This window comes from Neovison vison, chromosome 10 (assembly GCF_020171115.1).
Source record: "Neovison vison isolate M4711 chromosome 10, ASM_NN_V1, whole genome shotgun sequence".
NCBI classification, from domain to species: domain Eukaryota; kingdom Metazoa; phylum Chordata; class Mammalia; order Carnivora; family Mustelidae; genus Neogale; species Neogale vison.
In genome coordinates, this window is record NC_058100.1 from 64962980 (window position 1) to 65249199 (window position 286220).

The following is a 286220-nucleotide window of genomic DNA, read 5'->3' on the forward strand; positions in this document are numbered from 1 at the left end:
ACTTAGGGCATGTCCCACTAGGGATATAAAAAATACACCCTTGTTTTAAGTTACTTGAAATACTTTCCTGGTGTGGTTATGCTCCAACTGGATATACATTTAAGTTCTTTTTTTTTTCCCCTCCTTTCATTTTACTTTCTAAATTTTTTAGGGATTGCTTTTTTTGTATTTTGTTTTAAGATTATGTAAAAATATTTACATAATTCCAAAGACAAATCTATAAAACATGATTTATTCAAAGAATTCTCATGCCTATCCTGGCCTCCTCTATTCTCTCCCTCTTTCTAAAGGTACACATGATGTTATTTTTATGATCTATCCTTTATTGGTTTCTCCTTCTGTAATTACTTTAATCTAAATAGATACAAAGATATATCTGTATCCTCCTCATTTTTCAAGATTCCACTCCAATATCATTCTTCTGAGCCCACACCACCCGGAAATAGAGTACTCATCAAATCGATTACAGCCAGAAATATATCCTGCTGGCAATATACTGATGTGGTCACACAGATTGTTTACGGCCACCCTCCATCCTGACTGTTCACGTCTCAATTCTAACTGGTTGGTTCCCAGGTTTTACCTAATTACAGTTTGTAGCATTCATGTCTGCCTCTCTCGGTAGCAAAAGTTGCTAGGATTTCCTAGAAAGCCAAGGCCAGACCAGCCCTGGTGCGTTTTTCTTTTATATCCCACACAGCCAGAGCCACAATGAAAATCTGTTGAACTGAATGCATAAATCAGTGTTTATTAGCCCTGGATAAGCATCCAAATTACCCATGCCACTTTTTCAATACACTTTTAAAAGTACAGGTTGCCAAGTTCTATCCGAGACCCACTGAATCAGAATCGCCAAAAGTGATCACCAAGAATGTGGATTAAATAACAAACCATGATTCTGCTTTTAGCCAGCTTGAGAGCCGTCGACAAGCGGCCACTCGCGTAAATGCCCTGTTGGAGCACGTACAAGGCCCTCGCAGGGGTCGCTTCTCGGCTGATCCTCCCCACTGCTGTTGGAGATGGTGCGATTCTGCATTGGTAAAGCCAAAAGGAAAACTTAGCCAGCCAGGCCATCTACCTTGATGATTTTCTCCCGAGAAAAGTTAAAGACGGATGGAGGGTGGGTTTGTGCCTCTCGAAGAGAATTGGTTGTATGGAAAGGTTAATTACATCTGAAGGTCGCACAGTTTGTCAGCACCTAGGATGAAACTGGCTTTGTGATCTTCGGGCCCAGAGCTCTGTCACTATTAGCAAAACAGCTGCTTCCCTTTACCAATCCTAGGATTACCCGAGGGCAGAGATGACACAGGGCTTCTCATCCCTTCCGGGGAACATTCGTCCCCAGGCAGGACTTGAGAGCCAGAGGGGATCATAGGGATCAAGTCCAATCCCTAAGGTGAGACGACTGTGGCCTGCATCAGAAAGGGGAGTTAAAGGCAGCGCTAGGACTAGGACCCAACTTCCCTGCCTTCCTGGCTTTTGCCATCAGGCTTTTTCCCTCCCTGGCTGTCTGTACACCCCCAACCATTCTCGGCTCATTCCCACTAACAGTCCAAGTTCAGAGGATGCCTTCTGGTATGAACGGAGCTGCGTAGAGTCTCGGACATCTAGTACAGCCACGCGGGTTAATATAACGTGTCTGTGACTATGGAGAAGGCAGGAATCAGACCCTAGAACTCTTCTCTGGGCTTCAGGGACAAAAGCCATGGCCAGGCGGGTGTCTAACGAGGGACAATCAGCGTCAGCTGAGAGGAAGAGGCCCGTGGGCTGAGAAAATCCCATCCTCCTACAATAAGTTTAAATGAGCTCTCCCGTTTGATTTTTCTTGCTCATCCTAGCAGTGAAGAGAGGCCGTGGGTAGGTGGGTTGGCCGGGGACAGGGGGCCTCCCAGAAGCAACAGCACACTTGCTTCCTCCACATCTGCCTTTTCGCTTTTATCCAGGGCTCTCCAGGCCAGAGATAGTCTAATTGGTGTCCTGGTGGAAGGAGATGGTGGCTGAGCCTTAGAGAAACAAGGCTTAGGGATTTCTTCCATTGTGCCCATCTCCATAATCCTCACCATTCCCTATCCCCAGCTCACAGTCTGAACCAAAGGCTAAAACTGGAGGGGGTCCACTTGGTACATCTGGCTATTTTGGAAAGCTCCAGGGAGAGAGTCATCATGGTAATCGAATGCATCAATTAAACCCAACAGATTCTTTCAATCACGGCGTGCATGCACGTGAGCACACACACATGCACACACACTCACACACTCTCACGCACACACACACACAGACGCAATCGCCTGTCTCAACGTACATCCAGGGCTCACTCTGGCCTCTCTGGCTTCTACAGTGTGAGGCAAGGCAACAAATGTATTCAGTCCACAAGAATTGAGGTTATGGGAGATGAAGGAAACCAGAGGGGGTGGACAAGCATGCTGGTGAACTTGAATGCATGCCAGAGAAGGGGGCAGAAGGGCTTTGAAGGCAAGAGTCCTATAGGGATGCTAATCGTGAGTATTTTATTGTGATTATTCTGGGTCCTCTTTCTCTCACTGGGGATGCACACAAAACTGTGACGTGGGGTAGGATCCTCCCGGCGGCTCGCCTATTGCCTTTGGAAAAGAGGTCAGTCAGTGGTAGAGAAAAGCTTTCTGCCCAAGGCTTTTGGAGAAATCATTCCTTGCACTGGATTAAGGTTCAAAAGGAAAATTTAGGCTAGAATTTAAGAATCTTTCAGGCTAAAAGTACTGTAAAACTATAACAGGTGCCAAGAGTATTAGTAATATATTCTAGGCCTCTCAAAATTTATAAGATGGTAAATGCCTTATCATTAGATGCACTCAAAGAATGACCACCCACTTGGTCAAGACTTTATTTGGAAGTAAGTTCTTTGCAGATGAAATCAAGTTAAAACAAGGTCATCCTGGATGAGGGTGGACCCAAATCCAATGAGGGGTGTCCTTCTAAGGTGTCATTGTGCACATACATGCGCACACTCGTACGCACGTCCGTGGCTGGAGAGAAGATGGCTATGTGAACACAGAGGCAAACATTGGCATGATACGGCTACATACTAAGGACTGCCAAGGATTGTGGATCCAGAACATCAGCCAGAACCTGGACAAAGCAAAGACTTCTTCCCTAGAGCATTCCAAAGGAAGAGGGCGCTGCTGACTCCTGGACTTGCCACTTGGAGCTCCGGCACTGGGAGAGAAGAAATTGTTGTAAGTCATTCAGCTCATGGTCCCTGGTGCTGGCAACTTGAGGAAACTCACAGAGGGTCAGACCGAATCGGCTGGAGGGTCTTTTTCCACTGCAACAGCTGTAGTCTTAACTTTGTTGGGGTGTCTTTGTTGGGAGTTAATACAGCAACATCTTTCTGGACTGATTTCCCAACGGTCCTATCATAAGACGGAAGGAAGCGCTGTGAGAGCCATGGGGCCCTGGAGAGAGAGACCCAACTGGACTCGCCTTCCCTGTGGGAGGGGACCGATTTTGTCACACAATGAAGTTCTCCTGCACAACCACTCCCTTCCTCCTCCTCCTTCATGAAAGTGAAAACAACTGCATACTTGGTGATGGCTCTGGGGACAGGAACCAGACCCCAACGCCCAGGGCTATCCAGTGGGATTCCTGACTCAGGAGCGCCATTTCTTCCCAAACAATTAAGATAATCCAATCAATGCTGGGCACAGCACACACTAATGCCATTAGAGGCAAAATCTCCCAGGGCAGTGGTGGGAGGGGGAGAAGGAGCCACAAAGCGGAGTGGGCTCAGTCTCAAGGTCAGTGTGTTCTTGACTGAGTTACCTGAGCTGGATGGCTCTGAGGCAACGTCAATGCCTTTCTCCAAGGAACCCACGGCCCAAAGTAAAGATGGCATATGCTAAAAGGAAATAGAATCATCCAAAGACTTGAAGGACAGCCCCCGCATCTCCCTGAGCAATGCAGGGGGGCGAGACTCAGGAGACCTTGTTTTGATCCCGGCTTCTCCATTTATCAGCCACATCCCCTTGGGCAAAGCACTTAATCTCCTAAACCTCAGTGTTTCGTTGGAAAACAGGGACGGTTTTACCCAAGTTCCTGACTTTCTTTGCAAGACCAAAGAGCATCAGGACGGACACAATGCTTCTTGCTTCGCAGAGGAGGAAAATGAGGCTAGTCCCCCCCACCCCGTCCTTCCCCCCACCCGAAGGCCACCACCAGTGAATGACAGACGTGGGCGGCACAGAGCAAGGGCCTTGTAAATAACACGTTTTCTTCCACCAGACCCTGCAGGTTACACAACTGTCCGTTGACTCTCATCACAACACTTTGATGTCCAACTTCTTTTCCTGTTTTATGGTCAGGGGAGACGGAAGTTAGCAAGAAGTTGAGTCATTCTGCTGAGACCAAGAGGCATCAGTACGGGAGCCAAGAATCAAACCCACTCTGAAATCTCTGCTCTTAGCAACGACAACTGAGCTTGCCAAACTTTTTAGGTTACCTGCTTCTCGTGTACATGAAAACTTGCTATATTATATTATTACATTAATGTTAACTGTTAAATGTTATCGCAGTAAGGGAAGTGAGTGTTAGTTTGAGTCTGAAACTCATCCAAAGCACAGAGGTGATTCTCGGGTCCCGGGATGAGGCGAATATAAAAATTGCAAAACAGTTTGTCATATTCTTCTGTTGAGGATCTTTTCTGAGCTCATTAGTCAAGGGGGAAGAGAGGATCAGTCAAGGGGGAATAGGGTTCTCGAGGTGCTGATGGCTGTCCTCGCTGGTGTAACAGGGAAACCCAAGGCATCTCTAATGCCTCAAAGGAGGAGAACTTTGACCTCCTGGCATTTCCTGTGTCATCTCGCTCCATGCATGGAAGACACCCAGGTCCGTGGAGCAGAACTGGACAGCTCCTGCGGTCAGCCTTGGTGAGGAACATGGATCATGCGTGTTCGTCAGGGTGGGTCCACAGGAAACTCCAGCATCAGAACCAAGACCTTCCATTGGCTCTGGCAGACTGAAGACAAGTTGGAGGGAAGTGGTTAACAGATGATAAAGAACTTTCAATTCCAGTGGAAGATACAAGAGAAACGTAAGGTATGGTCCTTGCCCATAAGCGATTAGCAGTCTAATGAGAGGAGTCAAGTGCTGAAGTGAAGCCTACCGATGGGTAACAGAAGAGGTCGAAGTGGATTTAGCAGGAACACAGCGCAGCAGAGCAGAGGGGACCCAGGACTTGGAATTAGAACATCTGAGTTCCACTATCTTCTCTGCCATTCCCGGACATGTGATCTACTTACTACTCAACTTCTCTAAGAGAAGGTGATCTCTAACATCTCTGAAGTGGTTTTAAAAAAAAAGGCAAATACCATAAGGGCAGGAATTCAGCAAGAATTTGTTAAGTGGCCTTTCTTTACCAAGCTTGCAGTGGGTAGGGCCAATTACAGACTCTTATACACTGAGCATAAAGTGCCCTTGGCCAAGATAGCAGAAAAGAGATGGGTCTGGAGAAGATCCTGGAGATTGCTGAGCCATTGGACGGCTGGCGGACGGACGTGAAAGGGGCTGATGACACATTCCAGAAGGCAGGAATCCCATGGGCAGAAGTTCAGGGAATAAAATGAGCTTAGCGATTTCAAGGGACTGATGGGGAGCCAGAATGCCTGGGGCGGGTGGGTAGGGGTTGTTAGAAATAGACTGGGCACAAAGGGTAGGGCAGGATTCTGAAAAACCTTGAAAGATGGCCTCTAAATCCTCTGATATTATAGTTACGGGTGTTATTTTTATTCAAGGGAAGAAAAAAGAAAAGAAATGCACGCTGCTCACCCAAACATCAGGACATTCTGTTCCTCTGTGATTGTGCTTCGTGAAAATGCTCTCCAGCAAAAAAGAAAAAGAATGATTAAGGGAAAAATATAACTAGAACCACATTCATTTCAACTCCACTGAAAGCACAGCAGGAGGAAGTCGCTGTGTTTGCCAAACTCCAGAAAGAGACACAATTGATGGGGGGGGGTGGGGGGGGGAGGGAGAGGGAGGAGCAAACAGGAGACGGGAGCTGTGGTTTTATTCTCCCAAGAAGATGTTGTAAATAATGGCAAGGTATGGTGCACGAAAGGGGAAATTACTATGACAGGGCCCTTTTAGGGAGGAAAATGGAACTAAATACACGTTCTGTTATTCCTGATCTTTCATTCAACCCCCCCCCTCCCATTTATATGGGGGCTCCCTGGAGCTGATGTTTCCCCTTTGCTGTCATAAGTAGTCATTGACTGGAGCCCATCATTTCAAAATAATGGCCTGCAATTCTTCCATTGTCGTGATTAATACAGGCTAATAATTATTAGCCACACTGAAAACTGCACAGGAAAGAGGTGCGGCTGCCAGGCTGCCCAGCTCTATGGAAGCCAGGAAAGTTCCCCGTCGTTCCACCAGGGGGGGTGATGTCCCTGAGAGACCAAGGAAGGCCTTTCTACTCTCACCTTCTCCAGGAGGCCAGGACCTCGGGCTGCCTCACCCCGAGGGCAGTGGCCTGGGCTGGGATTCACCCTACAGCCATCAGGGACCTTGCAGAACCACGCAAAATGGGAATTCCACAAGAAAAACAAGAGGCTGGGGCTCCAGGCCAGTGGGGGAAGGAGAGAGGAGGTGAGTGAATATATGATAACCAACCATCCTACGCTCTTAAGCCTTTGAAACATCAGGAAATATCGTTGGCTGAATGGATCGAAGGGGCTGGAGTTACCCGTGACTCAGGAAGATTCATAACGCCAGAGCCCTGAACAGAAGAGTTTATCAAAGGCCGGCAGAGAGAGTAATCATCCCACTCGAGACAACTCAAAGGCAAAACCCTATTTCTCAGTTCTGTCCCTATTTTGCACTCACAATGACTTTTTAGGCACTGGGATGTCTTCACCACTACAAGGAGGCTTTCCCGTATCCTCTGCCCTTCCTTCATCCTTCGAGGACAGAGGTGGAGGGACGGTAGTGAGGCAGGGCTAGGAGAGGAGAGCATGTGGCCTCACTCTTGTTTCTCACAGATCGGGGGACCGGGGCCAATGAGGGATGGGACTCATGCAAGGCCAGAGAAGCTCAGAAGCGGCCTGGCTCAGAACCCAGGTCTCATAACTCCCAAGAGAGTGGGCCCCACTCTCTGCTTTTTGGTGGAAATCATAGCCTTTTCATTCACACTGTGATTCTAAATAAACAGAAGCCATTCCAGAAAACAAAAACAAGCAAAAATGGTGCTCTGACCCCAAAGGGGGAAAGGAGGGAAGTGAGAAGAGAAAGATGGACGCAGAGAATGGTTCTTGTCCCCTCCTTCCCGCGTCATACTCTACCTGGGACACCTGGCAAGAGACTATTTCACAAACTGACACTGAGGGAAAAGCGTGGCTCTTTCCTTCCAGGAATTCAAAACTCAGAAGACAAAAAGCAAGGCTAAAGAGTTTTATTCCGGTGCCTATTAACCATTTGGTGATGCCGGTGTAATGCAGTGGTTTCCTGCTGGCCAAGGGCTCGTGCCATTTCTAGATTATTTCTTTTCGGACCTTTTCAGGTCCCGCTGCTCCAAATTTACAGCATGGAAGCAAGCACTGGGGTCTGCACCTGGACGGGTGGGTATCTGATTTACTGAAGCAATGTTTTTCTTTGTTTTTGCATGGGGCAATGGACTTGACCCTCTGCCAGACCTGGGTGAGGTCCCACCTACCCCTGCTCCTGCAGGGCCCTGGACCAGCCCCCACAGGTCGGGCTCGAGGCCTTCCAAACTGCCCTCAGCGGCTGCTCTCCTCTACCTTTTGGCAAACCAGAGACAGGACCCTGGGGCTGGGTCTAGCTTTTCAATACCAGCTCCAGTCCCTGGGAGGGCCCGGGCTCTGTGTTAGGTACTCTACCTGTCAGTCAGGAAAGAGAAGTCGGAGGCTGGGGGCAGACAGAAGGAGAGTGTAACGTTCTGTCCCAGAAGAGCTTGCAGTTCGAGGCAAGAAGAAATTCTTCTGCTATCGTTCTTGTCTTTCTTTCTCCCCTAATTAGGAGGAGATGTAAGTTCAATTCTGTTGGGGTTTGTAGGGCACAAATGCAATCAAGGCAAAGGCAGACACCAGTGTTTTGCTCACCCTGCTCCCTGTGGGTTCCCACAAAGACAGACTGGCGGGCTCTCTGGAAGGAGTGGGGGTCACACGCGTTGCACCCAATTATCCCATTATTTTGAGAGGCGGCCATGGCCACCTATGTGGCGCTGGTGCGGGGCAGAGGCAACAGGAGCTAGCAGAGAGGTGCCCGTGCTGGCAACTTCTTTCCTCCGGGCCAGCTCTCATTGTTGAACACACGCCCTGCAAAATGGGGAAGAATTGAGCTCATTAGTATGATTGTTTGTAATAATCACGATAACAACTACAACATGCTCTCCTTTGTAAGAGAAGATGACACTCGTGACCGTAAGTAGGGCTGAAGCTTTCCCTGACTCAGGATGAACCTGCAGGGGCTCCCGGGGGGCAGTGGGGAGCTAAGAGGGATGGAACCCAGCGCCTCCCATTTCCTGGCATCTGAAGTACAGATTCCCACAGTCTCCTCACTTTTGCCTCCTCAGAATACAACGAGACTGGAGAAAATGGATGTCAGATCAACCTTGGTTCCATTTCTGACCACATCACATGCTACCTGGGTGGCCTTGGGACCAATGACTTGACACTCTGGCCATTAGTTTCTGCATCTGTAAAATGGGGTGATGGTACTCACCCCTCAAGCTGAGATTGGCGAGGATTATGTATCATACGGGTCTTCTGCTGACCGCTGTGGCTGAGATGGGGTCATTCTCCACAGATAATTTTAAGCAACTGAAGGTATCATTTTGCCTCAAGAAAGAAACTTGGACAAAATGATCGCTTCCTATTGGTTCTGAAAGTTTCTAATCCCAAAGGAAGGAACTGGGCTGCCTCCATCCAGTCTTAACCCCACAGCCCTGAGTGTGCCTGCCATCAGACGGAATCCTCACAAAGTCTGGAAGCCCAGTTCCAGCTGAAGCTTGGAGAGCAAGTGTCCCCCGAATCAACCTGGGCCATCGGAGCCAGGGAGCTCAATGTGGGGCTTCCTGGCAAGTGAGGGCTACTGAGCGGGGAAGGACCTCGAAAGTGCATCTTCATGATATACCTCAGGCAGGGAGGGTCCATACCATTCTCAGTCCTTGACAATTAAGGGAGGGTTCACTGAGGCACCTTGGACACTCTGCCTGCCTGGCAGGTGTGGGAGGACGTGCGCTGCCTGCTCCAACGTGCATGTGCTTTATGATTCCCTAGGGGAAGGTAAGAGGCAGGATCTCCCTTGCTCTGTAGCACTTTCCAGTGGAGGCATGGTAGGGAAAGAGACCCGGAGTATTAGGGAGACGACGCAGCCACCTCATAAGCAAGTGTATTTCCTTCTCTTTCTGTAAGATTTTTTTATTTATTTGAGAATGAGAGAGCACAAACGAGGGCAGGGGGAGAGGGAGGATCCCAAGCTGACTCCACACTGAGCACACAACCGTGACGGGGCTCGATCTCACAACCTTGAGATCATAACGTGAACCAACACCAGGAGCCGGGTGTTTAACTGACTGAGCCACCCAGGCGCCCCAATAAGCAGAAGGATATTTCTAAGCCCAGCTACTTTTCCCTGGAAAACCGAACAAGAGAATGAACTGTAGTTAACCACAGCAGAGAAGTAAGTTTGGCTCTGGAAGGAGCTTCTAGATTTTAAGGCAACCTCCCCATATGCTTGCATAATTCTCTCCGAGTCACAGCCAATATCTTATTTGATTCTTGTGAAGCAGAATATGCAAGGCAAGGGATAGCATTTCCACTTCAGAGATGGGGAAACTGAGTCACAGAGCAGCTTAGCCTGAGATTACAGGACCAAATCAATAGTGCCTCTTTTTTTTTTTTTAATCTCTTAGAAAAAAATAAAGAAGGAGGACCCTTTCACAGACTCACAATGTAGGCACAGAGTAGCAGCCAAAATCGCGAGCAGAGGACTTCACTCAGCCCTCACCTTCCACACCCGCAGCCCAGCAGTCCAGACTCCCCGCCTGACCCCTTACCTTGCATGTTCAGATTCCTGTGGATTGTTCCAGGGTATTGTTCAGGTAGGTTTATTTAGGCTGCAGTTAGTTGGGCCTCACAGAGAATAACGTACTCCCAGAGGAGCATACTAGATGGATGGGGGTGGGGGGGGGAGAGGCTTCGGGAAAGAGGGCGAGGTATACGGGACTGGACATAAGCTCCGCTTGTGGGAGGTTTAGCGAGAAAGGAGTGAAATCCTGCCTTGTTTGATCTGGAGTCTTAACAGGCTCGCTACTGTTTAAAGTACACAGGAAAGCGGGATTTGTGAAGGGATAAGAGGGGACGCAAGAGGGGGGTGACATCTTTATGAATGGCCCTGAGAATCCCGGAGCAGGGGCCCCGTGGCTGTGTCCTGGGCCCGTGTCCCCACGGCCTGGCGTGAGGTTCACCAGTCTGGCATCCCAGCAGCCTCTCCTCCATGCACGGGACTTGGCCCACGTACTCCCGTATGGCCTGTCAGACCCATCTCTCTGTTCCTAACAATGCGGGGGATAGAGGAGCCTGGGACCAGGGTCCACTGGGTGAAGGTGAAGTACGGGATGGGAGACAGAGGGGCCCACCCACGAGAGGAACGTGTCCCTGCCTTGAAGGCTCGGGGTGAGGGTGACTGGAAGATGACACGCATTTGGAGTAGAGACCGCTCGAGTTGGCGGCAGCTTTGGGAGCTAAATGCAAGCCTGGTTATAGGCCAGGCACTCCCCCAAACGTCCCCTGTTGACACTGGCAAGCAGGAAGCCCTGACCTCTGTCCCCCCAGTCAGGTCACGCTGCCTTCCAGGCCCAGCCCCCATCCCACTCCAGGCACCTTAAATATATGCACACACACACTCACAGGCAGCTTTCCCATGCAAAATGCGGATGGCTTGCCACCTACCCCCCGCCCCCCACCACCTCTGAAAGGGAGCAGACTTCATGCTGAACGCCTGCCAAAGTATGGCCGGCTTCCAGCACCAAAAATACCTCCCGGGATCTGAGGGGCTACTGCGCTGGCGTCTATTTGCGGGGTTGGAGCTGCTGCAGTGGCAGAGAAAGGACTCCCTCTGGGGATCGGCTGGTTGCCCTTTTAGGCCTTTTGGGCGTCTCCCCAAAGTCTGAGGCTTGCTTTCTGGAGCCTGAGAAGCCCTGGTCAACCGCACTTGCCCTCTGCAGGAGAAATACTTACTCATTTCTCCCAGAAAAAAACCCAGCCCCATTTCTAGAATGCTATTGCCTCATCCTCTTCCACTTGTCTGATCTTTATCCCCAAGTCACCCGTCCGATGACGAGCAAAGAACAGGCAGTGGCAGGTGGGGGGTGTGGTGTGGGATAACAGGGAGCAGGAGCTACAGATGACTTTGCAGGGGTGAGGCATTAGGAGCACCGCCACTGGCCAAGGTGGGCAGGTTGGGGTGAAGGAGAACCCTGCTGAACTTATTAGGATTTTCCAAAGATGGGAAATTGGCATAAGACAAAGAGAGGCCTGTCCATCCAGCCATCCAGCCATCCAGCCATCTATTCATTCATTTGATAAGTATTTATTAAATACCCACTACTTGTCGAGAACTGTGCTGGGCAGGGACCGTCTGTCCTTGTGGAAATAAGGATGAATTTCAAGGCATTGGCAGAGTCTCCGTGAGTCCCCAGGGGTGATGGGTTTGACACCAGCTGGACAGGATGAGGAAGAAGACATCAAAGGCCAGAGAGACACCAGGAAACCTGAGTTCCACGAAGACATAGACAGGTCCATGGGTATGGAGCCTATTAACACGATTATTAGCATGATTTCTTTAAAAAGTAGGTGAAGAGATAATGAGGTATACAATTCCATTAAGAAAGAAATTTTACAAACTTATTGTCAATAAATAATATTTGTGGAATGAATGAATGAATGAATGAATGAATACCTAGTGATCAAAGGGAAGCACTTAGCAGAGCATGTTGAAAGACCCAAAGCTTGTATATATTGTCATTATTTCACAGGATGTTACATTTAAATACAAACCATGAACTTGAGTTGTTCTTTTTTTATTCCCAAGATATATCGTTATAATTATGTACTTAACTAATAAGATCCATATTTATTCTAGCCTATTGGGACTAAAAATATGAACAAATCTTTCCATGTTAATGATGCTATTAATTCTTCCAATGGTTTTACATAGATCTATTTTAACTCCATCAACTATGTGAAGATTGGAGGTAGAAATTCCCATCTCATAGATGGACATACTGAGGTCCAGAAATGTTAAGCGTGCTTCAGCCAGGGTATGGCTCAGTGGACTGAATTAGTGTTCTCCTGGTTGTTATGCGACGCCCAAAACCTCACAAGACTCAGATCTTAGACCATGTTCAGTGACAATGTGGAAAATTGGTGATATTGTGTTATGCTGCCTACAATGTGTTCTTCCACGTGTCTTCTCTCTCCCTTGCTCTCTCTTTCCCTCCTTTCATTTGGAAAGCCTGAGGAGGCTAGGGATGAAGGATGGGATGGGTGGAGGAGTCTGTTTCATTGTATCCTGTCTTGCTCCTCATTCTAGGATTTATTTCTGGACCACAGGTGGGGGAGGTGTTATGAGACAATTATTTAAATTTTGTCTCATATTATATTATATCTCATATTATATTATAATCTTCCCAAGATGTGATTAAATTGAGGCATGGGGAAGAGACGTGACCCCTTTCCAGGGTCCCACAGCATTTGATGTAGAACCAGAAAGTCCTAATATTCAGCCTCAAGCTTTATCAGTTGAATATTTTCAACCCTACCACTGGCTGTCTTGGGTGTAGTTGGCCAGAACTGATGTTCCATGTATCGACCAAATGGGAAAAATGTTGTTCTAAAATCTTCTAGCATCTTCTTCAAATCATATTTTTTAATAAATTATGGTTTATATGCAGGCTACTCGGATAAGAGGGTAGACAAGACTGTCTGGATGGGGAGACAAGACCTACTTATAAAGAGAAATAAATAATAATATGGGGTAACTTATGATAATTGCCCTGAGGGTTGCCAACAATAAATGCTAAAGTAGTTCAAAGGGAAAAGCAGGTATGGATCAGGGAAAACAGCTTAGATAGATTCTATGTGGCTCCACAGGACACCACCAGGAATAACCAGTGAAAGTCACAGGGAGACAAATTTCAGCTAATTACAATGATGAAAGAACTTCCGAGGAATTAGTTCATTTCTGTAGATGAAGGAAAGCCTAGATTTTCCTACACACATATTGTACACTGTGTTGAATGCACGATTGTGCAAGGCCACCGGTGATTCTAAATTTCCAACTACCACCACCCTTTTTCTTAAGCTCCTGCTCAGAGAATTTCATGGACTCCCTCCAGGGCTCTCCGGAGTGATTTTTTAAATTTTTTAATTTTTTCCTGTTTATACCACTGAGGACCGTGGCCACCAGAGGGCAGTAGTTGGAGTTTATCCGAATACTTGAACATGTTGAGTAAACTCGCCTGTGCTTTAATCGCGAGCAGGGACTACGCAGATCCTGCGAACTCACCGGGGTCTAGCTTGCAGGCCTCTTTCGGAAAGCCGTGTCCAGGCACTGCGGACATGCTGAGACTCTATGGCACGGAATCAACGGTCGTAAAAGCAGCCGAGGCATTGCCATCCGGAATCCAAAAACCTCTCACCTTAGATTATTAAAATAAGTTATTTTACCTCCACCTCTGATTGCCCTGCCAGGCAAGCTCCCTGGGCCTGAATATGGAAAGCGCCCCGCCGGTCCCCCCACGCTTGCCCGGTGCCCAGGATCCCTAATAGAGCTGGAAGCTTGAGCTTCAGAGCAAAGCTCACCTTTGCATTAGAAAAATAATAATAACAACTTCAAACCTCATTTGACAGCTTGTTGGCTTTTTGAAATTCACGAGCAGAGGAAATTTGCTCCCACCAATTCTGAGGCCCCGTTCTCAACTGCATTTGCCAAAGTCCATTCCTCCCCGCTCACCCCTCACTCAAATTAAAGATGAAGATGGAGGTGTGCAGGATGGGCGCGGTGACAGGTGATGCTAAGGCGGGGGTGGGGGAGGTGGGGGGAGCACATCCCCACTGCCCTTACCCACTCTGCGGGCGTCCTGAGCTCTACGCACAGGGGGCTACACCAGCTGAGCTCACAAGGCCTCCACCAGAATCCCCAGGCCCTGGCAGATTTTCGTTGCCCCCTCGGCCACTTAAGGTGGCCGGTGGGTCCGGGCTGAGCTGGGCTCAGGGCAGGCAGCCCGGAGGCCTCCCGATGCCAAACCTGATTCTCCTTTGTTGACAGCTCGCGGAGGAGGCAGTCCGGGCGGGCGGGGGCGGGGGCAGGGGGCTGGCGGGCGCGGCGGTGCCAGCGGCGGGCGCGGCCCCGGCCCGGCGGGCGCGGCCGGCAGGGAGGGGGTTAACGCGCGCGGCCTCTATGATAATGAGCTGCATGGTAATATAGGGAGGCCGGCGCTGAGGACTCAGCCGCCGCCGCCGCCGCCGCCGCCACCGCGGGAGCCGGAGCTGCCGGGCGCAGCGGCGTCCGCGCCAGACTGGAGCGGGAGGGTGGCCGAGCGCAGTTGCTGGGAATTTGTCAGCCCGGAGGGCGAGCGATCCGGAGACAGACCCCGCGAGCTGGGGAGCGGTGGGGAGCGCGGGCGCAGGAGCAAGCCGAGCCAGCCCCGAAATAGATCTAGAAAGCCAGGTTCCCGGAGGAAATGGGACTGTGACCGAACCGGGGAGCTAGAAGGGAAGGAAGCGCCGGGCTTGCTGATGTCAGAGGAGCCCGGAAAGTCGCGCTGGAAAAATCCTAAGACAGCCGGAGCTCTGCTGCTTCCCCAGGAGAGACACCGCCAGCCACCCCCACACGCCCCCTCGGCGCCTCCGGGTTCCCCCCGCGAGCCGGCAACAGCGCGCGGCGGGGCTGCTGCGGGGCGACGGGGGACTGAGGGGCGCGCGGACCGGAGACCGAGGGGCCACTTCAGGAATACAGATAAGTGGCTGGCGGCTGGACGTGGATTTTAATGAATTTGGACTCCATGTGGATTTGGTCGTCCCCGTGATTGCGAGCTGCGGGCAGCTAGAGGGGCAGCGCGCCGCCCTCGGCAGCCGGCGGCCGAGGCGGACCATCCGGGAGCGGAAAGACAGACCGACGTCGCCGAGCTGGGTAAGCGGCGCCTGGGGCCGGGCGCTCCGAGTAGCCGGCGCCCTCCGCCCTGTCCCCGAGCGCGCGCCCCTGCCGCGGCCGTTGCTACCGCGCCCGCCTGGTTGGGGTCCCGGCCCCGGGCCCGGGGGCTCCGCTGCGGCGCGCGATTCCCCGCGCGGGCTCGGCCACTTTCGCGGGCCAGAACGCGGCGGGCGCGCGGGTGCTGGCGGACTCGGAGCCGCCGCCTCCCGCCCGGGGGTTCCCGGCCGGCCGCCGTCTCCTGGCGGGGAGGGCGCTCCGCGGCGCGTCCCCGCCGCGCACCTGCTGGCACTCTGCGGCTTTGGGGAGCACGGAGGCGGCGGGGCTGTCCCGAGAGCTGGCGCCCAAAGCGGGCCTCGCCTGCACGAGTCAGGGAGCCGGAGGCCACTGTGGCCAGCGCTGGATTCGGAGGCGTTCACTCTGGTGCCACAGTCCCTGGCGGCCGCTGCTTGTTCCTTCGGATCAGGGGACTTGGGAATGGAAGGGGAATGCATCATCCGCGCGGGGTCCCTGAGGCTCAGGGAGCGATTCCAAGGCACTGAGAAGGGATAAGTGCTCCATGACCCTCTCTGTGCTCCCTCGTGGTAGAGCACCCATTAGCACCGTTCTTTGGTTAGAGCAGCACGAGAGCGTTGGGGGCTGAAGTAGGAGGTTGCCCAGGGTCCGAAAAGCTCCTAATAAACCATTTGAAAATATTTCCCTCCATGTGTTCCTTCTTGCCCCACCCCGCAAGTGATGGAGGGATCTTAGAACATTCTAGCTCTTTTAATCCATCCCACAGGTAGTCTCTGTAAATATTAATCCTGGTCTGGATGAGCAGAGAGTCACATTCCAGGTCCGTGACAAATTTCCACCTGTTTGGCATGACCCTTGCCCTAGGAGGAGCTGTCTGCTTAGACTCAACTCTGAGTGATTATGGGGGGTGAGGTGGATAAAGGGCTTGGGAGTTCTAGGTCCCTTAAGAGTCTAGGAATGAGAGCCCCATGAACCCGGCAGTGGAATCTGATCTGGTCTCCCATAGGAAAGGAAGAGCCTAGGGTGACAGTTACATACTAATAGTGTCTATGAAAGGGACATAGGGACAGGACCAGTTTGAGAGAGGGGGCTGCCAGCTGTAGCTTGTGGCAGTGGTTTAGGGCTCTAGCAGCTCAGAGGAACCCACAAAAATGTGGGGATCCATTCATTCTTTTCCTGTTACTTACAAGGATGGTGGACAAGGTTTGTGAGCCTCTAACTAAGATGGGTATCTGGGCCAGGCTGGATGTTTTAAGAGTAGGAGTCAAGTTCAGCCGTGCCCTCCCCAACTCAGAAGCAGGCTCCTGTCTTGTTGGGCTTCTTTCCCAGACCTTGAAACTTCATTCTTCCCTCTGGGGAGGCTCTGAGTTCTGGGGCCTTCAACAGAGTGACAAGAGCCCTGGAAGAGATAGCTCTGGCTGGAGGAATTCAACTATTACTAAATGAAATGCACAACTTTTGTGTAGTCACCCCAGAAAGCTCCTGGAGTTGCTAGCTGCCCTCTCCCTTCTGACCTCCCAGCAAGAGAGGAGAATTCATTAACTTCCCCTCTCCTCACACAGTACCATGTGAACTAATTACCTGTGATCTCTCCTCCTTGGCCTGGGGGTGGGAATGGGGGGGGCATGTGGACTGAGGGGAGAGGGTAGGGAACCAAGGAAACTGAGACAAATCTGTCAAGATACCCTAGTGAGGTGGTTTTTCTTTTCCTTCTTCCACCTGGCATTTCCCCCTTTCTCGCCGACCCTTCCTCATCCCAGAACTTGCCCTCCTGCGTCACCTGGAAGAGCCTTTCCCTCTCAGGGACCCGCTGATAAAGGGAGGGCAATGCAGGCTGCCCTCTCTTGCTCCCTGACTGTCCTCAGCAAATTGCATTAGAACGGGGCAAATTGGCTTGCAAAGCAGTTAAATGGAAATGACATTTGGAACGATGTGCAGTGGGGATACCGGGGTAAAGTAAAAGTACCAGAAGGTCTCCTCTGTCCAGGGGTCATGAGTCTGGCAGGAGAATCCCCTCCTGGCCCTTCTCTTTAGCAGGACAGGAGGATCGGGATGCCCCACAGTCTGGAGCAGGGCAGAGGGGCTGGTTGGCCTTCCAACCCAAGTCCACATGGGCAAACGATGTCCATACCACCCCCCTAAAGTAACCATATCCTTACAAGGTTGGTGACTCACCTTTCAGAGCTGGCCTGAGTACCTATCCCTGTCCCCAAAGAGCTGGGGAGCATCTTTCTCCCCCCACATGCTTGCCCATCAGAAGCTGCAGGTGTACTAATTGTATGATAAGAGTTCCCCATCAGGTATACTGGAGTTGATCCTTCAACGGTGGTGGAAAAGAAAACCCTCAAAGAACAGCTCCTTCTCCACTAGGCCCCTTTCCCATTTGTGAATACTTCTCATGATTCGGTTAATCTCTATTTCCCGGGCGTGATACCAGAAGGCGCCGGAGCAGGAGGGGATCCAGGGCCACACAGTTAAATATACAAGGCGCCAGCTGGCAGCAGCGGAAGCCCCCCCGCCCCCCTGCCCTGTTCAGGTACTATGGAATATTTACGTGGCTGGAGCTGTCACTGTTTGGGGGTTTATAGTCTCTAACCCGCCTCCTCTTCTACAGCTGCCTCCCCAAGATACAACGTTTGTTGTGGGGGGAGGCGGTTCCTGTCCCCAGCAGCAAAGTACCCCCCCACCCCCCAGCTGTCTCTCCGCATTGCCACACAGCTGTCTCCACACACGCACACAGACTGGGGCCCAATATACTTCTGTCCATCGTGGCAAATGGAGAGAAGGCGTTCCAAGCCAAGCCAAAGCCCCTACCCCCAACCCCCCCATCCCAATCGTAAAGAGCCCAGAGCATTGTGTTACAGTCTGTTAACTACAAATAATTCAGGACTGTCTGCAGGGAAACTGGTGGAAACAGGCTTGGGGGTGCTGTGGCCGGCCGTACTGCTCCTCTGCACTCCCCCATCACCGCTGCCCTCACCCAGGGGCAGTCTGTTATCAATTCATTATATGTGAACATTCTCTTTCTCCCCTTCACATATGCTCAGCTCCAACAATGATGAATGGAACCGATTCCCTTATGGGAAACAGTTTTTTCACTTAGTTACAAAGATTTCATGCCTGATTAGAGTAAATGAAGGCTGGGTGTGCGTCCACTTCTTTTTTGGTCATTTCTAAAGGTGAGCCCTGCGGAGACAGAGAAAGACATTTCTTCCTGAGGTCAAACGGCTGGTCCCAAGGCGCCCTGGGAGGGATGGATGGTAAGAACGGGACACCTCTTTTCCCCTCGGCTTAGCCCTCCGGCTCTCCGGGCCCCCATTCCCTGGCACTGGGGCATATGGAACCTCTTTATCTAGCTACACACTGTTCCATCTGGAATTCGAGGGCAGAAATAGAGGCGAGAAAGTTCTTTGTTGGGGAGCAGGGTCCCTACCAGGCAAGAGTGTAAAGGAGGAGGGGAGGGTGAGAGCTGAATGGAGAGGGCTTAGGCCTGAGCAGTGCAGAAGTTCCCTGCTCCTGCAGTTGGTTAACCATTAACCCCCTGCCCTGCCTTGGCCAGATCTCCCGCTTAGGGGGGAAAGGATCTGTCTCAGAAACCCAGAAGCCCAGCAGGTGTTCCCTGCGGGTTCCCCCCCAAAACCACCCCCACCCTGGACGGCTCAGTAAAACACTTCTGTCTCTCCTCCTCGCTCCAGCCAGAGGCTCGGTCCCGGCCCCCACGCACCCTCCCCGCTCTTCCCTGGCAGGGGCACCCCCTTTCCCCCCGCCCCCCGCCAGCTGTCCCTTCAACCAGGCATTGCCCGCTGTTTCATGCCAGCGTGCCTCTCAGTGACCAGGAAGCAGGGGGGCTGGTGGGGAGAATTGATTGAGGGAAGCAGGCTGGTTCCACTCAAGACCCCAAGCTCAGGTTCAACAATGTTTCAAACATATGTACCAACCCAAATGGCCCAAGGTTTGCTTGGGGCACAGAGGAAGGGAGAGTTCCTGTCCAAGTTCCCTTCTCCAGAACAGTGGATTGTCCTAGTGCTTCTGTGATCTAGCTGGCAAGTCCCCATATAGGCTCTCTGAGAGTGGGTCCTTTGATCCCAGGTCATGTCAGAGCATTTCCAGTTCATCACACCTGGCGTCTGGAACTTCAGAAGTTTAAAAAAAAAAAAAAAAAAAAAAAGGCAGCAGATGAACCAAGCAGGCAGACCAACAAGGTGCAGGAGAAAAGGCACATGTGGAAAGTCCGAGTCCAGATGGAGAAACAGTCACAGACACACAGAGAAGCAGGGTGACGGCAAAGGAAGATAAGGACGGAGAGACCGACAGTGTAAGCGGGGCACAAAGAGCTGAGAGCAAACACCGAAAGAAGTGGGAAAGAACAGAGTAGGCAGAAGGGAGCTCTGCTCAGTCTTCCCAGGCAAGACGAGGCTCCATCTGGGCTGCAGTGGGAAGCTGAAGTAGCAGGTTATCTCCACTAGAGGGCGCTCTTGAAAACCAGGCTTGGCCCTAAACAGTGGTTTTTGTGCTTTTTTTTTTTTTTTTTTTTTTTTTTTTGAGAAGAAAGAAATAGATATATTGGGAACTCCCAGCTGTCACTACCCAGAGACTACAACTGGCAGGGTCCTATTGCCAGTGGAACCTCCGGGCCGCCGTCTGGGAAAGGCGTCGGCGGCATTAAGTGGGGGTGCCCCAGCCGGCCCCGACAGGGTGCATCTGGGGGTGGGCCCTGGGGACGGGGCTGCCCTCTCGAGTTAGCAGGCAGTGCAGTCCGCTGGCCTGCCCGCCAAGAGGCTCTTGCCTTTCTTTATCAGCAACGGAAGTTCTTGGCCCAAGCCCAAGGTGCCTTCACATGCCTCCCCCTCCCACCCCCTTCCAGCTCCCTAAATGTGGATTTTTAAGATCTTCCCAGGTGTGGTGGCAAAACTGCTCCTGAGGTGACTCTTTTAGAAACAGTTTTCAGGAACCCAACACATGTCAACGTTGCCTCGCTGATTTCATCTTCATCTTCATATTCTCTGTGGGAGCCTTTCTCTGAATCATAATTCCCCCCTCCTCTGGTTTCAGCAGAGGACAGTTTGGAGAGGGAACAGAGTCCAGAGGCTTTTCTCATCTTAGGAGATAATAACCGTCTAACAGGGGTCTGGAAAAAGATCGACGTCTGGGCACGGGCAGGGGGCCAGAGAACCACATCTTTTCAGCTCTTGATACCAGCCTCTGATGCCGCATCTCCGCTTCCCTTCGGCTCCTGTTTACCTGGGGTCAAGCGGAGGGAAGGAAGGGAGGAAAGAGAAAAGAAAAAAGAAAAACAGAATAAATGTGTCATGTTATGAAAATTTAATCCTGCTTTTCCTTGGCTAAAATTCCTTTCAGTGTGAGAGATAAAAGGCAGAGGAGTTGCCCTCGGAAAGTTCAACTTGTCTTTGAGAAGGAAGAGGGGGAGGGATCCCGGGGCTCAGCGTGAGCAGCCCATGCATGAACCTCTTTCCTCCGTGCCCCCCACAACAACATTCTCTCTGAAGCTGAGAGAGACGCAGAGAGAGGGGGGAAAGAGGTGCCTCCAGTGCTGGTCTACGCGGTCAAGGAGCTCACCCCAGGCTTTCTCCTCCTGTCTCTAAGCACCCTCCCTTCCTTAGTGGCTTGCTTGGGTTTGCAGGGGATGGAAGAGGGGAGGAGGGAGGACCCCCAGGACATCCCCTCCAACTTTACCCTTGGTATATGGATCAGTACGCCACCTGTCCTGCCCTTGCATTGAACCAAATAGGAAGACACCAAAAGCAGAGACTGGAATCCATTTTCACGTGAACAAATAGAACTCAGTCACTTACTTGTGCGGTGCTGGCGATGGAGTCGCACCAAAACAAAGATGAAAAAGAGCTGCTCCCTCCGAGAAATAGTAAGCTTCGGGGAAGGGGGTATTACCTAAGACAAGCAGCCTCCAAGGAAACCTTATTATACGGCAGGATGGAGTTAACGGTGAGCTAGGGGGACCGGGAAGGTGAAGGCACAGAAGCTCCTGGAAACTTTGGCTCTGGTCAGTGGAAGGTGGAGATTTCCAGGAGAGAGACTCGCATGCCTGATGACTTCCGCGGACTGTCAGGAGCGACTGTCTCACATTGTCCCATTCCTCAGCTTCTCAGAACTACCCCGATTCCCCTCGTTCTCCGGGGTTTTCAGAGGACCCCCATGTCCTTGTTCTCTGTTACTCAACATCCGAGAGCAAGAGTGCCATGGCCCACACTCCCGAGGGCTTTCCATTCTGCATTCTATGCAAATTGTATCCCTTTCCGGTCCTGGCTGCGGGAGGCCCACGTGGTTCATCAGGAAATGTTATTAGTCATCTGTGTTCACATTTCAGTGTCCAGAATCCTCCTTTTAACTCACCCACTCTTACCTGAATGAACTTATGAAGTGGATCAGACCCAAGAGAAAAAGAAATTGGATTTTACCCCTACCCCTTTGGGCAGGCGAGCAAGTCTACCAGCCAACTTTGCCCTGTTTCCTACCTTGAAGAAGGGACCAATCTCTTTTTTAGATTTCTGTCCAGAAAGAAGGCAGGAAGGATGAATGAAAAAGGAGGTTAAAATGAGGAAGATTTCAACTCAATGGAAAAACTCTATCCAATCCTATAGTGGAAGGCCATACTGTCCCTGAAGCTTAAAATGGCCACATGAGATCTGGGGTGGGCAGACCCTGCCTTGGGACAGATGGGACAAGGGGGAATGCTTGGGCTTCAAGAGGTCTTTAATCTATGCTTATGTATGTGTAAATATATGTGGATCTGTATGTGTATGTGATACATACGTGTGTGTATGTGTATGAAGAAAGAAGGTTATGATCCTTCCCCTCATATGCACGGAAGCACTGGGCTCTAGGGTCTGGGGCCTCTTCCTGTCCTCATTTTCTGCTTTCAGCTCGGGTTGTAGAATGCGGGCTTCAGAGAAGGAACTAACCCACACCTGCCCATGTCCCAAAGGGGTCGGCCACTCACTCTTGGGGCCGAGAAATCTAGGGACAAGACGGGCTCAGAATGTTGGGGAAGCCCTGGCTTTGTCACTGCTCCACAACTCTGGACAAACTGTGGAACTTCTCTGAGCAGGAGGCAGAGCAGAGGCTCCCCCCATTAAGGGAGAGAGGGAAAGTTCAGGAGGAGAGGAAAGGAGGTAAAAAATCCCTGCGCTCCCTGTAAGGCAGGGGGACCAGAGAGCAGACAGAAGTGGCAAGAGGGGATGTTGCTGCTTTGAAGTGGTTTCCTGCTTTATAAAAGCGAAAGGCCTCGGCTGGGCTGGGTAAATATTACGTTGGCCTCTGACCTCTGGCCTCCCATGACTGCTCCGCAGGCTTACCCTTTTTTTTTTTTTTTTTTTTCTTCTGAGCAACAGAGATACCTGAGGGAGAACTTACTTTCTCCACTGTCCTCAGCAGGAGCCTTGGTCAAGGCCAGACGGGAAGACCACTCCCTCCCTGTCCCCAGACACAAGAGCCCTCTCTTGAGCCAGCAAGCTCTACCTGCCCTCCACAGGCGCGATGCTGGCCATTGGTGGTGCGTTCCCAGAGAGAGGAGGTCAGACTGGCCCGCGCACCCTATGCCTTCCTGCCAAGTCCTTTGACATTCTGTGGAACGAAAACCCATACCACTGGGGTTTCTCGTAGGCACATACTCCTCTGAGTTTTATCCAGAAATGAACACAGTTCAAGTCCACCACCCCATTCTGAGGGACACCCCCCCCCCATCAGGGTGTGGAGCCCTTCAGCTTCCTTCCAGAGGACCCAGCTGTGAGACACTTGGGGGGGGGGGGAATGATGTGAATTACCTGTGGTGCTGGGAGGCCACACCTGGCACCCTTGTGTAGGAGGTTTGGAACCCCCGAGAAGGGTGTTGAAACAGATGGCCAGGAAGAGTCTGGTATCAGAAAAAGGTCCTAATGCCCGGGAACAAAGGGCCTTCCGTCACACTTGTCACTCTTCCTCTTCCTAAAAGATTTCTCACTTGCCCACTGGGGCTCAGCCACCATTTGCTTTCTGATCACAGGAGGGGGGCAAGAGGGAGCACTCGCTAAGAGAGGTGGCTCCTGCCCCTTATCCTGTAATCAGTTTCTCCATCTGTACAGTGGAAATGAAAGCTTTGCATGACGACCCAAGGACCCTCACTGCCCTTTGTTTTTGGAGGCAGGCATAGGAAAACAGGGGATTTGGAAAAATGACAATTGTTGCAAATGTGCAAAACTATTCTAAAATTTAGAGCAGGAATAAAGCCAGGCTAGGGACATTTTCCTCCTCCTCTCTCTCTCTCTCTCTCCCCCTCTGAATTTGTTTGGAACTTTCTGAGAAAATAAGATTTTACTTGAAGGAAATCTGTATGCTAAAGGTTCTTCTATAGAAAAATAGGTAAAAGTCTCAGTGGAGCCTCGGTCTCCTCAGGAAACCGAGAGGAAAGGCAGTACTGATCCTGTCACTGAGGCCACATGCATGGCTCATGGGTAAATTTAACAGTGTGGCTGGAATTTGAATTCTGAACGTGCTACCCTTAGGGTTTTGGTGGCTTTGGCTTTAAGGGTCGAGATGACTGGATGACTGGTACTGTTCTAGAACCGGTAAGCTGGCATATTTCTGGGAGTCCGCCTCCCAGGGCAGAAGGGGCAGACCTCATGGGCCCCTCTGGCTGCCTGCCTGCGGGAAGGCTTGTGTCTCTCCTGCAGAGAGAGCGCTTCTCAGAGCGTGAGTACTTGTGAGGCAGACTCAGCATGAAGGGCATTGACAGGAGCTGGGTCCCAGAGCCCGGGCTGGACCGTAGGCTTCCGGGGTTAGACCCTTGGCCAGCGCTGATCATTGGACACAACAGGAGGATGGCCGGTGAGATGCATCAGCTGTCATCTCTCGGCCCAAGAAAGCCCCTGCCCTCCCATCCAGCTGAGGCACAAGGAGCCTTGTCCCTTGTGGGAAGCGTAGAACCTCAGAAGGCGGTTCTGGAAGGAGCGAGTCCTGGGCACTGACCCCCCTGCCCAAGAGCCAGCTGCGGAAAAGTGAGAGTGACGGGGTGCCTTGATTTTTTTTTTTTTCCTAAATCACTTTTGAGAAAACAACTTGAATTACAAAAGAAATGAGTGTGAAATGTAGAATATCTGGAAATGGTCTCTGAGGATTTGATAGCAGCTTTTACCCAGGCTCCTATCATAGATGTGAAACCCGAGTCCGAACTAGGTGCGTAGACGTCCACACAGCAAGTGGCCGTGCAGAGCCCTCCACGTGCAAGGACGTGTGTCTGCCCCAGCCGAGCCCAGCACTCCCCGGCCCTTAGCCAGTGGCCTTCCAGTCTCCCAGTTCGCAGCTCTGCCCAGTGACCTTCCCCATCTCTCTCTCTGTCTCTCTCTCAAGATTTTATTGATTGATTGAGAGAGAATGAGCACACAGAAGCACCGATCCCAGGACCCCGAGGTCACGACCTGAGCCAAAGGCAGACGCTGAACCGACTGAGCCACCCAGGCTCCGCTCTCTCTCTCCCTCCCTCCCTCGGGTTTGAGCCAGCAGGCACCTCAGGGTGAAGCAGTACTCCCGGAGAACCGAAGTCTCCCGCTCTCTGCCAGTCCGCGGGCACTAGGGCACCCAGACTGCCTCTCCGTGGAGCTGCTCAGCATGGTGTAGAAAAGCCCCCCTCTTTTCAATTGCTCCAAGCAGCTTTCCTCCATCCACCGGGAGCCTTGCTATTTGCACAGTCAATGGCTCTGGCAAGGCCAGGCCGCCCTTCCCTCCCCTGGAGGCTCTGTGGGCACTGTTTGTGTCTCGGTCTCTATAGACTCAGCATTCAGCACTTGAAGAGGGTGAGACAATGGCCAGAGCAGCTGCCTGCAGACGGGGCTGGCTGGGAGGCTGCCGGGGAGCGGCAGGCCAGCCAGAGTTTGTGCACCTGGCACCTGGGAGCTTTCTCACAGGGCCAACGCGGAGGGGGTGAGCAGGGGAACTGGGATCCAGAGGACCTGGTCCAGGCCACCTGATTGGCTCCCTCCGCATGCCCGCAGCTTTCTTGGCCGAGCCTTCCACCAGCTGTGGAGTCCCTCAGGGCCTGGAGGGAAAAGCAGGGTCCTGGCCCCTGGGGAGCCCACCATTTACAGCCTCAGGACAGGAAGAGGCAGGACACTTGCCCAGGTAGAGAAAGACGGACACTTCTCCAGGAGCCCGGCCCAGGTAGAAGAAAGGTGCATTATTTGCAGAAATTGAGGTTGGTGCAACATGATTTAATTTGATTGAACATGCATTTATCGAATCTGTACCATGCGCCACGTGTTCTGGGAGGAAGGCATGTCCCCGTCCAGCTTGTGACAGGCTTGCAATATGTCAAGGGAGTCAAGGGATGCACATGAAGGATGCTCGCACAAGTTCAGTGTAAGTACTGCAGCGGGCCGGAAGAGAGAGGGACTAACCTGACCCAGAATTGGCCCTCCAGGGAGGGAATGAGCCCTGGTGCATTGGGGGAATTTAAACAGAGGTTGGAAGGTGACAACCGGGCCTGAAGAAGGGATTCCTCTCTGGAGCAGAAAGGTACGATAGGTGATGGCTGAGATCCCCACCACTTCTGGGTCCCATAACCTGGAGTCCCTGTTTGCTGCTCGGTAAATACAGCCGAGGAAAAAGGCTCCGCTGGAAGTGAAGTGGCGCGTTGGCCCGGGCTCGTGAGAATGACCCGCAGCTGCTGGACTTAATTCCGCAGTAAACAGCGCCGGTTCTTCCCCCTCCACCCCCATGACTCCCCTCTGAGCAGGGTGCCAGGAAGGCTAGGCTGGGCTAAGCCCTGGGCTCCCCTGGAGCCAGAATTCTCATCATCACGTTCAAGTGAGCACTGAGTCTACAAGCAGGGGCAGACCCGTCAGAACGGAGTCTTGGTCAGCTCTCTGCTTGCACAGCTCTAACTTCTAATCATTGTCATAAACAGGACGGAAGCAGCTGCTCACTCCAGTCTATTATCAGCTTGGTTGGAGACAGAGAAATTTAAATGACAGTACGATGCTTAGCAAAGAAACGAAAGTCGGTGTTAAAAATAAAGAAAACAAGACAGCTTGTTTCATCGAAATGGAAGGGTTATTAAACAGCCCCGAATTAATCAGTGATCTGCCAGGGCTGGGAACTGAAGAGCAGCAGGACCAGGGGAGAGAGCTGGGAGAAGGTGGGTGGGAGACACGTCCCGTGGCAGGTGGGGGCTGGTTGCAGAGACGGGGAGAAGCAGGTAGGTCTTCAGAGGGGGAGGTGGCAGCTCATTCTCTGCCCCACAGATAAGAGCAGTTAGAGGGCCCTGGGGACTTCGGTATCCCAGCCTCTGTCCTTACAGAGTCCTGCTTCTGGACTCTCCATCGGCCACTACCGGTGCTAGCCCTGGGGGCTGCCTCCTGCCCTTCTCCTTCCCACCAGCCAGGGCTGGATGGGAGCTGAATGGTTTTCTGTGGATGGCCAGAAGCTCCAGACCTTTCCCTCTTTCATGGGAGTCTGCAAGAACTCAACTCTGAGTTGAGCTCCTGATACCCCACCCCCATTCCAAAGGGCATTCCTGAGTATGACTGGAGTCTTGCCCAGCTGGAGGCAGTGAGTGATCCTTGAAGCAAGTAGTCTCACCTTGGAGATCTCAGGGGGTCACACCTCCAACTCCAGGGAGCAGAGCAGCAGGGCTAACATGAGCCCCAAGTCTCACTTCCCCACTTGGTACCTTTGCTAGAACATTCCATCTCAGGTATACCTGTCTTCTCACCTGCGGCAGCTCTCCCGCACAGGCTGTGGGAGGAGTATGCCAGTGACATAGCATATGGGACATTCTTAGTGAGCTCTAGTGTCACTGTGCCAATGGCAGTTTCTATTACGGGGCGGGGTGGGGGGGATGGTTCCTGGGTTCTAAGAACAGAACAGCAGAAGAAAGGTTTCACAGAGGGCACGGAATGGGTCTGGCAGAGAAGCTGACTTGCTCACACCTTGGCAGGGCCATGGGAGGGGAGGCCGTGGCTGAGCCCGTCTCCGTGCACATGTGCACCAATGCCGCCGTGCAACATGTTGGATCTTGAACCAATCACTCCGAGAGAGCATTCTCTGCTCTTTGACCCCAACATTCTTTCTCCCCACCCCTCCCTCCCTCCTGCTTCCCTCCTGGCTGTTTACCCTTTTCCAGGCTCTTCTCTCACACCCCATTCATCATCCAGGCCAGATTCTCACTCGGGAAGTTCTTTTCATCTCCGGCCCCAGGCCCCACACCCTCCCACCACCCCCCAACTCCCTCTCCTGCTGCACCAGCCTGCATCACCCCCACCCGCCCACCCCCCACCAGCTTTCCCTCCAGCACATTCTTCTCCCCCTGTGTCAGCCTCTCTGATAACTGTGTCCTTCACTTTCCCTCCCAGGAGGGCTGGGGTCCTAGACATTGCAAGCTGATGGGACTACACGGGTCTCCCCGAGGGGCTAATGCCACTCCAGATGGTAAGGGTCCTGCGGACCACGTGCTTGTGCATCTGGGCACCGACAAGCCACTTCAGTGGACAGATCTCTTTCCAGAATGGCAACCCCTCCTGGTCCACACGTGTCCCTTTTATCCAGCTCCAGAGCACTCCTCCTGCTCCGTGTGCAGGGGTGTGAACATGCCTGTTACTGAAGAGAGGCTGCCTGGCAGCTCAGGATCTTTTCTGCAGGAGCTCAGAGTCTCAGACAAAGAGAGAAGAATAGAAACAGAAGGTGGGAAGGCACAGGGTGGGGCACAGCCTGCTTAAGAAACTTCCTCTGAAAAAGAAGTTACAACTTTTTATTCGGAGGCTGGTTGTCAGTTCAGAAGAGCACTGGAGAAGAAGGGGGGGGGTCAGGTGGGGTGGGAGGGAGGACTTTACCCCTCATGGTGGCCAGAGTCTGGAGAATGTGGAGCTCCAGCCCAGGGGCTGTCCTCGGCACGGGCTCCTGCTCCTCCTCTCCCGAGGGCCAGCTTTCCGCTTTCCTCCTTCCCTCCTGCTTTCCTGCCAAGGGTACTTGGGTGGATCACCAAGAGCAGCAGAAGTGGCCCTTAAATCACCCTCAAGACGAGGGGAAGTGGGAGGTGAGTTGGAAAGCGTGGGGCTCAGGGACTGGGGAGAAAAGTGACAAGCGTCAGTGGCACCCAATTCCTCCTGAGAGGCCAGGACCTCAGAGGCTTCCCCATCCTAAGAATCTTGCATCACCTGGCTGACACAGAGCCTCCAGCCTTTGTCACCACCACACACAGCCTTTGTCACCAGCACACACACCGCTGTCAAGGGGATGATGTCCTTGTGCAGTGTTTCTCCAAAAACAGAAACAAGGGTCACGGGTGTTTATTCAAAGCGGTGGTTTGTGGAATACTTTCCACATCCATTGTCTTATTGATTCTCATCACAGCCCTGAGAGGTGTCCTTCCACAGCTGGAGAGATCGGGGCCTGAATGGTTAAGTAACAGGTTCAAGGTCACCAAGCTAGGAAGTGGTTGATCGAGACCTAAGCCCAGGTTTGTCCCCAAAGCCCACAGTGTCTTCCTTGTGTCTGCTGCCTGGCCACACATGCACCACCATGAGTTTGACCCCCTTCTGGAAGAGCCCTGTTCCGGAACCTTCCAGGGAGATTCTCACCCCACCCCACTCTGCTCTTGATCACTCTTGCTTCAATTGGCCACTTACCATATGCATTCTGTGTGACCTGTGAACTTGGGCAGTTTGGGTCTTTGGAGCTCTCTTGCCAAGGCCGTTAACAGCATGAGGTCCGTCTGTGTTCCACATCCTTCACCGACAGAGCTGGGGCCTCCCCCACCATTCTTCATCCTTCTGCCCGTTTCATCCACCTCCCAGTGACACTGGCTCTTTCCCTAGCGGGTTCAAGATGACCAAAATTCAGGGCCTTTCCCAAACTATTCACCCCCTTCTTCATTACCTCCATCAGTTACGGCAAATCATGGAGCCAAGCGCGTTGGTTCATGCCATGGTGCAGGGCAGACTAGTTGCTGAGGAAAGCACATGGCATCCCCATGTCCCCTGTCCCCTGCTTGTCATGAGTCAGACAGAGCACAGAACTGAGGGAGAGGCATCATGCTGCCCATCACGGGATGCCGAAGAGCCAGGGATTATTCCTGAACTCTTACCTAAGAGCCTCTAATTCAATGGGGAGTAGGACACAGTCCTATAACAAGAGAGCCAACAACAGCAATGCTTTCTGGCTGACTTTGGAGGAAAGAGAAGCGATGAGGGGTGGGGAGGTCCTCGAGGCTTCCCAAAGCTTTGAAGGATACACAGGGCTTGGATCGGCCAAAAAGACTGTGGAGACAGATGTTCCCGGGAGAGCGGCTAGGGTGGTGAAACTCTGCAAGGTGTCCTGGGGACTCAGCACGTGAGCTGGTTCTTTGGGAGAGGAGTCACTCTGGGAGAGGAGGAGGGGAAGCTGTAAAAAGAAGAGCCAGCTTGGGAAGAACTTGCACTGGGGGACTTGGCAGTCCAGCCTTGAGTCTATCTGGGAGGCAGAAGGAATTGCCATAGGTGGATATCACACTCCAGCCACGGGCCTGGCAAATAGACAAGGAGTTTGAAGCACAGGAAGTGATGCAGGACAAGGCACACCAGGTAGGGTATCTGTGGCCAAATCTTCGCTGCCAGTGGCTTTCACCGGGGTCCGTCTTCGAGGAGAGTCTGGGCCAGTCTTACATGTCTCAGGGAGATGACACTAGGCTTGTTGGTAAGGAGACCCACTCTTGAACTTTGGGAAGCCTGACTTCTGGAAAAGGACGAGGTTTAAGAAATGCACATTGATCTGGCCCCAGTGGCTCCTTTCCCTGCCGTGAGGACGTAGCTGCAGTGGTCGGGAGTGCTTCTTGTCCCTGGAGCACGTCAGCGGCCAGTGGCCGGCTCTGGGAGCCATGGGGTAGCAGAGAGGCAGGAGGGTCCCCAAGAGAAGGAAGACGTGCCAGGGAATGACCAAGGCCATTGCAGTTTTCCTTCAAGAGACGCAAGACTGGGCAGCTTGCCGGGAAAGGGAGTGGGGTTTTGGGCCAGGCCACTGGCGGAGAGCTAGGAGGAATGCCTGGTGTTTTGTTTGGGTTCTTTCTTCCTCTCCCTTTCTCTTGCTTTCCCTCCCACTGCTGTGAATCGGAGCTGTGTCATTATTCTTTGAAAACATTACAGTTAATGGCAGCATAATATGCCATTGTGTGGTAACCGTAATTTATTTAACAATTTAGTAGGGTACTTTCTACCCTGTGTCCTGCTCTCCTGCCCCATTTCAACCCCAGAGCCCCTTGGCTTTCCCGTGTACAGTAAGGATGGGGTGAGAAGGCAGGAGATACGTCTCTGGGCTCTTCGGAAAGGTCATCTGGCAGAAAAGTGACTGCAAACTTGCAGACCTCTTGCCACAGAACAGCCCCAGAATCCACCTTGTAACAATCATCCCGACCCATATCCTCCTGCCACCCCCGGCCCTGCTTCTGTACCAAAGTACAATGGGAGTCTCACGTTTTGACCTTTGAAATCAAGCACTTGCCAGGTCCTCCTTAACATTCTGCTGACTTTTCCCAGACCAGTGATGAGAGGGTTTGGTTGAAAAATAACATCCGAATATGTAGGTAGAGTGGAATAGTGGAGAAAGCACGGCCCTCAGGAAGTCCTGCTTCCTAGTGGAGTGACCCTGGTCTACCAATCCAGTCTTGCCGAGATTCGGGTTTTCCATCTGTGAAATGGGGAGGAGAACACTCATCTTGCAGGGTAATCACAGAATTCTCCATCACATGTGCGAAGGATCTAGCACAGAGGGCCACTTAGCAATTAGTTAATAAATAGTATAAGAATGGCAGCTCCTCTTTATTGTGTTTTGCTATAGGAGACAAATGGCAGTGGCAGTGGCTAACTTACGCTACTCCTGGCCTTGGGGTACGAAGGCTCTTATCTTAGCAAGAATCCAACTCAGTTTAGCAGAGCCATATCCCCACGTGGATGCCCAGCCTGCCTTTGGAAGGAGCCTGAGAATTCCTTTTTCTGTTCTTTCATCCTAAAATGCCAGAACAGTGACCCCACTTCTCAGATGGTTGAAGCAGGGGCCAGCTCAAGAGTCACAGGAGAAGCCGAGTGACCTTTCAAGGCCCCACGCAGTGCCCAGGGCAGGCTCACTCCCAGGGCCTGATGCTCAGAGTCCCGCTAACTCTAACTCGCCGCAATTCTTTCTGCCCCAAGGGTGAGGTAGCCATGGCAAGGCTTGCTCCTCCTTGGCCATCCCCCAGAGGGGGTTGAAGAGGGCAAAGCCTGCAGAAGGGGGAGTGGGAAGGGGGGGCGGGGCGGGCAGCTGCTTGAAATTGATTGCTCTTGGAGTTTAGTTTAGACCATGGGCTCTCTCAGCGCTGCCCGGGGGGCGACCTTTAGATAATAAAGGGAATTCTGGGAGATTTCTGACAGGCCCATGACATATGGGGCAGGTCTGCAGGGTCAGGCGGTGTATCTCCCTGCTCCTGGCCCCAGGGTAATGAATCTTGTTTTGACTTTGTGAAGCCAGCCCAGGCATTGCCCCAGAAAGGAGCCGAGCCCCCTCCCCTCCGCCGCCCCTCGAGTGTGTGTGTGCGTGTCTTTGGAACCTTTCATAATTCAGGGAGACGACTCCAAGCTTTTATGGCCTGAGAGGGGAGAGGACAAACACCGCATGTTTTGCTAAGGCCCTGGGAGAGCTGGTGTGGTTTCCAGGGCCCCATCGGAGCCCACTGGGAGAGCAGGGGTTGTTGGGGGCGGGTTGAGGGAAGCAACAGAAAACCCGTCACCTGGGGTAAAAAAGGCAGTGGTCCCGTAACCGCGCTGGGAGAGGAGCTGGCGTCAGCTGGAGGGAAGCACAGAATTTCCCATCGGGTTCTAGGGGCCCGTAGGTGACTCTCCTACTCCTCCGGGCAGGTGCAGCAGAGAGGACAGGAGCCACTCGCAGGAAGAGCTCCATGAGCGAGAGGCAGCAAATGCCATCTCTGATCCCCCTGGGGATAAAGCAGTGACAGGGAGCGCCCCAGGTCTCCGGGCCTCAGTTGGGAGCTGGTGAAGGAGGATGTTTGCTGCCGTCGGTTCCCGCGGAGACGTGGAGATTGACATGTCTACGGCTTGGGCCCTGAGTTGGCGTATGCAGACACGCGTGCCTGCACGGGCCTGCCTACACGCCCAATTCCTTTAAAAGAACAACCCCCCGAAACCACGATGGGAGATGGGGGAGTATGTTCTCTGTGCCCCTGCTGTGTTAGCTCCCTAGGGCTGCTCTAACCAAGTGCCACCAGCGGGCTGACTTCCCAGCTCTGGAGGCTGCAAGTCGAGGTGTCTGGAAAGCTGGCTCCTTCCAAGGGCCACGAGGGAAGGGTCTGTTCCAGGCCTTTCTCCTCGGCCTCTCGATGGCTATCTTCTCTCTCTGTGTGTCTCTTCGCTTGATCTTCCCTCTGTGCCTGTCGGCCTCTGTGTCCAAATTTCCCCTTTCTATTAGGACACCAGTCATTGGGATTAGGGCCCAACCTAATGGCCACATTTTAATTTAATTAACCTCTGTAAAGTCACCGTCTTCAAATACAGTCTCATTCTGAGGCACTGGGGGTTAGGACTTCACCACACAAATTGGGGGGTGGGGGGGAATCACGATAGAACTCTGAACACCTGCCTTTCTGCCTTGCTTGCCGGGACCCAACCTCTGCACTTTGCCTGTCACTTTGCCTCTGCCCACTGTGCCGTCTGAGAGGTCAAGTCCTTGGCTGTCATGTCATCACGTGGGATCCAGAGCAGAGAACCACACACAGCTCTGGTACCCTGACCCTCACTGCCTCGCCGCCCGGAACATGGGCTCCTCTTTCACTGCCGATTGGAACCCCTAGCCACCCCCCTCCCAACGTTCCCTTCTCTTACTCCCCAGTGCTTGGCCACGGGCTCTGCTCACCCACCTGTGACGGGAATCCCAGGCACATCCAGGTGGGTGTGTTCTCTCACATCTCACGGTGAGAGAAGGTGTCACCAGAAGTTGTCTCAACACACACCGTAGGGCCACCGTATCAACCAGCATCCTCCATTCCACCTCCTCAGGGATGGATGCCAAGAGGCCCGTTTTCCCCCTCGGGCTCCCCTCACCTTCTTCCCCTCGCTCTGGGGCCAGATGTAGTCACTTAGCTTCACATAACAGCACAGAGTCTGGGGGGAAAATGACATTCGATTAATGAAGCAAACGCAGCTGGTACAGCAGTGACATCTAAATTGTTCCTTTGGTCCCTTTATTTTCTGTAGGAAATTCTCCCTCTCCCCACAGTCCCCCCCTTTCCCTTTAAATCGCGTGCATAAAATACGCTAATAACAATCTTCGGTGTCTGTGCATGAGTGACAGCTGAAATAAGAAAAAGACTAATCGTACCTCCTGCAGCCCTGTCACATGGAGATTAAATGAGCCTCCCCCCAGCCCCTCCGTGCTCGCCGCCCCCTCCCCCACTCTATCCTCTCCATCCTGGTCTCTCCTCCATGAGAATCATGGGCATTTGAATAATAATATTATAGACGCCATCAGGGTGACAGTGGGGAAAAAATCAGCTCAAACCCATGATTATTCCTTCAATCTAATAATTATTTAAATACCAGATAACTCCTTTCACTCTAATTGAGGCCTTTCAGCTGTCGGCATTACCCCGGGCCTTTGCGTTCACCCTCTCGCTCACCTTGCGCTACCCAACGTGCCTGGACTACCTCCGAGGTCCGTGTTCGACAGAGTGACGTTCGGCATGTTTGCATGTACGGCTGCACAGATGACATGATGACAGGTCCTTCAGGATCGTGCCGCCCACAGGGGACAAGCCAGGCCCCCAGAATCGCACATGCAGACGTTTCATCCTCATCGACTTCAGTTCATAGAAATCTTAAACCCAGAGGAGACTTCTGAGGTCACTGGGACCAATCCCTTGCCTCTGGGTAAACGTCTTCCTAGACAGCTGCTGGGAAAATTCACTGTTAGAAGAGCCCATAGTCTCCTTGGCATGAAGCCCAGGAATCCTCTCTAGACAGGATGTCCCCCTTAATATCTAATGTTCGTCTCTCCTGCTGCAGTTCTAACTCTTTGGGAAGAAGAGGCCTCCTGTCACTTAGACTGCCTCTGACCTGTCTGTGAGGTTGTCTGCACCCCAGAAGGATGTGGCTTGGGACAGCATAGCCCCCGAGTCAAAACGTGGGTGCCATTCCCGCATGTGACAATGGGTGTGGCTTAGAGGAGGTCATTCTCGGGACATAGAAAGGAGCCACTGACTGGCTCTTTCATCCCATCCCCCTCGGCCCCGAATCCCTCACCTCCTTGAGTCTGCCCTGCATAGTCACTCCCTGCCCAGGCCGAGTGGCGGGCTCCCTTCTGCCCATCCGGGGACTGCCACCATCAAAGGCACCTTCTTTACCCCAAATGGGGCAGTCTTGAGGCAGAACATAACTGACTTCCGGGACTCTTTCACCTACAGAGGAAGCATGGGACTTTCCATCAAAAGGTCTAGCCTGTCTGTGACTCACTTTGGGTCACGTTGGACAGTTGTTTTTTTTTTCTTTCCATGGTCTTTGGTTTCTTTACAGGAAGGAAGGAAGGTGGGAAGAAAGGAAGGGAGGAAGGAGGAAGGGAGGAAGGAAGGAAGGAAGGAAGGAAGGAAGAGAGAAGGGAGGGAGAAAGAAAGAGAAAAGAAGTGAGTTCGAGTGATCTTATAATCTCCTTTAGCGTTGGCCCGGATTCCTGCTTTATAGGCTCTACTCATAAGAAAGGGGTGTTGGGACAAAGGACAGCCCTCCCCGCCCCCCCGCAGTGGGTGAGGAAGGAGGTGACAGTGGAACCCAAGAGCAGCAGCTAGCTCCCTCTTCGCTCTGTCACCATCTGGCTCCTCAGGATCCTGGCCGTGAGAGCCACTGAGTCGGTGCTGTGGTGGTAAGAGGCACCTTTTGCCATTATTGTCATGAAGAATGTCATAGGCAAGAGGTTGCTGGTGATGGCGGTGCAAGGGGTGGTGACAAAGGCGGGGACAGTGACAAGAGAATGGGGATGGTGGCGGTGGTGTTGCTGCAGAAAGGTCCAAGGGTGTGAGATCTATGATCATGAACTTCAACTCAGTTTAGGAAAAAAGGTACCCCGATTCTAACTCTTCTTCCTATTGGCTCCTTTTGCAATAACGGAGACCGAGTGAAAGCACAGAGGCATGTCACCCAGATCTCCTGGGAAGAGGCATCAGAGCGAGTAGGCAGGGAGGAGAGGCTCCTGCCCTGAGCTGAACTGGGAGTGCCTGATTGTCACTTCTCCCCGCTTTGCCACCGACACCTACAGCAGCTGATCTGGAAGGTATTAGATACTTCCACAGGCTGTCACCAACACCTGCCTCCTGAATCCTGATCAGAGAGATGGTGTCATCAAGCCCTCCGAATAAAATATTTAGGGATACTTGCTTCCCAGAGAGCCAGGGGTGGCCTCTCCTTGGTATCAGGAGTGCTCTGAGTGAAACGTCTTCAGAGGCTCGGCCGAGAGGGCGAAATGTCCTGGAGCAGCGTGTCCTGAATGGGGACAAGGGGCTGGGAAAAGAAAGAACAGGCAAGTTTTTGGCTCTTGAGAATGCCTCTGACAGACTGACTTCACACACAGCCACACAGAGAGATGACAGAAAGGACATGTCATTAAGGGAAAACTCTCAGGTTGACATTAGATAGTTGGTATCGGGAAGACATGCTGGTTATACCAAGTTCCTAGGCACATGTTTGCTGACTTCTACCGAACCGAGGCTGGAAAATTCATTCTAAGACAGATCATGGAATGGCGGAGTCCATGAAGAGCTGGAAATACTGACAAATAAATTATTAATAATAGTGGCTAATGTCTCTGGAACGTTTCAAATGGACTGGACATCATTCTAAGTGTGTTATATGTGTTAACTGACTTCATCATCATAATCCTATGAGATAGATGCTACTACTAATCCCATTTTATATGGATGGGGACAGAGCATCACAGAATGGCTAAGTACCTTGACCAAGTTTACACAGCTGTCAGCTCTGTTTGAATCCAAGCAGCTAAGTTCAGAGCTCAGACATTTAACCATTAGAGCACACCACCTCTCAGCAGAGGCACAAATATTCTACTTTCCTCTGAACTCAGATAGGAGACCTGATTCTTGCCAGCTGGGCCCTGCTTTGGAATGGTAATATCAACCTTGGCACAGAGTGATGGAAGCTCTCAACTTGGCTGTTAAGTCCGTTGTCCTTGTGAGAGCCACATTCCCAAAGTGGACCATGAGCTTCCCTTGCCACCCCTGCACTGTAGACCATGCCTCCTCTTGACTCCTGTGCACCAGTACCTGCTACTACAAGGGCAGAAGGTCCCGGGAGCCGTCAGTCCCAGAGTAGATGCTGATTAAGGAGTAAGAGGTAAGCAGGCCACTATAGTGGTCTAGTGAGAACTCCTGGCCCAACCAGCCTTACCAGGACCACAGTCTCAACGACAGTCTCAGTGTTGCAGTAGTATGATAGAGAAAATCACTCTGGATCTGTTCCCTTTCCCCTGACTTAGGCTTCCCAGATTGAGCACCTTCACTGAGTCAGGGAGACCTGGGCCTCACGGTCTACCCACAATGTTTATTCCCCTGAAAAGGAAGAATCTGAGCAAAAAGGGAGCTCAGGAGCTCTGGCAGGATTCCTGAAGCACAGTCTCCTGGGGAGGCTTCGGTGATCATAGTAACAGTGGGCCCAAGCTGAGTGCTCACTGTGTCCCAGGCGCCATGCTAAGAGGTTCCCCACATCATCTCATTCTCTCTTGTGACAACCTAAGAGACCTTCAGTCATTCCCCAGTTCTGCCGGAAAGGAAGGTGAGATTGACTTGCCCCAGAGCCCAGCTTTTCCCCAAATGGTGCCTAACCAAAGCCACTCACTATTCTAAATTGTGCCTCAGAGGAGAGTGGGCAGGGGGGTGAGATGGTTGATCTTAACCTCACACCGTGTGCTTTGGTGCTGTCTCTGCTACCAGGACCTTCTTCCTCCAGCCACGGGCTAAGCATGTATGTAGCGTGTGTGCTGTGGCGAAGGCAGAAGTCTAATGTTCAGCTCAGGGCCAGGGAGTCTGAAGGCACACTTTCTAAAAGACCAAACCCCAAGTGCAGGCTGGGGACACTTCCACGGCCTTCCTCACAGCTCTTCAGGGGACATTCTGCCCTCCGCGTGGCCAGAGGAGCTTTCCTACCCAGAGACAGGGGCCCGGCCAGAATGGTCTCTTGTCATTCCCGCTCCAGCTGGAGAATGTGAGGCTTCTGTTATTTCCTTTCCACAGCTCCTCTTGAGGAATTCACGTCCTGCTACCGGCCCCAGGACGTCACTAAAAATAACCTCTGGTTTTCAAACCGAAAGCCCAAAGTCCTGTCTGTCGGGAGGCTTTGCTGGTGCGCGCGTGGGGCCGGAAGGGCTGTGTCGGAGTCGCTGAGGTCAGCCTGGGCCTCATGCCGCTGTTGCCTTCCTCTTTCCAAGGAAGCCTGGGGCCTCGTGAGTCACCCCAGAACACCCCAGCGGAGCCTGGTTCGAGGAGGGTGGTCAGGTGGGGCCTCCCTCTGTCTCCATGGTGGCTGTCAAGGCCTCGAGGAGGAGCGATTCTAAAGATACAGAGCAAAACTGCAGATTTCCATGGTGGCGCCTGTTTTAATTCTACCCCATTCCAGCCAGATTTGGGGGCAGGGGGCGTGCGGGAGGGGGGAGTTGAAGGAGACACGGCTCTCCTAAGCTGCCTTGGAGCAAATTCTCCATCCTTAGTTTGAGCGTTTCCACTCCTTTTCAGAGTTCTGTCTGGACTTGTCTGAGAAGGTTGCTGGACAGTGTGTCCAGCTAGAGAGCAGATTTCTCGGCCAGACAGCTCACTGCCTCCTCCCGCCGCTGCCGCCTCTGCCGCTGTCCCTGTCCCTGGAAATCAGAGGCAGTGCTCTCAGAGACTGGGACAAGCTCTACTCTCCCATCCTCTCTGCCCAGGAGTGTGGAAGCTCCCACAGGAGCCCCACCTTGCCCTTCTGGCAGCTTCCTTCGAATACAGGAAGAGGGAAAGGAGCAGAGGAGACGGGACAGGAGAGTGACTGGACTTCGGGCAGGATAGGCATGGACTTCATGCATCCTTAAACCGTCACGGGGCCCCCGCAGTGGCTGGAATGAGAGTGACCGTCGACTCGTCTCCCTTTGCTTCTCCCCACGTGTTGGAAGCCCAGAACTCTTGCCCAGGTGGCTCAGGCCGGACTCAGGGAGCCAGCCCCCCTCAGCAAGGAGGTCGGTTCCTCCCATGCTTCACCTGGAGAGAAGCCGAAGTGGAAGCAATTCCGGCCAGACCTGGCCACTTGCTCACTGGAACCGTGGTGACGCCATCCCCTTGTCCCAAAGCAGGCTGTTGGAGGGGGAGGAATATTCATCCTTCTCCGCAGGGCCGTTCAGGCCCCTGAATGCCACACGGGAGAACCCCAGTCCTGTCAGGGTCCCCGTATTTCACTTTTCTAACAAGTTTCAACAGCTCACGCTCAGGAATTCTCGTTTGTGGAGAGGACGAGTCTGAGGGGCAGTGGGGGGCACTGTTCTTCAGGATGAACAGCTCGGTCTCCTTCCCTGCGGAGGACAGAGCCTGAGACGGCACTGAAATGCGGCTGTGCGAGGGGCTGGGTAGTCGGAAATAAGAAGGAATTTTATTGGCAGCCTCGGGCTCTGGGAGTAGTTGACCTGGAGAGCTTAGAAGAGGGCCTTCTAAACAAGCTTTTCAAAAACAGGAGAAATTTCCACTCGACCGGGAGAGGACAGACGTGACACCTGGGTAGGGAAGACTGGCTTTAGTGCCCACACTCGGATGGACTGGCTGGGTGGACTGAAACAGTCTTTTAACCTCTCTGAGAGATAAAAGACGATGTCTTAAGAAGACAGAAATAGAGATGCTTTGTAAAGTTAAAAAAAAAAAAGAAAGAAAGTATTTTACAGCATCAAGGCTGGAGACCAAAATAGATAACAGGATTCCCTGAACATCCCAAAGAGGGGGAAAGTATATTAAAAATAGAAAAACCAAAATACAGAAGGAAGAGACTCAGAGCTAGCCGGGATTGGGACCCTGGGTCAGGCCATCCTCTTCCCTTTCGCAGGATTTCTTATCCCCTCTGACCACTCTGCCTTGTGTTTTCCAGAACCATGTGAGGGCCAGCCCGGGAAGGTGGAGTAGATGAGAACCGAGAGGCTCCGTGTCCTCCTGCCCGCCCCACTCAGAATGGAACAGAGGCGGCCCTGGCCACGGGCTGCAGAGGTTGACAGCTGGTCGGTGGTCCTGCTCTCTGTGGTCTGGGTGCTGCTGGCCCCGGGGGCCGCCGGCATGCCTCAGTTCAGCACCTTCCACTCGGAGAACCGGGACTGGACCTTCAACCACCTGACGGTGCACCGAGGCACGGGGGCGGTGTACGTGGGGGCCATCAACCGGGTGTACAAGCTGACGGGCAACCTGACCATCCAGGTGGCTCACAAGACGGGGCCGGAAGAGGACAACAGGTCGTGCTACCCACCCCTCATCGTGCAGCCCTGCAGCGAGGTGCTGACCCTCACCAACAACGTCAACAAGCTGCTCATCATCGACTACTCGGAGAACCGCCTGCTGGCCTGCGGCAGCCTCTACCAGGGGGTGTGCAAGCTGCTGCGGCTGGACGACCTGTTCATCCTGGTGGAGCCGTCGCACAAGAAGGAGCACTACCTGTCCAGCGTCAACAAGACCGGCACGATGTACGGCGTGATCGTGCGCTCGGACGGCGAGGACGGCAAGCTGTTCATCGGCACCGCGGTGGACGGCAAGCAGGATTACTTCCCCACCCTGTCCAGCCGGAAGCTGCCCCGCGACCCCGAGTCCTCCGCCATGCTCGACTATGAGCTGCACAGCGACTTTGTCTCCTCCCTCATCAAGATCCCCTCCGACACCCTGGCCCTGGTCTCCCACTTCGACATCTTCTACATCTACGGCTTCGCCAGCGGGGGCTTCGTCTACTTCCTGACGGTGCAGCCCGAGACCCCCGAGGGCGTGGCCATCAACTCGGCGGGGGACCTGTTCTACACGTCCCGCATCGTGCGCCTCTGCCAGGACGACCCCAAGTTCCACTCCTACGTGTCCCTGCCCTTCGGTTGCACGCGGGCGGGCGTGGAGTACCGCCTCCTGCAGGCCGCTTACCTCGCCAAACCCGGGGACTCCCTGGCCCAGGCCTTCAACATTAGCAGCCACGATGACGTGCTCTTCGCCGTCTTCTCCAAAGGGCAGAAGCAATATCACCACCCGCCGGACGACTCTGCCCTCTGTGCCTTCCCCATTCGGGCCATCAACCTGCAGATCAAGGAGCGCCTGCAGTCCTGCTACCAGGGGGAGGGCAACCTGGAGCTCAACTGGCTGCTGGGGAAGGACGTCCAGTGCACCAAGGCGGTAAGGAGACGCTCCCCTCCCCCTCCTCCTGATCCGACACTGGCCTTCCATTTTCCCGCGGGTGACCCATGGTACAGCCTGTTCCCCACCACCCAGGGACTCAGATGAGAAGGGTTTTAGGTTCACATTACCTGGTTATAACCAGGAACACAGAGCCTGACCTAGACCCAACACTTGGAGTGTGTCTGTTGATCCATTGAGTTGTTCCAAAAATGCATAGCGGGTGCCCTTGTAGGCCCTGCCAGCTTCCGCAGTGACCCAGCCAGCCAAGCACCCTGCCTTCGTGGCGCTTTCATGAGTGAGGGGAGACAAAGAAATACATAAGAGGTGTACGCTGTCAGACAGCAGTAATTACTGTAGAGAAAAATAAAGCAGGGAAGAGGGAGGGGCCGTACCCAAGAAGATTGGTTCATTGAAAAAGTGGCATTTGAGCAAAGACTGAGGAAGGTAAGGAAGTGAGTCATGTTGATATCTGGGGAAAACATTCCGCAGAGGGAGCGGCAAGGGCGAGAAATTCAGGGCATGCTTGGTGTGTGTGAAGAGGAAGGGAGCATGTGGGATCAGGGCATGGGATCAGGGCATGTGGGAGAAAGGATGGTAAGTATCGAGGCTGGTGGGCAATGACGGGAACCAGGCTGTGCACGTGGAGGGCTTTGTAGACCACTGGGAAGCCAGGTGCCGGTGTCAAGTAGTCAGGGAGATGCGTAAGTCGGAGGAGAGGGAAAGGAGTCAAGCTGGACTGGTAGATTGAAGACTACGGAAAAAGAATCCAGAGTCTGGGCAAAGAGAAAAGATGAGAGGAAGGGAAGCTCGGAATCCAGACCTAAGGACAGCAGATACAAGAACAACAGTGATGAGCACTGCCCTGACAGAGGGCCAAGATGCTGCCATCTAAGTGGTCACCATGATCCGTCCATTCATCTGTCCATCCATCATCCATCCCTCCCTCCATCCATTCATCACCCATCCATCTATCCGTCCATCCATTCATCCCTCCCTCTATCCATCCATCACTTTTCCATCCACCCATTTAACAAGAGAGTATTGAAGATGTTCTCAGTGCCTAACACCGTCCCAGGCACTGGGGATGCACATATAAAAAGATGTGATAAGTACTCTCACATGTGTCATAATCTAGTGGGAGAGAGAGAGAGAAGGAGAGGGAGAGAGAGGCAGATACTGGTAATGTAATACAGTGGCTAGGAGTTTGGGCCTCAGAGACAAAGACCACAGCCCAAATACTATCTGTGCTGCTTCCTGGCTTCACAAGTAATTTAATGTCTCCACATTATCATCTGTGAAACAGGGATCGTAATGCCTACCTCAAGGGATGATCAGATGAGATAATACATGGCAAAGATTAGCATCGAGTTAGGTTTACCGTTGCTAGTTACCTATTAGGATGGGTGACAGGTGCCAAGATAGATTTCTGTGCAAAGTGTTGTGGACTCTGGATCTGCAACCTGGAGAAAAATCTGAGGCCAAGGGCCCCATATGGCCTTTTGAGTACCCTAAGTTGAGGGTGCCTGCTAGTGGAACAAAAAACCACTTCCTAAAGTGAGAAAACAGCTATGCTTCTGTTCACACCATCGTTTGCTTGGTATGGTAAGATAGTGGTTAAGACAATAGACTTTGAAGTCCAGCGGATTTGTATTTTAAAATCAGTTCTACCACTTAGAACTCTGTGACTTTGGGCAAGCCATGTGTTTGGTCTGAGTTGTAATGTTTCACCTTTAAAATAGAGATAATGATACCCTCTTTTTATGACTTAGGGAGATCAAATAGAAAATGTATATAAAATGCTTAGCACCATACTTGACACATAATAGGCATTCAATAAATGGAAGCTAATATTGTTGATATTAATCATAATAGCCCAAAACCAGTTATTTGCTCTTATTTCACTTTTATTTTTTTAAAGACATATTTATTTATTTATTTATTTATTTATTTATTTTAGAGAGACAGAGAGAGAGAGCACACAGGGGCCAGAGGGGCAGAGGGAGAGAGAATCTCAAGCAGACTCCCGACTGAGCATGGAACCCGACGAAGGGCTCAATCTCACAATCCCAAGATCAGGGCCCTGAGATTGCAACCTGAGCCACTACCTAGAGTCAGATGCTTAACCGATGCACCACCCAGGCACCCGTGTTATTTCACTTCTATTAAATGAGGAGGCTAGGAGGCTGAACTAGATAGTCTCTAAAATTCTTTATTTTGAACTAGATAGTCTCCAAAATTTCTTACTCTTTATTCTGTAATTTATGGTCTCCAACCAATCAGGAGAGGTGGAGAGGAAATGCAAGGGTTAACCCCCTTGCAGAGTCCTGCCTGGTTCCCAATGCCCAGCGGGGGCCTTGTCAGGAGGAAACCGCTGATTCCTGCCTGCTTCTGAGCCAGAGTGAAAAGGAAGCCTACACCCTTCTCTGGCTCCAGTGGCTTGCAGAGAGACAAGCCCAGGCTAGTGACCAAAGAGCAGCAAAGGCACTGGGAGAGAGGTGACAGTCGGTGGGACCAGGACCTGAGAGAACAGCCCCTCCTCAGCCCCCCTGTCCCATCCCTGACAGTCATGGTCATTGGGTGCAACCTTTGCAGCAGTGTGGGCAGGGAGGCTGGAATACGAGTTGCTGCTTAAAATCCCAACAATCTCAGGAGTCCCAGACCTGGGGATCCAGAAACATTTGGTGGCCTTGGGGAGGGTGAGGCGTGGGTCAGTGAAGCTGTGGTCCCACGGCTTAATTTTAGCATAATCTCTGGACTAGCATGTCTCAGATCAAGGGCTTGAGCTTTGTGCCCAGAAGACGGATGAGGAAGAGGACTGTCACTCACCGAATGGAAGCCGTGTGCTGAAGACAGAGCTGGGCAATTGAAGTGTTACCTTATTTGATCCTCGGTATAACCCTATGAAGCAAAGACGATCATCCTCCTTGAGCAGATGGAAAAACAAAGGCTCACGAAGACTAACTAAATTGCTTACATCTACACGACTCTAATGACAAAGCAGGAATTCGAGCTCCGCTCAGCCCATACGACTTCTGAGTCTGAGCTCTTTCTGTCCAGCCGTGCTGCTGCTAAGGGAGGCCATACTTCAAGCTCTCGCCGTTTGAGCAAAAATAAAGGGGCATCAGATATTTGGAAACCCCTGACAACATAGAGAAGAGAGAAAGAAATGCCAGTCAACTCCAAGGGCTGAGCTTCTGGGGAAAAAATATCTCCCTTTCAGTTCTGGAGATTCTAGAATCAGAAAGTGTGTAGAGAAATCCACAATCACAGACAGTTTTTTTGATTTTGCTGTCATTGCTCAGAAATCGGCTTGGTCTCTGCCTGTGCCCAGACTCTGCAGCCTTACCAGCCCCTGGAGAAAGTGGGAAGGAAACTGAAGCCCTGAATCAAGGACTTTTGAGCTAAAGAAAGCTTGACCATCACTTGGTCCAATGCTTTCGTCTCACAGAGGTTCAGAGAGGGTCTGTGACATACCCAGGTCACATGGGTGGATAGTGGTAGCAACAGGACTACAATTTAGATTTCTTAAGTCTTACTAGGATACCTGCTGCCTACGGTGTAGGGATGGGAAGGAAAAGCAGAAAATGTAAAAAGCAGTAACTGATTCCTCCAACCTGCCTTTCTTGGGAGCTAGAAATTTCCATCATTGGGTCTAGTGCTGTGCTAGTAAACATTAAATAGCCGGTTCTATGCAGGGAGAGGGGGTGGGGTGGGAATATTTGATTAGAAGTATTTGGCGATTTCTAGGGTGTAAATACTCTCACCATGGCCAAGTTCAGGCCACCAGTGTGATGCTACTGACTGCAGATGTGCACGGTCACCCCTCGTGAGCTGTCCAGCATGCCACTGTTTCACTCCCTTCTTAAGGAGCTTATGCCTTCTGCTGTGTCTCCCTTTTCTCTAGTGGTTCAAGGTCATCCTTAACCTGAATGTCGGTCCCTTTGCTAAAGAATGCATACATTCACACACACACACACACACACACACACACTCTCTCTCTCTCTCTCTCTCTCTCTCACCGTACACTCAGACACACACAAGAGCAGCTCCACCTTTCCCACTGGAGTCGGGGCAGCTGCCCTCTGGAGAACACCAAGGAATCACAAGATTCCTCACGAGGCTCTATTCCCTTGATCTGAGAAGGGAGCAGAAGGGAAGTCCCCGGTTTAGCCATCACATGCCCTGGCTCATAAACCATTTTTTCCAAGGAGGTCAGCTGTCAGTGAGTGATGCCCCAGCCTGTTCTTCCCCGGTGAGGGTGAGAGGAGGAAGCTGAAGGGAGCAGCTTGCAGGTTTCTCCTTAATGCTTTCTATGTTTCCCACAATAGTCATTTCCTTCCTCCTCTGGGATGCCTTTTCAGACCCAGGAGGAACAGCTTCTCGGGGTTCTTCCTGGCCCGGGGTCTGTAGCCTTTGCCCACAGGATTCCTGGTTAAACAGTCAGCCGAAGCGTCTCAGGGGACCCATCGTGACCCAGCCCCAGGCTAGGAGCTGTGCCGGCAAGACGAGCCCCTTGGCAGCCCCCGTCCTTAGGAAGCATGTGATCTTCTTCTTTTTTCTTGCAACTGAGTGGTATCTTAGAAATAATCCATTTACGTTCCCATTTAACAAGTCCAAGAGAGTTCATTACTGTTCTAGGTTTACACAGCCACTTAGCAGGTGAACAGAGGCCCGAATTCAGGTCTTTGTACTTCGGGGTAAGTTCATTTTTCATTGGCTCAGGGTGGTCTTCTTTCTAAGGTGCCCTAGTGTCTCCTGAAAGATACTCTTTATCTGGGCACACCGGCAATCCCTTCAGACAGGAAGGAGACCACCTCCGGCATTGTCTTGTATTCTTGTCGCCGTAAACATGGCTGAAGACCTCGAGTGTGCAGTAGTGGAAACCGTCGTACAACTTAACAAAACTGAGGAATGGATTCTTCCATTTGCTCCTCAATAATTTTCTCAGAAAAATGGTCAAACAGTATGACAAATGAAGAAATGGAGGTTTATGCAGATGAAGTAACTTTTCCGAAGTATAAGGACCTGCCCTGTATTATAATGATCCTTTTCCGTCTATCCTCAGCGTACGATCTGATGAATGTTGGGATGGCTTGCAATGCCTTACACCCAAAGGGAGACGAGGCCTGGCAACCCAAAGCACAAACAAGAAACCCTCTCCAGCTGATAGAATTCCTGTGATATTGCCTCCAGACTGAGTCTCCCCTGTCTAAATAGAAGGATATGGTCCCCAGGGACATGGAGGACATGGAAATGACCAGACAATGAGTTGAAGCAGTCATCTTTCTAGATGACGCCGGATCTCTTGGCAGAAGAGTGGATGCGTGGCTGTGGGTTAGTGCGAGGAAGCCTACAGACCCCTCTGTCTGGTTTCACGGGAGCCGGCGTAGGATTTATGAGTCATTTGGTGACATGTTTTCCTTGGAGGCATGTGTTAGGTTCCTGAACCCCCATAGTGTACCTTCTGAGGCCTGGTGTCCTCGGGCTGGTGGTTGGGTGTGGGCTAGTGTAAGGAGATTGCCCTTCTTCCGCTGTCATTTACCCCAATTCCCTCCCTTCCCTCCAGCCGGTCCCCATCGATGACAACTTCTGTGGGCTGGACATCAACCAGCCGCTGGGAGGCTCAACTCCAGTGGAGGGCCTGACCCTTTATACCACCAGCCGGGACCGCATGACCTCAGTGGCCTCCTACGTTTACAATGGCTACAGCGTGGTTTTTGTGGGGACGAAGAGCGGCAAGCTGAAAAAGGTAAGAGTCCGTGAGCGCAGACCCCCCAGTGCTGTTCAGCTGTTGGCAGAGATTTAATACAGGTAACTCTTCCTTTCCTTGAAGGGGGCTAGAATGGAGGAGTAGAAAGGGGTTAATTTTGTGGCTTCTAGCTGCTTCCTCCAGTCGTGGGGGAGTGACTGGGGAAGGCCAGCATGTTTCAGTATTGTCCAAACTTCACAGAATTAGAAAGGTACCTCGGCCTGAGGGCAGCGGGGAGGAAAGAGAATCAGCCTTTATCTCCAAATCAAGTAGAAGGGACACTTTGACTCTCTGTGTCATGAGTCACCCACGTCACAAATCCCTCGCCACCGTTCACAGAGTTGACGGCACTGGTCAGAGGTCTTTGTTGCGTCCAAAGCAGGTGGTCAGAGCTGGTGACTGGGCCCGACTGGAAGAATCCAGGCGTGTGGTGCCTGCGTGAGAAACCGCTGTCTTGCCTTTCCTCTGCCTGCAACCACAGACCCTTCCCCGCCCTTCCACTCCCCGCTCAAGACTTGAGCTGCCGGGAGGAAGTCGGTGTCTTCTCTCACGGCTGCCCCGGGCCCCTCTGCCAGCTGGAGGGCGCTGGCTGGCCGGGGCTGGGGGCGCAAAAGGCCTCTGGCGCAGCGGGCTTGAGCCAGCAGCTTGTTCCTGCTTGTCTAGAGCTCAGGGTGCAGAGAGGAGCCCGGTCTGGTTCATTATGTGGGATTCCGGCAGCCACATTCTTTCCCGTTCCAGCTCATCCCTTTGCCCATGCTCACGGTCCTGCTTCCTTTCCCCAGGCCCGCCACCTGTGGGCCGAGGCCGGTGCAAGACCTCAGCACGTCTCACCCTTTCGTGTTAACACCCCCCGGCAGCTCTTTCCCCCAAACCCATTTAGAGCCCAGGGAGAGAGGTCTTTCGAGAATGTGGAAGGACGGGTGGCGAGGAGCGAGCCTGAGGAAGAGTTTGCTTGTTCTGCTTGTTCTGAGTCGCTGCCAGAGGAGCTGAGACAACTGCTCTAGGTTTGTGTGGAGGAGCTCAGCTGTCCAGACAGCTTCTGGTTCTCACGATGCAAAGGCCCTTTAACCCTTTTCTGGCTCTGCTGAAGGTTACTACTTGTTCCAGTCCTGGGACCATGGACCTTGGCTTGGCCTTTAGGCCCATGGAAGAGAGTATGGATGTGGTTCCTGCCTTTGCCTTTCCAGAATTTAGGGGGAGGGGAGGGAGTTGCCTTACTCTTATTCTACGAAGATTTAAAAGCGGCATATTCCACTGAGCCTGTGTGGAATTCAGCGTGGGCCCCTGAGTAGCATGGGCTACTTCCCTGCGGGGTTTCTCCCTGTACTGGCAGGTAGATAGCGCTTTGCATGGGGGCATTGGGCCAAGGAGCCTACGGGAGTTGAAGTCCAGCCTGAACTCTCTCTGTCAAGCCGTGTGCCCTAGGGTATCATCATCTACCCAGAGGGGCTCCCCTTACTAAGTCATCCGCCCACAGAGACCACCTTTTTCTCTAATGCACAAAGGCTTGCCAAGGGTCGGAGGTACCCACCGCGAGGCTGGCGCTCCGCACCTCCCCCTGTTCCTCCAGCGCCTTCACTCACCGTTCTGGATCATCTGTGTGACTGTTTGTCTCCTTTATTCTCTCAAAAGTTCTGTTAAAGGCAGGGTCATGCTCCATTCATATATATTTACCTCCTTCTGCCTAATTCTTTCACCAAGTGATCACACATGGGTTAGGCCCCCCAAACTGCTTTTGAGAAAGAGAACCGTTTTAAGAAATCTTCGAGAGCATCTTGCCCAATAGGTTCATGGCTGGGCAGGGAAACTGAGGCCCTCAAGCAGAGACGAGGACAAGTCGCTTCTTGCCCTGACACTCAATTTGGCATCCTTTTTACCCTAAGAGGCAGCCACGGAGCATGGGATGGAGGCCGAGAACGATCTTCAGGTCCAGGCTTGCCAAGGAGTTCAGCCAGGGACTTGTGTCTCTGTTCTCGTCAGTCCTGGATGTGCGTTAAGGAATGAAGGGTTGCTGACCAGGGGGATAAGGACTGGATACACGCAGAGGGATCCGGCCAGATGCAAAGGAACCCTCGTGCGGACCTTCCCAGTCAGCAGTCCCTGTCCTAGCCCCGGTATCTTCGTGCATCTTGTGCATCACACCCGGGGCGCTGCTTGGGGCATCTTTCCCAACCACACACCCAAGTTAGCCAAACACTCTTGGCCTTGCTGGAATCCTGGCGGACAAGTCGCTGTGGAGGCAAGTCAGCGGGTTCAAGGGCAAGGCTAGGGGCGTGGCTGCCCACGGCTTGTTCCAACCTGCAAGGTGGCTGCTCCTTCTCAGTCTTCACTTGGCCTTTCTTTGACGGTTTCTATGAGCTCATATTATCTCTCCTTCTCCTGTGCAGCCGCCCTTCCTTTCCACCCACACTCCTTCGAGGCACCTGATACTTGCACCCTGGCTCCCACTGGCCTCCCGTTTACCCACCCGCCTGCCCCCACCCTCTTCAGCCCATGAGGAATTTGTGGAATGTCCCCAGGAAACTCTACCATGGCCCAGGCCCCATAGCTCTTTCAACACAGGAAGGAAAATAAAGAAAAAAAAAACAGCTAAGAGTTTGGAGAGGGGAGGGAAGCACGGTGCGTCAGAACTGGTCATTTCTTCCCTGCCTGACCAGGCGTCTGTCGGACTGTCCAGCCCTCAGCCACTACAGCCATCGGAACAGGATGTTCATGTGGGGAAGTGTAGAGGACGCAGAGACCATGGCATGACCATGAGGGGCTCTGACATGCTGTGATGCATACTTGCTTATACACTGTTCTCTGCTAGACACTGGAGGAACATCACAGACGAGGCCTTCTGAACCCCAAGCCTGTGGAAGGAACGGGCAGAATATGGATGAGACCTCAAAGCCAAAAGGGGGTCATATCTGCATCAGCTAAGGGTCAGTGCACTACAGGTGGTAAAAAGGCCATGGCCCACCACAGGAATGGAATAATGGCAGAGAAACTAACCACTATGGTGCAGTTGATCTTGAAAGCTTTATTGAGGAGGAAGAGTACCAGGATTTGGAACAGAGAAACTAATAAATGGGCCGATGGGTGAGAGAGAGAGAAGGGTATTCCAGACCTTGGGTGCCACACTGAGAAGGTACAGAACATGTACCTGGAAGGTCCAGAGTGCGCAGGGAGGGGGGTTGTAGGATTGGTGAGGGGAAGGTCTGGGTGGTGCACCGTAAGGGTCCAGCCCTGAGAGGACCAAGTGAAAAGGATTTGGGGATTTTTGTTGACCACAGGGTCAAGAGGAGCCGACTGGGTGTTGCGGATTTCCCCAAATTAATTAGTTTTCACTGCTCTAATAGGAGAATCATTTCCAGGTCGTGAGGCATGGTAGAGTTATGCTATGTGAAGAATTTTTTTTTTAAGATTTTATTTATTCACTCGACAGACAGAGCTCACAAGTAGACAGAGAGGCAGGCAGAGAGAGAGAGAGGTGGAAGCAGGCTCCCCAGTGAGCAGAGAGCCAGATGCGGGGCTCGATTCCAGGACCCTGGGATCATGACCTGAGCCGAAGGCAGAGGCTCAACCCACTGAGCCACCCAGGTGCCCTGTAAAGAATATTTTTAAAAGGATAGTAACTCAAAGAAAGAGGAGTAGAGAAGGAAACAAAACAGCTTTCTGCAGATAATACAATTTAGAGTATTTATTTTATATCAGGTGTTATTCTAAGAGCTTTACATCTACTACCTCATTTAATCTTGATAGAATTCTGTGAGGTAGGTGCTGTTATCACTTCCGTTTTATGGATGAAGAAATAGAGTCCCAGACATTCATCTGAGGCCACAGAGCTAGTAAATGGCAGAGCGAGAATTTGAACCTTCATCGTCTGGTTTCGACGTTCACATGCTTAGTCTCCAAGCTGTGGAAGATGAACTAGACTTACGTGGTAAGGCTGCAGAGGGCAGAAGAGAACCTGTAGGCAGGAGTTACAGTAAAACACATACCATAAGGAGGAAGTTTCTGGTGGCCAGACTGTCCCAACATGGGAAGAATTGACTCCAGAAGGAATGGAGCTCCCAGTCATGGAAATATCCAAGTCACCAACCAGGGGTGCTGTGGCGGGGCACCTGCACCAGCCACGTGATCCTTATGCTGCCACGGTTCCTCTGACAGGCGTCAAGGGAGGGAAGGCTGTGGCACTCTCGCTGTGGGCTTTGAAGTCACGGACTGGGTTCAGCTTGCTCTCGGAGTACAGCAGAAAGCCGTCAGGGTCAAGGAAGAGGTGTAGGGTACAGACAGGACAGGGCATGGGCAAGATGGTGAGGGCAGGCAGGCCTTGTGGGGGCGGGGAGGACGGGGATATAAAAGAGGGGAAAACGGGTCTATTCTGGGGCTGGGCACCATGGTGTCGTGGCTGAGGGCAGGCTGAGCAGCCAGAGAAGAGAGGCAGGGAGCTCGTACCGAAGCAGATGGAGGAGGACCAGTGGCATCAGACACTGCAGACTCACTGACTAAGATGTCCCAGCTTGAAGGGAGGAGCCCAGGAGGCGGTCGGAGCACAGTTGTGGGGAGAAGGAGGGAAGGAGGTGGGCTAAGAAGACAGAAGCTGACAGGACATGGGAGGGAGGACTCCCTCCAGGTTTGGGGAGGAGTCCCTCTGGTTCCTTCTCTCCCTTGATGACTGCTGAAGCTTCTGTCTCTGTCCCAGCTTTGTGTCTCTGCAGGCCTCCCCTCCCGTCCCCGAGCCTTACCCAGCAGGAGTTAATGGCTTTCTGTTCTGTCTCCCCACTGGAAACAGACTGGTAACACTTTAGACTGTCCCTCCAGGCATTGTGAGGAGCACCTTCCTCAGGCCCCCCCCAGCAGGCAGTCTCACCCTGATGGCATCCAACATGGGAGCAGCTACTAACTCATGTGTCCCCTTGAGGTTCCCAGATGCTGAAGGACAGGGACCCTCTCTTTCATATTTATGTCCCCCTTCCCCACGGCCAGACCCCACATCGCTCACGCATTAGGTGCTCATTAAATTTCTCTCCAGTGTACTGGGTGCTGCCTTCCTATGCCCGGCACCTAGGTGCACTGACTGTGAGAGAACGAGGCGCCAAGAGTGACTGCTGTTGACGTGGCTGGTTGCAAGGGAAGGAAGTTGTGCTGTGGTAGATATGTCGGGGGAGGGGGGCGGCAGTGGGAGGAGGCGTCAAGAAAATGGGGGAGCCTGGTGGGTAACAGGAAAAGAGTTTACGAACAACATTTGGAAGAAGGTGGGCGGTCCTCTTAGACACAGTGCCCGGGGTGGAAGAAGGGGACAGTGTTTACTCTGTTGCCTGGAGATCCCCAGAATAGCATGGCCGGCCATCTGCCTCCCTTGGATCAGACTCGGGCCCGCTGACGGCGGGGAGCAGGTGCAGAGGCCCAGGTAGCCACTGCCCTGGCCCCACCCTGCCAGCCCTCCCCTCCGGTGACAGGACTCTTGGGCAGTTTTAGAAATCTGCAGAGACTTAGCCTTTTTCAAGTTCTGGGGAGAGCCCTGGCCTCTTTTGGCACCACCTTCTTTCCCATTAGCTAACCAGCACGGCCTCGGAAATGCCTGTGAAATTCTTGAGGAAAATTCTGTCTTTCCCTAAGGGACATACCAACCAACCCAAGGTCCCTGCCGTCCGCAGCCCACAGGAAGCCCTGACTTCCCAAGCCCATTCTTTTTCTGATTTCACAAACGGTTTACTAAGCAAAGCCAGGAAAACGGGAGCTCCTTGCAGTGGCAGCTTGGGTGCTGGATAAAGATCCATCGAGAGCACCGAAGTCATCGTTCTCCTGAGCCCCAGGGCTATTATCAGCTTTGTGGTACCACTGATTATTTACAAGACACCTTCCTATGGGTCTTTCCATCTTCTGAGAATACTTCAAGTAAATACGGTGATTGTCCCTTGCATCTCCGCCCCATTTTACAGACGTGGAAAACCGAGCCACAGAGATACAAGTGTCCTCCCTAAGGTGACAGGGCCTCTCTGCTGGAAATAATGACATTGGCCTTTATACTTCCTCCCCAAACACACGGAAGTTCCTAACCTGTTACTTGACTTCCTCCTGGGGTGGAGCTGTCTTGGCGGACAAGAGGCCAAAACCGATGAAAAGCTGAGAAACATGCTTTACTGTCTGTGCCAACGCCACCAAACAATAGCCACTCATTCCTCTGAGTGGAAATGATTCACTCATTTCTCAGTGTGAACCCTGGTTTGAGTCAACAACCGGGGCTGTGGGTCCAAGTCTAGGCGACCTCGTGGCTCTCCTGGCACTTGTGACGGCTGACCCAAAGCCCTGACCCCCTCGGGCATCTCAGCAGGGCCGGGGGCTGGGGTCCGGGGCAGCAGACGCCCTCTCCCACTTCCCTGGAGCCTGCAGAGAAGAGTCAGGTGGTGGCCCCGAGCTCACCACCACATCCCGGGTAATGAGTTTGGCTCCCTGCCCAGCCTTCTGCCGCCAAACGCGCTGTTTGTTTTGTTGTTTTATAGGCCTCTTGGGTCCCAAGCACTGGTCTCCTGGAAGCTGGGAACCGCAGCACTCGGTTGGCACCCGGAAGGAGGCATATTTTTACAGAATCCCCCCAGACCCCCCTCCCCTGGCCACCTCATCCCTCTGTTTGACCATGACAAGTGTAGAGAGGCAGGGTATGGGTTTCCATCCAGAGCCCCAGCTGCCTCCACCCCGGTGAGGAGACCCTGATCTCCCAGAGCCACTCTGAAAGAGGAGATGTTAAAGGTTCCCTTATTTTTTGCGCCTTTCATGAAGCCCCGTAGAGGCTCCCATTCTGGACGGTCCCTGTAGGAGGCACAGGCCGTGTGCCCGACAGGCCTCTCTGCCGTCCAAGAGGGAGCCCCTGGGGCTCGAGGCTTTATCTCAGGACAGGTGAAACTCAGGGAACTGGGTTTCAGGGACGGGGTGGAGGAGGGGTGTGGATTCAAGCTCACAGAATCCAGGTGACCCACATAAGGCCAGGCAGCATTTGTCAGGGACCAAGGTGCTGATATTTTTTTTTCCAATTTATTTATTTTCAGAAAAATAGTATTCATTATTTTTTCACCACACCCAGTGCTCCATGCAAGCCGTGCCCTCTATAATACCCACCACCTGGTACCCTAACCTCCCACCCCTCCGCCACTTCAAACCCCTCAGATTGTTTTTCAGAGTCCATAGTCTCTCATGGTTCACCACCCCTTCCAATTTACCCAAAAGCACATACCCTCCCCAATGTCCATAACCCTACCCCCCTTCTCCCAACCCCCCTCTCCCCAGCAACCCACAGTTTGTTTCGTGAGATTAAGAGTCACTTATGGTTTGTCTCCCTCCCTATCCCATCTTGTTTCATGGATTCTTCTCCTACCCACTTAAGCCCCCATGTTGCATCACTACTTCCTCATATCAGGGAGATCATATGATAGTTGTCTTTCTCCGCTTGACTTATTTCGCTAAGCATGATACGCTCTAGTTCCATCCATGTTGTCGCAAATGGCAAGATTTCGTTTCTTTTGATGGCTGCATAGTATTCCATTGTGTATATATACCACATCTTCTTTATCCATTCATCTGTTGATGGACATCTAGGTTCTTTCCATAGTTTGGCTATTGTGGACATTGCTGCTATAAACATTCGGGTGCACGTGCCCCTTTGGATCACTACGTTTGTATCTTTAGGGTAAATACCCAGTAGTGCAATTGCACTACTATGCACAACTGCATAGGGCAGTTCTATTTTCAACATTTTGAGGAACCTCCATGCTGTTTTCCAGAGTGGTTGCACCAGCTTACATTCCCACAAGGTGCTGATATTTACAGAGCTCTCATCTTTGGGAAAATACAGAGCACATCTTTTCAGGCCATTGAGGCATGCTTGCCCGTGGATAGAGGACGTGCACACGTATTTTGGGGTTGGAGGGGACCTCCAAAGGCCACTGGTTCCATTCCTCTGCCTTCAGGTAGAAACTGATTTGCATAAGCACGCGTAGGTGGCTTACGGGGTATGTCCTGACGCTAGGCCGCTTTCTTTGTCTGTAACACGTGAGCAGGGACAGCACTCGCCTCGCGAGCTTCTGCTGAGAATTCAGTCCAGTGATTCGTCGTTGAGCCAAGAATGACTGAGTACCTACTGTGTGCCATTGTCTGGGTATACAGTAGTGAACAAAGCTGTCAAAATGCCTGCCCTCGGGAAGATTTTATCTCCCTGTCCAAAGACAGACTGAAAAGAAAAGAGTAAGTCAGCACAACATTTAGTATGTTTGGAAGAGAGTAGGGGCTCATAGAAAAAACAGAGCGTGGTGAAATAATTCCTGTACAGCATGGTGTGGGATCTGAGCGTATTTGCTCTTAAATATCACTACTATTGCGACTTTAACACATGAGCCTCGATTTTCTTCTTCTGTGGAGTGGGGTAGCAATAAACACTTTTGCATAGTTGTTGGAAGGACCAAATGAAATCGTGTACGGAAAGTACTTCCTATTAAATGCTTGTCACAAAAGTGCTTTGCGTTATTATTACTAACTGCTTTGAGGCTTTCCCCAAATCCCACTTCTTGTCTGGCTTTCTGGGGGAGTGGAGCTGTCAGATCAGCCTCCTTTTTTAGTGACATGTTTGCAAGGTCAGAGGGAGGAAGAGAATCCTGCTCCCTTCCCCTCCCCAGCCCTGAGTCATGGGAAAAAATACTTCGAAGACTAGACCAGCTGAGCCGAACTAATCTAATCCTGCTGGACATTGGCATCCAGCTGCATTAGTCACCAGTGGGAGCTTTCTGAGAGTTGCACGAACAATATGAACGGACCCCTCCCCAGGGCGGGGCTGGGGGAAGTGGCCAGCTGCTCTTGCCGCTTAGCAGAATGAACTACAACAGAGCCCTTCTCTGTCCCGTGCGTGCTCCCAAGCCAACCGCCATGTCCTAGGGCTGTCCATTCTGCCTCGGATTAACTATGGAGGTTGGGGGCGGGTCGGGGGCGCTCAGTTTCCTCCGCTGGCCCCCTGATGCCTGCATGGCAGACACAGCAGATATAAAGAACCTGATACAGAGCCCGAGGCGTGGTAGATGCTCAATAAATGATGGCCGTTGCCGCTGTTGCTACGAATGTGACTCGCACGCGTCTTATTGCTGCTACCACTTCTGTGCTGTTATCAGGCTCTTCTTCTGGGGTCCAGAGCCCCCAGGTTTCTATTAGCTCATTATTCCCATGCCATTTTCTGATGACTAGGAAGAGCTGGGATATTTCTCTGCTCTGTTGCAGAGGTGACACAGAAATTCAGAGAGCTTAAGGACTGGCTCTGGGTCACAGGGACGATCGAGGGACGATGTGGGATCTGGCACCAGAGTTACAAGTATTTCAGGTGGAGATGGGCCCAGGAGATGCTTAGGTCACTTCTGGGGTTCAAGAGGATGAGGCCAGAAGCTTGCAGCTGCTTGAACTTCTGTTTCCTTCTTATCATGTGTCCTTCCATCATTTGGCTCAGAGAAGCAGGAAATCCATGGAGACGCGTGGTGGTGAAGGTCAACCTGAGTTTCTGTCTTTTGGAGCCCTTCCTAGGATTCTGTCCCTCTCCGGTCCCAGGAGAAAGGTCTCTAGGCTCCAGGGTGGGGTAGACGTTCAGGAGCCAGAGCCTCTGGGGCTGTCCCAATTAGCACCACTCCTATACCATGTTCTGGGTTTTTAAATCAAACGCTGCTGCCACCAGCCAGGTGTCCCCACCTAACCTGGAAGGAGCAATGGTACCCACAGGCTTTAGTAACTAATCAGGGATTCTCACCTTTATAGTTCAAGGTAGGCGAGAGCACGGCCCGGAGGGGCCGGGGAGAAGGTGGACTCCCTCATACAAGGTTAGAAGCTCACCCTGATTTTATACCTAGAAAGGGTCTCAGAAAACTGGTCCAGACAAACATTTTGGGCCGGTGAGATTATTTATTGTTATATTTTCTACTAAGACAGCTGATGCTTACATCCGTTCAAAATCACCCAGGTTCTTAGCATCAAAGGCAAGACTTGAATTCAGGTGCTTCAAGTCCAGTGTTTGGTCCCTTCTGTCTCCGGCATATGGAAGAATGTTCTCTCTGCACAAAACACCAGATACACCTCTACCTCTCCCTGACATACAAGCATTCCCTAAGCAGAACCTGTGGGATCATTCTCCCGGGGACAAGGGTCTGGCTGAGCTTCCTATCGCGGGCCTGACCACATAGCGTTGCTTTGGGGTGACCAGCATCCCCAAGCCCTCTCTGCATGCTTGAGGATCTTAGCAGGTCCTGGCCAGCAAGGAGGCCTGCTTGACCACAGAATGCTTGCGTTGGGGCTAAGGTGTTCTGACCTATCAGAGGGACACTGAATTGGGAATCTCAAGTCTCCCATGTTTGTCCTCTCTAGGCATGCCATTTAGTGGGAGGGGGGGATTGTATTATCAATCAAGCATTTACTGTGTGCTAAGTACTGAGCTAAGTGTTTTTCAGTGAAGTGTCTTAATACCTTTGTAAGTTAAGGATCCATACTCTGTTTTCCGTGTGAATAAACTGAGGTTCAACAAAGTGAAATAACTTAGCAGTGACGGGGCTTCTCGGAGGAGAGCTGGAGCCTGAGTCCAGACCTATGCTCTGGTCCGCCCTGGCTTTGAACACTCGGTTGAACTTCTCTTCGATCCCATCGGTCCCTCTGTAACCTACCACCTGCCCTTCAGAGAGAGGCAAGGAGGGGCACGAGAGAAGCATGGAAGGGCTAACGCTTTGCACTCCTTCCAGCAAAAGTGCCCTGGGAACCCGGGACATGGCAGCTGTCACCTCGGCACACGCTGCCTTGTGTCACCCCCTCGGGCCTCGTCCTCCCCCTCCCCACCCATCGCAGCCCAGGCCACAATGGATGGGGTGGCAGCCCTTTGTACCACACACAGTCCCCAGCTGACTCCCCTTTCTCCAGGCATCATTGTTTGCCTTGAGCTTTCTGAAGGGAAGACAAAGGAGTGTTGCTGACAAGGCCAAGAGCTGCTGTGTAAAGCGTGGGGGCCTCGGCCCATCACCCGTGCATCCCTCCGAGGCCCCGGGCTCTTCTTCAAAGATGCTGTCTGGGATCTTTTGTGTGCCAGTCATACCCATTCAGAGCTGGCAGGGCAAAGGTTCCAGGGGGGTGGTAGGAGGACTCTGAAAAATGGAGTCATTTTGATCTGGCGAAATTGGAAGAGACATTAATGCAATAGTTAACCGCAAACCTCCGCTAGGGGGATGGGCCCGAATGCTTGTTCTCTGTTTATGGGGCTTATGCAGTTCCATCAATATTGATGCCTGATGCCTTTGATTCTGACACTAATCATTGCTATGAATTAAATTTGCAGCCATATAATTAGGATTGCTATTAATAGGGCCCTGAGCTAAGCACTACGATGCCGCGTGTCTTTTTCTTGATAGAGAATGGCATCCTTGGAACTCTGCTAATGGGGCGCACCTGGGATTTGCCAAGAATGATGTGAAAATTATACATTCTGTATTTGTGTTGGGCCTTTACTGAAATACCAGTAAGCCAAGGTGAGGCCGGAGGAAAGGCTCCCTTCTGCCCGCTGCTGTGGACAGCGAGCTGGGTCTCCAGCTCTGTGAAGTCGGTAGGAATGGCTGTTTCAGAGCCTCTTGTGGTTGCTCGTGGTCAAGCCTCCAGCAGGAAGGTGGGAGCTCATGGTCAAGCTCATCATCAGGAAGGTCTTCCCTAAATCGAATCTACTAAGAGTCAGCTTAGGCTAAGAGACTGAATCTTCTGTTTCAGACTTTAGGGTGGCCATGAGTCAACTAAGGGAAAAAGAATGTTTCTTTAAGCTCTAAGCTTGGTCGAAAGAGTCTAAGCCAAGCCCCTGCTGGGGCTATTGAGAGGCCCAATTGGACAGATGATTAGGCAAGACCCCTACTCACAACTGATCTCAAGGCCCCTCTCCCTGAGAGCTCCCTGGACCACAGAGTACCAGCTAACCTCATACCTAAAAGAACCTGCTGCTACCCGTGATGGGAAAGATGACAAGATTCTCTGGGTAAATTTGTAGCATATTTATTTACTGTGGAGCCCTGCCTGTGATTATGATCAGGACCCAGTTCAGGAGTGCCCCATTGCTCCATTCACCTTCAATCTGAGTAATTCATCACACACCCAAGGCTTCTCAAGCCTTCTGCTAAGATAGAACAGGTGGGAACGCCCCCACCCCCTGCCTTATCACTTAGAATAACAATATGAGCCCCTCGACAGAAGGGATGCATTAGTCCCTGCTCTTTTGACCTTCAAACTGAGAATAATTTTTCTCCAAATCATCACTTATTGATTTTTTTTCCCTTTCATATTTTTAAGTCATCATGAGAAGACAGTGGTTTGAGCTCACGTCCTCTCCCCACTATTGATAAAGCATATAACCCTGGCTAAGTTACTTAACCTCCTGGAAACTTGGAGTTGAAGGTGATGATAGTAATGTCTGCTTCATAAAGATGATAATAAGGTTCAGGACGTATCTAAATTGCTTATCACAGGTCTTCTTCACCTAAGAACAGCTCCCACTTCCCACTTCTCTGTCTCCTGTCACGTAGACCCAGGTACAGAAGACAAAGGGGTGGCTCTTAGTGCCCATGGCCTCAGAAGAACACCACGTTCTCTGCCACCCGTGCTCAGGGACAGCACATGGAAAATGAATTCCTCCAGAACAGATGGGGTACCGGAACATGAGTTCCAGAGGCCCTTGGCCCTCTCAACTCACCCTGAAACACAAGGGCTTCTTTTTGCCCCATAGCTTCTGCTCTTCTCCTGCTTACCAGTGGTCCAGGCTTTTGGGTGGACCAAATCCATCCTCAAGGTCAGGACCCACAGACCCAGCACCCCTCCCAGGCACCGAGTACTTCCAGGCCGTGGAGGAGGGGGCAAGACTACGTTAGCCTCACGCAGAAGAGGCTCTTCTTACACAGGATTTGTGTACATTTCTGTCTTCTGCCTCACACATACACCGTACATTTGGCCATTCTACACAAGGGCATACTTAAAGGCACGTGTGTGGGTAGACAGCAATTGGCCAATGGCTGCCATTGACCAGAGATGGAGGTACTTTTCCACATAAAACTCTAGAAAACAGTGTGTGTGGTTGAATCGCCAAGTACCTGACTTTTTCATTAATTAACAAACAAGGGTTCTACTCTTCATACCTGAAGCTGCGAGGGAATGGAGATTCTTGTTGGGTTATTGTCGGGGTCACTGCTGTTTTTGTTCGAAGTAGGAAACATTAATCAGATAATATTAGTCCTTTAATATTGGAAATTAACCTGATGTTGGGCAAGCGCATAGTTACTCATAAATTCATTCAAGCACACATTCAACATAATTACACTCCCCCTATTTGGTTTTCTTGTCACCCGTAAGATCTTGGAATGATACAAACAAAACCCAAGACTGACTCACCCTGTGATGCAATGCCATGTACCCACAGATCCTCCTGCCCCTCCGGTCTTTCCAGGAGTCTCTCTGCTCTGGAAGCCATAAAACACTGAGGGGCTTCAGTCTCAGACAGACTGGTGGTATTCCCAGAGGAATGGCCACAGTCAGAGAAACAGAGGAAAAAATATGCCCAACTTCCCCCTACCATCAAATCAAAGAAATAAAAAATCTGTCTCCTTGGTGCCTCCCCAATATTTATGTCTGAGCTCAGCAGACACCCCTGGGCTGGAGCCAGTCTGTGTATTAGCATTAGTCCATTACGCTTTTTATGATGCATGTTACCCACCCTCCACTCCCCCCCACACAACATTTTATGACTGTCCTTTTCATTTCTGGAAAGAGCTTCACAGAATGGCAGATGCCTGCATTTCCCCACTCTTTGGGGAGCTATTTGTAGGCAGCCTGTCCCAGGCCATAAACAACGGGAGATAAACCACAGCCACTGGCAGTAAATGCGTCCAAGGCCAAGGAGGTGCAAAAAGGGGGAGGGGGTAAGCTTGGTGCTATCTGTGCAAGGCCAGTGGTCTTGGTTAGGTGCCACCCACAGAAGGACAGTAGAGGGGCTGGTGTGGAAATGGATGCCTTCCAGATTTCCAAGAAAGCTCAAGGGCTGCCCTACCACTCTCCTTCATGCCTGTCTCCCTCCACCGAGGCCACTCGTCCCCAAACTGCGATCAGAACCAGTAAACTTTCCAGTGAGAAGAGTTTGCTTCCCCTTGGCGTCTATTCTTCTCCTGCCTGGTCATGTTGCTATGTAGATTACTACGTACGACTCATCTCCCATTGATGCTTCTGGATCTGGGAGCATCTCCCTGTGAGCTTCTCTGCCTTCTCCCAGCCTCTCTCCCTGTGACACTCCTCCTCCTCCTCCTCCAGTACTCTCCCTCTTTCTCGTGCCTGAGACCGGCTCTTACCAATCAGTTACCACTGCTTCTGGCTCATTAAAACTTCAGCCGGGACTCCGGTGGCCGTGGCAGTGATATTTATTTCCGCTTCCGAGCTGCACCCACAAGCAAGTCACTTGTGACACCGCAGGAGACAGCACCTGGAGCCAGCTTTGCTCCCTAAAAGGCACCCCTGGGAGAAGAAAACCAAATTCAGAATGAATAATTGGTCTAGTAGAGATTTCAGATGCTTCCTACATGCACAAACAGCAACCGAAAGCAAAGAACAGAGCAAAGATAAGAGGGGGTGGGATGTGGAAAAGAAAAGCCGGCAAAGCCCTGAATTCTTAGTGCATCAAATAGTCTTCTTTCTCATCAGCCCCATCTTGGGGGCAGGACGTAGACAGAAGGTGGAGGTGACGTTCTTTTTCTCCTCCTTATTTGGTTTTGGGCTCCACATCAAATGGAAACATGTAGATGAAAGTGATGTGCATTTAAAATGTATGTACACATCAGACTGCTGGAGATAGTAGCTATTATACTGCGTGTAGGTTTTTTTGCAGTAAGTTGCTAAATTATTTATTGGGCACTGGGCTTTAATCTCATAAACCTGCCTGCGGGCCCCAGGCACCAGCAGCCTGAACACTGCATAAAACACAGACGTCAGACGGGCGGTACAGAGCACTCTGGTGACTCTGGGTAGGGATTGTTCATTTTCACTGGGTTTTCCACCCTCCCCTTCCTCCCTCCGACTGATCAGCTCATTAACAGCAAGCAGACCCAATGAAGAACCTTCTCATTTTCCCGTCACTGAGAACTTGGAAGTTGATTTGTACCTCGTAGTATCCTGAGCACAAAGGACCAGGGAGGCTGCTCCCTGAGTCTGCCCTTCGCTGATGGTGGGAGCCACAGATGAGAGAGCAGAGGATTCCAGAGTCACTGGATATTGCTAGGATTGTCCTGAGCTACGAGCTCCCCCACACCCCCCAGGACTCATCGATGGATGACCGGGCAGTTTATTATATATCCGGGGCCTGAATTTGTCGCTTTTAAGGAAGAGTGATCTCCATTATCCTCTCTGGTTCCCAGTCCATACCTCTTGGTATGAATCTCCCCCTCATCTCTGCAGGCCAAGATAAGGAGAACACCCTTAAAGCTGTTCGGTGGTTTGAGGAACACAAACAGCTTTCAAGTATGTTTTACCCATGCCGAGTTCATGTTGTCATCCTAACAAGCCCATGGCCTGTTCATCGTAGAGATGAGGAAACTGGCCCAGAAGAGTCAAGTCATTTGCCCAGCATCACCCAGCAGTGACACTTACAGTGAAACCTAGATGTCCACCCATTGTCCTAATCATCACCTAAATATGTGAGCTCACTAGCATGCATGTAGTATGGAAACTGAGGCAGAGATCATTTCTGACAGCCAGACGCCTTAGGGCTGTGTGGGAGCAGTGTTAATACCCTTGTTATAGAAAGCGGTGCTCAAACCTGGGGCCTCTGCTCTTTCAAGCAAATGAAGCAAAGCCGGGTCTGTCTGGTTTCACCATTCATGGTACCGTAGCCGCCCACCCCATCCTAGAACGCTCCTCTGCAAGGCACAGAGGCAGGGAGACCCGATAGGAAATATGGCAGAAGTTGAATGTACAGCATTTAAAACCTGTGTTCTAGGGTTCAGAGGGACCATGATCTACCCAAACAAAAAAACAAAAAACAAAAAACTGTAAACACTTGCATGTCTATAATTTTTATGTAGACAGCCCATAGCTTTCATAAGATTCTCGAAGCTGTCTGTGATCCTAAAACGTGAAGACTCCTTGTCCGATGGCTTTTAAACAATGTGCCGTTGAGCGCTAGAGTGACCACTCCAATCCCCCAGTTCCACCCTCTTTTAATCAAAAAAACAGGTTCAAATGACAGATGATGAAATGGTGGGCTTGTCTGCCCATCCACACAGTGTGTACGCCTTGTGGCAGGCACACACACATACCATTCTCGCCCCCGACACCCCACTGTGTGTATGCACACGCGCGCACACACACACACACACCTGGTGTCAGTAGCAGCAGAACAAGGCAAGGCTGCAAGAACCTTGATCAGGGCAAAGGGTGAGCCAGAGGGAGAGCAGATGAGGCTTGCAGGTTGGGGAAGACGACACCAGTGAGAGACAGAGCAGAGCTCCCAGGCTTGGCTGCAAAGCCCCATCAGTAAGGGCTGGGAGAGGAGGCCAAATAGGTGGCTCTCAGGGGGTGTACCCAGGAGCAGGCCAAGCCAGGAGGTAGGAGTCCTGTCCACTGGCTGGGCCCTAACCTAGCCATGAGACTGAGGGTGGGGCGTCCATGCTGGTAGGGGAGGAACTGTTTTCCTGGAACCTTGGCGTGTCTCTCTGTTCCTTCTCACGTTCTCGCTGTTCTCTCAGGCTAGAGCCACCTCTCCCTTCCCCTCGCCCAGCTAGCACCTTCTCGTCTTCAAGAGGCTGTGGCCTCACTGCCTCCAGGAAGCCTCCCCTTTGCTCACTCTGTGCCCCTCCCACCGCCCCCCGCGGTCACATGGCTGTCAGCAGAAGAGCATGATGGTTAAGAAGAGTTCAGGTCCAAGAGCCACGGTGTCCTGGGTTCCACTCCTGATCCTGCCCGGTGTCCTGGGTTCCACTCCTGATCCCGCCCTGTCACGTATGCTGATACAGTAAGAGTCCTTCCCTTCTCTGTGCTGCTTCCCCGTCTGCAGGCTGGAGATGCTCATGGTTTCTGCCTCGAAGGCTTGTTGCAAGGGACACGTAAATGAGGGTCCGCATGTGAAGCACGCAGATCAATGCCCATGAGAGACTAAGTGCTCAGGACATGTTCCCTGTTATTATCCCATGTATCATCATGGCCCTTTCCCTTGTCCCTGCCCTTCAGCAATTTTAAGACAGGGGCCGCGTTTGTCATCCCTGTATCCAGAGTGCCAAGTAATGTAGCCAATGTTCAGGATCTGCTGAGAAAGGAAGAAAGGAGGGTGGGGAGAGGAGAGGAAGGAAGAAATCCTAGGCCCCGAATCATCGCTCTGTTCCAGTGCAAAGGCATCTTCTAGTCAGAGGGGCTCACAGGTATGTGCTATGCCTCCAGGCACAGTAGGACTTGGGGGTTCCTGTCGATGTCTGTGACCAGCCGTGGCTAACGAAGAGGTCCTTTGGGAAGTGCAGATGATTCCAGCAGTCACATCTCATACCCAGAAATTCGAGTCATCACTGCTGCCAGCAAATCCCGCTGGGACTGGCCCTTCCCAGAGGGGACAGTGCCTTCAGCCTCCCTCAGCTCGCAGCCTCCCTCCTGTCAGTGCTCCACCAGCAAAGCCCAGGTCCGCACCCAAAGACAGCTGGCAGCAGAGATACCCAGGGGTTGGGGGGTTGGTGCTGGGTGCCCTCCCAGACCCCTCTGTGAGTCCCATCAGGCTTCCAGAGTAGAGCACGTAGTAGATGGCACGCCTCCTGCCAAGAGTTTGAAGATGCAGAACAACACCCTTTACTAGGTAGTGGGCTCATTCGTACATTCGATCACCCATTCAGAAAAGCGACCGTTTCTATCTGTGCCCACTATGTGCCTTCAAATGTATCACCCGGTGGTAATGCCACCGTTAATTACATGCAGCCGCCATTTTCTCAACCGGGGCGATTCCATGGATGTTTGGCAACTGTCCAGAAGACATTTGGGGTTGTTACAGGTGCTCGGGGTATCTAGTGGGTAGAGGCTGGGGACGCTGCTAGCCATCTCACGTGGGCACGGACCAGCCCACGCAACAGAATGGGAGCCTGTCCAAAATGTCAGCAGGACGGTGGCTGGGAAGCGCTGGTCAGGGCTCCAAACATTTATTATCAATGATGTGCCCATCACGGTGCTAAGCACTTCGCCTCCTTCACGCCCTCTAGGCGCCCTATAACACAGGAATGGTGACGTGGATCTTTCCAGATGAGAAAACTAAGACTCGGGGAGGTTGAATTATTTCCCCATTCATTCATGGAGTCGGTCTTTAGCGGACAGCTCAGTGGGTGGGAGGTTTGGAGACCAAACCCAGGGGGCCTGGCCCCAAAGTCTATGCTCATTCAAAACTATGCCAGCTCTCTGCGCAAGGTCAGGAAGGAGAAAACAGGAAATCAGTGAGCGAGCAAGAAGCCTAAGTTTGGGGAGGAGAGTGTAGTTGATAAATGCCATTGGGTATGGAAAAAGATATTACTTTCCCTTTCCTGCCTCCTTCTTTCCCTCTCCCCCACGTAACCTCACAAAGGCGCACAGAAGCAATTGAACAAAATCCTTGAGGGCCGCGGTTCGCCTTCAGGTTTATTTTGGTGTGGGTGGTGATGGGAGCCTGAGATTGTACCCTCCTTCCCCTCCCCACAAAATGTTTCTCGTCTCACAAACACAGCCAACCCTCTGGCTGGGAGGAGGGTGGAAATATTTCTCCTGCTCCCGAAGTGTCTTGATAAAGATCTGTTCCCTGCCAGCCTCCAGCTTCTCCTCGTGCTGATTTAGTGCCTACCGTAGGAGGTGTGGTATTTTATTGGTAGCTCCTGACTGGTGAGCTGTTTGGACAGGGGCCGTGTGTGTAATGGGAAGAATGTGGACTCTGAAAACAGACCACCTTGTTGCAAATTCTGTCTTTGCCACCTGCTGGGGAGATGGTCTTGGAGAAATTGGTTAACTTTACCAAGCTTCAGTTCCTCCATCTCCAGAGTGACAATGATGATGCCTACTTTGAAGGGTGCGTCAACCTCTAGATGAGGTCGGGATGTTCATCTTTTCGCATGGTGCTTGGCAAAGAGGGAGGACTGGGGAAATGCTAGCCAATGTGGCCCTCCCCCTGCCTCAGCCCCAGGTTGGCTCCCTCCGGAGGCTCAGACAGATGGGAAGGGGTAGTCAGTGCACCCCCGCTGCTGGACCTCTCTTTGTGCTCTGGGTCTCTTCAGGGGCCCTGTGTATAGGAGAGCCCGGGCACCTGAGTGAAGTACAGACTGACGTCTGGCCCTGTCTCTGCTGCGAGTCAGCTGACAGAGATCACAGCCACCACCACCTCCCCTAGAGTGATCATGTAAAGAAGAGTCATCTGTATTTACCCATCAACCCAGCAAGGACCCAAAGAATGGCCTGGAACCATTAAGCAGTGGCAGCATTTGACCCTTTCAGAAGGCGTATCATTTTTTTAGGACTATAATTATTTTACTTCATTTTTAAAATTTAAATCCAATTCATTAATATATAATGTATTATTGCTTTCAGAGGTAGTGGTCTGTGATTCATCAGTCTTATGTAATACCCAGTGCTCATTCCATCATTACATTATGTGCCCTCCTTAATGTCCACAACCCAGGAACCCTTTCCCTTCAAGCCCCTCCCCTCCAACAACCCATAGTTTCTTTTCCTATGATTAATAGTCTCTTGTGATTTGTCTTCTCTAGTTTTGTCTTGTTTTAGTTTTTCCTCTCTTCCCCTGTGATCCTCTGTTTTGTTTCTTAAATCCCTCATATGAGTGACATTTTATGATAATTGTCTTTCTCTGGTTGACTTCTTTTGCTCAGCATAATACCCTCTAGTTCCAACCACATCATTGCAAATGGCAAGATTTCATTTCTTTTGATGGCTGCATAGTATTCCTGTCTGTGTGTGTGTGTGTGTGTGTGTGTGTGTGTGTGTGTATACATATCACATCTTCTTCGTCCATTTATCTGTTGATGGACATCTAGGTTCTTTCCATAGTTTGGCTATTGTGGACATTGCCACTATAAACATTCAGGTGCATGTGCCCCTTCATATCACTACATTTGTATCTTTAGGGTAAATACCCAGTAGTGCAATTGCTGGGCCATAGGGTAGCTCTATTTTCAACTTTTTGAGGAACCTCCATACTGTTTTCCAGAGTGGCTACAACAGCTTGCATTCTGACCAATAGTGTAGGAGGGTTTCCCTTTCTTTGCATCCTCTCCAACATCTGTCGTTTCCTGACTTGTTAATTTTAGCCATTATGACTGGTAGGAGGTGGCATCTCATTGTGGTTTTGATTTGTATTTCCCTGATGCCGGGTGATGTTGAGGATGTTTTCATGTGTCTGTTGGCCATTTGGATGTCTTCTTTGGAGAAATACCTGTTCAGAAAACATTATTTCAAAGACAAAATCATTTAGGACTCTGAGGGTAGGGTGACTGGGTGGTTCATTCAGTTAAGCATCTGACTCTTGATTTCAGATCAGGTCTTGATCTCAGGGTTATGATTTCAAGCCCCGTGTTGGGTCCCATGCTGGGTTGAAAAAAAAAAAAAATTCCCGAGGCTGGGAGGGATCCTGAAGATCCTCAGTTATTGTCCTCACAGCTGTCCCTTTGCCCTTCTCCTAGTGCTTCTCACCCTAGAGGATATTGTAGAATGGATACCCATTCATTGAAAGCCTATCGTACACCAGACCCCTAGCTCCCCCTCCCCCTCCACTCTCCCAATCCTGGCACACGACGCTCAGCCCACATGGGGCAGGAGGACATGAGCGATGCTCTGAGGGCCCTCAGAGGTGAAACTTCCTTATCTCTCTGCTGTCTGACCTGTGAGCCCCTGAACCTCAAGGTCCTGCGTCACAGGATGCAGCATACTTTTCCATGCGTCATCTTGGTCCCTTCTGATAGCAGTTCTAGGGGTGGATATTCTTACCTCCTCCTAGAAGATGCAGTAAATGAAATTCCCACTGGATTATTCAGTCAGTCCGTCCTGGAGCCTTTGACATAAACCCTCGTTTTTGGTTCAAAGTTCACCACTCCCCATGACACCTTGATTCCCTTATGTCCTTCCTTATAACCTAACCCAAAAGAGCCATTCAAACCACTTTTTTGGAAGACTGTGGGTTATGGGCCATGGGAGATATAAAGGACTGTAAGAACAAGGGCCGTTTCCTCAGGCACCTATAATCTATTTGAAGGAATGGGACGTATTTTCCTCCTTCCAGCTTCCCTTGAAGATGGGACATGGTGCACCCTTCTGTCAGAGGCTCTGGCTCTGAAACAACACGGAGCTGGGGAAAAGAAGTCCAGAAACTGAGTGGTCTGGGCTCTAGGCTGACTGTACAGCCATGACCTCAAAGAAGTCACCCTGGTCCCTTACCTATAAAAGGGAGACCTTGATAATTCTGATTCCCACTTCACAGGATTAAGGGACAGGTTTAGTGAGACTTAGTATGTGTGGAAGCATCTGGAAAACTGCACACTGCTGACCAGATAGAAGGGGTCAGTGCTCTCCCCTTCCCCGCCCCCTGCGTCTTACTAGTAGCCTCAGACCCTGGGGACACACTTCTGGAGCTGACCACCATTGTACCCTGACTGTCCTAGGACCAGGGTGATTACAGTCACCTGCTTTCCCTGCTGTCCCAAAGCCTTGCCCTTCCCCCCATCAGTTTCATAGGTGACCTATGCAATGCAAAGTGAAAATGCCGCCTCCATTAAAACAAAAACAAAAACCTAGAATGAGAAAGGCCCTGCAGAGAGAACCTGAAATCTGTACGTTATTTATAAGACTATGTGTCCCCGTGATGCCCTGCAGGTGGAGGAAATCAACCCGTGAGGACCTTGCACAAAATGTCAGTCATTGTCCCAACAAGAAGTGTCGCCACAGTTCAGGGAGGGCAGAGTACCTCAGGACCTCTTCCCACCGTGCTGGTTACCAAGGAGGGTTTTTGATGGGTGAGACTTTCAGGTTTGCCTCCAGGAGGTCAGCTGGAGGGAAAGAAGCTGTAAGCACAGAGCAGAAAAGGACGTCAGACTTTGGCGGTTTCTGAGGAATGCGTTGGTTGTTTAAGGCTCTGTGGCCACCGCCCCGCCGTCTTCCAAATCCAGCCTCTCACGCAGCCTGGAACAGAGATCGGCTAGGTAACAAAAAACAACTTCCTTTCTCTGGTCCCCGGCCCTCCCCTGCCAACCTGGGAGCCATTACCTTTTCCAGATGTGGAATAATTGCAGGGTTCATCACCCCTGGGGTCTGCTGGGATCCGTCTCCAAGGGTCTCCGGGTCCTTTTATTTAATCCTCACGATGGTCACTCACAATAAGGATGAAAGTGGGAACTGCTGAGTAGAGGAGCCAAGATATCTGCCCAAAGACACAGTGCACTGCCCATAATTCCAGTTCAAAATTCTGAGGTCCTCCAAATGCTGAAAGATGCCTCTTGTCCCTCCCCCTTACTTCCTACAAGAAGAATTTTGTACAAAATCACACTGCAGTTCTCAGAACGGCGCTCCATTCCTCAGCCACCTCTCTGCAGATGTGGGGCCTCTCCCTCCTCCCCCCCACCCCATTTTCTCCATCACCGCCCCCTGCCTCCAAGCCTCCCTTCCTGAAAGACGTTCTTGACACTGTCATTAAACAGCTGCCAGCAACACCTGCTGGCATTCTCCCTTGCAAGGATAACAGCCCAAATTTTAAAAAGAAGAAAAGAATACTAAGCAGGAAAGGCTACAGGAGGTGTAGCTGGGGCTTTGAAATTTGTTTGGTTTTTGCCAAATTACGTTTTCTCTGCATTTCTCTGTTGATTCTCCTTTGCACTTTCCACTCTCCACTTATGAATCCCCTCTTCCAACCCCCACTTTGAAAATCAAGAAAAGAAAAACTGTTTCAGGATTAACTACGGTATCAGCCTGTGGCTGGGATCTTCTTGCCTCAAAGAAAGGTCGCAGGGGCCGTCTCCACCCACCTTTAGTAGTGGAAGGGAAAAAAAGAGAGAGGAAGAGAGAGATGGAAGAGCCAGTCATTACCTCCTCCCTTCCTGGGCCTTCTTCCAACAAATGTTGATGCAGGCTGATGAAGATAGGGTTCTCAGAACCTGTGCCTAATGAGAGCTCCTGTGGAAAGTCATTACCTGAGTGGCTTTTCCAGCCCTGTTCTTAGACCCCGGAGTCTCTCCTGTTTATTCCAGAAGCCGTCAAAGAAGCCGTCAAGCCGACCCACCACAGCTTTGCTCATGGCCCCAGTGGTACCCCAGTGGTTCCCAAGCCTGCATAGATGCCTACTCAGTGCTCCCCATCATGCTGCCCATGGAGGTCTAGCCCCCTCCGAAACCTCCAGAAGCCCATCCTTATTCACACTGTCCTCAGTGCCCTGGGATCCTGTCGCCCAGCTAATTCCTCCTGCTGCCAGCTGGAGCTTAGATACTGAGCCCATTAATTTTTTTAAGATGATAGGTCAAAAGCAATGGATTCTTTTTTTTTTTTTTTTTTTTTGCTTTCAGACAGAGGCCAACAAGGAGTGAAGTGGCAGCTTCAGGAAACTGAGCTTTACTTTCCGGTTGCCAGGCGCTGGGAGGCCGGTGAGGGCTAGAGGGGTCCAGTTATGGGAAGCAGGGTTCAAAGGAGCTTTGCGAAGGTCAACCCAAAGCTGTGTTTGAGGCAACCATCAAACCGATGACTCTGCTGGTTTTCTATTGTGTCATGGAAAAGTCTTCTAGGGAATTCTTGCCAAGTCTTTAGAAGAAAAGATATATATAGCTAAATATGTGTGTATTTATAGAGAGATGTATGGATGTATTTATGCCAGTCATGCCCATGAGCTCTGCGGGGAGGAGGAGGAGCTCCAGGAGAGGCGGTGTCAGGGTCTCCCTGCAGCTTTTCCAGGCCCTCGGCAGAAGGAAACGGGAACATCACGGAAGGTTCAGATATCTTTGGCTTCCATTCCCTGGGGCCCCCTCTGGGACCGAAAGAAGCTCCCTAGTGGAGGCCAAGCCTCTGAGCCCCGAGTTTTCCTTTGAATTCTTCAGGCAGGTCCCTGCGGTCTAGAGGACATCTTGGAAGGAAATCTTTCTGGGGGTCTGTGATCCCTGAGTAACCTAATCTTCAGAGCAGAGTGTGGGAGGCAAGGAGTCCATATGGGAAATTGCAAGGATGCCGAGGGGGAGGGGATGAGGCCTGAGGGCTCGATGCCCGAAAGAAGGGAAGGAATGGTTCCCAATTCATTTGCTTTCCACCTGTGGGAACAAAGCTTAATTGGACTGTTGGCCTTGGGGGGGGGGGCCCAGACCCTGAATTTAGAGGCACTGGGAGACTTGCGGGCTTAGCTGGGACCATCTGCTGGGCCTCCCCACCCTCCCCCCACCCCCGCCAGAGCCTGGAGGAACAGCTGAGGCTTACTGAGAATGGGCCAGAGAGCCTTTCCAGAATCTCCCTGCAACTACGTGGTGTGTGTCTATGTGTGTTTGTGCCTTTATGTGTGCGTGTGAGGTGTGTGTGCACCCGCACGTGCGGGGGGACCGTCTGTAGTGTGTATGTGTGCGCGTGTGTGCACATGTGCTCTTCCCGACTTCTACCCGCCAGGGGACCTCTTGACGAGGGGAGAGCAGCTGGGCCCCTGAGTGAGCTGGGTGGCAGGTTTAGCTGGGCGCGCCCGGTATCTGGCTCTGCATCTCTCATTCCATCTCTATCACGTCAACAACTTTCCAAATTGACTGAAGCGTAACTACTTGCCTCATCCCTAGTCCGTGTCCCCAGTCCCCCCCCCTGCCCACACTCGTCCTGGTGGAGGCCCGGGGTGTGATGAGTAAGTCAGGCTAATGACACTACGCCCACCTTATCTAGGATTGCCCTTGCTGTACCTTGCTTGGTTCTGAAGGGGGGGGTGGGCGCTGGGAGGCAGGGTATCATTCCAAAAACCCCGTCCGTTGTCACGGCCCCCTGCACCCCTCCTCTGCCACAGACAGCCACCCCCTCCTCCTCCCCGGGGCAAACTGACTAGCTTCCTACTAGCAGAGACTCAGGGTCTAAAGAAAGCATACAGGTTGGCAACATGAACAGAAGAGTTGTGACATTCTTACACCTCCCCTCCCTCCTCCCACCGATGCCCACCCCACCTGGCCCGGCTCCCACCCGCAGCCTGGGACCAGGAGGCAGTGGGAAGGGGGGTTGCACACAGGGCCGGGTGACGCTGCAGCGGCTGCCAGCCACCCTCCCTCCGTCTCCGCCACTTGCTTTCCTCCTGTGGGCAGCAGCTCCTGGCCCCTGATGGTCAGCGGAGTCAAAGAGGCCCTGCAGACCTCTCTTCCTCTGCCCCTGGTCCCCTGCTGCAGAGGGTGGGGGTGGGGAGGGAAGACAAAGAAGGAGACAGGAAGGCGGAGGGAGGGTGACATGAAATGTTAGTGACATTCAAGCAAGTGACTTCCTATGGCTCCACTGCCCACCCCCCTCCAGATTCAGGATGAACCTTGTCTGCTTTCCAAGCCATCGATGACTTCTCCCCTGCCTGAGTTGTCAAACCCTGGTGTGTCAAAGCCCCCTTCCTTCCCAGGCACGCAGGAACACATGTGCCTCCCTCATCCAATGGCAGGTCCATCTGTGACCTTTATTCTTCTGACCTCACCCCTGGAGGGGAAGGGAGCCCCAGAGGAGCTTGCACTCCCTGTACCAGACTGAATAAATCCCTGCTTCCCCACCCCTGGGCTTCAGCCTTCCCGATTCCTCCAGGTCTGTGGGAGTAAGAGAGGAAAGGCTCTCTTGCTGGGCCAGGAGGTTGGCAACCTTGGCTGGATTCCACATGTGAAGAAAGCCTGGCGGGAGCAAAGTGTCCCTTCTTCTGATCCCGGCCCCTTGAACTCCTCTGGCTCCCCCAGCCATGGAGGTGACCGCCCTGTGAAGTTATGTTTATTCACTAGGCCATCCAGTCCAGCTGCCGATTCTCCCCAGAGACAGGCTGAGCTGCCCCTCCCCAGGGGGCGGTGGACAAGAACCCAGATGCACTGGATGCAAACGCCCTCCGTAGCTCTGGTCAGTCTAAGACAGGTCTTCAAGCCCCTTTCCCTTCCCTTCGGACAGCTGAAGAGCTCTCATTTCTGCAGCCAGCAGAAGATAGCGATACACCTCAGTTTCACTACCTACGAAATGAGAAGATAGCACTGCAAGGCCCTTCTAGAACTAACCTTCTGTGAATGGAATTTCCAGAAAATTCTATTCACGGGGGCTGAGCAAAGCCCTTTTAGTAGCTCTGGAACTGCAGTAAGACCCTCTCGTGGGCTTTCGGTGGTCCCAGTTTCTCAAGGAAGAGGTGTGAGCTGGCTTCTCATCTCCCTGAAGGAGTCGAACCGCTCACTGCGTTTGGAGCCGAGCTAAGTGCCGAGCTAGACTGAACAGGCGGTGGAAGGAAAGAGGACCCAGACTGGGTAGCTTGGCTTTTGTTCCTGGAGCAGCTATAGCAGGGAGGAACTGAAGTGAGATCGTAGAAGGAACTTCCAACATCAGCCGCTTCTCAGGGGAATGTACCCTTTCCTTCCCTAGCAAAGTTTCCAAAGAAGAAAATCGGAGGCGTACATTTGCATCTCGAGTTATTTTTCGGGGCAGGATTAAAAAACACATGTTCTCCTCCTATCTGTCCACCAGCACTTCCCGGCCCCAGCTCCGGTCCCCACCCTCCCAACCCTGCGGGGGCCTGGTCTGCAGATGGTGGCTCGCGGAGGAGGGGGGCTCGCCGGAGAGCAGGGGTGACTTTCCCCTCCCAGCCCCTCACTGACTTCTGACCTCTGCACCTCTCTTGCTGGTGATCCCTAAATTACAGAGCTGTCTAACCCTCTCCGGGGAGGAGAGGGGCAAACAGGGCTGACGGGAGGTGGAGCAGAGAAAGTATGAGGTGAAGGTCAGGGGTCGTTTCACAGTATGTTTTGGCAGAGGAGGCCTGTGGAGCAGCCAGTGGGATCAGACTTTCATCCTTCCAGAACTTCCCCAACAAGGAAAACAAGGGCTGTCACTGGAGCCATGATGTGGAGCCTGTGCTCTGGGGAACAGGGACTCCCCCGTCGGGGTCTGCCTACCTGGGAGAATGTGACAACAGTCATGGCCTTCCCCTGTGCTCCCCCACTGCCCCCCCCCCCCACCGCTCTTCTCAGCCTGGGCAGGTGACCCAAGTGTCTGGGGAGGCCACAGGCTCTCCTTGAAGGAAATGAGAAAGGCTCCTCAGTGCCCCAGGCAGGACAGAACACCTGGGACACTCCTCATGGCGGTGCACAGAGCCAAGTTGCTGCAGAGAACCACACGTGCAAATTTGTCTCCTGTGCGGGGTCATTAAGGTCTGAAAGGAAAGGAGAGGTCAGAGGCTGGGGCCTGGAGGCTAGAGTTTTCCTGCCGAGTGAGCGCTGGGTTGGGGATGGGGCTGGAAGGCTGGGAGTTTGGGGTTCCAGAGGAGCCCGCAGCCCCCAAGATCCCTTCTCAAACTTGGGCAGAAGGGAGCGACCAAATGCTTCCCCGACCAGGGGAACATTCTGGTCTGTTCTGGAACAGCTGGGATTCTTTCCCGGCTGCCTCTGTTCTGCTGCCCACACCCTGGCTGAGGTGTCTTCTGCCCCAGCTCCCCGTGGCTGCTTTGGGGTGGGGGGCAGTGGTCGCAAATACTCTTGAGGGGCAGGAACTCCATACAACGAGCTGGTCTTAACTGGAGCTAAGTCTCCAAAGATGTGGGCCGTGGTGTCCTGTGGCCTTATTTCCAGGTTCGGTCTGCCACTTGCTAACTGTGTAACTCCGGGCAAGGTATTTAACCGCTGGGACTCAGTCTCCTCATCTGCAAAATGGGGTTCACTGGAAAGTGGATGCGAGTGCGTATGCCATGCCTGACGTGTAGGAAGCTCACGGTCCATGTTAGTTCTTTTTCGCTCTGTTTTGTCTCCCAGCTCTTCCCTGTCTTTAACACAGGCACAGTGACCATCCATGCCCAGGCAGCCATAGCCACTGCCATGGCCAAGGCATGGACTGAGGGACGAAACCTTTCCCTTCACCCTGCTCTCAGCCACCTGGGCGCAGAGGTGCCCACTCAAGCCCCCGACCCCAACCCCTCTCCCATTCCCTGGCGCAGAGGCGTTTCCTCTGCTGACAGCCTGAAGACAGGTCATTTTTCTTCTCTTCCCATAGAATGGCCTTTACTCCCCTACCCGCCACCCCCTTTCCAAACCTTAATGACTTTAACATACACACAGTTCTTTAAAAAAAAACAGGCCCCCAGTGAGCTGCCCCAAACCTCTTGTAGTGGAGGAGAAACGACCCGAGCACATGTTCACAAGTCACTGCTTGCGATGACAGGGGGCCTTGTGCTAATTTCCTCCTGTGTTTGAAGCCCAGCGTGGGGGCGGGGCGGCAGGCGGCAAGAGGGAAGGGACGGAGGGCTCGGGTATTTGGTTGTTCCCTTTGATCCTCCCGAAAACACTGTAGCATTTGGGGAAATATTTCATCCCGGGAAATCTTGAGGAATAAGAGATGGGTTGCATGGGTGGCGGGGGCTTCAGTGTGGAAGGAGAATGCTACCAGATGACCTTTTCTCTCCTTGAGATTCCGAATCTCTGCTCTGCCTGCTTTCTCTGGGCAAGGGCGGGAGGAGATGATCTGTAAGGGGAGACTCCAGCTCCAAAGTATTTATGGCTTTGCTGAGGCCTCCTACCCCAACACGCATTCTGTGTCTGGTTTCTCTTCGTGGCTTACCCTGGGACGCATCGAGGCCGGCAGTGCCCCGGTGCCCTCACCTTCTCCAGGGTGACCCTCTCCCCAGCTGCCTGCCTCTGGCTGTCCCCTGGTCTCCCGGGTTGGCATCTCGTCTGCAAACTGAAGACCCACCAGATGTTCTTTCCGGAGGTGGAAGGCAGATGCTGCCTGCCTCTTGGCTGCCTCCCCATCCCTTCACCTGCCCGGACTCAGGGAAGAGTCCCCTTCTAGGAGCGGGGGGTTGACTGATGACAGGGGGGGTCCTGCAGCAGGGAGGGAGGGCTCAGGTCTCGGAGCCCCTAGCTGCACCGCCCCCCCACCCTGGCATGGAAGTGGAGCTGGCTGGGATCCAGGTTTTCCTCTAAGGCAGAAGTAAATGCACCAAAGCCGCAACCTTACCCCTTGACCGCAGACGGGAAAGTGCCTGTCTGACCTCACCGTTATTGGGGCTATTATCATCACTATTGGTAATATCACCATCATCATCCTGCAATTTACCCGCTTCAATGGCAGGGAAGCAGAGGCCCCCTCTGGGCATTCGTGTTAAGAGAAAATGAGTCATGGCAGCCTCCCCGCCTCTCTCCTTCCCCCCTCACCACCCACGGGGCCTTGCCTCCTGCGCTATCACCACAGACTCTCTCTGGCCTGTGCCCACCACACCTTTATCCTCGTGGCGGAGGCGCTGTGTGGTGGGGTTCGATGCCAGGGCAGGGGAGATGCCCCACCCCCACCCCCCCGTTGTGGGCAGGGACTGTCCTTCTTCTTAGGAAGAAGAAAAGCACTTCAAGCCTTGCCCTAAACCAGTGGTTCTCAAATTCTGGGCCTGTATCCATATCCCCTGGAGACCTTGGTGCAGTTCAGACCACTGGGCTCTGCCCCGGGGTCTCAGACTGATCGGATAGGGACCAACCTAGAACTGTGCTTCCCTTGGATGCCGATTCAGCGTTTCTGCCATGGTACCGATGCTGTCATTCTTACAAACCACTGCCCTACATCATCCTAAGCTGAGTATATTGAAGAGGTGAGCCACTGAACTCCCTGTCTCCTCCCGTCCTCACGATGCGGGTGTTTGCACTGTGTCTCATTCAGTGCCCTCTGAACTGCTTTCCCAGCCAGGGGCGCGGAGGGCGCAGGTGCAGCGTGAGGTAAGGGAGTACTGCTAGCGCTCAAGCATAAGGACCCCATGGAGGGAAGGCAGAGGCAGGCAACACCCCCTCCCCACCCCCTGAAGATTTATTCCTTCATTTGGTATTTTAGGCCTTTCTCAGGGGGAGGCTGAGGCCAGCCTGACTCACTGAGTAAACCTTTGTCAGGAGTGCTGGGCCCCAGCCAAGCTCTCCTCCCTCATTCCTTCCCACCTGCTCCTCTAGCAGAGCCTCAGGTTCCGCAGAGAGGGACAGTGTCCCTGTGCACACTGTCCCCACGCCTGTGAAAGAACATGTGCCCAGGGCCCACAGCACTGATCCTCAAAGCAAGGCTCCCACAATTCTGCGCTGTTGCTTTTGGCCTCTCCCCGCTCCCGAGAGCTCAGGATTCTCCAGAAGCAGTGCCCTGGGAGCAGAGATTTTCTCTTTTTTTCCTCGGGTACCACTTCTCTGCAGGAAAAGGAGGAGAGAGGACTCCAAGTGGCACTCGGGCTCCTCCTGTGTGACAGAGCCCATGCTAGCTCCTAGGACACAGTCCGCAATCCGCTCGGATGTCTTCTCCCTGATGCTTGTTCTGTTCTGGCTGGAGCTGATTTTTTTTCAATAGCAGGTTTGGAAGCTCGGGGTGCACACTGTACCCAGATAATAAAAGATGGAGGAGTCTAGCCTGGTGGCCTCTCACCTAGAGGGTGTATTTGAATCACTGAGAGCTTGTTAAAATACACCCTGTGTAGCCCCCACGCTGGGGCAGGGCCTGAGCATTTCTAGCAAGTTCCAGGTGGGGCTGATGCCGTTGGTCTGGGGAGCACACCTGGAGAACCACTGGCCTAGTTCTCCGGCTTTTTGCTGGCCGTGATTCCCTGTTTCACTCCATCAGAACCTCCCTCTCACCCCTCCCATCAAACGACACCCTTTCTGAGTTCTTCTGAGTTCACTAAGGAAAAATGTGACCAGCTTGCTAATTCCGTGTTGTTTCTCCATTCATTCAAAAGATAATAATTATTACAGTAAACACTTATGTAGTGCTTCCTAAATGCCAGTGTCCTAGAGCTTTGCATATATTAACTCTCTTAATCCTCCTAAGAACGCTGGGAGGTATCCGTAATTATTATCCCCATCTTACAAAAGGAGCAACTAAGGCACAGAGAAGCGAAGGGTGTGCCATCAACCCGAGGCACAGCCGGGACAGTTCTAGGATCCGTACTCCTAACCAGGCCTTGACTCGCTGCAAGTCATTCCTACGTCCGACAGCACAGCTAACTAGTGAGACGTTGAGACCCGGACTGGGTGAGCTGGGAGGAATACAAAGATGCGAGTTGCATTTTGCCAAATGCTAACAAATGGAAGATGCCATTGGAGAGCACCGAGACAGAAATACGTACTCGGGCCGAGGGCCTGAAGCAGAAAGGACAAGCGCCCTGGCCTAGCAACGTTGGAAAAGGCGTCAAAGAAGAGTAGGCATTTGAGCTCAACTGATAAATACAGGAAGGAGTTCTCAGATCAAGAAAAGGCTGAAGACTGCTCCCCAGCAACGGCAAGAAGCGTCTCTGCAGCCCCTACATGCCCGACCGCAGCACGCGCAGGGCCTGTGAACAGGTCGGGGCTCCAGGAGGAATGGGGGAGGCAGAGCCACAGTGGAGGCAGGCAAGGGCCAGGTGCTAAGCGGTCTGGACTGGCACGCTCAACGGTTCGACTTTGGCCACCAAGCGAGAGCTGTTTAAGGTCTTCGAGCAAGTTAGGGACATAATGGGATGTGTAATGGTGAGCGAGAGCTCCAGCTCCAGGGCTGCACGCCAGACGCACCAGTAGCTCACCTCCCCGCGCTGTTTCGGTCACTTACTTCCCCCGAATGAAATCACTCTGTCCTTGGCACTTGCTGCCGGGGCAGTACCCCTTGACTGTCTAGCTCTCACTCTGGGGCTTTCTCCAGTTCTTTCATTGTTCTCAAGACTTTTACAACTGCTGTCATCCTCGTGTGGACCTTCTCGCTCGTGGTCTCTGGGTCTTATTCTCTATGACCTCAAGATACGTGGGTCTTCTTCTCCATACCCCCAAGGCCTGTTGTTACATGGCCTCAAAGCCCATGCTTGGGGCAACCAAGGCTGCCGCTCTGGTAAGTAAGGATATGCCTGGATACATGGGGAAAGCAAGAAGCCTGGTGGTCACAGCCCAGCCCACACCCATGGAAATGCAGGCCCAGAGCTCATTAGAGGCCATTGGGACCTCCTTTGCATGCTCACCTCCATGGCATTTAAAAGACTTTGCTGGGCCCATCTAAGCCGATTCTTACCATCTGACTGGAAAGGCTGGTGGGAACTAATGCCAGTAGCGACGTCCTTCGGCCTTCCTTTCCTCAGCTGTGAAGTGTCAGGAAGTCTTAACCCACTATTCAACAGATATTTTGTGTGCATTAGATTCAGCTGACTTTGAAAGCATTTTGCAAAGTGTAAAGCCCCAAACAAGTATGAAGGGGAAGGAAGGTCCATCAGGCTGGTGGCTTCAGACAGAAACAGAATTGAGGCATCCATCAGTTAGCGTTAAACAAAACCCCAAGATACCCCTCAATGAGAGGCCGTCCCATGTGCAACCCTATAACCCTCCTGATGAGTCCCTAGGTATCTTTTAACTGTCTTTTGAACTGTACGGTCTTCCATCTTGGGCTGTCAGGTTTTCTTAGACGCTCTCTTAGGAAGACTGTCTTTCTTATATCCTTTCTCCAGCCTGACCCTTGTCCCCTGGGGCCTCAGGTTATAGCTCCCATCCTGCACTGGGGCTGTGGCTCACCTTTCCAGATGTCCAGCCCTGTTCCCAGGAGAGCAGTGACTACTTACTGGGGGGAGGCAGCTAACCCCAGACCTCCCAGCAGAGGACAGAACCCGGCAGCATGTAGAGCTCACCAGGTTGCCTGGAATTTGAAGGGCTGCACAGTTGTGCCTTGTCCACCTCAACACCACCTTTCCGAGGTCATTTTCCCTTTGTCTTCTGGCAGGCCACGTAGCCTCCCTCCTTTCCTACTCACAGGCAGGAGCCTTTGCGTCTCACATTCAGAGGACCAGGGGTGGCAGAAATGCCAGCCATGGGGGGATGAAGGGAGAAGGAAGGAGAGACCTCCTCCCGGAAAGAATGACTCCGCTTTCTTGCCCAGCAACCAGCTGTATCCCATTCTTGCTTCCATGTTTTCCTGTCAGGTGCTGAGCTGGGGTGAGTGGACCTGGGTGGGAGACCCCCACTGCTCCTGACCTAGCACATCCCATCCCCCATCCCGGACCTGAGCTCGCCCCTTAGCCTTCTTTTGCGCTCTCTCTCAGTCTCGCTTCCAAGTCCTGTTCACGTAAAGGCTCTCCAGATGTCCCACAGCACTGATCAGACTCCTCCTCCCAAAGACTTCCGCCAGATCAGCTAGTCTGCTCCCTGCTGGAGGGCTGGTCCGCGTGCCCCTGAGGTCTGTTTCCTGCAGGGACTGGGAGCTTCCACAGAGTGGCCAGAGTGCAGGGTTCCAGCCGCAGCTGGCTCCAGGCTGACCCAGCTCCCCCGAAGATAGTAATGGGCTGGACCCGGCTAGAGAGTTCCGGGTCCCAAATAGAGGTCACATCAGCTGGGGCCAGATCCAGTTTGCCGGGCATCCCAAAGACATTGAAGGAGACCGGGAAATTCAAACTCATTGGCTTGTGGAGATTTCTCCCGTGGCCGCCACGGCAGTCTGGGGAGTATGGGCACTTTGCCGCAGTGAACCTGAGGGTGTTCAGGAGGAGAGGAGGCATGAGGGCGGGTGCAGAGCAGGGGCTGTGGTGTGGGGGTCTTGTCGAGCCCTGGGGGAAGCTTCAGGCAGGGCAAGTGGGCAGAGTGTTCAGGCAGGGCAAGTGGGCAGAGTGTTCAGCCGGGGGCCTGGCAAGTCCCACAGTCCTGGTGTACCAGCCAGCCGTGTGCAAGCCCCTCCCACTCTTACTCGCGTGCTGTCTCCGGGCCAGTGGAGGTGAGCTGCTTCTCACCTCAGATGCCCTTCTCAGCCCTCGTCCTAGTATTTTGTCCTTGTCTCCCACACGCCCACCTCCAGCCCTTGTCCTCCATATGGTCTCCACATCTGGCGGACGACCATCCAGAGATTCTGACGGTGCCTCCTTCCCTCCCTCAGCAGCCCCAACGTCTTCCCGCCTCTGCCTGCTGAGCCTCCTTCTGACCCTGCCTTCTGGACTCCTCCCTGCCTCCCCCAGGTGCCCTGCAAGAATAGAACAAGAACACACGTTCTCCTGAGAGTTGTCCCTTCTTTCCCCATCCCACAGGCCCCCACGCAACCCTAAGCCACCAAGCCCTCTCAAGTCCCCATTGCCCTCCTTCCTGTGTTCAGAAGCCACTCTCACTGATACAGGCCAAGACCAGTGTGTAGGCAGGGCCCCTCCATTACCAGGCAAGCCCCAAACAGATTTACGGAGGAGATCAGTCTTATCATGACCCCAGACTCTGGCCTCTGACCCCAGTATCCTCCTTGGAGGGGGCTCAGCATAAGGAAGAAGACCCACATACTCCCCTCACTCTTCTTCTCTCCAAAGATCTCCATCCCCGGGCCCCTAATTCTGTCCCCCGTGTGAGTATGTGTTCCTACACACACCACATCTTGGCACGCCGGGGCCCGGGTAGCATCCCAGGGCTGGATGGAGGAGGCAGAAGTCCCGCAGACCGCAGGAGCAGATGTGGCTGAGTGTTCTTGCCGGCTCAAAGCTGCCCATCCCTCCACAGGTCAGGCCTATAACGAAAGGGTCAATCTTACTTCTCAGCGGCTAATGCTGGTTCAGCTGGTAACATTTTCCCTGACCAATCCCCTGCCCGCCGTTAAGACGGGCTCAGCATACACACTGGGTCCAGAACTGGATCGGCTGGGAGCCAGGGCCTTGGCCCCGAAATGTTGGCCAGAAGTGGCAGCCTTGTACCAAAGGACTGGTCCTTTCTCCCCACTGCAGACGGATTTGAGTGGAAAGAGAATGGGGTGGGGCCATGTGTGGATCCTGGCTCTGCAATGGGCTAGCTGTGTGACCTTGAGAACTTCGCTTGCACTCTCTGAGCTGATGGTCTCATTTCCTAATGAGCATCCTAATGTCAGTCCCGTGAGACTCATTGGAGGATTAAATATAATAAAACATTCACATTCAGGTGGCGCTTGGCAAAGGCTTAGCTAGGTCAGAATCTAGACGGTGCTCAGAGTACCAGGAGACGGAGCACAGACTTGGTGGAGGCTTGGAAGGGCTCGCTGACCAAGCAGGCTTGTTGGGAGTCATGGGGGCAGCGGTCCTGGGAAGCACATCTAACGTTTCCGGTGCCAGGTCAGCCTCTAAGTTTTGAGCATGTATTAATTCATGACCCTGCAGTTCATTTTCCAAGTGAGGAAATTCGGCTTGTGGAATTTAAGTACCTTGCCCCAAGTCACGTGGCTCTTTAAGGCCACAGCCAAGAATCAGACTTAGGGAGAAGGGCTCCCGGCTTCACTCCCAGCCACTGCCTTCCACAGCCCTCCACTCCCACATGCCACGGAGGTAGCCCCAGCCCAGGGAGAGCAGGGACTGGCTCAGCTCTTAATCTTCTTCCTCCAAGGCCTGGGCTTCTTTCCATGGCATCAGGTCAATCAACCACATTCCTTAGGAGGGGCCAGAGGGACCCCTCTTCTGTAGCCAGTTGGCCCTAGAGCAACACGGTTGCCCCATCTTCTCTGCTGCTCAAGAAGCTGCCCACTGAACACAGGGAGCAGCTTGGTTCAGGCTCCTAAGATGCACGCTGGGTAAGGCATGAGCCCAGCCAACCCTCTCTTTGGTACAGTGGACAAGGTACATTCTGGGGGCACCAGGAGGTCTGCTCTCTCTGCCTTCAGAATCTTTTATTTTTTTTTTAATGTTTTGGTTTTTTTTAACATTTTATTTATTTATTTGATAGACAGAGATCACAACTAGGCAGAGAGGCAGGTAGAGAGAGAGGAAGGGAAGCAGGCTCCCTGTTGAGGAGAGAGCCCGATGCGGGGTTCTATCCCAGGACCCTGAGATCATGACCTGAGCCAAAAGCAGAGGCTCTAACCCACTAAGCCACCCAGGCACCCCTGCCTTCAGAATCTTTTAGAAGGAGAAGACAGCTTTTTTGGGACAGTCACCACCCCAGAACTCAGAGGCCTTGCTCTCACGCAGTGAGATAAGTGTAAGGGTGTGTGCTCTGTTCCACCTGCCCTTGCTGACATCAGACCCTGGGGAGCCCTGGGCGTCACCTGTAGACATGGGCAGGGCTGCGGGCATCTGGAGCAAGCAGAGGCATCCGCAATGGAAGCAGCAGTGGGGTGAGGGGGTGGGCAGCAGTGAGTTGCAGGTACTGAGACGTTTATAAAGCAATCGCAAAGGAGAACAGCGCAAACCCTTTCCCCAGGCCAAATACAGGCATTCCAGGCCTTTCCTGATGCGATCCCATAACCTTTCCAATTACACTTCTCCCAGTACAGAAATGTTACTCTATGAGTTAACAGAGGCCCCAGAGGCTTTCACATGGCTGTGCAAGCACGATATGCACCTCTTTCCCAGAGCCACTTTTCATGATGCTCAGGCTAATATTGATTGAGCACCTACTATGTGCCAGGCACTGTGCCTGGCACTTCCCATTTGGCTTCTTATTTAATCCTCACCACACCACCCTATCAGGTAGGCGCTGTTATTATTGTCATGTAATAGTTAAAGACATTAGCATTTACAGAATCCATTAGGTCATTTAGGCAAGTTTCTTGAACTCTCTATGCTTCAGTTTCCTTCAACTCTGAAGAGGGGAATAGCCTACCTAATTGTGATTTGAAGATTAAATGAGATGGTGCATAGAAAACCTTTAGAATAGTATTTGGCCACAGTGAGCTTTCAGTAGATGTTAGCTATGATTATGAGTACAATTACCACTAAGTCTGAAGGTACCCCACCCCACTCCCCAAATCCTTAAATCTTACAAGGGCTTTAGGCTCAAGCAGTGGCCATGCTGTCACTCTTTGATATGGATAGTTTGCCTCTTTCTCAGTCAGTCAAACATACCCCCGTTCCTTTAATCTGTGTCCCCTTGTCCCATCTTGCAGTCAGATGGCAACCCTTGATGAGAGAAGGTACCACCCATTACAGGACCACTAGGAGTGATACCCCCTCCAGGAAGCCTTCCCGCCCCAGCTCCACCTAATCCCTGAATGCCTGGCACCACCACCGTCATCAGGCATTTGCTCACTGGCATTGTTCCCTGTTATTTTTTTTATTTTTTTATTTTGTTATTTTTATTTTCCCTGTCTTGCTCTCGTTGTTAGATCCTGGGATTCTGGAGAGCAAGGACTGCATTTTATTTATCTTCTCACTGTAAGGATATTTATCAGTAGGAGGAGCTTAAAGCACTAGTTGGTTGGTGGATCACCCAATCATGGTTAGTGCCTCATTAAAAACGATACAGGTTAGAGGGTGAAAGGCATTTAAATCCGTTCCAAAGGCCAGAATAATTTAGGGGTCACGGAATCCCATCATGAAGTCTATTTGATTTTGCCCACCAGATTCATCCCGTCCTCTTGTGCTTGGCTGAACTCTCCCCTTTATGAGCCCCATACAGATCACTCTGGCCTGCTAGCCAGCCTCTTACCCCCTATCTGGCAGGCATCCCAGGCCACAGGGCCCCCAGTTCCCCTGCCTCTGTGGGTGGCTGTGTCTCTCCTCCTGGCTGTAGTTCAGACCCCAACCGCCCCCCGCTTCCCCTCAGCCTGTCAATCACCAGTCTCTGGAGATGGTCCCCAAGGCCCATCCCATTCTCCCCAGCCTCCAGTCACAAATGACTGCTCCAAGGCAGACTGGTCTTTGTTTAATGTTCCTTTCATTTGACTTTGGGCTAAAGAGGAAGATAAATGACACTCTGTCTCTTTAAGGTAAAAAAGAGGTATTTTTAAAAAAAGACCTCGATTTTTTTTTTTTTTTTTTTTTTTGCCTTTTAAGAGGAAAAAAAAATCCTCCAAGTTATTAGGGGAAAGAAAATCATTTGACTTAAGCAGCCTCTGGCAGTCTGGTGACACTGAGACAATCTACCTGTCAGCATCCATCAGGTTTGGAAAACAAAGCCATCTGCATATGGGGAGATGAAGGGGGGCTGGGGAGTGAGAAGAGGTGGGGAATATCTAATGAGGGATGCACGGGACACCCCACACTGAGCTGGAAAAGTCCTTGGAGATCCTGTTTCTGAGCTTGGCAGGGACCAGAAAAGTCCAGACATTTAGGGAAGGGTCAGTCTGGAATTTAATTTTTTTTTTTTAATAGTAAAGGAATTTAGAGTTTATCCAACCTAAGCCCTTTATGGGGGCGGGGCAGGGGAGGTGGTAAATAAAGTCAGGATCATAAAAGAGAAGTGACTTGCTCAAAGCCATACTTGGTTTGTGCCAACACCTGGACTAGAGTCAGCTGTCCCTGGCATTGTGGGTTTTGTCTCCTCTGCGGCCTGAGGTCCTCTTTCTCACCTGTTGAGCATGCTCTTTCTGTTTTTCCTCTGCCCCCATGCCCCAAGCAGTGCCCCAAATCTATCTTCCATTACCCCGGATTCTGCCCTTGTGAACCCCAATGTCACCTCCAAGTCCAGGACTGAGTCTCTCTTGACTCTGTGGTGCTCCCAGTCCCCACAAAGCTGGGGCCACTCTAGAGCATGTAGGAGAGGGGCCCCCCTCTCCTCGAGGAGATGGGCCCTGGCTTATTTCTGGATAGGGCCAGATGCACCCAAGGTATACTTGTGGACGGAGCACGGGTCTGCCCTGGGACCAGACCTCTGCAGTGGATGGAGCACCAGTCTGCCCTGGGACCAGGCCTCTGCAGCATCTGTAGGAGACAGAGAAATATTCCTGATGAGCCAAAGTTCCAGAAACACCCGAGCTGCTGGTCCACGCCTTTGCTGATCATGTGTAGCCCATCTGAACTTGCCCTGTGTCTTGTCGCCACTCCATTAATCTACTCTTGTTTATCAGTTTTTTAGTATGTGTCATGTCTGGGTCTGGAGCATGTGGCCTGTCACTCCGTCTGCTCTGAGCCCCAAAGGTCAACCTCTTCTGTCCTCTGGCTCTCTGCAGCATATGGGGGCATGCTGTGCAGGGAGGCGCCTGCCTTTCCTCCAGCCCGGCAGTCCCATGTCCAATGACTCGGTCTGGAAGCATCAGCAGGCCTGGGTGGGGACAGTCAGAACGCCCTCTCTCGGGAGTTTACTCCAAAGAGTGCAAGATGGGCTCATGGTCAGCTCCGCCTAATGGAAAACTGCCCAGGGGGCACAGTGTCTTTTGAAATGAATGTGGGGGTAGAGTCTCGAGTCCTGGATCCCGGAGGAGTCCAGCCTCTCATGCCTGCTGCAGAGTTCCCTTTCTGTGGCCTCATGTCCTGGTTGAAACTGGGACTTAATAGGACAATATAACCTGGCCACAGCTGGCCAGTTAAGAACTGTCTTGGGGCCCATTAGCCTCTCAGGAGCACTGCCCGTCATTCTTAAAAGCCATACCCACTTTATCTTCTTTCTGTCTTTATTTTCCCTTTTTTTATAAAATGAGAAACTCCCCAAGTGTGTAGAGCCTGCTGGAGGCACTGGAAAGAACCGTTGAGTCAGACACCTGAGTGGTTCATCCCAAGCTAGCTGTTGGGCTTTGGGCAAGCCATTCAGCGTCTCTGAGCCTGTTTATTCTTCTGCAAAATGTGGCCAAAGATTCCACTGCATGGGATTGGTATGAAAGTCGAATAGGAGAAATTGTGTCCTTCAACTATTTCCTGAGCATCTGCTATACGGTGGTCACTCTTATAGGGGTTCAGGATATATCGGTCAACAACATGGGTAAGAACGAGTTGCATTTGAGTGCGCGTGCTCTCAGCCGAAATCCGAGTGGAAGGCATAGTTCCATCCCTAGGGTACACCCACTTCTCAGAACAGATGTCCCCACTCCCCGTCCAGATGCGGGTGTCACTGTGCCCACTTCCCATATAAGGAAAGGTTTAGGTCAACTGCCCAGTCCCACCAAGCTGCATCATATAACAAATGCACTTTGCCACCCATCTCAGTATTAATAATGTGGGACCCCCCACAAAGCCAGAAAGTAATCTCTGGATGGATTGAGAGGGGGGAGCAGAGGCAGGGGCAGCACACGGGTGTGGTGCTCAATCTGCTTAAGTACATTTGGGGAGGGGTTCAACGACGGGGAGCTCAATAGGGAATTGGTATTTGGACTGCTAAATAACCACAATTTGTATTAAGCAGAAACAGTCATTATGCCCCCTATGCGGGCTGCTGTGGCCAACCGCATTATGAGGCAGGAAGCCGATGGCGCTGTGGCCTGCGGTCTGGTGGAGAAGCTTTCACCTGGGGTCCTGAGATGCCCTTCTGGGGGTGGGATGTGGGGAAAGGGTGGTGGAGAAGCAGGAAGAGAGGGGGCCTGAACTTAAGGACCTCATCTTCAGGTGACACGTGCCTCACCCCTCTTCATTCTCTGGGCCTCCCATCAGGAAGACCACTCCGGTTCTCATTAACGCGAGCAAATACGCGTCCCAGCACTGGGCAGGGGACACATGTGTTGATATTTAATTATGCAGCGTGCGCCGCGTCTGTGATGACTCCTCCAGGGAATGGCGGCTGCGGACAATGAGGTCCAATGGAGTCCATTCAAAACTACTTAGTTAATTAATGCATTAGCGGCTCCCGTGGCTATGAGGGCTGTGGGAGACAGGACACCAGCTCTTTTCCGTCTCCTCTCCCTTCCCCTGCCTGGCTTCCTTGGAGCCCTTTCCTTCCAGACATGCTCGATGAGATTCTCAGTGGTCAGGGCAGCCCCGTGAGGAGCTCTGGCCCAAGATTTAGTGGGCGAAGGGGGTCATAACTTGGCACACAAGTCGGTAAAGCTCCGAAGTTAGGGCTGGGTTTCCTCCAGCAACCCGAGAGACTGTGGAAGTCAGCTTGCTGACATGCCTGCGTAGCCCCGAGCCTGGCAAGCTATTTCGGGAACTCCCTCTCCGGCTTATAGCCCCAGGTGCAGGAGCAGGTGCTGAGCTGCTCTGAATCCTGTCGCCTGGGAAGGAGAGGGGCTTGGGGCCTGGGAGGAAGGAGCGGAGGTGGTGAGTGCACCAGGTGAGGCGTTAGGGACCGAAGCCGGAGGTGAGGAACCCATCCGCTGAGAGCTGCCAGGAGGGAGACCCTTCCTCCTCGGTTCCTGCCCCCATGTGTGTCCCCCCGCCACCCTCCTGCAGCTCCAGGCCTGCTTCTTGCCTTTGGTTAATTATCGTGTCAATGCATGATGCCCTCCTTTTGTGTTCTTTGCAAATCTCATTACTGCACTACTTTGCACATTTGTTGATTTTCCTTTCCTCACCCCCCTGCCCTGTGGACTTTATCTCTCATTCTTTTGAACTCTCCAGAACAATTTCCAAATCTGTCTACATTGCATTTGTCATTAAGGCTCAAAGTTTTCTGCATTGCTTCCTCGCGGTGCAAGCTGCCAGGACCAGGACCCAATCAAGGCTAAGACCCCATCAAGGCCAACTCCCCGGGCCTAGCACCCTGCTGGGCACAGAGGGCATTCCACAGCATTTGAAGTGATGCTGCGTTCTGTCCTTCTCAGCTCTTCAGGTAGTCCCTGTGGTCGGTGATGGTGTCTTTCTGTGTTTGGGAATCTCTGCTCCCACGTCAGTGGGCAGAGCCTGTTGAGGGTTCCAGCCACGCCAAATGGGTGGCTGTTTGACTTTAGTTCTTAGGGCAGTCTTCCCCGGCTGAGACCTCATGGTGAGAAACGGGGACTGGGAGTAGAACCAGGGGACCGTGGTGTCGCTGGGAGAGTTTCCAGTCAGTTGAGATTTCTTTTTTTTCTCTTTTCCAAAATCTTTCAATTTTGGGTTGATTTCTTGCCATACCGTTCCCCTCCCATGATTTCTTGCCAATCTATGAGAAATGTAATCTGTTCTTTCCTGGGGTGGTGGAATGGGGTCCTTTTCCAGAGTCTTCTCTCCTTGGGCCATTGGACACGGGTCCTACTTCATGGGGAAGTAAACTTCAGTCTAAATAGACCTCAGCTGTAGCAGGAAGTTGAACCTTCAGGGGAGCTTTCTGAACAGGAAGGAAGAATATAGTGAGCCCTGAATCGGTTTGCCAGTGAAAGTCCAGACATTTGTTCTTTTGGTCAAAAATGAGACCCAGATCCCCTGACCTACATGGAAGATGATGGCCCACCTGGAAGTTTGAGGCTGCTCTCGATCCTGGGATGCCGTAGCCCTGAGCCCAGGAAGGGATGCCACAGCTGCAAGCTTCCATCTGGGTCCCGAGGGACTGAATGCAAATGGCCCCCAGGCCAGCCCACTGCTGGACCAGCCTGGACCCAGTAGAGGCCAGTGGGCTTTAAACAAGAATGAAATTGAGGGCTGGGCTGTTGGGGACAGCCCCAGGGGAGCAAAATGTTGAGAGAATAAAGGATATAAGATGAGCCCTGGACAGGAGATGAGGAAACACTCCTTCAAATGTACATTCTGCTACTTCTTAAATACGTGACCTTGGGCAAGTCTCATAAACACTTGGAGTCTCGTTCTCCCATATATCAAATTAGGACAATAATTTTCACCTCACAAGCATGTTTTAAGGCTGCAGTGAGGTACTGTATACAGAAACACTTCAGAAGCAATAAAAACATTCTATAAATGTAAGGTATTATTATTCCCATCCATCCAGGACTCGGTTCCTCTCCTTGGGTAAGAGAATGTGTGCTATAAAATGAATCAGAGCCTGGCCATCCACCACCTCAGGCAGAGAGGGCCGGGTGACTGCAAGTTGTCCCACCAAGTCATGGCTGGAGAGGCCTCGTAAAACAGGCAAAATGAAACCCGCCCCCCACCATCCCCGTCTCCGTGCTCATATTCAAAATGGTGGCAAATTCAAGTTGGAGGCAAAAGAGAAGCTGAGGGTCCAGCCCCTTTGGTTCCATTGCTGATTTCCTGTCGCAGAGGCTTCTGGTCGCTGTAATTCTCATGGCAGGGCCCGCACCTAAGCCTCTTTGCTAACAGAGTATTTTTAACCTGCCACCTCCTTCCGCTTTGCCCATCTGCAGACAAGGGTCCTGGCGAGATAACAGAATCCATTAGTGCCGCTAGCGTCAGGCAGCGCCTGCTAACTACGTCCGGAGGCGCTCCCTCCCGCCCGGACCCACGCAGGGCGAGGCAGCCTGGCTCCGGGCCCGGGTGAAGGAGGCTCCACCTGGACCCAGAAAGGAGTTCGCTGCCCCCCACCCCTTCTCAGGAGTTTTCAGAAATGCTCCCTGCCCTTGCTTGGTGAGGAGCCCGCTTATCTCACTTCTGACAGTGAGGATCAGATGCTTTCCTCTTCCCTTGTTTCTCAAAATCCCACAAGGATTTGGGGGGAAATGTCATTCTGACTTCCCCAAGGAAGACACCATCCACAGGTAACAGGTGATTAACTTGCTGGGAGGAGGGGAAGGAACAGCCACTGGCACAGTCTTACTTTCTGAGCTGGGGTTGGGGGCAGACGGAGCCGGAATTCAGGGCTGAGGCAGAAGACTTCAGGGGAACACAGAAGAGGCAGAGGTGGACAGACAGCAGGGGCTGACTGGGGAAGGAAAGCCATAAAGATCTCTTCAGCTTCAGAGAAGCTGCGGCTCTGAAGGTGTCCCCTAGCCCAGCGTTCTCTATCGGGCACGCACACAGCAGCCCCCTCCTGCTAAGACCAATTTCCATGCTAAACTGTTCATTATTGCCACCCGGCAACACTGCACAGAAGTGTCAGAACCCATCAGTGTGGCGGGAGTGGACAGGTGAACACATGAATACCTCCCCGCCCTGCGCTCCACAGGGAGGCACGGACCCCGGGGAAACGGTGATGAGAAGCCACTGGGCTGACGTCCAAGGGTGGGAGAAGGGCATCCAGCCGAGAGGCAGAGCTCAGGTCACGGGGAGCAGGGACTTCCTGAGCATTGACAGGCCGTGTGCCCGGTCCAGCCCTGGGGTGCAGGCTGCCCACAGCACGGGCTCATGAGGGAAAGGACACCAGTGAGTCACAGTGTGAGTAACGGCTTGTCCCAGTGGTGACCAGTTGAAAGTGATGTACAAGGTCCCATCAGCAGCCAAGACCCAGTCACTAGGGAACCCGAGCTGTTGGGGCTGGGGAGGGGCCAGAAAGGGCTTCCCTGGGGAAGTGATGCAAGCTGAATCCTAAATGCTCCAACAACCTCGTTTCACCCCTGCTGCGCACAGTTTAGAGCCCCCCCCCCCCACCAGTGATTCAGGCGAGCTCCCCTGGGCTTTCTCCTCCCTCTCCCTCATGACCATGTTTGCTTAGCTGTCCGTCTTCTCGAGGGGCCCCCACCTGCCCTCCTTCCCACCAGACCTAGCTGAGCTTTTATGAGCAGTTCTGGAACTTGCTTGCACCAGCTTCCGCTCGCTGTCCCCAGAGGTAGTGATCACCTCTTTCAGTGCCCTGAAAGGCTCCCCCAATGTGTTAGGCTATGGCTCAGGCTCCTGAACAAGGTCTTGGCACCCCCCTACCAGTGATGCCTCACCCCTTCCTGCACCCCTTCCCCATGCACCTCTGCTACATTCTCACCCCTTGGTCCCAGCTTTGCCAGTCCCCTTTCCCTTCCCTAAGTGCCCCTTCTTCAGTCCATGTCTGTGCCGTGGCTCAAGCTATTCCTGAGGACCCATCCTTACTTTCAGGGGCGACTCAGATCCCATCTCCTCAGTGAAGCCTTCTTGGGCTTTTCCGGTCAGCTGAATCATTATCATTGGTTACGGCATGTGGCAGAGCCAGCTTAAATGCGAACTTCTTCTGTTCCTTTACCCGAGGCAGTGTGCACAGTGGTGAATGTCGCAGTCTTTGGATTGGGACTACCTGGGCTCAAAATGAGGTCTGTCTGTTTCCTGGCAGTGTGACTTCAGACAAGTGGCTGAACCTCTCTGGGCCTAACTTTTGTCACCAGCAATACAATGCTAATAGTAGAAGCTGTCTCCCAGAGCTGTTGGGGGCATTTAGTTGTTCTTCTGGGTAAAGCACATAGAATGGTACCCATTCTATGGCTATTAAATTTACATCCTGTGGTGTCATACTTTGTCTTCTCCTGATTGTGAATTCCTGGAGGTCCAGAGTGCACAGAATTCATCTTTGCTTTTTCCCAAAGAGACTCTGCTTCTCCCCATAATCTCTCAGAAATTCTCCCAGAAAGAAACCCAGAAGACCCAATCTAGAAAGGGCCCAGAGGACATCTTGAGTCAATACCAGTTTTACAGATCAGTAAACTGAGGCCCAGAGGAGCGGGAGGAGTTGCTCTGATCACTCAGCTGGTCAGCAACAGGGCTAGAAACCTGGTGGTCAGGAATACCATGTCTGGGTCTTACTCACAACTTTCATGCTCTGGTACAAATGCAATTTCTATCTTCTCTTGAGAGAAAAACAGACGGTCAGTATCATCTCCAGCCTTGCCTTGGCAGATCACTGAGCCACACTTTCCAACGGCCCCCCGCAGCCTCCCATCCTCTCTGCTATTGCTGTCAGCTGTCCTGAGCCCTTCGGCCCTTCCTAATGAGGGAGGTTTTCCTACCTCTTCCTCTCAGGGTGCTGCATGTTCTTTAAATAGAGAGCTGTGAGTGGGATCGGGCCTTGGTCTTCGCAGAGATTCGGGGTGGGGGAGGGGAGGGGAGCCCAAGTCCTGCAGACACAGGCTGGCTGGCCCCTGGCCCCGACCCCCAGCCAGAACCCACCGTGCCCGGCACCCAGGCGGCATTCCGGTTCCTCCTTTCACAGTGGATTTGATACAATCTGGAAAACGCATTAAACATTACACAGAGTAGTTGACGCGTAATTAATAAAGTACAGATTTTGGCTGGAAGCCTCAACTTAAAATAGCACCAGGACTGGGGAGAGGAAGGGCAGGCAAGGGAGGCTGGGAAGATGGTGTGTGACGAGAACAGAGACTGTTATCTCTGAGAATAACAGGACCACTTCTCTCTGAAATTGGGGAGGGAGGAGACAGAACAGTTTAACCTACTGTTTTTTTTAATTAAAAGGGTGAGACTGGGATTCAGAGAGGCAAACTGTCTTGCCCAAGGATACTGGCAGGTCCCAGGACAGAGCCAGGGACCTGGTGGGGGGGGGGGAGGGCAGCGCCTTTGACACCTGTCCCCACTCTCAGGTCGTGGAAGACCGCCACTGGTGTTTCCCGGAACCGCTCTCTCGTGAAGTTGCACATTCCAACTGTTTTTAATGTGAGAGATGTTTTACTGGCATTTTGAGACAGCCTGTTCCCTCCCCGATTCTCCAGAGAGGCTAGAGGGAGCTTCGCATCTTCTTTGAAGAAGCAGGGGGAAAAAAAAAAGAAAAAGAAAGAAAGGCCTTTCTTCTGCAAGCATGTTCAGAGAGCCCTTTGCTGCAGTTAACCAGCCTTCTGGTGTGAGGAGAGAGGTGAGGAAGGGGCTTGAGGAAGTGGAGGAAAAGGGGGGAAAAGGCTTCTGTGGTTAATTCAAATGCCTGGCCTCAGGGGCATTCTCTATTGAAGCTGGAGCCCTGCTGCTTTCTGCCATCCAGATCCCAACTGGTTTTCTGAAGCAAAATGCAAATTTCAGCCCCAACTAATCAACCCTGACAGGGCAGCAGTCACCTCCAGCCTGCCAGTCATTAACAAATGACCCAAGGCAGACCTGAGAGAAGAGGAGTGCTAGATGGAAGGAGGAGGCTGCCTGGAGGAGGCTGAGATGGAAGGTTCTAGAAACTTCAAAATCAAATGACCGTCTAGCAGAACCTTGACACCAAAAGGGACACTGAGGCACATTTCATCGGACAAGAGAGCCTGATGTAATCCCCTTATTCGATCCGCAATACTTCTTCTCTCTGCCAGGCAGAAATGAACTTGATCTTCCTGTTGAAACCACAGTGAATGGGTGAGGATGTGTGAAAGTCTGATTATATTGTGAGACCCTGAGGGCCCTCTGTGAGAATAATTAATCTATTAATTACGTGATGTAAGGAAAACAGCACTGGCTTCTAGGGCATGATCTATGCTCTATTTCTTTCTGTATCCCCAAAGCAGAGGCCCGATCCTTGGCACACTCTTCACACTGTTTCAAAAGTGTTTGCAGCCACATCAGGAGACTGAAAGCTAATCCTGGCTCTAAAACCTCCCCAAGCCTCCGTATATTCATCTGTAGGATGGGGGTAAAGAGAGCTTCCCTTTCCTCCGGCCTGTCGGGTGGAAGGAGACGCTCCGGCTATTCTGGAAGCCGTGCCATGGCACAGCTCTGTGGAGATATCAGATATCCAGCTGCCTTGTTCCTGCTTTTCCTTTCTCCCCTCCCATGTCTGGCCCAGGGCCGAGGAGGCACATCCGACAATCCGAAGGACATGGGAACCTCGGCCCTCTACCTCCCAGGCGCCCCCATGCAGGCAACTGGGTCTCAGAGATCCAGAACTTGAACCCAGAACCTTATATAGCTATTTCTCCTCAGGGGAAAATGGGTGAAAGATCCCAAATGGGGGGGTCCCCAGCCATGGGCAGAGTCCCCAGCTCTAACCCTTTCTGCCTCTGGGGGCAGGGAGTGTACTGAGGAAGGAGAGAAGGGGCTGGAAGGAAGGGTGCTATCTCCGATGCAGAGGGGGTGAGGGGCAGCCGGGGAGAGGCGGGTTGGGTTTCACTGGCATTCCACAGCAGGCTTCCGCCACACAGCCGAATCAGAGCTGAGGGAGCTGCTGAGACCAGAGGAGCCTCAGAGTCGACTCTGGGCAAACCTGATAGTCCATCTGGAACCCATCCATGGCCTGCCTCCCTCCCCCCTGCTCTGAGCTCACTGGAGTGGCCGCAGTGGGGGAAGCAGGGCCAGGCGCCTCCCCCAGCAGGCTGGGCACATCCCCCAGGTGCCAGCCCACAGCCCCTGTGGTTCCAGCCCTGAAAGCATAGGTCCTCCATGCACCAGCCCCAGCTTCAGTTCCTGCCCCTTCCTCTCAGAAGCTAATCAGAGGGCTCAGAGGATTGCTGAAGAAGCAGGGGGTGGGGGGGAAGCCTCCGAGTTCTCCACACCAGGGTTATTCAGGCAGCCCGAGAATGCCAGTCCCATTGTGCATCAGGAAAAAGTTTGAGTGGGTGTTATGGTAGCACTGGGCTTTCAGAGTCTTCATGAAGTTGACCCCCACCGCCTTGGCTGTCAGAGCCCTAGATCTATCTCCCTGGATATCGGTGTCCCAAATCTCCCATCACTGTGACATCCTAAATAAATGCCCAAACTCACAATGGAAAGATCTCGCAGCTGGAAGATGTGCAAAGAACAGGGACCAACAGCTGCCTGGAGCCCAGAGCCTTACCCTCAGCCAGGCCACGATGGTTTGCTTTGTGACCTTGCTTTCTCAAGGACTCAGTTTTTTTTCTTCTATCATAGGATCCCCACCCTGACAGGATGATTGTGAGGATCAGAGAAGGAAAATTTAGATGACAGACAAACAACATGAAATGTCCTTACCAACGCACATTGTCTGCAGAGCATATGACCCCGCAACGTGCCAGCCTCAGCTGGCCTCAGCCTCACTCTGAGGAGTCCTCCCCAAAGCCTGGAAGAGAGGGATTTATTTCTTCCATTTTGCTGGCATGTCTCCTACTCCCTGGGTCAGTAGGAGTCATGGCGGACTTAGCACCTACCAGCTTGTATTAACCTTTGACTGCCACCCGTCCAGCATGAGGGGGTGGACACCTCTGGGGCTGTCCCTCACTCCCCCACGTAGAGACACACAGTGTCCTCCAAGAGCAGAAGGAATCCCCTCCCTGAAAATTCCCTTGGCGTGATATGTTGGAGAAGGGCCCACTAGAGGGAGGAGCCTGCAGCCTGGGGAGAGAGATACCCATTTGTTGGAGAACCTGACAGGGTTCGAGGCAGCTTAGCTCACCAGGCGGGAAACAGGCCCCATACCCACCACAAACCTCTTTCAACAACAAACTTTGTGAACAGCCGTCTCCCAGGGCAGCTTCCTGCACTGTGTTTGCCTAATCTGTCTGTCCAAAATCCCTCTCCAAACAAGAGGTTTCCTGCCCCACACTGGCAATCAGAGAGCTAATTATCTGGGATTAGAGATGGAATTGGGGGGGGGGTTCCCTTCTAATTATAGGAAAAAATTAGCCCAACCGATGTTGGCAAGGCCACTGGGATTAGAGTTGGAGTCTAAGCTGGGACACAGGTCGGTGAGGAAGGTGGGAGTGTCCCGAGCTCTGGTACCTTCTCCTCCTGACTGTCTCTGGAGTCTGTGAGATAAGGGCAGAAGGAGAGCTTCTTGCTGGGGGACCTGGGAGAGGGATGTGTGTGTGCACGTATGCCAAAGAGAGGGTGAGAGGCAGAGAGACAGGGAGATAACAGATGAGCAGAAACAGGAATTGGCAGGAGAAGCACAAGAAGGACCAGAAGAAGATGGAAGATTAGAGGTGAAAGGAGATGGCCGGGCAAGACAGACAGACAGACATCTGTGTAGAGACGACCATTTGTCTCCCCACCGTTGCTGTGGGCCGTGTTCTCCTTCAGAGGGGAAGCACAGAAAGGCAGCAGAAACAGGCCTCCCTCTTACCTTCCTCCTTCCCTCTCTTCCCACTCCCTTCCTTCTGGTGTCCAGCACACTGATCCCATTTTGCCACACACAGTGCAGGTGACAAATGCTCTTGACCTGGCCAGGGGACAAGGAGGAGGTGGGGAGCTTGACCTCCACAGGGCTTCTAGTGATCTTGAGTTTCTTCTGTGGCCTGAAGATGGGGCTTTCTGCCAAACAGTCCTTGCCTTCTCTCCAACAAGGAGAATCTCTTGGCTCAGAAAACCATTCATTCACTAATTCATTTATTCATTCTTCCATTTTACACACAGTTAGAGAACATGACTGTGGGCAAGACCCATTGCTGATCTGTGGATTTCAGTAACCCAGCAGAATGCAAATTGAAATCTGGTTCTTAGTTTTTAGTGGTACCTCCCTATTCCTTCCCTCTCTTCCAACGTAACAGCATCTATATTTAAACCATCCTAGGAGTAGTTCAGGCCTTTGCTCAGAAACGTCCTGGCCAACACCAAAAGAATATGAGCACACAGTGCAGAGACCTGAGAATTTATCACAGCAATTTACAACAGAGTACAAGTTCACATGGCGCCAACAGAGCATGTGAGAGCATCAGCGTAATTATTTGTACGTATTCCCATCCCACTTCGTTCCAAATAAGGAAATAGATAGCTCAATAATAAACACTTTGGCAAAGGTATGTAATGAAACTCATGCAGAACCAGAAAATCCCAGTCACATGAGGGGAGTAGAAGTAAGTCTGCTAACAATAAAGCGAATGTAAGCACCACGACCCAGCCCCAGATTTGGCCTGAGTATCCTGGTAGCCAAATCAAAAAGGGAAATGGGATGACCTAGAAACCCTTACTTTCAGATAGGAAGAAGTGTACCTATTTTCCGGGAGAGACGATGCCCAGACATTCCATTCTCGAAATGATCTTTCACGCGAGACCATGTGTATAAAACAGAACAAAAGTTTGACATCAGAATCAGAGCATCTGTTACATGACAATTTCTGGTATTAACTCCTGCTGACGCGCCCAGGCAGCCCAGGCTGCGGTATCCATGTAACAGTCAACGTCCAGTGAATTCCTCTCATGGAGCAACAACAATGAACGGCAAGTAGATAAGGCCAATGAGCAAAGCGAAGCTTGCTGGTTAAGCTTTTGTCGTCCAAGCTTTTGGCTTCCTGGGGCTGTAACTTGATGCAAGGATAGAATGCAATTTTTTTAAGCACCCCATTGTGCTTGGCACTCTGCTAAAAGTTGAGTAAAATGAACTATAGAGATTCAGCGTCTAGATCTGGGAATTTATAATTTTTGTTGGCACTTTTACAGGGGCTCAGGCAGCAGCATAAGGGCATTAAAATGACGGACAGTAAGATGTTAACATCATACACAAGACAAAGGTGAATGCGTTTTCAGGAAGCATGTGGCTTAATACAAGATCATAGAAGCAAACTGAACCAGGCTCAAATCTCTTTCTACCACCTGTTGTGATCCGAGGCAATCTACCTGACCTATCCGAGTCCCAGTTTCTTCATCAGCAGAATGGGTTTGGAGATTAAAGTAGATATTTTGGGTAAGGCGCCAGGGGCCCTGTTCAGCACGGAGTATGTGCTTGGGAAGTGGTAACTGTCGTCCATTCTAGGATTACTAAATAAGGCTCCGTTGCCAGCAGTGGGGAGAGGAGCAACGGGCAAGACAAGGAGAAGACAAGGTGTTTTCTCATCCTCAGCAGGATGCCTGGGGACTCCCTAGCCTTGCTGAGAAATCCCCTCAAAACCATCAGCGTTCTCCTGGTTGGGACTGTCCAAAGCCAGTTCCATAGATGTTCCAACCTAGCTTCTTTCCCAGGAGGCCCTAGAACGCCCTCTTTCTTGACTCCGCTTCTGCCACAGCTTGACTGGGGAACCATGACCCTCCTTTCTCTCATCATTTCTTTTTCCCTCTTGGGAAATGGACTGCACCTGGGGTTGGCAGCCTTGCAAGGTCCCTGTTTAGGCTCCTGCTTCCTTCTCAAACCTCAGCCCTCGGGTGCCCTTCCTCTGCTTGTCACGGGGAGGCTCAGGTGCCAGTAGGGCACCTCTCCTTGAGGCCTCCCTTGTCTGGATTAAAGGCAGCCAGCCCGCCCCCCACCCCACAGCCTCTGGGTGAAGCCACACAAAGATCCCTGCTCGCCCCACTCACACCTGCCTGACAGCTGGGGACCCAGCACTCCCCGGAGCCACAGAGTGGGAGCCACAGAGCAGGACTTCCAGGTGCAGGGCCAGGGGCCAGGCACACAGCAGGCTGGGGTCCTCGGGACACACCCCTCTTGCCCACCCTCTCTCCAGCTGCTGCTTTGCAGTTTCTCTGTACGTTCCAGCTCACTGCCAAATTGTCAAAAGCTATGAGAGGCAAAGTGCTGTTCAGTTAATGATTCCAGTCCCTGGAGAGGTGGAGCGCTCTTTTAAGAGAAAAAAAAAAAAAAATAGAGAGAGGAGTGGGGGCGTGGGAGGGGCGGAAGAGGGGGATGCTTTAGTACTCCACACAAAAGCTAAGCTGTAGCTCCTTCCAGCTCTTTTTAAGGAGCAGATTAGAAGTGGGTAGGTTTGCCCCAGCGGCCTTCTCTCTGTGGGGAAAAGCCTGGAGCCTCCCCCTCACTTTTCTCCTTTCACAACGTAAAAGGGTTTGAATCCGAAAGCTGCCATCCTTTTGGCCCCAGTGGCCTCGGCCCTCTGTCCCCAGCACAGGTCCTGTGGAGACCCTAGCAAAACCGTTCCCTCTCACACGGAGCTGACCACAGACTCCCACAGTGCAAAGGGCTCCTGCTCCTTCCGCCCCCCCTTTACGCTCCTGCCCTCCCTCTGTCCTCCCCCTCCCCTCTTCTCCTCCCTTTTCTCCCCCCCTCCTTTTCTCCCCTTCCCTCCTTCCCCCTCTCCTCTTCCTTTCAGCCTGTTTCTCCTCCTCCTCCTTCCTCTTCCATTATCCCCTTCCCCTCCCCCTCCTCTCCCCCCCTCCTCCTCCTCTACCTCTCCTCTTCACTTCCCTCTCCTTCTGCTCCCCCTTCCCCCCCTATGGCTCCTCCTTCTCCCTCTTCCCTTCCTCCTCCTCCAATTCCTTCCTCCACCCACTCTTGCCCCCCCCCCTCATGACGCCCAGCTTACTCCTTTGGAAAGGACAGAAGGTGGAGGTGACCGATTACCCCAGTGGGCCCCTGAAGAATTTCCTCCCTGCCTGATCTTCCTCCTTGGCCTGGTCCCACCCAAGTCTGTGGATCCCAAGAAAATCCGGCCAAAATTCCTCACCTCCCCGCAGCCTTTTCCAGGGTCCCAGATGCCTTCCCATCCCTTATCTAATCTGTCCCCTCCGCAGCCTCCTCAAGTAGGCAGTATTGTTTTTACTGGTTTTGCAGATGACAAAAGTGAGAATTAAGTCCCTGGGCTGAGTGCCCCCATGTCACCTCCACCCCAGCCCGTGAAGACGTCAGCCCTGACTGGACGGTCGGCACCTATCAGCTGGGAAGATTGAAGTGTGGGGCTTGAATGATCTAGGAGGGAGACGGAGAAACCTAAGAGGCTGCTGGAGAGGAGACCTGTGTGCCCTTTAGTTTCTGTCACCTCCAAGTGTGATCTGGCTTTATGGGTTTTTTTTTTTTTTTAAGGTTATTTTGTTCCAAAATGTCCCTAGAGTCGTTCCTTGTCAGTGTTGGTCTCTGGCATCTGTTCAGGTCCTCATGCAGAAAATTCTGCAGAACTTCTCGAATGCGGCCACTCCCTGGGTGCGGTGATGTGGGCTTTCCAGACTCCAGGAGCACAGAGCACCCTGGGACGAGAAAGCCTCTTGGGTTGGGAGGAGGGGGGAGGCTGGGCAAGAAGGACAGGGCTGCTCTTTGCTGCCTGTGAGCCTGCTGGGTATTCTGCTCGTGCTCCGAGAAAGCCCCTTCAAAGTTTGCCCCTTGCCAGGCTGGGCACTCCTCTCCTTCCCCCTGCGCGGTGGGTCCTGACACCACCGGTGCTATTGTAATGAACCCCCCGCAGGGCCCGGCAGCTGTGGGGCATCGGTGCCAGGAGGGGCTGGGCACTGAGGAGAGGCAGGTGTCCAGTGAGAGAGAACAAGGTGACCGGGAAGGGTCTAGGGGCAGTGAGGCGGGGGAGTCCGGCGACCGTCAGTGACAGACCACGGAGATCATACAGCCCTTGCTCAGCCTCCTCCACCCCACCCCATCTTGATTAGAGTGATCCAGCCCCAGAAGAATAGCAATGAATTAATTAGGGGTCTGTTGTCACGAAGCAGCTCATTATTAAAGTCCTTCTCCTGGGAGGGGAGATGGGGAAAGGTGTGAAGACGACAGCCAGTCAAACAGAATCTTTTAAAAAAGCCAGACCCTTCCCCCAGCTGTCTGTTCTGCCCTTGGGCTCTGCTGGGAAGTCAGACATACCAGAGCACAGGGGCACCCCCGTGCTGGTGTCTCGGGATTTCAGGGGATAGAGGCCTTCTGGCCCCACTTCCTTTCCCTCCTCCTCTGATGCTCTTTCTCAGACCCCAGCTCGGAGCCCATCTCTGCTCTTTATTTAACCCTTGCTTTCCATTTGCCTTTAAGCCAGCCGAGCTCCAGCCGAGTGGGCCCAGAGTTCTTTATACAGCAGCACCTTAAGCCTTTGCAGTGCTTTCTTCCCAAGAGCTCTTAGTCCACTGGGAGCCAAAGAGATCACTTCAACAGAAGCGTGTACAGCATCTTTACATGCCAGGTTCCAGATGTGGTGGAGGGAGGGGGAGGGTGTGCAAAGCCAGATTCTCTCTTTCTTCATTTATTATTTTCCAGTAATGGGAAACAGAGGCCTAGAAAAGCAAAGGTCTCACAGAGTTGAGATTGTGGCTCTTCTGCCCACCAGCTATGTGACCTTGATGTCACCTCACACTTCTGTGCCTCTGTTTCTTCATCTGTAACATGGGACTAAAAGGGTTGTGGTGAAGATTTAATGAGAGGGCATATAGAGAACCCTTAGCACAATGTCTAACACGCATAGGGGTTAAATAAATGGGAGCTGTGGATAATGTTCCATTCCTAGCCAGTTTCAGGGACTCATTCATTCCATCCTCGGGTGTGATTCAAGCCCTACTATGTGTACAGTAGTACTGAATGCAGGAAGGCATATGAAACTGTACCAAGAAGTGTCTGTTTTCTAGGAACTTACAATCTTAGGAGAGATCACTGCATGTGTTCACAGATCACCATGCCAAGAGACTTGCTAGGGACTCTGGGAGTTCAAAGGAGAGATCAGGATGGGCTTCCTGGGGGCGCCTGGGTGGCTCAGTGGGTTAAGCCGCTGCCTTCGGCTCGGGTCATGATCTCAGAGTCCTGGGATCGAGTCCCGCATCGGGCTCTCTGCTCAGCAGGGAGCCTGCTTCCCTCTCTCTCTCTCTCTGCCTGCCTCTCTGCCTGCTTGTGATTTCTCTCTGTCAAATAAATAAATAAAATCTTTAAAAAAAAAGAAAAAAAAAGGATGGGCTTCCTGGAGGAGGGGGCCATTTGGGTTAGGCCTTGAAGGATGGCTAGGATCTAGGAAGGAGAATAAATTGTCAAGCCAAGACATGATGACCAAAAATCTGGAGACGTAACTGGAGAATGGTGAGGAGGCCATGCTAGCTAGACCCATGCATGGCAAGGAAGGGACATGAGCTTTTCTAAATTCTCAGTGGGGGCAGTTAAAGGCGTTCTGTGTGCATGTGCATGGGTGTATGCGATGATTTACTTTCTTTCATATTCCAAAAGTAGTGTATGTTCATCACCAAAAAAATGAGAAGTGAGATAAGCAAGAGAAAGAAAATTACAAACACCTGAAATTTGAGGATTTTGCATACAGAAAAGGCAGGATCAAATAAGTGTTTTAAGAAGATTAATCTGGCCGTGTTGGTAGAACAGATTAGAGCAGGAATATGCTGGAGGCAGGGAGATTTCCCAGGTTATTGCTGTAGCCCAGATAAGAGGCAATAAAGACTCAGGCCTCGCCCGTTAGCAATGGGAAGAGAAGTACGGCCGCGTGAGTGTGCTCTCCAGTCTCTCGGTTACCGCACATTTTCTGCACCACGGTGTATGCAAGCCACATGCATTTTCCAAAAGACTCTTCCTTTTAAAATCTCAGGGAGCCTCCTGCGTTCAGGCACAAGCCCCGTGTCAGATAGCTGTGCTCACAAGTCTAGACCTCCCTTCCCATCCTTACAGCTTTAAATGTCATCCTCGGTGTTCATGAAAGCCAGAGATTACTGTTCCAGATTATAAAATGCAGAGCAATTTTAGCCATTGAAAAGAATGAGTTAATTAAAGAGGGTAATAACCCTCTTAAACGCCCCACCCTTTGCTCTTTTTCCAGACTGCAAGTGTTCTCCTTTGTCATAGTGGAGGAGACAGCTATATGATCTATTGTGTCCCCCAGGACTTATCTCCAGGGGCACTGAGCACTTTTTAGATGTAATTTTTAGTCCCAGTGCAGGTATTGTCCTCTTGTTTGACTTAGGGAAAAGCGAGGCCCCAGAGGGAGCCTCATGAAAGAGACAGAGTACAGGCTTTGGAATCAGGCAGACTCCGCTTTGAGCTTGGCTCTGTCCCTAACTTGCTCTCGACTCTTAATGTTTCTTGTTCTGTGAAATGGGGAGGCTGACTTCCCGGTGTTCAAGATCATTTCATGTTTATACCTCCAGCCTTCTGCACTTGGGTTGACATGTTCGATCGTTGTTTAGTAAATACGTTGAACCACACTGATAAAGGGAGATAAGCGATTCAGAAGCCGCCTGTGTTCAGTCCCAGGAAGTGCTCCTTTGCTGCGGGCAGGGCATTTCCAAGGCAGTTTACCTGGGTATCAGTCTGCCTGATTCTCACTGAGATGATGAGAATCTGCCTGATCCTTCTGTGGTGATTCTCACCACACCCCCTTCCAAAGCTTGGCAAGGAAGCCTGCATCGCCCTCCTGGTGGGCCCTAACAGGTGCTTCCAAATCATTCCCAGTCCAAAAATCTTAAGAGGGTAGATGCTATCCTAAGCCAGGCAGGGCATCCCCAGGCAAGGAACCTGTGTGTGGCACCTCGAATGGGGATTCTGAGAGCCTCACGTGGCTGGAGCTTCGAGTAAACAGAGATTTCGATTTGGCAGAGGTTGCTCATTATTCTTTATTAATTCCTCCCCCCAACCCCTCCATGTCCCCCCTCCCCCAACTCTGTGCGCTCCCTGTGAGTTATTGCTTTGCTGCTGTGTGATGTGATTTCGGCTGTGGCTGTTTAATGCTTCAGCTGTCCCTCGCCAGTGTTTATCGTATTGTTTCCCAGAACAATCAAGTGCTTCCGCTGCCCCTGGCAACTTCTTCTGGTTCCCGGATCCTCCTAACTGGCCGGAGTCTGAGCTGGAGCAGCGTTGCAAGGTGGGGCTGGTCCAAGGCCAGAGCCCCGCACTCCCAAATGCCCGTCACAGGCACCTGTGTAAGCTCCTGCCCTGACCTTGGCCTGGGAGCTCAAAACCCTCCCTGACAGAGGGAGAACCAAGAAGTGTGTTCTTTTGCTTCTTGATCTTGATGTCACTCTCTGCTGAGTCATAAAGGGAGAGGCCCCTGGGATAAGGAAATTGGTGCCCTTTTGAAGTGCAGTTGGTCCTTAAACACAGGAAGGTCTGAAGCAGAGGCTGCCCTTCTCAGTTCTGTGGGGCCGCGTGGATCAGTGGTCATGTGGCCATCCAGCCCTGGCCAATAAGGAGCAATGAAGCCAAGATTTAGGAGAAGAGACCCTTACTGCAGCCAACCCCCTCAGCCTGATCTCTGAACACTTCTAGTCACTGCTCAGGAAATATTCACTACATCACCTATCATAAATCAGGCTCTTAATTCTCACTGTTCCGAGATGCGGAAGTCCAGAGAACCAACCGTTTCTTTCAGGAACCCCTCCCAACATTCCAGGAGAAAGCCGTCCATGGCTTAGCCTTCCAAGAAGGATGAAATCCAGGAGCCTCTAGAACATGAAACCCTCTGCCAGATCACCCGCCCTCCCACCAGTTTAATATCTAGGGCAGATTCCCAACATGCACAGAAATAGAAATAATTGTACATGGAAATGTCAATCTCCAGTGTCAAAGCCCCAGTGACTAACCGACAACTCACCTGGGACCAGTTCTAGAACCATCTGCATATGTGTGGTAGGGTGTGTGTGTGTCTGTGTGTGTGTATGCACCTGCACACACCAGGTAGGGGTGCAAAATTCACAAAGTTTAGCCTATCTTAGTGACCTTCTTCCTTTTCAGGGCCAGGAGGGGTCCTTGGCCTTGTTTCTCTCCTCCTCTACTCTCCTAGTTCCCTGTGACCCAAAGGCTGAGTTTCCCTGGCTCCAGTGTCCCTCTCAGTTGTCCCAGCATTCAGGGCCGGGATCCCTCCAGGGATCCTCGGCCCCCCTGGCTGGGAGTCTGCATGGTTAGTTCATCCTTGCAGAGCTCTGGGGAAGGGGCAGACAGAGGCAGCCTGGGAGGCGCTGCTGCCTCTGTGTGCATGTGTGTGTGCGCGTGCGAGCTTGCATACGCAGCGGAGAAGGAGGAAGCATCTCGGAGCTGAATTTACCAAAGGCTTCAATCTATAAATAATTCGGGTCATGAAGCTCTACAAAAATAAACTTCAGCTTGAATCCTCTCGTGCAGCACTAAAGGCAGCTGCAGATACACGCGCTCATTAACTCACCCCCAAGTTCAGTCTGAGCAGCACCAGGCCTGCCCCACCTCTCCCCTGTCTAAACATCTAGTGTGTGTGTGTGTGTACGCAAACCCCCACACATTCATATAGTACGAGAGCCCTGAGTCCTGAGACAGAGATAAAATCAAGTAATATAGGTGTCTTCCAAAGTGACTTTTCCGACGTAAAAGGACAAGCCCCCAATAAATGCACGTCAAGAGTCTCATGCTCTCCAGGCGCTCAGGTCTGAGAGACCAAGTTTCCAAGAAATCTGGCTCAGACATAACAATAACACGCTTATACTGACATCACACTTGAAATGAGCCAAAGCACTCACAACTCCACCCCTGCTCGGCCGTTCAGGCACCACCTCCCCCAGGAAGCCTTCTGCTCAGGGCCTCCCTCACGCCCCAGCCACCTGGGGGCGTTAGCCCCCCTGCCCGCCACCCCCTCCCCCTACCAACTCCTCTCACAAGGGCTAGCCCGTGTGTGTTCGTGAAGACTGGTCAGCTTGTGGGGTTCCCCAACGGAATCCTGTCCGGTAGCATCCCCAGCGCCCAGCGCAGACCTGGCTCCCAGCAGAAGTGTCATAAACGGATATTGGACAGTCCTGAAAGTCATAGCTAATAACTCATTTCACTCTCCTACCATCCTTTTTGTGCTCATAAGGACAGGAGTTCCCACCTCCTTTGGCTGCTACAGAAACTATTACACAGAAACAAGGGAGGTGACTTACCTGAAGTCACATAGGCCTTTAATGAGAATGCTGGGGTTAGATCCCGGTCCTCCAGACACGAACCGGTGCCTCCCTCTGCACGGCGACGCCTCCCCAACCAATCTGTTTCCTACGGGGAGGGCCTAAGAAGAAGATTCCCAACTGGTTTTCAGCAACTCTTGCCAAGTAAATAAATAAATAAATAACATTACTATTTATGCTGCCAGTACTACTAATAAAGTGACATTAGGGTGACAAATCCCAGGCAGGGGGTCCATAATTTAGAGCTAACTATAGACAAAATTGATGCCCAAGAAAAAGGGTTTGGAGGGGCCTACAGGTAAGCTAGTTAACTGGAATTGGATATGCTGATTTGAATTGGACGCTCCAGAGGCTGTCATTAATTTCTGCACAGGCCTAGCTGTAGTTTAAAGGAAGGCACTAATGGGATTACTATTTCCTTCTCACTTAGCGGAGGCCCCTCCCCAGCCGGAGGGCCCAGCAGTCGCCTTCCCCTGGGCTGCACCTCGCATTTACCCACCCCACAAACGACCCTGATAAACTGACTTTTCGCCTCCCAATGAAGATCCCTGAAAATTAGGTTCCGAGTTTATGGTCGACTCCAGGCAATGGGTGATTGCCCTGCCTGGACCTTGGGGTCCGAAAGAGGAAGTGTGGGGGAGGGGAGAGCTAGGACTTTCTGTCTTTCACCTCTGTTCTGTCTGTTTTTCTCCTGGCGGTGATGAACAGCTCGTTTGCCCCTTAGTGTCCTCTCCTAAGAGGGTCACAGAGAGAAGTCCCGCTGTGTGTGGGACTCTGTTCTCTGCCACTCTTTAGCTGTGCAATCTTGGGAATGCCACTGAATCCCCCCAGGCCTCAAATTTCCTATCTGTAAAATGGGAATAGTAAGAACATTTACCTCAAAGGTACTTGTAAGGATAAAGGAGTTGATTTTTGTTAAGCACTTCCGACAGCACTTGGCACACTGTAGGAGCAATAGGAAGGTAGCTGTTTTAAGTTCTTGAGGCAAACGGGGCCCTTCGAAAATTCACTAGGTCTATGCTACTGCCTTCAGGTAGGGCCATGTCAAGCCATGAAGCAAAAGAAGTAATCCTGTGTTCGAAACCCTCCTGAGAAGGTCGCAGGGTCGTATAGCCACTCAGTCTCGCAGTGAGCGCTCTACGCAGCCGGAGATCTTACGAGAACCAGCCTGGATCTCCTTACATGACGGTGTGGGCACCTTCTGTCTTTTGCGGGTTTCAATAAAGACTGTCCCCCTCCGGCTGGCCCTCTTATCCTACCTCATGAGCTTTGTCCAACCAAAATGGCCTCTGTAGTTTCTGCATGTCCACTGAGGCCAGGCCCTCTCAGAAGAGGAGGAGCCCAATCCAAAAGTCATGTTCAGGTGACTCTCCTGCCCCCGAGTGTGTCGCCTCCCTTCTCTGCCCCAGCTCCTCCCCTGCCCTGTGCAGCTCGGGCTGTAGACCCCCTTCTCTTGGATTGGTTCGTGACCTACTTCAGTCCGTTGTTGACCTTGTGGTCATTGAAACCTGGCCCTGAGGACACAAGCTGAAAAGCTGAAAACTGTGCCACCACTCTGGAGCTCTTCCGGGACCGCACCAAATAGATGTGATTCACTGGATTTAAAAATCCCACCTTGGCTCAGGACCAGCCCCTACCACTACCATCCTGTGTCTGGCAAGGATGGAGACAACTTTGAACCTCAGAACTTTCTCTCCGAGGCAGAGCAGTCTGGGAAACCGTGTGCTTGCCCTGCGGCAGGACCCTTGTCCCCAGGGTGTGCCGTCTCCATCCGCCATGTGCTCTCTCCTCTGGGCCACACGGGCTACAGCCGGCTTGAGCCCCGGTTCCACCACTGGCCAGCTGCGAGCCTGGAGCGGAAAAGCGTAGGTGGGGTGAGCTCCAAAGTCCTTACAGCTCTAGCACATGCTGCAGTGGTTCTCCTCTGGCCGGCACTGAGCAGATCACCGTGGCCTGTTATCCAGAAGGGAAAACCGAGGCTCGTGGGAGGGATCTGAACGCAAACTCTACCATTAGGCAGAACTCAAGCCCAGGCCCAGAGTTTGAACAGAAACCCAGGAACCCTGCGTCCCAAACCTATACTCTGCCCACCTGGCCTCTCCGGCCACTGCCTGCCAGACCCCGCCCCCAACTTGTGCCCTTGACGCCCTCACCTCCTGGCCCCATCCTCCATCTTCTCTGCCCTCCTGCAGGTGTCTCAGAGGGTTACACAAGCTGGAGGCGGTTAACATGGGATGAGGGAGTAAGTGGGGAGGCAATAGTGCTCTTCCGTCCAGGGATTTAGACTGAATGAAATAGGATCGCTTAGTTCAGGTTCAATACCAGGAACCGTTTCTGTTCTGGTTTGGTTTTAGCTTTGACGTTTGAGAGTTATGTAGGTTTGATTCGGCCTTCAACTGCTTTGTTAAAAGATTGGGGTTGCAGATGGAAGAAAAAAAAAAATCAACCCCGCGTAGATCTCTGATTCAGGAAAAAGTTAGTGGCTGGGATTGGTCCTAAGTGAAACGCAGCAGAGTGTGTGATGAGAAGTTGACTTTGATTCAGTTCCAGCTCTAAGATGGCCCTGGGTACCATCTCGTCCCAGGGACCACAGAGGGAAGGCCAGACTTGTGGCATTCCCCCTTTGGACTTTGTGTCCAGACCCTGCCAGGGAGGCAGGCGGGTGCCCGGGTTCATGGGGTGGAGGCTGCCCCAACTGGCAGAAGGTTAACAAGCCTTTCCAGACGGGGAGATCTTGGGTCGGGCCTGAGGGGGGTTACTGGTTCCACAGCTCCTGGGGCAGAGCCGGTAGCTTGAGGAGACTTAAATCTCCCTGAAGAGGAACGGGTGTCGTAGGGAGGGTGATGAGAAGCGCTGGCCCGTTTCCCCTTCGGAGGAAGAAACAGAGCCCGAACTCCCCCATATAATGGAGACAGAACACGGAGGTCAAGCCAGCAGGAAGCCATGACCCTCACATCTTTTCTTTATTGTCTGCAATAGCCCAGGAACTTTTTTGACTAAAAACTGCTGAATTTCTAGAAGGACCTCAAGGAAATTTCAGATCGGTCCAACTAAGAGTTGTTTTTAATTGTGGGCATTCTTCCAGGTAGAGACCCTTCCCTCTGCTTGAATCCGTAATCATAGTTGCACCAGGGTACAGGGTAGTAACCTCAGCCTTGTGACATCATTGCTGACCCCAGAGTCTTCCTCCACTCTCTGAGAATGAATTAAATGACCCCCCCCCAACCCTTGCCCGGATGCAACAGCTTTGAATGCAAGAGCTACTAGCTAGGCAGAGAAAAGGCTAAGGGGAATTTATTGTGGCGTCAGGCACCAAGCTTGGCCCTTGGGATGAGTAAGTCCCGGTCCTTGCCCCTCAGGAACTCCTGGTGTGGTGGGAGAGGAAAGGCCGTGGTTAGAAGTACAAGAGAAAATTGAAAGGGAATGTGAGGGGGTGGGTGGCCTGAATCCTACAATCTTCCAGAGAAAATGCCTTTTGACCTCACTTTGACTTAGCGCTAGAGTTCATGAGACTTCATCACCTGGTTCCTAGTTCATGTCCTTTCAACAAGTATTTCTCAAGCATCCCATCTTATCCATCACCAGCCAGGTTCCCGAACCCATTCTCGTCCTCAGAGGATTGTTAGAGAAATAGAAAACGCATCCTTGCCTTCACAGTGTTGACAGACTTACGCACATGTGAGCCAATTAGAGAACAATGTGAGTGGGTAGTCAATACACAGTAGCAAGTACATACACAATGAACAGATCAATTGATTATAATCCTAAGACAAAATGGTAGGGGGAAAAAAAGGCATCAGGGTGATGAGCAATTAGTATGGTGGAGAGATTAGGGAAGGCTTCATGAAGGAAATAGGGCTCAAGCTAGAGGGGGTTCAGATGGGCAGAGGACAGAGACAACAAACCAGGCTGGGAATTATTTGTTCAACGGTCAGCTGCTATGTTGGGAACAAGAAACGGGAAGGCAGGAGCATATTCAAACCGAGAACTCCTGGAAGCCAGTTTTTTGTATGACCTTAGGGATTGTCTTTGCAGAGCTTAGACTAGCCCTCAGGAACCCCCAAACCAGCAGCTTCCACATCACCCGGGAATTTGTTAGACATGAGAATTCTCAAGCCTCATTTCCGCTGAATCAGAAACTCCAGGGGCGGGCTCAGCAATGCATTTTCCCAAGCCCCCAAACTCCGCCCCCTAGGCGGTGCTGCCCCTACCCCCGCCTTGAGATGATTCTCAAGGCACGCAGGCTTGAAAACCACTGGACTCCATCTCTGCTTCTTGACCCTGGCCTCTCATCAGATTCACCTGGGGAGCTTTGAATCCCCAAGAAGACGCCCAGGCCACACCCACAGAGGTTCTGATTAATGGATCCAGCCCTGGCATTCGTATCTTTTAAAACTCCCGAGATAATTCCCAAGTGCAGCCCGCGCTGAGAAGCAGTGAACTTGTTGGTGTCTGAGTCCTTTCTTTCTGACTTATTAGGCAGAGCTGGGCTCTGAGAGTCTGAGCCAGGATTTTTGGCTCTCCAGAATCCCAGGGTGAATTTGCACACATGCAGGGATATGTTTGGGGGCAGAAAGACCCTCTTGAGATTCTAAAATCTTGAGTCTCTTGATGACCAGCTTTCTGATCTTTTATGGGATTGTGGAACCATTCTTCCTCGCACGCCTGAGGCAGAAACACTGTAAGCAGATGTTGACTCCCCAACCCTAAACACCAGTCAGTGTGCACAAACACACACTCACACACACACCCTCCACACCATGCTGTAAATATATGTAGACACACGCCACAATAACCACATTGGGATATTCAGAATTGTTCCTAAGGGCGCATACGCACACACAAAAGAACCCACCATCAGAAATCCCAGACCCGGCAGGCTCAGACCACTGGGGAAGGGATCCCTCTTGCTGGAAGCTGGGCTGTTTGAACTGAGAAGCACCTCTACCTTCCCTGAAGCCAATTCTGGTTCAAAGTAGCAAGTAGGGGTAGGGTGGGGGGAATTATCTTCGGTAAAGGGACCTGCTCTCGGCCAAAGCAGGTAATCCCCTGGGGGATGGCTGAGTAGCGATGCTGAGGATGCCTTGTTTCTTTTACAGATTCGAGCTGATGGTCCCCCCCATGGAGGGGTCCAGTATGAGATGGTCTCCGTACTCAAAGACGGGAGCCCCATCCTCCGGGACATGGCCTTCTCTGTTGATGAGCGTTACCTATACATCATGTCTGAAAGACAGGTAAGTGCCCACCCGTCCCTCTTTTCAAAGCCCAGGAGTAACTGATAACCTGTGACCTTTGGTCAGAAACTGTTCATCTAACCAGGGGGTCCACTGGGCTTGCGGCTCAGTGTCAGGGACAGGCAGAGTCCTTGGAGGCTTTCACAGGGAGCCAGAGAGAAGCAACTGGGGCCAGCCACTTCCCGGAGGCTTCTCTCCAGGCCACAGCCCCTGTCTCAGTGCGTGATGAACAGCCCCGCAAGAACGGGCCAGACTGCACGAAGCAGCTTGGTGTGATTAGGGGGTAGATTTACAGCTCCCGGGCCCACAGAGTCTGCTGCTCGAGGGAGCCAAAGAAGTGTAAATAATCCAGGCCTCCTGGCTAGGCCTGATCCTGGGAGAGACAGACCCAAGATGGGGCCCCAGAAGGTGATAAAAATCTTGGCCTGAGTCATAGACTGATGCCAGTAGAAGCTGGCCGGCTCTGGGAAGCCAGAGTTGGCCTGAGAAACAGACTTCTACCCTCTGCACAGTAACCACTGGGCAGGGTCCCCACCTTCTCTGATGAAGCATGATTCCCCCCTGAGTGTATCTGCTCCGAATATGTGTGAGCAAAGAGAAGGTAAATGCGGGATAGCCACAGTGATGGGCAAGGTGGCGGGGGATGGGGAATGGAGGATTCACATATTAATGGTGATGCAGAAAGCAAAGCAAAGACCTTCAGAAAGGCTGGTGTCTGCCATTCGTTCAGTCAGTGGGTCTACTGCTGCTCAGCAGGACGATGGTCTTGACATTGACTCGGCTAGACAAAGATGCTGGGCTGGAGGACCAGTGAGCGTCACGAGGTACCTTCCAGCTCCTGAGTGTTTGTCGTCCCAAATACACTGCAAAGATTCCCGGTGTACTTGGTGAACCCCACCTTGCCCAGAGTTCTTTTCCTCTTTTTTTTTTTTTTTAATATAAGAATTCTGAATCCGGGAATGAGGGAAGAGTGGAGGGAGGAAGGAAGCGACCAATGGGCACATAAATGCACTGAGGGAAGCAATGATGCAGCTCTAACTCAAAAATTACTTCTTGAGAACAGATGACACAAATCCTATGCAGATTGCATGCAAATTTTATCCAGACCCCCTTGAACCCACCTGTCTTTTTACCTTCTTTCATATGGCCCCTGCAGTTGAGGCATAAACAGGGGCAGATGGGAATTTGGTGAAGCTGGAGGAGGCTTAGCCTAACCTAGGATGGGGAAGACAGTCTCGGAAGTAAATATTGATGTCTCATTCTAATAAAACAGTCCGTGGGCCCTAACAAAACCCATTACTGGGAATATATTTATCGGGAACGATGTGCTGGGAAAGCATCAAAAGGAAGGGGACTTGACCTCTACCCTCAGGTTGTTTACAGACTTACGAGGGAGACACGTAGCCAGTTATCTGTAACATCCCACTGAAGCCTATAAATATTCTGCCTTTTTTCCCTATTCTTTTCTATTTATAGACATAAGGTTATTTCTTAAACAGAAACAGTGGATGCTCACCATGCAAATTCCGGCAATACATACAGAAAAGAAAATAGCAATGAGTACCCAGACAGGTCTGCCCAAAAGGTAACACCATGTCAACATTTGGTGAATACCATTCTAGATGCTTCTGCAGGATTATAATCAGACAGAGGGATGGATGGATAGATGGCAGTCCAGATAGGTGGATAAATGATGGTCAGAAGGATCCAGCAGATCCATAAAATGTGATATTTTCAGAACACGTTATGTATGCCTGAGGACCAGGAAGGTAACTTTTGGTAAGAACTCTTTTCTTGGGCTCTCTGAGCCCAGTGTGGTGGAAAAGCATTGACAGCAAGCAGAAGTGACCAGTGAGGCCTTAGGAGAACTGAGAAGATGCCTAGGCTCAGATTTTGGCTGCATATCTGTTTCTCAAATGGGATGTTTTCTGGAATTACATTCAAAATGTGGCCAGAGGAGAAGGGCCTGGGCCTGAGCTGGAGCCTAACAAGTGGCCTTTGGGGAATAGGATGACCTCCTGAGATCGTGTCTGGTGTCACCTCCGAGAGCATCAGCCCTGGCCCAACCAAGGGTCTGCCTAACGTATCTCAGAGTGTCCTGGCCTTTGTCCTCATTTTCTGCTGCTGCTGTGCCGTTCTTGTGCTGTCTGCCCCAAACACAGGGCTTCCATAGTAGCTGGTCCCACTGAGCAGCTATGGGAAGAACTTGGGGTTAATGGGGCTGTCTCCAGGCAGGTGAGATATTAGCCAAGAGAGCTCCCCATGCCAGGTGGGGCTGTGATCTGTGGGCAACGTCTAAGGGGGATTTGTAGCCGAGCTCTGAGACCTGTCACCCTGAGAGCTGTAAATTGTGTAGAAATGGGTAGCAAGGTGATTTCACCTGGGGATGGTCCCAGGGATAAGGGCCAAGAACAGCTCAGGGGGCCCATCTGTCTGAGCCCAAGCAACTCTGAGTATGGGTACTCACATCCTTCAAGAAGCACTTTCACGGGAGCTGTTGAAGACGGAGTCCCATGGCTTAGGGGTCTGGTCCAGTTGTGGCTAGATCTGGAAGCACGACCCTCTCCCTGGTCATGAAATAGAGAAGTTGCTTCAGATAGTAAGATTGTCTCTGAAGTCTGAAGCTCTGATTTGGATCCTGTCTCAACAGTCCATAGCCACGTGGCCTTAAACCAGTCGCTTAGCCTCACTGTGCCTCACCGGGGTCAGTGTGAGGTTCGGCAGAGAGTCCGCTCAGCAGAAGGGAGTTTCTCTCCCATGATCTCACATGCCACACAGACCCTGGTCACTGAGCTTCCGTAGGGCCCCTTCTGGCTCTCAGGCCTTTACGATTCCACCTCAGGAGGTGGGGACCATGACTGATGATGAAGGGGAAGTGAAGTGGCTGTGGGCTACAGCCAGTAGGCCTCGGGCTGAGCCTGGAGCTCCATGTTCTAGTCCGGGCCTGCCTCTGACGAACTAGGGGGCCTAGACTCTTGAGTTCTCACAGACTCAGTTTCCTCCCTTTCAGAGACACAGTTAACAAATCTAACTCTAGGCTCCCTTTCCTGTTGAAGAGGCTTGTCCAAGGTGTTGGGATTGAGACTCTCCTCTATCTCCAGAAGACAACACCAGAACCACAGGTTCTGAGGTTAGACCAAATGAGGAACTTTTAAAACAAGAGTTGTATGAGGCCGTGGGTGTCCGTGGGAACTTCCTCCCCGAACGGTGACAAGAGAGGGCGGAAATGCCGGCTGGTTATGGATGAGCGTACTGCTGTTTTGAGGCAGTGATTTAAGACTTCTGAGGTTCTGGAAGACCTGAGACCTTCTAAGACATCATGGGGATGGGGCTTCCCCTCACTTTCTGGTAAATCTCTGAGCAGCCTGCTGCCATCCCGGCCCTCACCTCATCCCCACCTCTTGTCTCTCTGCCCCCCTGCTGCTTCCCCAAGACACAGCACCTGTTGTACCTTTGGCATCTTGGGAGTGTAGACCCAGTCTCTGGCCTCAAGTTCTGCCTAGAAAAGTTTGCACCTCCCCACGGAACTGGAACGATCCCATACAGCTCATTCATTCTCGCTCCCTCCCCCTCTCTCGGTTAATTACACGTAATTAAGAAATAGGACTAGTAAGAAGTGTTGGGTCACTGGTGCCACCGCCTAACAAGCCGATGTTAATGGACTGTTAATAGATCCAGGGCTGGCCAGTCCCAGGGGAACATTTGGGAACTGATTTCCCAATCCTGCTAATTGCCCAGGTGCCCCATGGATAGGATGCCTGGTTCTTCCCTAGAAAGTCGGCCCCGGCTTCCTCAACAGCAGATTGACAGATGCTGTGGATGTGAATACAAGTTCTCCCGTCTCCTCAGTGTCTAATGGAAGTCAGACAGCAAGTCCAGGGGAAATCAGGCTACAAGCCAAGCGCAGAACTGAGCGAGAAGATGAAAAGAAACTTGATAGCTCCAGTTTCCACCCAACTCGTCAGGTTGGCCACTCCCAGATAAAGAATATAACGCTCTCCTCGACGTGGATGGGAAAGAGTATGGGGATGGAAGCAATTATTCTATTTTATACTTTAATTAGTTTGAATTAGCAGAGGGAATAGAGGCATAAAATGATCCAGCGAAGGGTGAAATGGAAAAAGGGAGTCACAGTGGAGAATGGCTCCTTGCAGGCTGGAAAGGGCCTTGGGAACAGCAGAAAGGCTGGCAGTGGGGACGTGCACGTGTGTGTGTGTGTGTTTTCGGGTGGGTGGGGGCATGGGATGCAGCTGTCTATTTCAGAGCCTGGGAAGGCAATATAGCGTAGTGTTTAAGAGCTGGAGTCTGAGAAGCAGACTGATCTCCATTTAACCCACAGCCACTTGCTAGACATTCAGCTTTGAGATCTCACACCACTAACCCTCAGTTTCTTCATCTGTATAATGGGCCGAATAATGGTAACCGTTGTGTCTGACACATAGTGCCTTCAGTGTGCTATATAATTATTATCATCATTGCTACTATCAGTCATATTATTAGAAGTTCTCTGGGACCCCAGAGAAGGCTAGAACCCTCTCCACTTAAATTATGGCTGGGATAGAGTTCCCAAGTTAAACACCTCCAACCTGTCATTCCTGCCGCTCCCTCCTAAGGGACGGCTCAGAAGCCTGTGGCCTGGCCCAGTGACAGCATCAGGCTAAGTCGCTCATAATCTGCTATTTATTTTAAAAATCCAGGAATGTGCCCAGCAGACTAAACAGTCCCGCTCCCCTTGATATAGGCAGAGGCAGCCCCGGACCCAGATGTGAGGCCCAGGAGGCCAGTCATGCAGGCATCTATGGAAAGAAGGGAGGGGCACCCTGAGTGTTGGTCAGGCCCCAAGTCCTCAGGGTCCTGTCTGGCTGCACTCGAGGACACGGGGCCAAAAAAGGGCCACCCATGGGGCTTTTCATTTCTGGCCTCTACGGGTAAGGAAACCAGGTCTCAAAACGTAGGGCTGCCATTCCCTGAGTAGTGGGCACTCAGACCCCAGTTCCGAGTGACCTTGTGTTTGTCTGTAGCTAGCTCACTGTTCTGGTCATTTATTGCTACATAACAAACCACTTCAGAATTCTGGGATGTGAAACAAACATTTTATTATGTTCCGAAGCTGTGTCAGTCAGGGACACAGACGTGGTACATCGAAGAGGGCTTGTCTCTTCTCTAAAACACAAATAACTTGGGGTGCTAAGATTTCTAGGGACTAGAATCTTCTGGAAGCTTCTCCTGTCTGGGAACTAGAAGGCTCTGCTCAGCTGGGACTGTTGACCAGAGTGCCTCAGACAAGTTGTCTCCATGGGGCACAAGATTTCCTCACAGCACGGTGACCCCTAGAGTCCAACTTCTTGAGCGTGGCAGATCATGGCAGACACAGCAGCTGAGGACTCAGTGAGTGAGCCTTCCCACAAGTAAGGTAGAATTGTCGCCCTTTAGACACACCCTTAGAAGACGCAGAGCTGTCTCTCCTCCCTTCCCCTTCACCTCTCCAGAGCCAATCACCTCAGGTGATTGTGATTCCATGGCCCATGAGCACACTTTGAGAGGCAAGACTCAGGGAAGATAAATACATGATTTCCTGACCCCCAGGGTCATGGAAACACAGAGCATCAGAGCCAGTAAGGACCTTAGGTATCACCCATCCTGACCCCACAGGAGAACAAGGAGGCCCAGGGGGCATCTGAGTGGCTGAGCTGCCACTTTAGTGTCATGCAACGCCCAACACCCAAGTCCAGAGTCATCAGAACTGGCCTGATTTCCCAAAGCTCACAGGGAAGCGCCAGGGGCTTTAAAGCCTACTGGTGATTAGCTAAAGGTTGTGTAGATCCTAAATGAAGCCCACATTAAATGTGGGCTCGGAAAGTGCTTCCTGCAAGCCTGCGAGGGAATCCACCAGGAAGAGGGTCACTCTGCCAGGAAATCGCCCAGACAGTGGCACACAATTTTAAGGGGTTCTCCCGGGCAGCATCTCTGCGGTGATAATACATCAGCCCCCTCGGAAGGAAGGCCAGCCTCCGTGGTGCCCCGCCTGGGCTCTGCAGGGCCGTGGCTGACTTAGACCGCAGAGAAGCACAGGAAACTGACCTTCTAACTACCACCGCCTTAAGTAATTCAAGAGAGTTGGAGCAAGAAAAACTTTGGAAACACAAATTATTTGGGAAGATTGTAAGCCATCCTTCTCTGAGGGGCTCATGGGCAGGAGCGATCCCTTCCCTGGCCCTCGGTTAAGGGGCTTCCGTTGAAGGTGTGTGCTGGGTGGGGAGGACGAAGGCAAGGCCGGGCCACACCACCCCGGTGTGCCATCCCCGGATGTGCCAGATGCCCCGGCTAAGCAGAGAGCTAATTTGGGTTTCCTTGATTTGGGGGAGGGCCTACCTACTGCAAACCTGGACCTAGTACCCAAAATAAGCATTTTCAAAGGGTCTATCGTGACTCGGAAGTAAGAGTCTCCTACCTGGAGCCCGCCCCACCAGCTGCCAGACCCCAAAGGCATCTAAATGCTTGAGGCAGGGAAAGGAAAAAATGTGGGCAACCACACTTCCAGATGTTCCCTGCTCATTTATTTTGACATCTCAGACTATTATTTTGATTGTGCACATTTGTTTAGTCCAGGCGATAAGGCTTCCCAGGGTGCAGGCAGAGCGTGCCAAGGTGTATTTTTACAAGGCACCGGCGTCCCAGTAACAGGAGCCCTCCCTCTGCCCTGGGGCGGGAGACCTGGGCTGAGAGGCAGGGGGAGGAGAGAATGTGAGCAGGCTTGGACTGTAGCAGAGCCTGAGGGGCTTTGGGGAGAATTACAGAGTTTGTGGATTAGGAAAGTGAGGATAAGCGAATTTCGGCTGCACTTTTGTTTTCAAATGTGTCACTTTCAGTCCAAGCCTTTGATGCACATGTGTTTCTGGTTAAGGATGGGGACCCCGGTGTGGCCCAGGAGCTAAGCTGCTCCTTTCCGTGCCTTTCCCAAAGGAAGGGCAGAATCCTGCCTCTTGGGGGAGGGGGCCCAGGGAAAGGGGACCACCCCAAGCCTGGGTTTTGATTTTCCCTCTTTCTCCCCTTCCCCTGCCCGCCATTTCAAATGTCAAGGAACAAAGAGGCTGACACAGAGCTGATTCCCTGGCTATTAATATTCTCATTGGAACATTTTTCTAATAAATATTTTCACATGAGAGAAAGGAAACGCAAACCCACCCTATTAATCAGACGCTTGGCTTGTTGTATTTAAGAGAGAAAACTCCAGCCTCTTATTTTAAAATCCTTTGGTTTGGAAAGAAATGATTGAACACAATGCCCAGGCTGGGAGAAGTAGTGCCCAAAAACCTCATTTCTCTAAATGGGCAGGGGGGCTGGAGACTTTGTCTAATCCTTGGCAAGGGATTTGATTTCTCTTTCTAGGCAGGTCGTGCTGAACACTGACAGTCTGCCCGCCCAGGGTGATGTTCCTGTTTCTGAGAGATGGGAAATGATAGGGTCTCACCACCAGCAGGAAACCCACTCACGCCCTGCCTTGTTTTTAAAGGTGAGGAGACCTATGCCAGGTCACTTGCTGATGTCCTCCCCTGAATGACCAGGAGAAGCAGAATTAATCCTGATGAACCTGGTCCAGCCCAGCATTCTTTTCCCAACTTGACAACATCTTCCCCGGGCACAGGCAAGAGATAAAACTGGTTGTCTTTAAAGACTTTCAATTAAAAAAGAAAAAAAAACACCAACAACACCACCTGGGCCCAAGAGAGTCACTGAAGATGTTCCCGAGGGTCAAATTAAAATAGGGAAAGATTTGCATACCATTTGCATACATAGACTCATTCACTCAACAGACCGTTAAAGTGTCTACCATGTATAATGCATAGAGCTGTCCACTGACAAGTCATTTGCATATGCAGATATAGGTAGGGCAGCCTTTCTCAGTAATATTGCAGCCAAATGTTACAAATAGGGCTGCCTGACGATAGGTACCTTCTTGATTTCTTTCTGCTCTTTTCAGTGCAACGGCAGCCCTGGGAAGTGTGCTTGTGTGCAGTAATAAATAAAATAGAATCCCTGCCCTCAGGGAGGTTCTGGTGGGGAAGAAGGACGGGGAGACAGATTGCGATAAGGAGTGAGCCCGGCGGTAGCAGAGACACGCAGTGTGTTCCGTGACTGAAGCAAGTCCTACCAACCGGGGAGAGGCCTGCCCTTGTCTTTCCATCTCGGGGTCACCCCGGCAGAGGGCTCATTTGCTCTCTGACGCAGCATTTCGGAGCTGGTTAGACCTCAGAGATTACCGAGTGAAGAGCCGCCTTTTCTCTGATAGGTGAGGACGGGAGACAGGAGGGGGAGGTGACTCTTGAGAAGGGAAGGTCTACCGAACCAGAATGTGAGGAAGCAGATGCCCCTGACGATGGGCCATTTCCGGACCCCATGAAGAGTACAAGCTCTAGACTGTGCCCGCCTGCTGAGGTTTGAGGCGTTACTCCCCACTTCCTGCTGTGTGACCTGGGACTTAAAGCTGGAGTTGCTTTACCTTTCTTTGCTTCGGTTTCCTCATCTGCAAAATGGGCATAATTATGGCGTCTGCCTAAGGATTAAATTAAGTGAATGAATACATAAAAAGCCCTCTGAAAAATATCTGGCGCCTATTACCTGCTTAATAAATGTTGGTAGTCGTCATGGTATTTTATGATCCTGACCCATGCATAATCACCAGGCTCAGGCCCTACGGATCACGCCCTGCCTGTAGCCACACCTAAAAGAGAAAATGAACCACCCTGCCCTGACTCCCAGCTCTACTTTAAGATGTGTTGAAATCTAACTAACATTCAGGTTGTGTTTTTCTTATTCTAGTTTACAAACATGACCTCAGCTAATCCAACAGTCCCCTGGGAGGAGAAGTACTGGCCTCACCTCTTTTAGAGATAGGAACACTGAAATTCAAGTCTGGCTAAGTCATTTGCCCGGAGCCACCAAGCTGGTTAAGAGCCAAGCGAGGACTCCACCCCACCCTCCTGAAGCCGGAGCCACGCGTCCCAGTCTGGAGACGGCGCCCCCTGGCTGCCGTGTGTGGGGCACAGAGCCCTTCCCCTCCTGTTCCCTCCCCACCTGGTTCCAAATTAAGGAAAAGGTTTAGCAGCGGCTTTGAAGGCTTCAGGGGACCAGCACGGACTCCTAGGTCCTCGTTTGATACCTCCCAAGGAGACCGGAGCAGTGCGCTTTTTGTTTTCAAAACCAACAAAGGAGAGTGAGCACTGCCCGGGGCCTTACGTGGACCGTCCGGGGAGATGGCTCTGGTGGTCAGAGTGGATGGAGAGAGAGTGTCCTGCCCGAGGGAGGTACAGCTGCGGTGTGGCCTGTGTGGCCGACCACAGGCTTCACAAGCATTATCTGGAGTCCTTACAACAAGCTTGGAAGGTGGGCGTTGTCACCACCGCTGGGCACACAAGGAAGGCTCAGCAAGGTTAAGGGACCTGAGCAAGGCCCTTTGTACCATCCCTAGGAGCCAGGGCTGGGGTGGAGGTGCAGGCTGGTGTGGTTGTAAGGCTCCCGCCCTGCTTGCCCCACCCCACCACCAGGGAGGCCCAGGGGGTGATGCCATGACCCCCTTGGACCCCCTCTACCCCTATCCATAGCTGGCCATCTTTGCAAGGGGAGCAGGTCCAGAAGACATGAGGCCCTGATTCAGCCCCTCCCAGGCTACTCCAGTGTGAACCAGACAAATGGTATCCGTGCCTTCGCTGCCCTAAGGGGGAAGGGGGTTCTTGGGCTCTTGGGTTCTGTGCTTGCTGTCTTGAGACTCAGGAAGCCCCACAGTGACGCCCCAGAACTCTGCAGCCTGCTTTTAAGCTCCTTCCCGGAGCTTTTGCTCATGCTCCCTGTGTTGGGTTTCTGTAATTGAATGTGTTTTATTTAGACCATAACATTTAGTGCCACTTTGGATTTCCAATTAGGCTTCAATCAAACGCCGAGAGTCTGATTCGTTTTGTTGTTTTGATCAACACAAAAGATGGCAACATCAGAGGAGCCGTCATGAAAAGTTATTTCCATCCGCTGATGAGTAGGACAGTTGCTGTGATGTGAAGATACGGCTTCGGAAGTGCCGAGAAATGCACCAGGCGTTGTCAGCAAAGGGCCGGGGGGGGGTGCAGGGAGGGGAAGTCAGCGAACCCTTCTGAGGTGCATGATTGGAAGTTCTGAGGGGCACAGCCCATTCTCCACAGAGAGGGCAGGAGGTGAGTGCTGGCTGCTGGGCCCACTTGTTGAGGCTCCTTCCTCTTGGGCCGGGGGTCCTGCGGGCCAATGCAGGGAGCAGGAAGGAGCTGAGCCTCAGTTCCACTGGCCGCTGGTACGCAGGTCTTGGGCCTTTTATGCGGGACAGGTTCCGTGAACACAGGGTTCCCAGAAATGGGAAGCCGACCATGGGTCGCTTTCTCTAGACAACAACCTCTGCAGTCCTCAGCCAGAAGTGACCAGCTGTGCTGGCTTACTGACACGCGGGGGTGCTTCCTCAGGGCCCGTGAGTCCTGGCCTGCCACTCACATATGCTGCCCAGCAGACAACTGGTCTCCTCGGGGCCTGGTCCCAGGGAGGACTTGAGAACCGAACTGGGAGCTGTGAAGGAGGTGTGTGGGGGAGGGTTGGGGAGGGATGGCAGGAGGTGACAGGAGAGTGACAGGGGAGTGGTGAGTTAGGATTCTGCCTCCAGTTAATCCCTGGAATCTCCTCCATATGTCTGAGCGCAGGCCCGCTGGAGCCTTAGTTTCCTTAATGAAGAAAAGATATTTGAATGACCCCTGCGGCCATGACATTTAGCACCTCCACTCTGGCCATGAGCCTCCTCCAGGGACAGAGGCTGACGTGGGTCTGGGAGTGTGTGTGCTTATGAGAACAGCATACGTGGCGGACACGTCAGATGAGAGCAAGCATTCCTGTGTTCTGGGCGTGGGAAAGGGTAGCCACACGACTCGGCTCTTTCAGACCACAGGTCAGGGCTGTGCTCGCTGGGGGGAAGGCAGGTCTGTGCTCTTTCTCCTCGGGCTTGCTCAGTCTTCAGAGCCCCACTTGGCTGCATTTTCCAAGCTGACCCTTTGATCTTTCCATAGCCTGCCCAGCTCAGGGACCCCGCGTCAGCCACTGTCTCCAGGTCATGGTTTGTGTGCTACACAGTTAAATTCCCAAAGCCTCTTCCACTCTGCTCAGAGCAACCCTCCTCACTCCCCCTCCTGGTTATTCCCATACCCCACCTCTGCAAACAGGTTGGGGTTTGAAATTTGCACCAGGTGGAGGGAGAACTGGCTATGTCATCAGCTGCTGGTGGCTTAGCAAACAGTCTGGGTTCAGCCTCTGTCCCGCAAGTAATGTTTAATGAGAAGCAGGAGATGGGCAGAGATGAGAGTTGGGCAGGAGGAAGATTGGAAAGAGAAAAATGAACAGAGCTGAGAACAATGTCTTAGTTAACCACTCAGCTTCCAGGCAATTTATCAAACAACCTTTGAGAACCTATTGTGAGCACAGAGCTCGTTGACAAAATCACACATATGCCAGGGAAAAAATATTGTGATACAGTGTGCAGAGAGGGCTGGGAATGCAGGAGAGGGTGCTTTCCAGTAGTCTGTGGATCAAGGAAGGCTTCCTAGAGGAGGTGTTGCTCTAGGTGACTCATGAAAGCGGGGGCAGGGGGGAGCTCACCAGGTGGAACAAAAGGCACAGGAGTATTTCTCAAGTGAAGGAAAGCACAGAGACATGAACAAGTTCAGCGTATTCAGGGAATAGTCCCCCAGTTTGATGTTGCTGGAGCTGAAGTCAAGGGTCAGGAGCTCTCCGTCCTCGAAGACTATCCGTAGCTCACAGGTGGCAAGAGGCCTTCAGGTGGACTCAACCCACCCACCCATCCCTCCACCCAAGAGAAGGTGCTTCGGGCTCCCTCATTCCCTGCTGCTGCCCCCACAGAACTTGGCAGAAAACGATCATGCACCAAGCTCCCAGTGTTTCCCCTTTGCTGACAGCAGCATCCCCCCTCCCCCCCTCCAAGGGCCAAGGATCTGAGAGGCACCCCCAAGAGAAAGAGTGCCAGGGCCGGTCACAGCCCACCCCCAACCCCTTTGTGATCACGCCAGCCTGCACCACCCTTCAGGATGGCCACTTCTCTGTACAGGGAGGAAAAGTTCTGCTCATCTAGGTTCACAGGAAGAGGAAGAAAGAGATCGTACCCGCTTCATTCATTCATTCGGTCATCCCACCAACATGTTTTGGTAGCAGAGACCTTGCCTCTCTGGGCCCCTTCTGTCTCCCGAAGAGATACTGTGGTGTGTGGCCCTAACTAGCGGCTTAATAAACACTTGTTGAAGGTTAGGAAGAGAGGGAGGGGATGACAGCAGATAAGAAAAGAGAGAATGCATGGGAAGGAGACCCTGTAGGATAGTGTAAGGAGCTCATCTTTGGGGGCAGATCGGCCTGCGTTCAAATCTTGGCTCTACCATTCTTTGGCAGGTCCTGGCTTGTCCTAAGCCTCAGTTTTCCCTTCTGTAAAGTGGGGAAAATGATAATATCTGCCTTCTAGCGCTGCTGAGCTGAAATGACGGAGCCTCACAAAGTGGCTGAGACAGAGCGGGAGCCGAACCTTGGAGACAGGTCCAGCTCTGCCCTCTTCCTTCTCTCGGGTTCACCCACGAGCTCCCCGGTTCACTGCCGCTGAGCCCCCGCAACTAACATGTTGCTCATTTTTCATCCTTAAGTCATCTGCCAGTTGCATCTATTTCTAGCCTCTGTCTTAGGAGACGAGAATAAGGAAGGGAAACAGATAACTGCAGAAGCTCATTTGCCAATTGTCAGCGCCTGCCGTCAGCACAGCTCTCTGCCTGCTTCTCCCTGGGTGCCTGGAAAAATCACTATGACCTTTTATTTACTCGTTGATCTAGTCAGCTCAGGTCTCTCTGTCTCCCCCCGCCCCTCCAGCCCACCCTCCGCATTCCCACCCCTCCACCAGCCCAGGGCTGTCTCCTTGCCTCCCGTGCCCCCCATCTCACTGCGGGGTGGGCCTGCTCTGCCGGTCCCTCGGAGCCTCCCTGTCTTCATGATCAGATTCTTAAAAACCTGTGGGCACAGACACACAACAGGAAGAAGCAGAATCTGCCCGGTGCCGGCACCAGGGAGGGTTCTTGCCTTTGATCCTCCTCCATGGGCCTCCTTTGAGTTCCCATTGCACCGAGGAGCCAAACAGAGGTTGGGTTAGGCCAGCCAGTGACCTGCCCCCCGAGCAAGTGACTCAGTGAGGCCCAGCGCTGCCGCCGGGAAGAGCAGATGTGCCTCCCAGGCCCCCACCCAGATTTTGCCCTGTGAGCTCTACCTTGCACCTCCTCTTCCATCTCCTTCCCCGAACCCCCACCCTCTCCTCACACCTCTTTTGCCTCCTGGCCTGCCCTGGCTGGTGGCTGTTTCTGCTTTTCCTCCCTTGGCCCGGGCGTGCCTTCACCGGTGGCCCCTCTGAGCCAATTGGGCCGAGGTGTGCAGCCCTGGGGATATGGGGGTGGCAGCTGAGGGTGGTGACAAGGAGACCGACAGGGCTAGCAAGTGAGTGCTGACAAGAAGACACTCCACAGAAGCCCCGGGAGGCCGGGAATGAGCCAGGCGGACCCGAGGTGCCCATGCTTTGGCTGGCTGCGGGAATTAACGATGTATATACAATGTTCACAGTGTGTGTGTGTGTGTGTGTGTGTGTGTGCATGTGTGCGTGTGTGCAGGGCACAAACGTAGGTCTGTATATCAGAAACCCCCAAATTGGCATCCAAAAAAAAACTACCCGAGATAGAATATGGTTTTCTTACTCCACTGCCTTCGGGCCGTATGCCTTGGATGTCCCAGAGCCTTCCTGGCCGAGCTCAGAACTGGCCAGCCAGATGGCTCCCTCGAATTTCAGGGAGAGGAATTTTAAAAAGCCTCTTGTGCAAGTCAGCCCCCTGCTTCCCGAGCTCTCTTCTTGGCCCTCGCTGTCAGCATCAATTTTCTGCAGGGAGTGATTTAACCTTCATTTATTCATTAATTCTTTTTTCCCCTTAACTTCATTAGGTAAGATTTATAAAGGTGCTGAATTGGAAAGGTCACCTGTCCCCGGGCCCAGGACACAGTGTGCCTGCATCCCTTCTTGTGAGCTTCCTTCCGGGAGGGCTGTGGCGGTAGGGAGGGGAGGGGAGGGGCAAGGAGAAGGTCAGAGCAGAGCTTGTACCTCCCCAGGAAGACAGGCCAGGCAAGGGGGTTCCAGGCCCTCTGAACACACTTTGTGGTACCTGCGTGCTGGTGGGAGGCCCAGCGGCCGGGGGGAAGGGCAGCCTGGGTTCAGCAGCTCTGGAATCCCCACCGCACCTCTTTACTAGACTGACCTTTGCCCAGTTACCTAATGTAAGCCCTCATTTTCCTCTAAGATACATTGTCAGTAATGCTAGGCTCTCCTTCATGGGGTTGTGGCAGGGATTAAGCTGGTGACGTCAGAAGACTGAGCACGGGACATGGGGCACAGTAAACATTCAACAAACAGTAGCTTTTTAAGAAGATCTTACATCTTCCCGGTCCTACCCTGGCAGTCTTGGGCAGCCGTTAGCTGCCTAACCGCTAGAGACTGGCCGGAAGGGAGTCTGATTTCTCCAAGAAAGGCGAGCCGCATAGTCCATGATTGGTCCTATCTCCAGAACCACAGGAAAGGCCTAAGCTCTTAGAAGAGCCATAAAAAGACAGAGCCACCCCTTGATTCAAGATTGCCTCCCCAGGCCCAGGAGATTTCTGCAGGAAGCCAGGCTAAGCTGCCATCCTGCTCTCTGCCCTGGCCTGGTCGCACTCTCCGCCCGGCCCATCCCGTGGTTGTCTGTAGTCACGGGTCTCTCCCGAGCCTCTGAGGCCCCCTGGGAGCAGCCTTCAGCCATCTCATCTCAAGGAGCTGTCTCTCTCATTAACAGCCTCCCTAGATGAAGGAAAAATAGACTCAAGGCTCAAGAACCATGCAGGTATTTTGAACTTGTAGAAAGCAGAAAGTGTCTGCCTGCTGCCAGCTCCCTGTGTCCTTGCTCCTGGGCCCCCAGCAGAACTCAAAACCTCCCCAGTCCACTCCAATCAGAAGGAATTCGGCTCTTTGAGTTCCTTTAACTTCATGGTAAAAATGACAGTAAATATCCAGTGTCTCCCGCATGAGGTTCCAAGCTTCTAGGAGACGGATGCAGGTCGGAGGTACCCCGGCCCCTCCCGGCACTGACTGTGCACTCATTCCCTGTTCGAGAAAATGCTTTTAATAGGAAAGCGTGGGGGAATGGGGGTAGGCAGATCTGTTCTGTGGGCCAAGCTGAGAATATTGGGTTTGAATATGATCACAGAGAATGACAAGAATTAATTTTACCTGCTATTCTTAGAGTTAGGGCCTCTGGAATGCTCAGAGAGCAAATTGGAGTGTGTCCAGATTAACGAAGAAAACTTCCAGAATCCCATTCCCCCCCACCTGGGATCCCCTGTCTGTTTGCCATGCCACTGAGGAGTAGTTTGCAATAGAGGAAGGAGCCCTGGGGCTGGGAAAATCTGCCCAGGGCCTCCTCTTTGCTAAGCAGAATGAAGAGCAGAGCTGAGCAATGGACAGCAGCACCCCCTCCCCACCCACCCCGAGGAGCTGTGGGGACTGCTGAACAGTAGCCATGGGGAGACGTAAACTGCTAGTCTGGTCCCAGGGCGGTCCTCCTTGGTATGCAAATCACTTCATATGTATCATATTAGTTTGTTCTGTCCTCACGCTCCCAGATTTAATGAGATTCTTTGGGCATTGTTAATAAACAATGCTTGACCTTTTTAGAGTGGCAACACTGTCTTTTTATTTCATGAAATAGGGCCCTACACAACAGGCCATTTGGTATCGTTATTGTTCCATTTTCAAATGAATTTAGTTCTAAAAATGAGTTCCTGGGAGTCTCACAGTACCCATTGAGATCACTGGAGATACTGATCACTGAACAGCCCCGATAGAAGGGACCAGTAATCATACCGGCACTTGAAGGGCATTCCTCATTAGCGGAGTCCTTCCCCGCTTCTCCAGCTGTGGCTGGTAGCACGGCCACCATGCATGGCCTCTAAAGGCCACTGCAGCTTGTAGCACTGTCTTAGCCTGCCTGTGGACAGTCTCCTCTCCCTGGGATTCAAGCTCAGTCAGTCCTGGGATTTGTGAGGAAGAAAGACAGCCTGGCATCACCCTCTTTCACTGGGCTTCCCTGAAACATAAGTGATCAGTCAGTGGTAGGTCTGGCTCCATTTTGCATGGAGTCCCGTGGCTTTACCAGTGGCCCTAGACTAACATCTAGTGGCCATGGGGTAATGGTGGTTGGCGGCAGTATGGTCCGTGAAGCGACACACACAATTTAGTCTTTAAGTATTGTCTGTCTCTGGAGTCAGCTGGACTGAATAGACACCGCCCTATCATTCCTGGAACTCAGCACAGCTGCCCTAAGGGACACATCCCGCTTCAGGGACAGAACGAAGGTGATTGACGTTTCCTGAGTCCAATGACCAGCCTCGTCCTTCTCAACAGATCACAAGCCCCTCCTACCTCAGGGACTGCCTGTGACCCAGGGGTGTTGCTTTCCTGCCTCCTGTGGCTACATCTTAACGTACAAAATTACTTTCAACATAAACAATGACAGATAACCATTAGAGAAGAGCCATCCTTTTACATTGTAAAAATAGAGTTGGGAATTGTCACTTTTAAGAGATAAGAGAGAGACATATGGGAAGAATACCAAGAGACTCTCATTTGCCTCTTAACATTAAATCTAAATCATAAAACCATAGACAAGAGACTCTTACATTTGGATCTTGTTTTGTTTTCCTTTGTTCGTGAGAAGCATATGGAGGGCGCGGAGCGCACACACTCGAAACACGCATCCTTTCCCCGCACTTGGGTTCTCCCGGTGGTAAAAATGAATGAAACCTCCCGCTGGCTGCCCTCTGAGTCTGTAACTTCAGGACTAGCCTGGATTCAGTGAGCTTTCTCAGAGTGAACTTGTGGACCTGTGCTTGGGTGTGGGCATATGAGGCTCTCTTCCTTCCCCTTTTCCGCTTTGAGTTAAGAAATTTCAGAAGTCACTAATTTATGCTACAACATGGATGGGAACGTGATGCTAGATGAAAGAAGTCAGCCATAGAAGACCACATTTCGTACGCTTCTCTTTATATGAAATGTCTCGAATAAATCTACACACAGTTGGTGATTGCCTGGCGCAGCAGCAGTTGTCCCAGGAAGAGGGGGGACTGCTACAGGGTACAGGGTTTCTTTTGGGGGTGATGATAACATTCTGAGATTGATGATGCTGATGGTTGTACGATCTATGAAAATATTAAAAACCGTTGATGGGTACACTTCAGGTGGGTGAATTTCCTGAAATTATGAATTATAATTTAGTGGATTATATTGCGATAAAACTGTTATTTAAAAAAAAAATAGTAGGAAGACAGGGCCATACTTGTGTGTCTACTCCACACCCTGGTTCTACCTGGGAACCACCACCCAGATGGGCATGGGCAGCCCAGCACGGATGATGCCAGGGTATAGCATCCACGAGGCCCGCCATCCTCCTCCTCATTTTCTTGTCTTTTTCCTGTCTTCTCTCTGCTCTGCTTCTGCCTCTGTTTCTTGCTATCCCGATTCCTTCTATCTCCCTTCTCCTTTAGCCTTCTCTCTCCACTGATCCCACCAGCCAATTGGCTCCCCTTGACCCCAGGAGGCTGAAAAAGGGAGAGAACAAGAGATAACAGTGAAAATTGATCATACCTATAATAATAAATTATTAATATTATTATAAGTGATTATTAGAGCTGTCCAGGACTTAATTTAATCTCCACAGCATCCCTATTAGGGGGATAATTATCTGTGTTTTATAGATGAAGAAACTGCGGTCAGAAAAGCAGAGGGACATGCCCAGGCTTGTCAGGAGAGAGAACAGAATTCCATCCCAGGTCTGTCTGGTCTCAGAGTCTATTCTCCACAGCATGATAAGACCTCGGAAATGAGGCTGGGCTTGGTTATTTATTGATGAATTACAATAGAAGTAATTTGATGGGGTTCGGAACTGCAGTATCTAAGATCTCATCTGTTGGTCTGATATTTATGGCCATTAATGGATGATATCTGTGTGGCTTTTCCATTCATTATGGTTTTCATTAAGACTCTAATCCTGTTTAGAAGTCTGTTTGTCATTTTTAACTCCTCTGTTTAATCTTGGGCAGCCCTAATCCTTCTTCACGACAAACCCGAAGGAGACGGCTCCTGATGGCTCTTCCTGCCCACAGTTGTGGTGCGGGCAGGGGGCGGGGGGGGGGCAGCGAGTGAGGGTAGAAACGTTAGGACTGTTTGTGACAGGAATGTGGGTGTGGCATGTCAGCGTGAGCATGTGGGAATTGTTTGCACGGGCGTCAGGCTGTTGCTGTGAAGGTGACTGTGTGTTTGTGTTCCATGTGTTCGCGTAGGAACACAAGTTTGTGGTGTATGTGTGTACGTGTGTGTGTGTGTGTGTGTGTGATGGTGTTCTTTTTTCAGAAGCACAGGAATTCTTGAGTGAGGCCTGGCCATTTGCTCCCAAGCAGAGGGACTGCCTGCCCCCTCCCTTTTTATGTGTATAAACTCGTCCCCCACCTCCCCCGAGGTGAGGGGTTGTTAGGAATCCGGAAGGGATGAGGGACCTGCCCGTGAGACAGTCTTGGAAGTCGAAGGGGACTCCTGTCACGCCTCTGGATCTTAAACCTCTCTTTGGAGCTCCCCCACAATGGAAGGAGGGCTCTCCGGCCCTGCGTTGTTGGTTTATAGGAAACATCTTCCATTGGCCTCTACTTCCTTGAGGGAGGCCTAGAGTTGTTTTATTTTGTTGATTCTTACTTAAAATGTCTACTCCCAGTGGAACTAGTAAGAAAAGAAATCTGAATGGGGATACCTTTCTTATGTCCTTTGCTATCGCCAGTACACGCCCCGGAGCTCATTCTCTCTGCTTTGGTTTGTGATGTTTTCCTGCCCAGGACTTTTCACCCTGCCTTCCTCAAGTCCCACCCCTTCTGTGCAAACTTCCCTCTTCCTCAGCCCACTCCTCCAACTTTCTTTCTGCCTCCCACTGACCCCCCGCAGGGATGACAAGAGGTACGATGTTTAGCCCTTAAAAATATTCTGTCTTTGGCTCTGCTAGGCTTAAACTCCAGTAGATCCACACCACACATTTCAACTCTACTCCCCTACAGACTTGGGACATCAGGGCCTACAGACGTGATGGTTCAGGTTGTGTACTGCACAAAAGTATCTGGCTGAGGGGCAAGTGGGGGCCGAAATGAGCCCTCACGCATCTCACCAGCCATGTACCTCAAGGTACACCTTTTTCCAGTTGCACACAAGTGTTGTACTGGCTAGAGGTGGCTAAGAATGGGAGCTTCCAAGAGAGTTCAATCTTGTTGTCTCAAGGCTTGCAGTAGCAGCCAGAAGAATGTTTAATGAGGGCACAGAGAGGGCTGCCTCCCCTTCTTGGCCCCACGTCCTCTTCCGGAAGACCTTTAGCCCCTCTCTGATTAATCCCATCGTGTTCTGATCACCACTTAACTCTGCTTGCCCTCGCCCCGCTCCAGCTTAATTTTCCCTTCTCAGTGTCTGCCTTTTAAGTATCCTAAATCTTGTTTTCACATCTTTGTTATGTCCTTCCAAGGAGTTAGCAAGCTCTAGGAGGGCAGAGAGCATGATTCCATTCCCTTTGCTCTTGGGCACCCCCGTGACATCAATCCGAGCACTCCACCCGCCGTGGGGGCCGAATCCGTGTTGATACAGCTGAGTCACCATCTGAAGGAGAAACCAAAACTCCAGGCTCAAAGCCAGGGGCATTGACTCCACTCCCCAAACACCAGCTCAGCTAAGTGTCTCAGGGTACGCGAACACAGCCAGGTAGCCTCCCTCCTGGCTGTGGACCTAGTTAACCCTGAAATGTCAATAAGGGTTGGAAAGTTCTGGAGAAGCCCAGCCCACCTCATGGTCTCTCCCTAGGGTGACCCAAAGTGCTGGACAGGGAACTTAAGAAGGGGCCCCAATCCTTCACCAGATTAACCTTTGGTTATCACTCAGGGAGGGATGGATGAGATTTCTGATGACAGTGGCTTGGCCGGGGACTAAAGCTGCACCCGTCTGAACCTGAGTTTGGTTTGGGTGACTGGCTGGCCCCCACGAAGGCAGACCATCCCAAGAAATGGCCCTTCACTGGATCTATGACATTAGGGCTTGATTGTTTCCCAGGCAGAACGATGGATAAGGCATGCCCTTTGGCAGGAGAGATAGCTCCTGCCTTTCCTTCCTGAAGACCTCCAACCTAGAGCCCTTGGCTGACCCCCTTCACTTCCATCCCCACCCTTCAGCCTCAGCAGCCCCCGAGGCTCCTCCACACACTCTCACCCTCCAAAATAAAGCATTCTGGCCATCACTAAAGAGCAGTATTGATGCTCCATCCCCGCTTGGCCTAAAATGATAATGCATCACCCGTGGTGTGCATCCAGACGGAGCCAGATTACGCTCAGGTGGTTAAAAGTCCAGGTCTAATTAGAGTTCCAGGGAATCAAGCCATTGTATTATTAATGATTCTCCAGCAATGTTCTGATTAAAACAGTAATTTTAATAAGCACAGCTCGATGCTAAGTGTTCACTGAGCACCTAATTACATCAGTTGTAACTCCAAAATTATTTAAAATTCCCCCCCCCTTTTTTTTTCCAGCAGACCCGGCATGCACCAAATAAAATAGAGACTCAGACAACTTGGTGATTATTTGCTCTAATTAATTTCCTAAGCACCTGTTTAAAAAAAAAAAAAAGGAAAAGGAAAAGAATCTTTTGTTTCTCTTCCATTTCCCCAAATTCCCCTCCACCCCTTTCTATGCCCAGCAGCTCCATGACATGGGTTTCATCCCAAGCAGCCATTGGAGGAGGCCAGGAATAGAAAGCAGTGAGGAAAGGAAAGATTTGAACATTCCCTGCCACCGCCCTCAAGGCAAGGGGGAGCGGCAGAGCTGTAATCCCCATGGATGGCTCAGGCAGGGCTGGCGATGGGGTCTGGGAGGCAGGGGCCCCCAGAGGGCTTCTCACCAGGAACCTGCGCCTCCTAACCCCTTTGTCTCCATTAGACCAGCTTGGGATGTTACATTTAATGATGGTGCTTGCATCCCCTGAGGCTTTCCACTGGGGCAGTTCTCAAATTCTTAGGACCCGTGAACCCCTGGAGTTGAAAAAGAGGCTTCTGCACCCCTTGTCCACTCCCCAGAAGGACACCAGGGTTTCAGAGAGAACACTCAGCGGAACCATCTGAGAGTCGACACCCGGAGTTTTCTTTTTATTTAAAATCATGTTATCGCTAAGTTTTCAGTTTGTCTGCAGAAGTGACACCAGGAGTTGCTGCAGAGGCATGTGGGCAGCCTGATCCTGAACCACGCAGGGTCGTGGCTCTGATGTCGTGGGACCGTCATGAAGACGTGCAGTTAGGAACGGCGCCCTTAGCGTTCTCCTGCCCGCCCCTACACTGGCGGATAGCACCTAAACGCTGCTCTGGTTTGTCTCCCGCGGCCCCTTTCCCTCTGTCTTCAGCACCTGCACAGCTCATCAGCTCACTCTTAGATAGAAATACCAAGGCCTTCAAGGCTCAAACAGACTCTGTTCAAAGTTATAATGTCCAGTTTCAGAACAAAGGTAAAATTCTGTCCTTGACCAAAGCCAGATCCCCCCGTCCTGCCGCCTGGGCCTCCTGCACTCTCCCCACTTGGAGCCACGAGGAGTGGTTCTGCTCTTTTTCTCACTTCTCTTCCCCCACCCGAGTAATGCTATTGAACCCTTTGAGGAAGCAGAGGGGAAGGGTCCTAGAGACCCTTTCACACTTGAACTGGAGTTGTCACAAGATAGTTTCCCACTCTCCAATCTGGCTAATAACTCTCTTTTGGGGCTGGGTCCTTTGTGGGCCCTTGGACACCCCTCTGCCGAGCTGCCCTGGTTCTAGCTCCCATCAGGCAGCTCTCTGCTCCCGGCCCTGATTTTCCAGCTCGTCTGCCGTACTCTTGCTTAGTATGTACCTGTTCAGTCCAGGGGGTTGTCTGGGACAGGTCATAAAATGCTCCCAGGCCAGCTCACCTTCCTAAGGTGTCCACGTCTGAATCTGGTGCAAGGAGGCACTTCCACACCCTCAGTTGGCCCCCGTCACCGGGGTGGGGGCGCTCAGGGAATGCCCGAGGTCCTGCCTTCACTCTGCCTCCGGAGAGCCGTCAGCTGAGGGTCTGGATGTCCTGCCCTCTGGGTTTTCCTGTGGACTGTATCCCCTCCAGTGCGGGGCATGCATCTCAAGCTTTTCAAGCTTTTCCTATGAAAAGGTGGCTGGCTAGATTACAGCATTCCAAGGGCTTCCTCCGAACATTTCACAAAATCTTTTCCTTTTCATTCCTTGACCCCTGTATTTCTTTGATTTGGGCCTGGGACCCAAGATGAAGGGTCGAAGAGTCTTGACAGTCTGCTCTAAAAAAATTGCGGGATCGTCTGCCATCTTAGTGAGCTTGCTGTGGTCATTGTAACTTGGTGCTTTGCTGGATGCTTTAATTCTGGTATCTGATAGTACTTAAAAAAGCAGAAACTGAGGCTCAGAAAGGTTAAGTGGTTCACCCAGCACAGCTGAGTACAGCGTGATGCTGAGCCCCGTTCTAACTCAAACAGTCATGTCCTTTCCATGACATCATGCTCCTCTGCTGGGTGATAAACAATAAGTCTATTTAAAAAGAAAAACGAAAAAAAAAAAAAAAAAAAACCTAACTAAAACCTTCACATCACCTAATGGATCCCAGCAGAAATGCCAGGGGCGTCAGCCACACCTAGAGAAACTTCGCATAGTTCTTAGTACATTTACTTAAGAAGCTTAAAATAAAACCTGGATCACTGGGCAAGTGTGATTAGCTTCTCAGCAGGTATTTATAGACCTATTTTGTGTAAGAAAGTGAAGTTGGAGCATACAGGGATATCTCATACAAAGAAGTAAAAAGCAGAGCCCTATGAGTAACCTAAAAAGATAGAGTCCTAAGAAGACTGTTTTTTCACAAAGTGCATTACAGTCCTGCCAGCTAGGCAGGTGGTCAGATTCTAAATTCAGAGACATCACAGAGGTTGATCAAGGAAGGCTGCATGGAAGAGGGGGAGCCCAGGGGTGAGCAGGAAGTGGGAGGACATTCTGATGAGCAGGAATGTCTGCTCATTAAGGAGGCAGGACTGTGCACAGCATGAGGGACCACCGTGCCAGGAGTGGGGGTTTGACAAGGACAGAGGGAGTCTGGAGTGGAAATGTCAGGCTGGTGGGGATCAGAAGTTAAAAGGCTCAGATATTGGGGTTGAGGGAGGACATTTGGACTATAAACTTCATCTAAGAGGCAGTTTTTCTTGTTTTTTTAAAAAAATTTTTTTGTATTATTTAAGTTTTTTAGCTGAGGGCATCATTATAAAACACTGCCTCCTGGAAGCCTTCCGTGGTTTTTTCTTTACTCCTGTAGCTGTACTACATCTCCATCAATCTATGCTAATATTTCATTAAATTGGGGAGGGGCTTCTCTGTTTTCCTGGGGTTCATCTGTTTTACACTACGAGTACCTAAAGAGTAGAGACATGTCTGTTCGTTCTTTGAACTTCATGCCTACACAGCATACATACCATGTTCTTAATATGTACCTGTTCCTAATAACTGATCTCTGTGTGCTAGACACCAACCTAATGGTTTCCTAACCTTCATGCCTAAGAAACAACTTAATGTAGAAGTTTGGAGCATGAGCTCTGCAGCCAGCCTAACGAGACTCGAATCCCCAGCTCTCCGACTTCCTGGCTGTGTGACCGCCAGTGAATTCACTGTGACACTCTGCGCCTCCGTTCCTTCCTCATCTGCAGGTAGTAAGTCTTACAGAAATATGTGCTAGTATTAACCCCATTCCCATTTCACCAATCAACAAGTGAGGCTTAGCTGAGAGGGTGCCCGAGGTCACATAGCTAATCAGCGAAGAGGCAGGGATTGATTCGGCCCTGGGCAGTCTGACTCTAGAACCCATGCCGCCCACCTTTCTGGAAGAACAGAGAAACGAGGGTATGCAGAGCACATCTGGTGTCCAGAGAATAGAAGAAGGGAGACCCTTGGGACCAACAGCCACCATCCTGCTCCAAGGACCTACAGCGGGGACCTCCTGGGGGAGGCAGCAGGGATGCTCTGACAGGGACAGGTGAGGGACACATGGTGCAAAAGGAAATGCACAGCTTGTCCTTTTCCTCCTTTCTACTCTGTTTCTACCACCCTGGCCTTCCACGATGTTCCCTCAGTTTACCTTTCCCTCCAGTTCCCTGCTCTCCCAGTGCTCATTCTTGGGGGTCTCTCTGCATCTCCTCACGCTCGGTCTCTGCTCCTGCCCTTCTCTCCGTTCCTGCCTCTCTAAATATCACTATGGTTCCAGGCCTGCCACAAAGGGTGACACTTTCCTGGCCCCTGCGGATGATCACTCTCAGCCAGGAACCTCTCCAGCGACCCTCGGACTTTCCAGCTTACCCACCAGAGATGATATGCCTCTTGAGGGCAGCATAAGACCGTGACTAACTTGACTTTGTAGCGCCACAGTATGAGACTTGATATCTGGTCTGCTGGATATATGAAGAGATGAATGAATTAAAGATTCATACCTTGATGGATTAACGAATAAGTAAAAGAGTCCATAAGCCCAGGGACAGATATAAGCACCAATTATAACAATCAACTGATAAACACCAAATTATGAATAACCGTATGTAGGTCCACTCATGAATGTAGATTCCCAAGGCCAGGTCACAGCCCCTCCAGGCTCGCCCCTGGGTACAGGGCACGGAGGTCCTGTTACTGTTGCTGTCCCAGTGGTAGTCTATGCAGATGCCGGGAGCAACATGGCGGCTCAGAATCCAGCAAAGCGTGGAGCCTTCCTACCTCGCCCGTCACCATCTTGCCAGGGTTGTGTGAATGAACACATGAACTCTGTACAAAAAGGAAAATTTTAAAATTCATAGAAGTATAGGAGACTTTTTGTCTTTAGACAGAGATTTAACGTGTACTATTATCCACCATCTCTGTCTCTTTGTCTCTCTCTCTCTCTTTCTACACACACACACACACACACTCGTCCATTCACCTACTAATTTGTCCTAGGAAGTTGTGAGTGACAAGAATCTGCTCTGTGCTTCCCAAGGGAGCCAGACACTTGGCATGTGACGAAAAATCAGAGGTACTATTTTCCGATCTCGTGTGTCAGGAAGACAAGATGGCCAAGTCTCAGATGGTTAGAGAGAAAAACAGAGAGATGGCTGAGAGGATGCCCTCCAGAAGGTCCCCTGGAAACCCAATTTCTGTTTAACAACATGAGGCTCGAATGCTTTCTTGTCCGCTCAGATCTATGCAACACCTTAGGTGGAGAGAGAGGGGTCCACCTCAGCTCCAGTGCCTGTGGGTCGAGCGAAGCTGGCTCTGACCTTTCTTACGTGCGTAGCTGTTGATTCGGGTGTCCTGAAGGAGGGCTTGTGCCTTTGGCCTTGGCCAAATCTTACACTCTTCAGTAAGACTGCTCTCCTTATGTCAAGGTGACCTGGGGCCTTCAACTTGGGGTCCCTTCAGAACCCCAGGAGCAGATGCTAGGGAAGATATCAAGAGTGGGATATCCGTACACAATCCATACAGCCCCTGAGAAACTATAAGCGTGTGTCACTAACCATGAGTGCCAGCCCCAGAGCCAGAAGCACAGTTGGGCACAGGGGACAGAAATCTGGAGCTTGGGTTGGAGGCAGTGCTGGGGCTTCTGCCCAAAGGAGCTCATTCTTACTGTCCCCTTTAGGAACAAGGATGTCCTGAAGGCCCCATTTATCCTCTTATGGAAGAATTCCCTGAGTTCTTATCCCAAACCACAACAAAGGTAGGCCCCACCTTCTACCCAGACAACAGCAAAGGTACTCATGGTCCAGAACCTGACCAGCATCCTCCTGGGCCCTGAGCATTCCCACCACAGGGCTCACCTGCCCAAGCTGATGCACCAGAGAGGCTGCAGAGAGAATTTGGGATTAACTGGTGCTCCACCCCCTCTCATCTCCTCTGCTGGTAACTGGAAAGCACGGGGACAAGAAGTTAAGGGGATGGAGCCCAGAAACCAGGGCCGACAGGGCAGAGGCCCAGCTCTTAGAGAAAGTCAGTCTCCATGTGGTAAGGGTGTACTTGAGCTCTGGGCATCAGGGCCCTCAGTGAAACCACTTGAACACGTACAAGTACAGATGAATGAATAGGAGTCGGTGGCTGGAGGCATCCCTGCCATGTTACTCCATCCTCCTGCTCTTATCACCTTCCCCCTCCTGGGGGTAGAGGAGTTGATGTTGACCCGATAGGGAACTTGGTGGCACCTGGCTGGTACAGGACATCTGGATCCCACGTGGGAGATCTGTGATTTCTTAGGCCCCATTTCCCATCCCCGATTTCCTCTCCCACCCACTTTCCCTAACTGAACAAACCCATGGTTGTCATGGAGACAGCATAGTATCTGCATCTCTGCTTCTTTGTAGATCCTTCCGAAAACCAAAACTAGAAAGGGCCCCACTTCTACCTCCCATATATTTCTGGCCCAGAACTCCTGTCTAAGAAAATATGTTAATGGTGTTTGGAATATCTACTTTGCCCACTCGGTTTCCTACCCTCTTTGTGCTTTTCCTTTGCCCAAGTTTTACCTTAATCCCGAGGAGACCAAGCTTGATCTGACTTCTTTCCGCAGAGGATCTTGAGTTTTTAGGGCACTTCGGCCTCAAGGAGGGATTATGTCATCACTAAGGACAGCAGTTGGAGTGGCTGTACCGCTCTTCATGCAAAGGGCAGACATCATTCTCTCTGTATGACAGACACATCAGCTGTCTCAGCCCAGAGGGGCTAGGCAGCCGGCTCAAGGTCGCGCAGCACAGGAGTGCAGAGCCTGGGTGAGGGCCCTTTGCCCCTTTCCCATGCAAACACTGCCACCTTCAGTGGGGTCTGTAAATAAAGAATGAGCATGGTAATAATTACCACTATTGAGCACCAGCTGTATGCACAGCTCTTGGTGTGCAGGTGTCAGTGAGGCCCCCAAACATCCCTGTGAAGTTGACATCATTATAGTCACCATTTCACAGAGAAGGAAACTGAGGTTGGGAGTGCTGACAGATGAATATCCTATGGTTTATCAGCTGTCTACATTCAGTGTCCACCAAAATGTCAATACAAAATATGGCTTCTCGCTGAAAAAAAAAAAGACCCCAGGAGAGGCCATTGCCCTAGTGCTCATCAAAAGGATAAATTTCACTAGTCAGGGCCAGAAATTTCTTTTGCTACCACCCTTTCCCCTTTGACTCCTGCATGGGCTTTATGAATGAGGAGGGAAAAACTGTCATTGAAAAGTTCAACCAACTTTGGATTCTACTCTCTGAGTGATAGATAGCTTTAATTACTACGAACTACTCAGCCACTCTACTCTTCTCCCCCAAGTCATTAAAAATAGATTTTGTCTTTGAACTCCACTCTGCCCTGAGGTCCCCAGACAGTCAGGAGTTCTTAGGAGTCAGCCCCAGGGTCAGCTTCTGGTCAGAAGGTTGCATGTTGCTTTAGTTGGAATCACAGACTCGAGAACCTCCAGCTGGTTTTCTGGGGGCTCGATGCCTCCTTTTTCTTAATGATATTGATCATGTGACTTTTTACGGCTCTGAGGACAGGCAGGAGGCTGGGCCGATGCTTACTTTATGAGGATTTAAGGAGGTCTCACACATGGCTATTGATTTTTGAAGAACTGGATGTAACCCTGGGAACAAACCAGAGTGAATTCTTCACGTTAATTACTGGGAGGTTGATTCTTAGAAATGACTGAAGCTGAAAATGTGAGCTCAAAGGTGCTCGGCTCCCTGATGAGCAGGTACTGTTGTGTCCGTGAGAAAGGTAAGAAACTGGAGGCTTAAGAGGCGAACTGGGTTGCCCCAAGCCACACCACTAACTCCTGGTGAGACCAGGACAGAAAAGCCCCTTCCGCCTCTGTGCTGAGGGCTCTGTGACGTTCCTGGGAGGCTCAGGATGGAAACCGGGCAACCTGCTCAGAGCCTCTGCCTTTATTGTTCTGGGTCCCGGCCAGCTTGAAAAAGAACCTAGTAGGGGCTCTTCCCCCTTCACCAACCTATCTCCCTCTCTGCACCCTTTTGTTGGGACTAGCTCTGGATTCGCCATTGGACTCACTGCCAGCAAGCAGGAGAGTAAAATGAGCTAAGAGGCATGCAGTGAGCAGATGGGTGATTGTCCAGATCTTCCTGGACTTCGGATGGGGAGACGTCCCCGTGAAACCATCGTAAGCTGGAACACATTTCCTACACCTAGCCTACCAACATCATAGCAGAGCCTAGCCTACCTTAAATGTGCTGGAAACACTTAACGCTAGCCTACAGATGGACCAAAATTGTCGAACACAAAGCCTGTTTGATAAGAAAGCATTGCCTAGCTCATGTAATGGACTGGATTCTGTACTGAAAGGGAAAAGCAGCATGGTCCTGTGAGCATAGAATGCTGTGAAGTTCGCGGGTTGTTTGCCTCTGGGATCCGTGGCTGACTGGGCACTGTGCTCACTGCCGCCGCTGCCCGAAGCATGAGAGAGCCTCGTACCACGTACTGCTAGCCTGGGAAAGGATCCAAATTCGGAATTCAAAACACGGTTTCTGCTGCATGCGTATTGCTGTCACGCCATCTTAAAGTCTAAAAACCTTAAGTCGAACCATTCTACGTCTGCAATCGCAGTGTCCAAGAACATGGCAAGGCACTGCGGCTGGCACCTGATTTCTAGGAGAAGAAAGGCAGCCCCGACAGCCAGCCCTTGGGGCGGCCTCAGGAGAGGGAAGGCCTTCCATCTTCAGGGTGGCCTGTCTCCACCTTATCCCTCAGTCCGGGAGTCAGACAGACCTGGACTCCAGCTCTGTGCCTGCCCCCTCCCTGCAAGGCATGTGATCTTGGGTGGGTTATTGCCCCGAGACTGTTTCCTCATAAGTAAAGCGAGCCTGAGAATATCTTGCCTGCGAAGTTGGCACAGGATTAAGTGAGATACTATGTACCACGTGCCTGGCATGCAGTAGGCACTGGATAAATGAAATCTATCATTGTTACTATTCCTGCTGCCTCGTGCTGTTCTGCAGGCCTCTAACTGCTCAGCTCAGAGCCGGGTGGTGCCAGCCAGGAGCCTGCCAGCCTTCAGCGGGAGACCCCCTATTGCCTCCTCACCCCTCCATCCTTGGGGAACAGAACCAAAGAGGGGGTCTCATTGCTGCCCCATACCTCTGCCCCCACCCACTCCCAGCAGGGAAGTTTAGACGAAGATGTGGCTTCAGGCACCCAGTAGGCAAGAAAGAAGCTCTTGGCCTGAAAGGATAGGAGGGAGAAGCTGTCTTTTCCCATGGAAACTTGCGATGGAGTACAAGGCCGACCAGGAGCTGGTGCAGCCTTTCCTGTCCCTGGAGGGTCCACTCTGGCTTGGGCTGGGCACTGGGTCAGCAGCCCGTGTCCCTTTCTCAGTGAGGACTCTGAACCCTGGCTCCATCTGGTAGGTAGGGAAGGACAGAGCCCTGAGCACTCAGGCATCTCGAGGCCGATTGTACCCATTGCCACGGGGCTGATGGGGTTTGGGGAAAGCCTGTGTAGAAAGACTCCACCCACCCGCCGACCCCCTCCCCCCGAGCAACTACTGGGTACCAACAAGCTACGCAGAACTGCAGGGACAGAGAAACCATAGGCTTACCTCCCCTCGGGTTCCTGCCTGCCTCCTAAACCCGGCTCTGGGCTCGCCTCAAACCTTGTCTGCTGAAACTGTCCCCTGAACCTCCCGTTCCCCCATCCTTAGAAAGCTCCCTGACAGTATGTCACCAGCATGGGCCATGGAGGAGCCACTTTGCCACTCACCACAAGACAGAGCTGGGGCTAAGCCCTTTGGGGACCTCTCTTTCCTAGTGGATCAAATGGGAATCATAATACCTAACAATGGCCGCCCTGTCTTCCTCCCTGGGGAGCTGTGCAGATCAAAGGAGATAAAGCATGTGAAAGCACTCGGAAAAGCTCAGACCCTCCCCTGGTGCAGGGAGCCAGTGCCCTGGATGGCAGTCAGTCCACGTGCCGGGCCAGCCGCGGCTCTCCTCGGACTGCCCTCGGCTGTGGATGAACGAGAGCATTGCGCTTTGCTGGAAAACAGGCTTGAACTGGGGAAAAAAAGAGAAAGTGGGGCCAAGACCTTCCTAAGTGGAAGGGCAGAGAGGGCCAGCTGGTGGGACCACCTAAAGGAGGTATGAAGGGAAGGACAAGGCTCAGGGGACAGTTGGGTTTCAGCTGCTGTGCGCTTTGCCCTGGCCTGGGGATGGCGAGGCTGTTGATCAGACCAACTGCCTGCCCCAGCCGGGCTGTGTGTGCCTCCTCCCACCCCGCCACCTGGCTCCTGGTCACTGAGAAGCCTCTGTTTCTTTCCTTGTGTCAGGAGGCTGGGGACACGTGTGGGGACAGGTGTACCATCTGGCGGGAGCCGGGGGGCAACAGATTCCAGGGAAGAGGGGGATTAAATGCTCATTCGCCGAGGGGCCCCACCAGCCTAGAGAACAGCTTTCCCTGATTTTCTCCTGTTCTCTCTGTATCTCTCTTGCACGATTGCAGAGGAATCCCGCAGGGCCTCGGGACCACGGAGTGCCATGCCCCCTCCTGCCCCAACCAGGCAAACCTCCGCTCTCTGTCCTTTGAGCCATGACGGTCTCTTGGTTCTCCCTCTCTTGTGACATCTATCCCGTTGTGTTGAGATTGTCTGTTTCCTTGGGTTTGTCCTCAAACCAACCAAGAACTCCAGGAAGGCAGAGAATACGGCCCCAGTGCCCAGCAGAGAGTGTAACCCAACATGAACGCTCAGGAAGGGTTTAAGGACTACAGGGAGCTCGGGCACAATCGGTTGTCAGAATCCCATGCGTTGTGCTGATTCACCATAGATCTTTCTCCAGGAGACCCATCTGGGTTCTCAGAACCACGTCGCTGCTTTCCGGCGGCAGAGACATGGCACTGGTTCTCTGTCCCCAAGCTCACTTGGCAAAGGGCTCTGTTTCCTATGCCTACCCCCAGACAGCTCTGAAGAGTGGTGTTGTGTTGGTACCTGAGGTACTGCCTGTCCGGGGCCTCTGACGCCTTCCTGGCCTCACCCCGGTGCTCCACACCCCAGCGGGTCTGCCATGTTCTTCCAGATCTCGAGGCGTAAAGTTGGTTCCAGCCATTCCCTCCATGACTTGTCACCTGAGCCAGTAAGACTCTGATGTCATGTTCCTGGCCGGGCAGGGCCTCCCGCCCAGTGAGACTACACGGGATGCTAAGAAGAGGGAGAGTGGGGGGAACCACCCTAATCTCTGCACAGCCCCACGGATCCCTTCCCACACAGAGCTCCAGTCCTGCTGAATCAGGCCAAGGAAGACACTCGAGATGCAGGGCCCCAAGGCCAGAGGGGCCAGGAACACAGTATGAGTCACCTTTAATTACGAGTATGTCTTAAGTAAATGACTTAATAGGACAGTTATATTCATTAGAGGTATAATTACGAGACCTAAGATCAAGCAGCAGAGAATGCGGAGCGTGAGCGTGGAAGCTGTCCGGAGCAGCTCCACGGTCCCGGGGAGAGGGCGGTGGACGGGTCAGGAGGAGGGCATCCTCCGACGCAGGCTTCTCACTGTGGCTCTCCCTTCCCAGCCTAGCTACCCTTGGATCCCAGCACTCAGCCGAGGGGGTGGGCGAGCCTCTGGCATAATTAAAATGCAATCATAATAAACAAACACTAATTACAGCGTCATAGAGTGTCCCATTAAACTCTGAGTCAGCCCCGACAAAGTGCGCCCGACTCGATGGCGGTTCTCGGGAGGAAGCTCGGGCTCCTTCTGGAGCGGCTGGAGACCACGTCGGTCCCCACCCCATCCTGCCCCACCCTGCCCGGTCCTAGAGCACGTGCCCGCCTGTCACCTAGGACGCAGGGCCAAGCGTCCGGATTTCAGACGTTCAAACTTGGTCCTTTAGGGCCTCCAGAGACAGAGCTGTCTGGGCTGGTTTCTCCCTGGGCCCAAAGCAGTCCCCAGAATACCTCCTTCTCCCACTCCCCTAAAGCTGTCTCATTCCTTCCACTGCCCCAAAGTCAAGTTTTATTCCCTTTCTTCCTGGCCGGGGGAACCTGACATTTAAAAAGACCCAAGGAGTGAGGTTATCTGTACCAGCAGTTCCCAATCTTTAGGTGGTAAGAATGGCTGGAGAGCTTGTTGTTAGAAGTACCACTCGGGCCCCATTCCAGAGTTTCTGACTCAGTGGGCTCCGGGTTTTCATGCCTGGTAACCTCACAGGTAATGCCAACAGTACTGGGTCCAGGACCATGCCTAGAGAGCCATTCCACCTTGAGAGCTCCTGGACCCTGTGTTTCTGGAGGACGTTCTTCTGGGGAAGCCATGAAGACATGGCAGTCTAGAGAGCTCAGACACTTCATACGTCCCCAGTTCCGTGGTCTGCCCTGTCCTTCCTAGCTTAAGCCAAACCCGCCTCTCCAGATTTGTACCCACCGCTCCCCGGCTCTCACGCAAGGTTTGCTGAAGAAACTCTGCTTTTCTGTTTGCGCCGAAGCTCTTCCCACCTAGGGCGCTCTCCTTCTGTGTCCATATGATTCACCCTTCAAGACCCAGGCCCATGCCTTGTTTTGTCACAAAACCTGCTCGGAACGCCCACCCAGAGCCGCACGGGCCCATAGAAACAGAATGCAAGCCGGAAATGCAAGCCCTGTGTAAAATGTTCACTTTTCTAGCAGCTACATTTTAAAAGATTTATATATAAATCTTATTATATAATATATAATACATATATAATATATATGTATTATTATATTATTATATATTTATATACTTTTAAAAAGATTTATATATAAATCTTATTATATATTATATATGTATTTATTTATATATTATATTTATAATAGTAGATTTTATGTAACCCAGTGTCTGAAAACTTTCATTTTTAACGTGTGTCAATAAAAAAGTATTCATGTGATAACATTTTTTTTCCCATACAAAATCCTCAAAATCCAGGGTGCCTTGTGTCCTTAGAGCACCTCTTAGAACCCTCCACGTTTCAGGTGCTTATAAGCACACGAGCTAGTGGCTATCGTGTTAGACACAGCAGACATGAAAAGTGTTTTCTCTTCGCTCTGAATCCCCTCAGCTTTCTTACAGTGCTTTAGAGCACACATCACTCTCTTGTCTTTTCACTGCTGGTCTGTTTGCAACTTGAAGTTGATGGCTGTGTCTTAAGGTGCAGTTGTTTTCATTCCCCTGAAGTGCCTAGCATTGGCTTTTATCTGTACGTAGGGGTGTGATCAATGAATCAGTGACTATGGGTTGATGAATGAATACGGGAACTCGTGAGTATGGGAAAGACAGAGAACCCACAGAAACATCTGACATGGAGGGTCTCCATGTCAGTCCCGGGGACATTTCTTGCCTCTGCTTTGTGCCTGCCCAGTAGATCTTGGAGGAGGGGATGATTCAAGTTTTAGAACTACCCCCCACCCCAGAAGTTTCCTGTTTCACTTTGCTCTTCAACTCAGTGCATTATAAAAAAAAAAGAGAGAGAGAGAGAAAAATTCCCACCAGGAGGGCCCAGGAAACAGGAAAAATAGTTGTGCTATTGGTTTCATGTTTGGAGAAGAACAGGGTTCTCACTATCTCCGTGGCACTTGGCGTGAAAGTGGGCTTTGTTGCCGGAGACACTGCTCCCATTCAGGGCCGTCTTTCCCAGCTGCTGAGAGCCGGGCTGTGTTTTGACAGACGGGCCGAATGCAATGCAGACAGTTGTTTTAATTTCCAGCCAGATGCAGACATCACTCACACGGAGCCCGAAACCCAAGAAAGGAAGCCTGGGTCCTGGGCTGCAGTGGTGCCCAGGCCTCAGGGGGCGCGTTGGAGGGACCTAGCAGAAGCTCCCTGGTGTTGTGAGGTTGCAGAGATCCTGGAGGGCTGAGAGGTCCAGGCCCTGGAGAGGCAGGCTTTCAGAAAGGTGCTCCTTGGAGGAGTCATAGGCCATAAGTCCGAGAGGTCAAGGTTGTTTGTTAAGGCAATGTAATGATGCCAGTGGCTGGTAGCAATGGCTGGATGGTCTCTTCTATTTATTTATTTATTTATTTATTATTTACTTATTTTAAAGATATATTCATTTATTTGAGAAAAAGAGAGAGCGTGCGAGCGTGCACGAGCAGGGGGAGGGGCAGAAGGAAAGGGAGGGAGAGAATCGCCCGCAGTCTTCACGCCCATCACAGAGCCTGATGTAGGGCTCCATCTTAGGACCCTGAGATCATGACCTGGGTGAGAATCAAGAGTCAGATGCTTAACCGACTGAGCCCCCTGGCACTCCTGGATGGTCTCTTGCAACTGTACCAAGTCGTTCGGGGCGGGAATCGTGAGCAGACTCAGGGAGGAGTTAGGTCAGCTGCAAGAAATAGAGCAGAGTGTAAAGGACAAAGGCAGCCTCCCTCTGGGGGCAGAAATCCCTCTCCAGGCCTTCCAGACACCTGTCACCTTGACTCACTTTCCCATCCCAGTGACGGGAGTTCCTTGCCAAAGCAAGGGCTGAATGTTATTGGACGACCTTGACCTTCCTTGGCTGGGCTTTCCTGAAACGTCTCACCCCTGAGTCCTGTTGTGGCCACACAGCTGCCCTTCAGACACTGGGAAGGCACCCCAAGACTCATCGACTCATCTCTCTGGATGTGAACAAGCATCCCAGGTCCGTGAGTTGCACCCTCAGATGCCGCGTGGGGATCCCGCCCTGCCCTGACCACTCTTCCACGAAGGACCCTTGGTTGAACAGCACCGCTCTTGGAGTAGAGACCTGAGGGGGCACTCCCCGGTGTGGGGCGGCCTTTCTCTGCCGGGACACCCTGTCTGTTTCCGCGGCCCAGGGGCAGTTCAGCCCCTTGAGCTGTTCTGTCAGCCATCAGGGCACACCACAGACAAGGCTTCGACTCACACCCTCGGGTCTGGTACCTGGGGGCTATTTCAGACTGGCCTGCACTCTCCCAGGATCAGTTTCTTAAACTGAATTGCCAGATTTTACTATTATCCTTCCTGCATTATTTTTGTGATTAAAAGGAGGTTAGGACTGTTTAAAGCTGATCGTGTCTGCTCACTTAGAGAAAAGCCTTGGGATGCAATGTTAGGTGTTACGATGCGGCGAGAATGGGGAGCACCCAACCAAGAAAGGGAGCCTCCCGGGACGTGTGCACGAGACCTCGTCTGGCCCCAGCGTATGTCCCATGACATCTCACCCTGCCCCAGCCAGGCAATACCCTTGAGTTCTGCTGAACTTGTCCTTAATGACTTTTGCTCGTGATAACGGCTCACTGTGCTGTGCCCCTCCGCGTCTCTGCACCAGCGCTCTCCTCCCCTGACTCAGGCTTTCTCCAATGGCCTCTTCCCCCCACACCTTGTTCTGGGCACCCCTCCTCTACAGTGGCGCCTGTCCCAGGCGAGGAGCTCCAGCTTTGCAATTACCAACTCCCCATGGACTCTGAGCTCCGTGGAGCAGGACCCGTGGCCTGATGGCTGGTCTTTCCCTCTGACGTAGCCCTGGAGCCTCACTGTAGTGACAACTGATAAACATTTGCTAGATAAGTGTGTTAAACTTCTCCCCATCCTCTCAGGAGCATGCTGTGAAAGTGTTCCCGCGGATCCTTTGTCCCTCTGCCCGAGGCAGAACAGCGTGTGGCTGGACCCCAGGCTGTGTGTTTGCACTTGGTTTACACATCCGGTGGGTGGGGGACCTCTCTGCCCTGATGAAGGAGAACCCAGCCCCAGCCCAACAAATGGCTTTTCAGCCTCCTGCCCCAACCAGCAGTGGTACTGAGCATTGCAGATGGAAGAAGGCAATCTTCAGACCCCTTTACCTGAATGTCACACATACTGGGCAGGTGGTGGCCTTGGGTCCACACAGGCCCGCCTCAAGGCCCTGCAGGGCCTCACAGGGAAACTGGCGGGAACTCACTCTGGCTGCACCCTTGGGGTGGGGGGCAGGGACTTGATCTGCAAATTCCCACTTTCCCCAGCAAGATGGAATCAGGCAGCTCATCTCTGTGGATGTTCCCATTTAACCAGACTTTTCAAAAGGATGGAAGATTTACTAGAAAAAATTGCATGCAGACATCAGAGAATGGGATAATTGGATCCAGGTGGTATGTTGGGTTGGATGTAGAGGGACTGTGCCATACAATGAATGATATTGGATAGGAAAAGTTTCTCCTTCTCTCCCTTTTCAAATGTGTTCTGTGCGGGCAGGGTGTCTTTGCCCAAGTCCAGCTGAAAGCCCTTCAGAGACAAGTTGGTGGCATTCAGTGGGCTTTCAGCAGAGGTCACCATTTTCACGAGCCTGGCCAGCTCTCGAAGGACGTGAGTAGCGGACAGACAGAGAGAGGAAGATACGTGCTTCTGCCCCTGGTGAAGGCAAGAAGGAGCCTGGGGCTGGCCACCCCCAGAAACACATTCCCCTTAGCTGTAACCCCACCTTGCACCAGGCAAACGGATGAGAGAGAGGCCATTGATTCCCCCGCCCCCCAGTGTCCCCTCTTTACCCGCGGGGACAGTGCAACTACCGGTGGGAGTAATGTAGGTGAGTCCGAACACACATCAGCCTGTCCTCACTCCCTGATCTAACTGTGCTGTCTTTCTTCTCTCTGCCAGATCACCAGGGTCCCCGTGGAATCCTGTGAGCAGTACACAACTTGTGGAGAGTGTCTGAGCTCGGGGGACCCTCACTGTGGCTGGTGCTCCCTGCACAACATGTAAGTTGGGGATCGTTCCAAAAAGGAGCCTGGAATGCAGATGACCAGGTGCTTTCCTGGGACTGTTGATGAGGATGTGACCGGGGTTTCCAGGGTGCGAGGAATCTCCAGGAATTCACATCCAGGTTGGAGAGCAGGAAGAGAGGCCACAGGCAGGTGGGGGTCTTTCTTTCCCAGCATCATGCCTCTGCCTCTCATTTCACTTCCAAATTCTGCCCTCCTGGCTGCTCCCTAGTCTGCACCTTGTCAATACCGGGAAGGGTAGTGGCACCAGAAGAACTCACCAGGGAAGCTCTAGCATTCTCTCGGCTTCCCCAGAAACTCTTCAGTGCATCCTGCCACCTGCCGCCCGCGTGCAGATGGCAGTGCGCCAGGGTGGGGGATCTGGACTCCAGTGAGCTGCTGTGTGACCCTGGATGGTCCGCTGACCGCTCTGGGCCTCACTCCCCCAGCACTGAATAGGGATAATGCCTACCTCGCAGGTACACTGTGGGGATTAAATGAAATAATAAAATGCTTTGCAAATAAGGAATCGCAGAATAGGCTGTACAAATCAAAGTAATTATTATGAACTCTGAACCTTTGGGAGGACCCTTCTGGCCTCATTAATTCATGATTTCAAGAAGTCTGTGTCTCACTCTAACTAGCCTCACACCCCTATTCAGATACACCCGGCCCCTTGACTACCAGCTCAATAGAAATGCAAAATCACACTTAAACTTCCTAATTCGAAGGGCCCCAGAGGGAGAGAAGAGGGTGAAAACCAAAAGGCAAGAGCTGGCTAGGAATTCTGTTCCCCAATGGACTTGGAAGCTCCCTGGCTTGCCGCCAGCCGGCAGAGCATCTCCATGCAATGAGTGAGGTTTGGGGTGGAGGCGGAGGCGGAGGGCCAGAGTTCAGGGTCCTGCACAATAGCTCTTGGCTTCCCGCCTCTGTGGCAGGTGTTGCAAGGCCTAGGGAGGGAGGGAGGGAAGCAGGCGCCTCACAGATGCAAAATCCGGACTGGATTTGAGCCCACAAATACTGGGTTCCCGGCTTGGGTTTGGAGGTAAAAGGCTCTTCAAGAAGTTTTGCAGAAAACATTCCAGCGGGGACAGTGAGTCACCGTGTAGGTGAGACAAGGGGTACAGCTGCTGCACGGGAACGGCTGATATGGCCACCCCTGCGTTTCCCCTCCGCCGGGCTGACCGGCCTCTCTCATCAGGAGGATTTCTTCCTCATCAGGGACCCTGAGGGCTGCCCGCCCTCTGCAGAGTGCCCAAGGCTACCTGCCCACTCCCTGCTCCCTGCGCTGCCCACCCAGCCTGGGTGCACTGGGCGCTTCTCCCAGGTGGAACACCCCTTACAGATGGGGGATTGTCATTGATTCACCAGCAAGGACAACCGTGTTCCCCAGCTCATGCTCGAGCCTACTGATCTGTCACAGTGCTGGAGTCTCCCGGCGGCCCCACACCACCCCTGTCTTCCTCCTGTCTGGGTGGGCTGTGGCTTCTAGAACCGCTGAGCTGCCACATCAGGATAGATTGCGATTTCCTCCGTCCTCTGAGCTCCTTACCTGTGGCCGAGAATCCCTCCCACCTACGGGGCACACCTCTCCCTCCAGCCTGTCAAAAGCCCTTAGAAACCAGCTTTTTCCTCTTTGTGCCCAGAGCTTGCTCCTCTTGGGTCCTCCTCGGGGTCAGCAGGTCCCCCGCCGTGCCCTCGCACCTGCCACCCGCGGCCTGCCTGGGTGGGAAGGAGTTGATGGGCCCAGTTCCAGTTCCCAGGCCCGCGCACTGGACTGTAACGGAGGCCCAGGGAGATTGCTGTACAGGCTTTAGGTCTGGGGTGGGGGGGGGGGATTTGAAACCTTCCTGTCTCTTCTGTGTGCCTGGCTCTTGCAAGTGTGTTATTGTCTCCAAGGCTATTTATCTCTGTTAGGGCTGTTGCCATAAATAGTATGATAAAAAAGAGCCATTTCAGTGAGTCAATGAGATAAAGGCCCCAGTCAAGAGCTCACTTTAGAGCTATCTTAAGGATTCACTTAAACCTCAATAATTCTTTTCTTTGACAGCATTCATATTTAGATCCATTATGTGCTTGGAAAGGAAGCAGGGAGGGGCGGGGGAGGGGGAGGTGGTGGTTGGGGAGAACCACTGAGGGATTGTGGCATCTTGTGGTGTGTCGGGGGGATTTGGTCTGGAGAAGCACCAGCCCTGGAATGTGCTCGCCTGTGACATGGGCAGCCAGCAGATGCCCGGCTCGCAGGCGTCCCCGTGCCCACCTGCCGCCCCGGGGCCGAAATGAAGCTGTCTGGAGAGACGGCCGGCCGCACAGCTTTCTGACGGAGGCAGCCCCCCACCCACCCGAGTCTGCTTCTCTGTCTCCAGGCGTTATTTCACAGTGAAGATATTTATTTAAGATACAGCATGTGACAGGGAGACCATCTCAATGAAGAAAACATGGTCCCTGCCTTCAGAGAGTCATTAGTCCAGCCACAGGTTCGCCTGCAGGCCGGCCCACACAGTGAAGGCCTGTCCTGCCTTGGACACCTTTTGGGGGTAGAATGATAACGTGAATAGTCATCATCATTAACATTATTATAAGGGCTGAAAAGTCATTTTCTCTTTTTTAATGAGTTATTTATTTATCTGAGGGAGAGAGCGCGTAAGAGCAAAGGAGCAGGGGGAGCGGCAGAGGGAGGGGGAGAGAGAGAGAGAATCTCAAGCAGATTCCCCACTGAGCACAGAGCACCACCCAGGGCTCCATCCCAGGACCCTGAGATCATGACCTGAGCCGTCATCAAGAGTTGGGTGCTCAACCAACTGAGCTGCCCAGGTGCCCCAAAAAGCCATTTTCTAAGTACTCATGTATTTAATCCTTACGCCAGCCCTGTGAGGTAGGGTATTATCACCATCCTCTCCATTTCATGGTTGAGGAAACTGAGGCACGGAGATATTAAGTCACTTGCCCAAAGGGACACCATAGTATGCAGTGGCCTGGGAGAAGGAGGGAAGCATCCAGGCAGCCGGGCCCCAGAGCTCACATGCTTAGCCTCTTTTGGGCTACCCCTCACATTCCCCAGACTTGCCGCCCTTGCTCACCACACAACCTGTAAAGATGCTATCTATCGGGAGCTATTCTTTTTTTTTTTTTTTTTTTTAAAGATTTTATTTTTTTGAGAGAGAGAGAGATAGCGACAGAGATAGCTAGAGAGAGCAGGAGCGTGGAGGAGAGGGAGGAGCTGACTCCCCACTGAGCAGGGAGCCTGACATGGGGTTTGAACCAAAGACCCTGAGATCATGACCTGAGCCAAAGACGTTTAGCCGACTGAGCCACCCAGGCGCCCCCAGGTGCTATTCTTTATGTCTAAACTGTACCACTCGTGTTGGGGCTGAGTCCCACTTCCTCTTAGTCTGTGTTTAACTGTGATCAGGACCATCTGGGAGTCACCCAGGCCCTCTGGGCTAACTGAAAAGCATAAGTAGAAGACAAGCCAAGAGCCTCAGAGCAGAAAAACACTCTTAAAACCGCCAGGGGACCGTGGAGCCCAGCAGATGGGTCTCCGAGGCCTGACCTCTTGTGAATGTGTGTCCCTGGCAGGTGCTCCCGCAGGGACAAGTGCCAGCGCGCCTGGGAACCCAACCGATTTGCGGCCAGCATCAGCCAGTGCATGAGGCTTGAGGTGCAGCCCAGCAGCATCTCAGTGTCTGAACACAGCAGGCGGGTAAGGAACGCCTCCTGGGGGCCGGCAGGGGGCGGGGGAGGGCGCGGAGCACGCACGTGGTGTGCCCGTGTTCCTTCAACACGTGCACGTTTATCTGTCACTGGATCTCACTTTAAACACTACAAGGAAATGCTGTGTTTATAGAAAACCAATGGTAGTTCCTATTGTAAAGGGCACAGTCATTCTCTGTACTCCCGGGAAACTCATTACCCATTGATCTGTTTTGTAAATCTAGATTCTGCATTTAGTAACAAACATCTACAACATAGTGTGATCCGATACTAAATAACACATTGTTTGTTACATGCTCTGTTTACATTCCTCCACTTCATGCGGTTTTTCACACAGACCTTAGAGTTGCCTCTGTGTGTGTGAGAGAGAGACAGAGAGAGGAGAGACAGAGACAGAGACAGAGACCGAGGCTTAAGTCACAGTCAGTATGTACTTAAAGAGAATATTAAAGAGACTAAAACAGCCCTTAACCACCTGTCGGGGTACAACCCCAAATATTTCATGTCCTTAGGCCCTGCACGATTATTTCATTCTGAAGGTTTTATGAGCATTTACGGATGTTAATTAGTTAATGAGCCTTCCAAGATTTCTGTTCATTCATCCCCACCAGGAGGTTTTGGCTCCCATGGAGCTGAGGGAACAAATAGGGAGTTTGTACCTAAGTCTCTTGGCCCCATGGAAACGAAACTGGGGCAGGGATTCAGCAGCAAACAAATGTTTGGAGAGGCTAGGTGACACTCACTGTGAGTGAGAAGCCACGGCAAATAAATGGAGCCAGGTGTTGGTGGGAAGACAATGGGAGACCTATGTACCCGACTTGTAGGCTGGCGGGGGTGGGGCGGGGTATTGTTGCCATGCACACTTATGGTCACCCCCTGTTGCTAGAGGAAGCCAGTCGCATTTTTTACCTATTGTGTCAAATATCACTTAGATATTCTATTGTGTTATGGACAAACTCATTTCTGGCGCTCAGTGGTATTTTTACCATTCAGAGGAGGGTATGCAAACTTGAAAAAGCTGGAAACTGCTGGCCTAGATCATTGGAACCCAGAGGCAGGAGCTGACATCATCTGAGCTATTGGTGTCCAAATTCCTTGCTTTCTCTGGTCCCCACAGTTCCTTATGAAGCCACCGCCCTACTGGGCGGGGGCTGTCAGCAAGCAGGGCACCTAGGGTTGGGGGCGCAGAGAGGTAGAAACTCTAGGACACTTGCCATCCTGATAAGCAGCCGCTGAACCGTAGCCAGGGAGAGGGCTAGCTGTTGCCCACCAAGCCAGTAACCCTCCAGATTGGTAAGCCAGCGTTACAGCTTGTTTGCAAAGGGCTCAGCTCAAGACTTGCTTTCCAGGGTCATGGTTTCATGTCAGAATGACAAGAGTCAGAGGAATTTTGGTATACCTTTCCCTCTAAGGACCCTTCACCCAGTCCTTTATGAAGCTGGCCAAGACTGAAAACTAAACTCAGTGATATTAATAAAAGCCATCAACTCTGCACTCCAGTAATTATTCTGTGTCAAAGTCAGAGGATCACTAGACCAATGTCCTTCCTTAGATATGAGCTTGGGGGACATGAGTCTGCAGGCAGGCCACAGCAGGGCTAGACCCGGAGCCCTAGGCCCCAGAGGCCCTAGAACTCTCTCTTCCTATGGTGTCATCTCTTTCCTCCTGAGGCTTTTTGCTCCTCCCACAGCTCAGCCTAGTTGTGAGTGATGCCCCCGACCTGTCTGTGGGCATCTCCTGTGCCTTCGGGAACCTGACCGAGGTGGAGGGACAAGTGTCTGGGAGCCAGGTCATCTGCATCTCACCAGGACCCAAGGATGTCCCGGGCATCCCTCTGGATCAAGGTAAGAAGTGTGTGCCTCGAGAGTCACATGCCAGGGGCTGCCCTACCAGAATGGTCAAGAGTAGGGGCACCTGGGTGGCTCAGTCGTTAAGCATCTGCCTTTGGCTTGGGTCATGGTCCCAGGGTCCTGGGATCCCATATCAGGCTCCCTGCTCAGCGGGAAGCCTGCTTCTCCCTCTCCTACTGCTTGTGTTCCCTCTGCTGCTATATCTCTCTGTCAAATAAATAAAATCTTAAAAAAAAAAAGAATGGTCAAGAGTAGAGTGCCCGGGGGATGGGGTGGTGCACAGAGGGCAGAAGGGGCGGGGTGGGAGCGCCAGCACAAAAGCTGCCTGACCAAGCCTTCATACCACAGATGCTAACATGGGCTTATACAGCTCGTTGGAGCCTGAAAGCTAATTGTCATGGCCCAAAGCAAAATTCAGGAAGAAGGAAAACCTTTGCTCCCATTTGGGTTAAATCTGCCCACATGCAGAGAGTTTTCCCAGATTTCCCTTCCCTTCTAGGAATGGCAGTGGCTCCAGCCAGTGATTTCCAGTGGGGTTCTCCCCATGGAACTGGGGGCTTGAGGGGTTCGGGCCTCATATTTCCTGAAGTCTTTCAGTAACTGAACATGCCTCACCAAAGCAAGGGTTTCTGTGGGATGTGGTTCATTCCGTTTCCCCTAAGGGGTGGGGGTGGTGGCTGGGTCTCAGTGAGGGGTGTCTCAGCAGGATCAAGGGGATCCTCTTGGGAGGCGATGCCTCAGGCAGTTTTCATCTACTATCTATGCCCCCAAGAGAGCCCTGGACCGGTTTAATGGATTACCCTCAAATTCTCCACTGGGCCCCCAGGTTGTGTTACCCTCTCCTTTTTTTTTTTTTTTTCTACCCCCAGACTGGTTTGGGCTAGAGCTACAGCTGAGATCCAAGGAGACAGGGAAGATATTTGTCAGCACCGAGTTCAAGTTCTACAACTGCAGCGCCCACCAACTGTAAGCACTCACAGGGCAGGGGCCTTGCCCCGGGCATGGATACAGGTGTGGGGTTCTCGCAGCTCCAACGTGCTGGCTTCCCCTCCCAGTCTCCCCCGGGGCCCAGCATACGGTTGGGCACAGAGTAAGCTCTCCATAAACGTTCCTTTTCAGTTCTGTTCGGTTTATTCAGTTATGTTAAACAGAATGACTCTCACTGTCCAAGCCGCTGATCTCATCCAATCTCCCTTGCCTGGACCCCCAGCAACCCTGCCCCCAATTCTCCAGCTTAGACAGTAAACAGAGAGTTTGACGTGAAGACGAAGGTCATGGTCCAAAGACCATAAGACCAGTTGGTGGTGGCTTTGAACGGAGAGATTGACAGTGAATGTAATTAGACGTATGCTCCATGTCTGAGTCCAAGAGAGACTCAAAGGTAGAAGTCAGCTATGCACACAGCTACCCCCAGAGGAGGACAGGATACAAAGGCACCAGGCTGGGAGGGGGAGAACCGACTTTAACTCCACTGTGGTCCAAACCCAGCCTTCAGCTTTTCAAAGAGGAGGGAGAAACCAGACCAAACTGGCAGCCCCTAGAGGGGCTTGAGTAGGCCCCAGCTGGCCTCGCCAGCCATGTCCAGCAGCAGAATGCTTACCAGTGGTGCCCACAAGCTATGAGCTTCTACAGTGGGGCAGGAAGAGAGACCCATATTTAGTTTCTGTCTATCTTCTCTGGAAGAGAAGCTGAGACTCCTTCTATACCAACTGGGATCTCTATACCTTCTTGTTTAGAAAGAGGGAAATGGGTCTCTATAATAGGGCCTCATAAAGGCCACTGGACCAGTGACCCTGGACATTCCACAAGGAGAGACATCAAGCAATAACACCACACCAGAAGGAGCCAGGAGCAATCATTAGGGATAGTCTATGGACCCGTCCTTCCCATTTCCCAAGACAGGAATAACCTGAGGTCCAAGGCATCCTGTCTGTAGGACAAGGCTGTGGACAAGATGGGCTCAGCAATCCACATGGGGAGAGGGTTTGTGTGCCAGTGTACCTGAAGGGAATCTTTAGCCATTAAAAGAGACCAACGAGCCAGTCCTCCCGAATCTCCCCTTCTCTGATCTCGATTTTTACCATGGGAATCAGCTGCTGGAACTCTAGGATCTCCGCAGTAGTTAAGGAAGGAGACACAGTTGAGCCCCCACTGAGGTGAGTCAATAGATGTGCTGAGAAAGGCAGGACAAGTGATAAAAATGGCCTGGGGTGGGGGCAGGGCTTAAGTACAGAAACCAAAATAAACTAAATCGCCCACTAACCACTGTGTCCCCATCCCAGCTAACCCTGTGGGGAAAATGCAAGCGTCTTGGCAAAAGAAACTCCCCACCTCCTTCTCAAACTCCAGCACAGTGGTGATGGAATTCATTGTTCGTGAGAGCATCCTCATCTCCAGGGCAGTGCGGTGTGATGTCACCACTTTGCATTGCTATGGCAACAGAAATGCAGTCACAGACAGCAAGTTTTAGCCAAAAAACAAAAAAACAAAAAAAAAAACCACAAAAAACAAAACAAAATATACCCAATAATAATTAAAAAAAAAAAAAAACCTACTCCTTGACAGCAAAGATTCCATTTTATTGCCAAACACTATCTTACCCTGTTCTACTCCTGGCATTCCTAGCAAAAAGTCACAGAATCAAGTTCAATCCTCTGCTTTTAATATGGTAGACTGAGACCCACAGGGATAAGTGCTGCAGCGAAGGTCACAAAGTGAGCCAGGGGAAAGGCCGGGCTTAAAGCCCATCTTATCTTTCTTTGTCCAATCTCATTCTTTACTTGCTGAATCCTAAGATATTAGCAAGAACCAGTCGGTGGGGCCCAAGATCAGAAACACAGTCCCTTTGGGCATATCCGGAAGTGGGTAAGACTGATCAGCACAGGGAGGAGGAGGTGTAGATGGGCTAATGCATCCAAAACAGGGTGACAGTTTAGCATGTCACCCCCAGATGGAGACCCATCCACCGAAATGTAAAGAGAGTGGCCACCAGATGGCGCCAGATCGCAGACCCAGCTGTGTCCCTTCCAGGTTGGTCTAGTTGTCAGAGGCTAGATGGGGGGGAGCTGACAAGGAGCAGGAAGACCGACCCCACTGACAAAATCCAACTCCATTATAATGGTCTGGTCACACACAGCCCCCAGGTAAAACTAGAGGGGAAGAAGCGCTTAACCTGGCAAGAAATGCATGCAACACCCCCATACTACTGCTATGCTCCCCTACTTAGAGACTGAGACAAATTGCCATTTCATGTTGTTATATTGTTAACTCCCCCAAAGCCCAGAAACACGTGTGATTGCTCTAGTCTTTGACACTCAAATGTGACTTAAGAGCTGGAAATAACAGGTAATTTGAGCACTTGAAAGTAACACATTTAACACTGTACCTTTCTAAACCATTTCCTACACATTATCTTGTTTGATGCTAAACAGCCCTGTGGAGCAGACAGGAAAGTTTTATGACAGACAGATGAAGAACTTCCAATGCAGAAAGTGAAGTGACTTGCTCAAGGTGACCCCAAGTGGCAGTCCAAGCCCGGAATCCTGTCTGCCCAATTTCTATCCCTGTGCTTTTCTGTCTTAAGTCTTATGTCTCATGCCTTACAAGTGGTGGGATGCTGGTAAATATTTAATGGCCATCAATCAAGAAAAAACCTAGTATGCAGTATTTGCCGATTTCTAGGGTGTAAATACTCTGTCCATGCTGATTTGAAGTTATTAACATGATACCGACCACTTACAAAATTCCTAGAAATGTAAATAATCAGCTCTCCTGAGCTGATGCAGGCCAGCTCTCACACACCACTGCTCTATAAGTTACATTTTTCCACTTTAGACTCCTTTTTTTTTTTTTCCCAATTTTCTGGTCCTTTGAACATCTTCAAAGGAGATTGCACATTTCTCGGTGCCCCATGAATCAGCCCTCGTGAGAGAAAGGCTAGGATAACCAGCCTCCATCATAATACGTGGGCTACCTGGGACCCTTACCTTCCCTGTCTGCTCCCTTCTCTTTGCCTCTTACTGTCTCCATCCTTGCAGGTGCCTGTCTTGTGTCAACAGCGCCTTCCGCTGTCATTGGTGCAAATACCGGAACCTCTGCACTCACGACCCCACCACCTGCTCCTTCCAGGAGGGCCGGATCAATATTTCAGAGGTAAGCAGGGCTTGCCTTGGCATGGTGACGTTTCCCAGTGCATCTGAGTGGCCCTCCCTTTTCAGGTGGACAGTCCAGCAGCTTGGCCATCTCCCTGCCCTGACCCATCTTGGTCTTCCTCCCAGAGATTCTACATGTTAGAAAGACCCCATTGTTATAAAACTCAAAAAAAAAAAAGAAAAAAAGAAAAAGTGGCAGAAAATGCCCCAAAGGCAGAGAAATGTGCTGTATCTTCTTGACTCCTGAGACTCTTCTACATTCAAAGGCTTAAGGGGAACTGAGTGTTGAGACTGAAAGCTGAGAGGACATATCCAACCAACCAGACTCCATTGTCTAGAAGACGGCCCTGAATGGCATTGATTCTTTGAGTCTGAGGCCTTTGCTTGGCTACAGACATAGTGTGATTCAATGGAACATTCACTCTCAACCATTCTTTCATGCCAACCTCTCTTCCAACTCCAAGTTTCAATGATTCTTTGACTCTGATGTAGGACTGGGTGGGTGGCCTTCTAGAAAGAGAAGGAAATTCAGCTGGTGAAAAGAACCAGGCCTTGCTAAAAAAGTCCCAGTCTGTTATACAGCCAGTGTTCCATCCCCAAGGCCTGGCCCACCTTTGTTATCAACACCATGAAATATCAGATTGCTTGTCTCTCCAAGGAATAGCTCATCCGATGAGTATCCAGTGATGTTGACTTTCATACACATTCACAGCTTGCCTTGGGAAAATGAGGCGTGCTTGGTCACTTTCCCTTTCTTGTGTTTAATGGTTTTCATCCAACACCCTAGAACGGCCAGTTGGTTGGGTTTGAACAACTGTAGAGACGTATGTATTCATATAAGTGGCACACATGTGTATACACACATTCCCCTCTTCTTCCACTTTTTAGAAAATCTGCAAATATAAGTGACAGTGTAGCTTGTGTGTATTCTGCTGTACTCTTTCTACATATCTGTTGCCATTGCACTAGACTAGAAGCTCCTTGAAGGCAAGGATTACATCGTATCTTTAACTCCACAGCGTCTTCTTCAGGGAGTGTTTGAGGAATGCACGCCTTAAAGAAGGAAGGAATGGCCACTTTACCCAAATGACACTAGAAAGGGTTCCTTGGATATCATTGTCCCTGATTTCAAGAAATAGAGTCTTATGGAAAAAAAAAAAAAAGAGAGAGAGAGAGAGAGAAATAAGAGTCTTCTAATGTTTCCTAGTCGTGATAGAAATGCTAGTTGTTTCCATGAATAAACATAAGAAAGTATATCTCAAATCATCATGATACATTCTTTAAATATCTTAGAATTTCATTTGCCAATTATACCTCCAAAGGTTAAAAAAAAAAATAAGTAAGAATATAGTAGGCCTTGAACTGTTTCTCAAACACACACCCATGGCCTTGAATTCTGCTGAGTTTCTGAAATAGTGTGTTACATTCAGCCAGAAACATGGGATGTGCCCATCTTGAAAGAGAGAGACATAGATGGTGCCCACCGGTGGTGTTTAAGACAGGCCATCTGCAGGTGCCCCAGCGTGATGGAACCAGTTATGTAGTGCCCTGAAAACCTTCCAGAGAAAGATTCCCCTCCAGCCAGCCGGTGTGCTTGGATGTAGCCGGCCTGAAAGAGCCGCCCTGGTCTGAGCGGACATTGGAAATTGATCCCAACCCTGGGATTCTGCTGCAAGCGTGTGGCAATGCTTTCAGGTCAGTCTTCTTACTCAAAGGAAAGGACCCAAGGGCCACGGGTCCAGCGTGGAGGGTGGTTCACGCAGCCAGGGAGTCCGCGAGAGAATGGCGAAGGGAGGTGACGCAGCCCAGGAACAGCAGAAGCCGCAGACAGGGCTGCTTGGAGGCAAAGGCAGGCATGAGAAGATGGTGCTGAAGGTCTCAGAAACTGACCTTCACGGGGGCCCCTCCTCAACTTTTAAGTTTCTTAGTAAAATGAAGCCAGGCCAACCACACAACGCACAGAGACAGAGAGGAGTGCAGATCTAGACGAGAAGGAACAGCTGCTTCATTTTCTCCCAGGGGCTCCCCCTCCGGCAGAGGGAAACCCAAAGCCAAGCCTGGAAGGGGCCTGCCGCTGGAGGGAGGGCTGGAGGAGGGGCGTGCAGAGGGAGACAAATAAACTCTGCAGGGCTGTGGAGGCCAGAAGGCTAATTGGAAACATGCCGGCCTCCCTCGTGCCCTTTAGAAGTCACTGGAACACGGTTCCCTCACAGTCACGGGGGAGAGACTGGAATGTTCCAGGGAGCAGGGCCACAGAAAAGCTGTTGCTACCCAGCCACTTGGGATTGGATGAATACCGAAGGAGCCCTGGGGGGAACCCCAAAGGCTTCTTACCCCCATTAGTTTCACTTTCTTTCCTGAATGTCTGTTGCTTGGGGCAGAGAGGTACCCTTTGTCCCTCCCTCACATCGTCGCCTCTGCCTCTCCTAAGTGGAACTGGGCCAGACTGCCGTTTTCTTACTGCTGATAAGCACAGGCCCCCGGCGCAGGCCCTAGGATTGACACTCTGGAGGCCAGGGGTGGAAGCCTGGTCTGTGTCCGGCTCCTAACTTCGCCCAGAAAAGAAAACAGGTTCAGGTTCCCAGCAAGCTTCCTCAAATACTGCCGGAGCTATTGGCCACAGTCATTCACGCATCCCTTCCCAGCAATGAGCTCCCAGGCTCTGCTCTTCTCCGTCCAAAGCTCTGCCTCTGGGAAGTCCCATTTCTGAAAATGTGGGCAACAGCAGAAGTGCACACGTCCAGCTTGGGCGGGGTTTTCCTTGCTGTATTAGGGGTCTGCACCGATGTCTTTAGGTTTTTCTGGGCACTGGCAATCCCTTAGGTGCCTCTTTGAGGGTCAGAGAGTATTTCTTTTGTACGTCCAGTAAGGGCCCCCTAACTCTGAACCAAAATTTTATGTCTACTTCCTCAAAACAATGTATAACTGATGAGTTCCTTTGATGTGTACGGAACATTAACATAGCACACATTTGTAATTTCTCACATGTGACAAGAGTTCTCAAAGCGTGTGTATCAGGGTAGGGGGACCAGCAGCATCAGTATCACCTGGATATTTGTTAGAAATTCAAATTCTTGGGGTGCCTGGGTGGCCCAGTTGGTTAAGCGTCCGCCTCTGGCTCTGGTCACAATCCCAGGGTCCTTGGATCGAGCCCCGCATGGGGCTCCCTGATCAGCAGGGAGTCTGCTTCTCCCTCTCCCTCTGCCTGTGTTATCTCTCTCTCAAATAAATTAAATGAAATCTTTTTTAAAAATTCCAAATTCCTGGGTACCATTCCAAATGAGTCTAAGGATTGAGAGTCATGGACATGTGGCATCTCAATTGATTTTGGAAACAGACCTGCAGATTCATATAATTCATATTTGACATATGTAGCAACCAAAATGCTAAAAATTTAGGTTTTTTGCCCAAGGCAACAGAGAACTCAGGCATCCAAAAGAGCTGAGTACAGTATGCTTTCTGCAGAAAATCAGAGCCAGTCAGCTTGCTGGTCTCCATGGCCACAGCCACACTTGCCGGCTGGATCCCAATTTGGCTTTATGCTCCTTGGTCGTGAGGGTTTGGGGTGTGCAGGGACTGGTACCAGTCCATCTCTCCAGATGGGGAGGCTGCCCGTGGAAGCTGAGTTAGTAGGCCCACATGCAGATACTGACCAACCAGCCTGTGAGGTAGATTTGCCTGCTTCTTCCCGGGGGTGTGAGGAACCAAGTCCATATGCTTAGGCTTGATAAGAAAGTACCTAATTCAAAATAAAAATATTGGTAGTGAACTTTTTTTTGAGATTTTATTTATTTGACAGAGAGAGCTCACAAATAGGCAGAGAGGCAGGCAGAGAGATGAGGGAGAAGCAGGCTCCCTATGGAGCAGAGAGCCCAGTATAGGGCCTTGATCTCAGGACCTCAGGGTCCTGAGCTGAAGACAGAGTCTTAACCCACTTGAGTCTGAGCCACCCAGCCGCCCCGGTAGTGAACATTTATTGAGTGATTATTATATATGCAACACCATGTGTATATATATATATATATATATATATATATATATTGTCATTTAGTCCACTCTATGAAATGAATACTATTATAGATGAGTAAACAGGGGTTTAGGTAATTGAAGCAATTTCCTTAGGATCATCAGATACATGCAGAAGGCATGACGCAGAGTAAATGTCCCCAGGCTGACTGTGGGTAAGCCGATGTCCTCTGATCCTGGGTTCACATGCAAGCACAAACACACACATGCACACACACACGCAAGAAGTACGTAGGGATATTTAGGTTTGTATTTGTTTTTTGCCATTTACAACATATTTTCATAGGCCTCTCTTTTAAGCCTTCTAAGCCTGTCAGGTATTTCTGGGCCCATTTTATAGATGAGGAAACTGAATTTCAACTGAACCATCTCCTGAGCTCTTTTAAGGTTATGAGCCAGACCTTCCCATGGTGCAGAGCATAAGGGATCTCTGATGCCTCCCACCCCCACCCCCCGAGTCTCTGCCTCCCTGGGCCGGATCAAGCTGGGACACGGTGTTAGCAAGTGGCCGTGCGCAGGGCTATGTATGGCTTACTGTGTATGACTTTCGGCTCTAAAAGCTCATCTCCCTCCACGGCTAAACCAGGCCTAGTGAGATGTAGATACATAAATATCTTCTTTACGCCCTGTCCCAGGGGAAAGATAGAACCAAATAAATCCGATTAGCTTCCCAGGATACTAGCTGCTCTCTCTCTTTGAAGTCCAGTGGGTGAAGATAATGCCATTTCCGCATGGGAGACGTCATTTCGGAGGGCCGAGGGGGCCTCCGTGCTGAGCAGCACAGCTAAACAGAGTGGGCGACGCGTTCCCGAGCAGTGCGGGGCTCCCACGCCAGGGTCCTGCCTTCCCCAGAGCTGGGGCTCCTCCTCCCCAGCCCACCCCTGCCCCTGGGATGTTCCCAGATAGGACATCTGTTCCTCTGGACAGAAACTCAGATTGCTGCCAAGGAGGTGATCCTGCTGCCAAGTTGGCCTGGAGACAGAGAGAGGAGTTAAGATGACCTAAAGACAGGGAGAAAAGCAGTAGCGATGGGCATTTTAACACTGATAGCCGTCTTAACATTCTGCGGGGAAAGCATAGCAGCATAGCTTGGATATTTGTGCTTTCTTTCTTAGAACAGCAACTCTGTGTGTGTGTGTGTCTGTGTCTGTGTCTGTGTCTGTGTGTGTGTGTGTGTGTGTGTATGTGCGTGCGCACGCGCAAGCTCACAGAAACAATGGAGTTGCAAGTGGCCTCATTGTATCTGATGAAACCCAATGGCCTTCCTCAAGGCCCTGAGGCACTGAAGTTCCCACGACTTAGCAGTGCTCCAGGCTGCTGGCTCTCCTGCACCTGCCCTCAGCCTTCACTCCTCCCGCTGCTGCCCAGGAAGCTTGCTGCTTCCTCCTTAATGTATTATTCACCTGCGCCACTCACAACCCCAGACTTTTAGATCCTCCCCTGCTCCCCAAGAAGAAGTCAGCGTACCTGACCCTCAACTCCTTCTTCCTTTACCCTAGAGAATAAAAGAAAGAATCTTACTCCTCGTGGCCTGAAATTGCAAAAAAACAAAACAAAACAAAACAAACCCCACCCCCACGAAAAAACAAGCAGAGGATAAAACATCTGTCTGTACTGAGGCAATCTTAAAACCTGTTAAGGCATTTGGGAAGCCCCTAATCATTGTCTTTTTTTTAAGATTTTATTTATTTGACACAGAGAGAGAGATCACAAGTAGGCAGAGAAGCAGGCAGAGAGAGGATGCGGGGCTCCATCCCAGGACCCTGAGACCATGACCTGAGCCAAAGGCAGAGGCTTAACCCACTGAGCCACCCAGGCGCCCCAATCATTGTCTTTAAATTTGGTCCCCGCAGGTCTTAAAACAGCAGACCGTGGGACTCTTCTCTAAAATTTTAGAATCCCTTAAGAAAAAAACAAAAAACAAAAAAAAACAAAAAACAAAGGAGTACTTTTCAAGTGTCTTCTTATGATTCTCTAACCTCCGGGTTGGACCCAGCTTAACCTAGACAAAAAGATAAGGATGTATACACGTGTGTGTGTGTGTATTATATGTAAATAAATATGTAATACAATAAATATATATAAATATATTTGTAATATATGTAAATTTGCCGAAGTTAAAAGCATTCTACAATCTTGTTTACTGACACAAAACATCATAATTCCAGAAACACATCTTGAAGATTGTGTTGCTAAAACTTGAATTTGTTCTCTGAGCTCGTTAGAGATGAAAAACAACTAGTCATCACTTACAATGTATCAACTAGTTCTGTGTCTGAAAATTTATTCTGTCTCAGACACACACACACACACACACACACACGCACACACACACCCTCATTATACCTCAGTCTTATTTCTAGTCTAAATTAAAATTTTAATTTATTAGACACGATGGGGATTTTTTAGCCCCTAACAGGAAATAGTATCTCCTTTTCCAGGAGATGTCTGGGTTTCCCTAAAGTGGTATTCATTTTTTTTCTTGGCTATAAATATATGAAAGACTCTGTCAAGCGTGCCCTCAGGGCATGAGAGGAAGCGTGCAGGAAGGAGCGTGTTTATGAGTTGGCAGCTTGAGTGACTGGCTTCTAAGCAGGGACCCATCTGCTCTGGGGTTGCCTTATGATCCTGTCTCTTGTAGAGACCTTGTCTGCTGGGGGTCGTCACATGCAGCTAGCCTACAGGCGACAGAGGGCACCCGTGACCCCAGACATTCCTCCAGGTCCTGCTCCATAAGTTGCAGTGGAAAATTTATCCAGAGTTTCATAAATTCTCAGGATTCTTACTAGATGTGGACAGGCCCAACTGAGTGATCACGCGACTCCAGAAGTAGTGACCATTTCCAACCCCAGCTTTGGAAATCAAACTCCTCGAGCTTCCTGGTGCCCACAAGGCAGGGCTCCACCCTCATGCTCTGAAGAATGTAGAAAGCCGGAGGTGGAAAGAAAGTTAGCGATCTTTTCATGTGTTGCTTCATTTTCTCATTTTCTGTTTACCCTCCCACGAGCCATGACCAAGTGCCCACTGCATGTCAGGAACTGGGATAGAGACCAGGGACCCTGAGGTGAATGAGACGCGGCCTGAGCCTCCAGGTTCCCACAGCAGCGAGGGCAGTGAGCCAACAAGAAACTGCAATCCTGAGGGCTAAATGCGATCACGGGAGAACATCTGTAACCCATCCTGAAGGCCAGGGTGGGGAAAGGGTCAGGGACAGTTTTCCAGAAAAGGAGCTGCAGAGCTGAATTTGAAGGCTAGTTATGAGGCTTTCAGCTACAGAGGGGCTGAGGCAGGAGCCAGGAGGTCGAAGAGTGGCAGGAGGTACCAGTGAGTGTTTCCGGTAGAGAGAAAAGGATCTCCAAAGGACCAAAGGCCCAAGAGCTGGGGACACCGCCCCTCAGAACTCACCTGAAATCCCAGATGGCTGGAGCGGTGCATGAGAGCCCCCAGGGTGAGGAGGCAGAGGCCAGCTAGTGAGGGCTTGTACCTGAGGCCTGAGGAGAGAAGCAACTGCCTCAGCCCCAGCTGTGGTCCCCTACGTCTCTTCCGAATTCTGCCTCTAAGGCTGTCCATTGTTCAGTGCCACCTGTGTCACCAACGGCTTCTTACCAGGAGCGCTTTTAGCACTGGGCTGGGGACCGTTCTCCTTGTTCAAGACTGTCCCACACCTCACAGGAAGTGCAGCGGCTCTGGCCCCAGGGCACTAAGTGCCAGCCCCCCCCCACCCCGTCAAGAATTTCCCTTGTTGGTCCCAGGAGACAGGAAGTGACCGCCCAGGGAGGTGGCTGGCCCTTACCATCCTCCCTGCCAGAGGCTGCTGGGCTCTGTCTTCCCCACGAGGGAGAGTGTGCGCAGGAGATCAGAGCTGCGGGAAGGTGGCAACGTGACCCCTGGGAGAGAAGAAACGTCTAGGAAGAGAAGTCCGGAAAATCAGTCCGGCTGTCTCACTTCCTTGGGCTCGCACGGTCCTTCCCACAGCCCCTCCCCACCAAGACTTTCTTTTCTCGGTTTTGTTTTCCGAAGCAACATGGCATTCACGCAGGGCCTGGTAATGAAATGAGATAAAAAGCCAGAGCAAGTGTTTAGAGCGTTGCCTGGAGCGCTGATCCCCCTTCTGGAAAGGCCGACTCAGCCGGAGCGGAGAAGCTGACACTGTCGATAACAGAATGCCTCCGGCCGGACAGTGCAAGGGGGGGACAGGAGCCAGGGAGGGGATGAAACCGAGAGGCAGGCGTTCCAGGCTGGGGACGGGGACGCGCGGGGGCTTCTTTTATCCTGTGTGGCAAGAGATAAAATCCACAGCCTGCCACACTGGTGCTTGGAAATGAATTCCTAAATTGTAGCACGCACACCAGATCTGGGACAGTGTGTGGACTGGGGATGACAATATCAAAGCCCCGGGAGCTAAGAGAGAAATTTCATTTCCCCTGCTGACTCCCCAGTGCCCCTTAAATGAGGTACATCCTTCTCGTGGGCAGCCCACCCGGGTACAAGGAGGTCTGGCCGGGCACCCGGGTCCTGCCCCCTACCCCGGCTGAGACGCATAGGAAGGTGCGAGTCAGGACAGATGGTGTCTCTCCGCTTGCTCCCCCAGGACTGTCCCCAGCTGGTGCCCACGGAGGAGATTCTGATACCGGTCGGAGAGGTAAAGCCCATCACTCTGAAGGCTCGAAACCTGCCCCAGCCTCAGTCTGGCCAGCGAGGCTATGAGTGTGTCCTCAACATCCAGGGCGCCGTCCACCGCGTGCCTGCCCTGCGCTTCAACAGCTCCAGCGTCCAGTGCCAGAACAGCTCGGTAAGGGGACTCCCGCCGCGCCCTGCCCGCTGCAGAGCTCTCTCTCACCGCCGTGCCGAGGCCGAGGCCTGAGCTGCCCCCGTTCCCACAACCTCCTGGGTCCACGGGCTGACCCCACATCCCCAGACGCTGGCACCCCTCAAAGCAGAGCGAGTTGGTGATGACAGAGGAGGCCGAGTGACATGAGGACCCTCTGGTGTCAGTGGAGAGCTTTGTGCCCTTTCTGAGTTCAAAGAGACCTCTTGGCCTTCAGTGACATTTGTAGCCAGTGCCAGGAGATGCCACCACACACTGCCGCTGCCATTTAGGTGTAAACCAGAGGACAGAGAGGAACTCAGAAGAAGCAGAATGGCAGGCGGGGAGGGGGAAAGGGGGAAGGAGGAAGCCGTGAGTTTCCAGAGCTGCAAGGGTTAAACCAGTCCTGCACGCCAGATAGAAAGCACGAGGTGTTTAATTATAATACTAGCCCAGAGAAGATCTTTTTATCTGCCAACTCCTGTCTCTGACTATGGGGGGTCAGCTGGAGATGGGGGGTGATGTGACAGAGGTGTTGAGGGAAGCTAATTCGCCTGGGAGAGATAAAGAGAATCTGGGCTTCTTATCAGGGGGCTGTCAGATTCCCAGGTCACAGGCGCTTGATAGAATTTGTAATCAGTGGAAGGCCGCCAAGCACAAGGCGAAGGTGGGGTGAGAAAGAAATGCAACAGGACAAAGGGAGGAAGCGGGCGGGAAGGGCAGGGGGCGGGAGGGGGCGGACAGGAGCGTGGCCTGCCCTGAGATCTCAGTGGCCAGGGCGGATCAGGTCTCTCGGGAGGGGATTCCCAAAGCCTGTCTTCACCGAGGAGCAGAGGCTGGGCCACCTGACAGCCTATTTCTGAAGTGTGTGCCAGGCTGTCTGGTCCTCTGTGGGACCAGCATGGGAGAGAGCGAGAGTTGACCCCTGGCCACAGCTTGAGGCCTTTCACGGTCAGCCTGGTCAGATCCGTGACCAGAAGCTCGGAACTCTTTCCCTAATGGACTGTTGGCCGAAGTAAAGCTCACGTGCAGCCAGAGGACCCCTGCAGTGCCCAGCCCACCAGCAGCCGCAGCCCTGTTTGTTGTGCGTGTGCTCTGCTCGGAGGCTCTGGTGGGATTCACACAGCGGGATGTGGACTTGCACGTGAGAAGATGCAGAGCAGCTCTGAGGCAGTGAGAGACAAAACTGGCCATGCAGGGGTGCGGTGGGGGGGGTTGCAGAGAGAGCCCAGGAGGCCTCTAGGGATGTCAGAGAAGACACCTGGGGAAGGTGAGTCTGAGCTGGACCAGAAGAACACAGGCAGGTTGAAGGATGGAGGCTGGAGAGAGAGAGAGAGAGAGAGGGGAGCTCCTTAGGCGATGTGAGCTGAACGGAGGCAGAAACGTGCTGGGGCCGTTGTGTCTGGAGACAGGTGGATTCAAAGCTTTCTGCAGGAGGGCAGTGGAAGACTTGGAGTGGAAGGTTGGAGAAGTGAGTTTGGATTTGGATGATGGGAGGCAGGGGGCGCCACACCAAGGGCTTTGGGCGGAACCCATTTGGCATTAGTGACTGGGAGTCGGGGCGAGGGTGTCACAGACATCAATCGAACAGCAAAGGGGGTTTGCCTGATTTTCCCTCTGCTCCTTTCTCTGCCCAGAGGGAGCTGGAGCCCCCGGTTTCTCTTCCGCTGTAGTCCCGGTCCCCCAGGGTGCCAGCAGCATCCCTGACCCCCCCGTGATAGGGAGCCTCACGAGCCGTGTGCTCTCTGCCCCTCTCCCCGCAGTACCAGTACGACGGGATGGACATCAGCAACCTGGCCGTGGACTTCGCTGTGGTGTGGAACGGCAATTTCATCATCGACAACCCACAGGACCTGAAAGGTGAGCAGCTACTTCCGGGTAGAGTTTTGATCTTTTCGTGACCCCGGGAAAGACTGGGGCGGAGGGATCAGAGCCGGCCAGCCGCTGTGCCATGAATAATACACTCCCTCTGTCAGCGGAACTCTTCAGAGGATCCTAAAGCAACATTTGGAGCCATCAAAGGAGTCCTGTTGGGAACCCTGTTTCGTTACAACCAGAGCATCCGCCGGGCAGCTGCCGGCTCCTCGCACTTTTCTTTGGCTCCCCAAGACTTTGAAGTGTCTGCAGAACCTGACCTAGGAAAGCAGCAAGCAGGAACGTCCTGCCAGGTTCCAGGGAAATAGAGATTCTGTTTTCAATTAGGGTCTGATTCCCCTGTCCTTGGTCCCATCACTGCACAAAGAAGGCTTGTGAGGCTGCACACCGTCCCCCCACCCAGGTCGTAAGGTGGGGGAGTGGGCAAGCCGGAGGACGCAAACCCAGGACTGCTGCAGGGAAGCTCACCGAGGAGCTGGGCTGACCCGGGAGGGACCCTCCATGACCGCCACCCTGATCCATTGTCGTTCGTACAAACTCGCGGGCAGCTCTTCCCATGTGCCAGGCAGGCGTTGCCCTCTGGGCAGCAAAAATCAGGGTGCCCGTCTGCTCTCCAGAGGGACAAAAGCAACGCCAGTGTGGGTAGGCACTCACTTGGTGTTTTTTTTTTAATATTTTATTTATTTATTTGACAGAGATCACAAGTAGGCAGGGAGGCAGGCAGAGAAAGAAGAGGAAGCGGGCTTCATGCAGAACAGAGAGCCTGATGCGGGGCTCAATCCCAGGACCCTGGGATGACCTGAGCCGAAGGCAGAGACTTTAACCCACTGAGCCACCCAGGCGCCCCTCACCCAGTGATTTTTTTGAGATGATTCTCCTTAATCCTCGTAACAACCCTGAGAGGGGTGTACTAGCATCATTCTCATTTTATAGATAAGGAAACCGAGCCCCAAAGAGGTTATGAAACGAACCATGAGTGCTCACTTCCGCAGCACAGATACCGAAAGTACACATGTTAGCACTGGCCTCGGCACAGGAATGCACGCACACTGACGGGCGCTCCCGCTTTTAAGACAGATATGTGGAATCTTAAAAAAAAAAAAAGTCAAGCTCATAAAAACAGAGAGTAGAAAAGTGGTTGCTGGGGGCTCGTGGGGGGAAATAAAGAGATTGTTAAAAGGTGCAGACTTTCAGCTGTACGATGGATGAAGTCTGAGTATTTAGTGCAAAGCACAGTGTCTGTAGTCGGTAATGCTGCATGGTATGATTGAGGTCTGTGGAAAGAGAACAACCTAAATGTATATTTCTAATCTATCTATCTATCTATCTATCTATATCACTATATATCAATCACTATATATATGATTTATATATATATATAATCACTATATAAAGTGATCAATATGTTAATTAGCTAGATGGGACGAACCCTAGCATGATGTAGATGTATATCCAATCATCACAGTATATGCTTTTTTTTTTAAAGATTTTATTTATTTATTTGACAGAGAGAGATCACAAGTAGGCAGAGAGGCAAGGCAGGCAGAGAGAGAGAGAGGGAAGCAGGCTCCCCGCTGAGCAGAGAGTCCGATGTGGGACTCGATCCCAGGACCCTGAGATCTTGACCTGAGCCGAAGGCAGCGGCTTAACCCACTGAGCCACCCAGGTGTCCCCACAGTATATGCTTTAAATACCTCATGATTTCTTTTGGTCAGTTATGCCTTAATAAAGCTGAAAAAGGAAAGAAAAAAAAAAAAAACAGGCTGAATCAGAAAGTTAAGAGCCAGGATCTGAACCAAGGATGTCCAGTCTCAGAGTCACATGCTGGACCACCCAACTGTCCGTCCTCAGGGCACTGTGGGATGTCAAGCCTTCTGCCCTCCAGACACCTCTCCCCACACCGTGAGCCACATCTCACTACATTTCAAGTAGCTAGAGCTGCCCCAGCTTCTCCCTCAGCCTGAGGGGTCGCCCGTGGGCACAGAGAGGGGACCAGAGCCACCAGAGGCCCCCACCCACACACCCTCAAGGAAGTTGAGTCCACTTAGGCTGGGAGAAAGAAACTGAACCAGGGAAATTTCTGTTCTCTTCCTCCTCGTACCCCGGCCACATTTCCTCACCGCTGAGAGACAGACATTCTCCCTGCTGAGCACCTGGGCTGGGATCCCAGAGGTCACCGTCGTACCTGGAGCGTGGAGGAGAGCGGCCACATGCAGGCTTACGTCAGACCCCTCCCTGGGGGCTCTGGACATTTGGGACACTCAGGCAGCACCATCTCCTTGTTCGTCCCTCCGAAGGCCCATGTGTGTCTGGTGCCCGTGCGCCGTGTTAGGTGGAGACGGCCATGGTGTTTATGGATGTGGCTTCTAGAATCCAGAATTCAAATCCTGGTGTTTTCACTGACAGGCGGGGGGACTCAGACTACTTACTGCCCCTGCCTTCATTCCAGTTTCCTTCCCTGTGAAATTCGGGAAGGGATGATCCCCTCCTGGGGTCAGCACGAAGACCAAATGAGGTATCAGACATGCACCGTTTGTGCAAGTTAGTAAACGCTCACTATGTAATAGTTCATCTTATTTTCATTTCCTGCCCTCTACTGTAAGAAGCCGTGGGCATAAGGACGTTTAAATGTCGTCCCTGCACCTGGGACTGAGAGACACTTGACAGAGCAGAGGAACAGGATGGCGACCTATGGAGGAATAAAAAAAATGCCCCCCATCGGGGCCTGTGACCAATTTCCAGCATAGGCACCCCCCAACCCCCAGTCCTGAAAGCTTATGTCTGTCTGCTTGACCAGAAAAGTTGAAAGTGATTCTCTGAGTGTTCTGTTTCTGGAGAATTCTACTCAGGATTCTGAATTCAAAACATCAGTGGGTGACAGTGAAGGCCCAGGTTCCCAAAACACACCTCTGCAGACTGGCCTGCCCAGGCCTTCTAAGTCAGTAAGAGACAAAAGCAAAGGCCAAGGGTCTGCAGACTCCAAAAGTGACCTGTTAAGCAGCCAGGTTGTCCTCTGGGAATGCAACCCCCCAATGCAGGGGACATGAACAGGACTGTGTCTACTCTGTCTCCTCAGTTCTGCCTGCACTTTGCTAGCCACTGGCCTTTCTTAGAGCCGAGCTGACCTCTTTCCCAGATGCCCCAGTCCCCAGTTTCTGGGCAGGATCCTCTTGGGATCTATAGTCTAGCGGCACAGAGAGCTGGAACGCCACCGTCCTAGCTTGGGCGCTAACCTTAGTAAGCTTCCAAAGTCATTATACGCTGAGGTGCTTGGGTGGCTCAGTCAGTTAAACATCTGACTTTAGCTCAGGTCTAGGTCATGATCTTGGGGTCCTGGGATCAAACCTGCTCAGTGGGGAGTCTGCTTGTCTCTTGCCCTCTGCACCTTCCCCCTCTTATGCTTTCTCAAATAAATAAATAAAAATCTTAAAAAAAGAAAAACAAAAGACTCATTATATACATCTTGGAGCTTCATTTTTACCTGAAATGGGGAAATCAGTCCTTGCCTATTGTGATGAGGGCCCCATGTAGGAAAGACAGCACCGAAGAATGTAGTGGGACCTCAAAGAGAAGAGCCCAAGCTTGTGTGGCCCATCAGGTGTGTTATGGACACTCAGGCACTATGCTAAGTACTTAAGACATGATACCTCATTCAAACCTTCCAAAAGACAACGATCACACCCATGTCCTAAAGTATACTAGGTTCAGGGAAGTGACATTCTGTCACATCGCCAGAAGTAGCAAGACCACAGTCCGAGCCCTGATATGATTCAGTGTAGAGCCAGAACTCTTTTTTTTTTTTAAAGTCTTTATTTATTTGGTGAGAGAGAGCTCACAAGTAGGCAGAGAAGCAGGCGGGGGTGGGGGGGAGCAGGCTCCCCACAGAGCGGAGACCCCGATGCGGGGCTCGATCCCAGGACCCTGAGATCATGACCTGAGCCGAAGGTAGCGGCTCAACCCCCTGAGCCACCCAGGCGCCCCTAGAGCCAGAACTCTGAAATAGTATTTTCTGCAGTACCTGTCAGCAACAAAGAGGCTCAGTTCACTATTTGTTCCCCATCAGTTACCCTTGCAAGGATGACGGCGATCACCGGCATTGTCCGTGCCCAAGGCCCGTGTGTGCCGTGGTGCTTCCGAGAAGAGGCTCGGTCCCCAGGAGCCCTCTCCAATCCCGCTGTGTCACCCCCTGTCTTTGCAGTGCACCTCTACAAGTGTGCAGCGCAGCGGGAGAGCTGTGGCCTCTGCCTGAAGGCCGACCGGAAGTTCGAGTGCGGATGGTGCAGCGGCGAGCGCAGGTGCTCCCTGCAGCAGCACTGTACCAGCCCCTCCAGCCCCTGGCTCGACTGGTCCAGCCACAATGTCAAGTGCTCCAACCCACAAATCACCGAGGTGAGACCCACAGGTTCCCGGAGGGGGCGGGGTGGCCAGGAACCGGCCCGTGGTGGATGTGCAGTGGGGCAGGCATTCACGCAGAAGAATTCCAAGTGTCCTGCACGTTTCATGTGGGGTGTGGGAAGCCTCTCTTGGGCGCTTCGATGGCCCACGTCCAGGTGTAAGTGACAAGCATATGGATGTGTGCCCTCAGGCCGGTGTGTGAATGTGGTGCCCATCGGTGTGGACGCGTACACATAGGGGAGGCAGAGCCAGCGCAGCTCCCTGCCAGGCCGGCAGAGCCAGGTGGGGATGGGAAATTGGCTGCGCGGTGGGTAAACATTTCAGAGAGCAGGTTTAGCTTTTCTCAGCAGGAATGTGATTTCAGGAGCCACAATTAGCTCCGAGTTGCAAAGTTGAACACGGAAGGCGAAAGCAACGGCAGGCACTACATTGGCCACCGTGCCATTTCCCAGGATTTACTCTCGGTCCCAATTTGTTTGTGCATTTTAATGGAAAGAAATAGGTAATTAATTATCCTGAAAAAAAAGTGATGTTTCCTGAATAGCAAATTGCAAAGGCAGATGAATAGATGATGTGAATGAAAAAGCAGCTGCTCAGGGTTTTGAATGGCCTGGGAGAGAAATAGTTGTATTTAACTTTGGTTGCATTATGTGTTCATCACTCTTCGTGGCTCCTTATTCACCGACTGTCACTTGTGCTTTGAAACTAATTGCACGTTCCTTATGGGGACTGGGAATAAAGGCGCAGGCAGGTAGCACCGTGGTCCACTCATTTAAGAAAGCAGTGAGGGGCTGCTCCATTTCTGCATCTTCTCCTAGTGGAAGCACTGCCCCTCTTCCTGGATCATTTTCCTTACGAGCCAAAGAAAGCACCTTTGGCTCGCACCTATGTTCGAGTATTGAGAAGCTTCTGGAACTTCCATGTGATCATTTTGAAGCTTCAGATCTGTCGAAAGAAACCCCTCAAGATCAAATGAGTGTTGTTAACCTAAAACGGGTTATTTGAAGAGGGAGCTGATGTTTATTTACTGCACTTGGCACCATCTTGTTTAATCCCACAACCACCGTAGGAGGCAATCCTTCTCACCTCCATTTTACAGACGACGAAAATGAGGCTCGGAGGAGTGGCATGGTTTCCCTAGTTCATGCAGCTGATAAAAGGCAGAACTGGTATTTAAGCTTGATTTATTGAACTATAGAACTACTTGTAAAGTCTCTAACTGCCCAAGTAATGTAGCACAAGAAGCAAGGGCTTCCCCTTCCTTGATGTCCAACCTTCCTAGCTCAGGTAGACCAGGAAGATGCCATCCATCCACATGGTGGGACATCCCAGGAAAAGCACAGTGCAGTGGGAGAGTGTCTCCTGCCAGCTAGGTTCTCATTCATCCTGCTGGGAAGATGCTGTGAGCGTGGAGATGCAGCCCCTCAAGATCAGACTTCCTCAATTTCCTTTTACTCATTTACCCCTGTTGGTAGTGCCCCAGCCTCTGCCCTAACGCAGCCAGCTCCCTGAGCTGCTCAGGGCTTCATGCCTTCTCCCAGATTCTAGTGATTTCCAGCAACTGCCGGAACCTGCTCTGCCCCAGGAATCTTGAAGCTGTACTTGTAGGTCTGTGTCTCTGCGCCTGTGGTATAAGGGAGCTTAAATTAGGGAGGGACTCGCTTCCATCGGCACCGCTCACCTCCACCCACCCTGGCTGCCGCCTCAGCCCCGTCTACTCCCCACCTGGCAGGGGTGCCTTCCCAGCCCTGACGCAGGCTTCTCTCACCGGGAAATCTCTGTCTCGGTGTCGCCCCTGCTCACTGACCGGGGACTGACTGGCGGCTCCGTTCACAGAGGACACCCAAGCGACATGATGCTAATTAACCCCCTGAGGTAATTAGGCTATAATTGATTTTCCCAGTGAACATCGCAGCGGGAGTCGGAGGCCCCAAGCAGTGGGGTCTCCTGTTGGCGTTTTTCAGGTGGAGGCTGTGGAGAAATGAAAGTGCGTCTCTGGGGAAGAGAGAAATCCGTGGGGTGGCTCAGGCCATGCAGGGGACATCATTCGGGACAGGACATGCAGGAGGGAGAATCCAGGCCTGGAATATTTTATTCACTCGAATCAGGAATAGTCCCTTGAGTTTTGCGTCCCCTACCCTCAACCTCCTCCCTTCTTTCCCCTGGAAAAGTCATCTTCAATTTTTTTTTTAACTTTTCATTTTTGAAATAAATTTAGACTTATAAAAAGGTACAAAAATAGTACAAAGAACTTTCATATACCCTTCACCCAGATTCTCCAAAATTAATATCTTATATAACCACAGGACAATTATCAAAATCAGGAAATTAACGTTTATACAATAATGCCAGGTAATATACATGCCTGAGTCACATTGTGCCAATTGTCCCTCTGATTGTCCCCCTCTTCCTGGTCGAGGATCCAACCCAGGGTCACAGGTGACGTTCTGTAAGCACGTTTCCTTAGCGCTCTGGTCCTCAGCCTTTGTCTTTCACGACCTTAGTACTGTTGGCGAGTACAGGGCAATTATTTTCTAGAATATCCTTCGATTTGAAGATGGCTAATGTCTCCTTGTGACTTAATTTAGGCTGTATACTCATGGCAAGGAGTAGTAACAAAAATGTGGAGTATGTGTAAGCAGGGCACAGGAGCCAACTTAAGTTGGCCCCAATAGCCAAATCTGGGACAATCTGAGCATGAAAAGAAGTGATACTATTTGAGTATAAGCAATAGGATAAAACAGAATCCTTGCTCCTTCTTGATATAAATAAATAATCCACGGGGGAGGTAGGAAGCTCTTCTACTAGAATTCTCACTCAAGAATGTAAAAGGACCTAGGGAAATAGAAAATCACCATTTGGCAAAATTCACAGTAATAATTATTTCAGGAAGAATGGCTGATGAATACTAAAATTGGTAAATGAAAGTATGATGAAAAAATAGGGTATTTACATATTCTCAAGCCATCTCCCCGCAAGATATGTATTAATCATAACAAGAAGAATAGACACTTTATAGAGAAGAGATCTGGTAGACACTACTTTTACCCAGTGATGGAAGTTAGTATCACCAGTAATGGGAAGAATCGAGCTCATGTGCCTCTCTGGCATTCGTGACCAAAAATGTATCATTTGTTAAAAGTAACTTTTAAGAAGAATCAGCTCATTTTCTTTACCTTGGCTTTCTTGGCTAATTCCTTGACGTTGGCATAGATCTTCTTCTTAATAATCAGAATTCTGTGGGATTCGTGCCCTTGCATACGTGCCTCCCCCTTGTCTCTGGCCCTTGCCTTCCAAGTGTGTGCCCACCGGCTCTGTGCAAACCCATCTGTGAGAGCCATTTACTACGAAGTCTGGTCCTCAGTCTGTCTTTGTCTTTCACGACCTTGGTACTATTGACGAGTAAAGGACAATTATTTTGTAGAATATCCCTCGATTTGAAGATGGCTAATGTCTCCTTACGATTTAATTTAGGCTGTGTGCTGATGGCAAGGAGTGGTAACAAAAATGTGGGTGGTGAGAGGGGAAGGAGACTCTGATGGCCAGCGGTGGCTGCTGGAGGCAACAGAATTTCCGGTGCTGGAAACAGATGGGGGTCGGAATGGGCACTGCCCTGCCCAGGGGCAGAGAGATGGATGAATTGACCTCAAATGAGTTCTGTTTTAGGAAAAGGGGTGGGCTCAAGCTTAGCTGAGTGAACAACTGGGTTCATCCTTAACCCCTTCTCACCCAGCTGTCTCCATGGCAACTAAGCCCACCCCTAGAGACCCACCTCCTAGGGCAGCTCCACTGAGGACACGTCTTACAGCCAATGTAAGAATTTCTCAGTCGGCGTAAACTGCAGGTTCGAGCCCCCCTCAGGACGCACCGTCTGCTCCTTCTCAGCCAGCCCGTGGTGTGATAACGATGCTGTCCCCCATGGGGGGCATCCCAGGCTGCTCCCATTCTAGCTGTCACGCCTGTGTCTGTGCACGTGTCACCTGTTCCACCGTGGGGACAAGAGACGTGCAGAGCTTCAGAGAGGCTGCGAGATGCCTGGCCCTCCACGTTGCTGTGCTTCCAGAACTGCTAGGATCTCAAAGAGGAGGATGGCACAAGCCACCCACTAGACAGGAAGGCCCAGCAGCAACATTTTCTGACGAGCTGGGAAGGGGCAGCATTGGCAGAAAGGAAAAAGAGACCGAATATGTAATTGGGGAGGAAAACGTAGGAAGGGCCGAGGGGCTCTAGAGCTCCCACGACAGAGATCTCCACTCAGAGTGACTGTGTTGGTCAGCGTGGGTTGCAGTGACATAAAACAACCAACGGAGCGGGCTTAAACAAGAGCTCTGTTGTCTCGCCGTGCCAGAGGCTGCAAGTCCCGGATCCAGGTGTCTGCAGGATGGGGCCTTCCAAGGGCCGCGAGGAGGATCTGTTCCGCGCCAGAGCTGATGCAGTCTTGGCAGTCCTGGGCTGGTAGATGCGCTGTCTTCATCACTGCGTGACATTCCTTCCTATGTCTGTCTCTGATTTTTGTTTGCTTGTTTGTTTGCCTAAATAAGGATTCCAGTCATATTGCATAAGCCCCCACACTAATGACCTCATTTTTAACTCGATGACCTCTGGAATGGCACCTCTCTCCAAATAGGTCACATCCTGAGGTAATGGGAATTAGGGCTTTCACATACAAATTTGAGGAGGATAAAATTCAACCCATAACAGAGCGCTGCAACAAGTAAATATTCATTTAATGAGCAACTACTGCATGCCAGTCCCTGTGCTAGGCTTGGAAGTTATCACGTGGATAAGTTAGTTCTGGGAGGAGAGGCAGGAGGTGCAGTGTCACTGCAAAATCCCAGCCTATCCTTGAACATGGACCACCTGGAGGAGGCCGGAATCTGCTTGTCCACCAGACCATTCTACTTCATCCAAAGGATATAGGACAGAGACTTCTCATCTACACCCTTTACTGTTGTCTTCTGTGTAGAAGGAAGACTACAGCAGGGGTCCTGGTCTTGACACCCAATGAGGACACTTACCTCAGGCCAGGGACATGAACAGACGTGAGGCCCATCCTAGTTCTGGGAGTGTTAACAATAACAGCCAGACTCTACTGTGCACCAGGACCTTTGCACACCTACCCAACCTAACAATCCTGCAAGATGCCCAGAATTATCTTCATTTAAGAGTTGAGGAGACAGTGCTTTGGAAAGTAAATAATTTGCCCAGAGTCACCCAATTCGTTAGTGGCGGAATGAATTCAAAACCAGGGCCTTCTGACTCCAGAATGTAGACTCACCCCACAATACCATGCTAGCTCTCTTGTTCAGAGGGATGGAGGAGTTTTCTCTGGCCATACACTTTCCACCTCACTCCACTGCAAGTGTACCAAAAATATCTGTGCGCAGGATCAGAATTCTTCTGGAAGGTCCCAGGGGAGGCCAGAAAAACTGGGAGCATTGACAGACCCTTTGTATTGAGCTTTAAGGTAACCTTTACCTGACTTCCTAGACATAATTAAGTCTACACTTAACTCCTATGAGCGAAGGGGGAACAGGAAGAGCATTTTGGATGTGTTTAATCTTAGGGTAACCCCCTTCTTGTCTATAGGATAGATGTTACTTTAATTATGTATGTTGATTAGAGTTATCAGACTTGATCTGGTGAGTTTCTGATTGTGTCTATCAATGGGATGATGGGGTTGAAATCAAAGTTGGAATTTACCGAGCGTGGTGGTTCGTTCTTTTTAAGCATCTGAGCTGAATCTGAGCCCAGAGGATGGGGCCTATGTAGCTCACACCTGCATTGATGCTAGAGACCAGAGGGAAGAGTAAGCAAAGTGGGCTTGAAATGCAAGGGCAAATCTCCAGGGTTGGGGTCCTCAGGGATTGGCCAGGAACCTATCACCATTGTGGTACCAAAGAATATTCCTGTGCGTTTCTGAGCTCACCTGTGTTTCTGGCCACACCGATGGCAGGCTTAGTGCAGCCGGTTTTACAATCATCTCTCCATCAACCCCATTGTAGATTTTACTTTATGAATTTTTCAATGTCATTAACTTGCCCAATCCCTTACTAGTTGATGCTCAGGGAACATAAATTCTCTTTAATACTATCTTAGGTATGTGTAACTGGAAAAGAAAACCAAATGTGGAAAACCATGTGCATCGCTCTCTAAAACCAAGCAAAAATAATAGTTGATACAATATTTGTTGGAGATGATCCACTGCTCTTGCATTCCGTCTGCTCTCCATTTGCCCAAATAAGTGAAAGTAGATTTTTTTTTTTTTCTTTCCCGGATTCTCTCGGTTGTGAATGCATTTGTGAAATTGTTCGGGGAGTTGAACATTTACAAGTATTTATCCGTAAGGCTGCACCAGATCTCTGCAGGAGAGGCCAAAAGCCACCTGCCCAGGGCCAGAAAGACTCGCTGCAAAGTTCCCAACAAATAAATAAATATGTCAGCCAGCTTTCCTGAGAAACAAGTCAGCACTCTGATCTCCCGTTCATTTATTTGCAGGCCTCATTAATATAACATCACTGCAACAAACAGCTAACGGGGGATGGTGTCAGAATGAATAATGGAGTTACTCTGCTGAGATAACAATTAGGTTTTGAATGTACGATCAGCTAAGGCAGAGCCAGCAAGGACTCACGCCGGGTAGGAGAGCTGGTACCACCAGGGCCGGAGATCCCAGAGATCCCCGCAGAGCGCGTCCGCTGGGCTCTAGCCCACCTTGGAGAGTGTGCACACGCGCCTGCACACTTGTGCTCATACACATACACGCCCAAAGTGGAAAAGAATGTGACCATTTGCCACTGTGCACCCAGCCAGCCTCCAGGTGTCTCTGGCCAAGCATCAGGAGGGCATCAGAATGTGCAGGCACAGAGTTGGTGCCTCTGCCTTCTGAAGTCAGGAGAGCTCCAGCCAGCAGGGAGGGACTAAGTGGCTGAGCCAGAAGAAGATGAGCTGCCCCGGGACTGGCAGCTTGTCCTCCCTGGCTGGTCCTGACTGGGGGGGGGGGGGGGGGCGGGCACTCAGGGCGTGATCCCAGTCTCAGACACAGAAGTTTTTGCTACAAAGCCTGTCCATCAGCTGCGGGGTGTCTGTCGGAGCACCTTCTCTGGGCTCCCCTCCCTTGGCTGCTCTGGGAGGCTTTGATGTCAGTCTGTCCCAGGTGCTCTTAGGAAGCCTGTGTAGGGTGCTGACAGCCTGCTGGAGCCATGGAAGGAGCTGGACAGGCCCATCAGAGAGGCAGCCGTGCTGAGCCATCTCCACACCAGCCACTTGTCTTCTGGATTTCAGCTAGCCTGGCTTCTGCCCGGACTTCTTCACCATAAACTCGTAATAAGAAATATTGTATCTACCTTTCACCACGTACTCACCGGGCACCCAGAACTGCTTTTAGCAGCCACGTCATCTCATGTAGACCTTCTAGCATCCTGGATGAGGGTGGGACTACCAGGATCATTAGCCCCATTTTACAGATGAGGCAACCAAGGCACAATGAGGAGTGACAATGTTATCGAAGACACCCCGCTAATAAGTTTTAGAACCAGGAGTTAACCCGCAGCTACTTGACTCTAGAGCCCCCCATGTGACCTGTACACTATCCCTCACCTCTTTCACGGGCTCACTTAGGAAACCAGAATTCTCAGCCCACAGGGCTGGAGTGGGGGAAGGTGCCGGCACAGAGCGCTCGTCCAGCCTACCGCCGAGAAGGAAAGAAAACCAGTCGTCCCTGCTCCAGGCATCAGACTGGACAAGCACAGGCAGAGATGACCAGAGGGCAAGGCCAAGGCGGGTGTGTGGACATCCACAGGGGGATGGGGACAGAAAGGGGGTGGGGGAAGTGGAGAAGTTCAGAGACATGGCAGAGACCAGCAATGCCAACTGCAGAGATTCTTGGAAAGCCCTGGAAGATTCTGGCCTTAGCCCTGGGAGAGGGGCTGGGGGAAGCTGAGCAGAGGGAAACCCACGAGTCAGCTAGGTTATGAGTTCTCCCAGCTGATGAACAAGGGTCTCTTCCAGGGCAAGAGGAGGTCAACTCAGGCAGTGTCTTGTGCAGCTGGAAGCACAGGTTCGCGGGACCTGGTGGGCTCTGCTGCTCACTGTGTAACCTTGAGCAAATTACTTAACCTCTCTGGGTGCTATTCCGCATCTGTAAAAAGGAAATGACAATAGGACCTCCCTCGAAGCTTGTTTTGAGCCCTAAGTGGGATAGAATATGTAAAGCCCTTGGCAAAATTCCTAGTTCATGATAAGTACCTAATGAAATGATATGAGAATATGCGATGATAGAGGAAATGAAATAAATGGTGGCAGGCAGCGTTATCAGAATCTTCAGTAACAGGGGCCTCTGTTCAGTGTCTGTCTTCCCTCCCACCGTGTCTGTCGGGCTGGAGATGTGACCCAAGGAAGCCAGCTTCAATAGGATGGAAGCCGGGCCTCGTGAGGCCTCCACCAAGGAGCGGCCCTCCTCTGACCCCTTGAGCCCCTACCCTGCAGGAGCCCCCCACACTACCCTCCAAGGCTCCCCGCGCAAGTCCCGGGAGGGGCCCTGGGCAGCACTCCCCAGGCTGCCGAGCCCCTGGGCCCGGGGCACCTCGTGATCCTCTCCTGGGTGCAGCCCTCCGGAGCTCCCCAGCTGTAATTAATCGGCCACATCTGCTCCCGCCCTTGGGCGGCTTTGTGGCACAGTTCCCTCCGAACTGTTCAATTAGTGACTGCAAGAATCAGGGCGAGTGAAGCATCACGGCGGCTGCTTTCCAGGTCACGGTGCCCACGGTGGAAAACAGATATGACACAGTCTGGCAGGAGCCCAGGTCTGGCGGGGGTGCCCAAGAGCTCAGCGGAACTCCGCGGAGCTGCACGGCTGGCAGGTGGGGTCTCCGGAGATGGAGAAGTGGTTCCCATAAGAGGCTCGAGGAGGCTTGGAGAGGGCCCAGCAGGAAACTAGTTGGTCCCCTACCATCAGCACAGGCCAGCCTCATCCCACATCCTACTTCTCACCCATCTAGGCATAGGATGAGCTGATAAGAAGTCCCAGCCAGGCATGGGCTACCCACCTATACACCTGGGCACCACCAGTGACTGCTTCTGGGGAGGGCATAGGGCTGCTGCACTGAGGCCTCGGCTGTAACCCATTTCCCACATTATTATTCCAAAGGCTGCATATAGACAAATGTTTTATTTTACAATCAGCTAAAAAGCCAGTGCTCTTGGGGCAAGGTCATAACACAAGTTCCCACGATGATGCAAATAAAGGTTTCTTTCAGGAGAAGAGACTAGTAGGGTGAGAGGTACCTAAATAGGGGAAGGGACCCCAAGGAGGAAGAAAAAAAGGACCTGGGAACGAGATGTAGGGTTTAGCCTCCCTCTGGGACTTGCCCTAGGCTGGCCGGGTTCATGGTGTGTGTGACAAGCAGAGGGAAGACACCAGCACGGGGGCTACTTACCGCACCTCCAACAGGCCTGCGCACCAGCCACAAGCTTCCTTTGGGTCATTAGACTCTCAGAGGATGCCTGGAAGCCCCAGGGTCCAGAGAAGAGCATCTGAAATGATTGAAGGGTCTGAAGCCAGGCCAGGGCGGCTTCGCTGCTGTCTTCCATACCTGGAAGGCGTCTGACAAGGAGGCAGGTGTTCACTCATCTGTTCAATGAGGGATCACACCAGAAGGATGATTCAGTGAAACTTGAGAGCGAGCGCAGCGGAATTTCTTGAGATTCGGTTGTTGCAATACTGCATTGCACCCGAACCACACATGGACCCGTCCTTAGAGAACACAGTTTGAGAACACACCCGTCCCCCCGCCGTCCTTAGAGAACACAGTTTGCTCTGCGATCTGGTTGGGACCAGCGTTTCCCAGCAGTAGAGACCTGGGGATACTTAACGCAGGGCTGCTGTGTTCCAGGCAGTGTGCTAAGTATCAGGTCGCCAAGCAAAAGTGAGATCGTCTCTGTCCCAAGATAGTAATTATCTTATTGAGAAAAGAAGCGGTTTACAACCTGGCGTGCCCATGACTTTCTCGGGGCATTCACTAAAGGCAGTGGGAGTGTGGGTGCAGGTGCTACGAAATCTGCCCCAGGGGTCAGAGAAAGCCTCATGGGGGAGGCATTTCTTAGCAGAGGCTTGTAGGAGAGGTAGGCCTTAATCAGTAGACATGTCTGGCCAGTGGGGGGAGAAGCCTGTCAAATGCACCTGGCCTTTAGACCCTATAGCCCTGTGGACCCTTAGCTCTCTCCAGGAGCACCTGCCGTACAGGAGAGAGCTGAACCTGAGCCCTGGGGAGGTGGGTCGGGGAGGAGGGCACATCGGGAGTCAGCACAGAACACAGGAGTGCTGTAGGCCTCTTCTCCTCACCCCCAGCAACAGCAGCTGCTTCTGGGCACTTCTCTACCTCATCCCCTGCTTTTGAGACCCACAGAGGAGAAGTTCGATAGATTTCTGGTCCGTGGAGAGTACGTGCTGAGTAGCATGGGGCTGAAATGATCAATATCTAAAGATCCCAGCTGATTTCACATGGTTTCAGCTCCCCTCCCCCTCTCTGCACACCCTGAGTACACACACTCACACACACTCATCCACATCCCAGACTGTCAAGCCGTTTGTTTGTGTGGGTGTCTCATTCAGAATTACTTTCCTGGAAGCAGTCATTGAGTTCATTGTGCGATGCTTTGCCTACCCCAGAATGGCTAATTGCCAAGGGAAAAAGAAATGGCTAGAAAGGAGGGAGGAAAGAATGAAGAACATTTTAGACAGGGCCAGTGTCCTCCCAAATTTATTCTGGGTGAAAGGGTGATGTCTGGCTCAGAGTATGCTTCCGCACAGAGCCCAGAATCCCCCAAAGCCAAGTTCCCGTCCTCGGCAGCATGGACAGGCTCAGGCTGTCGGATGCCTCTCAGGTTTTCTCCAGTCAGCCCATGGGCAGCGCTCTCTACCCCCAGTCATGCCTGCGTCTACGTTCCCCGGTCCCAGTGTCCTCCTTCCAGAGAAACAGAAAGACTGCCAGCCTCTATAAACTCCCTGCCACTCCACCATCCCATATCTTCATGATCTGGGAAGGCACAGGTGCAGGGGGAACATGGGAGAGGAAACTGCCAGCTGTCCAGACCTGCTCTCTAACCCACTGTCCTGTTAGGGACTTTCCAGTGTTGTCTTCCTTAACCTTCAGAACGTCCCTGGGCGGGAAGTATTGTTATCTGTTTTCTGATAAGGACCCTGAGATTGAAGGTCATGTTGCTCACATGCGTTAGAGCGGACATTCAGGTTCAAGTCTGTCTTGCTGTCTTCCTGCTGCAGGTGCTCCCCAGGTCCCCGGTGGGCTCTCTTCCCTCTCCCAGAGCAGCCAGCAGCAAGGGCCTTCTGAACTGGAAACCAGGACACGTGGATCTGCCCACCATCCCTCCCCTGTCTTGGTTCCCCTCTGTCAGTTGGTGGGGGGGGGGGGTCCTATATAACTCCCATCCTGCCTTCTCACCCTCACCCCTGCAGGAGGCTAGCTCTCCCCTTCCCTGAAGCCCCAGAACTTCTTCCTGATCGGAAAGGTCCTCCTTGTAGTTCTGCAAGCAGGGAACTCCACCAGCTTGGTCATTATAGATCTATGTCCTTCTCCCAAGAGAACCAAGCTTCACAGATGCTACACACAGCACCCAGAATCTAATGTTGCTTTTAGGATTGCTTGTGGGCCATCTCTAGGGTGGATGTGGGATCCCACAGCTGTCTGGTCTGAAGTGGCATTCTAAAAGATCCTGTTCACTTTCTTTCTGGAGAGTAAGTCCTTTTCCATAAAGCCCCCCCTCTATAGCTTCTTCCTGATACTTGGTCCTGGGAGAAGCAAGGAAAGCAGGAAGCCTGGGTTTTTACCACTCCAGGCCACTGCTCAGACCTCAAGGCCCTTATTCTCTGAGCTACTGGAAGCCCTCAGGTGTTAGGGAATGTGTCCGACAGGATACCTTTCTCTGTTCCTTTGCATTCTGAGCCCAGACTTCCACCTTGACTCACTCTGATTTTAAGCTGGGGAGAGCACACGTGAAGCAAAGGCACGGAGATGGTTAAAGTGCTATGCGTGGGCAGGAACCGCTGGCAGGAATAGCTGGCATCTGGGTAGAACATGGAGGACATAGTATAAGATAGCAGATGTGGCTGAAGAAGTAACAAAGATCAGAACTTGAAGGATGAGGGGCACCTGGGTGGCTCAGTCCCTTAAGCGTCTGCCTTCGTCTTGGGTCATGATCTTGGGGTCCTGGAATCTAGTCCCACATCGGGCCTTCTGCTCGGGTTGGGGTGGAGTATGCTTCTCCCTGTCACTTTCTATCTCTCAGATAAATAAAATCTTTAAATAAAAAAAAAAAAAAGTAGGGGCGCCTGGGTGGCTCAGTGGTTAAAGCCTCTGCCTTCAGCTCAGGTCGTGATCCCAGGATCCTGGGATCGAGCCCCGCATCGGGCTCTCTGCACCTCAGGGAGCCTGCTTCCTCCCCTCTCTCTCTGCCTGCCTCTCTGCCTACTTGTGATTTCTCTCTCTGTGTCAAATAAATAAAATCTTAAAAAAAAAAAAAATAGAAGAAGAAGAAGAACTTGAAGGACGCGTGCCAAGCCAGGAATGAGGGAATTTGCTTTGTCCATGGTCAGAGCCATTAAAGGTTTTCCGAGCAAGTGACTAGTCACCTGGCCAAGGGTGCGTTCATGGAGGTCAGCCGGCGGCAAGAGGAAGTTAGCTCTAACATTGAACCACCTTGCAGTTAGTGCGAGTGAGAGCTGGTGGGGCTCTGCTTATCGCTGCCCGGGAACACAGAGCGGGGCACACATTCAGAAGATGCCGGGGAATAAGATCTGCTAGTGCCGGGTGACTGTTATTTGTTGTACATGGTAGGTAGGTGAGGGAAAGGAGACAGGTGAAGGTGCTTGCAAGGGTCCTGGCTGGGGGCACAGTGATGCCATTAACCTTGAAAGAGAATCTGGGAGGATAATCAGGTTGGGAATGGAAGGAGGAAAAATTAAGAGTTCATTTTCAGACACGGTGAAATGTGAGGGGCCTGAGGGACATACCTGTGGAAGCAGAGATGTCCAGGAGCAATTGGATATATGGATATGGCGCTCAGGAGAGAGGTCGGAGCGGACGATATAGATTTGGAAGTCATCGGTAATGGAGACCTGGGGAATCCTTTCGCAAATCAAATCCTCACCTCCTCAGCTGTGTTTGGGAAATCCCGACTTTTACACATCAGTTTTGTTTTAAGCAAGGAAGACGTAAGCTGGGTCCCTCGTAAGCGCTGGGCCTGCACAGTGGTTGCTTAAGGCCTTGACCCCAAACTCCTTTGCCACCTACCCCAGGTGCGGGCAGCATAGCACGGAGCACGTGCTGTGTGGGAAAGAAGACCCCCAGGGCCCCACCATCCCCCAGGCCTTCTCCAATGACCCGGGAGGACTCTGGTTCTCCAGGTTTGGATTCCAGCAGCTGTTAGTTAGCTTACAAGTGCTCGGCTGGCGTCTCCACACCCTGAACTAGCTATCTCTTTGCACGTGTCTTCATGCCAAGACTACAACACTTGCTAACAATTAAAAAAAAAAAAAAAAAGAAGAAGTCTTTCTTCTGTAAACAATATGCTGGCTTATGCGACACGCAAGCTGGCTTATGCTTCTGCTCTGCTCTGCGCTGTCAGATGGACCCTGCGGCCCCTCCCAGGGACAGTCATGTCTCAGACCCCACCCTTGAATGTCAGAAGGGGACGTTGTGATGACTCGCCAGCTGAAGGAAGCTGCTTCGCAGAGCCTGCCAACGCGGTGTATATCCACAGCACAATCTCCACATGCTACCTGCGAGATGGAAATATTTTTAGGCATTCCAGAAAGATTTCGTTTCACAGTTTTTCTGAAAGGTTGTAATTAACTGCAGCGAGCAAAAGAATGTATTTTTAAAAATAAAAGTGGGGGAGGGAGAGCAAAGCGATCACCACAGTTTTGTCAGTTCCGTTTGGTAGGTGGGTTCCTGTCATCCAGGTGACTGGGGGAGGGGCAGGAGGGGCCCGTGGAGCTCAGTCCTGGATCAAAGGAGAACCGGGCACTTGAATTTGCTCAAAGCAAATTCCTTCTGACTGATGTCTCCTGCAGGGGCACAGAGACATCCCCTTCCCTGTTCCTCATTAACAAGGGTCTGTCTAGCAGAGCCAAGGGGGCCCAGGTTCCAGGGGAGGAGTGTGACAGCCAAGATCCCCTATGGATTATTTTTAGATTCTGCCCCCCCACACACACACACACAGACAGGAAAGCTGTGGGGTTACTGGTTCCTCGGGCCAGCTCTTTTCTCTCTGCATTGTTCGGCTACTCCAACTCATACCCAACACAGAAATGCCTCCAAGCCAACTCCACTCTCCTTCTCTTGATTCAGTTCATGAATCTAATTTAGTTTTATTCAGAGGGTGGGATATTTTATTCCCAGAGAAGGAATGGAGAGCCTCAGACAAGGTGACTTGGGTGAAATGAGGCCCCAGATGAGAGAGCTCATGGACTACCCCGTCAAGGAGGAAAGGAAACCACACAATGTAAGACTTGCAAAAGAGGATGGGGTCAGGTGGACTGAGTTCAAGTTCTGTCTTTGCAGCCAACTTTGTGAGATCCCAGGAGTCAGCCGGGTGGGGAAGGAGGCCTTTTCCAGTCCTCCTCCCCACCGACCTCTCTTCTCTGCCCACCATCACCTGGGCATCCATGGTCAAGTTGTTTGCACAAGTCATAGTGCTCACATCACAGGAAGATCTCACTGCCCCTCTGGGGAGCAGGAAAGAGGGAAGAGTTTCCAGAACGCTCTGCAGCATTTCACCTATACTGACCTATCATCTCTGCCCCGGGACACATTTGACTCCATTGCCCACTGGATGCCCTGCCAGTATTTATAGGGTTAAAGGGAGGCTCCCAGCGGGACCCAAGGGCAGAAGGTCCCAGGCTGCAGCTTCATTTAGAAGACGGTGGTGGTCTTGGCCTTGACCAAGCCATCCTTCCCTCTCTCCATTCCTCCCTCCCACCTGGTCTTGCCTTTCTTATGGTGTAGTGAAAAGAGCTTCAGACTTTTATTACAGTTGTACATATAGGTTGGACAAGAATCTTACCGTAAGATACTCTGAGCCTGCTTCCAGTGATTCGCTTGACTTCTACCTTCCTCCTGCTTCAGATTAGCACGGACCACAAAGGATGAACTTACTCCCTGGGCTCTCTATCTGTTCCATCCCAAAGAGCCGCATTTTTCCAAGAGCCTTATCTAATCTCAGACAGAGGTTTACACCTTGAGAGACCTTGATATCTTTTCCTGTTGGGTCAAAGCAAAATGAGACATTTGGTGACTGAAATAGGAAGTAACGGAATGATCTTTGCTAATGAGAAGCCAGCAAAATTTGGAAATCCTGAAGTTTTTTTTTTTTTTTCATGGTTCCAGCAGGCATCATGGGATTGTTTTTTTGTTTTGTTTTGTTTGTTTGTTTTTTATTTTTTTGCCGCACAATGTCAAACACACTTTGCATCTTTCACCATACCCCCAAAGCAATTCCTAATCTTGGACTCCTCTGGGCTCCCACAGCTTTCCTCTGAATCCATCTTATCACTGTGTGCCCCGCATCAGCATTATTTAGAGCTTCCTTTATCTCTTCCTCCTTGACCAGAAGTTCCTTGAGGGCAAATTTCCTGATTTCCGGACTATTCGCCATTGTAACCCCCACAGCATCTAGCAGGCGGGAGGGGCAATAATAGCACAGAACAATGACAAAGCCCTTTCCCCGCCAGGCTGGTAGAGAAGATTATCCCCACCTTCACAACTAAGCACTGAGGTTTCAAGAGATTAGGGGACTTGATCACAATCTGACGGCTTGTGAATTAGAGACATATCTCAAATGAAGGTTTTCGTACAGGCCTTGCTGATAATTTTTTTTTTTAAGTAAATGAATGCATGAATGAATTAATGACCTCAGGATCCAAGGAAGTCATATAAAACGAGATGATGTCAGGAGCCTAGATAGGCTACAATAAATAAAGGAAACATGCTCCGTTCCCCCAGATTTCAGGTGTGCAAGGGTCCTGCAGCCTCCCTCCGGGCAGGTTGAGGACCCTGCTGCCTCTCCCCTGTGGCCCCGCAGGTTTGTGATCCCATTTCCCTCCCGCAGATCTTGACGGTGTCTGGACCACCTGAAGGAGGGACTCGAGTGACGATCCATGGTGTGAACCTGGGCCTGGACTTCTCTGAGATCGCCCACCACGTGCAGGTGGCTGGGGTGCCCTGCACCCCCCTGCCGGGGGATTACATCATCGCTGAGCAGTGAGTCCAGCGCGCTCTGGCCCCGCCCTTTTCCCCATGCAGCTTCAGGGTGGGGACTCTCCCATTCCCTTCCCTGGGATGTCTCCAGGATTCCCTCACATTCCTTTCCTCCCATGGACCCTGCCCCCAGAAGCCTGCCCAGAGCCCTCTTCTACCCCGCCTCCTCTCCCGAAGGCTCATACCCTCTGCGATGCCCCGTTCCCTGGCTCCTGAGGCCTCCGAGGTCCCCGCACGACGCTGCCCCTCATTCTGTCTTCGCCTGGCCTGTGGTGACTGAGCCATGTTCCCAACCAGCCCAGGCTCCTCCTGGGTCTCCCTGGCCCCTCCCCTGCCAGCCCCCATTGGAATGCATCCCGCACGGTGGGCTGCGGGCAACAATTTGTTTGGCTCATGGGGTTCTGACAGCAGCTTAATCCGAGCAGGGCCTCCGCCGGAGCAAATTCATTTATTTCACTAAGGGAAATGTCAGCTGGAAATTAGAAAATAGGCGTGTAGCAGCGGACAGGCGAACGGGGCTCCAGGAGTGACATATGTTCCAATTTGGGACGTTCATTTGGCAGTGGCGACCGCTGTGGAGTCGGTGGGCAGGAGCAGGGCACAAAGCTGGGGGCGGGAGTTTGGCAGGAGGGAGGCTTCCTACCCAACAAGGGACAGCGAGGGGGAGCAGCTGGAGCATTCTGCATGATTTGTCAGGTAAAGTGGAGTCAGGTCACCCTGGTTCCATTGAGAACACAGCTGGGCCAGGGGTGCTAGGAGCCCTCGCCAGAGCATGGGTTGTGGGAGGGGCTTCTCTCCCTTAGCTCCACCTCCCAGAGCCCCAGGCTCCTCCCCCTGACGTCCCCAGAGCCAGCCTCCCGTAACAACCAGGAAAATGACATCACTTTATCTTCTGTCAGTACTTGCCCTTTCTCATCCATTATCTCACTTTAATTGGGAGGGACTCTGAGAGATAGATGTTGCTATCGCCCTTGACAAAGCAGGAGAAAGCCAAAGGCTTGGAGAAGTGAAAGGACTTCCCCAGTCCACTCCGTGCACAAGTGTCGGAGGCAGAGCGGGAACCTGAGGTCCCTGACTTCTCCTCCAGGTCTCTCCTGTGTCCTAAGAGCGATGGGGCAAGGCTCCTGGACAAGAGTGGTCTGAAGATCCCATGATCCTTCAGAGAGTGGCCTATGGGGTCAGGGCCCATGATCCTGACATGGTCCAGAGTAGGGTCAGAGTCAGAGGAGTGAATTCGAAAACTCTGAGGACCACATGGAGTTCTGCTCGCCCCCACAAGTGGGGACAGGAAGGAGCTATTCTGATCCTTCAGACCAGATCCTCCCCTGACAATCTTATCTCTGCAAAGACTGAATCTTAGAGGAAAGGCTGGCTGGGTCTCCAGGAGAGAGGTGAGGGAGGGGAGCCAGAAGAAAAGGTGAAAGCATCTGGGACAGGACAGAGTCCTTCCAGGTCATCATCCTGCTGGGCTGGGCTAGGCTCTCGGTCCCACTGACACCGAATCCGCCTTGGCCTCAAGGGCCGCCTTGTGCCTCTGGACACAAGCCAAGTGTCCAGCTTGGTGAGATGCCACAGGGCTCCAAAGGAGAGGGTCTGGGGGGCCGCCAGGTAAGGCTTTGAGCTGAGAAGTACAAACTCTTGAGCAGCTGGACACAGAGATCTCATGGGATTTGGAATTCATAGGTGGTCTAAGTCCCCGCTGCTTTGCTCACTAGGTCTGAGACCTCAGCAGACTATCTGATCCCTCTGACCTTCCTCAGCCTGATGGAAGTCATGATTTCACTGCACGGGTTTTGGGAGACTTTCAGTAAGATGCAAAAACAGACACTACGGTGTGCCCTAGGAATGGGTGGCAGTATTCTGTCTTTGAAATCAAAGGCACCACCCTCACTCAGGGCCACGAGGGAGAAAGTGCCCAGAGACACGAGAAGTGAGGAGGTGAGGAGAGCCCAGGGAGGCGACTGGTCACCAGGGGTCCTGGTTGAGGCCAGTGGCCGGGCACCCTAGAAAACCTCCTTCTTCTGGGGTGCCAGGCGGACAGGAGGGAGCAAGCCCTCTCTGCACCTGAGCTGGGGCAGCCCTGCTTCCCCACCGTGCCAGGGTCATTGCCAATCTCAAGGTTTCGGAGTTTGTGAACATCATTTAAGCCTCCATCCGAGGCAGCGAGCAGCAGGCACAATCGTTACAGATGTCTGGGAGAGATGAATTTGGCTAAACGGGCCAGCGCAGTGTCCCGGCTGCGGGCAGGATTAGCGGGCACAGTAATGGCTCACCATATGCTTGTGCCATTCCATCTATCACTCAGCAATTAGGTTAATGTTGGTTAAAGGGTCCCACTTAGTCCTGCAATCAGCACCCACCTGTCTGTGGAGGGCCCGCCGATGGCATAATAGGACATGTTCCGAGTGATACAATGCAAGTAGAGGCTTAAAGTCTGCCCCTCCAGGGACAGGGCAACGCAAGAGGGACTCCGCCAGGGTCCTCAGACCCCCTGCCTTCCTCCTGCCTCCTCTGCTGTACCTGTGAACCCAGGCCTGGCTGGCTGGATGTTCCCTGCCTGGGTTCTCACCATAGGATTGCACACTCAGGGGGAGAAAGGCACCGTCTCTGCCAGGCTGGGGGATGTGGTACCGTATGGGGGTGAGCGCCTTGGACTAGGGCCCAGGAACTCAGCTGTTGGTGAGCTGGGTGACTTTGGGCAAATCACTTTGCTCCCAGATCCTCAAATGTCTCATCTGGAGAATGGAGAACTGGATGTTCTCTACAGTTGCATCTGTTGCAGATACATCTGCATTCTGGTCCTCAGGATGTCAGAGCAGTAAATGCTCTGCCCCATGGAACTGCCCCTTCTACCATCAGAGAGCCTGTGGGTGTCACACATGTGTCTCCAGACGCTCCCTCTCAACCAGGAAGGAGTTGAACCTCCAAATGCTGAAGCCGGGTGATTATTGGTCAGGCTCCTCATTCTGCAAGGAAAAAGTTTAGGCATCCTCAGCTATGGTCTCCTTATGAGATGTAGGGAGCCTAGAGCCACCAGACACACCAGGAGGAGGCCGGGAAGGCAAGAGGCCCCCAGAAATCCAACCACAGGAACCTTGCCAACTTGGAAGGCTTGAAGGAGGCAGTGGTGCACACACCGCAGCCTGGGATCATCCACACCCAGGAAGGTAGGGAGCACGGGTAGCCAGCTCTCAGAGTCTTGGGAAATCAGGTGGCACTTCCCCACCCTACCCCCCCATCTCCCCACACCCCCAACAACCTCATCTGCTCCCTCACGTTTCTGCCATGTCTACCTACCCCCGCCCCAAAACACATGGAAGGCGTTCATTACTCCTAGAAGAAGTGGAACAGAATGGTCAAAGGCACAGGCTTTGGAGCCAGGCTGCCCTGGATTTGAATCGCGGCTCAGCCATTGTGACCATGGATGAGTCACTTGGTCTCTCTGAGCCTGACTGTCATTGCCCATAAAACGGAAATGATAAGACGCGCCTTGGAGGAGAGCCTGAGATGCCACGAGACCCTGTCTTGTGCAGTTCCTGCCCCAATCACGGCTCCGTAAATTATCACTCTTACTCTTATTACCGTCCTGAATCTGTTTTGTCCTGACCCTCATTCCTCCATATAAGCCTTTCTACTCCCTGCAGCTACCCTTGCTTCTTCCTTTACCTTCCTCTCTCCGCGGTCTCCGAGAACACGTGCCTACGACAGATGGACTCAAGGATGCCCCTCCATCCTTTGGCACAAGCATCGCATCCCAGGATTGAAAGAAGGGTTAAAGGCCATTGGGGTTCTTCTGCATGCTGACTCCTTAGGATTCTCACCCAGTTCTTCCCTTCCAGCCAGATTCTCTCCTACGACCCACAGCTACCCACTGCCCACTCCCCACAGCAGGATGAAATTAACCCTGGGGAGAGGAGGCGGGGAAAAGTGTCAGATGCAGTGCGGAGGCAGGGAGGGCGTACACCTCGCTGCAGCCCAGCCCCTGCGCCTGCGCCATGCCCTCCCAGGTGGGGCCGTCAGAGTCAATGACAGTCACTTGGCCTTGGACGCTTGGGCGGTGCTCATCTCCCGTCCACCCCTCCTCTCCCAGGTCCTTCATATGAGAAGCTTCTCTCTTGGGACATGAGCCCTGAGTGAGAAAATGTTCTAGAAAAGACAGTGTGCTAAATGGCTCCAGGTCCTTGCAAACTCCCTATGGAGACAGCTGAACAGTCCCTTCGAGGCCTTGTCCTCTTCTAGGTGGACCCTTGGGACCGAGGAAGAAAAAACATGCCCCGGACTTTCACATGTCCTCCTATTTCCTTTCTCCAGGATGTCAAACCTGCCATGATTTCCTCCTCCTGTCTTCTGGAGGATGACTCGAGCACAGAGTAGGGAAAGAGCGAGTAAGGGAACGAGAGGGCCCTGGTTAGAAGAGAGGGAGAGAGATTTATGTGCTCCCCCGCTCTTATGTGTCCTCCTCTTCCCCTGCAGTAGATGACAGAGTCTCCTGTCAGGCCCCTTGAGAGCACAGGGGATGGTTTGCAGGCTGGCGGGGACCCTGCACCCACCAGGGGCAGGCACTAGGGCCCAGGAAACAGGGTGAGAGATTTGTGACTCCAAGCAGATAGCAGCATGAAAATAACCACATGTGGTACCTTAAATTAAGCTTCTCGAATGCTCTGCTAATGAGGTTTAAGAGGACAGTTATGTGTAAAATACTAATGGATCATCACAATTGTCTTTTCTCTGGGCTCGTAATTAATTTATTTATTCACGGAGAAAGGGAAGGGAGCGTATCCTTCCGTGTGCATTCAGTACTTTCTTGTTGAATCTAATATGCTAAACGTAATAAGACAGATATTGCATGTTAAGTCAATATTCACCAGGAGTTAAAGTACTTATTTGGGATTAACTGTTATGAAGGAGGTGGAGATCGGCGTGGCATGCCGTGTGTGCGAGCATGCGGTGTATTTGTTTAATGCAAGCTTTATTACATCGAAATGAAATCTCTGTTTAGTTACCGTCCTTCCTGGAGAAGCTGGGGAGATAAGCAGTAGCTGGTTAAACACCGACCTTCCCCGCAGTGCCAGGGTAATGCTTGGGATTAGTGTGCCCGGCTCTGTTTTCCCGGCTTCCCACTGAGCAGACTTGCCGGGGGCACTGGGCTCCTGGGAACTCTCATACGGTGCTGGGAGGAAAAGCAGAGCCCTTTCTTTGGTCCCTAGCTTCCTTTTTTTGCTGAGCTTGGTGGGGCCCTTTCCCACCCGCCCCATGCCTCCTAATTCCAGGCAAGAGGAACCCCCAAGAACCTGATTTCCTCAGACTCTCCCATATCCTCCAGCTGCCCACCGTTTCTAGAAGGCTGCTGTGGCCAAGGCAACCAGTGTCTAAATGTGCTTGCTGTAACTGATCTCAGGCGCCAGGGAAGTCATCACGGGGGGTATCGATCCCCCGCTTCATGAGAGAGAACTCTGCCGCATCCCCTCTTCCCTCCAGCGACCCGGCCTCTTAATGTGGGACGTGACTTCCAGCCCCACGGCGGGCTCACTGCCTCGCCCACCAGCGTAGTGCACACAGACCTTGATTAAGTGGGAGTCCAATGTCAGACGCTGTCCTAATGAACTCATCCACCACCCACCCCCTCGCCGGGGCTGCCGCAGGATTCCCCTCCTCCCTTTGGCCGGAGGCTCCCGTTTGGGGCACTCACTGTCTCACCAGATTATCTGTTCCCTTTTTAAAACTCACCGTAGGAGACAAACCACAATGGAATCAGCTTGACAAATAGGCCTTCCCTCCCTCCTTTTGGGAGAGTTGCGACTTTGGTTTCTCACAAAGGAAAGAACGCTAACTAAATCACCTGCCCTAGGTCTCTCTGTCGACGTTGCGTTTTATTCGACAAAGACTGGGTAGTTGCCCAGCGCTAGGTCCTGCACTCAGCACTGGGAAGATTGGGTTATTCAGAGAATAAGGCAACATAGCGTCTGGGGGCGCACCGGGCTTTGGCGGTGATCTCATTCACTGTACAGATGAGAGGCTGAAGCCCAGAGAGGGAAAGTACTTTACCCGGGGTCACACAGCTAGAGGAGTGAGCAAGCTGAGTCTCGGTATCGTCCTAGTGCAAGGGCGTGAAGAGTCATCCAAGGGATGGGAGTGAGCACTGCAGGCTGGGAGGGCGGTTCTGGCCGAGCCTCTCACGGGAAGCTTTGCTGTCTCCTCAGGATCGTCTGTGAGATGGGCCATGCCCTCGTGGGAACCACGTCCGGGCCCGTGCGCCTGTGCATTGGCGAGTGTAAGCCAGAGTTCATGACCAAGTCCCATCAACAGTACACCTTTGTGGTGAGTGTTGGGTCCTCCACAGGGCTGAGCTCCCAGCAGAGGCACGCGTCTGCTCCAGACTTCTCGGCGAAGTCCCACACCCCCCTCCAAAATCAGGGGTAGGATGGATGTGTGACTAACAATGCTGTTCGAGTCCCAGAGAGCCGCAGGTCGGAGTGCTAAATAAGGCAAAATCAGGCAAAATCAGGCCTTTCTTAGAAAGTGGATCCTACCCATAGAGCAGGGAGGGGCTGCCACTTTTCCCCCCAGTGTGACATCTTAGTCTCATTCCAGCCTAATGAGGACAGATTGCCTGAGGGACCTAATTAAAAAGGTCTGTATTTATCCACATGCTTTGTTTTGTACCAAGGATATTGTAAGTAGGAGTTTAGAAAAGTCACTTCAAAATCCACGGGGACGTGTGTCTGCGGCAGCCCACGGGATCGGGTGTGCTAGTGAGTTGCTCTGGGTGTTGTGTGGTCACACGCACATACGCACATTCTCACCATTCTCACACCTGAAAACGTCTCCTCGCACGCAGGTGGCGAGCACTAGAATCACGAAGGCTTTCCTTAAGGCCGGCCAGGTCTTCCTTCTGAATCAATAGTGTGCTTCTGGGGGCGCCTGGGTGGCTCAGTGGGTTAAGCCTCTGCCTTCGGCTCAGGTCGTGATCCCAGGGTCCTGGGATCAAGCCCCGCATGGGCTCTCTGATCAGCGGGGAGCCTGCTTCCCCCTCTCTCTCTGCCTACTTGTGATCTCTCTCTATCAAATAAATAAATAAATAATAAATATATAAAAATATATATAAATAATATATATAAATAAATATAATAATAATATAAATAATATTTATAAATAAATATATATATATAATAATAAATATAATATATAAATATAATAATAAATATAAATAAATATGTTTAAATTTTTTAAAAAATAGTGTGCTTCTGGGGATCTTCCCACAGAACCAGTACTCTGGGGTTCTGCCTCTGGGCAGAACTTGCCTCTGGGGCCCCAGAGTCCCTCCTCTGACACTTAACCTATATCACCACATTGAATCGTTCATTAAAAGGTGTTAACACCAGCCAAGGGGTCAAACCAGCCTTGTTAAGAGTTTTAAAAAAATCATTAGACCACAAAATGTTAATCTCTCTAAAACATTTTACCACTTGCTCTAGGTTTTCCAGGCTCTGCCTTCTTATCTTGGCATCTCTGCCCTTTTTAGCCTATGGTCTTTTTTTAGGGTTGGAGAGCACGGCAGCCTACCCCATCTTCAACGCAGGACAGACAGGGTGTCAGGTGGAGACAGAGCAATAGACTGTCCCAGCTGGGAGGGGCCTTAGATCCCACCCCCCTCTTGACATGGGTACAAACAAAAGCCCAGAATGACCCAGAAACTTGCTGCAGGGCCTTGGACAGCGAATGGCTAGTGCAGGCGTAGTTGCTCAGTTAAATGCACTTTCCACTCCATTCCCCTATCCCCCAGGAAGGAGCAGTTCCTCTCTGATTCAGGTCAGCTGCCTGATGCACTAGAGACCAGATGACATTTCTTTCAAGCTTCAGATTCAATTTTACAGGTTAGTGAGTTTACTAGAAAGTCCTGGTCACTGACGGGCCATCCTCCTGATGAAGGTTGGGGAAGCCATGTCAAGCGTTCACAGATAGCTCTGTGCACCAGGTCCCCTGCGGTGCCCCTCACGTGCTTCAGAGGGGACAGGACACATATGTGGGCCATTAATGGAGGACTTGAGCCCCTTGGTGGCCCAGTCTAGACAAGGATGCTTTATTCAGTCTTATCGATTTTGTGCCAAAAAAATCAGTACAGGCTCTAGATAGAGAAGCATTTTCAAATTGCTCTCAATTTGTAAACTAATTGATAGATTAGTCTGTGTTACCTCTGCCTTCCCATCAATGTTATGAGCACGGGATTCCCCAAGGAGTTAATTAATTCTAAAACGCAGTGCTTCTGCCTTCCTTGGACATGCCAGAGCCTCTTCTTGGACACAGTCTCAGCTCCAGGGGAAGAGATTAGAAAAGGCAGGAAAAGTACCTTTACCCAGAGCATAGACACCGTCCCTCGTTTGTTCCTTACGTCTAGCCTGGGTCTGTCACTTTGGGCAAAACCTGAGCTATGACTGTTTCTCTGCTTCTTTCTAAAGAACCCTTCTGTGCTGTCACTCAATCCCATCCGAGGACCAGAATCAGGAGGTACCATGGTGACCATCACGGGCCATTACCTCGGGGCTGGCAGCAGTGTGGCTGTATACCTGGGCAACCAGACCTGCGAGTTCTATGGGTAAGATGGACTCACAGGAGCCCTAGACGGCTGGCCATGTGAGGCGTGTGCACACCTACTCTGGGCATGTTCACACAGGTGCCCGCCCCATTGCTTCCATGGCCCGGACAGTCTGGGTCCAAACACCATTCCCGTCCCTGTGCCAAATACATGCTACTCAGTTTATAGCAGTATGTACCACTTGTGAACCCGCCAAGACACTTCTAAAAATAATTAGGATGAGGGCCCTGAGAACTGCTGGGGAGGAAATCCCAGAAACTCTTCGGTCATCATTGGACACTGATGAGGTCCCCACTCTGGGACCTTGAGAGACATGGAGGCTGCATGGCCTCAGTCCTCCGCAAGCACACACGCTCATCCTTGGGACATCTCTTGCGCATAAAAACTGGAACACCTGCTATTCACCGGATCCACCAATAAAACCCTGGGGATATGCAGACACCTGAGAGCATCCTGATGGAACCCATGGGTGAGAGCCCAGCATGCCTCAGGATTATCTCCTCCTCAGATTGGAAACCCCCTATGGGCAAGGACTGTGCATTCCCTTCTCTGCCTAGTAGGTGCTCAGTAAATATTTATTAAATGACTGACCAGACTCTTAAGCCCTGGTTACCTAGTTTATTCTAGAAAAATCCAGAAAAGAAAAGATTCCCCCCAGAGCCCATGAAGCCCTGCCCCTGCCCCACATTCTGTAATCCCCCTCTCTAATCTGTTCCCTCCCTATTCCAACCAGAGGTGGAGTTCCGGTTAAAGAGGGACCCTTATACACAGGCAATGGGTCTGTTTCATTGTGTAGAGTAGGAAAGAACAGAGCACTTCGGGGCTACCCACACCCTCAGACCGAGGAAGATCCCAGAAGAAGCCAGAGAGCTCTCCCCGTCGCCCAGGCCTTTCTTCACCACCATCCTGCTGTCTCCCTGTCAGGCGGTCAATGAACGAGATTGTGTGCGTCTCACCCCCATCATCCAACGGACTGGGCCCCGTCCCCGTTTCCGTGAGCGTCGACCGAGCCCACGTGGATAACAACCTGCAGTTCGAGTACATAGATGACCCCCGGGTGCAGCGCATTGAGCCCGAGTGGAGCATCGCCAGGTGAGGCAGAGGTGGGAGGGAGGCACCTGGCTGACCTGACATAACCCCTTCGGCCAGGTGTGACTTGGGAGGGGACCCAGGGGTGGTGGTGGCTCACAGTTTGAGGGGAGTCTGAACCTGACCCAGCCTGCGTGCTTGTTCCCAGTGGCCACACACCCCTGACCATCACAGGCTTCAACCTAGATGTCATTCAGGAGCCACGGGTCCGAGTCAAGTTCAACGGCAAGGAATCGGTCAATGTGAGTACCCCCTAGTCTGCCTGGCCCTCCATAACCACAGTCCTGTGTCTATGTCTGTGATGTGTTAAGGTCCGTGTTAGCCCGGGAGTATCCACCAACCGAGGAAGAAAGTTAGTTCAAGACCTCAAGCCCGGAATCAGGGCCGCAAACACCCGAACCTTACAGTGACTCTTACAAGGACCATATAATCATTTCTCGTTGGAAGGCAGTCGATGAGTGTATAAATGCACTGGCCTCTGAGCTTGCGAAACAACGTGAAAGGGCTTCTGTTTCATATGCATGTTCAGTTGGAGGTCCGATAAGAAGCAGTATAAAAGGATGAAGAAATTCTGCCTCCAGAATCAGGCGCTTCTGAATTGGAAGTGGGGCACTGCCATTTCTTAGTCGTACAACCGTGATCCGGTCATTTAAGCTCTGTGATCCTCTGTCCTCTGCCTGTAAATGCTAATGTTAAGACTCTCCGCGCAGCTCTGTAACACACAGCCCCTGGCGGGGCCCCGGGTGGGTGGAGGACAAACCTTCGTCACTGCACATGGCTCCCTGTACCGCTGTGGCGAAGATGGCCAGTCCAACATTTGACTTTACTCTCCAGTGCTGAGCCGTCTCACTTAATTCTTTTCACAATGGATTTTTGTGATTTTTTTTTTTAAAGAAGTTCTTGATCATCAAAGCAGAATGTCTGAGATGGCATTATCAATTTTTTTGTTTTAGTTTGTTCTAGTGGCTTCATCTCAGTCTGGTTAGCCAATATTTTCTGAAACACGATTGTATTCATAATTACAGTCCAGGAGGTGCTATTATGGCCATTATTTGTTCTATAATTGCTATTATTACTGCTCTGACCTCAGAGGACTGAGTAGGCAGTTGGAGATGGGAAAGATGGTGTTATCTGTCCTCTCATCCCTGACAGGATTCCAGCATGCTAGAAGCTTCCCTAGGAAGTGCTGAAAGGCACAAAATGCACGGTCTTTGAAGGCTAGATCTGGAAAGGTTACAGGGATCCTCTGGTCCACCCCCCTTCATTGTCCAGCTGCGGAAATGAAGGCCAGAAAGGAGTAATGGATTCGCGCCAACCGGGATGGTAGCTGGTAGCAGGGCCAGCAGGATCCCCAAAGAGCCCAGGGGATCCTGGGGATCCCCTGGGCTCTTTGCTACTAGAGCAAGTGAGGTGCTGGTGATTTGGTTATGACATTCCCTTGTGGCAGACATGCAGGGACCCCTGTGTCACACCATTAGTAGCTGCCACGGTCACAGCTCTGTGGGCCAGGAGAGCACAGGGCTCCTTATCCCACATGGAGAGTCTGATCCATGAGTAAAAGAGCCTGTGCCTCCACTTCACTTCCAGACCGAGGCCAGTAGCTCCCAGTAGCTCCCAGACCACCTTGTCAAACTCCCAAGTCCTAAGTGGAAGGAAGGAAGGAAGGTGAGGTGTGGTGATGGGAACAGTGCACTCGTACTCAGCAAGGATGAAAGCCCCACACCAATTAGGTACGTGTTTTAAAGCATAGGTTTTATTATGACTCAGATGTGACAGGGCCGACAGAACAGGAGACAGCTGCCGTCGGAAAGACGGTTTGTTGTACTCACAGAGCCACAGGGAAGAGGGCCTGCCATGCCACGGGGGGCCACGTGGGAAGCGCCAGGGGGGTGTAGAAGCAGAGGGAGAGAAAGGCGCTGTGGCAGGTGCCTTTATTATTACTCTTGCGGGAAGAAACCAACCAGGCAAGGTGAGCGGGTTTAGGATCACCCAGTCTGAATCATGGTTGAGGGCTCTGGGGTGCACGGGCTGTCCCCAGCTGTCCAGTACGTGGCCTGGTGTGGTCAGACAGGGTGGAGAGCTGCTCAGAGCCTGTGAAAGGAGGTGTGTGTGGGGGGTGGGCGCAGGATTGTTCGGGTTGCGTTAGAATAGCTTGCTCTGGCCAGCGGACAGGTTGTTTGCTGTCTCCAGGTGCTGGCTGGCCTTGGGAGGGGAGGTCCTCCCGGTCAATAGGCCCCAGATGTCACAGCATCAGAAATACAGAAAGTAAAAGACATGGTTAACGGGGTAAAGAGTAAGTATGTGACCAACGAGGTTAACCTCCAATGCCTGCAGCCTCCGTTCTCCGGAAGCCACCGGAAGAGAACACTGGTCTGGGAAGGCCTGACCTCCATGTGGAAAGACAGGTGCAGAGTGTCCCTTCCCCTCACCAGGGTACTCTTACAGCCCCAAGGCAGGAATGTCCTAAGCGATTCCCCCAGCCACCCCCCACTGCCCCCAAGGCCTTCCGTATTTCGAGGAGCTACTTCATAATAATTCCTCCCTGTGGAGAGCTGGGCATCGCAGGCTCCGTCGTGACCTGCCCGGGGTCTGCAGGCCAGCTGGAGGAGAGGCCTTGGTGTGCAGTTTTCATCAAGCCTGGGTCTGCACCTGGGACGCTCATAAACTCGGCCTGTGCCTCGGTCAGGAGCCGTAGGAGAGCAGCGCTCTGCCCGCCCCACCTCCCCGGGGCCGGCCTGGGCACCAGGTCATCCTCAGCCATGCCCACCTCCCCGGGGCCTGCCTGGGCACTAGGTCATCCTCAGCTCTGGAGTTTGAAACAGCCCCAGTGAGAAGTGAGAAGGGCCAAAGCCAAGGCCACAAAACCCCAAGGAATGTTTGGCAAACAAAAGTGCCGATGCAGCACCGGGCGCGGGCGGGCAGGAAGCAAACAGAGGACGCTTGTTCGGGAGCGATTTGCTTATTCAGAGGGGAGTCCAGTCTGGGGTGCTGGGAGGCGTGCGGACGGAGATGGGGGAGCGGAGGGAAGAGCGCTGCCCGCAGAGCACAGGGTCCGGGACTTGCCGGCTCAGCTCTGCCTGTTTGATGGCTCCCCGACCCCCACACCGTGTCCCTCATTCCAGAGCGTCCCCAGCTGGAACACCACGGGGCCCTCCGTCTCATACGGGATAGCGGCAGTTTGTGCGGGAAGGGTAGGAGCAGGCCCTGCCCTCCAACAGGGCATGAGGCCCTCAGTGAGCGGGTCTGATGAAACTCTTCCCCTCCCTCTGGAGCGCGGGGGTTAATACTTGGACTTGGAGCTCTGACATAATCACTGTCAGCTTTTCTGCAGCTTCACACGCGGTCCTGTTTTCAGAACATGAAGCCCATGTGTGTGTGTCTGTTGGCCAGACTCACAGCATGTGTGGACCTGCCAGGACAGCGTGTACTTGTGCAGCCGAGATCTCCCAGATGCCCTTGGCTATAGCTGGGAAGCCCGAAGCCCAAACCGGGGCGCGCTGAACACAAGCCAGGAGGAGAGGGGGTGGGAGGCCAGGTTTTGTCTGCAGGCCACACGGGGTCCTGTGGTGCTTCCTTGGGGCTGGCCGCTGCCTTGGGCAGCCCCGGAATTAAACCGCCAGAGGAGGGAGCGGCACAACCCCTGCCAAGGAGGGCCTGCAGCTAGAGTTCTCGTAGGGACCCCAGGGCCCACCCAGAAAGAAAGGACATCATCAACTCAGTATCAGTCCCGGGGCTGTTCCCTTGTGCAAAGTGAGAGAGCAGAAGAGAGAGAGCCCGAAAAGAACATTCACAGAGTTGAAGAATTCTTTTTATTCATCAGTGTACTGAATAAACATTAATTCAACACCTACTGGGTGCTGGCAGAAGGCTCATCTCGTGCTCCTTCCTGCTCCCCAACACACACACACACACACACACACACACACACACACCTTACACTGCTCCTGTCCTGCTTTGTCCTCAGTCGCTCCACGCTCCCTCAACCCTAAGCCTGTGCTGCTGTCCCCTCCGCCCGGGACTTGTTCCCCACACCCCACCCTCTCTTTGTCTAGGTGGGTCCCACTCATTCTTTGGATTACATGACACTCATTTCTTCCAAGTGTCCCTGAATCATCCACAGTCCATGGCCGTGCATGCTCACACATGCTCACACACACACACACACACACACATACACACCCTGCTACCCTACCTGGTCCTTGCCCACCAGGGCGTTTCTCACACCCATTCATGCATTTAACAGGGCTCTAGCCCCTTCTGCACACCAGGCCCCCTGCCAGAATTGTATGATTAAAGCATGTTCGATCCTTTGTCTCCCCCTGCAGACGGTGATGCTGTCGCTAGATGGCCCCGGCTCTTAGCACAGTGCGGGGCACAGACTAGGCACTCACACAGTGTTGGTGAATGAATGAATGAATGAATGATGTTCAAATGCACTCCCCCCCTCAAAAAAAGTTTCACAGCCATTTATCTCAAGGGGATCACCATCTCATGAAGAGAACACAGTGGTGATCACGGGCCAAAGCAAGCAGGGTGGGAGGCAGGAGCATGACACACACCCCCACCCTCGCACAGTCTGCATCTCAATGCTGTGCTCTGGGCCTCCTAGGTGTGCAAAGTCGTGAACACCACCACCCTGACCTGTCTGGCGCCCTCTCTGACCACGGACTACCGGCCCGGCCTGGACGCCGTGGAGCGGCCAGATGAGTTTGGATTCGTCTTCAACAACGTCCAGTCCCTGCTCATCTACAACGACACGAAGTTCATCTACTACCCCAACCCAACCTTTGAACTGCTCAGCCCTACCGGAGTCTTGGACCAAAAGCCGGGATCCCCCATCATTCTGAAGGTACAATGTGCAGAGTGTAGCCTGCCCTGCATGGTGAGGGCGACCCCCCACCCCCACCCCGGGCCCTTCCCATTCTCCTTTGTGGACTTGCGGAGTTGCCAGCTCCCTGCAAAGGGGCGTTGTTTATAGATACGGACTTACCCAGTGAAAGATCTTGCAGTTGGGATTCTCAAGAGACCCTTTCCAATATTTCTGTTTGATCTCGTGAGCTTCGGGACCCTGGGGTTCTGTAGCACATCCGAAGTAGACATTTCCTTTTATCGCCCACTTCCCTGGCCACCATAACCCACATGTACATGTCAAGAGGTCATGGATCTGTCCATGGGTTTTGTTACTTTTATGTATATCCTGCCTGCCCTCGTCAATTAGAGGTCTCCCCTTCCTGTCTTCTTCCCCATCTCTTCCTGCCTTTCTTTCTCTCCTCGCCACATTTTCCCTTTGGCTCTCTAAATTGCAACTGTTTAACATTTTCTCCAAAAACTTCCCAGGAGCCATCTATTGGTTTTTGCATGGCTGCCCTTCCCCCACCTCTTTAATCTCTTTTGTAATAGGCGATTAGCTTCTGCACGCATGTGTCAATTATTTCCGTTAAGATTACTGTTATCTACAGGGCAAAAACCTCTGCCCTCCCGCATCTGGAGGCGCCAAACTCAACTACACAGTGCTGATCGGGGAGACCCCGTGTGCTGTCACCGTGTCCGAGACACAGCTCCTCTGTGAGCCTCCCAACCTCACAGGGCAGCACAAAGTCATGGTGAGTGAACTCCCTTCCTTTCCTGACTTCTTCCTCTCCCCACCGTGCATGCGTGATCTGTCCTAAAGTAAGACTTCTTCCTAACACCTCGTCACCATGTTCTGCATTGAAATGGGTAGGAGTTGAGGACACGAGAAACGACAGGCAGGTAATAAACAGGAAGTTGTTCCATGTCTGAGTCTGTATTGTGTGGTTGTGGTCTTTCATGCCCTCCCTGAAACATAAGGATGCGATGGCATGCCAGGGCTCTACAGCGTCTGTGTGTGTGCAATGCACAGGTTCACGTGGGCGGGATGGTGTTCTCTCCTGGCTCGGTGAGTGTCATCTCAGACAGCTTGCTGACCCTGCCAGCCATTGTCAGCATCGCGGCGGGCGGCAGCCTCCTCCTCATCATCGTCATCATCGTCCTCATTGCCTACAAGCGGAAGTCTCGGGAAAACGACCTCACTCTCAAGAGGCTCCAGATGCAGATGGACAACCTGGAGTCCCGCGTGGCCCTTGAGTGTAAGGAAGGTAAGTGGAGGCACCGCCTCGCTTCCTGGCCCCATTTTTCTTCACCAGTCTTATTATCTCCTCCCTCTAGACAGCTCATCTCTATTGCCATGCCTCCCACCCTAAGCCTCTGCTTGCCCAGAAACTCCCTTTGCCTTTAGCGCCAGAGAAGTCCTATTAAGAATGACCCTGGGGGCGCCTGGGTGGCTCAGTCAGTTAAGTGTCCCACTCTTGATTTCAGCTCAGGTCGTGATCTCAGGGTTGTGGGATTGAGCCCCATGTTGGGCTCTGCACAGGGCGTGAAGTCTGCTTAAGATTCTCTCTCTCTCCCTTTCCCTCCACCCAACCCTTCCAAAAAAATGAATGCCCTGGTGAGTCCCCAGGCCTGTTCCTCTGTTCTAGTCCTTCCTGTGCCCTGACTCACCCCCAAGCTGGCCCCCCTTCTGTCCCTTTTAGGGCCTCCATTTCCCCACAGTCAGAGCCTCCCAGGCTTGGCCCTCTGAGACCCTATAGACCCCCCCAAATGGGAGTCTAGCTCCTGTGTCTTGCATTGCTGCCCTGGGAGCATGTGGAAACAGCAGCAGGAAGGGCAGGGAGCTCCCACCTGCCTCTGGCCTCAGCCCTCCCCCACCAGGGCTAGTTTCCCACCAGTGCCGCAGGCTGAGTGCGCCGAAGGCCGCCACTTGTTGGCATCCTTGGCCACGGACGCACATGGGAGTAGAGAATGTTTTCTTCTGTCTCCCACGCAACCACAGCCTCAAGGTGACAATTATCCCAAGTACCCCTCAGGCTGAGGACCCAGCCGGTTCTCTGAGTAAACATTTCAGTAAGGAATCAAAACATTCCTCCTTTTGCTGCAAATGTCAGGATCAGAGACAAGGCCTCTGCTGGAACAGAAGGAAGCTCTGGGTGGGGAACAGGTGGGCAAAGGCTTCTGTTGGTGGTGGGGCAGGGGAGGAGAGGGGAGAGGGGCATTCTGGAGCCAGGCCTGCCACCAGAGGGAGGTGCCCCGAGGCTGGGTTTGGTGTTCTTAGTGTCCCCTTAGCACATACTATGTATGCGTGTGTGTGTGTTAAAATATACAAAACATAAAATTTACCTTTTTTAACCCTCACTGTCTCTACACCCCAGGGCCTTCCTTCCCCCAATTCAGTAGTATTAAGTACATTCACACTGTTGTGCAATCATCCCCACCATCCATGTCCAGAACTTTCTCACCCTCCCCAGCTGAACTCTGTAATTATTAAACCAAAACCCCCCACCTCCCCTCCCCAGCAGCGGCTGGCAGCCGCCATTCTGCTCTCTGTCTCTGTGATCTGACTACTCTGGGAACCTCCTGTAGATGGAATCCTACAGTATGTGTTCTTTTGTGTCTGGTTTACTTCACTCCGCATTTTAGAGCTTCGCGCGGCTGAATCTCCTTCCTTTTAAAGGCTAAGTAACGTTCCATTGAATATATGTGCCACCTGTTTTTTATTCATTTATCTGTCCTTGGACCTTTGGGCTGTCTCCACCTTTCAGTAGCGTGAATAACCTTGCTATGAACATGAAAATACAAATATCTAAGTCCTTGCTTTCAGGTCTCTTGGGTAGATACCTAGGAGTGGAGTTGCTGGGTCCTATGGTGACTCCGTGTTTGTCTTCAAGGAGCCACCAAATTTGGTTTCCAGACCAACTGCACCAACTTACATTTCCACCAGCAATGCACAAAGGTTCTGGTGTTTCCAGACCCTCTCCAGTACTTGTTTTCCATTTTTCTTTTTTTAAAAAATGTTATTTATTTATTTATTTATTTTTTAAAAGATTTTATTTATTTATTTGACAGAGAGAGATTACAAGTAGGCAGAGAGGCAGGCAGAGAGAGAGAGAGAGGAGGAAGCAGGCTCCCTGCAGAGCAGAGAGCCCGATGCGGGACTCGATCCCAGGACCCTGAGATCATGACCTGAGCCGAAGGCAGCGGCTTAACCCACTGAGCCACCCAGGCGCCCTTATTTATTTATTTTGAGAGAGAGAGAGCACGCAAGTATGACTGGGGGAGGGGCAGAAGGAGAGAGAGAATCTCTAGCAGGCTCCCCGCTGAGCACAGAGCCCAACTCGGGGCTCAGTCTCAGTACCCTGAGATCATCGCCTGAGCCGAAACCAAGAGTCAGATGCCTTGTCAACTGAGCCACCCAGGAGCTCCTCCGTTTTTCTGTAATATCCATCCTAATGGGTATGATGTGGTATCTCATGGTGGTTTTCATGTTCATCATTGCCCAGGGTTTTTGCATCTTGGTTTATTCTCTTGCTTGGAGGGAAAAAACAACAACAACAGAAACAAACAAACAAACAAACAAAAAAACCCCAGGAGCAGAACTGCCTATTTTTATCTTTGCTTCCTCCTCCTGGCTACTGCCTCTCAGCTGTTTCTGGGACCTGCAGGCCATGCAGGACCCAAATCATAGTATTCTTCCCTTTCCTTTGTTTTAACTACACTTGCAATACCTAGAAAGAAGCATCAAAATGATGCACCAGCATAGAAGGGGAAATAACCTAGAAATGGCCCACATGCCCACCTAAGAAAGGAGGCCTGGAGATAGCTCACCCCTTCTGGAAACATCCCTATACAACCCTTCCTGTCTGTACACCACAGGCCCGCCCCTCCTTCACAAACGTCTTCTCCTGCCTTGCCCCTTTCCTGTGCGGGTGCCCTCCTGAGCCTTCTCATCTCCCTAAACTTTCATAGCCTTTGCTGAGCTCCAGACTGACATCAATGAGCTGACTAGTGACTTGGACCGCTCGGGCATCCCCTACCTGGATTACCGCACCTACGCTATGCGAGTCCTGTTCCCTGGCATCGAGGACCATCCCGTGCTGCGGGAGCTGGAGGTAATCTCTGCCACCCTCCCTGATTCACCCCGGGAGGAGGCGCGGGGCCTGGGGGGTCCTATCCCGGGAAATGCAGCTGGGGCCCAGCAGCTCAGAGGAAGGTCAGGAATGATGAGGACAAACAGCTGGGAACAGCTTCACCGCAACAGGCAGATCTCGGCCAAGGGGGGCACGCAGGCTCTTTGGGATGATTCCAGGGGAAGGCTCATTGTCACTTTTTTAATTAATGACTAAATTAATTAGCTAAGATTCTGCCGCACTCTCAGATGGATTTAAGGTGGCTTACGGAGAGACGTGATTCTGTGAGGTTTGTTTGTTCATGTGTTGGTTTGTTTTACTAAAGATAATAAATCAGGGCAGGGAGGATTACAGGGAGACTCGTAAACCAAGCGGGTCTGACGGAGTAGCTCCTACTGAACCCCGGGGAAAATCAGACGGCCGGCATCCCCTCAGAGGGCTCTGCCCGAGCCAGGCAGGCCTCCCACCCCAGTGGGCGTGCGGAGCAGAGCAGAGAATGCAGTGACCTGCCATTCCTACCCCGTCCCGGGTTCGAGAGCCCTGCCGCCCTCCCAGGTCTGGGCGGCGGAGGCTGTCCTCTGAGGGCGCGCCCGTCCGGTCCACCCCAGGTACAGGGAAACGGGCAGCAGCACGTGGAGAAGGCCCTGAAGCTCTTCGCGCAGCTCATCAACAACAAGGTGTTCCTGCTCACCTTCATCCGCACGCTCGAGCTGCAGCGCAGCTTCTCCATGCGCGACCGCGGCAACGTGGCCTCGCTCATCATGACGGGCCTGCAGGGCCGCCTGGAGTACGCCACCGACGTCCTCAAGCAGCTGCTCTCTGACCTCATCGAGAAGAACCTGGAGAACAAGAACCACCCCAAGCTGCTTCTCCGGAGGTGGGCCCCGCGGTGGGGGGCGGGGAGGGTGGCTGGTGTTGGGGGAGAGAGGGGGGAGGAGGGCGGCGGGGGTGGGGGTGGGGCGGGCACACGCACGCGGGGCATCTCTGGAGCAGCAAGAGGGGCTCCGCACCCCCAGACTGGACTCCGAGCACGACAGCCTGGGTCCGCGCATCGCGCGCAGCGCCAAGTCTGGTCCCCGGGGGCCCCGGGGGCTAAGTGACATGAAGGAGCCCAGGCTCGGGGCTCGGCTTGAAGCCCAGCTCCGCCACCCGCCAGCGCTGTGCCCCCGAGCCTGTGACATGGCCCCTCTGCTTCAGCGTCCTCACGGACGCAGTGGCAGCAGCAACACGCCTCCCGCTGTCTGTCCCTCCACGTGCCGCTAGCTCCGCGCTGTCCCGCACGGTGGCCACCGCTATGAACAAAAATGAGATAAAACGTAACATTCAGTTCTTGCGTCATGCTTGCTGGGTGCCGAGGGCTCGGCCTCCGTGTGCTGGCCACCAGACTGGCCAGCGCACTTAGAGAACCCTTCCTTCATCACAGAAAGGTTCTGGTGCTCAGCCAGAACCAGGGAGTTGTGAAGCCTCTCCCTTCTGCACCCAGTTTCCAGGCCCCAAATCGCCAGCAAGAACCACATGCCTCCTCCCCAGTTGCAGTTTTCCTGGCAGGAGACAGGTCTGGAGACCTTGGTCTCCCTTCCCAAGCCCTCCCGCCCTGGTCAGGCCCCAGGGAGCCCAGCAAAGTTCTGGAGCGCCTCTGACACCAGGGGTTCGAAGGCACCTCCTCCATTTCTCGGCCCTCCTTCTTAACCTGCTCCTAGGAAGAGGTCTCAGGCTTCTAGAACCCACGTGGGGTGAGGAGGGAGGAAGAATGTCTTTGTTTCCTGAGTCCCCCTCCTGCCAATCTGAGCATTAGAAACTCTCATTAAGAACTGTTGTATTTAAATTAGAGCTAATCTCAGGCACAATGCTTGGAGAGGGTGCTGGGAGGGGCCCGGGGACAAAGCTACAATTTCTTCTGCCATTGTCACTCTCTCCCAGGCCCAGACTGCTGAGCAGCCCTGGCAAATGCCTGGGATTTGCTGAAACCAGAGGGTATAATTTGCGCCACGTGCAGGGTGTTAAAACACCCTTCGGCATCCCCATCACTGAAAGTCTGTCATAGCGGCTTTGTTCCTTCCTGAGTCCCCAGATTTGCAGCCCAGGGTGGGGGCTGGGGAGCGCTGGTGTTTGCAGAAGCAGATTCCCTGTCTGCTAAACACTCCTCCTGCTCTCCACCTGAGTGGCTGGGATCCACGACCCCACAGGACAGCAGGAATGACATGGAATTGTGCTCACTGGGGGTCAGTGCTATTTTTGCCCCTTACATATGTTAACTCCTCCAATTCTAACAGCCCTATGGGATACACACTATTATCATTGTCCCGATTAAGAGATGGGGAAAATGAACCCAGAGGGGTGAAATGAATGGCCCAAGGTCCCACAGCCAGTACGTGGCAGAGTCAGGATTGGAATCCAGGCAGTCTGATTCTGAGAGGTTAGAGCGGCATGTACCAGGGACCTCCTGGGTATGAAAGTGGAGTATTCAGGCCTGCAAGGTATCCCAAAGGGACAGAGAAGCTCTGTTTCTCATCCTGAGGCCAGCAGGAAGTAGGGAGAACTAGGAATTGATAGCCCTGTGGAAATGGGGTACCTTCAGCTGAAGACCCAGAGCACCACTCCATTTTCACAGGGAACTGAGGCCCAGAAAGAAAAAGCCTTTGGCCCAAGGTCACACTTTCAGCCCTGGTGTCCTGGCTCCCAGCCCTGTGCCCTTTGATGCCCTGTTTGGGCCACGATGTATACGAGCCAGACCCCGCTCTCTGAGACCCCTCCGTAAAGGACTGCCCCTCCCATCCCTTCTTCCTCCCCAGGACAGAGTCTGTGGCTGAGAAGATGCTGACCAACTGGTTTGCCTTCCTCCTGCACAAGTTCCTGAAGGTGAGAGTGGTGGTGAGCCAGGGCCTAGCGTTGCGAGCAAGACGAGGGGCTGTTGTGCCAAGGCCGGCCATGAATGCTGCATGGGGAACCTTCGGGAATAGCAACCTGCCTGGCTGGGGTGCTCCAGAGCAAGGCAGGTCTAGGAGCGGTGGTGAGGAGAGGAAGAAGAGGAGTCAGGTGCCTCCCCCACAGCCCACGCCTGGCCTGTGCCCACAGGAATGTGCGGGGGAGCCACTGTTCATGCTGTACTGCGCCATCAAGCAGCAGATGGAGAAGGGCCCCATCGACGCCATCACGGGCGAGGCCCGCTACTCCCTGAGCGAGGACAAGCTCATCCGGCAGCAGATCGAGTACAAGACCCTGGTGAGGAGGCCGGGAACTCAGGGAACATGGCACACCTCCTGCCTCTGCTCGGTACTCTGCCATCAGGGCACAAAGCCAATCCCAGTGGTCAACGAAGAGGCTGGGAAACAGCCTGGGATCAAGTCTGAGGGCCATGCAAAGTGTTCTAGGAGCGGGGCAGACACGCCTTGGCTCCCCCTCCCCATCTCTTCTGGTGGGCCCAAAGAGCGCTGTCTGCCTCAGTTTACCCTAGACAATAGGCCAGGGCCAGACCACCCTCTGTTAGGTATGGGGAAATTAGCATTATGGGGGAGAAGATGAATTTGCTAGTTCCTAATATAGAGGCTTTGGGAAGCAGATGGTCAGCCCCTGATACACCTGGAACCATCTCCAAACGCCTAGGACGCCTGGTCCCAGGATGACAGTCGCCCCCAGGCCAACCAGGACCTAGAAAGTACAGTCTCAATTCTTTGAGAAGGGTAGGCATGACTCAGGTTGTCATTTGGCAGATGGCAGGAAGGCAAAAGAAACTGAGGCACAGACATTTCTCCTATAAGAGGGGTAAGCCTTGGAAAGAGGATTCCAAGGCCTTTCTCCCTCTCCCTCAAGTGGCCCTTTAAACACCCATCCTGTTCCCGCTCTATCATCCTTATAGATCCTGAACTGCGTCAACCCCGACAATGAGAACAGTCCGGAGATCCCAGTGAAGGTGTTGAACTGTGACACCATCACACAGGTCAAGGAGAAGATCCTCGATGCCGTCTATAAGAACGTGCCCTACTCCCAGCGGCCGAGGGCCGTTGACATGGACTTGGGTAGGAGGCCCGGCCTTGGAGTGTGGTGGGCAAAGAGTCAAAAAGTGGTTTCCAGGAGAGCAATTGGGCAGTAGCATGGGATGGGGTGAGAAAATGGGAAGCCCCATCCTGCCCAGGACCCTCCTAGGGCCGTGACTAGGTCCTGTCTGGATGAGGGACCACAGGAAGCACTTCTCCCGAGACACTGCCTGCCCACACTTTGCGACAGCTGTCTTGACCCCGTGCAGCCTATAATGTCTCTAAACGCTATGGGTGGCACCAGCTTGGAGCTGGGGTTGCCAGGTCCCTAGAGGAGACAGGACTGGGTGACCCTGGTTCCTAGGCCCCTGCCTGCTTACGCTGCTACCTGCACCACCCCTTCCACCCAGAGTGGCGTCAAGGCCGGATCGCCCGGGTCGTGCTGCAAGACGAGGACATCACCACGAAGATCGAGGGCGACTGGAAGCGGCTCAACACGCTGATGCATTATCAGGTGAGAATGGGGGCTTTGCCCCACAACCTTTGACCCTCCCCCCAGACTGTTCCCTTCACTCCAGGGTTTGCTCTTAGGCCCTCGGAAGCCATCACCCCTTTCGTCCTCCTTCAGAATCTAAATCGGAGATTCTCAGCCGTGGTTACCCATTAAAATCAGTAGGAAATTTAATAAAAACATGAGTGCCCACGGGGCGCCTGGGTGGTCCAGCCAGTAAAGCATCTGTCTTTGGCTCAGGTCATGATCCCAGGGTTCTGGGATCTCTCTGTCAAATAAATAAATAAAATCTTAAAAAGCAAAACAAAACCAAACTCTCGCGTGCCCAGACTCCATCCACCCTGAGAAACTGACTTAACTGGTCTGGGAAGGGCAAGGCGTTTCTCTCCTGTGTACCTCCACGTCTGCAGAAAAATTGCATCTTGGGAGGTCCTCTGTAAGGACGCCAGCCATAGGGATCTGTGGCTTTCTGTCCTCAGCATCTTACTGACGTAGGTTCTGCTACTTACCTGCCATAGAGCCGGGGACAAAATCAGCTTGTTTTGAGCTATTGCATTGTGCCATGTACTAGATGGTGTCTTTGGGGAAATTACTCAAGTTCTCTCCCTTCTCAGGTGATCCCCACCCCATAAAGTCATGTGGAATAGATTCAGTACAGGAGACAAAGTGCTCAGCGCATTGGCGGATGCACTGAATGAATTAATAGTAAAAAAAAAAAAAAAAAAAAAAAAATTCCAGCAAAAGAACAAAAAATCCTGGAGGGATCTATTCCCATCTCCCCTTCCCTCCCATGGTGACTACTCGTGGCTGGGGCTCTCTGTAAGATTAAGCACAGGTAGGCTGGTTGAGATTCCGGGGAAAAATACTAAAATAGAAGCAGGAAATGAGAAACACCGAGAGAAATTAAACCAACCAGAAGAAGCACCTCAGGCTGCAAGACCCTATGGGATTGCCTGAGTAGTAACACCGTCCTCCATGGTGCCTCATGAGGGGTGGGGACAGAGGGACTGGCGGGCCGGACTGACGAGCACCGAGTTGCCACAGACCAGGCCACGAGGGTCATGAAGGCCGTAGGGGCAGGCTGGGAGGTTCCGAGGCACAGAGGAAGCTGGTGGGGAGCACTGGGGCAGCCCCAGAAACACCCCTCTCCAGGCTCCATCCCCCTCGTCTGCGTAACCCTGACTGCACCTAGCCCCAGGTGGATGGAGTGTGATGTCTGAGAAGGGTTCAAGGCTTGCACGCCGTATTTCAACCCCCGTTTCTCCACTCAACAGTGGGATGACTTTAACCTCTTGCAACCTTGGGCTCTTCATTTGCAAGATGACGTCTGGCTTGCAAAGGTGGTGGGAAGAATTAGAAATAGCAGGTGAGGTCCCTAGGATGAAGACTGCCCCCAGGCTGTTAGAGCCCCTTCCGTCCATTCCACCCCACCTCCCTTACAGGGCCTTAGGGCGTCCTGGAGAACACTTGGAATGAACCAGTCTGAGCTAAAGAAGCAAAAAAAACGAAAGAGACTAGCCTTGTGCCTTTGAATCAGAAGTTTCTCAAGGGCAGGAGGGAGGCCTTTCTTTTCTGTCTGTGATGGCCTAACGCTTGTTACTGAGCTGTCCATCCTAAGGCTCCCAATCAGAATAGAATGCTCTGTTCTTACAGTGCTCCTCATACAAAGCACTTTCAATTCCCCAATGTCATTTCTCATTCATGTATTCATTTATTCCTCAAATATTTACTGAGCTTTCCCGGGTGCAAGGTACTTCCCACATGCCAGCCCTGAGTGACAAGGAACAACAGGAATTGTGCTTCCCTTTGGGAGACAGTGATGATGACGATGGTGCTCATAGTCACACTAATACCAGCACTTCCTGAGTGCCCACTGGGGGCAGGCGCAGCTGTCAGCCGTCCTGTGTTCCAGTTCCTTTGAGCCTCACGACCAACCTAGATGCCATTATTATCCCCAGCGACAAATGAGAAGACAGAGACACAGGGGGGTTAACAGACTTCCCTGAGGTCATGTAGTAAGAGGCAGAGCCCAGGTCAGACCCACCCGGCAGCCCGGACAGTGAATATTTGCAGTCAATATCTGTCAGTCAAGAGAAAGGAAGGCTAGGACTGTAGACGAGAGACATTTAGTGACAAGACCTGGAATTGGGTTGAACTGTGGTCATTCGAGTCACCTTGTGAATCCTCCAGGTGACAGCAAACCATACATGCAGAATGTAATCTATTCTTCCTGGGAGTATCCTCCCCGGCCTCTGCCAGGTTTTCAGAGTATCATTTCTAGGCTGTCAGTGGCAAGGAAAGTTCCTGAAAGACAGAGGTGGAGAGGTCCCCCGCTCAGTTCCAGAGCTGGATGGTGCGGAGCCCTGGGAACCTGGAGCCTGGGCCCCTTCCAGGCACCCACAGGAGCCCAGGGCCCTGCAGCTTTCTGCCACCAAGTCTGAGCACTGCCCCTGGTGACCCTCCTTGAAGTCAAAGGTCCTGAAAGTCCCTCCAGGAGAAAATCTGCATAATCTTAATTAACAAAGAGATGTTAAAAAACTTGCCGGGCTCCCGCAGATTTATAGGGAGGGTAAAATTAAACACCACTACTAAAACCGGCTATCAGGGAATCTCGTTAGCACTAATGTTCCTTTATAGTTTGACTTCCCAACGTTTAATTCTTTTTTGGTGGGAGAGAGGGACTGACAATTTAAGACCCAGAAAGATGGTTTTACGACTGGTGCAGCTATAAATCAAACTTATAAAGTTCATAAAAATTGTTAAAATAAAAAATGGTTTAATAGGAATGTTTTATGGCCCATAACATTATTATAGCTGTTTTATTCCCTCTGCGTTAGGGGTTTAATTGGATCGCCACAATTCTGGGGATTCTCCATTTTTATTGGATGGAGGGTAATCTTAAATCAAAATGGCCCCAAATGTCTTCAATATGGCTCCTCATTTATCAGCCCTTTCCCTCCAGGCTGGGTGCTGAGCCTGGGCCCCTCACGAAGGAAGGGGAACGCGCCATCTTTCCCTCTGGGTTCCCTGAGAGCAGCCACCCTGTTGGTGAAACTCCTCAAGGTGGCCCGAGCAGTATAGGACCCAGGCCAGAAAGAAATCCGTGCCAAAAGGGAAAATGGGCTTCAGACCAGTGTGACTTGAAATAAAATCCCAAATTAAGATATAATGGGGGGAACATGTATTTTGGAGTCTGGACAGGCCTGGCTTCAAATATCGGCTGTACCACGTAGTCTCTGTATGACTTTGAAGATGGTGCTTTGCTCCCCCTCTGCTTCAGTTTCCTCACCTGTAAAATGGGAATAATTGTACGACCCCACGGGTTGCAGGGAGGCTCGGCCAAGCCCCAGATGTCCAGTAAAAAGATGATGCAAGTCACACGGGTAACTTGAAATTTGTTGGCTAGCCACGTTTAAAAAGTAAAAAGAAACTGACAAAATTAGTGTTAACAATATATTTTGCCTAACCTCGTGGGTTCTAAGGTAATTATTTCAACATGGAACCAATAGAAAAGCTATTAATGAGGTAGTTTGTGTTATTCTGTCCATACTAACTCATGGAAACCCAGTGTGTATTATGCATTTATAGCAAAGTGGTTCGTGTTATAGTTAGTAGTCTGTAGTTATCTCCGTTATGACTGACTGGATTTCAAGTGGGCGATCAGCACAGGTGGCCAATAACTAGCATATCGGACATATTGGCGAGCAGCAACCATAATTATTTTTAGTATTCCTGAACTCGTTGGGCTCTACCCCATATCTATGTCATTAGCTTCTGGAAGTACTTGACGATTCAGTTTCCTGGTTCGCCCACACTGTACCTTTCGTACCCTCTCAGGTGTCAGACAGATCGGTGGTGGCCCTGGTCCCCAAACAGACCTCGTCCTACAACATCCCGGCCTCTGCCAGCATCTCCCGGACATCTATCAGCAGATACGGTGAGGACCAGGAAGGTCCTGGGCAGCTCAGGGGCAGCTTCCGTGGCCTACCTGGGGCCGCTCGCCATCCCTCACAACAACAGCAGGCAGGCCTTGCAGCTGCCCTCCACCAGTCAAGGACATTTGTGCCTCTGCTTCCCCTCCTCCCAAGTGCAGCCACTGCCAGTGCGGCTGTGACCCCAGAGCTGCAGGGACGGGTGCACCGTGCGCCCTTCCTTGGGCAGCCACGACCTGGTGAAGGAATGCAAGGGGCCCAGAATCAGGGAGGCACGTGGATAGGGGTTCTTACTTGCCAGTCCCTATTTGTACCTGTTGTTCTGGAAGAGTTATTAACGGTCCCCCTTTACTCTCAAAAGGGTCCCAACTGGGGCAGGACATGGGGCATCCTAGCCTAGCCATCCCTTAGGCTGCTGGGACCCCCAGTGCCCGCCGGGTAATACAGACGATGCTTCATTCTCTCTCGCTCCATTTTTTCTGTCTCTGTGTATGCAGTAAGGTTTTTGGGCTAAAGGACACCTCAGGACTGGGCCCAGACGTTTTTCAAAAAGGACCCACAGACTCCCAAGAGAGGCCATTACAGCTCACAGCTTCTTGGCACCCAGATTTTTCATCAAAGCCCCTATGAAAGTATTCGGCTGACTTCCTCCCTATTGATTATTCTTTGCTGTGGAAGCATCAGGGGATGCGGGTGGGTGGGGGGGTTGGTTCACAAATTCTCAAGGCTCTCTGCAGCTCACAGAATTTCTAAATCTTCTTTTTAAAGAAAAAGGCTTTAGGCTCCTCTGTCCTCATGACAACCGAGGATCCCCAAATAACCCATCAGATATGAGGTCCCAGGGGTCTCCTTCCAGTGGAAACTGGTTTATTCTGAGTGAGTGCAGTGGGTGGGCAAAGATTCTAGAAGGATTCTACAAGCAAGGATGGTGAAATCAGTGTCTTATGAGCCTCCATGGCCCCCTTCTCCTCAGACTCCTCCTTCAGGTACACAGGCAGTCCCGACAGCCTGCGGTCTCGAGCCCCCATGATCACCCCAGACCTGGAGAGTGGGGTTAAGGTGTGGCATCTGGTGAAGAACCATGACCATGGGGACCAGAAGGAGGGTGACCGAGGCAGCAAGATGGTATCTGAGATCTACTTGACCCGGCTACTGGCCACCAAGGTAAACTCCTGCTCTGCTCAGCCCGGGGAGGGCTCCTCAGAGGGCTTGGTCCTGCCCACCCTCCACCCCCTACACCCAGCGTAAGGGTGTCATGGAATCTGTCCTTTAAGGGGACCCATTCAGATGAGCAGGTCCAGGTCCCAGAGCAGGCTTTCCAGAGGTTCAGGCCACTGTTGTTCTCTACCCATTGGCAAAATATCATTATTACTGTTGGCAATAATATCATTGCCCCTGGCCAACCCCTCAAGCCCACCATCACTCTTCAGAGGAGCTGCTCTCATCTCTGGGTTCCTGTACCTTTGAGGAAAATGTTGGGGTTTTCTTATTGGTGTTAGCTGGACAGATAGACCAGTGCCCACCAACACTGCCTTTTGCACCCACTTTCTAATCACAGTGGGAGGGACAACACAAAGGCCGGGTCTGCCAGTAATCAGAGAGAAGGCTCCCCCTTCCCTGTCCCACCCCATCGGCCCCCAAATGCTGATGGAGTGGAGGTAGCTACAGTGCTAGAAGCTAGGATCTAAAGCTGTCTTCTAGCTTCCCAAGCAGAGAACACATCTGCCTGTAAGTATGGCAATTCTATGGCCCATATTTGCCAGCACGGGTCAGATTTCAAATACTCTCCCCGACTGACCCCACAAAAATGCTGCTGAAATTCTCCTACAGTGGCATCCAAGTTACAGCTCTGACTTGCTCCCTAAAGGGACATAGAAATACACCCTCAGACTGTACGTCTCAAATTTTGCTTTTCCTAATATGCTAATAAGAGACCAAGAGAGCCACCAGAAAAGATTGGACATTTTCCTAACCTTCAGAGGTGTCCATTGAACCTGTAAACTGGGGGACCCAGGCCCAGCTTTGTTCCTGCCCAGAGACCCTCCAGAGCCTTGTGGGTCGGGTCTGTGCCTGGGTATTCTTGGCTTTGGACCCTTCACCTGCAGCACCGAGGCCACATGTATGGCAAACCTTTTTGCACCTTTCAGTAAGACCCTCGGCCAGGAGGCTCGTGGTCCTCCAGCTCGGTCTTCAGACACCCTCCCTTCCCAGCACGTGCTCACCAGTCCCTGTGGGCAGCTGGGGCTCAGAGCCCTCACTGTCTACGGAGACACCCCAAGCACATTCCTGCCTGGCATGGACACAGGCATAGATGGGGCATGTGGCTGTGGGCGGGAGGAGAGATTCCTCCCAGGAATCTGCAGGCTCTTCAGTCCCTCCCACCTCCCCGACACCCCAGCGGCCCCCTCCCCACCCCCACCATGCTGTCTGCACAGCCTGGCGCCGCAGACGAATTTCCAAGGCAGGATCTGTCCAAGGCACCATCTGGTCTGCCCGTCTGCTGCCTGCACCCCCACTTTCCCCCACCCTCCCCCTCACTCTCGCCCCCCCCGCCCCTCCCCCAGGGCACCCTGCAGAAGTTCGTGGACGACTTGTTTGAGACCTTGTTCAGCACGGTGCACCGAGGCAGCGCTCTGCCCTTGGCCATCAAGTACATGTTTGACTTCCTGGATGAGCAGGCAGACAGACACGGCATCCACGACACGGACGTGCGGCACACCTGGAAAAGCAACTGGTAAGCCCTCGGGGAGCCGGGGGTGGGGGTGCGTTGGCTACAGCCTGGAGAGGCTGCAAGCTGGGGGAGGGGGGCTGGCAGGGACAAGGGGCATGGGGGAGCCGTGCGCCCCGGCGGCTGGGTAACCCGAGGATCCCAGAACAAACAACGGACATGTGCTCTGCAGAGCCCACGTGGGCCCTGGGCTGTGGGCGCCAAGGGGGGCCAGCCTGTCCAAGGGCCTGGCACCAGGACCTGGGTGTGAGCTCTGCCCTTTCAGGCTGAGAACCTTTCCCGGGCAGCACTTCCTCCCTGACTCTGCGCCCTCTGGTTCTCAGGAAGTGTTGCTGGAGGAACCTGAAGGGTCACACTGGAGACCTAGTGGCCGAGCAGTGAAGCCAGGCAGTGTCAGGCATTCTGGGTGGGACAGAGCCCAAGGCACCTCATCCTGAGACGGGAAAACTCTGACGTGAACATAGACCCCTGGGGAGAGAGCTTGCCCTTGCTACCGACTCGAGCCCACCAACCAGGGAGATGTCATGGCAAACTTGACCCCTGACGGCCAAGTGCTGACCCCCGGTGCCAGGGGTTTGGGGAAGCAGCAGACAGGGTGTGTCCTGTAGGCCTGACTGCCTATTCCCCTAAGGTAAACCCCACAGCCACACACAGCAGTGGGAGAAGGGGCTTCCACAGGCCCCTAGCAGACGTCTTTTCTCTCCTGGGTTTGAGATCTAGACCACAGACCGAGCTGAGGACTGGCTTCAGGGTCAGACAGGGCCTGGCCGAGAGCCGGAGTCAAAAACTTTCCTCCAGGAAAGATCCCCGAGAAGGGCGCGAGGAGGTCTGGGCATTTGGGCTGGGCAAGCAGCCCGCGCAGCTGTCTGGAGTCAGCGATCTCCTCAGAAAACAGAGCCGACACAGATGGGCCCCGGCTGTTATTTGGGAATCAAAAATCCTAGCAACCAGAAAAACACTTTGGAAAAACCCAAACCCATATAATCCTTTCTTCTTCAAGACTCTGTGGTTGCTGGCCCTCTGGAGTCTGCAACTTTGATCATGGGGGAGTGAAATGGGGAGACTCTGGTGGTGGCGGGTGAGGAGCCCACCACCCGCTTCACCGGGGCGGGCCTTTCGTCTGCATTCCCAGCGGCAGGGCCATGGCTGTCTCCTCGGCTTTGGAAGGCTCCCCAGCCTGGCACTGGAAGTGTGCAGTCTCAGGGAGATGAAGAGAAGGTTCTGGATCATCCCCATCTCGCTGCCTTCTGCTGCCAGATAGGCCCAGCTCATAGAAATGTCCTACCCTGGGTTTGTGGCAAGAAGGGTCCCCTTAGCCAGACCTCAAGTAGCTAGTGTCCAAGGAAAGAATATTAGAAGCTCCCTGAAGCTGCCGGGGAATGGGAGGGTGGAAGAGATGAGTCACTTCTCAGCCCAGGCAGCTCCTTCCCGGCTGCAGAAAAGCGCCATCCTGTTCTCCTTTGAAAGATAAGCAGAAATCATCCTGGAAGGACTTAGAATGGGCAAAGTGGATCTTCCCAAGACTTGGCATGATGGAGACATTCGGGAACATTCGGGGTGCTTGAGGGTCAAGAGGCGATGAAGAAGGGGAGAAGAGGGGTAGGCTGAATTTCTGGAATGTCATCTCAGGCCAGAAGGACAAGCCAGGGAACAAAGACCATTCCACAGAGAAGCCCAGGAGTTAGGGCCCTGAAGGCAACTGGAGGAGAAGGCCAAGTTGGAAAACGCACAGAAACAGCAGCTGTCATGATTTTGAAGGGGAGTAAATGGGCTGAGCCTCCTGAAGGCCTCAGAAGCAGAGAAAACCCATTCTGCTCTGGTTATAAATTCCCAAGTTGCAAGAAGGAACACTCCTAATGACTGATCAGTTCCTCTTGGGGTGGGAAAAATTTAGAGCTGCAGTGAGTTCGTTCCCAGCAGGCCGACAATGGCTTCCTCTCCTCCCCCTGCCCCTGCCCAGAGAGGAGAGAACCCTGGGGAGATCCCTGAAAGAGCTGTCCCCAGGGGGGCCCACCGCTCAGCCCCAGTGGGCCTGGCCAGTCCTGGGAAGCAGCGTCAGGGGCCAGGCTGGGCGGGGAGCACAGGTGGTGCCCTTTGTGCAGGTTCCCAGGCAATGCCTGGGGCTGCGTCTTTCAGGACAATGGCCGAGGGCACTGCAGAGGGACTCTAGGCTGGTGGCTTTGTCTGAAGCTCTGAGAAAATCACGCAGTTCTCTGTCCTTAGGCTTCCCTGGGGGCCTGGAGGCCTTTGGGAAAAGCTGCCTGGATGGAACAGAACCCAGCCATGTCTACCCTGCGGTGGTCAAGGCTCAGGGTCAGCACCCAGTTAGCATAGAGTGGCACCCCCTCCCTTGCCCCAGGGTCAGGAGCAGCCTAGACAAGATTCGCAGCCCTGGCCCGAGCAGCTCTCTGTGGTTTCATTCCCTTGCCCTCCGGGGAGAGAATTACTACTGGTAGAGCGAGGAGAGGAATGTTGTTGATGGACACCATCGGGGTGCGGCCGAGGTTCGGCCCTCAGGGTCTGCTCTGCCTTTCCCTGCAGCCTCCCCCTGCGCTTCTGGGTGAACGTGATCAAGAACCCCCAGTTTGTGTTCGACATTCACAAGGGCAGCATCACGGATGCCTGTCTGTCTGTGGTGGCCCAGACCTTCATGGACTCCTGCTCCACATCAGAGCACCGGCTGGGCAAAGACTCCCCCTCCAACAAGCTACTGTATGCCAAGGACATCCCCAGCTACAAGAGCTGGGTGGAGAGGTCAGTAGCCCCCCCAGGACAGGCCCTCACCTCCGTCTGTGTGTGCCATCTACCATCCCACGGGCCTCACTGACAGGATTCACAGCCCACAGCCATGTTTGTGGTACCCTTGGATCTCAGGCTCTCATATCCAAACTTCTGCTTTGGGGGGAGAAGGGGAAATTTGTGCCCTTGGAGGTCAGATCATTATCATTCTGATTACCTTTTATAGAGCACCTGGTAAGCAACCAGTGCTGTAATAAAGATTTGTTTATCTATCATTAAAATATCCAAGGGAGGGTGCCTGGGTGGCTCAGTGGGTTAAAGCCTCTGCCTTTTGCTCAGGTCATGGTCCCAGGGTCCTGGGATCAAGGCCCGCATCGGGCTCTCTGCTCAGCGGGGAGCCTGCTTCCTCCTCTCTCTCTGCCTGCCTCTCTGCCTACTTGTGATCGTTCTCTCTCTCTGTCAAATAAATAAATAAAATCTTTAAAAAACAAAAATCCAAGGGAGTTGCAAAGTAAATATTACCCTCCCCATTTTACTGATGAGGAGACTGAGGTTCAGAGAGGCTAAGTAACTTGCCCAAGGTCACACAGCCAGCAAGTAGTAGATCTGGGAATTGGAAGACAAGGAGTCCAGAGTCTGGTCAGCATCTGGGCTTTTAAACATTCTGGGAGGGTGGGGGCGGGGGGCGGCGCTGCAGTGGAAGCTCCCAGGTGGATGGAGTCTGGCCTAGTGAGCACCAGTCTCTAGGACTCAACCTTAGCTTGAGGCAAGGAACCACAGGAAGACCTATCAGAAGAGAAGTAAGGAGGCAGGAGCAACTGGGGACATCCCGTGCTCTCAAGGGGCCTGAGGTCGGAGTCCTGCAGGAGAGTGGGTGCCGGGTCCCCACTAAGGAGCCTGTCCTCTTTACGTCAGATACTACGCAGACATCGCCAAGCTCCCTGCCATCAGCGACCAGGACATGAATGCCTACCTGGCTGAGCAGTCCCGCCTGCACGCGGTGGAGTTCAATATGCTGAGCGCCCTCAATGAGATCTACTCCTACGTCAGCAAGTACAGTGAAGAGGTAAGGCGGGGCCAGGGAGGGGACAGAGGGCCACATGCAGCTGGGGGGCAGTCTACACAGAACACCGGGCTCAGCCCATCAATAACAGCAAAAGAGGCTAATTTAGATGACGAAGTCAAGGAGTCAAAAACCCATGAGCTCAGGGGGCGCCTGGGTGGCTCAGTGGGTTAAAGCCTCTGCCTTCAGCTCAGGTCATGATCCCAGGGTCCTGGGATGGAGCCCTGCATCAGGCTCTCTGCTCAGCAGGGAGCGTGCTTCCTCCTCTCTCTCTGCCTGCTTCTCTACCTACTTGTGATCTCTCTCTCTGTCTGTCAAATAAATAAATTAAATCTTTAAAAAAGAAAGGGGAAAAAAAAAAAGTGAGGTCAGAACTCCTTCCCATTCCCTTAGGCGGCAGCCTCTCCTCTCCAATTCACCCTGCGCTTTCTTACACATTTCATTGTCTTTCACTCATTGTTAACACACTCAGTAACACTTTTAATAACATAATTGTTGTTCCTTTCAAAGTGTTGTATACCTAATTTCATCCTCTCTCAGACAATGAATCAGACTCTTCTTTGCACTTGGGGCAGACGCTGGCAGCCACATTTCAGGCACGCAGGCGGACCTTAACATGAGCAGAGGTCGACAGGACAGCTCCGGAGAATTTCCAAGGCACGCCTTGGCATTGTCCTTGAACTTAGCATTAGTTCCAATAATAATAATGATAATAGCGAATATTTACATAGCACCTTGTCAAATATGCCAAATATCATTTGAAACTCGTTATTTTAAGATATATACATATATTGGGGTGCCTGGGTGACTCAGTGGGTTAAAGCCTCTGCCTTCAGCTCAGGTCCTAATCCCAGGGTCCTGGGATTGAGCCCCACATTGGGCTCTCTGCTCTGCAGAGCCTGCTTACCCCCTCTGCCTGCCTCTCTGCCTACTTGTGATCTCTGTGAAATAAATAAATAAAATCTATAAAAAAGATACATACATATATGTGCACACATGCCCACATACACACACACACATACATGCATGTATGCAGTCAGTCCTTCAGAGTATCCCTAGTTGTGTTCATTAAACACCAGAATGGCAAGGCAGGGAGAGGGATAAAGGATTCGGCCAAGGGCTCCCTCTACGAGACTGAGTCCTGAAGTCTTCTGCCCCTTTGTTTTTGCTCCTCAGCTCATCGGGGCCCTGGAGCAGGACGAGCAGGCCCGGCGACAGCGGCTGGCGTACAAGGTGGAGCAGCTCATAAGTGCTATGTCCATCGACAGCTGAAAGATGGAGCCGCACGTTCCCAGGAAGAGGGGCCGGTGAAAGCTGTCACACTGGGCGTCTCAGAAGGAAGGACAAGTGAAGGGGAGCAGACCCCAGAGCTTGCTGTCCCCTGAGACCCCATCCCGGGGAGAGGGGAGGGCCCCTCCCCCCCACGCCAGCCACGGCCCGTCCCCGCGGCCCCTGCCAGGAGAGACCGCGGGTATCGTCCACCCACAGGAACCACGGAGAGAGGCAGGGGGCACAGAGAAGGTGGTTCTTCAAGCCGAGAGGCATGAACTGGGGAACAGTTCTGCCTCTGTGACTGCTGCTTTGCATGAAAACTCATTTGATGTATATTGGGGAAATAATGAGAACTTTATTTAATTTTTTTTAAGAAAAAGGAAAAAAAAAAAACCAGAAATAAAACAAAACAAAAAGCCTCCCTGTTCATCCCGTCCCACTTCTGTTTCAATCTGATGTCCGTCCCCATTCCTTCTCCCCGCCCTCCCCCTCTTCCTCAAATGACTCCTATTTCCAAATGCCAGAAAAAGCCTGCAAAGAGAAGCTGAGAGGAATTGGAAGGGAAGTGATCATTTGCTTTCCCTTGAAATGACAAGAACATGAGAAGGAGAAGAAGAATGAGCACAAGTTCACACCAAACACTTCGCAAAATAGAGGCCTGGACAACCTGGAATCATCCCGGCGGCCCTAGGACAGTGGCAAGTACTGAACTTAGCACTGACCGTGGGGCCACGGAGGGTCTCAGCCTGGCTGCCCCGGAAAGGAGCTTTATGGACCACACACCTGTATATTCTCATCTCTGGAGAGATCTGTGTCTGTAGGGTACCAATGCTTTCTGCTACTGTTTTGTTTGTTTGTTTGTTTGTTTTCTTTTATTTAATCTCAAACCTCAAGAAATGAAGAGCTGACCTTTGGTACTTTTCCCTTTGGTTCCCCTAAAGTTACTATCAGAAGTGGGGGAGAGGTGGGCCTCTCCCAGACCAGACGCCTGGCCTCCCTGAGGACACTGGGCAGCTTTGCCTTACATCAGTCCCTGTCATCAACCAGGTCCCCTGGAGAGGAGTCTGGTGTGTGTGGCCCCGGCTTCCAGGAGATCCCATCTGGGAGCTGATTTGGGGACATGAGTGTTTGGTTGTAAGTTCTACTCCAATCTGCTGGGGGTTTCTTGCAATTAAAGAGAAAGCAAAAACCAAACACTGTTTACAGCAAGCAATACTTGAAGAGCATCAGTTAAAGAAGTGGCCGCCTGTATTGTGATGCTTTCTTTCTATCCTTCTCTTGTGCCTGCAGAGGGGAGACAACCCTCTGCTCATGTGTGGAAGGAAGCTCCTGGTCGATCATATGAGCCCTTGGCTCAGTAGAAATGACTGTAGCATCCTCACATGACTGTCTCCTGCCTCCCTGTCTGCCTCCCACGTCCCTGTGAATTTGAAGGACAAGTGGGTGGCTTCTCACCGGGCTTCTTCCTTTTTCTCTCTCTTCTGCTGACACCTAAAACCATGGATGGCCAACCCTTCTGAGTGTAGTTTCTAAACAGAGAGACCAAAGCTCCACACCTTGGCCCAGAGGGCCCATGAAAGCCAGTGGGAGTCATCCAGGGGAAGGTGGCTCTGTTGGCAGCAAGACCTAGGCAACCGGGACAGCCTTCAGAGTTTGCAGGCCTTCCACGCTGGCAAGGATCCAAGCAGGCAGCTCCAGCTTCTCTGTAAGCAGCATCAGAGAGAGGGAGAAGAAAGGCCAGGGAAAGGCAAAGGGGTGGGAAGGGGGCAGGCAGGAAAGAACCATCCTCCCCTTCCCACCTTCCACTTTTCAGGGGGCTGCAGTGTTGGGAAACTGGACCAGCCAGCCCGAGAGAGACCAGACCAGGGTCATTTCCTCTGTAATTAACTCTGGGTCCCAGCTTCTCTGTGCCCTGATTTACCTCCAAACAATTCCAATCTCCAAAGGCTCTGCTGACCACAGTGGATTCCCAGGAAAGGGCTCTGGGAGGGGGAGCTCTGAGGGCTGGCTTCCATCCCTGGCGTGTGGCTCTGGATCGCTGCACTAACCACACAGCAGACATTGCCTGGTCTCCTCAGCTTCAGTTCCTCGCCTGAATGCAGCTGACGAAGGGAAAGAGAAAAGCATTCAGCAAAAATACTCAGGAAACTCGCTCTTTTCATTATAATTCACAGCCAGCCATGCCAAGGCCACTTTCTTCTGATAATCCACTTCTGCTAAAGTTTCTCTGGGCCCTATTAATAGCCTGAAAGAAATACTAATGACTGGCCTTCTGCACTAAGCCAAAGTGTTTGCTCTTCATAGCACCCAAAGCTTATCAGCTCGGAGCCTGTGATTAACGGTGATGAAAGGAGAGAAGATACAGGCAAGAGGAACGTAAGTGGGGGTCGCTAGGGGCCACCGAAAATCCCCGCCCACCCACACATGACTTCTGAGCTCTGAACAAAGGTTTTCTGATCACACGGCTGCACAGACCAGCATCCAGGGTTTTGCTCTACGAAGAAGTGAAAGGAAGTCTGACATTTCCACAGCATCTCAACCAGCCTTGCCTCCACACATCTACCTGAGCATCTCCCAGGAGCTCCTTCGGGTGACCGTTCACTGCCCTGGGGCTGCTTCCTTGAAGGTTTCTCAAGAGTGTAGAGAATGATGGGGGGATGGCCAGCTGGAGAGTGGAAGGTAGAGGACCCAGAGCTGGCATAAGTGGCTTGGGCACATTTCTCAGGATTCCATGAGAGTGTGGGGCAAGTCAGGATGGCAAAGGAGGTGGCACGGGGATCTCTGAGGAAGGAAGTCAGAGAAAGGAGAACTTGGTTCAACTCAAGCCAGGCCATGAAGGTGAAAGAGTCTTGCCCCTACTCTAGCTTCCCATCTGTCCCTCCTCCACCAGCTCTTGGCTTTGGGTCATCAAGAACCAATGGAGTTCACGCCAGTAGAACGTGGAGAACGGGGAGTGACTTGGCCTCTCTCTTCACTATTATCTAATTTGAAGATATCTTGACCTCATGTAAGGAAAAAGGCATAGCCCCTACCCCCCATGAAGCCCTTCCATCTTGGAGGGAGACAGGAAGGGAAGTTTCTTTCAAAAATCAGTCCAGTTTCATTTGTTTCATTAATCTTTACAAGAGACAATTTGCTGGAAAAGGACCCCAGAAATATGCTTGGCAAGACAGAAGGCGCTAAGGGACGAGACAAAGATGGATAAGATATCTGTCTTGGTGGAACAGGTCCCTCCAGCTGGCCTGCTGCCACTTCTGCTCTCAGCATGGGGTCGGGGGGTCAGGTATTTCTGTGCATGCCCTCCTCCCTGCCCCACAGCACATCTCTCAAATCATGTCTGACCCACCACTGCAGAAAGCTCCCTTTCTTGCGGAATTCGGTCATGCAAAGGGTGGATCAGCTGTTAGTCTCGCTCAAGGGCGGGGACTGGTTCCTCCATTCCTCCATTTGGGGAGCCTTCACAGGCTGCTGTCTGCTAGGGACTGCTCTGGGTGCTGAGAAGCAGCAATCAATAAGACCAAGAAGAATCTTCTTCTAGCAAATTCAGTCTCCAGCTACTGGTCCCTGCCACCAACTTAATTGGCACAGTTCTCCCCCCACCTGCAGAGGGCAGGAATTTTGCAGAAAGGGGGCCAGAAGAAGAAAGAAAGCCGACCAACCCAGCTGCCTTACCTTATTCTGGGGACATTCCTTCTGCAGTGAGAGCCTCTCTCACTTCCATGGCCGCTGACGCTTCTGGTGGCCTGTCCCCTGCTGCTTGAGCTCCTGACCTTCCTTCATTTCCACCAAATGAGGACAAGAAATAGCATTCGAGGCCTCTGGCTCCGCTGAGCATGAAGCAGAAGCAATGGATGGATGTGCTGGACTAAAAACCATCTGGACAGAACAAATAGAGGATGTGAAGCCTCTGGCGGATAAATCTCCAGGCGCATCCCAGTTGCCACACAGGCCCCCATTAACCTGTAGCAGTTAAATGCTGGGCTGACAGCTGCCCTCGGGGAGGCCATTTTTTCCCAGTCACACTGTTGCTTCTGAGGCTCCTGAGGCCTGTCCACAAAAGACTTGAGACTCTTGGGCCAGGGGCTAGGAGGTGATGAGAAAATGCAAAACAGCCTCATAGTTATAGGGCTGTGGAAGCAGATCCCATAGGGAGACTTGGGAGATCAAGTTCAGGACCTTCGATGCCTTGTCTCAGGAACAGGCTTGGAGAAAATGGCGGCATCCTCTTCATAACTCTAAAGTCTCTCTTCCCCGTCTCTTGCCTTTCTCCTGGTTTTCCCAAAGAGGGCAGTTTTAGCTCCCAGGGCTCAGTGACGCCATGAATAAAAGGTAAGTTTCACTCTTGGTATCAGGGGCCATCCTGGGAGCTGATTGATCAAGACCCCTGCTTATCGAACAGATTCTCGGCCTCTTGTGGACAGCGCCATCTCACTCTCCTCACTGTAGCAGGGCTTCACCTTCAGACTGGGCTCTATCCTTTCTTCTGTGCAACCTGCTTCTCCTGTCTAGCCTCAAGGAAGATGGGAGGCACCTTTGGATTTCAGTCAAGGCCCTGACTTTGGCTTTATTGGCCCTCCATGTTGACATTACAGGGCATAATGGAACGTGGTCCCGCATTAGCAAGTGTGTTGGGGAACAAGGGACAAGCTCTTTATACCATGAAACTAGGGACCTGAGCCCACCTGCATCTCCCCCCAACTTCTCCTACCCAAACCCGCTCTTCTTGACACACTGGAATCTGTATTATATATATTTTTAAGAAAATACAATGATAGTTGTCTGGTTTTGTTGTTTTTACAGGTGTTGTGGAATAAAAACCGTAAGAAAATTAAGTATTTAAAATGTTACAATAAAATGGGGGTTTTTTGGTTATTCTAATATATTATTGTGTACTTATTGTAAATATGAAACACTCCTATTTTGCAAGCCAAGGACACAATTTGTACTGTTGTTATATATAAATAAAGTTTACTGGATAAAAAAGAAAAGACATATCTTCAGATAAGCCTGGTTGTTCAGCGGCATATATGCAGAATAACATTTCATGGGCGTATCTGAGAAGCAGGCTACTTAGGAAAGATGGGCTAAGTGGTTTTAAGGGACTTCTAGAAGTCTCTCTATAGCCGGAGCTTCGTAATGTCCAGTCATCATCAACAACACACACACACACACACTCTCTCTCTCTCTCTCACACACACACACACACACACACACACACACACACACACACTGCTCCAGCTTGTACCAATGGGTGGACACTGCCCCCTAGCTCCAAGACCCCAGAATACAGCTTTTCCCCAACAAAAGACAGTGCAGAGACTTAGGGTTGAGACACTTATGCCAGGGAAGATGAGGTCTCAGGAGAATGAGGAGATCCATCCCTGGTCCTTCCTGAAAATCACATTCATTCGTTTACACAAAACGTGTATTAAGCATCTACCATCAGGGCATGGCACCCTGGCAAGGCTGGGGGAAGGGGCAGGAATAATAAATGAGGAACGCTTGGCCATTGCCCTCATCAATTGCCCTTTTAGGTTGGTGAAAAGCACAAGGATTCTGAAAAAAGGAATGTCTTGGCGACACCATGAGTAGGGTGTCTTTGTTGTTTTCCTTTGACTTTCAGCTAAGGGATGAAGAGGGCATCGGGGAATGATGCCAGATACTGTGTCCTATTAGATCCAGCTGGGGGGAGTGGGAGTGGGGAGCGGGGCTCTGGCGGGGGAATCAGTTGGGCGGGTGGAGTCCTGGCAAAGAGCCAGGGAGGTAGCAAGTTGACTGAGTTGATCCCTGGACCCGAGGATGCCACGCCTCCTTTCCTCTTCTGTCCTCTCATTTTTCTCTTTCTCCCTCTTGTATCCCCAAGTGTGTGGGTGACTGGGTGACCCTTCCACTCTCGGCAGATAAAAAGAGTAGACGAGGTCAACTAGATAATCTGTCAGTCTGACATCTCAGGAAACTGTGCATCAGGAGACCGCTGAAGGCTCATGACCACCGGGTCAGAGCTGTTCTCTGGGGCCCCAGGCTGGCGCCCACGTCAAAAGCAGAGGCTCCTGAAGGACGGACGAGATGCAGCTTTGCCTTTCGAGGGCCTCCAGTCAGCCGCGGGAGACCGTCCCTGCCTTCAGGGCGCCTGCAGTCTGCTGCGGGAGACACGGCCCCTGCTGTCAAGGCCAGCCCAGTCTTGCGGCGACCGCCAACACACGGATAGATGGGGCCTGGGACTCGAAGCACAAAACCATATAAAAGCGCAGTGCGGGCTGTGCTGGATTCAAAGAGAGCATCCCTGCTAAGATGTGCCACTGCTGACTGGGCGGCTCTGCATTTACGAAGTCTGTGCGCATGCGTGTGGGCACGCACGCACGCACGCACGCACGCATGCGCTGTTCCCGGAGAGACTGGAGAGATGCAAATGCTGGTCCTGAGGGTGAGAAAATGCAAACACGACACCCTGAAGAGCCAGGCGAAGAGCAGAGCGCTGAGGCGCGCCTAGCATGAGCGCGCCGTTTCCCACCGCGCTGAGGGTGCAGCGGCGGTGCGTTCCACCGCAGGGACAGAAGACCCTGCTGAGCCCGGGGGGAGCCCGGTCACCGTGTGGGGCGGGGCAGTCCCCGGAGACCAGGCTCGGCTGCGCTTGCTGGGATCCCGCCGTTGGCTGGCCTGGGGCCCCGCGCAGCCCCGACCGCACGGAGGAGGAGGCCATTTCTCCTCGGGCTCCCTGGGCCTTCGTGCCACTCCCCGCTCGTCCCTCAACAACTTGGACGTGAGATTATTTTATTATTATTATTATTATTATTAATATTGATTCATTTTGAGAGACAGAGTGTGTGTGAGCAGGGGAAGGGGCAAAGGGAGAGGGAGAGAGGGGAATCTCAAGCGGCCTCCGCGCTGAGCAGAGCGGGACACAGCTCTGGGACTGGATCCCACGACCCATGAGCCGAAGTCAAGAGCCCAACGCTTAAGGGACTGGGCCACCCAGGTGCCCCAAAGCAGGCCTATTATCAAATATCAAATATCTGCTTCAGGGAAGGAAGTGACGGGGAAGAGGGAATCTCCCCCCACACACACACACACACCTGTGTCCAGTTCACTGGTGTATTCCCAGGTCGAGGCACAGTGAGTCCTGCCCCGCCGCAGAGGCCAGTAAGAATGTTCTGAAGAATGGACAATTGAGCGCCCCAATTCTGTGGACCACCTACAGTATTCCAGGCTCTAGCAAGAACATCCTCTCATATGAAAGCCATGGTCCATTTTTACAGTCTGAGGCTCAGAGAGGTTAAGTGATTTCCTGAAGGTCGCAGAGCCATGGCAGATTTCCCACTGCATGCTCTTTCCCCCAGCCCCTCTGCAATAAGGTGCCTCTCATTAGCTCTAGGCCATTTAAGACCTGGAAGTCTTCCCTGGAAATGGGCCCTCCTTTTAACAAGCAGGTGCTGTGGGAGCACTCCCGTCGGGCTCCGCTAACATTCTTATTTGCTCAACACCGTCCTCATTGATTCATCACTTGAGGTGAGCTGGACACTAGATTAGGCACTGTTGGACATATAAAGGGGGAAAGAAAGCTAAGTCTTAACGTTGCAACTTTTTCAGAATTTACAGTCCCACATCAATAGCAAATCATTATTCTAAGAGAGAAAAATTCCGCCCTTTTCTTCGTGGGGAATTACATATCATTCCTATTACAAGTGCAAAATAATTTTGCCAAACTCCAGCAGTAGGATGCTCAGACAGCTGGGCCCCTCGATTTGAGGGAAACCCTGCACGAGAAGCCACTCGAAAGGACTTAGGGAAGTGGTAACCTGTGCTTGATCACAGTATTGATCGCAGTAACACCAGGAGCTGTCTGACCCTTTGCTCAGCGAATTAGCTGAAAGACGGAGGCGGCTCCCACCTGTGGCTCCAAGCTTGGAGCCAAATTTGTGACCTCCCTGTAGCACACATGTGTACCTGACCCTCAACAGCAAGTTATTATAATATTCATCCTCTTCCTGACTTTGCTTTATATCTCTGTCTTATTTATCTTGATTCCTCATACCCTACTCTTTTCTACTTGCTCAATTTTCTCTATCTATCCCTGGCTAAGAGCACAGGACTTCAATTCAGATTGCCTGGGGCTGAAATCCATTCCCATGCTGTGTGTTCTGGGACAAGTTCCATAACCTCTCTGCATATCAGTTCTCAAATCTATAAAATGAGGATACTGTATATTAAAGAGAGTTTTCGGAGGGGTTAAATAAGATAATGCATATAACAGACACCTTAGATTTTATAGTAGGTGAATGAGACAGAGAAAGTATTAGCCATCCTTCTTTTAAAAGAAGAACCATCCTTCTTTTATGGCCAGTCCAGCAGGACCTACAGGCGGGAGGAGATGAGGGTCTCTCTCTGGCTCTGGGAAGAAGCTGAATTAATGCTCACAGGTTTCACAAAGGAAACTGATGCCTGAGAGTTAAGTCCTTAGGAGCCTAGGTGTGGCTGTTGACCGAGGAAAACAGGAAATGGATCAAGGCTTTACCCAAAGGAAAGCCAGCCAAGAAGTGGCCAGTAGATATGCTAAAAGTAGATAGAAAACAGAGAAATGAATCAAGCCAAACCCCCTGGACTAAAGCCACAAAGAGAGTACAACCTGCTACAAAGTCAGTAGGTGGCTTCCTGAAAGCCTGACTAGCGCCAGGGTCCAAAAAATGTTTGGGGCCGCATAGGAAAGACACCCTTTCACCCAGAAAGCCAAAGGGTAGGCCAGGCCCTTGGGTCAAGGGCAGGGGCACCAGAGATGGGTACGCAGGTTGGAGGCAGAGGGCACATACCCCAGGAGGGCTGATGCCCAGTGAGAAGCCAGAGAAACAGAGCAGGAGAGGAAATGAAGGGCTTACCAGACCTGGAGGGGTACCTCCTCTCTTTCCCCTCAGGGGGAAATCTGGGCACCTCCATCCAACTAGTTCCAGGTGAGTGTATGTGTCAGGGTTTCCCAGAGAAACAGAGTCAATAGAGCAATAGGGTGTGGGTATGTGTGTGTGTGCATGTGCGTGTGTGTGTAGGGGGGGTAGATCGACAGAGACAGACACAGAGACTTTCTAGAACTGGCTCACATGACGGGCTGGGGGCTGGCAAGTCTAAAGTCCAAGGTGCAGGCTGGCAGGCTGGCAATTCGGGCTAGAGCTAACGTTGAAGTCTTAAGTTCCGAAGCCATGCGGAGGCAGAACTTATTTTTCCTTGGGAAACCTCAGTTTTGCTTTTAAGGCCTTCGACATTTAGAGGAGTCCCACGCATATTATAGGGGGCAATCTGCTTTATTCAAAGTCTACTGCTTATAAATGCTACTCACATCTAAAAAGTACCTTCAGAGCAACACCTAGACTGGTGGGTTTTGTTGTTCTCTTTTTTTTAAGATTGTATTTATTTATTTTAGAGAGAATGTGTGAGCAAAGAGGAGGGCAAAGGCAGAGGGAGAAGCAGACTGCCGCCAAGCAGGGAGCCCAATGTGGGGCTTGATCCCAGAACGCTGGGATCATGACCTGAGCCAAAGGCAGATGTTTAACCGACTGAGCCACCCAGGCATCCCTGGACTGATGTTTGAAAGAAGTGGGCACCATAGCCTCACAGAGTTGCTCCAAAAAATTAACCATCACAGGGAGGAAATGACAAGTCAACCCACTCTCAAACAGTGAAGCTAAACCCTATGCCAAGGATCCGTAAATCCATCCACTTGGAGGCTTTCTTTTTTTTTTTTTTCTTCTAATTGTAATGACATACACATTAACAAAATTGACCATCTTCTCCATGGGTCAGTGTACAGCTGAGGGGCATGAAGTATGTTCACCCTGTTGTACGGCCATCCCCATCCGTCCCTTCTCTTCTCATCTTGTCACACTGAAACTCCATCCCCACTAAACAACTCCCCATGCTTCTCTCCCCCAGCCCCTGACGACCACACGTTCATACTTGGATGCTTTTTAAAACCTGCGTTCTTTTACTCTTAATTTTCTGGTAGAAATTACTTTTTGAAAACTCCCAACCTTTGCTGGTTAAGCAAAGAAGAAAAGGGACGGAGATCATGGAGGTGTGGAGTGACCTCAGAGCAAAACATGACAAAGGGGCCGGGAGGGCTCCAGCTCCAGACCCCGGGAGAGGGCCTGACTCTGAGAGTCATCATGGGGAATAATGGGAAGTAGGAAAAACTGGAAATCATCCCCATCTCTGGTCTTTCTTTTAGGCATTCATAAATGTCCATTATCCTAGCCCATTTATTATCATACACCATAAGCACACATCAAAAACTGGTACCAAAAAAAAAAAAGCAAGCCTAGTTGTTATATCCCCCAAGAATCACGTGGAATTCCGTGCTGCCAGGTCCATCTTCCCAGTCTTGTCTTTCCATAGCTGCCCATCTTCGTTTGGCTCCATTTTTCAGTTCCTACTTGTCACCCCAAGTGCCCCCAACTCTGAGGATGCATTTTAGAAATGCTGAGCCTGGAGAGCTGGTGGGTGTCCAAGGTACCCCCAGCCAGATGGGAGGGAAGCCTGAGGTGATGGACCCCAGAGGGTAGGAAGGTGCCCGACTCCACCTCCACCCAAGATGACCCCCGGTGACTTTAAAGGCCACAGAACCACGATGGAAGCTAAGTCCCCGCTGATAGCCGTGAGCCTTGAGCTTGGGGAATTACAGGAACCCACCTCCTTTTCCTTTACTTTAGAGGCAGCTCTTAGTTCCCATTTCCATTCCATTTTCCTGTAAGAGGGTGAGGACGCCTATGGAGGAGAAGGGGAACAGACATGATCACTCCTCTTGGCCAGTTCGCCTGAGTTCTTTCTTCCTTGACCTTAAGGTTGAAAGTGTTAAGGTAAGGTAGTGTGGGAGGCAGGGTGTGCGCATGGGCTTCCTGTGGGGAAAGCCACCCAGACATGATCAGACTGACTCCTACAAACGTCAGAAGAGGAAATATTGCTTACTCCCATTTTAGAGATGAGAAAGCTGAGGTCAGAGAAATTATATATAGCAAACCCAGAATCACACTGAGGTTAATGACCTCCGTGGGACTTGATCCCACAGGTCTTCACAAGCTGTGCGTCAGGGGTCTTCGGGACTCATTAAAGGGGCCTCACCGGTTCCAGCACACAGTGCTCGAAGCAGAAGGGGTGGATGGTCCTTACAGCTCAGAGGCAGCTGGTGACAGCCGTGCTCCAGCTTTCTGGGCCCTCAGGCCTCTCCCAGCAGAACAAAGGCAAAACACAGAAACCACAAGACTCCTGGAGGTGTGGATCATGCTCCAGGGTCAAGGTGCTCAGGAATGTGCCCCAGTCATTGGGCCTGTCTCCTCCTAAAGCCCTAAGCTGCCAGTAAATCACTGAGGTGACCTTAACAAATTCTTTTTCTTTGTTCCATCGCTGCTTTCTTCCTTATAAATTGAAGGGGCTTTTAAAAGATCTGTGGTTTCCAAATTTTTACAATAGAAAGGCTAATACAGAATCCACATCCGAGTGGAGTTGCCCTGGTGGAGATAGGGAGTCAAGCCCCGACCCACTCTGCCTCCCCTTCCCGCCCCAGGTCTCCACCCCTTCCCACCACCCCCATGTTGCACCCCGAATTGCCCCTGAGAACTGTTAGGGCTCCAAAGAATAAGGTCCTACCTGGGGACCACCCTCCCTACCAGACAGGGGTGCCTCTGACCCACAGCCAAGGTGGAGGCCAAGTGGAGAGAAGTGCCAAAGGCCAGACTAGAATCCTAGTTCAAAACTCAACATTTGATCTGAGGAACCATGGAGAGAACAAGGACCAAAAATGGAGCCATCATGGCGACAGTGAAATCAAAAAGGGTAATGTTGGAATAGCAAAGAAGCAATAGTCCAAGGGACCCAGAACCACTCCAGAGTTGAGAGTGAAGGATACAGCTGCTGCTTATAGAGTTCCAGCCGCGCAGGAGGGGCGTTCTAGGTTCCCGTAAGGAGCTGCCATGCGCAAACATCCATCCCCCAGATCCAGCCTCCGCTCTTTTCTCTAAATCCTCAGTAGCCTCCCCGTGTCAGGAGATGATTCAAGAAGGCCAGGGCAAAAAAAAAAAAAAAAGAAGGCCAGGGCAGACGGTCGCTTAAGCATTGTAAGGAACAAAACAAAAATCACTGGGTCCTAAGTTACTCGTTTTCCATCTCCAGAGAACCAGCAAGATTCCCGCTGCGCTAGGAGACTGAGAACAAGGGAGAGGCCCCAAGGTGCTTCAGGCTATTGGGGGTGGGAGGGCGTTGAGAGAGGGAGAGAGAGACCCCCTAGTGCCACCTCACAAGGAAGGAGGAGAGACATGGAATCTGAGGTCAGAGCACCCAATCCGTTTATACTTGAGTGAAGACCAGGAATGCCCATGACATATGAGATTTATAGACTTTACTGGCCCCGGGTCTATTCTATTGTAAACCCTGCTTGTTTTCATCTGGTGAAGAGCTGAGAGGATCTTGAGAATGAATGGGGCTTGTGCTGTGAGAGCTGATCTGCAGACAAGACAGCTGGTACCAAGACAGAGGAACAGGTCATGTCCCTCCTCTAGAACCAAGAGAGAAAGGAATCGAAAGATAGACGGGACATGGCGCAGACATGGTGGGGACTAAATATGGCGCTTTTCCTTTCCCTCTTTTTTAAAAGATTTTATTTATTTATTTATTTATTTATTTATTTGACACAGAGAGCGAAATCACAAGTAGGCAGAGAGGTAGGCAGGGAGAGAAGGAGAAGCAGGCTCCCTGCTGAGCAGAGATCCCGATGTGGGGCTCAATCCCAGGACCTAAGATCATGACCTGAGCTGAAGGCAGAGACTTAACCCACTGAGCCACCAGGCGTCCCTTTCCTTTCTTTCTTGCCCTCTTCTAACTCTCTGTCCACCCAGGCCATGGAAAACTTCCAGGGACAATGCCTCTATGTCACCTTCTCAAGGGGGATCCAACATGGCCTTATCCTCAGTGTTAGGGAGGCTGGAATCCAGCTTCTTCTCACCAGCCTGGGCTTCCTATCTTCACTGTCCTCTCCTTATTCCTACCCTGCCATTGCCATTTCCCCCTTCTTCTCTGAGTCTTTGCCCTGGAATAAAATTGCACTTTAAAAGATTTTTATTTATTTATTTGACAGACAGAGATCACAAGTAGGCAGAGAGGCAGGCAGAGAGAGAGAGAGGAAGGGAAGCAGGCTTCCTGCTGAGCAGAGAGCCTGATGCAGGGCTCGATCCCAGGACCCCAATATCATGACCTGAGCTGAAGGCAGAGGCTTTAACCCACTGAGCCACCCAGGCACCCCTAAAGCATTTTATGTGAGATGCAAAAAAGAGCCAGGGGGACAGTGGACAAAAGTACACAGCTCAGAGATCTGGTCCAAAACTTCCCCTTTGAGGAAACTTTCTCTGATGTTCTCTGATCCCAGTCTTGAGAAAATTCTGAACTTGGAAAACTATGAAGTGATTCTTCTCTCTGAGCCCCACCCCCACATCCCCTAGGATGCCGGCCTTTCCTTTCAGGGTCGCCTTCCTTTGGTCCCTATAGGAGATGGAAAAGGACACGCACCCACCTACCACAGACAGCCACTCTTCCCTCCTCCTCAACCTTGAGCTGGTCTCTTTCCTTTGTGGAGCCGCCCCTTCTCTGCTTCAGCAATATCACTGACTTGCTATTGTTCTATGAAAGCATCACATGGGCAAGACCTGCTCCTAGGGTCTCATTCCAGTCCCTACCATACAGACAATTTCCCTAGGGGAGGTTCCATCAGGACCTGAGACCTGTGGATTGTCTGATCCAACCAGATCTCCAGGGGCTCAAACCCTACCCTGCCCCGTTACTCTAGCCCACTGTGCCCGGGTCTTTGTTCACTTAGAGCTTTCTGTGAACTGAGATAGAAACATAGCAAGATGGTGAGATAATTACAATAAGCCAAATAGCTCCCAGGCTCTGCCCGCGCAGCATAGCGATATGTGGCTGCTTCAGGCTGTTCCAAAAGCAGCTTGAAGGATGGCTCAGACAGATGGAAAAGATGAAAGACATGAGGCAGGGGTCCTGTAAGGAAACAAGGCAGCCCCAGAGCCCAGGTGGAAACCTCATGGCCCCCTCTCTCTCTTCTATAAAGCCTGGTCAAGTCAGAGCTACGGGGCTTCCAGAATGAGAGGCAGAAGTCCGGTAGGCACGCCATCAACAACTCAGAGGGAAAAACCCTCCAAAGGTTGCCGGGGGACTGGCACGAGTAATAATGAAGGGTGTCACTTCAAGGGAGTGCCAACCTCTGACATGAGTCCCAAAGCCATGAGGCTGGTTGGGGTGGCGTCTGCAAAGATAACGACTGACTTTGTGACCTTGAGCAAGTCACTTGACCTCCAGGGCCCCGTGTTCTCTCATCTGTAAAACAAGAGGGTTAAACAAAGTCACTGTGATGTCCTTCCATCTCTGTGGTTTCATGATTGCCACGAATCATAGAAGATCAAGGAAAATCTGAGAACCAGGGGAAGAAAGTATCAAAGACACACAAAGTCAATAGTAGAAAGTGCCAAGCTCTGAACCTAGATAGTGAGATTCCCTGCGTAGGGCTCTACCCTTCTCATTATTGGAATGATAATCTGCATTATGACGGTCCCCATCCCTCTAAAAGGTAAAATCCCCCCCATAGCCAAGTTTTATGTTCTCATGGCCAGATCTTTCGCTGTCAGTCTGCTCATGCATTGCCCATTCCAGACAGCGTACGTTTTGCTAAAATGTGGATCATCGATATGATGGAATGCTATAGGCCACGATGAGCTAAACGTGGGAGGTATGTCAATACTCGGGTATGTGAATGGGAACTGAACTCGAGTGGAAAAGGGGAGATCCCACGGTGTCAAGGACGCACAGACTGCACGGGTAGTAAAGTGACCTTGGGCTCCGTGTTTGTTGACCAAGATTAGACACAAATTTAGATTGTAGTCTTTTCTTAAAGGAAGATGAAATAAACAAATGTGTATTATTTTTAAATTCTGGCTCTTTTAGCCATTTCATCCACTGGTTTGGACAGAATGTGATCAGGTCCACAGAACCCTCCTTTAAGCAACAGGCTTCTCAACTCACAGGTTCCTTCTGCTCGCTCTGTCCCCATGCCCCACATCTCTGCTTCCCACCATCGGTGGGCACACCAGCTCTCCCCTAAACACTCTCAGTCTTGGAAGTTAGCGGTTACAAAGGCAAACTTGTCCACTTGGCAGAGAGGAGGGAACTACAGCAGGCTGAGGAGAGGGAGGGAGGGGGAGGCAGGACCGGAAGCTGAGCTTCTGCCATGGCCAAGAATGACATGGCCCCCCAACGTGACCCCATTAGCCTGGATGGAGAGAGGACCACTGAGCCTTCAACTCAGATGACCAGCTGCAAACATTTGGACCCCACATCACCTTATTCTGTCACCAGGACAGGGCTCAAGATAGCCCAAACCTTGGTAAATTCTCCCTCCCTTGTGGGAGGGGCTGAGGTTCTAGTTCAGTCTTCTAATATGTAAAATGCGATATTAGCTCAGGTAGTTCTGGTGAAAACTAGAGCAATGTATGTAAGGTCCTTAGCCCAGGCCCGGTGTGAAGCAGGCCCTCAAAGAAAGAGGTTTCTAGCAAAGCATTATTAACTTGCACCACCTCCCTGAAATGTTCTGGCCCTTCTTTCTCCCTCATTCGGCCCTGGAGACTGGAGCTGCCCCACAGCCAACATCTGGCCTCTGGGTGCTCTGAACTGTGGGAAGGACAGAAGCAGTAGACATAGGGACCCCACCTCAGTCACCACCACCCTTGGTGTTTTCTCAACTAAAACCCCAAAACCTGGCATCAGAGCGCTCCATCCCAGTCCCTTGGTCACTGAAAAGCTTCTAGACCAGAGAGGCTCAGACCAAGGGGCTGAGTGTTTTTAACAGGAAATGAATCCTGGTTTGGAAGAAGGGGGCGGAGACTCCAAGAGCCATCTGGAGGAGGTCGTGCTTCCAGCGAGCCTACTGCGGAAGACCAGACAAGAATCAAAATGGTGTAGCATTAGCACAAGAATGGACCGATCAACGGGATTAGGCAGCTCAGAAACAGACCCTTCTATGTATTTAAGGACTTAATAAATGATAATAGCCACTGTAAACCACTGGAGAAGGTGCGAGTGAAGCAAACGCTGGAACTGTGGGAAATTGTCTATTTGAAAAGGAATCAGTTTTGATCCTCACCATACAGTGCACACTAAAATTTCACTTAAAGAGTTAAATGTGCAAAAACAAAGAAAAGAAGGGGGGGGAACAACCCAGAACATGTCATTTTCCCCGAATGGCAAGACTGAATAGTACAAAGATGCAAATGGTTCATGAATTAAGATATATGTTGAATCTGATCCCTTTCAAGTCCCAAATGGGATTTTTTTTTTTTCTGTTTTGTTTTTTTTTTCTTTTTCTTTTTCTTTTTTTCTGGAGCTAGACAGCATGATTCTAAAATTCATCTGGAAAATGAACAGGAATGGCCAATTTTTTTAAAAAACAGAGTCATTGTGGGAGATTTGTTCTACCGGATAATAAAATGCTACATTTCATATACAAATATGTCATATTTTAAATTATGTGAATGTACAAGATACAATAATTAAAACAGTGTGATTATAGTGGAAGAACCAACTGAACAGAATAAGACAGCTCAGAACAGTGTACTGTATATTAAAAAAAAAAAATCAGCATGTGATAAAAGTGGCATCCAAGCCAATGGGGAAAGAAAACATTCTTTAATCCATGATGGTAGGATTAATGGTTAACTGTTTAGGGGACAAATCTATGTAAGTCCTTATCACACAACATGGAACAAAATACATGTCCGATGAATTAAAGGGTTAAGTGTAAAAAAGAGAGAACCATAAAATACTTAGGATAAAATATAGATTACTATTTCCATCTCTGTGGAGATGGAATTTCTAAGCACAAAGGCAATTGGAGGAGTCACAAAGAAAAAAAAAACAGATATATTTGGCTGCATAAAAATTCAAACCATCTCTACAAAAAAAATCATAGAAAATAAAAATAAACGGCAAAATCAACCTGAGAAAAATGTCTGCAACAAAAACATCAAAAAATTTATGTTCTTAAAATATAAAATAGCCTTTATACATAACAAAAAACCTCTAAACCCAAAAGAAAAATGTGCAAAGAACAAGAATAGGCTGTTTGCAGAAGAAATACAAGTAATGGTTTAAGCATACAAAGAAATGTTGAACCTCACTAGCAATCAATACCCTGGAAGAAAACACAGCAATGAAATATATTTTTTCACCCTATCAAATTAGCAAATACTTGTAAAAGTCAATGCGGAGTATTGATGAAGTTAAGGCATAATGATAAGGCCTCTCACGCATCACCAGCCCCGAAGAAATTTGTATAATGTTTCTAGGGCCAGTATGCCAAGAAGCTCCAAGAATCTTTAACAAATTCATTCTCTTTGTTGCAATCATTCCACTTTGATTTTGAGCAAGTGAAAATAAGGACACACATATATGTTCCTCTCTTCTATTTATAATAATAACTACAAACAAATTAAATATTCACCAAGGTCTGGATATCCACAAGTTTTGGAAAGTTAAACTGTGGTTTAGCTACAAGATGGAATATTATACCAGCATTTCACATTACAGCCACGGAGAATTTCTAATGATTGGGAAAACCATTCACGATATGCTACAATGTGATCTGAACAGTTTCCACAAGCAAAATGATGATTGTAGTTTTTTCTTTAAAAAACAATATTGTATTTCTGAACTCGTCTTCCACCACCGCTCCGAGGGGAGCAGAAGGTAATCTCCCACACCCTCATCCTGGCAGACCCTCCTCTTCAAGGTCCTTCACAGAGCTGTACCCCTTGGGGAACCCTTTTCCTTCTCTGATGGCGCCCAGTTAGGATGGCAGGTGGACCTCCACAGGGTGTGCTGTGTAGCCAGCCGCGCACGCGCAGAACCTGGCAGCCAGGAGAAGGCAAAGAGATGCCCCAGACCTGGGTCGTTGCCGGAACCTACCTGGGTTCTTAGGAATGCTGGCTGATGACCATGGGCCACTCACCCCCCTGGGCTGGAAAGGAACCTCTAAGAGGGTAGCCTCTCTCCCCTGTCCACTCTTGCCTCTCCAAAGCTACAGGATTCATACTGAATGAACGAATCGATGTGTCTTCCTGAAGTGGGTGAAATAAGCCCATTTCGCAGAGTGTGGCGAGAAGTGAATGTGCTCACCGAGGTAACAGTCAGGCCTGCACGAGGGATGCTCCGAGAGGCTGGGGCTCACAGCACACCCCGCTGACGGGGGACCAGGCCTCCGGCTCCCTGCCCTCCTATGGCTAGACAGCTTTGCTGAAGGTAGAAATGGTGTAGCCTTCTCTCTTTGAGTTTTCCCAGATGGTCTACAACACGTGGTTTTCTTTCTCTTCTTCTTTTCCTTTTGGTTTCCTTGGAATCGATTCTGCCACTGGTGAAGGGCAGTAAATTAATAACTAGATTTCCCCCCACGACAACAAGGCCCACAACTAATTGGCTCGATATCTCCCTGTTGCCGCATCACTTTGGGATTTTCTGGGTGAGATATAAATAAGCCCATTCTATTAATAAGCCATTTGGCCAAGGGAAGAAAATACAGTTCCGAGATCCCGAGGGGCCTGGGGAAGCCGCTTGGTGGCCCATGGAGCGAAGCATTCGATTACAGGAATGAAGCTTGCGTCCTCCGCGCCCTCCTCCCTGCAAATCCGGGCTCCCGGCAGATTCCCCTCGGTCCTGCGGGGCGGGGCAAGGAAAGCTTTGTTAAGTTTAAAAATTATAATTTAGATAAATCTGTGCATTCATTGGCCTGAGCGTGTGTCTGGAAAATAATAGTTAGCAGGGTAGAACCTGCCGCATTTCAGGGGCTTTATTGTCTCCTTATAATTAAGTCCTGCACAGAAATCCAATTACAAATGTTCTCAATCGCCCTGCAGCTAAGTGCTAACAGAAGAGGGGAGGAAGGCTCCCGGACTTAAATACTGTGGATAAAAATTAATATTGTGGCCGTGCTGGCTAATTAAAAGCGCCGCCTCTATTAGCGGGCCTTTATATTAATAAATGAGACTATTATTATCATATCCGACAACCAGGGTGCTTATCAAGTCTGCTCTGTCAGCCTTGCTCTTGAAAGCTCAAGTTCATTGCCCTAAGTTCAGGCTTCCGTGGGAACAGAGGGGAGGACTCCGTTCTAACCAGGCATCTACTGAGCTGGGCTCCTTGGCGAGCCCTGTCTGTGTGCTCCTTCCACCAGCCCTGTCTGCTACGGGGTAGGGTTCCCGCCTTACCGTGGAACAAACTCAGGCTTAGAGGTTCAGTAACTTCCCCTGGTAAGAAGCAGAGTCGGATTCAAACCAGCGGCTCAGGATCCTGAGTCCGGTACTCATTCTCCTGGCTCATTTTCCCCACTGGCTGGATGGGGCAGGTAGAGGTTTTTACTGTGTACTGGCACCTAGAAGGGGAAGAACCTCCCCTCCGTAGATCTGGCACATTCCTTTAGGGCCTCATGATTTACCTACCAGTCCCCTTCTGCAGACCAGGCACCATCCAAGGCTCTGGCCACAAGGCTGCCCCGGTTGCCCCAGAAACAAGCAGGTAGTTGTGATGGCAGAAAAGCCCAGGGTGCGGTCAAGGCCCACCAGGAAATAGCCACCCCAGACTTGGGGGATAGCGACCATTCCTCAAGGGGAGGTGGCAGCTAAGCTGACTTCGAAAGGACAAAGAGAAGGAACCCAGGCCAAGTAACAAGCCGAGGGGCTAATTCCCAGGCAAGGAAGTCCTGTGTACAAAGAGGTTAGAATGCCATAAGGTGTTCTCTGTGCCTGAAACACAAGATTCATGGTATGTTATGGACAAGCAGCTAAAGCTGGAGAGGGAAGCAGGGAAGAGCAAACCAGGTGAGGCTTTGCAGCCTCTACTCACAGTTTGGGCCGTTGACCCAAGGGCAAAAATGAATAAATACATAAATAAATCTTTAAATTTTTTTTTCAAAGATTTATTTATTTGAGAGAGAGAGTGAGCACATGAAGGAGGGAACGGGCGGAGGGTGAGGGAGAAAGATCTCAGGCAGACTCCATGTTGAGTGTAAAGCCCCATTTTGAATCATTCTAAACAGGAAAGTGCTGTGAGGCGGCTAGGTGTCTGCCTCTTGGTTTCAGCTCAGGTCGTGATCTCAGGGTGGCCAGATTAAGCCCTGTCAGGCTCCGCACTCAGCAGGGAGTCTGCTTGAAGATTCTTTCCCTCTGCTCTTCCCCCCACTTGCATGCACACGTGTTCTATCTCTCGAATGAATGAATGAATGAATAAAATGCTATGAACAGAACTGCATTTTGCACTTACTTTTCCAGCAGGAATGTGGAGATGAATTGGCCACACCTACCCTGGAAGAGAAGGGCCAGTGAGGAGTAACACAGGAGAGACACCAGGGTGACAAGGGAGGTAGGCAGCAATGGCCCCCTTCAAGGACTATGCAAAAAGTCACATCAGCCAAATTCGATGACTGATCACAAGGGCAGGGTCAGGAAGAAGGAGGACTCACATCTGACTCCTGTTTTCTAGCTTGAGCAAAGTAGAGAGATTCCAGAAGATGGGACAGGATGAGGAGCAGCTTTGGGGGAAAGACAGTAAGTTCAATTTTGGACACAAAGGACTTTCTGTTTCTGAGCAACAGTCAAGGGCAGTTGTCTAAAGCTGTTGGATATGTGGCTCTAGCATTCAAGGCCTGGAGATAATGGCCTGAAGATAATGCTTTGGGAATTTTCAGGTCATAGGTGAAGACTACAGTATGGTCCTAGATGAAATCATCCAGGAAGAGTGGGGAGAGGGGCCAGGCAGGTCCTCAGTGGCCTTAAAAATCTCTGTTCAGGAGCACCTGGGTGGCTCAGTGGGTTAAAGCCTCTGCATTCGGCTCAGGTCATGATCCCAGAGTCCTGGGATCAAGCCCCACATGGGGCTGTCTGCTCTGCGGAGAGCCTGCTTCCTCCTCTCTCTCTGCCTACTTGTGATCTCTGTCAAATAAATAATAAAAAAAAAATCTCTGTTCATCATTCCTGCAAAACATTTACCATGCATCCTCTGTGGGCAAGGGGCTTATCTCTTGTTACCTGGCATTTCCATCTGTTAGTGTACTATTTTCTTGGTGACAAGAGGTGAGGAATGTCATGTCCAGCTTTCAATCTAGGCTAGGTCCTCCCCCACAGCCCACATGGAAACGTTGAATTTGAGTCATCAATATCTGTAGGCAATCCAATGAATGAATGTGAATCAGTTCTGGTTCTGTACCCAATCTTGAGTTGGCCTCTGATTGACTCTGTGGCCCGAGCTATCATGAAACTAGGGTGACTGAGGAAAAGTATCCACATACTCTCCCAGTCGCAGAGAATGTTTACTCTAGGTCACAAGAGCCCCATAATGGAACCCAGACCTGATCATTCTAATGTCTAAATTTCAAAAATAATGATAATAATGAATGAAATACTGACTAGACTTAACAAATGAAAGTTTTACTTGGAGGTGGAGTGGGGAGCAAGAGGGAGGAAAGATAAATATCTGAAAACAACATCTTGTTTTTACAAAGTAATGGACTAGCCACTTGCCATCCATCAGCTAACAAATGCAGGAAAGTCTGGATTGATAGGAACAGCAGGAGAATGTGGTGGATTTTCTCATGATAAGAAGGTTGTTTCAGCCTTCACTGAAAATCTTTCCAGCGTGTCTGGTTAAGCTTTCCTGTTCTAGAAGTAGGCTGACTTTCTGATCCGGCTTCTATATGGACCTGGAGCAGGTGAGAGGTGAGCTTGGCCGGGAGAAAGTTTAGGAGGGAGGAGTTTCTTACACAAGCTTATGAAGCATGGTGTCAAAAGGCAGACCCCCAACACTGCCTCCGGAGAGGAACCAAGGTCAAAACCACTTGGTAAGTTCAAAACCAACCAAGAAGCTGGGCAAGAAGCCAAAGAGTAAGAATCAAAATGAGAGGTTAGGGGGTGGGGAGTTAGAGTCAGGGTGCTAAGGAATGGGGAGTAGGGGCAGTGGAGACAATTGGTGATGAAATGAGATGAAAACTGGTGACATACAGGTGTACTAGTTATCTACTGCTGTGTAACAAGTTACCCCAAAACTCAGTGGCTTAAAATAGCGAAAATTTATTATCTCAAAGTTTCTGTGTGTCGTAAATCTGAACATGTCTTAGTTGGATGCCTGTGGTTCAAAGTCTCTTGTAAGGTTGAAGACCAGAGCTGTGGCGTCCTCTAACGGCTTTATTAGGAGGACCCACTTCTTACGTGGCAGGCCTCGATTCCTTATCACACTGACCTCTCCATAGGCTGTCTAAGGGTCCTCAAAGTATGGTAGCTGGTGATGGGAGAGAGAGAAAGAAAAACCAAAAAACTGAGTGAGAAATTAGGAGACCACAAGCACCCGAGATGAAAACCACTGTCTTTTTATAACCTCGTCTTGAAAGTGACATGTTCTATTCTTTAAAAGCAAATCAAGAAGTCCAGTGTATACCAAAGGACAAGGGATGATACAAGGAGGTGAAGACCAAGAGACAGAGATCACTGAGGCATATTGTAAAGGTTCCCTACCACCCTGGGATAGCTTTTTAGTTCCCCAAATGGGACTGCATGTGTAGGCAAGCCTGGTTCCTTTAAAAGGACATTACAAGCTGGACACCAGCATGTGGAACCAACAATTTCCTTGATGGAGGAGAATCTTGCAGAATCCCTGGCTCATTTAGCACCCACATTGGTTATTGTTTTTCATGGCAGCGATGTTGAGATAGGAGGTTTAGACAGCTAACGTTAACTATTTTGTGATTTTCAGATATTCTCCAGAAATTGACTTTTTGACCAAATCACTGATGGCATTCTGACATTTGTCCCTTTACCCCGTTGATCCCTCCTCAAAAATGTCTATTGCCTGTGCTACAAATCTGTGTCTTACCTAAAGGGCACGAACCACTCATTGTCTGTGGGAACGTGGGGTAGGATGCGTGGTCAGGGTGACAGAACAAAGTCGTATTCTGGACCTGCGCAGGCTGCCTGGAGGAAGTTGACCTTGGTGCTTCTTGAAGGCCACAGAGAGAAGCTGGAGCCTTGGGAGTTCTGTGAGAGGCAAGCACAATGGCTCAATGTTTTGCCACGAGGCTCAGGCCTCCCGGGAGGTCCCCGTTGAGCAGGCATACTGTAAAAACCTCTTCTTATATGGTTATAACAGCCAGGGACCAGGTCAGGTCTACGGGGAGGAAAGAGAGAAAATGGGAAAAAGACAAGTTGACAGCAGGAGACTATGAAGAAGGGAGGCGATACAAGAAGGAAAAGAAACTAGAGAGAAGAGCCCAGGGCAGAAATGGCTGGGAGCCACCACACCCAGCTCCAGGCCCCACGACTGTATTTCCCTCCTGGACAAATTCACTTAGGTAACTTTAGTGAGTTCCTGCTAAGGTGTCGGCCCAGAGGACATAAGAATGAACAAAAGAGACATCACTGCCCCTCACGCAGATCACAGATCGCTCGAGGGGGGAGACAGAAATGAGGTCAGTGCAATGAGGCTCCCCGGGAGTATGTCAGACCATTGGGATGAAAGCGTACCTACAAAGGTATTAAGCAACCCCAGCACAGCGGTCTGTGACCTTCTGGCCTGCAGCCCATCCCTATTTATGGCCCAAAGCCAGGGCCAAGTTTTGGGTGAGGAAGGTTTGGAGGGGCATTTCCCAGGAAATGGGGGTGAGGAAGGTTTGGAGTGGGATTTCCTGGAGATATGTCCCTCCCAAACCTGGGAAATGCCCCCTACAAATCATCCTCACCCCAAACCTTGGCCCTGGCTTTGGCCATACCCCAAAAGCCCAGCGTTGGGGTTCCTGCCCTGACTCACACCCGCTTCTCCCTTGGCCTCTCACTGCCTTAACCATCCCTCAGGGTGTGGGCATTTTAACCCTTTCCCTGCCTCTCTGTCCATCCAGAATCTTTAGGAATAGCAAGGGCAAGAGAAGAAGCCAGCGGCTGCCCTTGCGGTGGGTTTGGAAGAGAGTATGTCCTCCAGTCTGCTGACGGGAAGAGGAAGGAAGTATGGCCGACAGAATTCTACCTGGGAGAGGTGCAGGGGCATCTGGCCCAAGATAGCAGAGGCCCAGTATCCCCACTGCTCTACTTGTTTCTTAATGGCACCGTGCCTCCTTGTGGTCCTAGGACAGCTGACCCTCTGGTCATCCTACAAAGAAGACAATTCGGTACAGAAGTAAATGGCAGCTGCTGAGTTTTTAGCTTCCAGGGAAGCATCTACTCACAGAGCCCTAAAATGTCTGTGGCTGGGGGGAGGGGCAGGGTGGTGGTGGCGGGGCGTGTTGGGGGGTTCTTCCGCAGCCTGGGAAGGGGTCAGCTAGCAGAGCTCTGGATGGATGGTTGAGATAAGTCACACTGTTCTTCTACGCCTCACCTACTTTTACGAGTCAGAGTTTCTCTCCAATGTCTGCCCTAAATCCTCCTGCTATGATTTCCTTCTACAGTTAAGAGCAAAGAACTGGAGTCAGCAAAATGTCACAGATTCTGGACCCTCCACAGCCCACAGAAGCCAAGTGCCTGAAGGCATTAACGGTTCGCACTGGAAAGCTGAGGATGTGGCATCTTGAGCAGCCCTTGAGAGGGGCAGCAGGAAAGCCAGGGAGGCCCTGGAGCCCCAGGGAGGCTGTGGGACGCAGGCCGGCGCATGCGGGTCCCACAGCTTGTGGCTCCACGGTCGGGCCCCGTGAACGCACGTCCAGACGCAAGCGATGGGCTCCCCCGTGGGAGCTCCGTGAGCCACCACCGCCTCAGCCCCAGCCCTGCTGCGGCTTGCCACAGAGCCCTTCTCAGTAGCCCAGCGCCCACTCCTTCTCCAACTCGCCTCCCCTTCTCCCACCCGGGGCGCTCCCCTGCACGCTGACCCATCTTTTGAATTTTCTGGTTGGCTTGGCAAATGGCTGATGTCCTCTCCCCGAGGTCTGGGCCTACACATGACTTCTGTCTGTCCGAGGCTGCCATGCCCCTTCTCTCAGCTTTCCTGCTCCTCCAACACCAGACCCCCACTTCTCCCGCAAGTCCGCACAACCACGCCTTTGGCCCCTGCCCTCTTCATCCCAGGGCTCTCTCCCTTCCTCACCCCCACCCCCAGACTCAGCAATGGGGCAGCTCCACCAGCCAAAAGGGGTGGGAGAGGGAGCGGGGAGGGAGGCTGGGAACGCAAAGCGCCCCCGCCGCCCCCCACATCCGCTGCTACGATGGCAGCCCACCCCCAGCTGACAAAAGCCCTTGTTGGAGCCAGTGGCTCTGGTGCCAGCCCGGCCCCTTGGAGCAATGACAGCCATGTGCTACATTTGCCCAATTCTGCAGCTGGGCTAATTACTGTGGTTCCCGAGCTCGGGGTCCAGCCCCAAACCAAACAAATTAGGACAAAAACCACAGGCTTCTTCATTGCTCTCATTCCCAGCCAGCAATTGCTGAAGGACCCCTATAATTGATAACAATGAAATAAAAACCCACCACCTGTCCTTAATCCTAAGGACCGGGAGCCCAGCCAACAGCTCAGCCCATCCCCCCAGCCCACAACCCTGTGGAGTTTAAGGGCCTCGCATTCCAAGTGCCGGCATCACCCCAGGAGCAACCTGGGACCTGTCATAGCCCAGGACAGGGTCCAGCCTACGAGAATGGCTGCAGCTGGGCGGGCGGGCTGAGCGGGGGGTGGACTCTGGGCCAGGATGACCCCTGCGGTCCCCCCCGCGGGGCCCAAAGCTGGTGTGAAAGCACAGGTTTGTGAGGGGAATGGCGGCAGTCGGTGGCCTGGGCCCTCAGGTTGCACGGAGGAAGGAAGTCCTCCGTGGTCAACTCCAGTGGGAAATGGCAGGAAGCCAGAGAAGGCTAAAGCCGGCAGTAAAGGCCGGCAGTCAGCAGAGGGCCCCGGGCATGGGCATCCAGGTTCAGGAGCAGAAAGGAAAATACAGACCCAGTGATGTACAAGAACCAGGTACTAGGGAAGGACATCAAAACACGGAGAAGGCGAGGCTCCACCAGCAGTGAGGGAAACTGGCTGAGATTGAACACCCCAACCAGGGCCCAGCTTAGGTCCAGAAAGACAGGTGATGGAAGAGGCCAGGTAAGGGGCAGAAACCGGCTTGTGACACCTGATGAACGGACCCACACTGTTCTCAAACCCGACTTTGCCCAGAATTGCCCAGAGGGTTTGTTAAAACACAACCGATTTGGAGTCCTTGATTCAGGATGTCTGGGGTAGAACCTGAGAATTTGCATTTCTGAGTAGTTCCCAGGGAACGCTGATGTTGCTGGTCTAAGGACCTTCTTACAGAACCGCTTAAATATCTGGGGACGAGACATGATCCCCACGCTGAGCGTGAGATTGTCTCAGACCGCTTCTCTGGTAGCAATCCAGGAACCAAGAGGAAGCACCGAGAAGGCAGGATTCTGGACTGAATATCTGTGTTCCCCTGCCCCTCGCACACCTTCCAAGTTCATAGGATGAAGCCCCAAGCCCCAGAGTGATTATGTTTGCAGACAGGGCTGTAAGGGGGTGGAAGGTTATCTGAGGTCATGGGGGGAGGGCGAACCCAATAGGGCTGGTGCTCTGAGAAGAAGAGGAAGAGACACAGCAGCGCCCATTTCCTCTCCTCCGCCTTCATCCCTCTCCCTTGGGAAGACCCCTTGCGAGGGCCATCTGGAAGCCAGGAAGCGCTCTCCCCCGCACTTTGATCCTGGGCCTCCAGCCTCCAGAGCTGTGAGCAAGACAAGTCTGTTGTTGACCTCCCCGGTGTGGGGCGTCCTCCCCGGGGCCGCACCAGTGGACTAAAGCCAGGCAGACTCAGGGACCAAACAACCTCAGGAAACCTGAGACTTCGTCAGAAGGGAGACAAAGTCTGCTGGTACACCTCCTCGGGCAGGCAGGACAGACAAGCCCACCGGTGCTTGTCTGCTCTCCCAGACCTGGGCTCGCCTTCCGACCCGGCCTTCTCCTTCGCCGGCCTTCCCAGACAATCTTAATGAGATGGGCTTTAAAATCTTTCGGATCTCTGCTCCCCTCTCTGTATCTCTGTCACTGCCCCAGCCCAGCCCCGAGGCAGACCTTCCTTCATCTGTGCTTCAAGGTCACGCCCTGAGCGAGTGAGTGGAAACCCCCTCCCTGTCCTCTGCCTCAGTCTCCCTTCACCTCTGCCCTCGGCTCTGGCCCAGATCAATCACCCAAAAAGCAGAGTCAGGAGAAGCAGGGATCAGTGGGGAAGATGAGGACCGAGCCAGCCAGGGAGGCCCTGCGGAGGCAGCAGCCACAGGTCAGGGAGGCTCGAGGAAGATTTATCGGCCACTAAACTCAGCTGGAGGGGGTGGGTAATCAAAGATTACACTCTGTTGCTCCGTCTTGGGAAAATAATTGTTCCACTGGAACATCACTACACTATCATTTTTCTACTCCTGTGCCACTTATGGGGAAATAGAAACTCACTTTCTTCTTCATAATAAGCTGCAATTTCAATAACTCAAAGGCTTTTTCTGAGATGGAGCCATTCTCCCCGCCCCCCACCCCATCCTCTAGTGATGTGGGCGAAGGCAGGCTCAGGCCAGGGGTGGGGGGCAGTGGAGATCTAACTAGCTCCTGGGGACAGTTGTCCCTTCTTCCTGACGTTCTTGCCTGTCATTCAGATAACCAACCGTCCCGATTTGCCAGGGACTAAGAGGTTTTCCTAGATGCTGGGCTTTCAGTATGAAAACCAGGCCAGTCCTGGGCAAACCAGGACAGTCACTCTATCCTCCACCAACTGGAGACAAGGCAGCAATGCTGCGCCGTGAAACAGGGTTTGTTAAGGACCTACATTGTGCCAGGCGCTCTTCCAGATTGCTGGGAAAAAAATAGATACCAAACACACAAAAACTTGCCCTCAGGGAGCTTGCATTCTAGTGGGGGAGATGGCGGAGATAGATAATGAGCACACTAAATAAGTACCTTATATAACAGACTAGAAATTGATGGAGAAAAAGCAACACAGGGAAGGAAGATTCACAATGAGGCACAGAGGAGTGTAATTTTAAATAGAGGGATCAGGGTTGGCCTCACCAAGTAGGTGGGATTTGAGGCAAGTTTGAAGGAGGTGAGGAAGCAAGTTACGGAGATATCTGGGGGAAGGACATTTCAGACAGTGAGATCAGCCAGTGAAAGTTTCAGAGGCTGAGTTCGACTCACATATTCAAGGAATGCCATGGCGGCCCATGGGCAGATGTAGAGTGAGCAAAAGGGAGGAGAGGGAGAGAGGTGGCAATTGTGACCAGAGACCAGACTTTGTAGGGTTCTTTGGATCACTGTGAGACTCTTTGGCTTTTACCTGGAATGAGAAGGTGAGGGAGCACAACTTCACTGGTGTCCTAATAGACTCGCTCTGACTACTATGGAAACCCAGGTAGGAGGCTGTTGACGTAACACCCACAAGCAGTGGCAGGGCCTTAGACCAAGATGGTAATGGAGGAAGTGGTTCGGAAAAAAAGAAGCTGGAACAATGTCCAGCTTCTTGGAAAGAACCAAGTTGTCCATTAACAGATGAATGGATAAAGAAGAAGTGGTGTATATATATACAATGGAATACTATGCAGCCATCAAAAGAAATGAAATCTTGCCATTTGCAACAACACAGATGGAACTACAGGGTACTATGCTGAGTGAAATTAGTCAATCAGAGAAAGTGAATTATCATATGATCTCCTGATGTGAGGAATTTGAGAGGCAGGGCAGGGGGTTGTGGGGGGAGGGGAGGAAAAAATGAAACAAGATGGGATTGGGAGGAAGACAAACCATAAGAGACTCTTAATCCCAGGAAACACACTGAGGGTTGCTGGGGGGTGAGGGGGAGGGATAGGGTAGCTGGGTGATGCACATTGGGGAGGGTATGTGCTATGGTGAATGCTGTGAACCGTGGAAGATTATGATTCACAGACCTGTACTTCTGGGGCAAATAATACATTATATGGTAATAAAAAAAAAAAGAAAGAAGAAAGAAAAAAAAATAAAAAACAAAATTTTAAAAAAAAGAAGAAGAAGCTGGATCCTGAATATATTTTGAAGGTGAAGCCAACAGATGGTCCCGACGGGGCTTGCGTATGAGGTGAGAGAGAAAGAAGAGTCTGCAGTGGCTTCCAGGATTTGAAAGTAAAGGGGCCATGAATGGATCGGAGAATACAGAGTCTACATTTCAAAGACCCCATCTCTCCCAAAGGACTTGCACTGGAGATACTGCTAGACTTGAGTTAGAGACTAAGATGCACGTCTAAATAGACTCATTAAGGCCGTGGAGCGTGGTCTCTAAATGCAGAGTAGATTTGCCCTCATCCCTGGGCCTAGAGCTGGATCATGGACCCCCTGAGGTCAGGCCCGCTGACTTAGGATAGTGCATTGGTTAAGAGGTTGAGCCTCCGCCTAAACTCTCTGAGGCTCAGTTTTGTCATTCAATGATTGTTGTGAAAATTGAATAAGATCATGTTGACCAAACGCTTAGCACAGGGCATAGACCCTAAAAAGAGCTTCGCTATCTGTGCAGACGGTGAATGTGTGGTATTGAAATTCTGGCAGTGGCCAGCAGAGGGCACCACCAGCAAAAGACAGTGGTGCTGCACCGCTGGGGAGCATGGCTTACTTACCTTGGATTCACTAACCTGGCAAAAAAATAATAAACTGGGATTTATTTTATAGCCCCTCATTGCAGAAACCTACTGCTGTGCAAAATGGATCTTCTTTTTAGGGTTTCTCAAAACAGCCCCCCAAGCCGTGGCATTAGAGGGAAATAATGCAACGCATCAGCCCGTTCTTACCTCCTCCCCAGAACACTGCAGGATTCCCAGAGACCAGATGACTCTTCCAGTACCCTGGGCGTGGGGAGGATGGAGACAAGCAAAGATAAGGTTTGTCCAATTTGTTCTGGTCCCTGGAAATTCTGCTTATCTCCTCTCCCATTGCTTCATCACATTGCCAAAATTACCTCGATAATATATTTTTTAATTTAAGAATTCATTTTCACTTCACGAAAGAGGAACACTGCAGTCAGATAAGAAACTCCATCTGTCTTCAAGAAAAAGGGTCGTGGATTTGGGTGTCACGAATCCTGTAATGTCTTAAATTAAGGTGCCACTTCTGAATGCTTTCTTCGTATTTATGAAATGATTATTCTACAGAGGTGCATTTAATATTGTTAAAATAATGATTGTGCATGTTTAATACATCAATTTAAGTTATTATCTCCCATGCTATAAAATGTGGAATAATTTCATAAATAATTATAAAGCATTTATAAATGGCGCCTTAATGCAAAGCATTCTTGCTAATCCTTTATCTTTCACAAACACAGAAATAACAATTAGATTCCTGGAATGAAAGAGGGAGGTTATGTTCTAGAATGTGTCACCTCCTTACTGAATGCAAATAAGGAGACAAGGAAAAGAATAAAAGACCTAGATAGACCCAGCACGCTTCCCCGCTTCTTGACAGATGGAAGATGTCTGTCCGTGGTTTCCTTATTGTAGGCACTGGAGCCTTCCTCTGAAGGGACCGGGAAGGGTTCGTTGCCTTGGGGTGGGGGAATTCTTCCAAGCCCTGTGAGGAAGGGTAACTCTGCCTCCTGCTAATTTCTTTTGGGAACTGGACAAGCTGCAGCACAGAGGGCTGGCCACAGGGTTGGAATAACAGGCAACCCCGACCCAGCACACACACACACACACACACACGCGCGGATGAGAATGGATGGGACAAGCCTAGGTTCCTGGAAATCTGACCCAGGTCTTCGACCATTCCAGAAGACAAACTGAGTCAGAAGGCACTAAGGACCATATAAAATTTAAAAAAAAAATTCTGTTTTCATCTTTTAATCCGCCTATCAATAATACAGACTTAGGGAGGAGGGAGATGCCCTCAAAGAGCTGACGTTTTAGTAAGGGAGTATGAATGTTTACATCTGAAATTTCAGAGACAGCACAGAATTGAGGTTAAATTAGCTAAATTAAAATTGGGTAGGTGTAAAGTTAATCCAGGAAAGCTTTTTGGAAGAGGTGAGATAGACCAGGTCACAGATCCATGAAATAGAATCAGTCAAAGACAGGCTGAAGATGCTGAAAGAGATCATTCCTTCAATGATCAATCATAGGAGATATTTGGGGATGCCACTCTTTGAATCCCACCAACTCAGCCGGGCTGGACAGTGGCAGAGATGACTAAGTAAAGGAGAAAGGAGGATAACCAGCCCAAAGGACACCCTGCAGGCAATCCAAACCCCAGCTCTAAAGGCACAAAGAGCTCCCTTCTCCAGGCAACTGTCTTTAAAGCTGAATTGTGGAGGAAAAAAATAGAAGGGCCAAAGCCCCCAGGGCCCTGAGGCTAGGACACCAGCAGCTTGTATCAGTGCGCTGCTCTTGGCAACCCAACAGAGCAAAGAGAGTCCCAGTTACAAACGGACCCCCTGGATCTGGGGTGCTTGGGGGGCGGGGGGTTGATCGAGATCAAGCACAATCAGTGGACTAGCCAGCTGGTCTGTGTCAGGCTCCAGCCTTAAAGAGGAGGCTATCAGCAGCTCCTGAGTGGGCTGGAAAGCAGGCTGCTGTCTCAACTCAGAAGGAAGGCCCTCAAAGAAGCTGGGAGCCACCCTTCCACTCCCATCCATCCCAGGGCCAGCAGGAAGGGCCACGAGACAAGATAGCCTGACTTCTTACAATTGATGGGGTTCCTGACCCTTCCCCTGCAAAAGATGGCCAATAACTCATGACCAGGAACCCATGCTAATTGCACCTTTCTCCTCCCACATCTGCACGTACCCCCGCCCCATTTCCACCACCTCCATGACCATGTCTGTAGGGGTCCCAGCTAGGGTCTCAACACATAGCTACTCCCAGGTCTGGCAACAAGGTGCTAGAGACTGACGGTGGGCAAAGGAATGGGCTTCCCTGATTCTCACACACAAACCCCTAGTCCTAGGAACCCCAGAGCTCTTATCATATGTCTATCTCCCTCCAAAGTATGTCCTCTGTCCCACAGTTACAGAAATCAGTGTTCCCAATCATAAACTCATCGAAATAAGATAGTTGCATAGCTTCAAATTATCTTCCCCATTGGGAAGATACCTGGTGGTTTTACCATAGCTCCAAAAATTCTTCGCCACTCTTTCTTCCAGAAGGTGGAGCTTAATTTCCATCTCCTTGGGTGTAGGTTGGACTTAGTGACTCACTTCTAACAAAGCATGGAGAGAGAGAAATAGTGACTTTTTAAAGAAAATGCTGATGGTCAGTTATCCAGAGAGGGTCAAGTGTGCAGCTTCTCAGGAACAGGAATGCTTTTCTAGTTCATCTGGACAACAAGGTGCGTGTAGGCAGGAATGTTCAATTATTTTGGAAAATTAGATTGAATCTACCCTTGGAGAAAGTTTTCAAGGGCTCACATCCCCAGTAATAAGTCATGTTGAGATCATGTGCCTCCTGGAATAATTCAATGTGAAGGATACTTCCCCCAGGTGGTATCCTTTCTAAAAACCCATAAAATCAGGGAATGTTGAGAAACTGTCACAGATTGAAGAAGACAGAGGACTGAAGATAACAGGGTATACTGAACGGGATCCTGGAACAGCAAACAAGACTCAGTGAGAAAATTGGTTAAAGTGGAATAAAGTCTGTAGTTTCCTTACTCGCACTGTACAGATGTTAATTTCTTAGTTTTGATAAATGTGCCGTGATCATGTAAGATGCTAACATTAGGGGAAGCTGTGTGAAGGGTACTCAGAACCCTGGACTATCTTGGCAAATCTGAAAATATTCAAAGTCAAAACCTTTTGGTTTTTAAAAAAGAACTCACTGTCTTGCTCCCCACTCCACACATGAAAACAGCACCACCACCACCACCACGACCTCTGGATCCTAACATCCACATTTATCCCCCATTCCCCATCGTTTTATTTCACAAAGTCAATGTCCCAGGGTTACCTCCCTTCCCAGAACATACCGGGCCCCCTCTTGTTTCAGGAACTTTGTTCACACTGACGCTGTTTGAAACTTGCCCCCCCCCCGGGGGGGGGCTTCCGGTCTTTCCACTGGCCCCACTATGCTAGCCCCAAAGATCCAGTCCCAGGCTCACCTTTCCCATGAGTCTCCCACTGTCCGCACTTCCCCACTTTGGATCTTGGGACATTTTTTTTCTGTCTGTAACACTCATCTCCATCTTTTGAACTGGAGAATGCCTATGCAGGCCTGACACTCAGCTTGGAAATGTGCACCACACGCTATCCCTCCCGCTTTCCCCAACCACTCCTCAAAGGCAGCACACCCCCAGTCTTAGGCGACAACAGCACAACAGTGCCTCCTGGTGACAGGCGCGGGGAACTGCCGAGTTGGCAGCGCCGCATTCCCTACAGGGCTTCAGGGCGGGTCTCCAGTCCAGGCTCTTCCCACTTGGGCACATTCCCATTCCGGTTTTTTTTTTTTTTGTGGGCTTTCTCCTGTGCACCCCAGGGTTCCTTTACTTCCTCCTTTTGTTACATTTGTGGACAAACTAATGGCTTTAATTGAGACCAGTGAGAAGGAGCCTTATTATTTAGCAATCAAGGAGCGATAGGAACAATCTTGAGTTCTCAGCAGAAATTAGATCAAATAAAGACGTGGCCCCATCCACTCCTAAAACTGTCGAAACAACTCAGAAATTCCGTTCAGATTTTCCCTAAGTCTCCCTCTACTTGCTCATCCCTTCCTAACTGTTTTTCCTCAAACTCCAATATTCAAAATGAAAAATTTCATCTATTTTTATTCAATACTATCATATTTCTCTTTTAATTACTAGCCTTGCAAGAGTATTGTTTTCTACTATTTTTCATGGCAAATGCACAGTACTTAATCTATACTATGGGTTAAATAGGTTTTTGGCAGCCAGCCCTGGAGGCTTGCCAGTACTGATATCCTTGTTGTTATGGGAAAAAGCTTCAGACAACTAATTCAAATGAATTTTTGGAACTCAACCCATTTATAAGTCAGGAACTGCCCAGGCTGTCTTGGATGGTTATTTGATTGGTTGTAGGGGATGTAGGTCTTTCTTGTTTCCCAAATGAATTCATTCAATATGCAACAAATGCATATTAAGGCCTAGTACAGACAGGCCCTGTGCAAGGCCCAGGGGATGCTTGGGGATTAGCATCCTTGTTGTTGTTCCTTGCAACCCGCGGAGAAGACAGGGAGTGAAGCAGGCAACTCTAAGACCAGGTTGTGGGTAAGGGATGCATTGGGGTCCATATTAGTCAGGGTTCACCAGAGGAACACCTATAGCCATACCTACATATAATATATGATGTATATGGTATGTGTATACCATATACATCATATATTATATGTAGGTATGGCTATAGGTTACTTTCTATAACATATATATTGAGAGACAGAGACTTATTTTAAGGATTTGGCTTATGGGATCATGAGAGCTGGCAAAGGCGAAACCTGGAAGGCAGGTTGGCAGGCTAGGTAAAAGTTGATGCAGTCTTGAGTCTGAAATCTGTAGGCCAGCTAGAAGGTGAAAAACAGGGGAGATTTTCATGTTGCAGTCTTGAGGGAGAATTACTCCTTCTTTGGGAAGCCTCTGCCTTTGCTCTTAAGGCCTACAATTCATTGGATGAGGCCCAAGCACATTATGGAAGTTAATCTGCTTCTCTCAAAGTCCACTGGCTTGATATATTAATCATATCTAAAACATATCTTTGCGGCAATATCTACACTGGTGTTTGAGCAAACAGCTGGGTACCATAGCCAAGCCAAGTCAACACATAAACTTAACCATCACACAGAAGCTCAGGGATCCATGAGCCCAAAGGCGAGGTCTTCCCCCGCTCTAGGGGAATAAGGTACAGGTGGGCCTGGAGGCCTCAGCCAGACGACAGTGGCCAGAGGACTAGCACATCTCTGCACATGGTGCGCTCACAGAGTAACACATTGCATCAGACTCACCCCCGACTCCAGCATGAACAGGCCCCGCACTTCCTCAGGACCCTCGGGGTACCGGCATCCACCAGTCTGCCCTGAACTCTCATGGCAAGTTCAGGCTTGCCCCAAGGGATATCAGCTGAAGGCCAGCAATGCAGACCCCACAGCGCAGGAAGGTGTCTCCCCACCCCTTCTTTCCGGGAGGTGGGGGAGGGCCCTCCCTGGCATCCCCCGCACATTCACGTGAGAGAATGGGAATCTCTGCCTTGGACCCCCGCGGATGGGGCGCAGGCGGCCCCTTCCCCCCAACCAGGCCCCTTCCCGCCCCCCCCCCGTCCCCCACCTCCTGACGAGGGGCCCGTGAGCATCTGGCGCTGCCGCCTGAGCAGTCCGTCAGCCTTACACCGCTGTCACCACGAGACGTGGCGGAACGAAAACAAAAGATGTGACAAATTTGTCCTTTTCTCTTTCATAATTAACCAAAATATCTCAGCATGTAGCAAAGCACGGCTCCTAATTAACAGACAGGCGAGAGGCGATTAAGAAAAAAAGCTGCAGCCCCTCTCAACGCCCTTCCCCCCCCACCCCTCCCTACCTTGCAGCCCCCCCCCCATCCCGGTAATTATATTTGCAGGAGAGAATGATATTCTGGTCAGACACGACAGACAGAAAGAGCCCAGTCCCCAGTGAGGCAATTAATATTTCACACCTGCCAAAGCAAAGTGGCCGAGGAGGGGGAGGCGCTGGGAGGGCGACGGCATTGTCACAAGGCCAGAGCAAGCAGAAGCCAAGTGGCGACAGGCCTTCTGTTGGGCTGCGGGAGTGGGCAGGCCAGGCTGGCACAGAGAACGGGGCTTTAGGGTGTGCGTGAAGTGGGGACAGGGGACCAGCAGGCAGAACAAAGAACGTGCGATTGTCCATATTCCTCTGTTATGTGCGACCCTGTTCCCCAACTGCCAGTGCACTTATTCACTCCATACATGTGGCCATCCGCCCCCGGGGAGGGGGGAGCAGCATGGAGAACCTGGGGGGGGGGCAAGAAATACAGAATAAATAGACACAAAACATGCACCCCTGCTCCCCACCCCCACCATGTGGGGTCTCCAGCACGTGAGTCATACACACTAGAGGCAATATTTATGGGCTGACCCTGCCTTCCGCAAACACACCCCCTCACCCCCTCTCTCGTGCCCCATGGGCGTGCACACACATATTTACATCGACTCACACTCACACTCCTGCTTTTATGCACTCACACACACAGCTGTTTCCCAGTCAAACAATCAGCAAAGAGTTAGTGATTATTTTTTATGTTCAAGTCCCTGCCCCGTGAGAGTCTAACAGGAGCTATAGAGATGGAACTGCTGTCGATTTCACAAAGAGGGCCGCTAGCACTACCAAGTCATGCAGGTATGTGACCCGCGGGAGGAACTTCCCGGCTCCCCTGAGCACCCCCCCATTGGCAGGTGGCTCACCAGTTCCCGCACGCCCCTTTTCTCCTTCACTGCCTATAAAAATCCTAAAAGGCGTGTAACACCGCCTCATAGTATATGTAAGAAGCCTGAAACTCCTGGAGGTTAGGCATCTGACCCCAGGGACAAAGCGAACCACGCCTAGACTGAAGCTTTGAATCCTGACGCAAAACTCCCGCTGCTCACTCACAGTAGCCGAGAGGGGGAAACGACCCAGGGCGCCCCCCCCCATGGAGGAGCGCATGAGCAACATGTGGCCTGCACGCCTGGTGGAATATGAGGCGGCCTCAAAAAGGCAGGTGATGCTGACTATGCGTCCGTGCTACAGGACGGGTGAATCCGGAGGACACGGGCTAAGTGAAGTAAGCCAGTCACAAACGGACACATGCATCTGATTCTGCTCATACGAGGAACCTCGAGGAGTCAAGTTCATACAGACCGAACATGAAAGGGCGGTTGCCAGGGACTGATGGGGCGGGGGATGGGGAGGTAGTGTTTAATGAGTTGATGAGAAAGTTCTGGAGATGGATGGCGGTGATGGGCCCCCAACAGCGTGACTCTACTCCATGCCACTGACATGAAGAGTTAAAAATGGTTGAGATGGTAACTCTTGTGGTATGTGTATTTTATGACAATTTTTAAAACAAACAAACAAACAAACAAAAAAACAAAACCAACTTACGTTGTTAACTGCCACCACCAGGAAATGACCACTGCAGGCTTGGTGGCCGGAGAAGGGCGCTGGAGGAGTGAGATGTGAACGGGGCCCCAGGGAGGCAGGGCGGAAGTGGCAGGAGGCAGGGTTCGGGGGAGGCAAAGTAGCAAATGAAAAGCAGGGGAGCAGCTGGTACCCCTTTGGAGGAGGGACCGCTGGAAACCACTGCAATCCAGAGGAAGCCATTTTATTAGCGAAGAATCTGGAAGGAAGTCTGAACTGAGGGAGAGGCTGGATAGATGCCATTCAGCTTTCCTCCAGAGTAAAGATTTTAGGATTCCCAAGGACAGCAAAGCCCCTTTGCAAGACAGAAGTGAGGAGCTGAGTCTGACTGAAGGGTGGGCTCCTGAGGGGGCGAGAGGCCACTAAGGCAAGATGGGAGCCCATGTGCAGGGAGCCGAAGCTGGGCTCTGAAGGCTGAGTCTCCACAGACAATGGGGAGCCCTTCTAGGGCTCAGCTGGGAGCAGCAGGGGATCCTGGGACTCGAGGCGGCTGCTCCGACAGAGGCTGAGGTGAAGACGCCCAGGAACAGAGTAAGAACGAGACCGGGAAGGAGAGCGCGGCCTCACGCTGTCAGCAGCAAATGCTCTTGGGGAACACCCTGGATGAGAGAAGGAAGAGGGTGACCAAAGGTGACTGTAAGACTTTATTGTTGAGAAAGGAGGACGTTTTCAACACCCTCAAGCACAGTAAACAGCCCATGTGGTGAAGAACCCCAATGAGGGATGGGGGCTTCATTCTGACCTGCACAGCAGTCCTAGGTCCCCAACCAGAAAAGATGGTCACCATCCCTTATGCTGGTGACACTTGTTGATTCTGCTTCCAGGACACGTCCCCATCCCATTGGCTTCTCTCTGACCCCATTGCCACCGCCCCTGTCCCAGCCTTGGCCTCCTGCTTCTCTGTGGCTTTGCTGAGTGGTAGATGCACACATTATCAACCCCATCTACCCACCAGGAAGCCAGGTTCCAAGAGGCGGAGTTATTTGTTTAAGGATCGTGTACCTAACACTGAGGGATCTTATTCGAAACCCTGAGCCCCCAACTCAAAATCAAGGCAACTGTCAGGTGCAGGGACTTATGAGAACGTTTGCCGTCACTGCCCTCCCGCAGGAGTTCACGATCCATTTGGCTAGTCAGTAATGCATGGAGGCAGAATGGAAGATGGGCGTCTGACTCAAGTAAGGAAGACAGGTGGCAGGGGGCAGGGGGGGCGGCAGTCACAGGCTTTAGCGACCGACGCACATGGCTGTGTTCTCACTGGGGCCCCTTCCTGTGGGGAGAGCATGAGGTCATGGCACATTCCTTAATGAGACTCAGTATCTTCACCATTCCATGGCCCTCTAGGTCTTTCTCTTTAGCAACTGCTGCCCATGCAGCCTCTGCTGCATTTTCCACTCCCCACTCTCCGAAGGCTGCACTGTCTGACCTGGAAAAGCTACTTGAGCTTCAGACTAAAGTTGATCAATCCCTAGCACACACTCTCCCCAGCCCAGACAGCCCCCACAGTCCTAGATGCTGCCCTTTGTGTGGGCAGCAAAGGCCCAGACCTCCTGGACGGTGTGGGGAGTGGCTGGAAGCAGCTCCTCCCACAGGTGGGGATCCCTTCCCAGGCCTTGTTACCACCTCTTCCTGACTCTGTAGCTCAGCGCATCTCAAAGGATGGTCCACAGATCCCTGGGGTTCCCTGAGACCCTATCAGGGGCCAAGGAGGTAAAAATATTTTTAACTATTTAGACACCATTTGTCATCTTCACGGAGTTGACATCTGCCCAGTAGTGGAAAGGCAGAGGTGGGAAGTCAGCAAAACTGCTGACACCTGCGTGAGCCAAAATACTAGCATCAAATTGAACAAAAAGTTATTTTATTTCTTCCTCACCACATGCTTATATTTAAAAAAAGCCACTTTTACTTATTAATGTTCCTTATGAAGCAGTAGAAATCATTAATTTTATTAAATCTCCACCCTTGAGTATCTTTTTAACATTCTGCCTGACTAGCTGAGACGTACACACAAAGTATTTCTGCTGCATTTCGAAACCCAATTCTCATCTCAAATAAAAAGCATTTGTGGGACGGAGTGGTGAACTGAACCAGTTACTCCTGATACGGAGCACCATTTTTGTTTGAAAGAACAACTGACGAGCTATAGTAACTCAGACTGGTGTTTTGGTAGAAATTCTCTCAAAAACGAACAAAATGATACACTATATATAGAAAACCCAAAAGACTCCTCCAAAAAAGAGCTAGAACTGATAAATGAAATCAGTAAAGTTGCAGGGTACAAAATCAATGCACAGAAATCTGTTGCTTCAATATAAACTAATAATGAAGCAGCAGAGAGAGAAATGAAGAGAACAATCCCAGGGGCACCTGGGTGGCTCAGTGGGTTAAGCCTCTGCCTTCGGCTCAGGTCATGATCTCAGAGTCCTGGGATCGAGCCCCGCACGAGGCTCTCTGCTCAGTGGGGAGCCTGCTTCCCCCTCTCTCTGTGCCTGCCTCGCTGCCTACCTGTGATCTCTCTCTCTCTCTGTCAAATAAATCTTTAAAAAAAAAAAAAAGAGAGAGAGAACAATCCCATTTACAATTGCACCAAATCCTAACCAAGGAGGTGAAAGACCTGCACTCTGAAAACTATAAAACACTGATGAAAGAAATTGAAGATGATATAAAAAGAATATAAAAGACATTCCATGCTCATCGATTAGAAGAACGAATATTGTAAAAATGTCTCTACTACACAAGGAAATAAAAAAGCCACCAGCATTTTTCACAGACCTAGAACAAACAATCCTAAAAACCGTATGGAACCACAAAAGACCCAAAAAGACAAAGCAATCTTGAAAAAGAAGAGCCAGTTGGAAGCATTACAATTCCCGTGAATTACAAGTGATATTATCAAGCTGTAGTAATCAAAACAGTATGCTACTGGCACAAAAATAGACCTAGATTAATAGAACAGAATAGAAAACCCAGAAACCAATGCACAATCATATGGCCAATTAATCTGTGACAAAGCAGGAAAGAATATCCAATGACTGTCTCTTCAGACAGTCTCTTCAACAAATCATGTTAGGAAAACTGGACAGACACTGCATGGATGAAACTGACCACTATTCTACATCATACACAAAAATAAATTCAAAATGGGAGACCTGAAAACATGTAAACCCTAGAAAAGAGCACAGGCAGTCCTTTTTCTGACATCAGCCATAGCAACATTTTTCTAGATAGGTCTCCTGAGGCAAGGGAAGCAAAAGCAAAAATAAACTAATGGGGAGGAGGAGTCAAGATGGCAGAGAAGTAGCAGGCTGAGACGACATCAGGTAGCAGATCAGCTAGATAGCTTATCTAACTATTGCGAACACCTACAAATCCAACGGGAAATCGAAGAGAAGAAGAGCAACAATTCTAGAAACAGAAAATCGATCACTTTCTGAAAGGTAGGACCTGCGGAGAAGTGAATCCAAAGCGATGGGAAGATAGACCGCGGGGGGGAGGGGCCGGCTCCCAGCAAGCAGCGGAGCAATGGAGAACAAAATCGGGACTTTTAAAAGTCTGCTCCACTGAGGGACATCGCTCCAGAGGCTAAACCGGGGGGAAGCCCACGCGGGGTCAGCATAACCCCAGGTCCCAAGGGGTCACAGAAGGACCAGGGGTGTCTGAGTGTTGCAGAGCTCGCAGGTATTAGAGCCAGGAAGCCGGCTACAGTGACAAAGCCGAGGAGTGAGCTCTCAGCTCTGGGTTACCTTGAACGGGTTGCAGGCTGGGTGAGCTCAGAGCGCAGCCAGAGGTCAGGGAGACAGGAGTAATGGGTGCTTTTCTCCAAGTGCGACCGATTGAGCGCTTTCCTCCAAGCGCCACCAAAGGCCAGGGAGACGGGAGCAGTTGGGCGCTTTTCTCTGAGGGCGCACTGAGGAGCGGGACTCCGAGCTCCCGGCTCCTCTGGGCCGGAGATTGGGAGGCCACCATCTTCATTCCCGTCCTCTGGAACTCTATGGAAAGCTCAGGGAACAAAAGCTCCCGAAAGCAAACCCGAGAGGATGATTTAGCCCAGCCCCTGGTAAGGGTGGTGCAATTCCTCCTGGGGCAAAGACACTTGAGAATCACTACAACAGGCCCCTCCCCCAGAAGATCAACAAGAAATCCAGCCAAGACCAACTTCACTCACCAAGGAAAACAGTGGAATTCCAGAGGAGGAGAAAGCAAATCCTATCTGGACAAAATGACAAGGCGGAAAAACTCACAACAAAAAAAAGAACAAGAGGCAGTACCAAAGGCTGGGGACCTAATCAATACAGACATTGGTAATATGACAGATCTAGAGTTCAAAATGACGATTCTCAAGGTTCTAGCAGGGCTCGAAAAAGGCATAGAAGATACTAGAGAAACCCTCTCCAGAGAGATAAAAGCCCTTTCTGGAGAAATAAAAAAACTAAAATCTAACCAAGTTGAAATCAAAAAAGCTATTAATGAGGTGCAATCAAAAATGGAAGCTCTTACTGCTAGGATAAATGAGGCAGAAGAAAGAATTAGTGACATAGAAGACTAACTGACAGAGAATAAAGAAGCTGAGCAAAAGAGAGATAAGCAAATACTGGACCACGAGGAGAGAATTCGAGAGATAAGTGATACCATAAAATGACACAACATTAGAATAATTGGGATTCCAGAGGAAGAAGAAAAAGAGAGGGGAGCAGAAGGTATATTGGAAAGAATTATTGTAGAGAATTTCCCTAATATGGCAAAGGGAACAAACATCAAAATCCAGGAGATGCTAAGAATGCCCCTCAAAATCAATAAAAATAGGTCCACACCTCATCACCTGATAGTAAAATTTACAAGTCTTAGCAACAAAGATAAAATCCTGAAAGCAGCCTGGGAAAAGAAGTCTGTAACATACAAGGGTAAAAACATTAGATTGGCAGTGGACCTATCCACAGAGACCTGGCAGGCCAGAAAGAACTGGCATGATATATTCAGAGCACTTAACGAGAAAATCATGCAGCCAAGAATACTATATCCACCTAGGCTATCACTGAAAATAGGAGAGATAAAAAGCTTCTAGGACAAACAAAAACTGAAAGAATTTGCAAACACCAAACCAGCTCCACAAGAAATATTGAAAGGGGTCCTCTAAGCAAAGAGAGACCCTAAAAGTAGTAGATCAGAAAGAAACAGAGACAATATACAGTAACAGTCACCTTACAGGCAATACAATGGCACTAAATTCATCTCTCTCATTAGTTACCCTGAATGTTAATGGGCTAAATGCCCCAATCAAAAGACACAGGGTATCAGAATGGATAAAAAAGCAAAACCCATCAATATGCTGCCTATAAGAAACTCATTTTAGACCCGAAGACACCTCCAGATTTAAAGTGAGGGGGTGGAAAACAATGTACCATGCTAATGGACATCAGAAGAAAGCTGGGGTGGCAATCCTTATATCAGATCAATTAGACTTTAAGCCAAAGAGTATAATAAGAGATGAGGAAGGACACTATATCATACTCAAAGGGTCTGTCCAACAAGAAGACCTAACAGTTTTAAATATCTATGCCCCTAACATGGGAGCAGCTAACTATATAAACCAATTAATAAAAAAATCAAAGAAATACATGGACAATAATACAATAATAGTAGGGGACTTTAACACCCCCCTCACTGAAATGGACAGATCATTGAAGAAAATGATCAATAAGGAAATAAAGGCCTTAAATGACACACTGGACCAGATGGACATCACAGATATATTCAGAACATTCCATCCCAAAGCAACAGAATATACATTCTTCTCTACTGCACATGGAACATTCTCCAGAATAGACCACATCCTGGGTCATAAATCAGGTCTCAACCGGTACCAAAAGACTGGGATCATTCCCTAGGTATTTTCAGATCACAATGCTCTGAAGCTAGAACTCAATCACAAGAGGAAATTTGGAAAGAACCCAAATACATGGAGACTAAACAGCATCCTTCTAAAGAATGAATGGGTCAACCAGGAAATTAAAGAAGAATGGAAAAAATTCATGGAAACAAATGATAATGAAAACACAATGGTTCAAAATCTGTCGGACACAACAAAGGCAGTCCTGAGAGGAAAATATATAGCTGTTACAAGCCTTTCTCAAGAAAAAAGAAAGGTCTCAAATACACAACCTAACCCTACACCTAAAGGAGCTGGAGAAAGAACAACAAAGAAAGCCTAAACCCAGCAGGAGAAGAGAAATCATAAAGATAAGAGCAGAAATCAATGGATTAGAAACTAAAAAAACAATAGAACAAATCAACAAAACTAGGAGCTGGTTCTTTGAAAGAATTAATAAGATTGATAACCCCCTGGCCAGACTTATCAAAAAGAAAAGAGAAAGGACCCAAATAAATAAAATCATGAATGAAAGAGGAGAGATCACAACCAACAACAAGGAAATACAAACAATTATAAGAACATACTATAAGCAACTCTATGCCAACAAATTCGACAATCTGGAAGAAATGGATACATTTCTAGAGACATATAAACTACCACAACTGAACCAGGAAGAGATTGAAAACCTGAACAGACCCATAACCAGTAAGGAGATTGAAAAGGTCATCAAAAATCTCCAAACAAACAAAAGTCCAGGGCCAAATGGCTTCCCAGGGGAATTCTACCAAACATTTAAAGAAGAATTAATTCCTATTCTCCTGAAACTGTTCCAAAAAATAGAAATGGAAGGAAAACTTCCAAACTCATTTTATGAGGCCAGCATCACCTTGACCCCAAAACCAGAAAAGGATCCCATTAATAAAGAGAATTACAGACCAATATCCTTGATGAACACAAATGCAAACATTCTCACCAAAATACTGACCAATAGGATCCAACAGTACATTAAAAGGATTATTCACCCCGACCAAGTGGGATTTATTCCAGGGCTGCAAGTTTGGTTCAACATCCGCAAATCAATCAATGTGATACAATACATTAATAAAAGAAAGAATAAGAACCATATGATACTCTCAATAGATGCTGAAAAAGCATTTGACAAAGTGCAGCATCCCTTCCTGATTAAAACTCTTCAAAGTGTAAGGATGGAGGGCACATACCTCAATATTATCAAAGCCATCTATGAAAAACCCACTGCAAATATCATTCTCAATGAGAAAAACTAAAAGTTTTTCTGCTAAGGTCAGGAACATGGCAAGGATGTCCGTTATCACCACTGCTGTTCAACATAATACTAGAAGTCCTAGCCTCAGCAATCAGACAACAAAAAGAAATTAAAGGCATCCAAATCGGCAAAGAAGAAGTCAAACTATCGCTCTTTGCAGATGATATAATACTGTATGTGGAAAACCCAAAAGGCTCCACTCCAAAACTGCTAGGACTTGTACAGGAATTCAGTAAAGTGTCAGGATATAAAGTCAATGCACAGAAATCAGTTGCATTTCTTTGCACCAACAAGACAGAAGAAAGAGAAATTAAGGAGTCAGTCCCATTTACAATTGCACCCAAAACCATATGATACCTAGGAATAATCCTAACCAAAGAGGCAAAGAATCTATACTCAGAAAACTATAAAGTACTCATGAAAGAAATTGAGGAAGACACAAAGAAATGGAAAAATGTTCCATGCTCATGGATTGGAAGAACAAATATTGTGAAAATGTCTATTCTACCTAAACCAATCTACACATTTAATGCAATCCCTATCAAAATCCCATCCATTTTTTTTCAAAGAAATAGAACAAACAATCCTAAAATTTACATGGAACCGGAAAAGACCTCAAATAGTCAAAGGAATATTGAAAAAGAAAGCCATAGTTGGTAGCATCACAATTCCAGACTTCAAGCTCTATTAAAAAGCTGTCATCATCAAGACAGTATGGTACTGGCACAAAAACAGACACATAGATCAGTGGAACAGAATAGAGAGCCCAGAAATAGACCCTCAACTCTATGGTCTACTAATCTTCGACAAAGCAGGAAGGAATGTCCAGTGGAAAAAAGACAGCCTCTTCAACAAATGGTGCTGGGAAAATTGGACAGCCACATGCAGAAAAATGAAATTGGACTATTTCCTTACACCACACATGAAAATAGACTCAAAATGGATGAAGGACCTCAATGTGAGAAAGGAATCCATCCAAATCCTTGAGGAGAACACAGGTAGCAACCTCTTCGACCTCAGCTGCATCGACGTCTTCCTAGGAACATCGCCAAAGACAACAGAAGCAAGGGCGAAAATGAACTATTGGGATTTCATCAAGATCAAAAGCTTTTGCACAACAAAGGAAACAGTTAACAAAACCAAAAGACAACTGACAGAATGGGAGAAGATATTTGCAAATGACATATCAGATAAAGGGCTAGTATCTAAAATCTATAAAGAGCTTAGCAAACTCAACACCCAAAGAACAAATAATCCAATCAAGAAATGGGCAGAGGACATGAACAGACATTGCTGCAAAGAAGACATCCAGATGGCCAACAGACACATGAAAAAATGTTCCACATCACTCGGCATCAGGAAAATACAAATCAAAACCACAATGAGAGACCACCTCACACCAGTCAGAATGGCTAAAATTAACAAGTCAAGAAATGACAGATGCTGGCGAGGATGCAGAGAGAGGAGAACCCTCCTACACTGTTGGTGGGAATGCAAGCTGGTGCAACCACTCTGGAAAACAGTGTGGAGGTTCCTCAAAAAACTGAAAATAGAGCTACCCTATGACCCAGAAATTGCACTACTGGATATATATCCTAAAGATACAAATGTGGTGCTCTGAAGGGGCACGTGCACCCGAATGTTTATAGCAGCAATGTCCACAGTAGCCAAACTATGGAAAGAACCTAAATGTCCATCAACCGATGAATGGATAAAGAAGATGTGGTATATATACACAATGGAATACCATGCAGCCATCAAAAGAAATGAAATCTTGCCATTTGCAATGACGTGGATGGAACTAGAGGTATTATGTTTAGCGAAATAAGTCAATCAGAGATAGACAACTATCATATGATCTCCCTGATATGAGGAAGTGGAGATGCAATGTGGGAGGGTTGACGGTTAGGAAAAGAAGAAATGAAAGAGGGTGGCATTGGGAGAGAGACAAACCATAAAAGACTCAATCTCAAAAAACAGACTGAGGGTTGCTGGGGGGAGGGGGTATGGGAGAGGGTGATGGGGATATGGACATTGGGGAAGGTATGTGCTATGGTGAGTGCTGTGAAATGTGTAAACCTGGCGATTCACAGACCTGTACCCCTGGGGATAAAAATGCATTATATGTTTATAAAAAAAATAAATTAAAAAAATAAATAAACTAATGGGACTATATCAAAATAATAATCTTCTGCCCAACGAAAGGAAACAATCCACAAAACTAAAATACAACCCGTGGAATGGGAGAAGATATTTGCAACTGACATATCAGATAAAGGGTTAGTATCTAAAATATATAAAGAACTTATACAACTCAACACCCCAACACCCCCAAAACAAATAATCTAATTTAAAAATGGGCAGAAGATGAACAGACATTTCTTCAAAGAAAGATGGTAAACGGGCACATGAAAAGATGCTTGTCATCACCAATCATCAGGGAAATGGGAATCAAAACTGCAGTGAGATATCACCTCCCATCTGTCAGAATGGCTAAAATCAAATTCATAAGAAACATCAGGTGCTGGTGGGGATGAGGAGAAGAAGGGCTCCTCGCGCACTGCTTGCGGGAATGCAAACTGGCACAGCTACTGCAGGAAACAGTATGGAAGTCCCTCAAAGAGTTAAAAATAGAACTCCCATGACATCCAGCAGTTGAACTATTGGGTACTTACCCAAACAATACAGAAACACCAATTCAAAGGGATACATGCACCCTTATGTTCAAAGCAGCGATATTTATAATAGCCAAGATATAGAGGCATCCAGGTACCCATCAGCTGATGAACGGATGGAGAAGAGGTGGTGTATATACGCAATGGACTATTACTCAGCCGTCGAAGAGAATGAAATCTTGTCATTTGCAATGACATGGGTGGAGCTAGAGTATTGTGCTAAGTGAAATAATCAGTCAAAGAAAGACAAATACCATGTGATTTCACTCATACGTGCAATTTAAACAACAAAACAAATCATCATAAGGCAGAAAAAGAGAGGCAAACCAAGAGACTGACTCAAAACTATAGAGAACAAACTGCTCACAGGAGAATAGGTCAGCGGGGAAGGAGGGGCACGGAATAGGTGATGGGGATTAAGGAGAGTACTCGTGATGAGCGCTGGGTGACATTTGGAAGTGCTGAATTGCACTGTGTTGCACATCTGAAACCAATATAATGCTCTATGTTAGCTAACTGGAATTAAAACAAAAACTTTGTTTAATTAGAGCAAACAAAAAAGAAAATGAACAAAATGAGCCCATCACTTAAAACAATTGACAAATTTGTGGCCAATGATAAAATTTGACTTTCATGTGAAAATTAGAATTTTGGAAAATGTGGACTCATCACCACAAACTTACCAGATTCCCAATATTTAAAATCTTTCCCAATGAGGTCACTGGTGATAATAACAAATCTGGTGGGGTTTTGAAAACCCTGTATAATGAAATGTGTCAACATTTGGAAAACCCACATAACTCAATGAAATCATATTTTCCAAACATCCAATGCATGGTTCTACAAGATCATGCATGTGTAAAAGGACCGTTGGAAGGAGATTCACCCATGTAGTTTATACAATACCTAGAATTGAGTATAAAAGTTTCATTGAGGGGCGCCTGGGTGGCTCAGTGGGTTAAAGCCTCTGCCTTCGGCTCAGGTCATGATCCCAGGGTCCTGGGATCGAGCCCCGCATCGGGCTCTCTGCTTAGCAGGGAGCCTGCTTCCTCCTCTCCCTCTGCCTGCCTCTCTGCCTCCTTGTGATCTCTGTCTCTCAAATAAATAAATAAAATCTTTAAAAAAAAAGTTTCATTGATATGGTTTCAAATTCTTCGCTGCAAATAACCTTTAAGAAATTATTATTGATTGAGTTTTAGTATAGTATCAAAGATGAATAGTCACAATTCTAAAAAAAAAACTATTAGAAACTCCTACCTATATACACAATGGGATATTACTCAGCCATCAGAAAAATGAAATCTTGCTATTTGCAAAGATGTGGATGGAACTAGAGAGTATTATGATGAGTGAAACAGCTCAATCAGAGAAAGACAAGTATTGTATGACTTCACTCATATGTGGAATTTAAGAAACAAAGCAGAGGATCATAGGGGAAAAGAGGGAAAAATAAAATAAGGTGAAATCTGAGGGAGACAAACCATAGAGACTCTTTACTATAGGAAACAAACTGAGGGTCGCTGGAGGGTAGCTGGGGAGAGAATTGGGGTAACCGGGTGATGTGCATTAAGGAGGCCCATGATGTGATGAGCACTGGGTGTTACATGCAACCGATAAAATTACTGAACCCTCCCTCTGAAACTAATGAGACACTATGTATTAATTAATTTAATAAAAAAAACTCCTACCTATTCTGACCATGCATTTGGAAGGTAGACTTCCTTCACATATTTCAACCAGAACGATATATCCCAACAGACTGACTGCAAACGCAGATGGGATCCAGTCAGACGTTAAAGAGAGCTGCAAAAATGTAAAACAATGCCACTCTTCTCACAGTTTTGGTTTTTGTTTTTGTTTTAATCTTATTTTGAAAAATAGCTTTTATAAAAATATGTCATTTAGGGGCGCCTAGGTGGCTCAGTGGGTTAAAGCCTCTGCCTTCGGCTCAGGTCGTGATCCCAGGGTCCTGGGATGGAGCCCCGAATCGGGCTCTCTGCTCAGCAGGGAGCCTGCTTCACCCTCTCTCTCTCTCTCTGCCTGCCTCTCTGCCTACTTGTGATCTCTGTCAAATTAAAAAAAAAAGTCATTTATATTAACATATAGTCGTTCTATTACTGTTATTCTTTAATAAATTGAAAATAAGTATTTTAACAGTTCTGATTTCATCTCTAATACAGGTAATAACATATTAGAAATATAACCCACATAAACATATGCCTTCGGAGGCCTCTATTCTTTTGAAGAGTGTGAAGGACTCCTCAGACCAAAAAGTTTGAGAATCCCACTCTAGCTCACAGTTTCCAGTCACCGTTATCACCTCTCCTCGGGCCTGGACCCCTAGTGTTCTTCATGCTTTCAAGCCCTAAGGTCCGGGTCCTAACACATAATATCAGCCCTAGATCTATGATGTTCTCCCTGGCCTCCGCAGGGATTCCATTCCAGGGTGGCCTATGAAGACTCCAGCCTGATACATGCCCCTCTTCCTTACCACGAACCCCTGCTCTCACACACACATACACACGGCAACAACAACAACAGCTCCTATAGACAGTGAAGACCCAATTTTTCCTTGGAGTAACTTTTGATCCTGGAGAAGTCAACTTCTCAGGCTTTAGTTTCCTCAACTCTAATTCCCAGCTGTTAACAGTTAAAGCCATCTTCCTTGGGTCATTGAACTTAAACGAGACAATGGGTGTCTTCTCCATCTGCGGGCCCACTCTGCACCTTCCCACACCCTGCTCTGTACCCCTGGAGGCTTTCAGCTGGGTTTGGCCAGTGACAGGCACTGGTAGGGGATGTGAAAGGGCAGGAGGAGAAAGTGATGTATGTGTACACACACATACATACATGTACGCACATGTGCACACACCCCCAGTTTGACTGTCTCTAGAAGAGGCAGAGTTCCTGTTGGACAGCCCTTCATATGGGGCATGTCCTCTTCTCTTTGTCCTTCAGGCCTAGGGATGAGCCTTTTCCAGCCCAGTGGTGCCCAACCGCCACCTCCACCTGCCCCCCCACATTGGTTTCCTTTACTAGCTCACACCTTTGTGAATAGCTCCTTCCTTAAATTCTCCTCAGTCACATTGTCTGGCTGTGCCATTTCGTTCCTACAGAGACTTTGACTGAATGATGCAGGTGTGAAACACTGTAATCTTAGACACATCCATACCAAAGAAATGTTCTTTTCTTTCTGACCTTGAGTTTTCTGTGACCACTGGGCATCTCCAGCTCCTGGCTCACCTTCTAAGGGAGGAAGAAGGACACAGGGATTTTTATCTTGCTCAGTGCTCTCTATTCTTAATGCCACTTGTGTCTAAGGCACTGCACAAGGGGTCTGCAAAGAAATTCAAGAAAAGGAACAAACGTCCTGTGTTTTTTCATCTTTATGCCTTTACTCCTGGTATTCTCTGCACCTCAAGTGCTCTTCTCTTTCCATCACTCAAAACCCTCATATTTCACCTTCCTAAGAAACCTTTCCATATCCTCCAACCATAAATAATGTTTTTCTCCCCTCCAAACACCTCTTTTAAAACCACTTATCTCTTTCTAACTTGTATTATTCAATGTGATTCAACACACATTTATCCAATGCTTATTTTATGCCAAGCCCTAAGCCAGACACTAAGCAGTGCAAGGAAAAACATTAAACATACCTGCCCTAGGGGAGCTCATGCTCTCACCAAGGAGACAGAAACATAAATACTTATGATGCAGAGGGAAAGGGGTCAGAACAGAAGTTTAAGCAGAATTCTATAGGTTGTGATTAGGGGAAGCACTATGGAAACATCTAGAGAGAGGTGGGGAGATTAAGAATATTAGAAGGACAGCGGCGTGCTCTCCAGGCAGTAGGTTAAGGGAGGCTGGCAATCTCGGTCTAAGAGAAGCCCGGCACCTAGACAGCCAACATGGCACAGAGCACCAAAGTAGTCATTACGGAGGGTGCTTGCCGCATCTGTGAGCCTGAGGCCACCCCTACGTCCCTGCTAGGTCTACTCGAGGCTTGCAGGGATGACATAGGACCTTCCTGTTCCCTGGTGAACAAATTTAGAGCTGCCTGGTGGGTCATCAGACGAGCAGAGCCTTGAGATCTGCTGAAAAGGCTGCAGGTGTTTCCCACCCAGAGTCACCAAACCGGACCCTAGTTACTAATGGTGGGTTCCAGCACGAGGCCTCAGACAAATAGATGGGGGCCTCAGAAGTCACCAGGGCAGGCACCAGCTCAGATCAGCCATTCTGCAGGAAAGAGCAGGCCATTGGGAATGATGTTGAGTGAATCTCAGACACCTTTCCCCTATGGCAGCCCATCACCTTGTAAGCCCTCTACCACAATGCAGAGGAGCGGGGAGAGGAAGAGGACATTTCCAAGACTGAGCATTTACCCACAAAGGATGAGTCACCAGTTCCCGAGGAGATGGCAAACTAGCATAAGCTGCTAGCTTCCTCACCCAAAATTAATGCTGGAGAGACTACAGCAAAGAAAATAAGTCATGTTATCTGAGGATCTAAACATAAAACTGTGAGAAATCCCTGGGAGACAGAAGGCTCCTGACAACGGAGAACAGTCTGTGTGTGAAAGGGACAGGTGGGTGTGTGAAGGGGAACAGAGGGGCAGAAGCTCCAGGGGAAGATTAGGGTGGCTCTCCAGCTCTGGTCTGACATGTCGTCACCCACCTACCCAGACGCACCTCCACCCCCGCACAAATACCCTCCCCCACCCCACCCCCCACACACGCACAGCGCTTCCTGAGATGACCACTGTCTACTTAGACTAAGCAGCATCACAATCCAGGCCTCTGGGATTCCAGAAGTCTTAGAAAAATCCTGAAATTCTGCTGGAATAAAAGTTAACGGGACCAGTAGTGCGCTTCCAGTCACCCTTGGCTGTTCACTCATTCAGGGGCTCTCTGCCTTGGAGCTCACACCTTCCCCTCTTCTTCAAATTCACCAGAAGGAGCAAACTAGGACTCAAAATCCTCCCCACAACACATTACAGACAGAATAACTGTATCCCCAAGGGAACATGGGTTTATAGGTCAACACAATTTGACCCTGGGGAATAATAGCACTCTAAAAGAAAGATAACGAACCAAGCACCATACATCCCATGAAGCAGGATAATTGGGACAGGTGGACCAAGATTTTTAAATATGCATAATAAGTATTTTGAACAAAAGAGACACTATTGAAACATGAAGTAGGTGGAAACCACAAAAGATGAACTCATAGAAACACCGTGTATGGATAATAATTGAAATAAGTAGAAAGGATAAATAGCTGAATGGATAACCCTGAAGACAGAATATGTAAGCTGGGAGATCACACTGAGGCATTCTGGAAGGCAGCAGAGAAAATACAATGATAGAAATTTTTCAAGAAACACTAACACAAGTTGTAACTAAACAGAAGTACTAATGCCTAAATAATGGAATTCCAATAAACTGAGGGAAAAAGAGGGGAGGGATTGGTTGAAGAAATAAGAATAAAAGATGAAAGACCCCAGACAGAAAGGATTTATAGAGTCCCAAATACGATAATAAGGAAAAACCCACATCCAGGCATATTTTGGCAACATTAAGAAATCAAAGATACAAAAAGAAAATTCCAAGTTTACCGAAAGAAAAACAAGTCATCTTAAAAAAGGTAAAGACTCAGCTTTTATCAGATTTCTTAACAGTATGTTGGATATAGGAACACACAGAGAAATACTTTCAAAGTATTAAAGGAAAAGAACATTGAACCTAGAATTTTATATATAGCCAAATTGTCGTTTATATGCAAGAGTGCCACCAGGATATTTTCAGGCATATGAGGTTTACCACACAAAATCCCATTTTGATAACTCTCTTGGAAGAGCACTTAAATAAAAACAGAAATAAATCCAGGAAAGTGCTGCTAGAAAAATTAGACGGAAGAATGATCAAATTCCTTAATAAATCTTGTCTAAAACAGCAAGTATCAAACAAGAGATTAGAAAAGAAAATGCATATTTATAAGCCTCAAAACTAAGATTTTAGACATTATCAAACACATAAACAGAAGTGTGGGTTTTAAATTAAAGGCAACCAATATAATAATAAAAATAGAAGATATAATTTTTACATAAGCATAAGAAAATCTATCTATGTAATGGAAATCATAACAGAAGAAAAATTAAAATCCAAAAAAATGTAGAATATATGGAAGGTACAAAGTGATATGGCAGAAATAATCCAGAAACATGCCTAAATACATAAAGAAATCTATTATATGATAAAGATGGCATCTTCAAATTACTGGAAAAAAGATGGAATTTTAGATAAAGGATGTTGAGACAACTGGATAATCATTTGGATAAAGATAAAATTGAAACACACCTCACATTCTGAAAATGAATCAGGCTCATTTGATGTATCAGTGAACACACAAGTACTAGGGGAAGACAGGTGAATTACCTTATAGTTTTTGGACTGGAAAAAGGCTTTCTCATTATGGCTCAAAATCCAAAACCAATAAAAGATAATTCAATGACATAAAAATAAAAACCTATACCTAAGATCACTATAAACAAAATCAAAAACACATTATACACTGGGAAAATCTATGCAATGTGTATCACAGATAAAAAGCTAATATCATGGCATGTAAACAACTCACAAAAATCAAGGAGAGAAAGTTGAAACAGACTAAACCAAAGAAATGGGGAGGAGGGGGGTCCTGAAATATATAAAAAGATCATTAGAAAAGGAGAAGATATGAGAAATGCCAGTTAAAACTCATTGACACCATTCAGCAACTTCAAGATGGTTTATAAATGTTTATAAAACATTCCATTGACAAGAATATGGGAAAATAGGCTCTCAAAGTTAAAACTGATGGGAATACAAAATGGTACAAAACCAGAAAGGATTTGGCAATATCTACCATGACTACATATGCATTTAATTTTGTACCCAATAATCCTATTTACATTTATTTACTTTGAAGATCCATCTCTGAAACAAAATATGCACAAGATGATTCATTGTAGCATTTTTATAATAACAATATATTGGGAATAATGTATATGCATATATGCAGAAGAGATTAGTAGAATAAGTCATCGTCTATGCATACCTTGGCATAATATATAGTTGTAAAACTGAATATTATCTCTGTTAATTGATGGAAAGTAATTTCCAGGATATTTTTAAGTAAAAGACATGGATAGTATGCTATGTTTTTGTAAGAAGGAGAGTAAAATAAGAATTTATGTCCATTTTTGAAAAAGAAACATAGGAAGGATAAATTAGTGAAACTGGTTACCTAACCAGAAGTGCTAAGAAAAGGACAGAAACTTCTCTAAATGTACTGTTTGTATCATTTGGATTTTTGACCCATGTAAATATTTCACTACACAACAGTGAAACTAAATCATTGAACATGGGGAGGGGGGAAATACCTTAAAATTAATGTAAACAGAAATAAATGAACCTATCTGTGTATTGAATCGATAAGATAACTCTACAGAAGGAAAAAAAAACAATTAACTTTTGAGCATAGTATTTGGGCTGTACAGTCTCAGTGAGACCGACTCTAAAAATAACTGCAAAGAAGTTTTGAATTTTATCCAACGGCATCGTTTTGAAGGTGGATTGGTATTGCAATCCAAAGCAATTTTGTACATAGTACGGCAGTGAGCAAATAAGCACATATACCAATGTTCCTGAGAACCAGGGAGGTTGAAAAGCTGTTGGAGAGAATCAGTGTGCAAGAATGAGATACACGTAAGGAAGGGGAAAGGAGGGCAAGGATCCTGCAGCATTAGATTGGAATGAGAGGTGATCAGCTGATTTTTTAAGTATTCATTTTCCTCCAACCTTATTGAGATATAACTGAAGTAACTAGCCACAAAGAACTGACAAACAATTCCCAAAAGTTTCTTTGTGCTCTTCAACATCCCTCCCTCCCTCCCTGTATGTCCATTTCCACGAAACCACTGATACTTTTTTTGTCATTATAGAATAGAGTGCATTTTCTGGAATTTTACAAAAATAAGAGTATATAGTATGTACTGGTTTTTTTTCTTGATTCTTTCATTAAATATGATGACTTGGGATTCATCCATGTTGTGTATCAAAACACATTACTTTTTGTTTTTATTCCTAAGATTGAAATGGCTCTCTTATTAGGTTTATGTACATTTGTAGTTGTTATGTCTTCCTAATGAATTACCCCTTTTATCATTATGATATGTTCTTCTTTACCTATAGTGATACTCTTTATCTTGAAGCCTATTTTATCTGATCTCAATATAGCAATTCTAGCCTTCTTACACTTATTATTTGCATGATATCTATTTACTTTAAAGCCACCAGTGTCTTTGTATATAAGCATGTCGCCTAAAGGCAGAGTATAGCAGGGACTGACTTGCTTTTTTATCTACTCTCTGCCTTTTAATTGAAGGGTTTAGACCTTTAGCACTTAATGTAATTATTAACATTGTTGGATTCAGTTCTACCATTTTACCATTTATCTTCTTTTTTCCCCTTTATTTTTGTACCTTTATCCTCCCTTTCCAGTCTTCCTTGGGATTATGGAAATAATTTTTAGCGTTCTATTTTTATTTGTCATTGGTATTTGGCTAAATCTCTTTGTATTATCTGTACTTTTTGCTCTAGAAATTATATATATAAATATGTATATGTATTTATTATTTTATATACATTTATATTTGTTCATATTAGTTATATTTATTTATATTAATTATTATATATTTATATAAATATATCTTTCCATATTTGAGTAAAATATAGAAGTTCTGCACTCATATAAACTCTGCTATTCCCCTCAACTGAGATTTAGCATTGTCATTTGTATTTTATCATCAGACATTGAAAATCCCACCAGAAAGTTTATAATCTTTGCTTTTTTTGTTCATGTTTGTTCTAAAAAAACTTAAAAGGAAAAAAATGGTCTTTTATGCTTACCCAGATATTTGTTTTTGTCCCTTTCTGTTTTTCTTCCTTCATTCCTCAAGGCCTATCTTTTGTTATCATTTTCCTTCAACCTGTTGAATTTCCTTAAGAATTCTCACAAAATAGGCATTCTAGTGACAAATTCTCATAGTTTTCCTTCATGTGAAAATAGCTTAATTTTGACTTTATACCTGGAAGATATTTTTGCTGGATATAGAATTTTGGGTTGATAGTTCTTTTCTTTTGGCACTTTAAAAATGATGTTCTACTGTCTTCTGACCTTCAGGGTTCTAATGAAAAATCTCCCGTCATTAGAACTTTTGTTCCTTTATATGTAAAGTGTAGTTTTTCCTCTAGCTGCTTTCAAAGGGTTTTCTTCACATTAATTTTCACCATTTCAATTATGATAAGCCTACATGTGGTTTTCTTTAATTTTATACTGTTTGGAGTTCATTAAGCTTCTTAACTCTTGGATATGCCAACATGAAATATAATAGAAATTCAATAAGATATTACTGGAAGTCTGAAATGGATACAATGAGGGCCCAGAAGAGGTGTCTTCAATTCTACCACATTGAAGGGGAAGAGATGCCAGGAATGGATACAAGCAGATATAGAAAGCAATGGCACAAGCAGGCTAGACACAGGGACAGCATGAACAAAACCATGAAAGGTGACACATGCGGACCCAGCTCTTCATTCTCCAGTGTTCTACTTCACGTCATCTTTTTTAAAAAAATTTTTATAGCCAGCTGGCTTTGTTCTGTGAATTTTTTTTCTTTTCAAGTTGACCCTGAGTTCAAGACCTGAGCCGAGATCAAGAGTCAGATGCTTAACAACTAAGCCCCCAAGGCACCCCTGTTTTGTGAAATTCTTAATGATGTGTTCAGGCTGGACGTGTTTCCTCAATCTGTTTTGTCCTTGTAAGGGCAGGAATAACATTTCTCCCTTTCCCTGCATGTTCAGAGAATGTCTAACACAAGACTTCACAAATTAAAAAAAAAAAAAAAAAACCTAAAACCAAACAAAAAACAACCCTGCTCTTTGGACAGCATGTGGGGATTGCTTTGTCACTTTGTGAAAATACAGTAGCAGAACAAAGAAACTCAGTTTTTCCTATTAAAAAACCTGCCTCTTTAGACAGTAACAAGTTAATTGGTTGAAGCAGTTTGAGACTGTTAGAAACAGAATAAGTAAAAAATTTCATTTTCTCACCCAAACTTACACCAATTAAAACTAACCCTCCAAACCTTAGATGTTTATCCAGCATTAATTACTACATTTAAGGGGCTAAAATTAAGTGCTTTGTTGGTTTCTGTAGATAATTTACATATCATTATTTCACAATTCATGTTGCAATAATTTTTATTAAAATTAGTCAATGAAAATGGAATAATATTACCTCTAAGCTTTCAGGACCCTAGGGTCAGAGTCATTTATTTTTTCTTCTTTAAAATTATAATTGTCAATTTAGAAAATATATATGTAGAACTTAATGATTTATTTTATGAAGGAAAGCATGAAACAAAAATGGGTTAGTATTTATGGTTTCCCTGGGCTTGTGTTAAGCCCACAATCAATGCTTTATAATATAGAAGGTGAGAAAAAAAAAAAAACCAACTAGGAAGAAGCAGAGTAAAATCACCCAGAGTAGAGAAAAAAAGGAAAGTTAAAAAAAAAAAAAAAAAAAAGAAAACAGAGGAAATGATGTTAACTTTGTTGGCCCAGCATCTTCAAATTTAACTGTGGAGCTCAAAGAATAGCCAAGCCCCATCAGTGCTCCCAGGGACACCATTTGGGAAACTCTGGTCATAGCCATCCTCGAAAGCCAGCCAAGATGACCATGTGTCATTTGTGCCAAAAGCATGGAAGTCCAAAGACAGATGCTTGAGCACTTCTGGGCTCATTAATTGCCAACAGAGAGAAGTGGCCCCAGGGGACCCCAGCTCTGTCCCTGGCACTGTCTTCCACTGTCTCTTAGGAGAAGCCTAGCCAAGGCTAGTCTGCAGTCTGGGGTGGGGGGACGTGGAGTGTTTGTGACGCACAGTTCACCTGTGAGAGGTTTCAGACTCTGGGGCACCCAGTGCTACTTCATATGAAGCTGGGGGGGACGCACTAGAAATGTGCCCAATCGTCAGGAGGCCAGCACTCTCCTGTGCTCTGGGGGAAACAGCACGATAGGGGGTGAGGGGACAAAGAAATCCAGACCATACGAGATGCCCACTCATCCTGAAGGCAGAGATTAGGAGTTCTTACAATAGACTTCCCCGTCTTGCTGTATTCCGTCCCTCTCTTCCCTTCCTTCTTGTCCCTCAGTGTTTTTTGGTTGTCTTTTCTGCTCCCTCCCCATCCTCATTTTTTTCTCCTCTCTCTACTTTAAGGTCCTACTGGCCAATAGGATCGTTCTGGTCAAATGGGGATCTGCCAGAATTTCCCCTGGGCCCTCTCTCCCACTCCAGATAAATGCCCCCACCTGCCACTTTCCCTCCATCCCCATCTCAAGACATCACAGGCACAGTGACAGAGGAGCCTGCCCTAAATTCCTCAGATGGGGTTGGAGGGGTGAGGATTGTTTGTTGTCCGTGTCACTGTATGTCTCTAAGCCAGGAGGGGGATGGTTGTTTCTGGAGCAGTCTTCTCAGACACCCTCTTTCCACTCACATCCCTCTGCAGAGAGGAGTTGGCCGGTGTGACATTTCCTGACAGCTCTGACAGGCCTCAAGGAGACAATTAATGCCTCACAGCTGCCTCTATCAGGGAAGGTGCTGGAAGAGGAGGAAGGCGGAGGAGAGAAGTGTGTAAATTTACAAAAAGTTTTAAAGTAAGAGTAGAGCATAGGGAGGGAACTGAATCAAAATCTTATTGAACAAATTGCTCTTGGAATCCCCTTAAGAGCCAGAGAGTGGACACTTGAGGCAAACTTATGGAATCACCACAGAGGCAGACTAGGAAGCTCTCTGCTGGAGCTTCTGGAAAGGAGAATGCCGATGGCAGATTCCCCCACCCCTGGCCTGGAAGCCTGAACTGTTGGACCTTGAACCCTGCCTGCCTCATGGACAGGGATCCAGGCTGTCTCAGGCTGCAGGTGCCCAGTGGCCAAGGTCTGGGAGAGGGAGGGCAGCCCCTGGGAAAGTGCTTTCTGATATAGTCAGACAGACAGAGAGATGGACGGGACTCCTTCCCTCCCAGACACCCCCACGTCTGCCTGGGCAGACAGATGGGCCTTCCTCTGGGCTTTATAGATTAATGCGTCCTTCTTATCAATTATGGAGACAAGAAAGTGTAATTTTCTCCCCATGTTTATACTGTTCAGGATTAATCTGCCTGTAAATGGATAATCTGTCAGCTTTCCGAGACACTGAAGTGGGTAGGGGGTGGGGCAGGAAATGGGGAAGAGATTTACCAGTGGGTAATGCCATCTGCTTTATTAGGTTGTTTTATAAACCTGACATTCAATTTGTTCTGGAGGACTCGGTGACGGATTATTCTGTAAATTCCCAAATAATTACGATAACCAGAGAAAGAGAAAAAAGGGGGAGAGGAAGGTGAGTTTGGAGGGGTGGGGGTTACCAGCACAACTGTGAGTGACAGTTCCAAGGGACAGCATCCAGCCCCAGCCCCCTCTGAGGGGGGCTGGAGAAGGGGTAGGCCTCAGAGGCCAGGGGGATTGACAAAAAGGCCCTGGGGAGCCACCCCGAGTCTCATCCCTTATCTCCCTTCCCCCATCTTCCAACCTCAGAGTCTCTGCTCTCCCCAACAAGATGGCGAATTCAAGCTAGCCGGGTCTACTTTCTCCTGTCACCCGAGTCTGAATCCCTGGGGAAATTATTTCAACTCTCTGTGCCTCAGTTTCTTCAACTGTAAAATGGAGACAGTAGTGGTACTTACCTCCTCTGGATGCTGCTGCTAGGATCTATCAGTTCCTACAAGCAAAGTGCTTAGAATAGAGCTTAGGACCTACTCGCATTGACATTTTTCTCTCACAGGTCTGACCCTGCTGCTGACAATATAGTACGCTCTGGATAGAAATCTGAAGATTGGGTCTGAAAAATCAGAACGGGGGTATCCAAATCTCCTGCTGATAAACCCCTTAACAACCAGAGCCTTCACCCCGCCCCTCTGTCCCCTGCTAGAACACCACCGGGGACGAGGAACTCCCTCCCTACCATGCAGGCAGCTCACGCCATCATCAGACTGTTCCAGTGAGTCCTCAGACAACAAAACCTGCCTTCCCCGAGCAGAGCCCTCCCAAAGGGTTAACTCTGCTGGGTTTGCAGAGGGAGGCAGGGGAGAGCCCCTCAGGTAAAGCATAGTCTTGATTATGAGCTCTGAGAGCTCGTTTTTCAGCAGAATGCTTCTATTCAATTACCCCGTGCACGCTTATCTTTTACATTTCCAAATGCTGCCTTCCACGGCTTCTGTAATCTTATTTGCCGTTGGAGCTGGGGTGGAGCTGGGGGTGGGGAAGGAAGGCCACACTGTGTGTGCCCATCCTTGTGTTTCAGGGTACAAGTGGGTGGTCACGGATCCCCTGCAGGGAGAGAGGGCTGGACACTGCGGTCCTTATTACCTGCTCTCTCTGCCCCCCTCTGTGCCTTTGCCTCTCCCAGGGTAGTTCCCAGTTACCTCAGTTCATGACCAAGATAAAGAGGCTCAGGGAGCGTGGCCACTCTCTCTGCGGCTTCCCACAAAGAAAATGCCTGTGGCTAGAGCGACAGCTGAGACCAACACAAGCCCCTTGACATCTCAGAGCTCATTCTTGACCATCAGCCCCCATGTCATCGGTGTGTAAATATTACACACATCAAGAACATTCTTCTTCAGGTTAAATTGGTTGCATCTTGGGGAATCCATTCCAAGTGGCTTGGATGCAACTGTAGCTGCCCATCTTCCACAATTTGCCCAAGACTAGGAATAGTGCCCTCGGCCCCAGGAATCCAATCAAGGATGGTCCTGTGACCTAAACCAAGCCAATCAGTCCCTTCCATTGGACTTTGCTGCCAAAGTTCTAAGGGAAGAAGCTTATTTTCCCTGGAATTGCTGATCTGGTAGGACTTGAGCCTTGTGTTATTAATGGCCACCATGCTCACCATGAAGAGAACACCCGACTACAATTCAGAGAGACAAAGCCTCGATGACATTTGGAAGTCTTAAACCTAGCCCTACCTGAAGCTTAGATTCTATTTTTGCCCAATAGTATGAGTTGTGTTACTGTCATAAAGGCCTCATTAATATAGGGACTTCCTTCCCATCTCAGACTATCTCACAAATTCAAAAAGTGTCTGTCAAAGAAGGATTGGGAGCTGCGTGATCTCTTGCATCTCAATAAGAGTAGGGTTGCACAACTTTGGGGGAATCCCTCTAGTTCCCAGATTAAACCCCCCTTCCCTATCATTATTCCTGTGTGTACTGACTCATGTGTTTCTCCTTACAGGTTTTGTGTTTCTCCTACCCTTTTTCCAATGACCTTTGTCTCCATCTATAACCAAACTCCCTGGGGACAGTGCGAGGACCACTTCCAGGTCTCCTTTGTCTCTGTGAATTTCTGGTCCAGGGATCTCAAGTGTCTGATCTGGAGTCTGATGGTTTGAGGGTATCTCCATGTTTGTGTGGGTATGAGTGTGTTCTTGGGGATATGTGAGAATGAAGGGGGTGGACTGCCCCCAAAAAAGCATATATGCTGCAGATTGGAGAAGAGGGAGAGAATAAAGATCTGAGCCAACAGGATTCCAGTTTGCAATCTGAGAGGTTCTGCTCGGTAACTTCAGCTGACTTTATGTTAGCATTTACTCAGATCCATCTTCTACCAAGAGAGGTCTAAGGGAACTTAGAAGTATGGTAGTTGATGTGAAGAGAAGCATGACATAAACGCGGTGTTCATTTCCTTAATTGTGTGTCCTGTCCTGGCAACAGGCCCGCTCAGGGACCCCTATGAGCCACCCCACTTCCTCCCCTGCAGTCCTCCCCAACTGTCCTTCCCAGACGCTGGCTGAGCTGACTAGTGAAGAGCTTTCCCTGCAGAAGGTAATCTGTAGAAACTGGAAGAGGGGACCACTTTTTCCAACGTGCAAACACCAAGCAAATTTACAAGTATCATAAAGAATCAGGGAAGCATGACACCACCAAAGGAGAAAAATAAAACTACAGGGACTGACCCTAAAGAAATGGATATCAACAAGCTGCCTGACAAAGAATTCAAAATAATTGTCTTAACCAATGAAAAGGCAAGCTGCCATCTGGGAGCAAATATTCACAATTTATATATCTGACACAAGGGTCATATCTGGAATACATGAAGAATTTTTTATAACTCGATAATAAGAAAATAAAAACTCAATTTTCCAAAGATTTCATTCACAAAAGAAGATAAGCACATTAGAAGATGGCCAACACCCGTAGTTAAATTAAGACCACAATGAGATGCCTCTTCACCCCCAAGAGATCAACTAAAATGTTAAAAATAGACAATACCAAGCGCAGTAGAGGGTGTGGAACAGTTAGAACTTTCACACACTGCAGACGGGATGGTAAAATAGTACAACCACTTTGGAAATGAGTTTTGCAGTTTAAAAAGTTAAACACACACCAGCTGTTCAGTTAGTAGGTATTACCAAAGAGAAGCGGAAATATACGTCCCCATAAAGACTCATATAGAAATGTTCCTAGCAATTTTATTTGCAGTAGCCCGAGCCTGGAAACAATCTAAATGTCTATCAACAGGTGAATGGATAAACAAATCGTGGTATATTGATACGAAAGAATACTAGTTAGCAGTAAACAAAAGAGTGAACTATGGGCATATAGCTATGTGCATCAATTTAAAAAATCATATGCTGAGTAAAAGGAGCCACTTAGGCAAAAAAGGACATACTCCATATGTCTGTGTATATGACATTTGAGAACAGGCAGAATGACTCTGTAGTGCTGGGAATGGGACCAAGCATTGCCTGGGGTGG

General features: G+C 50.7%; 1 protein-coding gene and 1 long non-coding RNA gene across 3 annotated transcripts; one reads left to right on the plus strand and one right to left on the minus strand.

The window, feature by feature from the left end:
• Nucleotides 1-7408: 7408 nt before the first annotated feature.
• On the minus strand, nt 7409-14305 carry LOC122918159. Of its 2 annotated transcripts, XR_006386567.1 has the most exons (5): nt 14119-14305; nt 11599-11764; nt 8091-8306; nt 7869-7999; nt 7409-7581 (listed from the first exon to the last, which is right to left on the minus strand). It is a non-coding gene; the product is annotated as an uncharacterized LOC122918159 (long non-coding RNA). The 2 variants fall into 2 exon arrangements; XR_006386566.1 differs by having other exon boundaries at nt 7409-7999.
• A 633-nt stretch (nt 14306-14938) lies between these two features.
• PLXNA2 (plexin A2) lies at nt 14939-228336 on the plus strand. The gene is made up of 32 exons (XM_044267494.1): nt 14939-15186; nt 39342-40609; nt 46179-46361; nt 110361-110495; nt 147271-147371; nt 150954-151077; nt 152779-152932; nt 153808-153904; nt 156976-157090; nt 165707-165907; nt 167686-167782; nt 171996-172186; nt 188318-188469; nt 194667-194784; nt 196923-197059; nt 197984-198151; nt 198297-198390; nt 202758-202997; nt 203608-203751; nt 204030-204264; nt 206969-207111; nt 207738-208006; nt 209922-209988; nt 210205-210351; nt 210986-211145; nt 211514-211617; nt 215452-215551; nt 216520-216710; nt 218111-218280; nt 220816-221028; nt 221929-222079; nt 223253-228336. Exons 2-32 carry the CDS (start codon nt 39377-39379, stop codon nt 223346-223348), a joined length of 5730 nt encoding a protein of 1909 aa, XP_044123429.1. The 5' UTR covers nt 14939-15186; nt 39342-39376; the 3' UTR covers nt 223349-228336.
• The last annotated feature ends 57884 nt before the right edge of the window (nt 228337-286220 follow it).

Excerpts from the sequence above, each read along its gene's own strand:
- PLXNA2 (XM_044267494.1), top strand. The coding sequence starts at position 39,377 with ATGAGAACCGAGAGGCTCCGTGTCCTCCTGCCCGCCCCACTCAGAATG. Across the intron at positions 110,496-147,270 it reads ACATCATGTCTGAAAGACAG|ATCACCAGGGTCCCCGTGGA; the intron begins GTAAGTGCCCAC and ends TCTCTCTGCCAG. Across the intron at positions 153,905-156,975 it reads AACTGCAGCGCCCACCAACT|GTGCCTGTCTTGTGTCAACA; the intron begins GTAAGCACTCAC and ends CCATCCTTGCAG.